The sequence below is a fragment of the Sinohyriopsis cumingii genome, chromosome 5 (assembly GCF_028554795.1).
Source record: "Sinohyriopsis cumingii isolate HCF-2022 chromosome 5, ASM2855479v2, whole genome shotgun sequence".
NCBI classification, from domain to species: Eukaryota; Metazoa; Mollusca; class Bivalvia; order Unionida; family Unionidae; genus Sinohyriopsis; species Sinohyriopsis cumingii.
In genome coordinates, this window is record NC_142965.1 from 56,572,114 (window position 1) to 56,860,471 (window position 288,358).

The following is a 288,358-nucleotide window of genomic DNA, read 5'->3' on the forward strand; positions in this document are numbered from 1 at the left end:
TTAATTTCACAGCTGTGATGGTGATAAAATGACATCGAAATGATGACAATGAAAATACGGATAAAATGTATCATCTTGTCAATATAATTCAGGCAGAATCAATAATTATTCCAATACATCATTTTTTTTAGCTCAGCACATAAGTTGTGTATTAGTAGAACCGTTACGAGAATGCTCCTTTGCAGCATTGAAATTTTAATGTCAAGAAGTATATTGCATATATTTTAAGTTAAGCTTGTATGTTGTCAAATATAGAGTATTATATTGTCAGAACCAAAACCTAAATATATATTAGGTATGTTGTTTACGAGAACCTTTGAAATGTCGCAGTGATTTCCATTGTTCTTTGAAAAATATTGTAACTTATACAGTATAGCCAAGACATTGTTTATAAAACGTTGCCGAGAATGAGTAACCTGTTAAGCTCTTGCGCAATACAACACCACTCAAAATGTAATTGAGCGCAGTGACTCGTGAGTGGATAAATCCACGCGTCGTCGCTTAATCTTTTACTTCCATTTTTAGTTTTTGTTTGTCAGGAGATATTGTTTCCAGAAAAACGGAGCACATTTGGAGGCCAGTGAAATTACCAGTCTGAGTTACTAGGACAAAGCTGACCAGATTTTTTAAACGTTCCCAGTGGACTTCTTATCACTGACCATAATTTGCAAACGAATTTCAACAGGAAAACATAACACCATGACAAAATCACACATATTTGCAAGGTAAGTGCAAGTATGTGACCTATCCTTGTTGAAAAATTTCACTTTCATGACGATGTTGTGATATGTTAGGCATGAATAATATTTTCCAAGTACAATTTCAGAATCGCGTACCAGAACCGGATCGGGAGGGGGCGTGGTCCGGGGTTACTAGACCTACCCCAGCTAAAAAAATGTTGTTGTTGTTGTGGTTGTTGTTGTTGTTGTTGTAGGGTTTAACGCCATTTTTCAGCACACGATAGGCTATACATGGCGGCCAGTATTAATGGTGCAGGAAGAACCCAGGAAATCCCCAGAAAGAACCACCGACCCTCGAGAAGCTACTGTCAAGCTTTCTCACATACCCACATTCGCCGCATCCGAGACTCGAACCCACGCAGACAGAGGTGAAATGGCAGTGATCCGTAACGGAGAGCGCTTTAGACCACTCGGCCACTCGCCCCCTCCCCCCCGTCCTGCAAACCCCCCCCCCCATAAATACAAGCAAACGTACAGTCACTTGCAGCTCGACATTTGAACATGCTATAATACTTGCGCAAGTTTAGTATGAAGTATGTTCACTACGGTTAAATAGTCACATCGACGTTTACTTTTCTTCCATTTATACGAAAGTCAGGGTCCTTTTGAAATTTTGGAACCCCAACACACACAAAACTTTACCTGATTCGACCCTGCCGTGCCAACATACTGTTTTATTACCGTACAAAGCCTACTTTTCCCGTGACAGGTCTTTTTTAACATTCTCGTCATGTTTTCCTTTTACCAAGACCCTTATCGTATCTAGATAACAAAAATGGCCCTTATCGTATCTAGATAACAAAAAATGGCCCTTATCGTATCTAGATAACAAAAATGGCCCTATCGTATCTAGATAACAAAAATGGCCCTTATCGTATCTAGATAACAAGAATGACCCTTATATGTTTAATTTAATTTCTGTGATTGTAAGCTGCACTATATCTGTACCCAAAGCTCTCGTGATCGCTGATTACCACCAAGCGGCAGTACATAACTAGTGATAAAAGGGGTCTTTGTTTATTTGAATTGACAGCAGTGTGTCCCCTCACAGTGCCACTTTTCTTTTCCTGTTAACTTAAAAGTCGATTATGTGACAAATTTGATTTCATTTTGTGATAATAAGTTACGCTATATCTGTACCCAAAGCTAAAAGTACAAATTGTGTAGCGGGTCATTGCATCATTACTACGCAGTAATGCAGAAAGACAGTTGTTGTTTATTGCAAATGAATTACTTTCGGCGGTGTGCACACTCAGTGATAAGGTTTCTCACATGCAGTTGAGTAGATATGATTAAAGATAATTTTTTTTTAACATGAATTATTTATACTTCCAGTGCTTTGGTATAGTCGGTTTTGTTTATTGTATATGGCAAGCTGTCTATTTTTTTCACTTTAATATCCAAGAAGTTACGGATGTGAGATAGCACCGCTTTGAATCTGATCCTATTGGGGCCCAGGATGGCCGAGTAGTCTATTAATTACTGCCATTTCACCTCTGTCCAGGTGGGTTCGAGTCTCGTTGACGCACAATATGGGTTTGTGAGAAAGCTGACAGTATCTTTATGTGGGTCGGTGGTTTTAACTTGCCGCCATGTATACTGGTTGCAATGATATTGGTCTTAATGTTTGCGATTAAATAACAAATTAAATAATAATTAATAATAATTGACTAACAATACTGAATTCAAATTAGTATAATGCCTAATTGTTGTTTTTAGCTCTATATTAAAAAGTATTTAATTTCCAGTTGAAATTAGATGACTGCAGGAAACAATCGTTAAAGAGACGCTATATAGATTCCAGGTCATGCAAGGATAGTTACTCTGATACTTTGGTAATATACGATGGCATATACTTTTCCAAATTTTAGGAATCTGTATGTATATGTTACACAAAGTGTAACTCAAGTCGAAAGACGGATGATACCTCTATTGCCTTTTTCTCTGCCACATATGTTCTCCAACAAAAGAATCTTATCAGAGAATTAAAAGATTGCATCTGTAACTACCAGTGACGGGTGGGTTGCGCCGGTATTGTCCCTGCGAATGAGGATGAACATGAGCATGAAAGTGCATGTTGACCAAAGGCTGTTTAAACAACCCCCGGCGTTCCGATAAAAAGTAATAAATCGTGCGCTAGAACGTTTTAAAGTCAACAATTATCAGTTTCGAAAGCCACCAGAAAAATAGCCACCGTCCATAATCACATCTTGACTCTTATTTGCTACCAAAGATGCGATCTCTTGGTTCTGGACATATGCTGTAATCACGTGATCCGTTTCTTGCGTAACATCTAAGGACATTATCAGAATACACTAGACTGCTCTGGTGGCGTAGTGGTTAGAGTGTCCGTCTCGCATGCGGGAGGTCCAGAGTTCGAACCCCGGCTGAGTATTACCAAAGACTTTTCAAATTTTTACTAACAAATACATCGCTTGGCGCTCAGCATTAAGAAATTAGCGTTAGGACTAGTCGGCCTGGTGTCAGGATAATCTGACTGGGTGGGACAGCATGCTACATGTCTGCGGCATGATGCCCCAGTACTAGACATCACTATAAACTGTCACACTGCAGACATCGTAGCGATATGTTAAAGATACGTTAAAAATCTAAATTACATAGATATCAGACTACAGACCGGTTATCCTATTTACAACAGTGGCATACATTTTAAGAAGATATTGATTACATTTGAGAACATGGCGTACGGCCATGTTTGGAAACAATGATATTCATTTTTAAAATAATTTACTAGCCAGCATTATTGACATTTTCCCGAAATCAACTAGGAAGTTATTGTCAAGTAGTGTATGCAAGTAAACGATAGGTGGCGCTATGCAGAAATAGGCCAAAAATCCGAATACCACGAGACAGTAGAACCCACGATATTATAGGAAACTATTATATAGCCCCTCTTGCAATTAGAAAAGGCGTTAAGTCGAGGAAACAACTGAGCCTATAAGAATGAATGTGTTTTTTAAAACAGTTTCATCAGCAGGGACGGTGGACCCATGAAAAGTTAGGAATGTCCGTTCGCGAAAATAAAGGTTCCTCTTAAAACAAGAATACAAGGTCAACACCGTTACACCGAGGCCTCTAACCGACCGAGACTATTCTAATTGGGTTAGGTCATTTTGTTACATTTTTACGCTTGTGTTTCCGTGTTTTATGCATGTTTTTTTACCCACTCGCCAACTCACTGTTGGTCGTCACCCTCTCTGCTGCTATGTGTGTGGCTTCATTAAATCATTATATCAATAATGTAATATCACACAGCTAAACTAGCACGGCATCGACTAGAGGCAATTATGAAATATCTTCCAGTCCGTGAATCTGTCAAACAAAAATTAAAAGAGCGCCATGAGTCTCAGGTGGAATTTATAGAAGGTAAAGTACAATTATTTAAAACGGTTACGAAGGCTACCTTGGGTCTTCTTCCCACGTTGGAACAAACCGCTAACGCAACTTAGCAATCGGCTAAAGCAACTGGAAAAATAGCAGAAATAACTATATATAAAAAATATGATTCAAAGAAAACTTCCAGGTGAAATAAATGGTGCTATTTATGGACTAGAAATACAAGAAATACGTGAGGGTATTGACCATCTTCGTTCTGAGGCAGCCGATATAAAGGAAGTTATACAAGAACCAGAATCTGAACCAGAACCAGAACACGCAAGAGAGAGAACTGAAGTGAATAATAAATTTACCAAAGAGAGTATTGCCCTCATAAAAAGACCCGACAGCGTGGAAAATTTACCTGCATTTGCTATGTATAATTTTGATAACAGAGGAATAGTTTTAAATCCCGAGTACGCTGATTTAGCTGTATGTCGTTAAGCTTGATACAAATGGATATTTCGCATACATTACGGAGTTGGCCAGGCCCAAAATAATGATACAAGGTATAATCTATTTATCAACGGAATAGATACTTAATTTGCACAGTTACAACAACATCCACAGCTAGTAATACAACAACCAGCCAAATATCCGGAAAAGGTCTTGCCCTTGGCACTGTATAGGCAAGAAAACAAACTCTTCCTTTGCTCGATATAATTTCTCCCACTAACGTCGTTGCCAATGTTGAACGCCTAGAAATTCTGATTGGCGGAAAACGAGCCGGTAATACAGTGCTGTCCAACCCGCGGCCCGCTAGCTGATTTTAAATGGCCTGCCAGAGCTCGAGCAGCTATATAGCCGTTGCTTTTCAGTTTTCTGCTGCAGCCATCGGCTTCAAGAAAAGAAACATTTTTCAGTGGCCCATGGTGTCAAACAGGTTGGACAGCACTGCGGTAATAATTCCCCAGAAATCACTAATGAAACAGCTGATATTTGTCGGAGATTTGTTAAAGGCGGTATCATGGGTATTACTGTTTATTGGTCTCTCATCGATGAAATCGCCGAAAATTAAGGTAGTGACTGAAAGTATACAATTATATTCAATGACTAAACTAAGATGATCATACATAATGCTCGACATGGACCGATTATGGTCAGGGTGATAAATGTGTGATTACCAACATACAAAGCAATCTACGGTGATGAACTCGGTGATATTGTTCAGGGTTTATTTAGAAGAATAGCCCCAAAAGCAATACCGATTGCAAATCAGCTGGGAATGAAATTTACTGACGTTAAAGGTATTGGTGCTGTTGGTGATGTTGCCAGCAAAGCAATCTCATCAATCAAGGATAGACTAACACGATTAATACGACGGCAACCGGAATCAACAAAATTGCCCAACACTGAAGTGATGCCTACAGATGGTAGTAAAATAATAAATCAAGCTATAAATAAAAACAATAGCAGAGTTGGATGGTGTACCACTATTAGAAAAAGAGAAAATATAACAGTTACTGATAGTCTGATAGCAGGAAGTGGTCTTCCTTTTAGACGATAACAAATATAGTAAAATGTTCAATCGTATATCTGATCCAGCATTTGACATGGATGCACCGCTTCTCAAGGATTAGTATGTGCGTGATGATCAATAGTATTCTTATGACGCACGTGGAAGAATCGGATTACAGATTCAGAATACAAGTAAATATTTATTGCCCCCTGAGGCATTTATTGAGTTCGAAGGTGGACGTCTGAAAGCAGATAATACAGTATACATAATTCTTTATAGATCTAGTTTTGTTAACAATGGCATTATGGCGTTATTTAACAGTGTCGCATGCATGATTGACGGAAACAATATTGATTCGTGTCTCGAACACGTTGATGTGTCTACGATGTTACTTGGTCTGGCAAGATAGTCCGATGATTACTCGAGGTCAGCTGGTCAGTTAGTGATGTTTGCTAAAGAGATCACTGATCATCCCGAGAGCAATAACGTGAGACTGAATGCAGATCGGGAAGTAGTTGCATCAATGAATGACGATTTCAACTTAGAATTTTCCGCACGTAGATCAATGTTAAATGGAGAAGAAAATTTTTCATATGTAATTCCACTATCACATATATTTGAATTCTGTAGAAATGATAGAAAAGATAAATTTGACGCTAAACATACCGTAGTACTTGTCAGAAAAGCCACCGACAATGGTGCAATCTGGCGACTCAACTCAGTTGATGAAGGTTAAGTAATACTAACAATACTTTCGCTGTGGATGTCAGTAATAACTCCATCGCTCGCGGAAGAACAACGGTTGCTTTATATCATGGATCGAGGTGGTAAATCAACCTTATAATGGTTTACAATGACTACAGATTGTATGCGAAGTAATGATGCTTGTTATTCAAGTGGCAGATAGCATCACAACAATGGGTGTCAGCACCAGGACATATAATCATTGCACTTCAGGAAAATGACAGAGTAAATTCGCAGGAACGAAATCTAATGGTGTTTGATATGCGCTTGGGACTAGTGAGGTTTCCTTGAGGATAAATGAACATAAAGAACCTTCTGAAGAAATGTTGCTAAAATTTGATAATAATCATGTTGTTCGTGCTTATCATCGGTAGATGACATTCATGGGGCGTGATCAGAATTTTGAGTCTGGTTTGCAGATATCTCAGTGGCATTTAACAACGCTGGATCCGATCTATTACTTTTCACCGGATCATTTGGATTTCTTCAGGCAATCAGTCGTTGATTTACATTTTCGACCTCTTGTAGATCGAATGTCCGCTGGTGGTTAAAGAGCAATTGCCGTTATACTCTCAGACCAAACAATATTGCTTGAAGGTTTTTGTGGAAGACTGAGAGTCATTAATGCCCCAGTGGAACACGTGTAATTAAATTGCTCATGATAATATAACGTCATATCATCACGTTAATGTTACTCTGACTCCTGGTCAGATTAAAAAGCTACAGTCAGTATCCAAAGGGAACTGTGAAATAAAAATGTCACTGAAAAACAAAACAGATCGCAGGTGGTCCAAATAAACTATCACTGACAGAACGCCAACTCAGGCACTTCAGTGACTCCAATGAAAAAAGACACACGAGATGACCAGAGCTGAGGTAAACAGACTCTTACCAGATTTTGGCTTAACTTGATTTGCATGCATTGAGTCATTAGAGTTTCACCGAAACACCCTCATCCGCTTGTCACTGTTTGGTTTGAAAAACATTTTAGCGAACGGGGCTGGACTCCAATGGCTTTATTACGATATTTGCTTGGTGTAAAAACATTGATATCTTTGGTTGTAAGGGAAGCAATTATATGATATCGTCCGCAGAAACAAGTTTGGTTACCACAACATAAGAAACATTCTGATGACGAAAATCCTGATAAAACCGATTTTGAGAACAAAATCGCAAAAGATCTTGGCAGAAAAATAATTGGTAAATTTAGGCGAGGAGGATCATATGATCATAAACGACGATGTACAAGATTAATTATAGACGATGCTGAATTAGATTTTATAATTGCTGATACAACGGAGGGAAACACATTTATAAGTCATGGTAATGTTAACTTATCGGACGGAACTAATTTAGGTGCAATTGTGAGTTATACTGGTGGTAACTCGCCACAGTTTACTCATTGAAGATCTTTAATGCTCGCGTACCTTTCTATAAACCTAGTATCAATGATAAACAGATTTCCTGATACCGCAGTTACAGTCGCCACATATCCATTATATCAATCAAAAATACATGATTGCTAAAACAATTACATATCGACGGAGATACATAATGAGTTGAAAGGAGAATAAAAATAATCAAATATCATAATTCTCATCTGCACCTTCGGTATAATATCCTGTGACCAGACTGTTTATCTCAACGGACCGGAAAGTTCTGGTAAACAAAGCACGTGCGATTGAATTATTCATGAACAACTGTTCAGGGAATTTTTATATGGTTGTTTTGACACCCACACATAGACTCGCCAGACAAATGAACGAACGAGGAGTTAAATCTCATACGTATTACAACTTCTTGCGATGGAAGGGAGATGCACGTACTCCTGAACTAATGGGTGAAAAATATATTCCAAAAATTATTATCTGGGATGAAATATGTACAATGTCGCTGGAGACATTAAAATTATTTCTTGACTGGTTGTTGACTACAAATACTGATGTTATCATGTGTGGTGATCATAGTCAACAAGCACTTTTTTCTTCGATCATCTCCACATGAATGCCTAAAAAAGTTCCGTATATTATTATGAGGAGATAGCTGCTGATCATAGAACACTTGATCTAGAATTAAGACAGCTTAAGGAATTAATCAGACTACAGCCATATAAAGTTCAGTGTCAAATAATCCGTGAAGTAATTCCAGAAATTCCTATGTATGATTTTAGGAATATCAGGAGACCAGATGATTTGATATTTGCAAGTAGAAAATAGCTCGTCATACACTTCAACAACGATTAGTTCTATGAAATAAAGTAAAGTTTTCAAATCTACTTGTACCATTGTGTTATCACACAGCAGATACTCGACGGCAAAATATCGACGTTGAAATTCCAGGTTGTAATAGTAAACGAAAGTTTGTGTTAATTGATATTGTTTTAATTCACGTGAGTGTTGTTGAGAGCGTGTTAACGATGCTTAAAACTCCATGGACGCTAGGATATGTTACAACTATTTATTCATGGCGAGGATTAACTATTTCCGAAGCAAACATTTGGATTGTTGTTGATCGTATTGAACGGTTAAATTTAGTTTATGTCACAGTGTTTCGAGCCAGAAGAATATCTGAACTGCCGAGGGTTATCATAGACTTCAAAGAAAACATAATCAAACTGCTAGGATGGCAATGATGTAGTTAGATAAAAAATTAGCTGGTTATAAACAATGTGACAAAAATAAACGCGAATTTGATCTAGACGCTGAAATTATCATGACATTGAAACAACGACAGAATAATTATTGTGCGAATTGTATAACAGTAATGTTGTGGCAATATTAAAAGAAAATAACCCAACACAGTTTACCGCAGATAGAATAAATAGTAGTCTTGTTCTTACACTAGAAAATTGATGCTGATATGTATTTAATGTAATTGACGTCGAGGCGCTAGTTCACGGAAGTGAAAGCGGTGATAACTGTGTGTCTTCAGGAATTACTGGTTTACGTACCAATCCACGCTGAGGAGCAGTTGAATCTAGTCTGACGATTGCAGGTCTACCCGTGGATCTTACCACGCTGGAAATTGTATGTGTGGTTGCACTCCAAATAGGATCAGTTGCAGTTTTTCACCACCTTCAAGCTCACCAGGTTCATGTAAATATCTTACATTACGTAATACTGGTTGTTTTGAGAAGGAGTCATGTCGTTGTATTGGTAAGTTTTCTTGTGATTGCATTGGTAGGTTTCATGGAAATTCTGAGAGTAATTTCATTATTTAACGCAGCTATGACACTTGGTAGTCTTGCAACCCATTCACGAGATCTCATCTTGTTTAACTTTGTTCAGGGATATTTCCTGCGCATACTGATATCCAAATAACCGCTCAGCAAGTGTTCGATTAAATCGTTCAACAATTGCCTGATCGCGAGGAATTGTGGTATTTTATCGTCTGATTTTGACGTTATGTTTTTCATCAGAGATGATGCTGCACCAAAAAATTCCTTGCCAGGATAAACATGTAGCAACTGTGGCCATCGTAGGCCACCACGTTGATAAATTCGTTCAAACGCAGATACAACTTCAGTTGTTGTTTTAGTTGGTAGTGGTTCTGCTTCTTTATACCTACACGCAAGAAATATAAAGCCTAGTGAAATTAAGAAATCTCTTATGTATCATCAATAGTCACTATAATTAATGATGATCATTATAATTAGCAAGACGTTAAACAAAGTGGAACTGTATTACTCATACACATACTATTTGCTAAGGAAATATTATAAAAAAGAAAATCAATAATTGAGACCGTTTAAGTGATATTCCTGCAGTCCTTCGGGTGGAATACATTTGAAAAATATGACTTTAAAAGTAAAATACTCTCATAATTTTTACTTCAGTAATAATAATAATAATAATAATAATAATATTATTATTATTATTATTGTTGTTGTTGTTGTTGTTGTTGTTGTTGTTTTTACAAGGCATTAAGGACATTTTGTATCGTTTTCAAAAGGGCACCTTTTTCATAGTGAATTGTTATTGTTCTTGTTCGACTACTGCTACAGTAGGACCATTACTACTACTAATTAATAACTTTGCGCACGGCCTTAAATGTACTTCGTATAAGAATTGTAAAAATAATTTCTTACGCACTGTGTGAACACACATAACTCTTAACACGACCCTCGAAAGACCACAGATGCTGACAATCTATCGTGTACTATCCACTGAATTCTACACAATTTGGCGCCTTGTAGGGAAAATTCTGCCGTTCGCTAGGTAGCAACGTCAAAGAATCTTTGCAAAGGCAGCATTGCTTTTCTAAAGATTGGAGCAAAACCAGACTTAAATTATTAATTGTGATTCAAAATGTCTAATACTTAGAGTAGTAGCTAAGTGTGCATACAACGAATATATGTCTAAATGTTCACAGTATAGTGGAGGTCACCTTTGAAAATATAAACATATTTACAAGACTTTAAGAATTCGGTGACATTCACAAAAGTTGCGAAGCATTAGCCACAACCGTACAAACATGAAAGAAAAATTCTGGGTTTAATTAAACAGGTTGCAGAGTGCATAATTCTTTATTTCCATGGTCACCTAACAATACAACTATTGATACTGCCGGTACTTTTATGACAGATACGATGATTTCTGTCAATGTCCTGAGCGTTGAACAGTCGTTGAGACTTAAACTATTTTATGAAGTATGGACATTGAAAATAAATATCCAATAAGTACGAAAAATGGATCTTAAAATATGATAGATGTTAAATGCGACACTCGACCGTGTTTTACCCATGAATGAAATACCTTAAGTATTATTTGTTATGCATGCAAAAGAAATGAAGCAATTATTCTGTTTCAAAAGCCTTGGAATATTATTGATGACGCGTTAATGAAGTTACAATGATATAGCAAGACCTGGCTGAATGCGATACAAAATGACCACTTCTTAGATCCAATATCTTTTTCTAGCAAAAGGCAGAGTACGTTCCAAGTGATGCTGAATTATATTGATATTTACAATTTTTTTATGAAATGATTGTATCAAAATGTTGCAAGACATTTGTATTCGATCGAACCATGCCAGATATCATTTTATTTAAAAGAAACATTAATTAGCAGTATTAAGATCAATGTAAGGAGCAGAAAGGTTCTGCTTTTGTTATTTGTACGTAATATAATAGTAATTTTTAAACTGGTGTAGAACCAACAAATGTAAATTTTCTCTTCCAAGGTGCCTATACACCTTAGGCAGTGCTTCCTGAATATCCAACTTCTGATATCAGTATTCAGTGTCTATCGAAATAGTGTGAGTATAGTAGCCATATATTCAAGAACAGGCATTAGCAGCCGCGGGGATGGGGGAAGGGGAGGTCGACCCGACCTAAAAAATATCTTTTCTACGGCTTATTAATCAATCACGGTCTCTCGTGGATCATCGTTAATGCCCCTACGACTTGCACATAACTATGTATAAAGCAACATGCCAGCTAGTGTAACGCGAGAGGAGGAAAATATGTAATAAGCTTAGGCAAAACGTGTTCAATAACCAACTGTACGGTAAGAAATAGTGAGCGGCAGAGCCTCACCTCTTTCCCCATCAATCACATAAAGATTTAATTTATTAGAAAAATATTTTTACATTAAATATACATGTATCAATAGTGATTGGAAAGTATCTGTGTAAATAATTACGCATTTGAAAGACAATTCGATGTGGTCAGCGATGTATCAAAGAATATGTTGGGTACATGCTGATTGTGTGAGGCGCGGCGGTGGTCCCATACAATGTGAAGTATGCCACGTTGGTGCGCGGAGGATAACGCAAATGTGTTTTCTGAAGAGTGCGTACGCTGTACGATCTGCGTGGTGATAGCAATGTAAGCTACATGATAATGTGATCTAATTGACCGGTGCAACAAATAGCGTCCGGCGACAATATTCTCCCGTCTGGAACCTCAAATAACTTAGCGCACCTTAAATACTGTAGAACGGTATTTAGTTACTCGGTTTGTATTGCACATTGTTTCATTAGAGTGCTTAGCTTTATTCCTACGCGTCTATGCTCTTAAAATAAGTAACAGAAAAGAGCGAAGACAACAAGCTTTGTAAATTTAAACAAATAATGTATTTCCCTACTGTTATGTTATTGTTGTTGTTGTAGGGTTTAACGCCAATTTTCAGCACACGATATGCTATACATGGCGGCCAGTATTAATGGTGCAGGAAGAACCCGGGAAAAAACCGGAAAGAACCACCGACCCAAGAGAAGCTACTGGCAAGATTTGTCACATACCCACATTAGCCGAATCCGAGACTCGTACCCACGCAGACAGAGGTGAGATGGCAGTGATCCGTAAAGGAGAGCGCTTTAGACCACTCGGCCACTCGGGGCCCCTTCCCTACTGTTATGTATATTTGATTTAATTTATATCTAATTTAATTGTTTGTAAGTTTTAAATCTTCATATTTTTTAATTTTACTATATGTCAAAATAATATAGTTCTGTTTACTGGGAACTCGTACTTTTTCCAGAAAATAGTTTGACTTTGACTGTTCATTTCTGTGAATACATAATGCTGACTTGGTTCACAAATTTAATTTAAAATTAGTAACAGCCACGTGAACAAGCTATTTTTAAAATTTTTTATTGTGGAAATGATAATGTTGAGATCGAGGCTATGATGGATACGTGACCTCAACTTGTAAATAGGTTTTAATGAAGTAAACAACTTTTATTCTCGGAGTAAAATGATTGGTTTTATTAAGGTCATAAGGTGACTTTATATATATATATATATATATATATATATATATATATATATATATATATATATATATATATATATATATATATATATATATATATATATATGTAAACATGATCACGTTGATCCTCTATTTCGCAATTCAGGCATTTCTGAAATTGTGCACTAGTTAGTTTTAATAAGTGATGCTTAGTGAAAATGTAGTCAGTCTGGGCTAAAACATGCTAGATGTCAAGTCGTTTCCTTCTGTTCTTGCCAGTGTTCGAGTTACATGTTAATTTTGCTTCATATTATTTGGATTTGAAAAGATTAATTCATTTGTCTGGAAATATTTTTGTGCTCATACATAATTCTTGAACAAAGACGTTTCTTAAAATATTTATTTGGATTTCCAAAACGGGAGGATTATTTATTGTGTTTCTACAAGGAACTGTAGCCACCAACATTGAACAGGATACAGGATATGTCACAACCTTCCATCATGGAGTCTTCGAACTTGAATTCATTAAAACAATTTATTATTAGGACTCTCTAAAATTTTATTCGTGGATTATTCTTGGAATTTTTTTGGATTTGATTCTTGAAACTGTATGTTCTTGTGTTTTCCATTTTTACAATATTTTTCCAGGGAAATAAATATATGTCATATTATTTCGCTTGATGTTTTCACTCTTTCTTGTGTTACTGTTTAATCCAGCCTAAACACGTAATAATACAATACAAAGGGAAAAATGATTTAAAAAATAGAACTTACGGTATTGCGAATTTAATCCAAAAATAATCCAAGAATTAAAGACACAAGTCCTAGTAATAAAAAGTCCTGAATAGAACTCAGTTCAAGTCCAGAAGAGATCAAAAACTGAAGGTAACGACGTGTCTGTTATGGTATGCGAAGTGCTGATGTGTCAACAGTCAAATGTTGAACCACATAAATAATATTCCAGGTTTGAATTTAGTATAAATTTCAGTGAATGGCTTTATCCAAGAATTTTGTCAGAGAGCCTTTGTATTTATAGAGAAAATAATCACTGGAATTTAATAATTGGAAGAAAATAAAATTCCCCCCAAACTAGTCACAACACAATACAACTTAAAGTGCTAGATGTTAAAGCACTACTGTTAAAATCCCCAGTCAAAAGATAATATAGTTCTCTGACGTCAGGTTACAGTTAACATTTCTAAAAACAACAATTGCCTAATGGAAAATAACCTTCTAGAATGATTTAATGAGCTTTGTTCATTTACAACACAATAACGTACAAAATTCACTTAGGAATCTCCAAAACTCTGACTCTGGTCAACATATTTACTCCTCCTTTGTTTATCTGAATAATAATCCTGATAACAGGCTCATTATACTTAAGAATAATGAAGCTATTATTAGTTGTTTACACAAATGAAATGAAATAAAATAAAAAGTCAAGCAGGTCAAGCAGAAAGATATTCAATTTTTGACAAGGTCAAATCCAGCGAACAATGTTACATTACAATAACATGTAATGAAATTTAAAAAATTAAAACTAGCAAATAAACAGTTAAATTAAATATACATAACATTATATGTTACGAAGGTTATTTACCTTGTGTGACAATCCTTGACATAAATGGTTAGGTTGTTCTATTTGCAATATAACATGTTAGGTTCTGGTTACACTTGCCAAAAATATGTTTTTCATTTGAAATTAAAACAGAATACCAGCGCTAAATACATGATTAAACGCATCAACCTCCTTACGGTTAATGCTAATTATTTCAAAAAAATAGAAAGAAGAGCGAAAAGACCATGATGGTTCTTAATGAAAAAGAGAACTAGAAGATGATTGTCGGTAGGATATTCACCCAAGGTTGTCCTATATTTGTCTAAGTAATGCCTCAAGTCAGACAGAACAAATGTGAGAAAAGGGTCGTTGCACTCTGTCGCCTGAATATGGAATGTTTGTCAAAAAAAATGGAAAAAATAGGTCTATGTGATTAAGTGGCGCTTGAGTTCCCAGTTGAAGATAGTCGAAAAGAACTAAAAGCTAATTAAGACAAACGACTTAACACCAAACGACAAGCCAGATTACTACGAAAAAGAATTAGATCCTGAACGCTCATACAATGCGAAAAGTTTCCCTAACCAAACCAAACTTGAATATTTGAGCACTTTTTTAAATTATTTTGTTTTTTTACTTGATTAATACTTCGTTGTTTGCAGTGTAATTAATGTTGTTTTCGATGTGTTTTTGATCACGTTTACCTAGATGGAACATCACAACGTTGTATTCGTCTGCGGTAATTGTGGCATTATCAATGGCATCGGAATAAAATTTAGTTACTTTGCACAGGCTAATCTGTGTTCCTGTCATAATTTTGATGTCACGATTTATTCGCGTGTAAAGTATTTACGGCAACAATTTACATCCCGTTGTAACCATCATTCATCATCATCATTGGCGACTCGGTCTCGAAAGACCATGCGAATAGCGCCCTTGGGGTGTTGTCTGTCTCTGTTAGCATCGTCTGCTGTGGCTGTGCAGGCCTATACGTGAGTGACAGTCCCTACTGCAGTTGGTGCAGACATACTGGGAAGTCTGCGTTACTGTGGTTGCTGCTGCGTTCTTCTTTCTCGTACGTTTCTCTACCGCCAACTGGTCTCTCCTCGCATCAGCGACTGATATGCCATTGTTTACCATCAGTCTCCAGGTGCCTCGGTCCTCGGCCAGCTCTTCCCAGCCATCGGGTGAAATGTTGCATGCCTTCATGTCCCTCTTGCACACATCTTTGAAACGGAGTGAGGGGCGTCCGACTCTTCTCATGCCAGTGGCCAGCTGTCCATATAAGATGTCCTTTGGCAGCCTTCCATCCTCCATGCGTCGGACGTGACCCAGCCATCGAAGGCGGCGTTTAATTAGCAGGAAGTACATGCTGGGGGTACTTGCACGCTGCAGGATCTCGCTGTGTGGAACACGGTCTTGCCAGCTGATTTTCAGGATGCGTTTTAGGCACCGTATATGGAAGGAGTTGAGCCGGCGTTCTTGCCTCATGTAGGTACTCCAGGTCTCACTTCCATATAGAAGGGTGCTGAGAACGCAGGCCTGGTAGACTCGGACCTTGGTGTGCTCTGTCAGCGCGTTGTTTTCCCACACCCTCTTCGTTAATCGAGCCATGATGGTATTTGCCTTTCCAAGCCTTCTGTCCAGCTCCAATATCAATCGAGAGAGTGTTGCTGATGGTTGACCCTAGGTAGGTATAGTTGTTGACTGCTTCCAGGGTGACACCATTGATTTTGATTGAAGGGGCAATGGTGGTATCTTGCACGCTGACATTTGTTTTTTCCAAGCTGATGGTGAGACCAAACTGCGTGCAGGCAACAGCAAAACGGTCTCCCAGTCTCTGGAGGGCTTCCTCGGTGTGGGCCACAAGAGCTGCGTCATCTGCAAAAAGCATCTCCCTGATGAGCACAGCTCTCACTTTTGTCTTTGAGCGCAGCCGTGCCAGGTTGAACAGCCTCCCGTCGGACCTGGTGTGTAGATATATGCCATTCGTGGACGTGTCGAAGGCGTAGGACAGGAGCAGGGAGAAGAAGATCCCAAAAAGTGTTGGTGCCACCACGCAGCCCTGCTTCACACCACTGTTAATTGGGAAGGAGGTTGAGGAGGATCCATCATACAGGACTGTTCCCTTCATATCTGCATGGAAAGAGATTATCATGCTGAGTAGTTTTGGGGGGCAACCGATCTTACTCAGAAGTTCAAAAAGGCCCTTCCTGCTGACCAAGTCAAAGGCCTTGGTGAGGTCGCTGAACATCATGTAGAGTGGTTGACCTTGCTCTCTGCTCTTCTCTTGGAGTTGTCGTAGGGAGAAGATCATGTCTGTCGTCGACCTGCCTGCTCTGAAGCCGCACTGTGATTCCGGGTACACACGGTCTGCCAGCAACTGCAGCCTGTTGAGTATGATGCGGGCGTACACTTTACCAACAATACTCAAGAGCGAGATCCTTCTGTAATTATTACAGTCACTGCGGTCGCCCTTGTTTTTGTAAAGGGTCACAATTGTGGCATCACGCATGTCTTGGGGGACTACCCCTTCCTCCCAGCAGCGGCAAAGTAGCTCGTGCAGCGGTTTAATCAATGCTGGTTTTCCACATTTGATAGGCCATCTGTTGCCCACGGTCTGTGATCTTCTCTCCCGTCAGGGATTTCAGGGGAGCGACCCCTTTCACTGTAGGGCCTAGTGCCTTCTTGATGCCACTGTACATACCTTGGATGTGTCCGGACGCGGCACTGCGCTGGATCCCTTCACACAGTTGTTGCCAGTACTCGTTCGCACACTGTCTAGCAATGCGTTGGGTGTTACTTCGGGCACTTCTGAGAGCAGCAAGCGTCCGTTCATTAGGGCTCCTTGTTGTTTCCTCACTCAGTAGCGAGACTGGAGTGTCCTCTCCAGGGCGCAAGCCTGGGCGTGGAGTATGGAGATCCTGGGCTGCCCAGACGTCAGGATCCCCCTCTCGTCCTTGCTGGTGGGGTCCAAAGGAATGCTGAGCATGACATTTGGCACCAGTTTGGATGCAGGAGCTGCCGGAAGGAGGCCGTAGTCGACCCCCAGCCGCCTTAGGGGCTCCACTCCTGATTTTCTGTCTGGGTTTACTCCCGTAGCCTTTCCTTCTCCCGAAGATATCCACAAGGCAGTGGAGCCATAATCCAATGGATGGGACTTGGTTGGTTATGAATCAGAGTTTCCTTCTCCTAGATGAACTGCCTGACAAGTCTAACGAGCTTCATCTGCCCGGGTTTGGGGTCAGAGTTTCCCGTCTCTTAGACTGGTTGCCTGCCAAGGCTAATGAGCCCAGTCTGCCCACCCAGTTATACCGCCGGGTACTCGGTCGCGCCACACAGCAGGCTCTGTTAAAACAGGGGGCACCGCGTGAAGGTGCTGCTGTGGACACAATAGTGTAGGAGAGGCCATATGCAAGTAACATCCTGCCCCGCAGAGCGAGACAGTGGTCCTGCGGCGATCACTACACCTGGGAAGGAGAGGCTATGAGAGACGCTTCACTTTCCTTTGGCAAGCGGGACGTCAGACCCAGGCCACGCACCCCCCTCCCGTTGTAACCGCATCAGTATAAATCACAATACATACTGTGGCTCCCGCGACGGTTACCGAGGTACCTATTCCAGTCACACCAAAACCCCACGGTGGCCGCACTGGCTATCCTTTATCAATCTAGGCACGCAAATGTGCTTCTGCATCGTCGATTTCTCCACGTCGATATGCTGTGGGTCTGTACTCATGGTGTCATAATAAAACAATAATTAGGCCTCATGGTCATTGCTGACAATACGCAACGATATAAAAGTTAACATATTTATATAATTCATCAAAAAATAATTGACACGTCAAGAGTTGTTTTATTTTCTCATCAGACTTGGTTCAATCGTTATCTGAAGTATTTCCGATGAATACCGTGCCGATATCAAATAATAATTACCCGCGCTTAATTTTGCGTGCCTTTGCGGTGATAATGGTGCAATTATTTATGTTGAGAAAAGCATGAAAGTGGAATGCCTACACCTTCGAAAACATGTTTTGTGTTAGGAGTGCCCTGTTCCTATCCGAACATTAATTATCAAACGTTTAGTCTGCACTATTATATTAAACATTATTATTTGTACGACCTTGTTGTCACTATTTGTCGTCACCATAAAACTCAAGGCAGTAAATGATTTGCGATCACGTGGATATAGATCCAAAATATTAATGACAGTTTGCCTGCAATGCATTTGTTTCTAATGGTTTCATGTAAAATTTACAGCTATAACTTTGCTGAAGTATATAGGACACACGGTATTTATAGTATGGAAAAACATGATTCAGTCTGGACATACATGAAGTTAAAATAGAGTACATACAGGTTTGGATGGCCAGGATTGGTTGATAATTAAAATTAGATTTTACCATAAAGAACCGTTTGAGAGCTTAACCTAACTGGAACTGAGACAACTAGAGACATTGTTTTATTGATGGAATTTCAGTCCTTTAAGAGTTTTGAGTTTGGAACACTCATTAGCGAAATTAGCATCTTACTATCTGGTGCGGAATTGAAAGCACGTGTTTCAAACACCCTAAGTCCAGAAAATGCTCTAATTGCTTTCAAATGTAAGCCACCAGTTTAAATATCAGTAATTAAACAAATTGTTTTCAGGGTTAATTATAATCCAGTTTAAAAAATTTGGAAGGATGACACGAGAAGGAAGGACTGAGACAAAATGACACGAGAAAGAAGGACTGAGAGAAAGAAACAATGTAATTAACATTAAGATCAAATTGATGGCTTGTTTTCGGCTTTTGACCTTTTTTATTGGTAGTCTTGTACGTGTATCACGTGATATCAAATTTTTTCGCCTCTGTAATGAATAGTTTGCACGCTCGGTAATGTATATTCGTAAATCACCCCATATAACTACAACAAGCGCTCAACACATGACACAGCACGATAAAAATGATTTGGACACAAAAGCAAGACAGACTGGAGTTTTACTCCGCAATCGACTTGGCGTACTGTACTGCTAACGGTCTGTCTGTACCCAACCGAACAATATTTTTTGACACATCACTGACCGCATCGAGTTGTCTTTCCCTGGAGTAACCATTGCCATTGATGCTATCCAGTCTTTATTAGTATATGTTAATTTAATATGAAAATATTCGTTTTTATAAATTCAGATTATTTTGTAACTATTTTTCACAGTTTGGTTATCGAACACGATCTGCCTGAGATCATTACACAAACACACACACACATACACACACACACACTATATTGTAGTAACTGGTGTGTTATTTTATGTATGCGAACTTTCTTGATGATCATAGGAACTTAACTGTCAGGTCTACCATACTGAAATACAATTAACATGTCAAGATGTATTTCCTTCTCTATTTCAGTTATATTTAAAAGACTGGTGCTGTTATTTCCATACGAATATGTCTCACTTTCAATATTTCAAATAAATTTATATAACTAACACAATTGGTTCAGTTTATTTCTTAATCAGATGCCTGCATCAATCATTAGTGTATTTTAATTGTGTATCGAGATTAGAATTTTGGTCTGTTAGCATAGTTTCCAAAGTATAAAAAAAATACTTCAGGACAATGCTTTTTACGCTCAAACATCATTTTTTGTTCTGAACCAACTGAGGCAATTATATTAACAAATTCCTCTAAACGGTTGTGTTTCCTTTTGCGTGGCTCGTTTTTTATGTTTTATTTTAATGTTTAATTGAGTTTTCATAAAGCTAAATTGCCGACATTTCTCAAAATATGATCTTCTTGAAATATGGTCAAACTTCATCAAAAGATTCATACAATACAAGATTATTTCCGAGGTAAAATATATAATCATCAACATGTATCTTACTTTAATTTATAAGTACTTTAGAGGTAATTCGGTTGTAATTTTGGTAATTCATATTCATCTAGAAATTAGTTGTATGCCTGTGTGTTTGATTAGGATTTTTAACGTAGCTTTAACAATATTTCAGCTATATCGCTACAATGTCTGCAGTATGGTAATTAATAGTGATGTCTATTCACATTAGTCTGACACCAGTCCTAACACTAACCATTTAAACCTAAGCACCAAAAAAGGCAGCTGCAAATACCATTTTTATAAGTCTTTGGTATGACTTGGCCGGAGTTTGAACCCACAACCTTCCGCATCCGACGCTCTAGCCACAAAGGTGACCGGAGCGGGCAAAATTTGTTGTAAGTGGTGTTAAAGGCCGTTGCGATCTGTTCTCCCTTGTTTCAGAATTGTTTTAGAGATTGCAGACATATTTTATTCTTATTTTTTAAAACTAAGACAGAATTCAATAGATATTTACTTTATTGATATATTTATCTATATGTATTTCACTACATATTCACTATTTGTATAGGTATCTTGCAGCAAGATTTAAATCAGTTGCCACAAGATCTTTCTTATTTTTTATTCTGAACAATATATTCACAAAATTGTTAAAGGAAACATAAACACGTAATACTAAATATGGTGTCTGTAACTATAATATAATCCAAAGCAATTTTACAGTATTGCTAATAGTTCAGACCATAATCAGTAGTAAAATGTTTTTCAGTGGAACAAAGTCTTTTACAGCCAGATTAAAATATCTTTCCCAAATGTCATGCAGGATGGTACAACGATGAGACGAAACCTAATCCATGGATACGACGGTTTATTGACATATACTTCGGTCTATGAAGGCTGGACGTGCGTCTGATTTAGTGATTTTCAGTTTGATTTTTAATGTTCATGTATCCATATGTTCGATTTAGATTGATATAGATCTATCAATATACCTATACCTGGATGTCATGTTTGACGATGCTGTGTGTATGTTACAACTTACGTTTTGGTTTTCCAAATCCAAGACAGGTTACATATCTCTAGCATCTCTGGAAATCCTAAATTAGATTACGACTACACGTTTCTGCCTATCATACATACTGGGACAGTTTGCCTTCTGTTATTGGATCTTGATTTATTTCTTGTTACGCACACGTCAGCTTTGTGTGCCTGATCTTGCACTGTTCGGCAAAATGGAACTAATTCTTTTCCATGAACGTTTAGGTTGTTGACAACTATGGTGATCACGCTACTGTTTCAGCCCACGTCTTCGGGTGAGTAAAAAAAACTGTTTTTGCTGTCGTAATCCCTCCCTATCTTCTACACATTCTTAAACTAGTTGTATTAAGCAGCATTCTCTTTTTCAGACTCTTGATATGTCTCCAAGTTCTTGACATTTCATCATGATCATATTTAGCAACAATGTTGAACTCATTTTTCAATTTTGTAACTGTGCATTACAACGTTCTCTTTTCTCTTGTTCTGTCTTTTTATCTTTTGTTTTTTTCTTGTTATTTCCATCTCACGCCGTTCACACATAACCTAAACTTGTTACTTTAACTTTCAAATGTGAACTTTTATATGCAGAATAACGATAGGTAAGTTGTAAAAAAAGGAGTGATGATTTCAATCCTTGTATCAAGCTTGAATAGCATATGAACACCAAGCTTAATAAACACGAGCTCACCCCCCAGAACAATACAATTACACGCAGAGACTGAGGCACACTAAAAAAGACTAACATTTAGTCACAGAAGAGAGAGAGAGAGAGAGAGAGAGAGATTGTACAGGAAAAGAAAAATGTATGTTTTGAAACTTTTGTTTCCTTCCAAAAGTGGTCGTCGTATCTCTGCTTCTGTGTTTGCAGACAAAATTCCACTGAACGATCCTAATGCCGTATATTTCTTTTCATTTTAACAATACATATTTAAATTTTTAAAAATTTCGTTGAATACGTTTGTCTTGAAGTCGGATATTGCACTCGGTGATTTATGCAAATCAGTTTATTGACATATTCAAGTTTCTTCAAAAAGATTTTGCAGTGCCTGGAACTACGTTGTTGCCCGTTTTGAAAACAGCAGAAAATTAATCTTTTGAAGAGGAAGAGAACGGTATAAATATGTCCTCTCTCGCTATGCACATGTGAAAGTACATGAATATGTAATTGCAATATTTCGAGTGCTAAAATTTTCCCTTAATGATGTTTAAAACTAGATAAGTATGCATAAATTGTCAACAGATTATAATAAAACGAACTCCATAGTTTTCCCATTGGGCTGAATAATTAAGAACGAGTTTGAGATATTGTTTCAGTCGTTTTGAACCTTGTACCGGTTCTTTTCCTTTTCATCTCATGCAACGTAGAAGAACTTAGCAAGCACGTGCCATACATCATGGACACGTTAATCGTCAAGAGAGATACATGGTGCAAAATATGTAAAACTTTATACCTAGTAATTACGAAGTATCATGAAATGCGTAATGTATCATCGTCTTTATAAATATATCACGGGTATGTTCATCATCTTTATAAATGTACCATTGGTTAGCTAATCATCTATTTAAGTATAGCATGGGTATGTTCACCATCTTTATAAGTATATCATGGGTATGTTCATCACCATTATTAGTATGCCTTGGGTACGTTCATCATCTGTACATTATATTATCGGTATGTTCATCTTCCTTATCAGTATATCATAAGTATATTCACCATCTTTATAAGTATATCATGGGTATGTTCACCATCTTTATAAGTGTGTCATGGGTATGTTCACCATCTTTATAAGTATATTATGGATACGTTCACCATCTTTATAAGTATATTGTGGATTACGTTCATCATCTTTATAAGTATACAATGGGTATGTTCATCCTGTTTCTAAGTATATCATGGGTATGTTCACCATCTTTATAGGCGAATGATGGGTATTTTCACCATCTGTATACTATATTATGGGTACGTTCATCATCATTATGAACATATCATGGGTACGTTCATTATCTTTATATTTACATGGTGGGAAAATGGGTATGTTTATCATCATTATAAACATATCATGGATACGTTCATTATCTTTATATTTACATGGTGGGAAAATGGGTATGTTTATCATCATTATAAACATATTATGGGCATGGTCATTATGAGAAGCAATATATTCAGCGTCATATGTACATCCCTATACTTAGTATTTACAAAGGGTGAAAGCTAGGTGTAAGTACATGCATATTAACTCAAAGCAAGGTGTAAGTACATGCATATTAACTCAAAGCAAGGTGTAAGCTCATGTATATTAACTCAAAGCTAGGTGTAAGTACATGCATATTAACTCAAAGCAAGGTGTAAGTACATGCATATTAACTCAAAGCAAAGTGTAAGCTCATGTATATTAACTCAAAGCAAGGTGTAAGTACATGCATATTAACTCAAAGCTTGGTGTAAGTACGTGTATATTAACTCAAAGCTAGGTGTAAGTACATGCATATTAACTCAAAGCAAGGTGAAAGCTCATGTATATTAACTCAAAACTAGGTGTAAGTACGTGTATATTAAGTCAAAACTAGGTGTAACTACATGCATATTAACTTAAAACTAGGTGTAAGTACATGTATATGAATTCAAAACTACGTGTAAGTTCATGTACATTAACTCAAAACTTGGTGTAAGTACATGTATATTAACTCAAAACTAGGTGTAAGTACGTGCATATTAGCTCAAAACTAGGTGTAAGTAGACGTGCATAACTCAAAAATAAATGTAAATACATGCATATTAACTTAAACCTAAATCTAATCACATGAAAATAAACTCAAACGTATGTGTAAATACAGGTATATAAACTCAAGACTATGCGTAAGTACATGTATATTAACTCAAAACTATATGTAAGCATATGTATATTAATTCAAGACGAGAAACAAATACATACATATTAACCCAAAATTACACGTGTAATTAAGATTTCTCTACTGTGTATTTTAGATGCTAGTGGACAGCTGGACAAGATTGCCAGTGATTACTACGAATGGCGATTAGCAATGGAGCCAGAATGGGCAACACGAGTGGGTGTATACAAATATAATGATCAACTAGAGTCCTGGAACTACACGGATTTTGAGAGTCGTAAGGTAGAATTTATGATTTGCTGCTTGCCGAAAGGCCGCTTTGCCATCTTCTTGATTTAGTTGTAACGTTCCAATTTTCATGAAAGTAATATAGTGGAAAACTGTACCGTGTACTTTACTTGACGCATGAATTGTAATGTAAATTCGACTTTCAATTGTTAAATATAAGCGAAAGTTGTAGGTCGAAAGAGTGCAGTGGTCTTTACTTTCTTTCGTAGTTATCCATGACTTATAGCAGCCTTGGGCAACACTAGTAATTTAAGTCTGTGTTCCCAAATATGAAATATTATTATATGCACCAGAGATTAATAATAAAAGGAAATAAACATTAATCTCTGATTCATTACATGTTACCACATCAACATGTCGAGATTATGAGATTAAAAGAAACACCTCAAATGTCACCTTGTGGGTGTTCCTGACCTTAAAGCGATTGTGCATGTTTACATAAAGCACTTTTCCTGACCTCTTTTATATTTCGCAATGTATTACTTGCAAAATAACATCACAAAAACAACTATGGAGCGTAGAATTTCATTTAAATAACAACTTGAACGAATATTTACAAAGCATTTATCATTTTGACGCCAATAGTATTTTACATTGTTCATGCCAATTACGCAGAAAAGCTTTCATTGATTTTTTATCAACTGCTGTTTAAAACACATTATATTGCAATTTCTTGTGAATTACGCAGGACAGGGCTCAGGTGTTTTTGGATCAGGTGATGTCAATCAAGAGATCCGATCTAGACAAGACACATATGGTCACCTACAACATTCTGAAGGACGTTCTTACAACATATATAGATGGATATCGATGGTGGAAGTAAGTTATTTCATATCTATTTCTTCTTATTATATTTTTCCCAAGAATTTCCAATCCGTTTCAAAACATATTCAATGCAAAATACGGCACAATTAAAGAACAGTTTAACAATGTTTCTATTTTTAATATCTTCCGCGGGGTGAGGAAACAGTTTATACCAACAAAAGAAACATACATTAAACACAAATGCCAAAAGTAAATCTCAACTATTACATGTTTGAAAAACAGGTGAAATTTCAAAGATATAGTAGAAACAAGGAAGAACAAATACAAATAATTCACATTATATATGCATATTTCCTATTTTATAAAGGTTCCAGCCATTAAATCCATTAACCTTCCTTGAAGGATTTCTAGCCAACCCACCAGATCTTATAGGTGCGACACCTTTGGACACCTTTGATGATTATCTGAATTTCATTGTTCGGGCTGAGAAGATGCCGCAGCAGGTACGATTCAGCTAGGTTAACCGCTTTGTTAAAACATACTTTATTTCCTAAATCTGCAGTTGGAAATTACAAGATTTACAATATAGTGTTTTATATGTTTTCACTGTGTATATTCACCTTTGGACATGTTTTCATGTCAAAATATATTTACGCCAATTTGAAATATGGTCATGCATGCACAAAGTATAAAGTATTATATAGTCCATATGACTAAATAAGCAAACACTCGTAATAATAGAAGCAGATTCAGCATATTAAGTCGAGTGACTCTCCGAGCCACATGAAATATGAGAAACCTGATATTTACACCTGTCTCAGATTAAGTGTATTCAATGTAACAACAGAGAGAGAGAGAGAGAGAGAGAGAGAGAGAGAGAAACTTGTTTTGTTTTGTTTTTTTTATTTCGTAGATATATTCTCGATCGGCGACAAATTATAACTCTGTCATCTTCGATGTAGATAATACAGATGTTCTATGCAACTGAACTTGCCACGTTTCGCCTGTTAAGTCCAGATATATATCCTCTGTTTTGGTATATAATTTTGTAACTTACAGCAATTGATCGTGTATAACTAAACCTTCCCAAAAGTAATCATGAAAAATCTGCCTTTAGATCCACTCACCAAAGATTCAGTGTATCTTTACTTTCACGTTGGCACCAGTAACTGAAGAAATGAAACGGATACAAACTGGAATGGAGGGAGGGAGGATGTCAATGGTTGTAACAAATATCTGGCGTATGCATTATCACTGTATTATATAAGAACGTGGCCAAATAGTATGTTAATTTCTTTGTGATAATTTTCGAAGAAACAGACACGAAGGATGGACATAGAGGAAAAATATAGGGTAGACGGTTGGAAGAATGCAAGATTTGAAGATAACAATGTAGCCTAGCGACGAAAAAACAATTATAATAAGCAACACTATTATTCCTTACTTACAGATAATAATTTGTTTCAGATCCTACGAAAAACTACATGTTATCTTAAAACCATTGAGGAAGAGTGTTTTTTGTCTGCATTAGGATATTAGTATGTGCATGAAAAGTATATGCATAAATGCTAAAGACTTCAGTACAGGTCTTAAAAGTTTAAATACAAATCTACTATTGAAACCGGGCCTAATATTATTAAAACCATATCAGTTTCAATTAGCTGGTGTTAATCATCCAAATCGTATTTGTCTTAAAATGGTCTGATTCAAAACTAAACAAGAAACTACGCATTTCGCAACAAAATGACGGCCAGACTTTCGCTAACCAAGCGTCATTGACTTTGTATCATCTCCACCACTGGTACTTGTAGCTATTCACAACAGTGTTTTGAACAAGTGCCCTATTTCAAACGAAATGTTACCGTCTATTAAAAGCAAAAACAAATGACTAATCAGAGAACTTGTAATATTGTCTATTAGATGTTTAATAGTTTGACTTTCGTGGTGTTCACATGCTTTGCCTTGAAAGAAAAACGTGAATGAGAAGTTGAAATTGACGAACTTTACACGAGACATGGGTTGTTGTCTTTTGAGACTGCTATGATCATTCCCATCTAGTCTTCCTGGGTAAAGATTAATCTGATTGGATCCATTTCTCATAGCTGCATCCAATCAGACAGCGGCGCAGCAGATATTGTTTTTGTTAGTTGCGCGTGCCCAGGATGGAAGTGGATCGTCGACCACTGCCGAACAAAGATCCGCGTTACGAAAACATCCAAAACACACCTTCCTTTTCCGGTTGTGACTCTGCATAGCTTTATCGTTTCTCCCGCTTAGGGTTTCAGTTTGAAAGCTGAAATTAACTTTTCCTCCGTAGTGACCAATCACCCTTAGGGTGAACTTGTCGACTTATGATAGTTCATAGCAGAGTAGGATTTTAGTGATGCAGCTGAACTTAACGGTTGGCCAATAGTGGCCAATTACCGTATAGTGTGACTCAAAACATGAATTTTAAAAAATGTAACCAATAGATTACCAACAACATGATAATAACACAATGAATAATCACTGTGTGATTTGTACTTTTCATCAGTATTAAATGAACTGAATACATATTGCTTCAACTAAGTTAACAAATATAAAATTACAAGAGATGTCTTTCAAATTAAACATTGCGATGAAAACGCTGCTGTTGTTAAACTTGAAATTGTCACTCATGTACCATATATATTTTTCGTACTTTTGGGGCACCATAATAGCAATAGTAATTTTTTTAATGTCCTCGTTTAATAACGTAACAGTTTACATAACACCGTTTAACACAGCGCTTTAAAACGCAGATGTTGTGTCTTGCCGTTAACTTAGCCGTCTCTACCAATGTTTCTTAAACTCTAAATTATATTTAAACATTATTTAAAGTCAAACCAAAAGCCCAGCTCTTGCACCCTATCTAACGGATATGACATTTTCAGTGGGTGTTATGCTATTGGAAAGTGTTATCATTATTCACCACATGCCCTCGAGACTTCAAACCTCAGTTCTCGTTGAGGAAGTTGAGAAAAATAATCCTTCATTATGCATGGGTGTTAGATAGGAAATTCCACCTTATTTATTTCAAGTACTACATGTCTATTCATACTTATTTTTAGTATGACGAAATGATGGAAGCTGCAAGACTGGCTATGCAGTATAACCATACTCTAAATAACGTCTCTGTGGTATGTATTAATATGAGCCTTACTCTGATTACATTTTAATCACACGTGTGTGGAGTATTGTCTGCTAGGGCTTTTAGTAGCAAAATAATCATTTCAAAGAGAGGTTCTTATCGCCTGAAGATTTCTTCATGATTAACCATCAAATAGAGCACTACTTTTATTTGCACGATTTAGATCTACTGCGGGGTACGCATATTTTACACACACACACACACACACATTTATATATATATATATATATATATATATATATATATATATATATATATATATATATATATATATATATATATATATATATATATATATATATATATATATGTATATATATATATATATATATATAATATATATATATATATATATATATATATATATATATATATTCTTAATACCAACAGAATCGCCAGTCCTCTGATTTTCCTACATTCCTGATATATGTCACCTGCTTCAATTGTTTAAACCGATTCATGTTTCAGTGATAAAAGTGGGAATAAATAATCCATTATGTCAACTCTGGAATAATACTAATAGGAAGTCGTTATTTTCTTTGTTAGGACACGTCAAAAAATCCCTAATATAAGGGGTAGATATGATTATGTCTCTCATGGCACTGTTTATCGGTAAGATATTGCTGTTTTATTTTTTTTAAAAATAGTACATTATAATGATGTATATCTGTGCTATGTTTGTGTCGTATTATATTTTGATGATTTCATATTTGAAAAGAAAACTGTGAAGATAGCAATATTCATTTCATTCAGAATCGGATTCCAGGCATGATAGATGACCTCACGGCAAATGAATCTTCATTTCCCTTAATCGAACCGTTCTTGACGAGCAAAGCAGCCAACATACTGAACACATCTCTGTAAGAAAGGTTTATTATGTCATTTTGTTTCATCTAAAAACATAGTGAGTTACAATATGGTCTCTTGTCATATTAGTGTATATTGCTTTAGGGATTGGACCACGAAACAGATAATAATGTAGAAGCAAATATTTTTGTATCTATAGTACATACTTTGAAATTTGTGATATTATTAAAGCACCAAAATTAAGTCCATGTTCTAGCCACTGGACGCAAATCCAAATAATAAGTAATCGAATTTGTATTCCTCCACCATCCGACTGGTTCTCTGACTATTAAATGGCGGTCCGACACCGTTATGACATATATTTATATGTATTGCCTTTATATGTATCCACTATCTGCGTTCATTGAAGAGATAACATATTTTCGGATCTTTAGTATTTTTTTATATCTTCTCTCATTCAGTTCTTTTGATTTGAATAGAAATAACCACATATTTGTGACCAAATGTTTTTAATTTTTAACTTTATATTGCAATGGAATGAACCATAACATTCGTTACAGGAAAAATATGACAGACCGTATGAAGACAGCGAATAAGAACTTAATTACGAAATTGAAAGAAGTCAAGTCATTCATACAAAACGTGAGTATCGAGATGGTTGTAATATGACTGGTTTTTAAAACAACAACAAATCAACATCTAGCCAAGTAGTTTCTACCTAACATCCAAGCTGGCATTCCATATTCTATCCATGGTTTAAAGTTCGTACATTTTTGCATTGAAGATATCTATATACGCTGTTTATAAACTTGAATTTCCCCTAGTATCCAAAGCTGTAGTGGATTTTCCACAGATATGAAGATGCCCCCTGCATGAATAACTCACAGTATAAATTCACGTCAATACTTTGCGCAAATGTTATTGTTTGAGACTGAATACCAAGAAGAGTTACAATCATAATACGAATTAAGGACAATTTTGACTTATGACTTGACACAGTTGCTCACATTTCCATTCATATTTGTTACCTATGGGAAGTAAGTTTCCTCTTTCCGGACAGTATCTCTAGGATAGCATGTTGCTTTTTTAATTATTGAGTGATCGCTTGCAACATACTTTCAAACTATATTGCAAAGAACAAATACCACAAAGGTTCCGTCTAAGATATTTATATATTCTCTTCAGCAATTTCCTTCCAAATACCATGATTTCGGTCTCCAATTAAACACTATCCGATCATTGTAACGATAGTATGGACACCTTCTCTAATTTACTGACCATGTAACAGGTCAGCACTACATACTGTAGTCTTCATCTTTCAACGTCCACTTTAGGAATATATGCCAAGTGCAAGGAAGAGTTGGGGAATCCAAGGATGGGAAAACGGGATTCAAAATTACATAGACACGCTAAGGTGGCATACCTCCCTTAACATCTCACCAGCAGAAATCCATCAAAAAGGTTTGGAAGAAGTAGACCGCATCCAACAAGAAATGTTAAAGGTAGATAGCAATATTGTACGCTTATTTATCTGGATACACATAAACCATTTTCCTATGTGTTTTAACTGGACGATATTTTACCTGCGCAATGTGGAACAAAAAACAAAACATTCTTCTACTTTTTGAACTAGTATATAGGCTCCTGTACTAAAATTCGCAATTTTTCTGGAATTATGAATTGCTTTAATGAGTAATATTCTTTTAATATTACATTGACAGGAATGAGTTTCAAAAGTAAATTTTATGAATTAATTAATCTCATGATATAAACTCTTTATTAGACGAATATTTTAAAAATGCTGACAATTGTTATATTTCAATAGATTTAGTCGTTATGCATGGCCTAGATACTTGTTTCTCGATCAATCGATATTATAAGTTTAATCATTCTACTGTGGTATGATTTTCAGTACGAACTCATTTAATGACTGACTTTCCGATAATGTTCCTTATCAGTGCATCTCTCTCTCTCTCTCTCTCTCTCTCTCTCCTTTGGTCGATATAACTGAATATAACTGAATACCTTGATGTATTATTGAAGGTTATAAGTAGACTTCAATTCAATGGAAGCGTGCAAGAGTTCTACAGAGCATTAAACAAGAACTCTAGTTTTCTTATCATGGACCAGGTATGTAACATAGAATATTGTACAAATGTTTTTCCGTTCGCACAAAACTAAGTTCATAAACATACATATATATATATATATATATATATATATATATATATATATATATATATATATATATATATATGTATATATATATATATATATATATGTATATATATATATATATATATATATATATATATATATATATATATATATATATATATATATTGCGATATTGTGTTTGTGTCTGTGTGTGTGTGTACAGAGACATACATGGATATAAATGTGTCCGTAATCAATTTATAGCGCCTATGTAGTTGCGATACGTAGATAATTAGATTTGTATCGATGTACTTATGTATTCATATATGTACGTACGCAAATGCGTGTATGTATGTATGTATGTATATATATATATATATATATATATATATATATATATATATATATATATATATATATAATCTCACGAATTTGAGCAAACGAAACCGTTGCTGTAACTGTCATGTGATTATCTACTACGTACATACAGATATAACTATTATACCTATACACACTGGTATAATAGTAACACCTGTACACAGGTATAAACGAAACACCTATACACACAGGTGTATAATTGTTACACTTATACACATGGTTATAAATGTTACACTTATACACACAGGCATAAATGTTTCACCTATACACACATGTATAAATGTTACACTTATAAATAGAGGTATAAATGTTACTCCTATTCCCAAATGTAAATGTTACACCTATTTGCTTTCTGATGACCTTCATATATGATGTACTGATTAAAAGAAAAGAAAAATAATCTTTTTTTTCAGGAAGCTACTCTCAAAAGATTTCAGGACATCATAACGGTCCGCATCATGCCAAAGCTTGCAGACTACTTCGAAAAATTTCCAAACTTGCCAGTAGTGTACGTATTACTGCGCACAAAATATATGTGTTCAGTGACTAATGACAAATAAGTTATGTTACGATTTAATGTTAACTCGGCTAATTATCTCATTTCTTATTTTTATTTTTTGATTGCATTTGAAGTCAGGAATGTTTATAAAAGAATTGTTTCTGCTTGAATGCAAGCTATTATGTTACTTTTATGACCATGTGGTCACAAACTTAAGTAACAGAAAAGAAACAAAACCAGCAAGTTTTGTAAAACTTAACAAACAATTTCATTATTAAAGTGATAAATGAAAAATGTGAGATGAACTTACAGTATAATGAAGCTAATCAAAATTAGTCATTATAAAGGTTTATGAAAGTCCTAGTCGAATGAAAAGTATCTTATAGTTTCAGTACCGGAAATGAACTGGTTCTCCAAGAACCGTGACGTTGTCAAGATGGCGTTGTCCAGAATTCTTTCGAATTATTTATAACACTGCCAGAATAATATTAAAGTCCAAATAATGAGCACTTTTTATCACCACAGAACAGTTCAAAGAAATGTTTTACTTCTCCAAAAATATCTAAGTACAACATAAAACACGTCTGTAGACTTAGACAAGGAACACAAAAAATGTGAATCACTCCAGAAATCGGAATGAAACTAAATGCTTAAATTTTTCGTTATATACACCGTATAGTGTGACTGTAGTTCGTTATAGACTCCATGTGACAACATACCCTATTGATTTACGACAAATTACATATATTTACATGACCTCGCGCTGCCAATGGGAATCCACAGAATTCTTCTTGAAAGTTTCATATCCAATCAGTCACTGAGAAAATACGCCATTGGCGCCATTTTAAATTTTATTACTAACATTATTATTATTAATTGGCAACACATACGTAAACACCTATTTTTAGATCTTACGTAATTTGTGTTTTCAATAGAGCTACATTACGCACACAATTTATAACAAACATATTCTATATGATTTTCGACCATGAACAAATATTATGAAAAATAAGTAATATCATATACCAGAAGTTACAGAAAATATAGATATACATAACAGTTAAAAAGAACAGAATAATTAATCTGTTTTGTATTATATGATCTATAAATGACAAACTAGATGATGATTACTATTTTATGCCGCCCCAATGATGTCTCCGTTTTCGTGTGTGTGTGTGTGTGTGTGTGTGTGTGTGTGTGTGTGTGTGATTGCTGTTGGTAATCCATTCAGAAGCAAAACCAAGGAACCTACTACTTTTCTTTATTTTATTACCTGACTATTGCTATCAGTTACAATACTATCAAAGGCCAACTTATACCGTACTAATTTGGATCAGATGCACTATACTATTTTATAAATGTGCATTAAAACATTTAAAAAAAACATGATTACAGTGTCAAGAATACCGGGTCGGACGGTATTGGTGGTGAGTACATGGCCGGTTCAGCGGATGGCTCGAGACCCGGTACCTTCTACGTCAACATTAGAAGACCAGAAGATAAGTAAGATTTAATTTTTGTACCTAAGTAATAATCTCCATTCATGTAAATACAGATACTAATTAGATAACTCATTTGAGGCAGCGTACGCTAAATTGGTTGGTTTTTAGATGTCAACATTTGAGCAACAATAAAAATTTCATGAACTGTTTTCTATTTCAGAATCTAATATTCCCTAGAACAGTACACGGGCTGTTTAATTCTGAGTATGTCTTACATCCCATGAATGATACAAAAATTGGTTTACAATATACCATCTTGTCACCATCATTATCCCAGTGTGTTTGCAAATCATAGTTTTTTGCTCATATTGTCTCATATATATAATGCTCTGGTTGTAAAAGGGAAAACATATTAAAAAAATATTACTGTATCCTCTTCACATGACAATGGAGAATTATTGATACCTTCAAGGTTTTCATCTATATCTTTACAGAATGAATAAAATGCAGGAGAAGATTGTTCCGGTACTTTAATTGACAACACTTCTTTCAATAAAACGTGTGTTACTTTGTGTATATAAATGTCCTCCTTTAGCAGTTTAATGCAGAATTTATACAAAAGGATTTTTTAATTGTGATTTTATCTGAGATACATTTAACGTTAATACTGCTGATTCTGTTTGAACAAGTTTACGTTTCTTTAAAGCAAATATGTATCATGACAGGAAGTACACATTATACAAATCCCTACTCCATTACAATAAAGTCTAAAACTCATATTTCTCGAGAAAACGAATAAATCCAAGGAAATCGAAGTGATAAATGAACTGTATTCTCTGAACAAGTTTGAAGAGTAAGCTTCTATCGTTGCTGGTATATACAGTATACTAGAATATATGAAATATTGTTATAAGGAGAAATTCACTGCGATATTTCATTTTTCAATCATTTGCTTTATGAACAATTGAGGCAATTTGATTTTGGTACTTCTCTTATTATGGTTCCGTGGATTGTTTAGCTCTGTTAATTTCCATAACGTTTAATTTTAAGGGTTTAGGCTACACATCACAAGTCACAAAAATACAGCTAAGCAGAAATTTCACTATAAAACGGATAAATTTAAAAAGATGAGGATGATTAACTTAACTTGTGTTTTTTATTATTATTGAAGTCCAACTTACTCTATGCCCGCCCTGATGTTGCATGAAACTGTTCCAGGCCACCATTTGGCGGTATGTTATTTCATAATATTTTTACTGACTTTAACTTATCGAAATAAAGATCTAGAACTAAGATTGATTGCTTGTAATATGTGGGAGTATTTACGTGAAGAATTTTATATTTACCGAGTTAATTTTGTAAGCAATTGAAATCCACCTGCAAAGTTATGAACTGGTGTGCATATTTCTTACAACCATCTTTGTCGGCTCTTATATCCACAAATAAGGGCCATTGGATAGAAAAGTATGCTAGAAAGTATTGGCATCATTTAAGAATTTCATGTTTTTTACTCTGAGTTTATCGTGGTATAAATTGTCAGTTGCCGAATCAAACAGCTGAGTTAGTCGGCAATTGACAGTTTATACCACGATAAACTCAAGGAAAAAAATGAACTTTTATAATTGACATTCTTTATTATTTTTTAATTTATCATTGTATTTTGGTTTCATTAAATATATTTCTATCAGTTTTAAAGCCTTATTTCAGCACATGAATTATTGTTGAGGGCGTCTGCTACGTAGCTATTTATAGAACAGGGGATTCTCAATCCGCAACATAATATCCATGTTAACATCAAACAGAAAAATCTACCAATGGTAGGCGATCTAAGGTTTTGAACATTCCACATCATGGTCTTAATCTTTTATCTAAATTGGCATGTATGATCTGAGTAGAAGTTCAATATTCAAAGAAAAGGATGTGTTGTTTTGTTTGACATACGAATGACTCTTGCATTTAATGATCTCATGAGATCATTGTGACTTGTCTGAATCGTTATTGTCCAGACACGCGAGTATCTAACTTTTGCTTCTTTAAATATATTTTCGAGTTCATTAACAGTTTAGGATACCTACAGGGGTTACTTACAAATGAAATTAAGACTCTCCGTAAATTGTTATAGTGATGGGGGTCCAACAAACCAACAGCGCAACACATCGACCATGACAGTTACGATAAGGATTAGCTGGATTTTTACCCCACCCCACCCACAAACACATCATAACTATCAAGGTCGGCGTCTTTCATTGTACGACTGTGAATCCAATTGTTATAATGTTAGTCTTTGAACCCCCTCCACCCAATCCCTATATCGATTTACCTAATTTTGTATTCATTTGTAACAAGCCGCAGTGAAAATGCAATGCAACATAGCCCCAATATTCCTCTGGGCAGATTTAGAGTTTCCCAGCATTTCTGTCAAACCTCATCAAAGAACGACTTATTTACCTTCAGAAAAGCTATAAAGATTTATTCTCTGATTGTGTCAAATAAGTTTGTTACATTTTCTCAATAAAATATAAACCCATTGTTTTTTGTTTCGCTTTAATGGCATGGAGTGTGCATGTCTTCCGAATCAGTGTTTTATGTTAGTTACTTTGCACGTGACTCTATTTAGATGAATGTAAACGAATTCTCCGTAACGTTTGTACAGAAATAAACGCAGCTGGATCTGAGCACATGATTATGTTCTGACCAATGGAAATATTCGCTAAATGTATCATCTAATGCTATTGCAATTATTTACTTGTGAATCGATTTATCAAATTTGCTTATTTTAAAGATCGTACAATTATTGTTCATTGCTGAGTGAAACTTTCGTGTGACTAAATTTTTCCGATTATGTCAATTTTCTGTAAGTGAAGACTAAATAGTTAATTAATGGCACAAACTATCACAAACTATTTCCACTAAATACTGTTAAATATATCCAAACTTTGCATGGACGTTTCGTTGACTAGTAATTTATTTCACATGATTTGTATTAAGAATATTAGATTTTATAAGTGTTTTGTTTTATTAGTATATAAGAAATAGAAGTTGCAACCATTTCATTTTACGTCCAATCACTACCTTGGCTCATATTGCTGAGAAGTTACTAAGACAATGATATTATGATCTAATGATCCCGTGATTTCAAACCGCTCATTGCATACTAACTTAATGAGTCAAATTATTTTATTGTGAATAATTCATCGCTCTTTCCGACGACACGGACAACAAGTAGAAAGATAATCCCTCATCATAAAAGTTAGTGATATAGCTATGCTTATATGGATGTGAATAATTTCTGCCCAGTTAAAACATCAGCTTAATACACTTTTGGAAGTAGCAGTACTATTAATAATAGAAGAAGTGGCTTTAAAGCTGCTGTTATTCTTGTTGTTGTATTTGTTGCTGCTAATTATGTTATTCTAAAACATATAACAATAGATTATTGTTCTCTACATTTAACTCTACTACAACAATGATTGCTTTCAAACGGCATCACAAATGATATCAGGGGCTGCCTCTAAAATTGCATTGAAGCAATCAGCCTGGATAAAAACAATATAAAGTAAAGTTCATTTACATGGACGGCAAATACCGTTATTATCTCCGGTAAGGCAAAACTTTGCGCATGATTCAACCTTGAGAGGTTCACGGGACTTGTAGAGTAACTTTTAGGAGCCCGAACGGGGGGTGGGGTGGGGTGGGGGGGAGGGGTTACCAGACGTTGACACGACCTTGGAATTGTTGAACAATCATATGATAGTAAGTACTGTCGTTATGAAGGTTGTGAACCGCGCATATATATATATATATATATATATATATATATATATATATATATATATATATATATATATATATATATGTGTGTGTGTGTGTGTGTGTGTGTGTGTGTGTGTGTGCATGACTTCTGTTTATATTGGTTAAAAGCCGATTGTGTATGCACATACTGTAATCAGTGAAAGTGGTGTAATAAATTTAGAGTATTCGCATTTGGTTATAGCGCCCCGTTTTAAGAAATTCTTAGATTTGTCTGATTACTTGTGTGATTATTGGAATTCGGAGCAATGGAAATATTTCTAGCCCGAAATAATTAGCCAATTACTAGGAGCTAACGTCATGGAGTGAAGTGTTAGTGAGTTTCCTTGATACCATGGTTTACTGGTAGTGAATTCAGGCCAAAACCGAATGAATGTCCACGTCGTAAGATAGTCCATATTAAAGTCTAGTGGTGTACATTGGTGGTGTGACTGCAGTGGCAGTATTTACGGTAGGAAACCGGTAAATTGCACAAAGGAATAAGTATGAAGGGACTTAAAAGATACCGTTTATGACGCTATGGGGGCAAATTTGGTGCAGTTATATTGGCGAAATGTGCCTGGAAAGCATACATTGACTGGCCTAAGGTGGCGGAGTTAAAATAGTTCCCAGTGTTAGGAGATATTCGTATATTTTCTAAGGCGTGAACTGTTGGCGGTATGGAAATTTGATCAAGATAAACCATGCAGATGTGCGGTTGATAGATAATGGCAGGTTGTTTTATCTGAGGTCTTGCATTAATTAGAGTAAAATTTAAGCACAGAATGGACACGTCAGGCTTTCTAATTTACAACTGAAGTTGTATGGAAGTCTTTGAAAAGTTGGGGTAAACTTATGACTTCTAGCGAGAATCGCGCCAGGATTTGACAACCGCTCGGTCAAGTAAGGACCCTTGGCTTGTAACAGTGGTATACATGAGAACATACAAGAGGAGAATCATAGGGGATAGAAGGCCATGACCCAGATCAATATTCAGCAACCAAACAAAACCCCTACTGTAACGATCTTATAGTAGAGACTATATTTTATAATAATTCCAAGTTTTATAAATGAAATGGATTTTCTGCAGTACGAATGGCTGTGAACGGTCACGTGATACTGATCTGGAATTTTTTCACATCGATAATTTCTGGGACTACTTTCGGTTTTTGTACTGTTTGCAATATAAATAAACATTGCAGACACACCATTATGAAACAATTGTTTCATCTTTTAATTTTTTTATTCCGCAAATGATTATAAATTACACCTTTTTATACTTTTTCAATTATTCTTTTGATTGAAATACATAGTTTACAATTTGGCGTTCGTCTGCAACATAGTCGCGCAAAATGGCCGATTATGGTGATTTTTCACTTCAATTTTATGAGGTTTTCGAACTATATGACAAGGAGTTAAAATAAATAATGGCAGCGATTGAAACAGATGAAGATGGATTTGACTCCACTGTAAATATGTACTCTTGACAGATGTACGCCGGCTGAAGTTTCACTAATCGAGTTATATACGAATGTAGTTCACGGCATTGGGTGATAAACGTGAAAAATGATGACACTTAACGTTTTGCATGGGGTATTTTGTCGACGCTACATCCTACTAGTGATCACAAAGATTAACCAGGCAATCTTAAATGAACTCAACTTAGGTAATGTTGAATTTCTGATGCAGGTAAATGATATTAGCAAGTTTGAACGACTCTACCCTGATATCGCTGCAAATGTATTTGTGGGGAATATAGTCCATATGCATGCAGGCGGATTAATATTGCATGGATTTCACAGCGTGATTCGGAGTGAAGGTACCATTATGTGTGGATCAACAATTTCTCCCTAACGGTATACCGGCACAGCAAGCACGAGAGTAGGAAATTTCCTTGTAGACTTTGGATGCATTTATTTAGCACCAAAAAGTTGTTTGCTGACAATGACATTTACTGTGTTCGAATAAGCCAAAACCTACAGAATACGATTATACCAGAACTTGGTACAACATTTTGAAGTTCACAGCGGTGCAACGAAAACTGAAATTACCCAATACCAACTATGCGGACTTCAAATGAACATAACAAGCTCCATAGATAACTGACATGACCCTCTCTGGTACTACCATACATTATTGCCTAAAAAATAAACCATTCTTTGTTAACGAAAATAGGGCTATATATTCTCTCGCAGTGAAGAGGCTAATAAAAAAAACCCCACAACTTCGAGCTATCTAAAGGTCAACACTTTGTTAGTGCAACCCGCTGACATGATGACAGATGACAGAAAGAGAGTAAATTAGAATTATAATGTTTAAATGATCATGGTTGGGTATTTATCGATTCGTAAATTGTTACCTAATTACTCTCCATAGTAGCACAAAGTCTTTCAGACTTCCCAGTCATTATTCATATATCATTTCCATCTATAACTAAAGGGGATGTCTGTACTATTTTGCCATAGACAGATCAAATCATATATGATTAGCTTTGGTACTCGTAAGACACTTTATACATAAATCAGATGGTCGCTGCGAAATAACCCAGTAATGCTCAATTATGTTCAAATTATAGAGCAATATATATAGAACGTGTATAGGTCCAGATTCTTCGTCCTAGATTTTGGGTCTTATGTTTGTGTATGTACACTGTTTGTTCCCCTTACGAAATGTTTGTTTAGTCTAACGTTGTGACATTTTTTTTGCATTTGCGCCGCGAGGTGTGTGTGTGTGGGGGTGGGTGGGTGGGGTTTGGGGTTGACAATGCATAACAGCTTCCTTTCTATTTATGAACAGGAGAGCTACGGCCTGGTGTCTGATTTACCCGCCTTTAGGAAGCACATGAACTGGAGAGCTATCAGTGCACCATTCTTCTTTCCATTTTTCAATTCGTACGTGGAGGTAAAAGAACAACGTTTCTTGTTTGGATCCTACAGAAAAAGGGGAAAAAAAACAGTCAAATAAAAGATAATCTCAGAAGATTAAAACAATAACCCGTTTAAAAACCACGAAATGTACCATGTCATGATATTTCTGTGCACATTCGTTCAAAACAATTTCTTTCCAAAGGCGTGTCTTAAACTAATTGAAATGCATTTTAAAGACATTTAATTTTTTCAATTAGTGTTGCAAATATAGATGAGTCACAGCAAAGATGTGTCACGACTAGAGACATCGTTAGTTTCCTCTAATGTGTGATCATCATGTATGTATGTATGCATGCATGCATGCATGCATGCATGCATGTATGTATGTATGTATGTATGTATGTATGTATGTATGTATGTATGCATGTGTTACGTGTTTAGGCTCGAAGAAACAGTAACACAGAAAGAGTGAAAACAATAAGCTTTTTTAAAATTAAACAAGTAATTCATTTCCTTGAAAAAAATTCTGTAAATATAAAAAAGGAGAACTTCCTGTTTCAAGAATCAAAATCCAAAAATAAACCAAGAATAATCCACGAATCAAATTGCTAAAGTCCTAGTAATAAATGTTCTAATAATTTCAAGTTCGAATCCTGAAGGAAAATCCAAGCTGGATGACGATGACGTATGTTGTAGTCTGTTCTGTGTTGTCTTTTACAGTTTTTTGTAGAAATACAAATAATGACACTCCGATGTTGGAAATCAAAATTAAATTTTTAAGCAATGTCTTTCCAAAATTCCTGTGAGCACTCCACAAAATATTTCCAGAGAAAAAAGAACTAATCCTTTTGAAATCCAACGGATCTGAAGAAATTATAACTCAAAGTCTGGCTACAACAAAATAACCTGACATCAGTGTAAAAAGCCCAAAACTGAGAAATCTCTCTCTACGCATATCTATTAAAACTAACAAATGCGCAGTAATGGAAAAACCGGAATAGCGAAATTGGGGGGGGGGGGGGGCACGCGATCGTGTTTATATCACGTGCACCAAAAATGACCCTGACGTATGTATGTATGCATGTGTGTGTGTGTGTGTGTGTGTGTGTAGGTAGGTAGGTAAGTGTGTATGTATGTATGTATGTATGTATGTATGTATGTATGCATGTATGTATGTATGTTTGCATGTATGTATTCATCTGTCTCTGCTTCCTTTCTGATTATGTCACTTTCACTCCACCCTACGTAATACATGTATCCATTGAAAGTGATATATTTTATCCTGAAAAACTGAATGTTTTGAATATAAAGTCGATATTACATTTTTTTTCCATAGGGATGGGGCTTATATTCTGAATATCTAGGAGAAGAGATGGGCATATACAAGGATGACTTTGAATTGTAAGTTATCCAGTCGTACGAATATGTTTCCGATAATTCCTCAAGCATTATTGTTTTAATTTCAATCACAAGCTTCCGATTTATTTGCATATTGTGCATATAATGGTACCTATTCCGACTGATTTTATTATTGTGAATGCGATGCTACCTATTCTAGCCCCAGATGCGTATGCGTTATTGTGGATGTCATGCTGCATATTCCAGTTGATTGAATCATACTTAAAATCTAGATCATCGATATAACGGAGACCAGATGGGATACAATACAAGATCATGTTCAGTTGACCTTTATATTTGCTAATCAAACTAGAGCTTTCACATTTATGAAAGTCGAAACCTCTACATATTATAACTAATCTCTCATTTTAATCAGGTGCCTTTATTTATCACTGCCATCTCACCACTGTCTGTGTGTGTTCGAGTCTCCGTCTTGGCGAGTGAGGGTATGTGAGAAAGCTCCCGTGGGTCAGTGGTTCTTATAGAATGCGTTAGCACGGAAATATCGTCAAATCCCAAAAACAACAACAAATAGGGTCGATCATAGAGTGCGTGTCTTCAGCACCGTTAGATGACAACTGCAGCTTCCTCATCTTCGATAGCCAGGGTTCAGATATGATGACCCTATCTACACCTTGGCGTATCGAGCAAATATTTATGTGCTTCGTGTTTGTGAATTTCATTGGATGCGGCGGCAATCTAAATTAAGTTGTTCAAATTTGAACACTGATCTTACATGATCGAGACAACGGGAACACACAACTTGAATGAACTGATAAATAAGCAACTATCCACTGCCTGTCCGTGTTTACACTAATACATTTCAATCGAATAGACCTGTAAGGGCTTCCCTCTGGTACAAAGTCATACTTTCGATGTTAAACTTACAAAGTATCCTTTTTATGTCAAATGCCATCACCATTTTCGGCCAGTGTACAATGTACCACGCTATTGGTTAGTTGGCATTACATATATACTGATAAAGGCAACTCATGGAATCTAATAGATGTCGCCAGGACAAAGGACCAGTATATCCGTTTGATCCGCCAAGGTGTAGATGGGGAACCTTGGATAGTGAAGATGCGGCTTCCTCATAACCTATAGTCTGTTTCGAATCTAGCTACGATAAAGGTAAGCACTCTGCATTAAGTGTCGACTTCTGTTACCGACAAGTCCTGTATATAGTTCCTGCTCGTTTGAAACTAGTACAATCAAGAAGAGATCGTATATCTGCCTTGTGATCGCTGTTCCAACAACAGCCAATATACATACATTTCACTCAATGTATCATAGACTCTACCGATTTTTATGATTAGTGTTGTAAACTGAGTATCCCGTCTTTCTGATGTGCACGTTGTTAAAGATCGCGTCTCAGAATCGCTATGTGACGTTTGCACGTATTGGGGTGGGGTTCTTCCAATATAATTTAATTAAATTATGATGAAAGTTCCACCCTGGCTCATTAGGTTAGAAAGTTAAATTAGTGACGAGGTAGATTTACAGCTCTGAACCCCCAGTCAGCTATGCCGACGGCTAAATTATAAGAACACGAAGATGAAATTCAATCAATAACAATTTAATAAATTCGATAATTTAAAAACGATAACTTCCAATCACTCGTCTTTCCCTCGACCACGTGACAGCCTAATTCATCCCGTGATTTACAGTGTGAGTTCGATTTTCCCCCTGTCCTTGCATCTACTCATCTATTTCTTTCCCGCTGATTCCTTCCTTCTTTCCGTTCCTCTAACTCCTACTTTGTCTCCGTTCCCTCTCTACTATCTCCTCCTCCAATTTCGCTCCCAGACTTCAACTTCTCCTTTTTTTTCTCCTTTCCCTCTCTATTATCTCCTCCTCCAATTTCGCTCCCAGACTTCAACTTCACCTTCTTCTCCTTTCTTCTCCTTTCCTCCGTCTCTCTATCTGAGACTACGGAACCAAACTGAAACTGGTCTGTCCCTCAAAGCTTATTTGAAGCTCTCTGTACTTAGAATTTCCCGCTCTAAGATTTTCCCGCCAATAACGAATGGCTATTCGGAGTTACGCTAACCTCCACTCTGGGTAATTTCTCTCAGCGAACTAACTCTTGCCGGAAGACGCGGGGATATCATTCTACCCAAATCAAGGTCTCTCCCCTATCTCGATTCTGACTGGGTGGCTCTGTGCCCCTGTCCAATCGTCTTAGCGGCCAGTTCAACCTGTCTGTCTGTTTGCAGGGAAAGAAGTTAAGACACTCCCACTTCTTCAGGCAACTTCTTTTGATCTTGGAAACATTTCGACACCTAGGTGATAATTGGCTATCGGGCGGCCTCGCAACTCCTATGTCCGGCTCTTCAATTCTAGCCACAACAATCTTACGTAACGGATTAGTGCTAGCCTTCGGCAATGTTTGTCATCAAACAATGGCCTGTCAGAATTACCTTGATTATACATGTTTCAAACTGGGCTACTCTGGGTCGGGGTAAACATGACACTCTAGTAAAATTTAAGTCAAATTTACGTGTGTTTGCGATGTTTACTTGCTCTATTGTCGTAATATAACACTTCACGCTAAAAAGACTGAATTTGATAATCTCTATTCTCAAAGTACAGGCTCAGTGGTGAAAGTGATATTCATTTAGATCAATGTGTGCCTCTGTTTTATGAGTTTACGTTAGTATGAGCGCTTTTGTAGAGAAAATGGGATCGTTCGCCACCTTAGGCTCTTCATCTGTAGTGTGTGGTTTTCTTCATCAATGTCTTCGACCATTGGTCTGTTCATGTGTTGTTGTTGTTTTTTTTTTTTTTGTTTTTTTTTTTACTGCTTCCATAATATCCAAGGATGCATCAACAAAATTCGAAACAAAAATGTTATTAAGTATTGGCCTGTTAAAAGTAGGTGTAAATTGACATTGTGCAAATTAACTTAACTAACATGACCGGTCTTCATTCGATATTCATTTTCACCCATAGTTCATACACCCACATGAATCGTGCAAATTGTCATCCAATTAACCGCATGACACGTGTTAATTCGATATTCTTTGTCACCAATACGTCATACACTCGAGGACAAACGATAAAAGTTTTAGGGTAACTCTCTCTGATAATAATAATAATATTAATAATAATAATAATCACTAGTTACCTCGCGATTTTATGTCTTATCACTCTCATCAAGTATATTTGACCGCTCCGGTGGCCAAAGTGGTTACAGCATTAACCTCCGATGTGGGGGCATCCGCCTCGGATGAAGGAAGTCACGTGTTCGAACCCGGCTGAGTCATACCAAAGGCATAACAATGGTACTAACAGATGCCTCTTGTTTGGTGCTCAGCGTTAGGTCATTGTTAGCACTGGTCGGCCTGGTGTCAGGATAACGTGACAGAGTTGGACTTCATGCGACATGACGACATGTCGGCGGCATGATGCCCCATTGCTACACATAATTAAAAACTGTCACACAGCAGACATCGTAGCGAAATGACTGAAAAACTGTTAAAGCTATGCTAAAAATCCAAATCGCTCACACACACACGCATGCAGGCACGCACACACAAAAGTATGTTTGAAAACAAATGAGAATATATGGATGAATTCAGGTCTATTGGAGACTGATATTAAGTGACTATCGAAATATTCCTATATAGGAGTCGTGTCTATTACCAAATTGGACTCTAAGGTCGTCATTACCACAACATGTACGAATGCAGAAATAATAAAATGAAAAGGCCAACTTAAAAAAGGTACTAACAACCATTAAAATATATAGCTTCAACGTGCTACACTCTGAAGGCTGTCGAATCTGTTTTCTCTCACATCCCCATCATAACAAAATTCACTGGATCCACCGGCGCAAGAAATAGATTGCTGAAAACAAAAATCGTTGAATTTTAAATGTGAAAACCGTTATTAAAATGTACAAATTCACGATGTAGATATTTCGATATGTTACAGAATTTTTTTAATTGAATGTCCCAGCATTGTTTAAAATTTTGAAACTTCATTATATAGCTGTATCAAAACTATTCATGCACAGAGTGTTAAACACAATGATACAGAAGGAAAAAATTGTCATGTTGCATATTGACGTTTTACACCCTCTAATATTTAACTCTAAGGTTACCATTGCTCTTGGTTACAAAATAACAACGATGCACTATATTGTCGTATCCATTTTTCTGTATGCTTGCGAAACACAGATGATCACATCAGATATACAAAGCAGGGATTCAAGCATTCGATATGAGATGATGCCGCATGGTCTCTCGCATCGCATACATAGAACCTGTAACCATCAGAGGGGTCCACAACAGGATCCAACGAGACATCGAACCTTATGAAGACCTACTGACCACTGTAAAGATAAAAACAAAGCAAACTGAAGTAGTGCCGTCATGTCTCAAGATCATATGGTCTGGAAAATCAAAGTTGCAAGGCAAAGTGTGAGGATGCAGAAGATGAGGCAGACAGAAAAAAGAAGTGGGAAGACAACATTAAGGAGTGGACGTGCATGGGGTTTTGTAAATTCCTAAAGGGCAGTAGAGAACAGGGAAAGATGGAGGAGATAATTTGTTGCGAAGTCATCAATGTTACCCCAACGACCACTTGGGTTATGGGATTGATGATGATGATGATGACTATGATGATGATGATGAAAATTCAAGAAAAAATATGAATTCTAGAGTAGATAAGGAAATATGTCCGTATATCTACTACAATATCGAAATGACATGTATCTGTTACATCAAGGGAAGTTCGAATCACGTTTAAATTAGCCTTATTTACTAGAATATTTTCTTCTTTCAATGAATGCGTCCACAGACCAGAAGGGTATTGAAACTAATACTACGTCCTGGATAAATTTGTTGGGAAATGCATCCTCTGATTATAAATATACTTATGTACAGATATAAACAAACATGATATCGTATTTATCGGATGCTGAACTATGATGCAAGATTAGATTTTGAATGTTAAATCTGTTATAATAAATGTGAGCCAGTTTACGACTTTGTCATTGCTTGAGGAACATATTATCAAGATCACCGTCTTCTGGCTCGCAGATATTAGTGTGTATTTAAATCTTAAAATTAAATAAATGTCGTTAAATATATACATCCAGAATGGCTCATGCTGAGGATAGAACATGTCTTAGTGCAAAAGATTACTATTTGTATTTTATTGCTCCTCGTTTATATTTACAATCGTGTTCTATATGTATAAAATTCATTCCTTTTAGAATGGGACGATACAGTGAGGAAATGTTTCGGGCATGCAGACTTGTTATTGATACCGGACTACACTACTTCGGGTATGGCGCAAGTGCTGTGAATAATTTGTATTTCTTTAGCCCATGAACTCATATGCGTTTACCGCTAAGAAATCGAGATTAATTCTGTAAAAAATTGACGAGTGACAGCTTTTATTAAAAATTTGTATCTCATATTAAAACAATGAGAAAAGCATTAACTCGTCGGAGCTAAAACAATACAATTACAATCAATATTAGCATTCGTTTATCATACAAATTATTTTTTTAATTTCGATACTAGATGTAACATTAACCAGTCTAAGTATCCATGACAAAATTCATGCAGATATTCACGTGAATATTTGTTAATACATTGACACAAAATAAAATATATAAAGATAAAAAGTTCAAGAAAGCAATATATATATTTATATAAAATGGATAAACATAGAACAGATTTAGATATATTACAAAATAACTAATGTTACTTGAACAGAGGTACATGAACATGAAAACATGCTAAACAAAACATTTAAAACTTAAGACAAAATTTTACTCAGTGTGAAACTGAACTTCTATGCAGTGCAAGCCAATGTTAATATAAATCTTACAATGACAAGAAAAACGCATACTGTTTACGGATTTATAGAAAGTAAAAGTCAAACCTAAGTATAGTTACAAAACTAAATCACTAAGCATGGACAGAACCATCGTAAAAAAGTAAGCTAAAACAATATTTTCAAGCATATTTGTAGGCTGAAAGCTTAAGACGTATATTTAGCAGCCGGATGATCTTCATATATATTGACAAATTAAACATGTACATGAATCGCCCACACATTGAAATTACACGTCTACCCATGCATAATGTGTTATATATTTTATGCTGGGCGATGAAAGTAAAGGGAGGTGGTGGAATCGATAAATATACATACATCTCAGATTTATGACATATAGATGAATACCTACCTACCTGCATTACATGCCTTTCTGCCTTTCCCATCTACATACCAATCTATTATTGTTTTCCTTGGCACTGTAGGCTGTTATTAATGAAGATATATATATATATATATATATATATATATATATATATATATATATATATATATATATATATATATATATATGTGTGTGTGTGTGTGTGTGTGTGTGTGTGTGTGTGCTTGAGAAATAACCTTACCATGTTTTCAACTCGAAATTTATGGTTTGTTCAAGCTGGAACCGAGACAAGGCAATTGAGTATTTTCGCAACTACACTAGTTACACAGAGGACGTTATCGAGACTGAAATCGACCGCTATATCACCTGGCCGGGACAGGCTTGCGGATATAAGTTGGGAGAAATAAAGATGAAAGAACTGAGACAGAAGGCAACAAAAGAACTGGGTATGGTTATGTATTTGTTTTTCTTGCTTTAGTACTGACTAAGGTTATCTACTACTTTATATAATCCACCACGGCAAATATGACTGACTACCTCATCGAAATTTAAACTTGCTGCGAAACTAATCTGAGAAAACCTCTTTCTGTTATATGTTATGCTGTATCCACCGTTGCAAATCTTTGATGAGTGTGTCCAAATACTCACGACGAGAAAAAATTTATATAGATTTACGATTATAGATACAACGCCCATGTAGAAAGAACGTTTTATATCTTGGTCAAAATCATAACAGACGTTTACATCTAGTTTTCTACAGACAATGATAATTCAAACATTGTATTTTAGAAGTTTTAGTCATAGGGATCTAGGGAATTATTTTTATGAAACAGTTCTTCGCAATTTTGACAACAATGAGTATTAAGGCGTATAACAAATTAAGCATAAAGTATAAAATTAGATAAAGAGTTGGCGTATAAAAATTAGAATTTGTTAAATCAATTACTGCATCATTTGAGAAGCCATGCACAGCTCAAAAGATAATAAAATAGTTTTAATACAATTTTTTTTAATATCCGGGCTATTAATGTTTAGAAGGAAAATAACCTATTTAAACAGCTTTCTAATGGTTATTTCTATTTCACCAGCGGTAGAGATGTGGAGATAAGAATGTCTCCCATCCTTAATCCAGTGTGTGTGTGTGTGTGATTCTTTAAAAAACGATTTATAATTTTATAATTTGATTCCTTCTGTGCTTTCTGCACGCGTATATTGAATTATCGAGTGTTTCACATACCCATATATTTAGATAGGCATACTAAAAATCTTATATGTCCATGATTTCCCAAATAAAAACATCTGAAATTCCAAAGGCCAGTATATAACAGGAACATACAGAATTTCTAAATTCCATAACTGATGAAGGTGAGCAGATCATTTTGCGTTGGACACACTGGACATTTCAATGGGTCGTATTTCGAGTGTTGAATGATCAAGAAGCTCTAGGATTAAATTAAGCTGATTCTGTTTCTCTTGATCTTTCTAATGAGTCATTCATTAGCCTTATAATAAAGTGTTTATCAGTTCAAGTCATTGTTCTCATACTACAAGGAAACAACTCGTCAATTGTAGTTTGTTTTTTTGCAATTGTTAACAAAGTGTAGGGGTTTTTTTTAAATAAAAAGAAAATTGTATTCCAGGACCACTTTTCGATTTGCCCGGATTCCATTACGTCATTCTCAGCAATGGTCCCATGTCCTTGAGCTTGCTGGAAGATGTGATCGACGACTGGATTAAAGATGTCAAATCCAAGAACGATAACCCAACCAGCAACTTGAGTAGGATCAGGATTCCGGCTAATGTAATCTACTGTGTAGCCTTTCTTCATTTCCTTTTTTGATGAAAGTTTGAGTCGCCTCAAACTGGACAAAATAGCAGGCAATATGCGCAGTGCTAAGTAACAGAAATATATTTTAATATCATTTACTTTCTATATATACATGTTTAATTTTTTGAATTTCATAAATATAACAAAATAAAACCACTGTATTCATCTATGTACAATATATTTAATATCAGTACCACATATTACTTATTTTATTCGCTACTTTTATACAATTTTCATATTCAGCACCTTGATTTTACTGTAATGATTCTTTGTGACTTATACATTAAAAGTACTTATTCTACTACAGAGAAAAACATATTTTGACGTACACAGGCAAATATATATTCCATCTTTGATTTTGAAATTCCTGTTGTTTTCTTCAAAATGTTATTTTTTTATATGTTATTGTTACTATTTTGAAATAATTGAAAGTAGTTACGAAAAGGTGAATATTTTAAAAATCGCCGCATATCAGCTTACACCATCATTTATATTATTTTTCACGTCATTTAAACGTTAGATAATTGATTTCAAACAATAGTTGGTCTAGAAAGACTTTTTCTTTACAAATAAAAGTGGGAAATCAAAATGATTGCAATATTATATTTTTTGAAAATATTAATTCATAAAACTGTTTATTCGTTCAGGATTTCACTTCAGCTTTTGTATCGTTTTCTATTTTATTTGTCTAATGACTGAAGAGTTTCTTTGGAAAATTCTTCTTTTCTTATTTGCAAAACCAAGACGTAGAAGTTTCACAAAATTCATGCCATATACATCTAGACCAAGTTATTCAGTCAACCCTATGTCTCCTACACAATTCTGTTTCATCTTGGAATAGTTTCTGTTACTTGTTATCTGTTGATCACCAGTATTACTATCTCATTTTGCTAGTACCATTTGAACGTTTTTACTCATTTGGTTGTTTCGACTCTAGGTCTTAAAAATACAATAGAAAGACGTAATTAGAATCCAACAAAGAATTTATTTCTCTAATATAAAAAGTGAAATTTCACAGTATTGTAAATTAAGTCCCAAATAATCATAAATGTCCGATCACAATGTCCATAATAATTAACTTTCCGAATGAATTAAAATAGTCTTTACATGTACCGATATACCAGTAGTCTTGAATCTCTAAATATGTCAGTAGTCTTAAATATTCTGATATGCCTGAAGTCTTGAATGTCTTGATGTATCAATGATGTAATCCAAAATGTCTTAGACTGAATTAAAAAAATCCAAAGTAATGAGTGAATTCGAAAGCGAATTGCTACGAGTCTATACTCTTAATAAAAAGTAGCAGAAAAGAGTGAAAATCAACAAGCTTTGTAAAAATTCAACAAATAATTTATTTCCCTAGAGTACAAAGTGAAAATGAAAAACGAAGAACTAACGGTATAGCGAATTATCTCCCAAAATAATCCTAGAATTACAGACTCATGTCCTAATGATTTAAAGTCCTGAATAATTAGTAGAAGTCAAAATTAAATAAAAAACTGAAGCTATTGATGTGCTTGTGGTAGCTCCTAGAGTGTTGATGTGCCAAGTATTTTGTTTAATCATAGCAATAATGATTCCAGGTTTGAATTCACTATGAATGCCAATGAATGTCTTTGTCCAAGAATTTTATTAAAGCACATTTGTATTTCCAGAGAAAATAATAACTTAAAGTCAATCATTTGGAGAAAGAAAAAAAAAACATATTCCAGCCTAACTGGACACAACATATGATACAACTTGGAAGTGTTAAGTTTTAAAGCAGGCATCATACAAATCCTTCCAGTAACAAGATTAGACAATTTCTTCTACTTTACCTCAGGTCACAATTAGCATTATCTAAACAAAACTATTTCCTAATGGAGAACAACCTTCTAGAGTGATCATAATGTTTACAAAATAAAAACATTGGTTATTATCAGAAAACAGAACCTGAACAATGTCAAATACACTAAGGAAATTCCAAAACCTAACCCTAGACCCAAATAAACATATTTAAACCCATACATATAGAGAATATTTTAGCTATGTATTATCTGTTGACATAAAAAGGTCAATTCAGATCAAGTATAAATGAACTAAATTGTTGACAAGGTCAATTCCAATAAACAATGTTACCTTACAATAGCATGAAATGAAATTTAAAAACTTAATACGAAAGCTAATTAAGAAACAATGCAAATTAAATATACATAACACAATAAACATTGCATTAATTCCATTTAATAATTTGAATAAATAATTCCTTTCAACGCAAATGTAAGCTTAACTGATTCACAGAGAATGACCATAAGACAGAAATGCAAATACTTTTTTCAAAACTCACTATTGATATACAAATACCAATAAATTGCCCTGGTACACAGGACATTATCTCCAAATTATAAACTAGTTTTTTTCCAGAACCATCTAAGCTCATAAACAAGGTTAGGCCTTGTACTAAAATGTTAGTAAACAATATGACCAAATATCAGGTAGGCAAATACTAGACCCCATGCTATAAACAAAAGTCAAGAACTCATTATTAATTAAATATACATAACAGTTCCTCTTCGCGCAATTGTCTCTTTGTTTTCAATATTACTGATCTTAGTATCTACTTTCTTAAGTAAACTAGTAAGGTTTCCAACAATAACTCCGGATTTATAGAAAGTGTCAAATCTTGTAAACCAAGTCTATTTAACTACGCTGTTGAATAAAGTGGCACGGCATATAGTTCTTGGACACAATATACCTTATCATTGATACATTCGGCATATGGTTATTGGATACAATACACCTCATCATTTATACATTCGGCATATAGTTCTTGGATACAATACATCTTATCATTTATACATTCGGCACATTATTTCCCTAAGAAGATAATTATTAAATTTGCAATATTATATACCCCTGCCATGTGAAGACATTATTATATACTCCTGCCATGTGAAGATAGTATTATATACCCCTGCCATGTGAAGACAGCATTATATACCCCTGCCATGTGAAGACAATATTATATATCCCTGTCATTTGGAGACAGTATTATATACCCATGCCATGTGAAAACATTTTAAGTATACTGAAATTTTACTACGATCTGTTGTGTGTCCGATCAATATGCCGGTCTGCTTTCTGTCTTGTTCATCCATGGCTTTTCTCTCACATTTACTGATGGAGATCAGGTATTTCACTAAAAATACTTTCGGGTTTTACTTCAGTTAGATTTGAAGAATGCACCATAACTCGGTCCAACAAGGAAAATTATCAGATTATGTTGTTGAATTTGTCTCTTAGGGCATTGGAACAAATTGACAGTCAGTAAACCACCTGAAAGACCATGATATCAGCTCTTACATAATTAACATTTAGCTTTGACTTTTAAAGAAATGTTTTGCCGTTCAAGGAGGCGGGACGTGGCAGCTGTAGGTGACCCTAGATTCGGCACCATATAGGAGGGTGGTCAGTACGACAGCTCTGTAGACGCTTATCTTTGTATCTCTTTTGAGACTGGCGTTGTACCAAACTCGTTTATAAAGTCTGCCGAAGGCGCTGTTTGCCTTTGCCAGTCTGCTGTCTATTTCTTTGTCGATCTTGGCATCAGAGGAAATAGCACAGCCAAGGTAGGTGTACTGGTGGACTACATTCAGCTTTGTCTGGTCAGTGAAGATGCTTGGGGTCAGTACTCTTCCTTGGGAGCAGGCTGGTGAAGTATCTCAGTTTTCTTTAGGCTGACCTCAAGACCAAGGAGCTGGCAAGCTTCTGCACAGCAGGATGTTACACGCTGTAAGGCGGCTTCCGTGTCGGAAACAATGGCGGTGTCGTCTGCAAAGAGAAGTTCTCTAATCAGTTTTTCCAAGGTCTTGGCTTGGGCCTGAAGTCGCCTTAAGTTGACGAGTTTACCATCAGTACGAAATCAGATATAAATGTCATCTTCGTTTTCTGTTGCTTTTTGGAGCATCATGCTGAAGAAGATTGAGAACAATGTGGGGGCTAAAAAGCAGCCCTGGTAAAATAGCCTACCTAGTAAAATAAAGGCTTTAGTGTTAATACCTGATGTTTTTATCAACAAGCCCTCGAAGATCAATATGTTTGAGCAGGTATCAGCTGTAGTCTAAACATCATCTTTAAGTCACAGTTATAAAAAACATATAATCTTTTAACTGAAGATAATTAAATTTCCTTTCAAATAATGTAATGAATTTAACATGGCGTTATTTTTCTATAAATCAGAGCAATTTATTTTTCACCATTTTGAGAGCCAGGCATTTAAAAATTTTCAGGCTCTTGCCGCAGAAAATTAAATTGTTGGTCCCTAATGTAAATGCGGTATATCGTGGTACTTATGTCATACTTTTAGAAATACCGAGTCATACCGATGTAGAAACTTTTCCTGGTACCCAGCTCTAGTAAATGGTTTTTGTTGCTTGTTCCAAGGGAAAAATGATATGTGCTCTAATAGTACTACATCCTAACTCTGTTACCTGATTTAGTTGAGGGATTTCGCAACAAAAGGAGGAAAAAGTGCCAGGGTCGGCAGTGAGATACAGGGATGCTCGGCCGACTGGAAACACATATTCTGTTTGGCCTAAAACATGATTTTAAGTTTTTAAATGTAATTATATCTAAGTATTTTAAACTAATCTAACGTGATTGTAGCTGTCAGACTAAACTATCGGTTTAATACAAAAATCTCTCTTTAAATCATAAAAATTATATAAGCTGCAAGTCAGTTTACAAAACTGATTCTTAATTTAACTAAAAGGACTAGTTGGGTTTGTTGTTTGGTTTTCCATTTCTTTCAGTAGTTTCATTCACGTTATACATAAACGACATAGCTCTCTGTTTCTTATATCGATTACGGTGAGGTTTTTTTATATTTGTTTTTCGTGTTTAAAAATCGCATGTCTACAAATTACTTGAAAGGTTTGAAAATGAGAAATATATAACGCTTAAAACAAAAATCTCTCATTCTGTACAAAATCCCATTAAATCCATTGTCAAATCAAACTGAGAGGGTCATGTCATAATGATGTCCACAGTTAGAAAATAAGGTCGGTGTCCCCCCTCCTTATATTTGAACGTCCTTGGTGCGGATTAATCTTCAATTCAATATGATAAAATCTCTATACATAAATATTTTGAGTCGTCTGCTACTTTAAATAATGGTCACCATTTCATGTTATGTCTTAATATGTCACCAGCTTATGATTTAATGGAGAGAAACAGAAAATAAATCAATTAGAGGGGTAATAATGTCAGATAGAAATCTAGATACTCTAAAATTCCAAAACTAGATGACTACTACAAGAAGCCTACATGGAAATTAAGCATCCTGATTCTCGTGGTGTTGTGCTCTTGAAATTTAGCCAGCGTCACTAATAAACAGTCTGAAATATTGTTAGAAGTTTCTGAGAAAAGAGTTGTCTAAGTTGTTATGCATTTTCCGTAAAAGTGGCAAAAGTAGATGAAAAATATATATCATTTCAATACATCTTTAAAGGCCTTTATTTTGAAATTCTCTTAAATTTTACCACTATCTCTTGTGCAGTGTTTTGAAGAAACCATTTAAAAGATGGGTTTTTCATCAAAAGCGGCGATATTGGATGACGGACCAGTATATTTTTTTTATACAAAACTTTTACGTATTATGATTGCTGTCAAATATGGCTAATTTCTCATCAGCATTTTTATTTTTAAAAAATATGCTTTTGATAAATGTATTTCATTAATCGTGTGTGTGTGTGTGTGTGTGGTTTCTGTGGTTGTGGTTTCTGTGGTTTGTTTTTAGTCACGGCGACATATGCGTGGAAAATGAGTTTCGGTCAACGAAAACGTCACGGAAACCACCTCAAAAATATTTTTATGGTTTAAACGAAAATCCACTATTACCCAGAAGCCGTCAAGAATCCATAAAACAAATCTGCTGCAATAAGTTTTTTTTTGTGCAATTAATTAACATAACATGGAAACATCAGATAGCACCCAAAAATATCGTTCAAATTCCCAATACCTAATGGCAGTTTCCGTTAGACAGGAACAGTATATATGACAAGAATCGGTTTCACTTTTCAATTCTTTCTGACAAATTTCGTATAACAATACTCCATTCCGGTTTCGAATCATTCTTGGCAGTTTATGTTCAACTGACACACCAAAAACCACAACAATTTATTCAATTTTAAGTGCCATAGAGTCGTTTCCCAAAAACATTGAACACAGCAAACCACAAAAATATAATTCAGATTCCAGTGATTTATGACAATTTCCATAACAACGAAATTTCAGAAACGACAAATAGTTTCATTTTCACTAACACACAAGAAACCACTACAATGTGCTTCAGTTTACACCTCTTCGTGGAAGTCAACATTCTTACAGGAATATTTGAACTACAGAATATAGTTCCAGTGTCTCCTTAAGATGCTTACCTAGGTCAACAAGTTCCGAACAAAAAGCATCTAAGCTGCATAGAGTGGGTATGCATTTAAGCTACATAGAGTGTGTATGCATTTAAGCTGCATAGAGTGGATATGCATTTAAGCTGCATAGAGTGGCTGAGCATTTAAGCTGCATGGAGTGGGATAAGGAAATTATTGTAGTTAGCACGTGCTCTTCATTCTTAAGAAATGCAGTAAAGTTATGACAAGTCTCCTTAAACAAATTATTTGCATCAACGTATTTCTTGTAATTCCACTAAATTGGGTATCAGAAGCAGAGAACATTTTACACATTTTTTGTGTCCATATAATTTGAAAACATCGTGAAAACAATCTCTGGTCAACATCGTGAAAACAATCTCTGGTCAACATCGTGAAAACAATCTCTGGTCAGATTAACTGGACCATCTGTAAATTATAGGTTTAATATATGCATCTGTTTTTTCTTATTCCAATATTATAGTCGTCTTTTAATTGTAAGCTGGTGTTCATTTTCTTCTAATGAGACCGCCTTCATCAGTTCCCGAAATTAGTTAGCGGTAATTTGTTTCAATTAGAACTCTTGACAAAGTATCATTATAACCTCCCCATACTCCTCTTCAGTGTCTTGAATTGCAGAAAAGTGAAAATTCATTATCATCTAAACTAAAATATTGCTAAATTAATAGTAGCAACAAATAAACAAAATGATCAACTGTAGAAAGCAACAGAACGCGACATCCATTTTTTAAATGTTTAAACAAATTTTAAAAAATTAAATTTTGTTCTCGTCATTACAATTTCCAGCAACTTCACATAGCGGATGGCAAATGACTGGTAAATCCCTTTCGAATTGTTTGGTTTCAAACCTGTATGTACAGAAACAAAATAGTCTCTCCAACTCTCATTACTTTTTCCCGTATTCGAATGAAACTTTAATCTGTTTAAAGTATTTGCGAACTGCGTTAATGTAATGTTGGTTTATCATCAGCAACGAGGACAATGAGTGCATGTACATAAAATAATATTATACATCAACAAACCCAACAGAAATGAGACTTTGTAAAACTCTGAAAATACATTGATGAAAATTGAGTGGATCAAGTTTGCACACACACAGAGAGAGAGAGAGAGAGAGAGATTCCAAACGTTCGTTGAAGTTATACTCTGATATGACTGTGATAAGTAAAATTTCCGAAAAGGACTCAATAGCTCAATGAACTATTTAGTACAATGGGCTATCAGCTATCTAGTACAATGGATTCTGTAGTACAAGTGACTGTGTAGAACAATGGAATATTTAGTACAATGGACTGTAGTACAATTAACTATCTAATACAATGGACTATGTTATACAATGAACCTTTAGTTACAATGGACTATGTAGTAACAAACTATGTTGTACAATGAACTATTTAGTACAGTGGACTCTGTAGCACAATGGACTGTGTATTACAATGGACTACGAAGTACAATGGACTATGAAGTACAATTGACTATGTAGTACAATGAACTATTTAGTACAATGGTCTATGGAGTACAATTGATTGTGTAGTACAATGGACTATGAAGTACAATATACTATGAAGTACAACAGACTATGTATTACGATGGACTATGTAGTACAATGACAATGTTGTACAATGGACTATTTAGTACAATAGACTATGTGGCACAATGGACTGTATAGTACAATGGACTGTTTACTACAATGGACTGTGTAGTACAATGGACTATGAAGTACAGTGGAATATTAGTAAAATGAACTACTTAGTAAAATGGACTATGTAGTACAACGGTCTATGTCGTACATTATAGGCTGCTCATATATTTATTTAATGAGCAAGGGTCAGATTGTGCTGTTTTATCAGGGAATTGATTGCTGTCTTCTGGTTGGCTGTATGTAAATTACGTATACGATTGCTTATTTGCATAAGGTCATGCATTGCTTGTTAACCTTGGAATGATCTGTTTAAATCATTTCAAAAGAAATTTAATCATTTTGCCTTCAATATATGTAAAACAAATTGAATGTTGGCGTTGCTGATATTTATTGTCTGAGGTAAAGGATGTGAATGAGAAAGTCTTTGTGTTGTGATCAGAATGGCCTCAGTTTTATCATCATTCATCTGCAGCTTGTTACATGTCATCCATGATTTCTCATCAGAAATGCACCTCTCTACACCTTGGATGGTAGCATCAGCTTCAGTTGGGTGGCTAGATCTGCATAGTTGGGTATCAGCGTACAATTGGTGAGACACTGGATGATGATCTATGACACTTGAGAGCAACTGAGTGTATAGAATGAAGAGAACATGTCCAAGAACAGACCCCTGTGGAACACCACAACATAGGGCAACTTGGCTGGAGTGTATTTCATTTGCAGATACAATTTGTGTCCTGTTGACCAAGTAGGACTTGAACCACATTAAGGCTGTATTATGAATGCCAAATACATGCTGGAGACGGTGAAGTAATATATCATGATCTATTGTGTCAAATGCTGCAGACAAATCAAGGAGAGTGATGACTGTAATCTTTCCGCTATCCAACGCAGAAAGAATGTTATTAACTACTTTTAGAACAATTGTTTCAGTACTGTGGCAAGGGCGATATGCAGATTGTACATTGCTAAAAAGACGGTTTGAATTTAGATGAGATACAAGCTGGGATAGAACAACCTTATCTAAGATTTTTGATATGAACGGGAGATTAGAAACTGGGCGGTAGTTCTTTAAATCGTTATGGTCTAGTGTTGGTTTCTTCAGCAGAGGCTTTACAGTGGCAGTTTTGAAAAATGATGGGAATTCCCCGGATGAGAGAGAGGTATTAATAACATCAGTTAGTGAAGGCAATACTGGATCTATATACTCAAGCAGCAGTGATGTTGGAATTGGATCAAGTTCACATGACTTTGGTGCACTCTTCATCACGATTGTTCGTACGAAATCCATAGAGACAGGTTCAAATGCTGCTAATGGTTGCCGCTCAAATTCTGTATCCCAACTGTATGGTGACAACGAGTCAGTTAAAATTGTGGTGTCAAGCTTATCTCTAATGGTTTGTACTTTGTCACGGAAGAAATTTGCAAACATGTCCGGAAGGTCGACTGGAGAGAAGGTAGTTGGAAGTGGTGTAGATTTGTTCCTTGACATTAGCTTGTTAGTAATCTCGGGAGCTCTTTGCACCTGGAACTTCCATGATCTTACTAGTGTAGTGGGCTGATTTCGCTGCATGGACTATATTTGTGACATTCTTCTTAGCGACTTCATAGATTTGCTTATGAATAGTGAGTCTGGTGGAAAGCCAGAGCCTCTCAGCTTTACGGCGGTCTCCTTTAGCAGTGCGAAGCTGGTCCCTAACACTGCTATACCATGGAGAACACTTTTGAATTGATACTCTGCACTTGGTAGCTGGGGCATGTTTGTCAAGCAATGAACGCCTACAGTTATCGAGGTGTTCTGCGGTAGGAGGTAAGCAATTTGTTAGGTAAGCTTGGATGTCGTGCAATAGTTTGGTTCTATTTATCATACGGAGGTTTCTCTTAATAACAGACAAAGGTGGAGGGTTCGGGACTGATACGTCAAGATGGCATATAATGCAGAGGTGATCTGATGCAAGGTCATGGGATACCAGGGAGGACAGTAGATTGTTATCATCAGGTCTATGAAGAATCCAGTCTAAAATGTGACCATGTTTATGGGTGGGATGGTTAACTGACTGTTTGAGGTTGAAAACATTAATGGAATCTATGAGTTTTGATGTATTTGAGTTTCCGGGACAGTCAAAGTGAAAGTTGAAATCTCCAAGAAAAATCAGGTTGCCACCTTTCGAATTTCCAAAGTCCAGGAGATTCGGAAACTGCTCCAAAACGAGAGAGTCAGCCAGCTTGTTTTTTCTACTAGGAAGAGGGCGGTATAGGCAGAAAAAATGGACTGACCTTTGCTTGAATGTTGTGGAGTAGTTAAGACGTTTTATCATGGAGTTCTTTGTGATGACAGCAGTTCCACCTCCGCTAGAATTACGGGGGAACGACTTGATGGAGTAACCAGCGGGTGTTAGATCTGCACACATGGACTCAACGCCTGATGTTTTTAGTCATGTTTCTGTCAGGAAAAATATGTCAACATTCTGATCGTTGATAAAATTAACTATTTCTGTGCGCTTTTCCGGTGGTCCTAGGAGATGAAGAAACACATACGAATTTAACAGCCAATACATAATGAACACAATAACGAAGATGAAAACAGGCAACAAGCGCAAATATCATGAAAACGGCAATAAAAAACGGAACAGCTGCTTCAAGCCGGTTAAGCGATAGCGGACATCTTGTCTTTTTTTTTTCTTCATATAAGTTCAAGCACCTTCGCGCGGATGTCAAAGAATACGCTTAATTAGAGTGAATCAGGGTTTGTGCTAAGGAAAATCCGATTCAACAGCTGTATCGAATATTAAATGGGTATCAAATAAAATAAAAATACATTTTTAATATTTGCAACCACAGAAATCTAAGCAATCATTTTACATACGCCAAAAAAAAAACCTGATTTCACAGCCTTACTAAACTTCCTTGTAAGTTATATGAAACTTCCTTGTAAGTTATATGAAACTTCCTTGTAAGTTATATGGCCTGTGAATCCAGTCAGGTCTTCTAAATATGCATAAAATTACGAGATAAGCATAAAGATTTGCCTTGTTAAGTGGTTTATATATTGGCGGATCGTGGATGATGGGAAGGAATTTCTCTTAAGAGTTTTTATTAAAAATGGAAGTACAGATGGCGTGAAGGGATGAAGTGGTACTTATTTGCATGCGATCTGACGGAAGAACATTACTATACCGAGATGTTGTTATTCGTGATCCCTTTTACTGTCGGACACGTCCTGCTATAAATAATAGTTGTACGATTTATTTGTTTATAATTCACCTTAAACTTATATGATCGTTTGAAACATTATTTGAAAACTTATTTCTACTATTGTTTCAAGTATTGCCCGGTGTGGAACAATATATGAGGTAAAGAACTACTATCATACCTTGACTCCCTTAAATGTAAATGAAAGATCAGTTGGTACATGATTTGTTACTAGTTTAAAATGTCTTTGTCCTTGTAAGGTTGTGATGTTAGTTAACTTGAATAGATAGTATTATTATTTTTTTAAAAAAGATAAGCACACTGACAAAGCAAACATTTCAAATTCTTATGTATTTATTTTTCTAGTATAAAATTTTGTATCGTTGTCCGTCATTGCCCTGTCTTACTCCTTATCTCAATCTGTTGTTTCACGTGACGTCACAAAACGTGTACACTTCCATATCTGTCATTTTGATTCCCTAGTCAATGAATGACACCTAACAGCATTGTTCTTCCCAAATAATTTTAAAGGCGTGTCTCATTTTGTTCGTAAGGTTTCTTAATGCATCACATTATGTTGTGCATGTCAACCGCACGAGACCGAATGCATGACGTTTCCCCTTTTTTCTTTAAATAAAACATTGAAATTTCAAGCATCTTTGTTATTCTTTCATAAATAAAGATATCCATCAATAAACAGACGCATAAACAAATGGATACACAATTATAAACATACAATGATTTTAAATTTTCTTGGGCGGAAATCAACCATTTGGTTGTCGTTTAAGGTATTAAAAATAAAAAACAATCGTTCATAAATAATTTCGTATTTCTAAATGCATTTAAAGAAAGCTCGGTTTTTAACAATCGACACAAGGTCATGTTCCGTTCGGCCCATGTTTCATTTTACTACACTGAAGATGAATCGTCTTTGAGCAGGTCTTACTTTCATTCAACATCATCCTCCGTCCATCTCCACCACAAATACAACATTTGACCGTAGTAGTTAAAATTGGCTTGTCATCTCTGTTTGGCACAAATACTTATTTTCGCGAGAAGTATTTGTATATAAAACTTCTGGCATAATACACATGCTATACAATTTTTGTTTGGTAACTGATATTGTATCCTGAAGATCATTGTCTGGAAATACTATTTCAAGATGACAAACTTGGGGACATCATACAAAATGATTTTTTAAAATCGCAATATTGTCTGTTTGCAAAAAAATGACTGAATTTTTTTCAATAGCAGCGATTTATTTTCCGATGTAACCCAGGGAATATCCAGCTTTATTTTGTCTTTTTATCGTGTTATAGGGCACTTAATTTTAAGTATAATCTATGTATCATTTCGATGAAGTAAATATCCTAATGGACCATTCAATCATATTTTGTATCTTGAATATACTTGACGACTGATGCTGACAAAGGTTTGTTACACGTTATTTTTGCATGGATCAAGTCCCTCCCTACCTGAAAAATTCCATACAGAGGATACAATGAACAGTGCACTCAGTGAAGTGAAGAATCTACTTAACATACATATAACATTCTTCTTGAATTCCTCTGCACTTGCTGCAGACAAAGGAGATAGCAGTGCCTTGTTTCAATATTTGACTGTACTCGGTTTGAGAAATCCATACAAGATAATGAAAATAAATTTTATAAACCCTAGGATCCCTTACCGCAGTAGACAGAAAAAAAAAGCAAAGGATGCAGAGCATTATGATCAAAATAATTAGAAGACGTTTGTAAAATTCTTCCTCTTAACATGATACAACTGAATGAATGGCCAGGATAATTTTTTGCTAAGACGTTATATTTTTAACATTATGAAGATAAAGTTGAATTTATTACTGCATTGACTTGTAACACGGAGAATCGCATTTATTACTGTATTGATTTGTTTCATTTTATTAAACTTTCACCCGGTGATAATCCTATCAAAACCGATAAAAAGTTTAAAAAATTTAAATATTGAATATAATCAACAAACCTTTTTAATGAATGGATTATACAAGGTATACAGATTTATAGTGTTTAGACGTACACGTTTCCTAGTAGCGGGGGGGGGGGGAATCCTACAAAATTTAGAAGGTTCCAAATGTCGAAATAAACACTAAAAAAAAAAAGGGTTTCAACCGGAAATAAACCGTTGACTAGGTTTCAAGAGGAACCTTTGGAGGGAGAAACCTCACCAGGAGGTCCTCCCGAGTTAGTCTAAATATGGTTTCTGGTTGAAAAACCTATTAATGGCGCTTCGATTAAAAAAAATGAACCAAATTCGTTGTCGTCGCCCTCCCCTGCTGCTATGAATTAAAATTTTTATCTAACCCGATTCGATACCGTGTTCTAGGATCATGTAAGTTTATTGTTATAAACCCGTGCGGGGTTATTTTAGCACGACTAAAGAAATTTCTAAACTTATTTATGTCCATAACATTACTACACCAGGTTTGATGTATATTAAGTAACGTGTGAGTATCAACTCCGTTAAAGACAGTAAGAATATTACAGTTGTCCCTGATCACTTTAGGAATCTGTGTATACCGCTGGGTTACATAAATTACATCTGTGTTTTTGTGTCTACCTCTGGAAAATATCCTGGCAGGATTTGATTGTCTATCCAGCATAATATCATCGTAAACAACTAAATTATTAATTGACCCATCAATATCATCGATACTTGGCGCTTCATTAATGTCAGTTATAAATTCAACAACATCATCTCCGCTTAATGATTTGGCGCTTTCATTATAATCTTTTATTACATCATAACAACGTTGATCGTCTACAGATGGAGCTACCAGATATAGCTTATCCCACCTCATCCACTTCATTATTAAATTAAGTAACAACTGCGTCTTGCCACTTCCAGATGGACCTATAATAATCATATGAACAGAATTTGGTAGCGCTGTATGATGCTTAACTGGTTCTCGTCGTTTTGTAGCAGAAAAGTCAGTGATTTCCATTAGAAAATATATGAAAAGAATATGGATTTATATTGTGTAAAATGTAGGGCGCGCACACCGACAAGTGATCTAACAACCATTACAACAAAAAATAATAGATCTGCGGTTACGGGCAAGTGTGAGCGATGCGGTACAAAGAAATTTAAATTTATTTCCACTGGCAAGTCAGGTGATAAACCAAAACCAAAACCAAAACCAAAGTCAAAACCAAAACCAAAACCAAGGTCAAAATCGAGTAAAAAAAAAAAACAACACGGGGGTGACATCGCAGCAAAATTAACAAAACTACCCGGTACTCCGTGGGCTAAATATCCAGGAGAAAAACATCTTCCAGGATATAGTTATTGCGGACCAGGAACCCGACTTGATATCAGACTTGATGACCAGGATCAACCAAAACCAGGTGAGTATCCGATAAACGCTATTGATAAGGCGTGTCATGCTCATGATGTAGCTTATAAAAGTAAAAATCTACAAGATAGGCATCTCGCGGATGTGAAATTAATTCACGCGTTAAATTCCATCACTGATAAATCTCTCAAGGAAACATTAGCTAGTTGGTTAATAAAATCCGCGATGAAAGTTAAATTAGCGCTAGGTGCTGGTAATTAATTATAATGGAGTCGATTTATTATTCCCCAAAAGGATATTGGAGGGGCAGCGCAGCAATTAGTAAACTCGCTGAAGCAGCAAAAGTTACACGTGTTACTGTTAAAAATTGGTTATCCAAACAGGCAATATGGCAAATTTACCAACCACCGCCTAAACAAATTCACTTTGTCCATTTCAATGTTAGTATGCCAAATAAGTTCACCAAGCTGATATACTATATCTGCCAAACGATACCATTAAAATCCGAAGACGTCAAATAACATATAAATACGCGTTAATTGTAGTTGATGTTGCAAGTAGATACAAAGATGCGGAACCGTTAGCGACTAAAACAGCATCTGAGGTTGCTTCTGCGTTTGAACGAATTTATCAACGAGGTGGTCTACAATGGCCACATCTATTACAAGTTGACCCTGGCAGAGAATTTCAAGGTGCAGTATCATCGCTGATGAAACAACATAACGTTACCATCAGACGAGGACATACTGAAATTCACCGTGATCAGGCAATTGTTGAGCGATTTAATCGAACACTTGCTGAGCGGTTATTTGGATATCAATACGCGAAGGAATTCGTTCAGGACAAGAGATCACGCGAATGGGTCGCAAGATTACCAAGCGTGATAGCTGCATTAAATAATGAAATAACTCGAACAACCAATATGAAACCTATTAACGCAATATCCCAAAAACATATACCGTACGGCGTGATTTTTCAGCACAGCCGATACCAGGTGATGTCACTGTGAGATATTTATATGAACCAGGTGAACTTGAAAAGGGTAAAAAAAGAGCGACTGATCCTATCTGGAGCATCACTACACACAAGATATCTAACATAACTAGATCTACTGGTAGACCAGCAATCTACAGGTTGGATTCAACTGCTCCTCAACGTGGGTTTACACGTGAACAATTACAAGTAATTTCCGAGGATACACAATTACCGCCCAAATCACTTAACTAGCACCATGACTTCGATTACACTCAGGACAGGTCAGCATCACATTTTCGCGTGTATGACCAAGACGATTATCTTTTCTATCTACGGTGAATTGTCTTGAATGTTTATCCGAATACTGCCACAACATTACACAATTACAGCTTGCACAGTGATTATTTTGCTGTTGTTTCAGTGTCATGATAAATTCAACGTCAAGGTCAAATTCTCGATTATTTTTTTGGTCACTTTGTTTGTAACCGGCTAATTTTTTTCTGATTATATCACTGTTGTTTTCATTATTAATTTCATCAGCCATTGACTCATCCAAGACAATCCTTCGCAGTTGAGATATTCTTCCGACTCTGGACACAGCCAAGTAAACTAAGTTTGACCACTTGATTCGATCAGCAATGATCCAAACAACTGTATCAGAGATAGTTAGTCCTTGAGATGAATGAATCGTCATTGCGTATCCTAGCGTCCACGGGGATTTATCGGCGCGCATTGCATCTTCAACAACATTGACATCAACTGTGACAACATCATTTAATACTAAATTCTGTTTCTCGGTCTGTCCTGTCAACGTCAATATTCTGTAACCGCGTATCAGCTGGTCTATAACACAATGGCACTGGTAACGTTGGAAATTATTTTTATTTTGTGTAATTGAAATAACTGCCGTTGAAGTGTGTCTCTGACTATCTTTCTACTTGCCACTATCAAATCGTTTGGTTTCCACGTTTTCCAAAAGTCGTTCAAGGAAGTTTCTGAAATCACCTCGCGCATTATTTCACACTGAATTTTATTCGGTTGCAGTCTGATTAATTTCTTAAATTCCTTTAATTCTGCATTGAGAGATCTATAATCATCAGTCACTACTTCATAATAATCAACAAAATCTTTTAACCACAAATGTGGAGATGGTCCAACAAACGGACGCGGCTGACCGTGATCGCCGCACATTATCGCAGCTGTATTTTTTGTTAATAACCAATCGAGAAATGTTTTTAATATTTCTAACGGTACCGTACATATTTCATCCCAAATAATAGTTTTTGGAATATATTTCGTTCCCATTCGATCTGGAGTCCACACACCACCGCTGTATTTGAAAAAAGCTGTGATAAGTACTAGAATTGACTTCTCGTTGTTTCATCTCCCTGGCAAGTCTGTGTGTTGGTGTTAGCACAATCATATCCGATTTTCCACGAAATAATTCGATTACTCGAGTTGTCTTACCAGAGCCTCCCGCCCCGTTCAAATAAACAGTTTTGTGTCTGGACACTGGATCATACACAGATGGTGCATTTGACATTTCTGATAATTCTGATTTACAGTAGCTATCTTTAACCGCAATATCAGCGGATTCACAATAGCAGTGTAACATTTCTTTTTTTATTCTCCATAAACCCCATGATTCATCATTGCTTGTGAAACGAGCCAGTAATTCTGAATATTTTTTATCGATATAAAATGAATCCGTAGCAACTCTAACTGCAGTGTCATGAAATCTATTTATCATCGATAGTAAATTTATAGAAACATAAGCGAACATCGAAGATCTTAAATGGGTGTACTGAGGTGATTCTCCATTGATGTAACTAACAATTGTGCCCAACTTTGTTCCGTCAGACAAGTAAGCATCTTCCCGATTACAAAATATATCTCTCGCAGTGGCATCATTAATTATAAAATCTAATTCAGCATCATCCATAATTAATCGTGAGTGATGTCGCTTATGATCATATGAGCCACCTTGAGTAAATTTACCGATTATTCTTCTACCGAGATCTTTTGCTGCTTTTTCACTGTTGCTAAGTTTAATCTTAAGAATATTAACAATGACATCCACGGATAGGTCCGGGTATTCCTGTTTGCATTCTTGGAGATTGATACGCTCCGGTGTTGGTAACCAAACCGAAGTCTGTTTTCGGTACGATATGATCGCTTCACTGACAACCAACGATATCAGTATTTTACTATCAAGCATATATTGTAATAACACTATTGGCGCCCAACGTTTCTCCGAGAAATGTCTGCCAAACTAAATATAACAAATCGGATGAAGATTCATAGTGATATCAAACGACGTTACACGAGCAAATCCTGTCAGGGAAAAATCGGGTAATGGACCATTAATCGATACTCTTACCATCTCATGACAAGGATGACCAAATCTTTTAAAATATCCGGCGCACTCGCCCATCCCAAGAAAACTTCCAGGATAACACGCGGTCATGTCAACGGAAATCATCTCACCGATATTATACTTGGTGTTCCACAAACCGCCGTGTCCGTATTCGATACAACTATCCTGGACATCTTCAAGGAACTGAGCGTGCGTTGGTCTCCATGAATTTTTTTCTCTCGTGGCATGGACAGCAATTGACGGGACTGTAAAACAATTAGTTAATAATTGCTCAGTATTTTCTGAATATTTCTGTGCGAGTTTTCTCATTTCTTCGTGGAGAGATTCTTTACGATATAATTCGCCGTTAGGTCTTACAAATTGATCATACTCGCCTTCTTCGGAACTTTTAAACAACCACACTGACACAGGGTCGTTTTTGCTTATTCGGCTGATAGCATCAAATATTCCACTCGATGAGTAATAGCTCGCAACACGATTTCGTGGAAATATTGTGACTGCACTGGTCCAAGCATGAGCGTTGTGATCAATGATATTTATTGGAGCTCCGTTCCGATTATATTTTGATTTGTATAATAATTCCCCTGTTATCGTTGCTACGGTTATGGGGAATCTTAATGCCTTTTCTAACTCGGCAACATCGTTTATTGACGCTCCTGTATCCTTAACCGATTCAGCCCATCTGTTTATTTTTTCACGTCGCAAATCAGTTAAACCGTTTCCACGCTTCGTATTTGTAAAATATTCTGTTAATCGCTCGGCTACACAATTCAGCTTTGAAAATCTCATCGGGGTGAGATCATTAATGTTGGTTTTTTTAATCGGATAAATTCCATAAATGACCGCTGTTACAGGATACGCTCGAGCGTAATATGGTTTGTCAATCCCAGTCAGCATTCCTGGTTTGGAATCTTTACTTAACAGAGCGGTTTTTCCACCAGCAAGGAGAGGGTCACGTTTGTCACGGATAATCCAAGTATCATCATCCGAGTGCACAATAAACTTTACTCTGAAAAAATATTTTTGATTGAGGTAATCGATGATTGTTTTCGCTCGTGTGTCGTTCATTGTAGCGTCCTTGACTTCGTCGACATTGACTTCGTCAAAAGTTGCGTATAATTTTGAATGTGGACCACACATGAGATGCCCCATAATTACGAAATTCGTCTTTGGCATCTCTGATAATATCAAACAGATCAGTCAATCTTCGTCTTCGCAAATCAGGGGTTAGTCTATCAAGATCAAATCTAGAAGCTTTCCGGGGCTTGATTGCAGATAATCTCTCAAACTCCTCCATATTATATTTAAGGCAAACATTTAAATAAGAAATATATATATACACAATGAATTAATGCAAGTGGCTCAAAGTAGGATCTGTAACTGTTTGTAACAAATCCTGCAGAAATGAATTCTGCGGGGAACATTCCCAAAGCATCCGGAGGGGGGGGGGGGGTTCCGGACCAATATTGTGTCTGCAATGTGGTATTGGGGTCAGGGGTAAAACACAGTTATGCGCGGGGTGTGGGGGAAAAAGATACCGCGAACTTAAAAGATATTATTAAAAAAAAAATGATGCGTTGAAATGTGAGCGCGATTATATAACTAAGTTCTCAGACAAATATAAATTAGACAAATGACATTGTTATATAAAGTGAACCAGGAATTTGTCCGACAACCCATCATCAAGAATTACGAAGCGAATCGTGACGGCACAATTAGGCATTGCAGGTCGAAAAAACAGTTGGTACTGTTAATAATAATGGTTATCTAAGGTTCAGAGCTGGGGGTAAGAATCATTATCTCTGTCATCGTTTTGTGTTTGAGGTTTATCACGGAGAGATCGAAGACGGTCTTGTGATCGATCACGTTGACGGACAAAAACTTAACAATCATTTATCTAACCTACAAGCCATCACACAGAGCGAAAATTCTGCACGAGGGGGTACTGGTAAATTTAAGAGCGTTACAAGGAAAGTTGTCAGATCTTTCAACATAAGCACCGGTGAGAAAAAAATATTTAAGTCAATGTACGCGGCTGGCAGGTATTTTGATATTCACCCGATGTCAGTCCAACGTGTTGCAGAAAATGTACTCAAATCAACGTTTTCATATAAATTTAATAACTGGATTTTATTTCGTTATGCAGATGCAGATAACTGAGATAACTCTGTAGCGGCTGTGTAAAAGTCAAAGATGCAGTTTCCCCTTGACGAGTCAAGGTCATTACCTGTAAATCAGCGAGCAGAACTATATTCATTTTTTTTACACAGCCAATTGTACACATACTAGCAGCAGTCTATTTTCACCTTGCGTTTGATTGTCAGTCCAGGTAAATGTTTCATCAAGGAGATTGCACAACAAATATCATTACCTGTAAAGGTGCATTATCCAGCGGCGGGCAGAACTGTATACAGTTTTTCACAGCCAATTGTAACCGTCTTATTGTATACACACTAGCAGCAGTCTATTTTCGGATTAAGACTTCCGTGTTTGATAAAATCAACAATTGTCAGTACAGGTAAATGTCATTTTCACAAAATCTAATTCAGAACTTAAAATCTAGTTCAGAACTTAAAATCTAGTTCAGAACAGAATTCAGCTGCAGCTCTGTCAATAGTTACCTATATGATGTTTTTTAAATCTTATATTCTCAGGTGTAGTGGTTAGCTCAGCCGACTCTCGTCCCTGACTTATCGCTGCCTTCAGATCGAATCTCGTAACGGACATACGTCGACGGTGCCGATAATTATGGCTATTTATAAGTGGACCCCAGCAAAGGCCCGTCATGTACATATCCTCCTCCACGTTAAATCGTGGGGGTGACGTTTTATCACCCCTGGTATTTAATTAAGGGGGGTATGTACATGAAAACACAGACAGCCTTCTGAATACTCTAACATTTCGTCTCGCTTTGGCTTAGAGAATTCGCTGGAGGTATGTTTGTGAATATGCCCCCCAAAAATAAACAGTTGCCTTGGATGCAGAAAGCTCTACGTCACATGGGTCCCACAAAAACAAAACATTCAGAAAGAATGCGGCCAAAAAGAAACGGTCACGAAGGATGACGAGAATCGACAAGAAACGATCTGTAAGACAAAAGTCTCCGAAGATAAAATCTTGGGACAAAAAGTCTCAATGGACCTTCGTGGAGACACACAGGCCAGTGCAAGACCCATGATTGATAACCGCTCATCAAGACAACTGTTTATTTTTTCTTTTAAATATATAATTATATAGATATGAACTACGAAAATATCAATCAAGTAATTGTTGCTATTAAAAAATTAGAAGAAAACAAAATTAATATATCTGATGAATTAAATCCTGAAAAAATCATGTCTGATTTTGAAGCACTATATGAGGCTAAATTGGAAGGTCGGTATATTTTACCCGCTCAGTATAAATTTATAAAGAGAATGCAGGCAGAGTTGTATAAATCACTAGCTACAACACAAGAACAGCAACTAGATGAATTTGTCTCCCTCTCCCTTGCAATCGAAAAAATTAGATCAGCTTTATCCGAAGAATACGAAGCCAGGAAGGTAATTAATACGCGTGCAAGACAGTTGAGAAAAATTATATCAGATCGTGAGTTAAACCCCCTTGATAGAATCAAGGATGAAATTACTGGGAAATGAAGTCAGGTACGTGGAAATGAAATCGAAAGTAGAATGTCGGTCTCGCACTGACAGAAAAAAAATATTTTTTACCCACATTTTTTTTTATTCATATCAATCTGACCTGCATCAATCAATCTGATAAGTTATTTTCACTTGTATCATCTGCATCTGGATCTGGATCTGCAGGGCTAAATAATATTTTCTTAAGTTGACTAAATGTAATGCAGGAATGCGCATAATTTAAAATCGGATCTCTGTCACATGTGATCACACAGATACGTTTTTGCCGCAGTTCATCTAACTGTTCCTGCGTTAATAAAAAGTCTTCATTACCGAACATATCAATAACTAAATCAACTGTGCTGACGGGGGACTGCGTAAACACCTCTTTGATGTAGTTTTCAAGTCCTTGCTTGTCGTGTATAAAAACTTTCACGTGCTGGTACATATATAATACTCGTTTGATTTAATTAGAAATCAGCGTCTGTCAGGAATAAAATTCTTCACAGGTATATTTTTTTTTACTGAATTTGTGCAGAATTAGCAAATCGGACGATTTTTATGATTCTGTCAGGCATATTACCCTTCAGAATTAACAAATCGGACGATTTTTATGATTCTGTCAGGCACATTACCCTTCAGAATTAACAAATCGGTCGATTTTCATGATTTTGAAAGCATATTAACCCTTCAGAATTAGCAAATCGGACGATTTTTCAGTAAAATATCCCTGTCAGATAATCAACATAATCAAAGTTTTTTTTATTATAAGAAATTTTATTTTTCGCGGAAAATACTGATTTTTCATGATTCTGACAGGGTAATTGCCCTGCGGAATTAGCAAATCGGACGATTTTCATGATTTTGACAGGCATATTACCCTGCAGAATTAGCAAATCGGACGATTTTCATGATTCTGTCAGGCATAATACCCTTCGGAATTGAGAAATTTGACAGTTTTTCAGTAAACAATAAATTTCTTATAATTCTGAGCGATAGTAAAACACCCTGACTGTCAGGATTTTTTTTTTAGTGAGATCTTGAAGAGTGAAAATCTTTACGACGGAAATCTTTAGGATAAAAGTCTTCAGACAAAATCCTTAGGATTTCACAAGTAGATTAATATGTAGAGTTTTATTTCTTAAATCCAGAAGGTGGCCAGATTGGTCTGTTAGTTTGAAATTTATTCTTGATAACAGTGGATTATAACACTGCAAATAAACCTGATTTATCGGCTCTTGCGCAATCAGATATCCAGGTGGGTCTTTCGGGGTGAATGAATAAAGAACAAATCCTTGCTGAGCTTGATTTGATACTGTTGTGTCCGTGCTGTAGCTGCCATCAATGACATCACACACAAGATTGGCGACCACGTTGGTTATATTTACGATGCCCGGGGATACATGTCGGCCTGTCCCTTCGGGGTCATTGTTGTGCCTGAGAATAGTTGCCGGTGGTAGTGTTTTTCTCCACGCAGCGAGTATGTCAGGAAAATATTCATCAATGACATCACTTACTGATTTTTTTTTGTTCATCTGCGTTATACCCGGGAAATTTAAAATTCGGCAGATCTGCTTCTGTTGTTCCATATATAGTTAAAAATTGTCGTTTGGAATTATTTTTATCGCTGTCAACATGATCGATTATCGTCTGAATTAATCGCTGGTTAAAATATTCAACATCGAATATAATCTGATTTAATATCTCAATTTGTTTAATGATTTCGCTGCGTGAACTTGTTATATCGAAAAGATACTCCTGAAAACTTTGCCGTAGTCGCCGCCGTTGTGTTTGATGATCCTGATCAGCAACCATAAAGTATCGATCGATCACATTCAGGTTAATATTGGTATATTGTTTTCTTCCCTGTCGATCGTGTTCATAAGCAAAGAACCATTGGAAACCAGAACCGCGAAGTTCAAATATACTACCTAACGTTCCCAGTTGTAAAGAATGTAAAAAACCTTCGTATAATGGTTGAAATCCGTGGTATGACTTATTGTCCGTGACATAATCAGACTTTTTCGGTTCTGGTGGTATCGGTGGTGCCGCTGGTGGGATTTCAGGCCATCCTAACACTGTTCTGATCGAACTCTGATATATATCCACACCACAGCGTAGTCTGGGTTGCTTATTTCAATTGCAGAAGACATGGTTGGTTCATGAACAGTTATTGCTATCTTGAATTCTTTTCCTGTGATATTTTTTATTCGCCGTTGTAATTCCTCATTGATTTCTTCGATTTGATAAGACCCGGTTGGTATCCCAATGACGTTCCAGACGGGAGTGCCACCGGGTTTATTTTTATGTGCAAACACGAACGAATTATTCGCTGGTAATCCGAACGATTTTGATCTGATATTGGGCCAACTGTGATATACTCGTAATTGTGCTAGTGCGATTTCTTTCACGGGAATCACAGTTGGAAAATTAATACTAAATTCAGGGTTAGTCGAACTTACCGTTATCATTGAAATTCTCTTGGGGCTTGTATTTTCGACTATGTCGAGCAGAGCTCGATGAAGTAATTCTGTCATTATCTATCTTGGTTGTTTTTAAATAGCGGGTGCAGTCTTCGTATATCTTAACCATTAACGCGAATTCGGAATCTGATATAGTTGTATCATCGATGCTTGATGATATCAACGACGATAATTTTGAGTATGCGGCTGTGGCTGTGTTTAGTTGTATGACGTAATCGTGCAATTTTGTGCTCGTGCACGAGGATATTTTTTTCGCGATTATATTAAAAAAACCTGCGATGGCAGTTGATGAAGAGACGATTGTTACTACGATTGTTACTGGTGTTAGCGCTGATAATACTACTCCGGTGGATGCAACTAACGCGGATACCGAGTGTACTAACGCATCCAGGATGACTGCTCGTCGTTTATATTTTTTTACCTTTAGGTTGTATTTGTCGATGAGGGTTTTTAACTCTGATTGCCATTCGCGCACTTGATCGTATCTATATTGTTGCGCATCCAATGTTGTTGTTGATGCTGTTAAGGATGTCATTTATTATCTTACGCAGTAACCAATTCAGGTATTTCAGTTACGAATTCCAAACATCACCAGTAAAGTGCTGAGTTTAATGTCTCATCGTCTGCTACCAACATAAAATCCTCTTCGGTTCCCTTGTTTAATATGATAGTAACAACCCCGGAAAACCTGTCGATGGAATGTTGTCGCCAGGGATATCTTGTTGTGAAAATCTCAAATTTTGCAGCACTGAACACAGAAAACCTATACACACCAGTATCTGTTGCGGTGTATTTGATAGTATTATTTTGTTTAGACCATGTTGCGAAATCAGATGATACCGTGTATACTATGTTTTTAAAATGCCCGGGGGTAACTCCAGGTGGGATTTTAATCAAATTGGTTTTGTTAACAATCTCAGGAATCCCACTTACGATATCCTGCTGTGTTTATTTGACCGTGTCAATGCTGGTTTTGATATCAGAAAGATTTATGTCAACGGTGAGCGGGGTGCTGAAGAATCCTTCTGTGATTTCATTAATTTTTTGAAAGTTTCTACGAAGTCTTGAAAACGCGCTTACGTGAACGTCGTGTTCAGCCCGCAGTGTGGATAATTTACTATCTACGGTGCCATAGTTAACGTCAACATACTTTTTCGTTGCAGCATCTTCGTCGGATGTTGGATCTCTTAAAACAACTATTTTGTTTCCTCTCATGCTGAGTTCACCTGTCATTGTGTCACCGGTATTTTTTAAGCGATTCGCTACAACTTTTTTTTTATCTCGTCTCTGATGGTTGTGAGCGATACACTTGAATCCCTGATTTTTCCGCTGTCATTAAACACAGGAATGTTATCCGGGACAGCTCCAAGAACCCTGATAATTATGTCATTCAATTTGATATTACTGGTTTTTAGCTTGCCATATCGGTCCTGAAAAATAACAACTTCATCTGGGTCTATCCCGGATAACGATAAAAGATTATAGATTTCATCTTTGGTTGCATATTTTGATAAATCTACATCACAGCGTTTTTTTTATCTTTGCTTCGATGAGAGATCTTCCGTCAATATCTACCATTATTCTCTTAAGGATTGTTTAAATCGACCCGCCGTATATTCGTGCACGACTTTATGAGGCGGTTTGGTTGATTTTGATATCGCGTCAAGCACATTTAAAACTTCACGACCACATATCGGTGGATCGGTTAGTGTTTGTGTTGGTAGCGTTGAATACCAGATTGGAGTACAAAGTACTCCACGTGCGTATTTGAAGAATTCAACTGGCGGTGCTAACCCATACGAATCGAAATAGATAATTCCACGTGGATCGATCGCGTAAGTAACCCAGTGAGTTCCAGGGCGTTCGCTGTTATCGAGATTAATAATTCCAGTTTCTGGATTATTCGGTTGTTGTGGTAATTGATCTCGCATAAAAACACCTCTAAATTTTTTTATATCTAATTGTTTAGCAGCATCGAGCAAATCAAAATTTGACATCGGTGAAAACACTTTGTGTTTTATCAGAACCGTTTTGGGTACCATGAAGGCGGAGTTCCTGGAAGTCTTAGACCCCGTCCTCTTTTTGTATCCTTTTCCAGTTGCCTTCTTTAATGCCATTCCGGCAGCTGTTCCAACAGCTCCTAACGCGGCTGCTTTAGCGACAGCGGGGGCAGCATCAGCTATTAACGCTGGTATTACTGCGAGAAGTGGAAATATACCACCGGTTTTAACCATATCCTTGATAGCTTTTGGAGCGAAATCAAATTGTTATTAATACTTTACCAACATCACCAGCACCACCAGTTTCTCGCCATAAGGCATCGTTGTCATCATTTTTTCAAAAAAGCACAACCGTGTGTTTTGCTCCATAAATTACCTTTTTGATATCTCTACAAAATCCAAATATATGCGACAGCGGAATGGCACAAGAACATTTTCTCTCAGTTCCACTTAACATTTGTCCACGCTTATGAAATCCTAGATTAAAATTATCATTAGCATTAATATTCATATTTTCCACATCAGCGTTGGCGTTGCCGGCAAAGTTTTGTGGTCGTCTAATATTGTACTGATTATTGTCAGGATGATTAGAATTGTCCTTGGCAAACATCATTGATGGACCAGCTGATCTTGTATAATCATCAGAATATCTTGCTAAACCTATTATTGTTGTAGCCACATCAACGTTGTTCTCAATTGACTCAATCTTTTTTCCGTCAATGAGATACGCAGCGCTTTCAAATAAGGCCATAATTCCGTTATTGACAAAACCAACTTTAAATCCCGCGTCATGTTTTGTATTATTTGTTCTTGAAATTTCACACTCTATTTCGATAAACACTTCAGCGGGCAAGAAATATCTACTTGTGTCTTGAACCTGCAATTCAATTCGTCCTCGCTGATTTGGATGTTCTATGCCATAAGAATAATACTGAAAATCACGCACTGATTCGTCCTTGAGTACTGGTGCATCCATGTCGAACGCTGGGTCAGATTGACGTTTAAACATTTTATTATAATTTGTTATCTTCTAAAATGAAGACCACTTCCCGACACCAGACTTGTATTTATTTGTTCAGCCCCTTGATTTATCAACTCTGCTAGTTTTTGATTTGCAGCTTGATTTATTACTTTGCTAACATCGGCAGGCATCACTTCGGTGCTTGGTCATTTCACCGGTTGTTTTGGTCTGCGTATTAATCGTGCTAGTCTGTCTTTGATTGCCATGATCGCTTTATTGGCAACGTTACCAACAGCACCAGTAGCTTTATCCCGAATAACGTCAATAGCTTTCATTGATAATTGTTTTGCGATCGGTATTGCTTTAGGAGCCATTCCCGCAAATAAGCCTTGAACAACATCACCAAATCCATCTCCGTAAGTTATTTTGTATACTGGCAATCGTGAATTTACCACCCTGACCCTAACTGGCCTACGATGAGATTCGTGTGTGATCATTTTATTTAATTATTCATTTATCTAACAACTAGTCACTATGATAGTCATCAACGAGCTCATTAATAAGTTCTCAGTAGATATCGATATCCATGATACCACCTTGAAATAATCGTCGACAGATATCAGCTGCTTCATTAATTATTTCTGGTGAGTTATTTCCAGTTCGTTTATCTCCTATGAGAACTTCCAGCTGTTGCGCATCATTGATGATATTGTTAGGACAGTCAATAAAACCACGTCCTAGACCACTGCCACCAGTGCCAGGAGGATCATCATCATCTTTTCCTGTTAACATTTGTTCCATTTCTATTGGACTCCCCGATATATCATGTTGTCGGGTATATAATCGCTGCAGGGATTTTTGCCGTGGTGAAGAAGACTGTTGTTCTATTTCTTTAACAACCTCTTTACGAAGTTTCCTTACGTTGTGATCATTAAGCACCGCTGGCTCTTGGTTTGTTTTCACGTATACAATATATCCATTTAATAAGATTATCATCAGTTGTTGTTTCAAAACCGGGTTTCAAGATACTAGGTTTATTAAATATACCAGGTAATATTTTTCCAGGTAATTCTTCTATTTTTTTAATATCTTTAATATCTTCAAGGAAATCCTCCCTAAATTTTGCAATTATTCCAATATTTTCCTTTATTGGTTTAGGCGCAAGTTCTTTTTTCACGTCGGCAATTTCAGTACGAATTTGTTCAATACCTTCAAGTATTTCTTCGTCGACGGGTGGAGGTTGAGCTTCAGCTATATCGGTTGGAAGATCTTGTAAAATCTTTTTTGTTTTTTTAGTTCTCCTCGCAATTTTTTCAGCTTGCTCAGCGGTCTGTTTTAATATTGGAAGAATACCCTTTTTTCTCTCCTTCTCATCCTTAATATCCCCCAATAAAACTCTTTCAGTGACCGCAGCAGCTTTTTCAGTAGCTGTTGTAACGGGTTTAAACAATTGTTCCATGCCTGTAGCGTATTCAACTTGTGCTTGTTGCCGCGCTTGTAATTTTTGTCTTACAGAATCTCTCACAAGAAGAAATTTTTTGATTGCTTCTAGTCGCTCTCGAGCTAGTCTAGCGGAATGTGCTTCACCGATGTTGGCCATTATTTGTTACGGAAATTTTTAATTGAGCAGCAGGGGAGGGAGACGACAACGAATTTGGTTCATTTTTTTTAATCGAAGCGCCATTGATAGGTTTTTCAACCAGAAACCATATTTAGACTAACTCGGGAGGACCTCCTGGGGAGGTTTCTCCCTCCAAAGGTTCCTCTTGAAACGTAGTCGACGGTTTATTTCCGGTTGAAACCCTTTTTTTTGGAGGGTTTATTTCGCCATTTGGAACCTTCTAAATTTTGTAGGATTGGCCCCCCCCCCCCCCCCCCCGCTGCTTTCCTTGACCAATTGATACTAGTCATCATTCAATTGATAACAAAGTCAAAATGTTTCAATTCCATTTGACCAAATGCTGAATTTGAAGTAAGCTTTAACATAGTTTTCTGTACATTTTTAGTTACGATTATTTAAAAAATTCACTGAATAAAATATATTGTAACCGTCATTTGAACGAAATATGGGTACCAAAAGTGATTGTCTCATACCTGTATTACAAACTCTGTGTTGATCATTTACAAAAGAATATGATTTGTCTATATTTATTATTTACTGGCAACCAGTGTTTCGAAGCCATACAAGATCACAAACAATACATAACTGGATCCGAAACTGACATTATTTTGCGAAGCCATACAAAATCACAAAGAAAACAAAATTTGGTCCGAAAACGACATTGTTTTACAAAGCCTTACAAGATCAGTGGTAAAGCCGTCTTTGTTATGGGCCGACTCCGTAATGGGCCGAGTATGTTCTGGGGAAATTTCTTAATTAAATTTATATGGGCCGAATCTGTAATGGGCCGACTTCGTTATGGACCGACTCCGTTATGGGCCAAGATCTTGTTACCGAGGTCGGAACACGTGTTAACTTTAGTCACGCATTTCAGAAGGTTACCGAAATAAACCGCATGAAAAAGGAAGTAAACGTGTGGTTCAAGCGATTGAACAAATGAATAAAATAACCTAAGTTGAACACAACGACACAAGAAACTGAACACAAGGTGATATGCACACATTGATTAGATAAACAAATCGATGCGGTCACGGAAAATATGTACTGTCACGTATCGCAACTGTCGGCCTGACTAAATACTATTTACGTCCATATTATCGGAACTTGGAAGTATTTCGGGCATATACGCCCATAGTCCAGTCCTACATGCAAGACATAGCACATGTTGATTTTGTTTAGGTGATATACAAAAACATAACTATCAGCGTCAGGTCTTACATGTAGGACTAGCCCATAGTCAAACGCTGTATTATCGCGGGCTACTTGTGATACAGGAACAGTGGCAGTTCGTGTAGAAGCTACTGGACGTTCCGCTTATAATCGGAAGTTAATGTAATGCTTATCAACATTTATCAGGGGACGACTCGTGTGATACGTCTGACGTCGTAGAACTAGGGACGACTAATCACGCAAAGACTAACAAAAAAAAAAAAAAGAACCAAATAAAAATACCCCACCCTCGAACAAAAAAAACAACCACAAGGATACTCAAATTCAGTGTTGCAGTTGAAATCTGTTCACACAATGAGTATAAATAATTGTATTAATCTGAAATACCCAAAAATAGAATATTTGAACTCCAAGAAATGTTTTTAAGCTGATTACGTAGTCTCGCACAGAGACGAAGGAGTTATCGTTCCTGCATCTGTACTCTAAGAGCATTCAGTTGCATATGGATATTTTGTTTATCGTTTCATATAATTGTACAAATGTATCATAGGATAGCTGAAGATGTTTTGTGACAGTCTTGGGGTGTCTTGAGGTCTTTAGACAGATTGCATTTATCAATATTGATCACATGATTTTCACCCCATTGGCTCGCAGGGGAGTATCTGTCCTGGAAGCAAGGGATGGGGGTTCTAACCTGTAACAATATAGCACTATGCTATATTGTTACAGGTTAGAACCCCCATCCCTTGATTCAAAGACAGATACTCAAAATTTTCTTTGTAACGAACCCCTGTGATTGGATTGACACTGCCCTTGAGCAAGATTGAATGATTGTGGGTGATTGTAATGTCGTAGCAAAGACTTAGAAAAATGGTGCTCAGCATTAAGAGGTTAGTGGTCAGCCTGCTGTTAGTGTGATGTGCCAAGGTGTGATATGTCTACAGCATGATGCCCTAGTACTAGACACTATAAACTGCCACAAGGGAGATATTGTAGTGATATGACTGAAAAATTGTTAAAGCTACATTAAAATTCCAAATCACACTCACACCAAGCTCCATATTGATTTAGACTGCCTAAAACTATGTCAACAAAATGTTTCATGATACTTTATTGAAGGAAAAAGAACACAACTATTACCAAAATTTAAGACATGTCTACATACATGTACCATCCCCACCCATCTGTACTGAATTGGGGGCCCCGAGTGGCCGAGTGGTCTAAAGCGCTCTTCGTTACGGATCACTGCCATCTCACCTCTGTCTGCGGCGGTTCGAGTCTAAGATTCAGCCAATGTGGGTATGTGAGAAAACTTGCCAGTAGCTTCTCGAGGGTCGGTGGTTCTTTCCGGGGTTTTCCCGGGTTCTTCCTCCACCATTAATACTGGCCGCCATGTATAGCCTATCGTGTGCTGAAAAATGGCGTTAAACCCCACAATAACAATAACATAACTGTACTGAATTGTGCTTTACCAATAGCCTTTATTAGTGAATTTTAATGACTGCATTACAATATTGTGAAAAACTATTAAGATCACTTTACAAAATGTTAAACTATTTGATTAATTCATCGGGGCCCCAAGTGGTCTTAAGTGCTCTCTGTTACGGATCACTGCCATCTCACTGCTTTCTGCGTCGGTTCAAGTCTCAAATTCAGCCAATGTGGTTATGTGAGAAAGCTTGCCAGTAGCTTCTTGTGGGTTGGTGGTTCTTTCCGGGGGTTTTCCTGGGTTCTTCCTCCATCATTAATACTGGCCGCCATGTATAGCCTATCGTGTGCAGAAAAATGGCGTTAAACCCAACAACAACAACAACAACAACATTAATTCATCACCTGTTCATTGAAAAATGTTTTAAAACTCTAAAACATTTGTGATTTTTCTAAACATGTCAAAAAGTTTTTTCTTTTCTAGAAGTTCATCCATGGTTCATGCACTGAAATAAAGGCCAGATAATGTAAGGTTTGGATGTGACAATTGGGCCAAGGTGTAGAAAAGTACGAAAATTAGCACAAGGTATAAAATCAGTCACCAGTCATATCTTTTTATTATTGCAATTGCTTGCATCTCTAATATATTTTATTGCTTTCAGACACATATTCAATGCAATAAAAAATCTTAAAATAATGATGAGAAAGTATCAAAATTGAAACAAAATTGCATTTGTAAAAATAATTATAAAGCAATTTTGTTAAAAATTGAATCAAATGTAAAGAGATGGTGCATTTTTAAAAAGGTTTTCAGGCTATTTTACAAAAATGATTTTTTCACCCTTATGTTATTCTTTGAAGAATTTCTTACTTTAAATTTTTTCTTGGACTTAATTTTTCTAAAATGATTTAAGTATATATTTTTAGATGGCCTTTACATCTCAGAAATCTTGAATGTTGGCTTCTTACTAATAAATGTCTGAGGAAAATTTTGGAGTCATGCTGGGTAGTCAAAAAGGTTTGCCATTTGGTATTTTGAAAGTCATCCTGGATAGTCCAAGAAATTTCCCCAAGGGAATTTTGGGAATCTCCTGAGTAGTCAAAGACCTTTTTATTTTCTTATTCGTCTATAAGACATTATGCATCCATCAATCAGAACCATTCTGGGTGTGGTTGTGACAGCCCCTAATGCAGTTGCTTTTGCAAATGTGGAGGCAGCAGCTGCCAACAATGCTAGAATGACCACAAGGAATGGAAATATTCCAATGTCGTGTTTCATCATAGTGACATAAAAGTTATACTGCGGTGATGATGTTTGGCTACTTCAAACTCTTGCACCTCAATGGGGTGGTCCTAGATAACTTGACCAGTGAAAGTTTGACATGAACTCTGGTATATTTTCTCACTGAGACTGAGATCTTTTTGAGCTGACCTGGGCAAAACGTTAGAAGGTTACACAGATGTGAGATTTTATTTTAAATATTACAGGTTCAATTACAACTGCGAATTTTCCCTTGGCACATCAATGACTCTCATTCAGACACTCTATCACAGTAACAATGTAGTCTCTTCAGAGAGAATCATGGCAATACGTCCTAATGTACACATGCATTCAAGTATATGTCTGCCACAGACTGCTTAACTAAGTCTGCATGCTCGAGAAAAAAGTAAAAAATCGGGTACACCATAGTAAAGTCTTTTTGGGTAATCTGCAAGCTTGTGTCATCATTTTGGTCTCAGCCCATGTACTTCAACAGCTGATGATACACACGTGCAACTTAATTACTTTGATGGTCAGCAAAAGGACTTTGGTGTATTTTTGGTGACTGTTTAAGCTCAACAAGATTTCAGTCGCTGCCTATTTGTGTCCAACAATATAAAATGCCTTGGAGTATTTGCATATCTCAGCTTTGAATTTTGCTCAGACTTATAAATGACATAAGAAAATGTCAGATATTCAGGCTGCAGATGTAATAATGGACACAAAGCTAGATATTATGTATATTATTTTCTAGATATTATGTATATTATTTTCCATCTTTAATAAACAAACATTCCGTATAGGAATTGTTGTTTAGACAAATATAACTGTGATGAGAAAGTAGGCATAGTCCCTTTTGTCTTTGAATCTACCAAACCATGCGCTTTATTTGACATCGTGCCATCATAAATGGATAGCATTTAGTTGTTGTACAATAAACACTGCTAAATGTAGAAAATGTCAGCTATTTTTCCAGTTCCTGCCAGTATTTCATAACTTATAACAAAAATGTTGCATCCAAGGACAGGTGAATAATAATTTGATGATTTATTTCATTCTGAGGATCTCAGCATGATTTTGAATGTGTATAATTTTGCTTTATTGGTTGCTTTGTAACATTCATGACCATTCTCTTAATGAGAAACTGAGTATTATGATGGTGGTCAATCATGAGACTAGTTGTCATTGAAAATCAAGTCATGCATTATTTATTTGCATTGAGTAATAATTAGCAATATAAATAATACCAAGATAAATACAAAATCCCAAATATTCTGCATTAGTTTCTTTTTGTGCAATATTTTAGTGTTTTCCAAACCTTAGTTGCATAAAATATCATAACCCATTAAGGCAAACTGTGATATCATTCTCATCTGAGGGACATCTGCATGCAATATTAATTGTAAATACACAAATTTACCCTGATAGGGTATCTCCAGATTTTTTCTCTCAAGAATTATTTGAACTGAATATTTTTTCACTCATGACCTTTACTATTCCACTCATGACCTTCATCTCATGACCTTTACTACTCAGATACTGTAATAATTCAATTACACAATCAATTTTTTAACAGCTTAATTTTTCTCCAGAGGACAAGCTTGATTTGTTGATTTGGGGGATTTCCACCTATTTCGTCTCACCAATTGGAGCCCTGTCTGTCGTTGACCGTGATGGAAACAGCCGTTACAGATGATGGTATCTCAGTGCTCAAAATAGGTACACACATGTTCTCTCTTGTCATGCTCATACAGACGTATTGGATGTATAATTGTAGAATTTCAAGTGCTAAGAATTTCACTTAATGGAGGATTCTGTCAGTTTGTTAAAACATTGCAATGCAATGATTCCAATATTTTTTTCTATAATTCTATTATTTGTTAATTGAAGAGATGTTTAGCTTTACTATTCAAACATCAGATGAACTTATGGGATTAGCTTTTGTCCATTCTCTCCATCCTTTAGCACAAGTTTGTTATCACTACTTTTCCTTGACTTCTTGGAGGATTGCCATGAACTTTATACACACATGCATCCCATGGTCTAAATATTCATAAATAAAACGGTGCCACTCGGACATCTAATACGGCCTTTGTCTTTAAATTTTGTTATTGCTTGTCCCGAATATATGGTCATATCAACATGGGATTTACACTAAAAGACTTATGATGTCTAAATAAAAATGGGGTCAATCTGATGCCACTGCAACACACATCTTGAAAATCTTGATATAGCTATTCCTTCTGAACAAATAGTCATATAACCATGGGTTTTTCACAAGATGAAACTCGTTTGTCCTAAATGAAAATGATGCCACTTACATATCAAACATCATTTGCCACTTTTACCATCTTGAAAACCTTGTTATTGCTATACCTTCTCAATAAATGGTTGAATCAGCATGGGCTTTTACTCAAACACTTCTTATGATGTCTAGTTGGTCCTGAGCATTATTATGATGTCTAGTTGGTCCTAAGTACTTCTTATGATGTCTAGTTGGTCCTGAGCATTATTATGATGTCTAGTTGGTCCTAAGTACTTCATATTATGTCTATCTAGTTGGTCCTAAGCAATTCTTATGATGTCTAGTTGGTCCTAAGCACTTCTTATGATGTCTATTTAGTTGGTCCTAAGCATTATTATGATGTCTAGTTGGTCCTAAGCACTTCTTATGAAGTCTAGTTGGTCCTAAGCACTTCTTTTGATGTCTAGTTGCTCCTAAGTACTTTATATGATGTCTATCTAGTTGGTCCTAAGCAATTCTTATGATATCTAGTTGGTCCTAAGTAGTTCTTATGATGTCTAGTTGGTCCTAAGCATTATTATGATGTCTGGTTGCTCCTAAGAACTTCATATGATGTCTATCTAGTTGGTCCTAAGCAATTTTTATGATGTCCAGTTGGTACTAAGCACTTCTTATGATGTCTAGTTGGTCCTAAGCAATTTGTATCATGTTTAGTTGGTCCTAAGCACTTCGTATGATGTCTAGTTGGTCCTAAGCATTCTTATGATGTCTACTTGGTCCTAAGCACTTCTTATGATGTCTAGTTGGTTCTAAGTACTTCTTATGGTGTCTAGTTGGTCCTAAGCATTCTTATGATGTCTAGTTGGTCCTAAGCAATTCTTATGATGTCTGGTTGCTCCTAAGTGCTTCATATGATGTCTATCTAGTTGGTCGTAAGTAATTCTTATGATGTCCAGTTGGTACTAAGCACTTCTTATGATGTCTAGTTGGTCCTAAGCAATTTTTATGATGTCTAGTTGGTCCTAAGCACTTCATATGATGTCTTGTTGGTCCTAAGCATTCTTATGATGTCTACTTGGTCCTAAGCACTTCTTATGATAGCTAGTTGGTCCTATGTACTTCTTATGATGTCTAGTTGGTCCTAAGCATTCTTTTGATGTCTAGTTGTTCCTAAGCATTCTTATGATGTCTAGTTGATCCTAAGCACTTCTTATAATGTCTAGTTGGTCTGAAGTGCTTCTTATGATGTCTAGTTGGTCCTAATTAATTCTTATGATGTGTAGTATTTCCTAAGCACTTCTTATGATATCTAGTTGGTCCTAAGCACTTCTTATGATGTCTAGTTGTTCCTAAGCATTCTTATGATGTCTAGTTGATCCTAAGCACTTCTTATAATGTCTAGTTGGTCTGAAGTGCTTCTTATGATGTCTAGTTGGTCCTAATCAATTCTTATGATGTGTAGTATTTCCTAAGCACTTCTTATGATATCTAGTTGGTACTAAGCACTTCTTATGATGTCTAGTTGGTCCTAAGCACTTCTTATGATGTCTAGTTGGTCCTAAGCAATTCTTATGATGTCTAGTTGGTCCTAAGCAATTCTTATGATGTCTAGTTGGTCCTAAGCACTTCTTATGATGTTAGTTGGTCCTAAGCACTTCATATGACGTCTAGTTGGTCCTAAGCAATTCTTATGATGTCTAGTTGTCCTAAGCAATTCTTATGATGTCTAGTTGGTCCTAAGCAATTATTATGATATCTAGTTTGTCCTAAGCAATTATTATGATATCTAGTTGGTCCTAAACGCTTCTTATGATGTCTAGTTGGTCCTAAGCAAATCTTATGATGTCTAGCTGGTGCTGAGCAAACTCAGTGCTGCTCAGATATCTGGTAAGGCCACTGAAGCAGCCATATTGAAAATCTTATTGTTGCCTCTTCTCCAGAATAAAGGATCATATCTGCTTGGGGTTTCCATGGAAAGATTTCTTATTTTGTTGGTTGTAAATGAACATGGTACTAATCTGAACTCCAGTGTGGCTGCCCTGGGCCATATCAAAGATCTGCTCTTAAATGGATAGTTGTATCTATATTATGCTTTTACCAGAAGATTTTGTATTTTGTCTTGATGTTCATTAGTGGAAATGGTGTGAATGTGATATCCAATACATGATTCTATAAAAGCTTGTAATTGTTACTCTTCCATAATAGAAAGACATCAGCATGGGGCTTTTTACCAGAAGACTTCTTATAATGTTTTGTTGGTCCTAATATAAAAGGGTTCTGATCTGACATACACCATGGCCACCATAGCAGCAATCTTCAAAACCCTGTTATCACTAGTCCTGAGTTCTTATGGTGTCTAGTTGGTTTTAAGTGAAAACCATGCCATTTAACCTTCAGTTTAACCAGATTCATGGTGTCTAACCCTCACTATAGCCATATTCATGGTGTCTAGTTAGTTATAAGTGAAAATCATGCCATTTAACCCTCAGTATAACCAGAATCTTGGTGTCCAGTTGGTTTTAAGTGACAATCATACAGATTAAGTCTCAATATAACCAGAGTCATGGTGTCTAGATGGTTTTAAGTGAAAATCATACAGATTAAGTCTCCGTATAACCAGATTCATGGTGTCTAGTTGGTTTTAAGTGCAAATCATACAGATTAACCCTCCATATAACCAGATTAATGGTGTCTAGCCCTCAGTATAGTCATATTCATGGTGTTAAGTGAAAATCATGCAGATTAACCCTCATATAACCAGATTCATGGTGTTTAGTTGGTTATAAGTGAAAATCATACAGATTAACCCTCAGTATAACCAGATTCGTGGTGTCTAGTTGGTTATAAGTGAAAATCATGCAGATTAACCCTCCATATAACCAGATTCATGGTGTCTAACCCTCCATATAACCAGATTCATGGTGTCTAGTTGGTTTTAAGTGAAAGTCATGCAGATTAAGTCTCAGTATAACCAGATTTGTGGTGTCTAACCCTCAGTATAGCCATATTCATGGTGTCTAGTTGGTTTTAAGCAAAAATCATACAGATTAATCCTCAGTACAGTAAGATTCATGGTCTTTAGTTGGTTTTAAGTGAAAATCATACAGATTAACTCTCATTATAGCCAGATTCATGGTGTCTAGTTGGTTTTAAGTGAAAATCATACAGATTAAGTCTCAGTATAACCAGATTTGTGGTGTCTAACCCTCAGTATAGCCATATTCATGGTGTCTAGTTGGTTTTAAGTGAAAATCATACAGGTTAACCCTCAGTACAGGAAGATTCATGGTGTTTAGTTGGTTTTAAGTGAAAATCATACAGATTGACTCTCATTATAGCCAGATTCATGGTGTCCAGTTGGTTTTAAATGAAAATCATACAGATTAACTCTCATTATAGCCTGATTCATGGTGTCCAGTTGGTTTTAAGTGAAAATCATACAGATTAACCTCATTATAGCCAGATTCATGGTGTCTAGTTGGTTTTAAGTGAAAATCATACAGATTAAGTCTCAGTATTGCCAGATTCATGGTGTCTAGTTGGTTTTAAATGAATATCATACAGATTAACCCTCCATATAACCAGATTCATGGTGTCTAGTTGGTTTTAAGTGGAAATCATACAGATTAACCCTCAGTACAGGAAGATTCATGGTGTTTAGTTGGTTTTAAGTGAAAATCATACAGATTAACTCTCATTATAGCCAGATTCATGGTGTCCAGTTGGTTTTAAGTGAAAATCATACAGATTAACCTCATTATAGCCAGATTCATGGTGTCTAGTTGGTTTTAAGTGAAAATCATACAGATTAAGTCTCAGTATAGCCAGATTCATGGTGTCTAGTTGGTTTTAAATGAATATCATACAGATTAACCCTCCATATAACCAGATTCATGGTGTCTAGTTGGTTTTAAGTGAAAATCATACAGATTAACCCTCAGTACAGGAAGATTCATGGTGTTTAGTTGGTTTTAAGTGAAAATCATACAGATTAACTCTCATTATAGCCAGATTCATGGTGTCCAGTTGGTTTTAAGTGAAAATCATACAGATTAACTCTCATTATAGCCAGATTCATGGTGTCTAGTTGGTTTTAAGTGAAACTCCATACAGATTAACCTCATTATTGCCAGATTCATGGTGTCCAGTTGGTTTTAAATGAAAATCATACAGATTAAGTCTCAGTATAACCAGATTTGTGGTGTCTAACCCTCAGTATAGCCATATTCATGGTGTCTAGTTGGTTTTAAGTGAAAATCATACAGATTAACCCTCAGTACAGGAAGATTCATGGTGTTTAGTTGGTTTTAAGTGAAAATCATACAGATTAACTCTCATTATAGCCAGATTCATGGTGTCCAGTTGGTTTTAAGTGAACATCATATAGATTAAGTCTCAGTATAGCCAGATTCATGGTGTCTAGTTGGTTTTAAGTGAAAATCATACAGATTAAGTCTCAGTATAGCCAGATTCATGGTGTCCAGTTGGTTATAAGTGAATATCATACAGATTAACCCTCCATATAACCAGATTCATGGTGTCTAGTTGGTTTTAAGTGCAAATCATGCAGATTAAGTCTCAGTATAACCAGATTCATGGTGTCTAGTTGGTTTTAAGTGAAAATCGTACAGATTAACTCTCATTATAGCCAGATTCATGGTGTCTAGTTGGTTTTAAGTGAAAATCATACAGATTAAGTCTCAGTATAGCCAGATTCATGGTGTCTAGTTGGTTTTAAGTGAAAATCGTACAGATTAACTCTCATTATAGCCAGATTCATGGTGTCTAGTTGGTTTTAAGTGAAAATCATACAGATTAAGTCTCAGTATAGCCAGATTCATGGTGTCTAGTTGGTTTTAAGTGAAAGTCGTACAGATTAACTCTCATTATAGCCAGATTCATGGTGTCTAGTTGGTTTTAAGTGAAAATCATACAGATTAACTCTCATTATAGCCAGATTCATGGTGTCTAGTTGGTTTTAAGTGAAAATCATACAGATTAAGTCTCAGTATAGCCAGATTCATGGTGTCTAGTTGGTTTTAAGTGAAAATCGTACAGATTAACTCTCATTATAGCCAGATTCATGGTGTCTAGTTGGTTTTAAGTGAAAATCATACAGATTAACTCTCATTATAGCCTGATTCATGGTGTCTAGTTGGTTTTAAGTGAAAATCATACAGATTAAGTCTCAGTATAGCCAGATTCATGGTGTCCAGTTGGTTATAAGTGAATATCATACAGATTAACCCTCCATATAACCAGATTCATGGTGTCTAGTTGGTTTTAAGTGAAAATCATGCAGATTAAGTCTCAGTATAACCAGATTCATGGTGTCTAGTTGGTTTTAAGTGAAAATCATACAGATTAACCCTCCTTATAACCAGATTCATGGTGTTTAGTTGGTTTTAAGTGAAAATCATACAGATTAAGTCTCAGTATAACCAGATTCATGGTGTCTAGTTGGTTTTAGGTGAAAATCATACAGATTAACCCTCCATATAACCAGATTCATGGTGTCTAGTTGGTTTTAAGTGAAAATCATACAGATTAACCCACCTTATAACCAGATTCATGGTGTCTAGTTGGTTTTAAGTGAAAATCATGCAGATTAAGTCTCAGTATAACCAGATTCATGGTGTCTAGTTGGTTTTAAGTGAAAATCATACAGATTAACCCTCCTTATAACCAGATTCATGGTGTCTAGTTGGTTTTAAGTGAAAATCATACAGATTAAGTCTCAGTATAACCAGATTCATGGTGTCTAGTTGGTTTTAAGTGAAAATCATACAGATTAACCCTCCATATAACCAGATTCATGGTGTTTAGTTGGTTTTAAGTGAAAATCATACAGATTAACCTCATTATAACCAGATTCATGGTCATCTTGAAAATATCATTATCTCCACTCCTCACTAAATGGATGTCTCCACTCCTCACTAAATTGATGTCCATATCAAAGTAAGATTTTCACTAATAGATTTCATATGATTCATAGTTGGTCTTCGATGAAAATGATGCCTCATTTACAACCAGTATTGCTGCCATGACAGTTATGATGAAAATCTTACTGTTGCTGTTACTGTTCATCAATGGCCATATTGACATGTGTTTTCTCAGAAAGATTTCTAATGTCTACTTTACCCTCAATGAATATGGTGCCAACCTGACATTCACTATGTCCACAACAACATTTATTTTAAACATCACTGAAAAATATGAGAGATGTTGTAGCTCCACTAGTCAAATACCATTTGAGTCTATGGGACGGTGTGTTATCCATTATCTGCAGAGTATCAGTCCCTTGTAGGGACTTTTGTTTTAGCTCCACTAGTCAATGATCATTTGAGTCTATTGGACGGTCTGTTGTCCAGTATCTATAGAGCATCAGTCCCTTGTAGGGACTTTTGTTTTAGCTCCACTAGTCAATGACCATTTGAGTATATTGGACGGTCTGTTGTCCAGTATCAGCAGAGTATCAGTCCCTTGTAGGGACTTTTGTTTTAGCTCCACTAGTCAATGACCATTTGAGTCTATTGGATGATCTGTTGTCCAGTATCTATAGAGCATCAGTCCCTTGGAGGGACTTTTGTTTTAGCTCCACTAGTCAATGACCATTTGAGTCTATTGGACGGTCTGTTGTCCAGTATCAGCAGAGTATCAGTCCCTTGTAGGGACTTTTGTTTTAGCTCCACTAGTCAATGACCATTTGAGTCTATTGGATGGTCTGTTGTCCAGTATCTATAGAGCATCAGTCCCTTGGAGGGACTTTTGTTTTAGCTCCACTAGTCAATGACCATTTGAGTCTATGGGATGATCTGTTGTCCAGCATCTGCAGAGTATGAGTCCCTTGTAGGGACTTTCGTTTAGCTCCACTAGTCAATGACCATCTGAGGCTGTGGGATGATCTGTTGTCCAGTATCTGCTGAGTATCAGTCCCTTGTAGGGACGTTTGTTTTAGCTCCACTAGTCAGTGACCATTTGAGTCTATGGGATGATCTGTTGTCCAGTATCTGCAGAGCATCAGTCCCTTGCAGGGACTTTTGTTTTAGTTCCACTAGTCATTGATCATCTGAGTCTAATTGATGGTCTGTTGTCCAGTATCTGCAGAGCATCAGTCCCTTGTTGGGACTTTTGTTTTAGTTCCACTAGTCAATGACCATTTGAGTCTATGGGACGGTGTGTTATCCATTATCTGCAGAGCATCAGTCCCTTGTTGGGACTTTTGTTTTAGCTCCACTAGTCAAATACCATTTGAGTCTACTGGATGGTCTGTTGTCCATCCATTAGTATGAGTTCTTGATTGCTACTCCTCCCAAAATACATTGAGGATTGTCATTAAGCTTTATATGTACATACATCTTATGGTCTTGTTATTCCTAAATGGTACTGCTAGTACATCCACCATTATGCTGTCAGAATAAAAAAGGAATTTCTTGCTTGTCCTTTTTAAAGGAAGTTTAAACTTTGTACACACAATATCAAGTTTAATAAGAAGAAGCACAAGAAGTTGTAAAGTGAATCATGTTGTACTAGTAAATGTACTAGTAACAATACTACATAGTTGATTCCCAAATATATGCATTAACAATACCCTATTTTCCCACCACTGATTTTGTGATCTCTAAAACCTGATGTAGCAATAATACTACATAGCTCTCCACCAAACCCATGTAGTAACAATACCCTATTTCTAGGCACTGATTTGTTTTCTTCAAAATCTGATGTAGTAACAATGCTACATAGCCTTCCACCAAACCCATGTAGTAACAATACCCTATTTCTAGGCATTGATTTGTTTTCTTCAAATTAGGATGTAGTAACAATACTACATGGCTCTACACCAAACCCATGTAGTAACAATACCCTATTTCTAGGCACTGATTTTGTGATCTCCAAAGCCTGATGTAGTAACAATACTACATGGCTCTCCACCAAACCCATGTAGTAATATTACCCTATTTCTAGGCACTGATTTTGTGATCTCCAAAGTCTGATGTAGTAACAATACTACATGGCTATCCCCCAAACACATGTAGTAACAATACCCTATTTCCAGTCACTGATTTTGTGATCTCCAAAGCCTGATGTAGTAACAATACTACATGGCTATCCCCCAAACACATGTAGTAACAATACCCTATTTCCAGTCACTGATTTTGTGATCTCCAAAGCCTGATGTAGTAACAATACTACATAGCTCTCTGCCATACCCATGTAGTAACAATACACTATTTCTAGGGCACTGGTTTTGTGATTTCCAAGCCTGATGTAGTAACAATACTACATAGCCTTCCACCAACTCCATGTAGTAACAATACCCTATTTCTAGGCACTGATTTTGTGATCTCAAAGCCTGATGTAGTAACAATACTACATAGCTCTCCACCAAACCCATGTAGTAATATTACCCTGTTTCCATGTGACATTGTAAAGCAGAGTCTGTGATCTCCAAAATATGATGTAGTAACATGCTACATTGTCAGTCACCAAATTTGTGTAGTAAGATTACTTTATTTCTAGGTAACATTGTAAAACTGATTGTGTTTATCTCCAAAACTTGATGTAGAGATAATACTACATTGTTCATTCATTTGTATTACCCTATTTCCATTTAACAGTGTAACACTAACTTATTTGATTTGCAAAACCTGGTGTAGTAAAAATACTACATCGTTAATTCCAAAGCACAAGTAGCAACATTACCCTATTTCCATGGTAACAGTATAACATTCATTTGGTTATTTAAAATATCTGATGTAAGATTACTAGATCTGTGCCTCACACTGCCTTCAGAATATAAAAAAATGATGTGTTGTTATTTCTATATGACTTGAACTTTGTGTTTAATATTAGTTGTAAATGCTTTTTATATTCTTATATTACTCTACTGATTATCAAATGTACTACCCTCCCAAGTGGAGACTGCCCATGGTAACCGCTCCGGTGGCCTAGTGGTTAGAGCATCCGCCTTCGGATGCTGGAAGTCATGGGTTCGATCCCCAGCCGAGTCAAACCAGAGACTTAAAAAATGGTACTAACAGCTGCCTCGCTTGGCATTCAGCATTAAAAGGTTAGTGTTAGGACTGGTCGTCCTGGTGTCAGGATAATGTGACTGGGTGGGACATCATGCAACATGTCTGCGGCATGATGCCCCAGTGCTAGACATCACCATAAACTACCACATTGCAGACATCGTAGCGATATGACTGAAAAATTGTTAAAGCTACATTAAAAATCAAAAATCACATCACATCACATCACATCACATCACATCACTGCCCATAGTAGTAATAATAGAATCCATCATATGCCTCTGTGTAGACTATGAACATTCCATCCTTGGCTCAGAATTTAAAGTGGTACACAAAGCTGTGCTGAGTGTTTGATGCAGATCTGTAATCCCAAGGGGAAAATTTCTATCCCAGATCAAAGCACAACGATTATTATTTTCTGACACATTTTAATCAAAATGGGAGTCCATGTCAAAAAGGCATACTGTTAATATTGCAGCAACTTTGAAACTTTCCTTACCTAATGATAGAGCTTAAAAAGTTAGATTTACACTGAACTATTCAGTGGAAACTTTCAGTGATGTTCATTTTAGCTTTCAAAGAACACAAAACAATAATTAAAATTTGTTATAGCAATGCCAATACACAGTGTCTGAATTGTGTATGACATAGCAATGATACACATATGAAGAGGTCACAAAAATAAGTCCACTTTTATTGATAAGATTAATCCAGATGGACAAAAATAATGACATAGTTCTCATTCAACTTTGAGGTACAATTGATTTACCCTTCAGAAAAGATACAATAAGAATGTATATTTTATAAACAAAACAACAATTACAACAGCAGCTTTTTCAGCTTAAAATGCTTGTTTTGACTATTGGGAAAATATGTTCAGGTGATGATGCAAATCAAGACATATTTGATATTTTGTGTGCTCCCTGTAAATGTGTCTATGAAGGTGATAATATCACTATATTGCCAAACATACTTTACTTAAGTAAATATGTCTTTACTTGCATAAAGTTTCTTATATACCTGTCTTTGTGGACTTTATTTGTCTCTTGTAAATTAAAAATGAGAAATATATTGTCCTCGTCAATTACTAATTTTCATTCTAGTTCCTCTAAACAGGGGAATGTACTCACAAAACATTTCATCCATTTGCTTTAAGATTAGAGTTAAGGATGATTTTTGGTGACAATTTTTGGGACCTGCACAATGATGGCCTAATCGTGCCATTACTACATCAGCACTATAATCTCACTCATTACATCAGTGAAGTGTAGCATTAGAAATTATTGAGGATTGAAACATTACTATGGTGCAATTATATCAGCGCTGTGACCACACTCATTACATCAGAGAAGTGTAACATTAGAACTATCAAGGAATTTAAACATTACTACAGTCTAATTATATCAGCACTGTGACCTCACTCATTACATCAGTGAAGTGTAGCATTAGAAATTATTGAGGATTGAAACATTACTATGGTGCAATTATATCAGCGCTGTGACCTCACTCATTACATCAGAGAAGTGTAACATTAGAACTATCAAGGAATTTAAACATTACTACAGTCTAATTATATCAGCACTGTGACCTCACTCATTACATCAGTGAAGTGTAGCATTAGAAATTATTGAGGATTGAAACATTACTATGGTGCAATTATATCAGCGCTGTGACCTCACTCATTACATCAGAGAAGTGTAACATTAGAACTATCAAGGAATTTAAACATTACTACAGTCTAATTATATCAGCACTGTGACCTCAATCATTACATCAGTGAAGTGTAGCATTAGAAATTATTGAGGATTGCAACATTACTACGGTGCAATTATATCAGCGCTGTGACCTCACTCATTACATCAGAGAAGTGTAACATTAGAACTATCAAGGAATTTAAACATTACTACAGTCTAATTATATCAGCACTGTGACCTCACTCATTACATCAGTGAAGTATAACATTAGAAATTATTGAGGATTGAAACATTACTATGGTGCAATTATATCAGCGCTGTGACCTCACTCATTACATCAGAGAAGTGTAACATTAGAACTATCAAGGAATTTAAACATTACTACAGTCTAATTATATCAGCACTGTGACCTCAATCATTACATCAGTGAAGTGTAGCATTAGAAACTATTGAGGATTGCAACATTACTACGGTGCAATTATATCAGCGCTGTGACCTCACTCATTACATCAGAGAAGTGTAACATTAGAACTATCAAGGAATTTAAACATTACTACAGTCTAATTATATCAGCACTGTGACCTCACTCATTACATCAGTGAAGTGTAACATTAGAAATTATTGAGGAATTTAAACATTACTATGGTGCAATTATATCAGCGCTGTGACCTCATTACATCAATGAAGTGTAACATTAGAAACATTGAGAATTGGCACATAACTACATGCAATTATATCAGTACTGTGACGTCACTCATTACATCAGTGAAGTGTAGCATTAGAAATTATTGGGTAATTTAAACATTATTATGGTGTAATTAGAAATACGTTTGCCTTATAGATAATTAAAATGAAATACCAAAATGCCAATACTCCAGAGAAATGCATTGTTTGTAAAATAACCTGTTTTTTAATTATCTGACATTTATGACCTGCCAAAAATGAGCTCCACCATCTTCCTAGTTTAGTTATAAAGTTTCAGTTTTAATGGAAATGACATAGTGAGCAAATGTACACATCATGCATGTGTATTTTATTTCATGTATGAAATGGTAAGATTTGCTAGAAAAAGTTTGCAAATTTTGAATACATTTTAATGTATCAAAATGATTTAGAACAAAATTGTTTACTTTACTGTACTTTGCTCCCTAATTAGCTCACCTTACAAAGTACAGGCAATTTATTGTACTGTCTTCAGCGTCAGCATTGGTATTTGAACATTCATACATTATACACTGTCACTGAATAACGTCTTCTAGACTTTCTAGGTTCCAAGCAACAGTTAAGATTGGGTTTCATAGCACCTACCTGCCCTCCCCCCAGGGGGAGGCTAGATTTGTATGTTTTTGCTCATTGGTTCTACATTCTTGGTTAAGATATTTTGTTTTTTCTTCAGTCTTTTTGCACTCTATAGAAATACTCTTTTATATAGAATTATAAAACTTAGTGTAGGGATGTATCGTGATAAGTATGAAACACTTATTAAATACATAGTCACTATGACCTATATTTTAGACTTCACTTAGGTTAAATTTTTTTATTTAAATTTATTTCTCAAGAACTAAGTTAGAAATGTCTGGACTCCTATTTAAATAAAAATGTTGATCGTTCTCTATCTTTTTCCTAGCAAGCTCATGATCAGATTTGATAATTTTTATTATCTGATACTGAACTCAATTTGTGTTTTGGTCAGATTGGTTCAAGAACTTAGACACCGAGGTATCCTTTATATTATGCATTTCCCTGATGCATTCTTTTATTCTCACTTGGAATTCCCTTTTAGTTCCACCTACATATTTGCCGTAGAGAGGTGTCTTCTGTACAGCAACATTTTAACATCTCCATTTCCTGCAACAACACAATAATATTACAATTTAGGTTTACGATTCTTATGCTAATGATGAGATAAAATGATCAGAAGGAAGGAAGATGTCAAGAAACATGACACAAGAAACACTAAGTTCAATGGATGCCTCATCAGTTGGACCTATAAGTGGAGTTATGATGGATACTGATACAGTTGTGACCCAATCTGTCTCTGATATTATCAGAACTATACAGAAGTCTTCTCTTGTGACCGATACTACCGGTGCTTTGAGGACTTAACTGGAACCTAAGCTAGTTAAGACAGTTTTACTCGATTCAGTCTGTGCCTCCCCAAAACAGCTTTGGGAAACAAATATGTCATTCAAGGATGTACTTTGACCTATATTTATTGTCATACTCATTTAGGTTAAGTTGTTGCATTTAGCCGATAAAGGTTTTTCACTTGCTCTATGCATACTATCCTATATAAAATCATGAAACTTGGAGATGCTTCTTTATGAGCACTACTTCCTCGTTTCAGTAATGGGTCAACCATACATTAATCTTCACTGACTTGGATTCAATTTTGAATTTGATGTTCATTTCTCAGGTATTGTTCGTGTTAGAGTCATAAAATTAATAATGATATGCATCTCTAATACTTTTACAACAAAAGAGTGTATGTGATTAGAATTTTTAACATAACTTTATCAATTTTTAAGTGATATCGCTATGATATCTAGAGGGCAGTTTATTTGTGATGTCTAGCTCTGGGGCATCATGCCACAAACATGTAGAATGATGTCCCACCCAGTCACATTAGCCAGACACCAGGCCGACCAGTCTTAAATTACTAACCTCTTACAGCAGAGCACCTAGTGAGGAAAGTGTTAGTACCATTTTTATAAGTCTTTGGTATGACTCGGCCAGGGTTCGAACATGCAGCATCCCACATCCAAGGTGGATGCTGTAACCACTAGGTCACTGTATAAATCTATGATAAGAGAATCTTATCCAAGATCTCTGTTTCATCCTTTTCTGGCTCTACTGAACCTTTCACATTTAACATAGGAACACAAATAATTTTTGGCATGTTATATCCATAATATCTTACCTAGAATTATGAATCTTTGTGGATGGGTGCATCTTGATAGTGCTACATCTTTTTTGCCAAAAGAGGTTACATTGACCTATATTTCATGTCCTGTGACATTCTGTAAATTTTTTGTTAAAAGTTTGAAACTTGATAATTGGATGCATCTCAGTTACTACTACACCATTAACACCACAGATGGTCACTGTGACCTACATTTTACATTCATTTTTTCCATGCTAGACCTATATACATCCAAGCCTACTTAGGAAGGCCTTTTCTGACTAATGCATTTTCAAGTAGCAATAAAATTGTTTATTCAGTGGTCTGCTTTCCATTTTTATGGCTAAACATTGTATGTGTATTGTTCATGTGAATGTGTGTTGGAATTATGTATATGGACTGCATGTGGCATTCTTTGGTGATAGGCCTCGCCTGTAATGGTTAATCAATGTAATTATTGATGCATGAACTATGTACTACTGTACTGGCTGTCACTATTAGGTTACTCAAAGCCTGTGACTTTCATCCAGTAAAAATTGGCTTCTAGAGGTAAACAATAAGAAATAGATTGTTAAAAACAATAATTAAAAAATATGAATACTAAAGCATTAATCCATTTGTTATACTTATTAACACTACCCTGATGTGATAGCAAAGAATGTCCTTTTTTATTCTTTTATATCCTGTCACAGTAGGGATAAGTAGGTGGGTGGGTGGTCAGCCTAATACTGACTATATATTTCCAGTTATTAGGTCATATTTCAAATTTTAAATTGAATAAATATTATTAAATGTTTAACTGTAAAGATAAATTATTGACAAAAATATTTCGTTTTAAAAGGGTTAGAATCACTTTATTCTGAATTTATTTTCTGCATAATAATGTTTACAGTGAACAGCAGTAAAAGTAGAAGTGAGCCATAGGTATGTTATCTTTGGTTACACTGATTAATGCAGTAAATTACCACCAACCTATGATTTTCTAAGTGTTTAAGATTGTTTTGTTGTTAATGTGGTGGTGTTAAATCATCCCTAAATGGAAAAAAAGAAACACCATCTTGTTCATTTGTTGTTAGGTCAGCATGCAGCTGCATCTAGAGATTGTTAGTTTGAGTGTTCTGACATTAAACAATTGTGCCGTTTACACAGAAGTCTTTTTCTTCAGTCCAGTTTCTTCTTACCAATGCATTAATTGTAAAATTTAAATTTAAATTTAAGTTATGAAGATGTAAACTTTGGTTTCATGAATGATCAGACCAAAGTTTTACAAAAACAAAGAAAACATCTTCCATTATCATACATTTTCTTTGATTTTTTTCTAAACTGAATAAATAGGTATAAAAATAGATAATTAATTCATTTTGAGTTGGCACTTATCATCTCGAAACCCACACTGTTTTAAACTTGTATGTCAATTATACAGAACAGGGCTCAAGAGTTTTTGGATCAATTGATGTCAGTCAAGACGTCTGATCTAGATAAGACACGAATAGTCAGCTACGCCATTCTGAAGGATGTTCTTACAACATATATAGATGGATATCGATGGTGGAAGTAAGTTTTTTGCATAATGCAAACTATTTATTTTTAGAAATGTGAGGTATATACATAAATTACATTTATAAATTGACTGAGAGTAAAGTGCTTGTCCCTTGATCCCACATTTTATGGGGTTTTATTAATTTTTCATTCACTGAAGTTCCAGACATCCTTCTTTTGAAATTTGAAAGTTTATATCAAGTGACTAGTGTATGTACCCATTACAGTCTCACTTCGGATGACTAGCACATGTACCCATTACAGTCTCACTTCGAGTGACTAGCACATGTGCCTATCACTGTCTCACTTCAAGTGACTAGCATATGTACCCATTACAGTCTCACTTTTAGTGACTAGTATATGTACCCATTATAGTCTCACTTCAAGTGACTAACACATGTACCCATTTCAGTCTCACTTTGAGTGACTAACACATGTACCCATTACAGTCTCACTTCGGGTGACTAGCACATGTACCCATTACAGTATTACTTCATGTGACTAGCGCATGTACCCATTACAGTCTCACTTCGAGTGACTAGCACATGTACCCATTACAGTCTCACTTTGAGTGACTAGCACATGTACCCATTACAGTCTTACTTCATGTGACTAGCGCATGTACCCATTAGAGTCTCACTTTGAGTGACTAACACATGTACCCTTTACAGTCTCACTTTGAATGAATATTGCATGTACCCATTACAGTCTCACTTTGAGTGACTAATACATGTACCCATTACAGTCTCACTTCTAATCAGACATGTACCGATGTCACTTTTTGCCGATTATGTTGATACTGTGTATAGCCGATTATTAAAAAGGCAGATACTGATTATGAGACCGATTATTTCATTATTATTTATTCTATACCAATGACTGGTTCAGAAACACAAACCTATTAGTGTAATGCAAGCAGATATTTTGCGGTGTGAGTTATAACAAGGTTGTTTATGCGGCAAGTGAATTTGAACTTCTGTGCCAAAACAAACAGGAACGAGATAAGAAGTACATTGCTATTTATAGAAAACAACGATCGCACAAATATAAAACTTGAAAAAATGTATAACTAACACTGATACAAGATATAAATGAATGAAAATGTATTAAACTAGTATTTTAACTTAAATTCAGTGGTGCAGGTCGCCATTATTAGATTTCAATAAATGACTAAAAAATGATATTAACGATAGCCCAATAATAATTAAAATTAATAATATGCATGCTTTAAGACTAAAGTTAGGCATTACTGTCCGCTGGCTGCAGCTAATACTGAAAGCCTAGTTGAGGTTGGTTGTATTTAAGCAACAGTAACATTTCTCCCTTCTCGTAATGATCCACGACGATCCAAAAAAATCTGGCTGCTAGCTCGGAATGCTTGAAGCTGGTGCAGACAAATAGTGTCTAGCTAATTTGGCCAAGTAGGGGAACAGAAATCTGTGAGCGTTCCACCAGCCGTATATGTTTTCTTCTTGTGGCAACAGAGGGCTAGCCAGATACAATTCAATCATCACGTCAGCGGTATCGTCCATGTGGGTTGTTTTGTTGATGGTATGGACAGATTCACCATAGACCACAGAAAACAAATCCCAGAGATGTAACGTAGATGGTCCAGTGGCATTTCAGTTTCAGTTTTTCCTTTTTTGGTCAAGGGGTCCTCCTGCTTGTCAGCTGATGCAACTATGATGCATTCTGCTCTAAGCCATTCTTTGTATCCATTACAGTCTCACTTCAAGTGACTAGCGGATGTATCCATTATGGTCAAACTTCAAGTGACTATTTTATGCACCTATCACTTTCCACCACCCTGTAAATTTGTGAAATATACATCATTAGCTGACAGCACTTTGTGTTATCCACATTGTTTTAAATTCTGAGGCTAAGTACATGTACTTTTTAGCAAGGGATGACAGTGATCCTTGTCAGTGCATTTAGATAGTACATGTACTTTTTAGCAAGGGATGACAGTGATCCTTGTCAATGCATTTAGATAGTACATGTACTTTTTAGCAAGGGATGACAGTGATCCTTGTCAATGCATTTAGATAGTACATATACTTTATAGCAAGGGATGACAGTGATCCTTGTCAATGCATTTAGATAGTACATGTACTTTTTAACAAGGGATGACAGTGATCCTTGTCATTGCATTTAGATAGTACATGTACTTTTTAGCAAGGGATGACAGTGATCCTTGTCAATGCATTTAGATAGTACATGTACTTTATAGCAAGGGATGACAGTGATCCTTGTCAATGCATTTAGATAGTACATGTACTTTTTAGCAAGGGATGACAGTGATCCTTGTCAATGCATTTAGATAGTACATGTACTTTATAGCAAGGGATGACAGTGATCCTTGTCAATGCATTTAGATACTAGACTGACTGGGATCAAACTAATTTTTGCAGATAAATTTATTTGATAGGTCAAAATTAATGACCAACATCTTAGATTCAGTTATTCCCTTTACCATTGTCAACACATGGCTGATATGGTACTCGATACAAATCAGTAGTGAATCAGTATTGAAATTCAGTTGAAAGGCACAATTAACTGGCTCTAATGGAAGAGATAAATTGCATTTTTAAAGTTTAGATGACAAGTTTTATTATGTAGGAGAAAAAGCTGGGCATATGGTGTGCCAGCTCATCTATTAACAGAAACGCATCACATTGATTATAAGAAAAAAATGTATGCAGACTGATTCCAGTATAATCAGAAATGTATGCAGACTGATTCCAGTATAATCAGAAATGTATGCAGACTGATTCCAATATAATCAGAAATGTATGCAGACTGATTCCAATATAATCAGAACAGTTAGAGAGTCATATTTTGTTCAGAACATTACTTGAACCCATACTTCAAGTAATGGCACCTATTGCCAAGCTCTAATGGACTAGTTCCCTAACTTATGATGATATATATATATATATATATATATATATATATATATATATATATATATATATATATAAGAGAGAGAAGTTGTCATTGTTGTTATAGGGTTTAATGCCATGTTTCAACACAAGATAGGCTATACATGGCGGCCAGTATCACTGGTGGAGGAAGAACCCTGGAAAACCCAGGGAAGAACCACCGACCCACGAGAAGCTACTGGCAGGCTTTCCCACATACCCATGCTAGCCGAGCCTTGGACTCGAACCCACGCAGACAGAGGTGAGATGGCAGTGATCAGGAACGTTGAGCACTTTAGATCACTCAGCTACTCGGGGCCCCAGAGAGAGAAGGGATAGAATTAGAGACGGATACAAGTATCAAATGAAAATCCTTCATATGTACTGCATGCATTTCCTACGTATGATTTAAAAAAAATATCAGAATAAAATGCAATTTAATAATTGCAAAAAGTATCATTGGAATTTTGATGAGTATGTTTTGTGGTTATTGGCTATTTTCCATAATTTTATCTACAATACTTTATGGGAAAATTGGCAGGTTTTATGCAAGATAATGTAATTCTGAACTTTGATGTAGAGATTTTCATATTTCTATGTTGAATGCATTCCCTGATCACATTATTTAACCAGCCAATAATAGGACCGTTTCATTATCATGTGCACAAAAATGTGTTGTTTGTAACAAATGCATTGAAATTTGTAAATTATGTTTTATATTTTGTCCAGGTTCCAGCCATTGAATCCATTCACCTTCCTTGAGGGATTTTTAACCTATCCCAAAAGATTAATTGCTGTGACACCTTTTGACACCCAGGGTGACTTTCTGAATTTCATTATTCGGATTGAGAAGATGCCACAGCAGGTATACCATAGGTTATACTTTGATTTGTAAAATTAAACAAATTTATTTAGTCATTTATTTTTCTATTGATCTAGTTGATTCAGCACTGCTAGTTGAAATTGGGTTAACAGATTATGTTTGTACACGCCCTTTCCCTGCACATGATGATACGATTTTGTGAATTATATATATGAGTTCATTACAGAGATAGGGAATATAAGAAGAAATAATATTTGATTTTATGAATTCAGCAAGCATATTTAAATTTGTTTTTACCTGTATTGCTCATGGACAAGGTAAGATTATGGGACGGTGTATAGACCAGTCATTCATTCACACAAGTTTGTTGCCACTTCTTTTAAACTACTTGGAGAATTGCAAAGAAACTTTATACACACAGTCATCTCATGGTCTAGTTGGTCCGGAATTAAAATTGTGCTGTTTGGACTTGCAGTATGGCAGTCATAGCAGCCATCTTGAAAAATCATATTGCTACACCTCCAGAACAGAATGTCATATCATCGTGGGGTTTCATTAAAAGACATCGTATGATGTCTGGTTTGTTCGAAAAGAAATTGGTGCCAAAATTCCTGCTAATTATTTATAACAGAAAAACATGCTAGATGAGTTCTGCAGTTGATGTGCTTTCCTCACATTATGAATGCACAAACTTGGGACCATTTCCAGAAGGTGGAATTATAGTCAGACATGAGTAAGCAGAATATTAACTGATTCATTTCACCTTAAGTTAGTGCAAGTGAATGGCATTGTGAAGAAAATGAAGAAAGAAGTAAAGTTTCCCACTAAATTGATGCCAAAAATTATGAAGTGATGTTTTATGCCTAACTACATAAACCACCAAAGAAAAGAAAATTTGGTGCAAAGTTTCAGAAATTTTGGCTGTTATAATACTAAAGGTTAGAACTCGACACTGAGACGAGAGGACTGTTGAAGAAAGTGTGTGAAAAAAAAATCTTTTTCATTGGAAATCAGCATTTTAATTTTAGCACACTGGCTTTTATCCAGCATGCCAAGTCACCAAATCACATGCATTTTGGAGCAGAGATATCAATGAGACAATACCCATGAACTGTGGACAATTCTGCACAACAATCATAAAGAAGTTTCCCAACTTGTTGAAACTGGCTAAGCTAGTTATGGTTGTCCCTCTCAACATTGTGCTTTGACCAATAAACTTCTTATGATATCAAGTTGGTCCTTTATGGAAAAGGTGCCATTCTGATATCCAGTACGGCCACCTTGCAGCCACCTTGAAAATCTTATCATTTTTCCAGCAAATGGGAAAGTCATAGCTGCATGGGGTTTTTACCAGAAGACTTTATTAGATGTTTTGTTGATCCCAAATTAAAATAGTGCTGATCTAATGTCCAGTATGACCATCATGGTGGCCATCATAAAATTCTTGTTTGTTGTATCACGCCTCAAATGGAAAACTGTTTTGGCATTTTCATCAGAAGAGTTCTCATGTTGTCGAGATTGGTCCTCAATGAAAATGCTACAAACTGACTCTCAGTATGTTCATGATGATGGGTCATCTTAAACATATCTGCTCTTCCAAAATGCAGTGTAATATGAACATGGAGTTTTCACTGATATTCTTTTTGCGATACCTATTTTTTCCTAAATGAAAATGATTACATCAGCATGGCTGCCATGACGGCCATCTGTAAACTGAATGATCTCAGCTTGGTCCTAAATAAAAATGGTGTCATCTAATATGGCTGACATGTCAGGCATCTTTAACATCTTGTCACTATTATCACGGGGCCCCGAGTGGCCGAGTGGTCTAAAGCGCTGTTCGTTACGGATCACTGCCATCTCACCTCTGTCTGCGGTGGTTTGAGTCCAAGATTCAGCCAATGTGGGTATGTGAGAAAGCTTGCCAGTAGCTTCTCGTGGGTCGGTGGTTCTTTCCGGGGTTTTCTCTGGTTCTTCCTCCACCATTAATACTGGCCGCCATGTATAGCCTGTCATGTGCTGCAAAATGGCGTTAAACCCCACAACAACAACAACAACAACACTATTATCACTGAATGATGTTAGTTTGGTCCTAAATGAAAATGGTGCCAATATGACATCCAATATGACCACAACAGCAGTCAATTTGAATTTTTTTAATGTGCTGTAAAAATATCATAGATGGTTTCAACACTCATGAGTTAAAAGGAAGAAATGGTCTTATGTTGAACTCCTGGAAATTATTTTTGAATAGCAATGTGTCAGTCCCATTTTATCTTGCATTTCAGTTGTTATAATAGTAATAATCTTCTAACTTTCCTTGAATGCAACATTTAGTTGTATTTTGCATCTAAGCTACAATATACTACTGTCAGGTATTGATTTCATGTTAAAACTGGTTAAACGGGTAGATTGTTGTTGTTGTAGGGTTTGACGCCATTTTTCAGCACTAGATAGGCTATACATGGCGGCCAGTATAACTGGTGGAGGAAGAACCCTGGAAAACCCAGGGAAGAACCACCGACCCATGAAAAGCTACTGGCAGGCTTTCCCACATACCCACGCTAGCCAAGCCTTGGACTCGAACCCATGCAGACAGAGGTGAGATGGCAGTGATCCGGAACGGTGAGCGCTTTAGACCACTCGGCCACTCGGGACCCCCTAAACGGGTAGAGATGTTTCACTATCTATATTTTGGTAATAAACATAGTACATGTAATAATAATAATAATAATAATAATAATAACAGTAATGCTATAAAAGGTGGCATTATTAGTATTTAATAATTTCTTAAATATCTTGCCACACATGTACACACACATACACACATACACACACACACACACACACATTCATAAATATGAGACCATACTATTCAATATTTCATTTCAGTATGACGAAATGATGGAAGCAGCAAGTCTGGCCATAAAGTATAACCACACTCTTAGTAATGTATCAGTGGTATGTACATTTACTATTTTGTTATTGTATATTTCTAACACAAATGTGATACACTGCAGGCAACAAATCCTGCTTTTAGGATTAATGAAAAACTTGCTTTCAAGGAGGTTTTCTTGTCAGCTGGTGATCTTCATGGCTAAACATCATTTTGACTTGTTAGTTTTACCCAGACAATCTTTCTTCCCATCAATTACTGTAAATCACATACATTCTTAAGAGAGAGAGAGAGAGTGTGTGTGTCTCTGTGTGTGTGTGTGTTGCATATTTGTCCTGTGTCCCCCAAATCTAGACCCTCTGCCAGTGACACAGGTGATGCAAGCAATGGCCAGAGACACAAAAGGCAAAAAAGCTGAAAGGTGGCAGTGAGTATCATTATTAAAACAGTGTATCTGGCAAAACAAACATTGGAAGTTTGTGGTAATTGGCTGAGTGCAATGTAAAGAGTTTGATAGTCTTTAGTGTAGTATTTTTTTTTCTTCAAAGTTGAAGTCAACCCTGTGGTGAGGAAGGAAGATTCAGCTTTGAGGTTAAATTAGTGATATAAAACAGATGTTAGTGTAACATATTGTTTAAGTTAAATTCAGCCATGTGCCAAAACTTATTGTTACTAGGATTTTGATTTAATGACAAAAGAGATAAATTTATGCAAATACACACTTTGTCATTTAACTAATGGTATGTTAATTTGGAAAGTAATTTAATTAAGAATACATAAGTATTTTTATTATAATAAATGCTGGTAGGTAATGAGTGTACACTAAACTTAGATGACAGCAAGATCCATAACAGAATATTCCTCGGTTGAGCAAACATGTTAAGGTTTTCATGAGTTACTTCAGCATTGAATAAAACTTTTATTGCACTATTGTAAGTGTTAAAGGAAAATATACAGTGCAGACCACATAGTTAAGCCAAAACTGCAAACCAAAAAATGATTTTTATGGCACTATTGATACATTATGTACTGTTGATATATTATGTGCTGTTGATATAGTATGTACTGTTGATATAGTATGTACTGTTGATACATTATGTACTATTGATACATTATGTAATGTTGATGCATTATGTACTGTTGATACATTATGTACTATTGATACATTATGTACTGTTGATACATTATGTAATATTGATACATTATGTACTGTTGATATAGTATGTACTGTTGATACATTATGTACTATTGATACATTATGTACTATTGATATGTTATGTACTGTTGTACTGTTGATATATTATGTATTGTTGATACATTATGTACTATTGATACATTATGTACTGTTGATACATTATGTACTGTTGATATATTATGTACTGTTGATACATTATGTACTTTGATACATTATGTACTGTTGATACATTATGTATTATTGATATATTATGTACTGTTCTACTGTTGATATATTATGTATTGTTGATACATTATGTATTATTGATACATTATGTACTGTTGATACATAATGTACTGTTGATACATTATGTACTGTTGATATAGTATGTACTGTTGATACATTATGTACTATTGATATATTATGTACTGTTCTACTGTTGATATATTATGTATTGTTGATACATTATGTACTATTGATACATTATGTACTATTGATACATTATGTACTATTGATACATTATGTACTGTTGATACATTATGTACTGTTGATATAGTATGTGCTGTTGATACATTATGTACAAATGATATATTATGTACTGTTGTACTGTTGATATAGTATGTACTATTGATACATTATGTACTGTTGATACATTATGTAATATTGATACATTATGTACTGTTGATATAGTATGTACTGTTGATACATTATGTACTATTGATACATTATGTACTGTTGATACATCATGTACTACTAATTCATTATGTAATATTATTTTTGTTTGTCCCTCTAAAATATTGCATGTTGTACAAGGTGTCCCCAGCCTATTAGATTCTATGTGCAACAATGTGCCTGATAATTATTCATCTATATGTAATAATATTATAATGTCATTAATCTTATTCCTTGTCACATTCACACCTCTTTGAAGTTGAACCTTTAATTTTCAGACACTGCCATCACAAGAAAATATTTTAATCATAAACAGAAAGACAAACACTTTAATACTTTGCTTTACATTTTTCTTGTTGATTCACTCATCATGTGTCTTGCTTGGACACTCAGCAAGAACCATCATGTGTCATGCTTGGACACTCAATAACACTCATCATGTGTCATGCTTGGATACTCTACAGCTGTCATCATGTGTCTTGTACACTACAGCACCCATCATGTGTCTTGCTTGGACACTCTACAGCACCCATCATGTGTCTTGCTTGGACATTCAACAACACACATCATGTGTCTTGCTTGGACACTCAACAACACACATCATGTGTTTTGTTTGGACACTCTATGGCACCCATCATGTGTCTTGCTTGGACACTCTATGGCACCCATCATGTGTTTTGTTTGGACACTCTACAGCATCCCATAATTTTATATATGCATGAAAACACAGTGATAAATCATCATTTGATTTTTCTTCATTTTCAATACCTGATCATAATGCCTTATGAGAGCTACTACTACCTAGCAAATCCAGCCTTCCCAGATTAAAATGTTTTTGCTAAAAGGCTAAAAGTTATCTGCCCATCTAGGTGTCATTTATAAAGAGTGATCTCCCCATGATACCAGGATTAGCACCAATCCTGTGAAATCATAAGTTATGACTTCTACTCAATCTGAGTAGAATATTCTCTGCAGACAGTGATGCCTTGCAAAATTCATAAAAGCAGCTTGGAAACTTTCTGCCTTAAAACAAGAAGTTTCATCTTCAATGGTAAGTATGCTTCAACAAAGTTTATAACTTTCTGATGTTATTACTTTGCCATTTTCACACACTTAGGCACCTTTGGTACATAGCTGCATAGGTCATGAAGGCATCCCCACACATTGCTATAATCATATTAATAAAGTAAGTTTTCTGTATTATCTTGGGATAGCTTCCACTTCATGCATGATACTGTACTCATTTTACATGTACAGAATGTCATTTGGCCTTTTCTACATTTATTAATTTCAGAATCGGATTCCAGGCATGATAGATGAACTAACTGCAAATGAATCTTCATTTCCCTTACTGGAACCATTTCTGGAGGACAAAGCATCTATTGTCCTGGGTGACAGTCTGTAAGAAAGGTTTATTATAAATCCTAAACCATGATACTTTTCAGTGTTATTATCTTTCATCATTTCAGTTAATGTTTGTGACACATTTTTACTGACAAATTTATTTAACAGTGAAAATATTATTGAATGATTTTCAGTACTTTAATATTTCTTTATAATATCATTATTTTTGTATGAAATTTTTAAAAAAATTAAGGAAAATAATCACATACTGCTGACAAAATATCTGACAGTCAGCTTGAATGAACCATAACCTTCATTACAGGCAAATTATGACAGAGCGTACAAAGGCAGCGATTAAGAAGTTGATTCTAAAATTGAAAGAGGCCAAGTCATTCATAGAAAATGTGAGTAAAATGAACGTGGTAATGTACTGAGTTTAAAATGTAATTTCCCCAATTGAATAAAATGAAGCTTAAAAGGGTTCTGTAATAAGTAGTTTCTGAGAACCATTAATTCTGATGTCTGAATTCTATTTAAGTTTTCCAGCATGGTCCATTTGCACATTTAAGATATCTCCATCTAAACTGTAGGTTCATCTAGCAGCCAAAGTGCTTGCGGAGTTGTTTACAAATATGAAGGACTTATCTGTGTTTGCTCAGTGTGGCTGTCTCTCAGAATACCACCATGGTAATAATTTCTACAAATGTTAGGCTTTATAACAGAGAAAACAAAATCTTAACATAAAATTGTTAATATCAGAAAAGTTGTCTTCATCTAAACTTTCATCTGAATCACATATTGGCAACATGTAATTTTCTTGATTAGTATGACATTAAAGACTGAATTTCGGACTTTTTCAAAAAGAAATCACTGTAAAATTCTGATGAAATAGTCAGATACTATTATCATGTATATTTGATTTAATTTTTATTTGATTTAATTAAATTGTTTGTTTGTTAGTTTTATTTTTTAAATTCCATTACATGTTATTGTAATATAATTTTATTTACTGGATTTGACATTTTCCAGAAATTCAGTTCAGTCTTTTGTAAACTCTGATAATAGAAACTTTGTATCTAATGCTGACTTTGATTCAGAAACTAGTATAGGGTTCTTGAAAACAACTTTTTTTATTTTTTTGTTCTCTCCCAGAGTAAAAATCATTGGTTTTAGTCAAGGACATACTTGGAATATGTGACAGATAACATGTATCAAATTAGGGTTTCCCAGTGGACTAACCAACATCTGGGCAGCTGTTTTGCGCCGTAGCTAAATTTATTATTGATGTATTGAGAAATAATTATTATTCTTACTTTAACACTTGAGAAGTCAAAGTGTTTTATGTTGTGACCAGTTTGAGTTGAATTTTTTATTTTTCTTCAAATTATTTGGATTCTACAAGATTATTTTTCCCTGAAAGTACTTGTGCTCTAAATAATTCTTGGACAAGGACAGTTATCAAAATTACACAGAATACAAAGACTGGAATATTATTTTCTGTAATTTAGCAAAGAAATGTTGACACATCAGGACGATGCTGACCACAGCATATGTCATCACTTCCATTTTAGATTTCACTGGGGTTCAAACTCATTTTTATTACTCTGACTTCTATTTTTTAAATCTTGGATTGTTTTTGGATTTGATTCATAAAACCAGTTCTTTTTCTCATTTTTATCATGTTTTTCTAGGGAAATAAATTATTTGTTAAATTTTACACAGCTTGTTGTCTTCACTTTTTTCTTGTTACTGTTTAAAAAAGCCTAAACATGTTACACTGTATTAACCTTTTCATTTAAAAATAGAATGATCCCACCAGCTTAATTATATACACTCAAAGAATTGTAACAACAGTATGGTCAGCTTTGCACTTCATGAACCCATTAGTAGATATACTGATGCTTTGCACTTGACAAGCCTATTACTAGATTGACTATTGCTTTGCACTTGACAAACCCAATACTAGATCGACTACTGCTTTGTACTTGTCAAACCCATTACATGATTGACTACTGATTTGTACTTCATGAACCCAATACTACATTGACTACTGCTGTGCACTGTTTGAACCCATTGCTTGATTGACTACTGCTTTGTACTTCATAAATTCATTACTAGACTTTCTCCTGCAGCTCTGCGCTTTATGGACACAATACTAGATTGACTACTACTTTGCACTTTATGAACACATATACCACATTGACAACTGCTTTGCACTTTATGAACCCAATAATAATTGACTACAGCTTTACACTTTTCAAACCCATACTAGACTGACTACTGCTTTGTTTAGATTCTGTCATTTGGTTGAAAAATAGGATACTTAAGAGATGCGATTCACAGTTAATAAAATTCAACCTCAGATGCATTATGATTAAAATGTCTTCTCCGTCCTTTACAAATTGTGATGACTTGATCATATGTTGCTTTCAGATCTAGTTATTGAGAAGAATTACTGGTCATTTGACTGGAACTAATTGTAAATTCCTTAATGAGTAATTTCTTTAATGACAAGTTGTAGGAGTTATAGCTGAAGGAATTTCAGGAACATCCAGTGAAGTCAGTCATTTACTAATTTTAGCTATATATGCCCTATACAAGGAAGATCTGTGGAATACATGGATGGGAGAATGGGGTACAGAATTACAGAGATACGCTACGGTGGCATACCTCCCTTAATGTCACCCCAGAAGAGGTCCACCAAAAAGGTTTGGATGAAGTCGACCGCATCCATCAAGAAATGTTAAAGGTCGGTAATGATATTGGGGGCATGTTTACTCATAATCACTGAATATTTCTGTGCTATGTTTTCAGTGGATGATATTTTTCCTTTCATGATGCTAATAAAAAAAAACCAAGAAAGCAGTTTTGTCATATTTTCAGCTTTGAAGACACATCGGCAAGAAAGATGTATAATGCTGGAAGTTTTGAATTTTTTTAAAGATTGTATATTCTTGTGTATTTATGTTGACTAGCATGCCTGTGAAGACTTGTTTATTTATGTTGACTAGTATGACCATGAAAACTTGTTTATTTATGTTGACTAGACTAGTATGACTGTGAAGACTTGTTTATTTACATTGACTAGTATGACTGTGAAGACTTGTTTTATGTTGACTGGTATGACTGAAGACTTGTGCTTTATGCTGACTAGTATGATTGAAGACTTGTTTATTTGTTGACTAGTATGACTGAAAACTTATTTATTTATGTTGATTAGTATGAAGTGAAAACTTGTATATTTACATTAACTAGTATAATTGAAAACTTATTTATGTTAATTAGTATGAAGTGAAAACTTGTATATTTACATTAACTAGTATAACTGTGAAAACTTATTTATGTTAATTAGTATGAAGTGAAAACTTGTATATTTACATTAACTAGCATAACTGTGAAACTTATTTATGTTAATTAGTATGAAGTGAAAACTTGTATATTTACAATAACTAGTATAACTGCGAAAACTTGTTTATGTTAATTAGTATGAAGTGAAAACTTGTATATTTACATTAACTAGTATAACTGTGAAAACTTATTTATGTTAATTAGTATGAAGTGAAAACTTGTATATTTACATTAACTAGTATGACTGTGAAAACTTGTATTTTATTTAATTACTTTGGTATGTGCTGTTTATTAGATGAAAATAATGTAAATGTTGACAAATTTATCTTACACAAACTTGCATGTTTTGTTCCTAGCTGGTTGAAAGAATGAGTTTGATGTAGCATATTAATATATTGAATCCATGATGCCAAAATGTATTCACATGCTGTATTAAACAAGTGCATTTCTTGACTTGAAACCTCTCACAAATGTATTTTTTTTATTTATTACGTAGTCCGTCTTGTATGATTTCCAGATATTGACTTCTTTAGAGCATGATAGCAATAAAAAACCAATTGAGAGTCATACAAAGTTTGTATTGAAAACCAGATCAAATATGTAAGGGTATGCAATAATATAGACACAGCTGGTTGTTTTGCAAGGTCTAGATTCCTCTATCATTAGATATCACCTTTATGTTTGTTTATCCAGTATACTGTCATTCACTGACAAACCTTTTGATTACATGTCTTTACATAACTGCAGACATTTTGTCTTATTCAAGGTAATGAGTAAACTTGGATTCAGTGGAAATGTGCAGGATTGCTTCACTACACTGAAGAGGAACCCAGATTTTCTGATGACAGATCCAGTATGTAACATTTTCAAAATAGTAATTGATAATGACTTTTATATTCACACAAAAATAACTCCAGTAAGTTATATATATATAACATACTGCCTCTGTACTAAATATGTAATGTAAATAATGTATGTATGTAAATAGATGTGTGTTTTGGATTTTTAATGTAGCTTTAAAAATTTGAGTCTTATTTCTATGATGTCTGCAGTACGGCACTTTATAGTGATGTCTAGTTCTGGGGCATCATGCCGCAGACATGTAGCATGATGTCCCACCCAGTCACATTATCCAGACACCAGGCTCACCAGTCCTAACACTAACCTCTTAATGCTGAGCACCAAGCGAAGCAACTGTTTGTACCATTTTTATAGGTGTTTGATATGATTCGGCCATGGTTTGAACCAACAACCAACTGCATGAGGAGCAAATGCTCTAACCACTTAGACCAGAGGAGTGGTCCATAGATTGATAGGTAGATAGATATTGTATGTTAATATATATATATATATATATATATATATATATATATATATATATATATATATATATATATATATATATTGGTAGATAGATCATGTATGTATGAAGATATATAGGTAGATATATAATGTAGGTATGTAGATAAGTAAATGAATAATGTATGTATGCATGTTAATAGGTTGGTACATCGATAATGTACGTGTGTAGATTTGTTGTTGTTGTGGGGTTTAATGCCATATTTCAGTTTACGATAGGCTATACATGGTGGCCAGTATTAATGGTGGAGGTAGAACCAGGGAAAACCCCGCAAAGAACCACTGACTTACAAGAAGCTACTGGCAAGCTTTCTTACATACCCACATTGACTGAATCCGAGACTCGAACTGACGCAGACAGAGGTGAGATGGTAGTGATCCATAACGGAGAACGCTTTAGACCACTCGGCCACTCAGGGCCCCAGATAATGTATGTAGAAAGATAGATACATACATAATGTATGTAGAATGTAGAAAGGTAGATACATGGATAATGTATGATAATGTATGTAGAAAGGTAGATACATAGATAATGTTTGTAGAAAGGTAGAAACATAGATAATGTATGTAGAAAGGTAGATACATAGATACTGTATGTTTGTAGATAGGTAGATAGATGATTTATTTAGAAAGGTAGATACATAGATAATGTGTATCTGTAGATAGGTAGATAGATGATGTATGTAGAAAGGTAGATACATTGATAATATACATGTGTAGATAGGTAGATAGATAATGTATGTAGAAAGGTAGATACAATGATAATGTATGTATGTAGATAGGTAGATAAATGATGTATGTAGAAAGGTAGATACATGGATAATGTATGTGTGTAGATAGGTAGATAGATGATGTATGTAAGTAGATAGATAGGTTGATATAGACTATGTATTGTGTAGACAGGTAGACAGATTAAGTATATAGTTAGATGGATAGGTAGATAGATAATGTATATATGTGTAGGTGTACAGCTGCCTATATGCAGATATACAGCTGTAGACAAAAATTTTGACCAAAAGAAAATAAGGCTTTCAAACCAATTATTGTAATGATTTATTAGTATTGCAGTCAACTTTGGTATGAGAAAACTCACTGCATAATTTCATGACCAAGGTTTACATTGAATATATACAACCACTTTTTTTGTTGTTTGCTCTTCTTGTGTATGACCAAAAATGGTCAGCTACACACACACCTGTTATAGATAGGTAGATGTTTTATGTATGTAGATAGGTAGATAACTAAAATACTTATATAGATAGATAAAGTATGTATATAGATAGATAGGTAGATAATGCATTTAGATAGAAAGGTAGATAGATGTTCTCCAACTTACAATAATTAGCTTGTATATAATGGTTTTTCCAGTCATCTATTCATGAACTGATAATCTAACTAATGGCCACCAGTTATACTAATTGGGTAAGTGATCAAACTACCTTTATTGTCATAATGCACATCTATACAATTTTACTTTTGTTATCCTTCAGACATGATACATTTTTAAAGAAAGAAAATCATTTCAGGAAGCTGCTCTCCAGAGATATAGGGACATCATATTTCAGCGCATCATGCCAGAACTTCCAAAATACTTCAAAAATCTTCCAAACTTACCGATAGTGTAAGTATTACTACAAAATGATGCCAATATTCAGTGATTGAAAAACAAAAATCTTGTTTTATAATCTCTCATTTATTTGTTTAGCTATTTATGTTCTCTGGGATGCTCAAGTAATATATCATTTCTTAATTTAATTTAAGATTGTATTTGCAGTGATTAACAGTTTTTATTTCAGACCATCCTTACAGACAAAGAATATTATACATGGTTTATTTTATCTTGAAATATCTATTGAAATCAATGGCATGATTAATTGTTAATTTATTGCTACATCAAGTTTTAATTGGCACCTTTATAATCAGCTGCAAACTATCAGAGTTTTAATTAATTTTGTTCGCAACGGGGATATGTTGGGATAATCCAGTTCAGCCAATATGTTTTTGATGTAACAGTCTGTTACTCACAGAAAACCTAGCCTTTTCTTAGCTGTTACATGATACATGATGGATGCCAATGGCAAGTGAACAACTGTGATCAATAATACAATCATGATAATTAGATGACTGATACCATCTAATGCAACCACTTATATGAATGCTTAGTTATTATGTGTCAAGTTTTACTTGTGAAATGAATGAACATTTAAGTAATGAGATCAGAAGCAATATCAAGGAATATTGTGGTTATTTCTGCTTTGTTTGCTTTATTTCAACTGATATGTGCTGAGATAACATACTTGCAAAATTTTGAAAAAGTCATACATATTTGTATATTGTTGTCCTATATTCTTTTATATATGTGCATTTTGATTTGAAAATACCTGATTGCAGTGTTAAGTATTCCTCACAGGATGGTGTAAGAGGTGAGTATGAACCAGGATCTAAGGATGGGATGAGACCGGGTACTTTTTATGCCAATGTTAGAAGACCTGAAGATAAGTAAGTTTTATTTCTTTGTTTTTATAAATAACATCTTAAACAGAGAATGACTATTTACCCAAGTTTTGCACTCGTGAATTTCACAGTTTTCAGATGTAATAAATTTGCAGTAATAATATTTTGAGAAGGGTCTCCATTCCTTTATCAAATATTCACACATCTTGAAAACTTTATTATCATTTCTCCTCCAGAACAGATTGCACTGAAATTCTTCAAATGATGTCTAGTTAGTCCTAAATTGGAATTGTGCCTATCTGACATCCAAGGTGGCCTCCATGGCAGCCACCTTGAGAATCTTGTTATGGATATTCCTCCTGAACAGAAAGTCATATCACATGACTGAAAGAAAGAGTTTCACTATTCCTCCTGTCAGGATCAAAAGTTATGTTAGCATGATTGAAAGAATAAAAAATGGTTTCAGCACATTAAACTTTATAGATACCTTGTAGTTGGAGTTATGAAAAACAGTTTGGGTTATGAAGGTCAGAGGTCACCCTCTCTGAAAGAAAAGTCAAATTCAGTTTTCAAACTTGTACCTTCACCAAAGTTTGGGGATGACTTGCAAACTGGTTTAAAGAAAAGCCTTTTGGAAGGAGGGTGTGAGAAATGTAAAAGGTCAAGGTCACTGACTGAAAGAAGAATTTTTTCTTTCTTCCAAATAGCTTTAGAATACTTGCACATAAAGTATGAAGGGGTCAGTATGGCTAAAGGGTCAAGGTCATTATGACAAAGAAAAGTAAGATTTCATTGATAAGTTTTGTTCTAAAGTAAGTACCCTGACCAAACATTTTGTATGGCATGTTGTCATGATAATAAAGAAGATAGGATCGAAAAGTCAGAGATGATGGTTAGTAGTGTTTAAGGCTACATTACCTTGACCAGAGGTTAAGTTTATTGAGACTCATTGGTCAGTAATTCCCAGAGTCAACCATACATTACTAGTGGCTACATAGATGATGATAAAATACAGAGTGAATGTGCCATTCACAGTACTCTTGTTGTCTTACTGATGAATGTATGTGTTGATAAAATGGGAAATTTCTGCTGTGCAAAATTTGTGTGTATTTACAATTATGACATGTTTTTCATAATGTTGCTAATTTGAAAAGGAACTGTTTTAGCTCTCTTAATTTCCACAGGGTTTAACTGTCATAATATTAGACTCAACTCCAAAAGTTGCAAAAATAAAAGACTGCAATTTACATTTATTTGATCTCTATTGAACTTAATTTGTGCTTTTTCAATTGAAGTCCAACATTTACAATGGTTTCCATGACGTTACATGAGACTGTTCCTGGCCATCATTTGGCAGTAAGTGCTAATGTTTATTGATTTAATGTGCCATTCATGTAGTTAAATGTAATGGTAGTGACATGAACAAAGCGGTAAAACATTTCATCATTACAGTAATGTAAAGATATGAAACATGGTCTTCCTTTTATAGGGTACAATATTTATGTTTGATAAGGATTGTATCATGTCACACAATAAACAGTGATAGTTGTAACAGTCAAGCCACAACATTTGATGATAATTGTAACGTTAGTTTGAATAACAGTGGGTATTTTGCAGTGCATCTCATTGCTTGAAATGCAGTGTAATGGTTGTAACAGAAACACAATCCAAAGCATTAATAATACAATACAACCTAAATTCACTATGTAATGCTGGTAATTTATCAGACTAGGGACTGTGGGATGCTGGTAATTTATCAGACTAGGGATTGTAGGATGCTGATGACTAGCATTAAAGTCTAGAGTTTCTCTTAGTGTTATACTTTATAAAATGTGAGACTGGTTAATAATCTTATTTTGATACAATAGCAAGTTTACTATGTAATTTCATTTTTCAATGTAACATTTATTTTCAGGAAGAATGTTGCATTATAATTACTTTCCTTTTTATCAGCTTATCAAGAGAGAGTATTTTAAATACATTTAATTGGTTTCACACAATTTTTGGTCCAAGGTCATAGACAGTTGAGCATGTACAAGTTAAAGATAAGGGAACTGTAACACACTTTGCACAGTTATCAGATAGTCACTCAGAAATAACCAAATAATGCATCAGCAAGTTATAATTATAATGATAAGTCTAAAAAAATAAATTTTAAATATATTTATATGGGTGATTGTATTGGACTATGTATAACAGTTTTATCTTTATTTCTGAACAGGAGAGCTACAGCCTAGTGTCTGATTTGCCTCCCTTTAGGAAGCACTTGAACTGGAGAGCCATCAGTGCACCTTTCTACTTTCCATTTTTCAATTCATATTCAGAGGTAAATAAAAGTACAATGCATTATAATCAAACTGAAATATAAAAAAATGATAATTCAAACTAGAGTTGACACTGGATATCATGATGTAGAAGGGATCATTCTTATTGTTTTCCTCAAATACAGTTTTAATAGATGTCATGCATTTTATAGGATGAGATTGTGCTGTGTGTATTATAATATCATCATGTGCTTTTAGAAATTACTGTATATTGCAAATGTAAAACTGGCCTAAAGATCAAAGATCTATATTTTATTTTTGGATCCTGGAGAAAAAGCCAGTGGAAAGCTTTTGAGTTAACTAGCAGAATGAGACAACACAAGTTATTGTTTTAGAAAATTGAAATCTACTATTAAGCCAGAAGACTTCTTTAAACATTTTTTCCTAAAAACATCTTTGAATTTACTGAGATGATTTCATAATAAACTTTTTTTAATCTTATTTTAAAAACTATTGCCAGGTACTAATACTAGCTATGGCTGTATTGAAAGTCAGTTTTAATATCCATTGATTTGTGACCATGACTTGCAGATATGTGTGTTGTGTGTGTGTGTGTGTGTGTGTGTGTGTATCTATGTACGTATGTATCAATGTACCTTTCTTTCTTGCCCTATTTGATTGTTTATCTCATTCTTACCACACTGCAAGTTACAGCAATAATCAGTCAAAATATAATGATATTTGATACCAAATTGAATATATTAAGTGTAAAAAGCACATAATGTCCTTTCTTTCTCCCATTGAAAGTGATATATTTTATCTTGCCTTACCTTGTTACCTCTTGTTTTTCCTAGGGATGGGCCTTATATTCTGAATATCTGGGAGAAGAAATGGGCATATACAGAGATGACTTTGAATTGTAAGCTATCCAGTTTTAAAGAAAAGTTTTGTTTTGTTTCTTAAACAATTTGTTGGCTTTCCATAACAAGCTTTCAGTTAATACTTATCATTATATGTGGGTTACCACTGACTCAAGTTTAACTTACTCATTTGTTCTCTTCCATTGTACAGTTCCTGCTAATTTCTCAGCAGACTCAATGTTCTGGCCAACATATCTGTGCAGTCAGAGTCAAGTTTTTCATATGGAATGATCCCTTCATCAACTGGTTTTTCATAAGATTTGTGAGATTTGGGGATGTCTGATGATTGACCTGTCTATGACAAGGTGGCACCACAAGCTGCATACCTTTGTTCCACCAGTCTGAGACCCATTCACTTTAGTCATGGATACATAGTCAGTTGGGAGTTGCTATGGACCATTGCTTAACCATCTCAATTTAGTAGCAAAATTAATACAGAAAATAAGGGATCAAAATTGCATGATAATTCTGATAGCCACTCTCAGATGGGAAAAGTTCATAGCAACAATCTACTTGAGCTAGTGGTATACCTACCCTGAAAGATTGTGACTAAATTCATCTTCTCAAACTACCTAAGTTGCAGTTGTTCCATCCCTGCCCAGACCATCTTGTCCTTCACACTTAGGATGGCACTGTGATCAAAAGAATTCAGACCTTCAGTTATGTGGTGGAACCCTCCACTTGGAGGGCTTATGAGAAAAAGTGATGTTTTCAGGGAATAATGAACAGTAGTTAATACTATTGTCCCTTTTCAATGCCTTAATTCCACAACTGGCCACAAAAAGTTTCTCCATGCTCTACGAGGATCGTACCAGTTTCCATCGAAGGTTAAACCTCCATCTGACACATTGATATAGGAGATATCAGTCATGATAAGGATTTATCAGACCTAGTAGCTGACTTTGACCTGAATAGACCAATATCTCTCACCCTGTTTCCAAAAATGTAATCTGTCCTGATCCCTAGCATGGGTTGATCCAGAGGGGAGGTAATGAAAAAGTTACTGCCCTGTGGGTATATATTGTAGACAGCAAAGATTTATTTTTGTCCTAGGGCAGGATTAGGGAGGTAGCATACTTACAGTCCTAATGTTAATTTGATCAGGTCAGTATTCCTGGAGAAATATAATTTACTAAAAAGTTTCCTTTTCTCTGCTTTAGGAGTTTGCATCACATCATTCCTTTTTGCTGACATTTTGAAATCAGTTTTGCCCTTTGTCTGTCTGTCTGTGGTCTGTGTTTTCTCAATCCATGTATTGATCTATGTGTGGACTTTCCCTGTTGGATATATACCAAGGATAAATCTCTTTCTTTACTTTTCTGTCTAAGCATATATATCCTGCAAGATTTTCTTTCAACATTGTTGTGGCAAATATTCATGTCTTTTGTAATTGCAAACAAAAGCTTTTGAAACATACTAATGGACTGACACCATCTGTATTTCAACTGTAAGGGGCAGCACATTTTCTAAGATTTTGTATTTGGATTTCACATTTGCCACTGATTGTCACCTGAGACACTTACAGGCATTGTGACATTGTTAATTGTGACTGCAGCAATTGTCAGAATTTTTAGTAATGATGTTTTCAAGTGTAGTGTTATAAGCAGTAACTTGATGATTATTGGTAACACTGCATGTGTAATTGGTGATATTTACTGGTATTTGTAGGCTTCACAGCACTTTACTAAACAAATGCACAGCAAGGGTCACCTGGGATTGCTAGTTTCACATATGACAAATGACAGCCACTGCTACAGTTGATTCAAATTGATGGTAAACAGAATTTCAGTTATAATATTTACTAGAATATTCTGATTCCCAGTCAGTGCATCCACAGATTATCTGAGTACTGTAACTGTTATCATGTCCTGGCTGATTAGGATTGGAATAAAAAGCATTGTAAAATGTACCCATTGTAAAATATACCCATTGTAACATTTACCCATTGTAGAATGTACCCATTATAAAATGTACCCATTGTAAAATGTACCCAATGTAACATGTACCCATTGTAAAATGTACCCATTGTAAAATTTACCCATTGTAAATAGTAGCCATTATAAAATGTACCCATTGTGAAAAGCATCCATTGTAAAATGTACCCAGTGTAATGTGTACCCATTGTAAAATATACCCATTGTACCCAGTGTAAAGTGTACCCATTGTAAAATGTACCCATTGTAAAATATGCCCATTGTAAAATGTATCCATTGTATAAAAAAATCCATTGTAAAATGTACCCAGTGTAAAATGTACCCATTGTAACATGTACCCATTGTAAAATATACCCATTGTAATATGTACCCAATGTATAATGTGCCCATTGTAAAATGTGCCCATTGTAAAAATGTACCCATTGCAAAATATACCAAAGTCCAGATAAGGTCATTGTGTGTATGAAATTCTAAATTATGATGCAATATTAGACTTCACTCTTCCAGTTGATTACAACAAATCTAAATGGATTTAAGATTCTGCCATTGTAGGATGAAATTATTTTAGATATTACGAGTGATGGCTCTGGTTGCAGAATTTAATTCTGAGAATTAATGTATGTATTCTACAGCTACTATCTACATAAAATATATACATCCTGCGTTACTTTTATTGAGTTTGAGAACATCTCAGAATGGTAATAATTTCCCAGTTATATTTCATTATCCAAAATTGAACACTCTCGTATATTTGTATTTTTTAGAATGGGACGATATAGTGATGAAATAATTCGGGCTTGCAGACTTGTTGTTGACACGGGATTACACTACTTCGGGTATGTTGCTTATGCTCTAATATTTCTCTTACTATTTACCTTAACTGTTATTAGTTACAAAATTAAAATCTCTTACCATGGTAAAATGTGCTAAATATATGATAGATAGTTGAAATCGATGGTGAATGGGTGTGTTGAAAGTGAAAGAAGGATTCCAAAAAAAAAATGCATACTTTCCTTACTTACCAACCTAACTACTTACTTTTGTTCATACCTACTCAAATGCATAGTATATATATATGTGTGTGTGTGTGTGTGTGTGTGTGTGTGTGTGTGTGTGTGTGAGCATGTGTGTGTCTGCCTGTGTGTATGTATATGTGAACATGGGAATTACATATACAAATGTTGTCATCTCAAAGTATGTATTTTATTGAAGCTGGGACCGAGACCGTGCAATAGAGTATGTTCTAAACTACACTGGTATCACAAGGGAAGCTGCTGTGATAGATATTGACCGATATACCACCTGGCCAGGGCAAGCATGTGGATATAAGATGGGGGAACTTAAGATAAAAGAATTGAGACAGAAGGCAACAAATGAATTGGGTATGGTTATCAGATTGATATATTTGCTTTAGTAGTGATTAAGTGCATCTAGAATATACCTGCCAACATTCCAGATGATTTTGGGACTCAATAAGCATATTTTGGGTTGCAGAGGTGGGGGGAAAAGTTCTTATGACCCAAATAAGTGATGCTGTACAATTAAATATGTTTCTTATGACCCAAATAAGTGATGCTGTACAATTAAATATGTTTCTTATGACCCAAATAAGTGATGCTGTACAATTAAATATGTTTCTTATGACCCAAATAAGTGATGCTGTACAATTAAATATGTTTCTTATGACCCAAATAAGTGATGCTGTACAATTAAATATGTTTCTTGTGACCCAAATAAGTGATGCTGTACAATTAAATATGTTTCTTATGACCCAAATAAGTGATGCTGTACAATTAAATATGTTTCTTGTGACCCAAATAAGTGATGCTGTACAATTAAATATGTTTCTTATGACCCAAATAAGTGATGCTGTACAATTAAATATGTTTCTTATGACCCAAATAAGTGATGCTGTACAATTAAATATGTTTCTTATGACCCAAATAAGTGATGCTGTACAATTAAATATGTTTCTTGTGACCCAAATAAGTGATGCTGTACAATTAAATATGTTTCTTGTGACCCAAATAAGTGATGCTGTACAATTAAATATGTTTCTTGTGACCCAAATAAGTGATGCTGTACAATTAAATATGTTTCTTGTGACCCAAATAAGTGATGCTGTACAATTAAATATGTTTCTTATGACCCAAATAAGTGATGCTGTACAATTAAATATGTTTCTTGTGACCCAAATAAGTGATGCTGTACAATTAAATATGTTTCTTATGACCCAAATAAGTGATGCTGTACAATTAAATATGTTTCTTGTGACCCAAATAAGTGAAGCTGTACAATTAAATATGTTTTATCTACTCATTCATGCCAACAGTGACAACTGAAAATGCAGATAATGGAACAAAAGAAGATTCCTTAATACACTTCCAAATAATTAAAAAAGCAGCTGGTAGACTCAGCATTGTCATGTATCAACATGTAATCACATGTACACACACATATTCACAACCATATAGACATTAAATATACAAATACAAAAAGGTGCTTGTTTTTAATTCATTGGACTGTGGGATAGAGCATTAATTTGTATTTTCTAACTTTGCTATTCTTAATAGTTCATTTGAAAGGTGATGCAGCATCATTACTTTTCATCACTACATTGAGTAGGAACTGAATGGTACTCTTAAACTTCTTGTTGAATTTTTCTTAGTATTGAAAGGGTTCTTTGTGCATTTGCATTGATGCAGAATGGTATTGCTGTGTCAATGGTTATCATATACATTATTCCACAAGTCCAACCATCAACCAGGATTTCGGAAATTTAATTGTGCTAGTCTTTGCTTGCTTTACAGAAGGTTTGTCTTCCCCTGCATCACAGCATTATTTCAATATTTTCCTTAAGAGACAAATCTCTTCCACACTATTGGCTTTCCATTTCCAACCACCAAAGTAATCATGGTTTGCATTTTATGTATAGAATAAAATCCTTCTTCAAAGAAACAATGCTGCTGAGTGCAAAGTAGCCAATAATTGTTTGTAAAGATGTCTAAAACATTTATGTGTTTCTTCAGTATGCATATTGGATTTTACTGAGCTCCAAATTATTTGGGTTGGTCCACTTCATCCACTTTACCTATGCAAATTAGCCTAATATGCTCTCTCACAGCAATGCTCATAGGAATTGCACACAAACTCACCATACCTAATGTGATCACTCACAGCAGTATTCATAGGAATAACACAAGCTTTAATCTTGAAGCCATGTAAACCTAGACTGTTTACAGTAGATACAGGCTTTGGTTATTGGGCATATTTTGTAGTATAAAGAAGTGCCTCTCATTTTTTTAATATAACCTTGTCAGGGATTTGGAACACATATATTGCATTTTCCTTTTACATGTGATCTTGTGTTATTCTAGCCCCATTACAGTAGTCATGATGGTAATTAGGAATATGACTTCCTCATTAAAATTTTTAAAACTTCTCAGTTCAAAGCAGTATTACCTATAAGTATTATAGGGGAACATCGAGTGTTTCAAACACTCCATACTCAAAGTGGAGGTTTGTATGTGCCCATAAGTTATGAAGAGATACATAACACATTTTAAATTTCTACTGCCAATAAATTAATGATGATTGTGCAATATTTCTTAAGTCCATGATGGGGATGGAGGCAGAACATTTTATAATGGGCACATTTGACATTTCATTTGTTTACAAGGAAGCATTTTTCAAGTTATCCAGTAAGTTAAAAAAATATGGGTCCAATCCAGTGCAAGTTGTTTGTTATTTTCTTTTTTCTAATATGACATTCATTATGTTATCTCTGTTTAAATCATTGGCCACAAATTGCTTAATATCTACTTGTCATTCTTTTAATTCATTTTGGGGATTTCTTCCTCAGATGTGTTTCCCAATCATATTACCATAGGAGAACTACTGTTACCTCACAAATCCAGCCATCTGAGTTTAAAACATTTTAGCTAAAAAGCTAAAGGTTATCTGTTCACCTAGGTGGTAGTTAGTTAGAGTGATCTTCCCTTGATACTAGGTACCAAATCCCATGAAATTGCCAGCTACTAGTTACGCTTGTGCCAAGTAATACACTCTCTAAAGACAGAGGGGCCTTGCAAAATCCATACAGTCAAGCAGATTGGAAGTTTTCTACCTCAAAACAATATAGAGAATCTTCAAAGGGATGTATTCCCTATAAATTTCAAACTTTTCTGTTCCTCCTATTGCCGACAACAAATTTCCTAACTTTCTTTGTTATCACATTCTTCACACATTTAGGCTCCTTTACATACCTGCATAAGTCATGGTGAAGTCCCCTTACTATTACTGCATCAATAAGTGTGTGTCTGGTGTGTGATACAGAAAACTTATTTAATATTGCTGTGTACTTTCTGCTGAGCCAGGAATCACTGAGTTCAGTTTCTATCTTATCTTTTCTTATTGTCTAATTCATAGTTGTTTATTTGACCGTGGTGAACGATTGCATGATTTGCACAAAATTTGTATATTCATGCACTTGAAAAGTGGTGCTGTGTGAGAACTCCTGCAAATTAGTTTCAGGTTGTGCATATGGAAATATACTCTGTGCAGTATACAGTTTTATTCAGCCATTCGTCCTTTAAGTGCTTGTCATGACATAAGCCTGTAGAAATATTGTAGCTCTTGTCTTGTAAGCTTTCATTAACTGTTTACACATCTGGTTTTCTTGCTTTACATGAATGGTTATTAAACGAAATTTGATTGGCACATTGGGCCCTGTAATAAAATTGTGTCATAATTCAAATCTTTCATCAAGGATACCACTGAAAAGGTTGCTTTCTTGCTCAGAACAGTTCATGATCATGAATAATTTCCCATACTCAGAGTGTAACTATCTTATGAGTTTGAAATTTTTGGGAATATTACACTGCCTTCATCAGCAGCTAATGTTGATCACATGACCATTGTCCCCAATCAAACCAAGGTGATCGCATCAGAGGACAACATATGTAAAAAGAAGGTGAAGGAGGTGATCAAAATACGACAGTGGAGGCCAACATTGAACAAGAATGAGGGGCTTGAATTACCACCCATCTACACCAGTCTCCTCACATCCATTGACCATTATAAATTCATGTAATCAACATTAATTGGTGATAAAGACAGTCACAGTTTACAGATTTTGCCTGATATAGAATGTCATGGTAACTTTTTCTCCTAATGGATATTGTTGTGTCTACTCCATGAGTATCAATAATGATGCTTCAGTGCCTTTTTTATGTGCAGGTTTTTGTGTGTAATACAAAAGACTCATTTATGTTACTGTATAGCTTCCCTGTGGTAAGATAATTACTGATAAGTTTTACTCAGTAGCATCCATAATGTTACAATAAGCGACATATCAGTGATTTTACCTGTATAGGCAGTCAAAAACTGGACTTCCTGCAGCTTACCTGTTTTTAGAACTGATTATTTTCCTTCCTCTTTGTACATGTAGTTACTACAGTAAAACCTGTTATAAGAGACTGTCCCTGCTGCCAAGAAAATAATGGTTTCCCATGACAGGTGGTCTCATAATAGGTTTGTACAAAAAGACCAGTTTCATAGGTCCAATTTCAGAACAGTTTAAAGAAAAATATCCACAATCACTGTACATATATTCTATTGTACATATACTTTAGTCTAAGTTCTTGCTAAAATATTGATCTGAAAACAAAATTATATAGCAATAAAGATATTCTTCTATAATTAAACATGAAGATCATATGTACATGCATTAGTTTATGAAATTGTTTCTGATTTACTCCTTTTTCCTTATAACACCCAAAATTCGTTTTACTGACACTATTTTGCAAGTGGTCTGCTATTTTTCACTTCTTTCAGTTACAATAATTATTTTCTCCAGTGTTAAAATTTGTTGCTTTTTAGTTGGAGGTTCTTCCATTATTATTAAGGTACCAGGTTCTAACATTATTAGTGCTCAGTTGTAATATCTACTGTAAATACAGTTTTGACTGGGCTTTGGGAAAATGTGAACAGTCTATACATGTGCATTGCATATATAACAATTAATTAAACAAAAAAACCAATTATCTCATCCAGAAACATAGTCATTCACTCAGAGGCAAAAGTAAGCAGCTTAATTCAAAGAAGACATAGTTACAGGGATTAACTCGATAAACAAAGTGTGGAATCCGGTTTCACCAACTTGAATGGACAACGGCTTGATGATTGAGATGTAGTCGCTGTAACATCAGGTGAAAAAAAAACAAACATCACAAGTCTTTAACACTATCAATCAAATCCTGTACACATTTCTCTCATGCTGGTTTAATAGGCAAATACCTTATTCACCCCCAGGCAACATGGTTTAACTCTAAAAGTAAAAATATATGTGACCAATACATTAATTTTGGAACTTAAGCAACAAAATATTTGTGACATGTACATTAACCTGGTTTATGGACTGTAATATCTATCGCCAGTAGCTAGAATCCTTCTTTTTTTCTTTTTATGTTTGTTTTTGATCAGAACAATCATTTCTAATCAAGCAGTCTTTGTTACTAATGATTACATATAGGTCAGAGATGTCTATGTTCCTGTGATTCAGTCGTTTATACTGGGTTTACTCATGCATATAAGCTGCAGTACGGCCAGAAACCAGGCTAAGTGCGGGAATAATCTACATTTACTTTAGTCTGGTTTACAAGAGAAACTATAAACCACTATATTTTCAGATATCAGTCGCCAGCTTTTTTTTAAAAATCGGTATAAGTGGTCATTGTTACAGGAATTAAATACAGGTCACTGGAGTTTATCCCTATTTGTGCAATGCAGTCATTCATAACATTGTCAAGGTGCATGTTTTGTCAAGACATTGCAGTAGTTGGTCGCGTTCAGCAAGTAGTCACTCATGACAGAGCATTTATATAATAAAATCAATCTTTGCTTTACGGTTTTGGTTGAAAATGACATGTGGCCATTCATAGCAGAGGTCATACATAACAGGTTTTACTGTACAAGCAACACTTCTGTGGTTTTATAGGCTGTCAAAATTCACCTTCCTATATGTTACTTTCTACTACAATTAATTAATTAGTGTTCACTTCATAAATATTGACAGTGATGCTCTAATTCTACATCTGTGCAGGCCACCCTTTTACAGATATTTATCATAGTGGGTTACTCTGCATCTGTGCAGGCCACCCTTTTACAGATATTTATCATAGTAGGTTACTTTGCATCTGTGCAGGCCACCCTTTTACAGATATTAATCATAGTGGGTTACTCTGCATCTGTGCAGGCCACCCTTTTACAGATATTTATCATAGTGGGTTACTCTGCATCTGTGCAGGCCATCCTTTTACAGATATTAATCATAGTGGGTTACTCTGCATCTGTGCAGGCCATCCTTTTACAGATATTTATCATAGGGGGTTACTCTGCATCTGTGCAGGCCATCCTTTTACAGATATTTATCATAGTAGGTTACTTTGCATCTGTGCAGGCCACCCTTTTACAGATATTAATCATAGGGGGTTACTCTGCATCTGTGCAGGCCACCCTTTTGCAGATATTTATCATAGTGGGTTACTCTGCATCTGTGCAGGCCACCCTTTTGCAGATATTAATCATAGTGGGTTACTCTGCATCTGTGCAGGCCATCCTTTTACAGATATTTATCATAGTGGATTACTCTGCATCTGTGCAGGCCACCCTTTTACAGATATTAATCATAGTGGGTTACTCTGCATCTGTGCAGGCCACCCTTTTACAGATATTTATCATAGTGGGTTATTCTGCATCTGTGCAGGCCATCCTTTTACAGATATTTATCATAGTGGGTTACTCTGCATCTGTGCAGGCCACCCTTTTACAGATATTTATCATAGTGGGTTACTCTGCATCTGTGCAGGCCACCCTTTTACAGATATTAATCATAGTGGGTTACTCGGCATCTGTGCAGGCCACCCTTTTACAGATATTTATCATAGTGGGTTATTCTACATCTGTGCAGGCCATCCTTTTACAGATATTTATCATAGTGGGTTACTCTGCATCTGTGCAGGCCACCCTTTTACAGATATTAATCATAGTGGGTTACTCTGCATATGTGCAGGCCACCCTTTTACAGATATTTATCATAGTGGGTTACTCTGCATCTGTGCAGGCCACCCTTTTACAGATATTTATCATAGTGGGTTATTCTGAATCTGTGCAGGCCACCCTTTTACAGATATTTATCATAGTGGGTTACTCTGCATCTGTGCAGGCCATCCTTTTACAGATATTTATCATAGTGGGTTACTCTGCATCTGTGCAGGCCATCCTTTTACAGATATTTATCATAGCGGGTTACTCTGCATGGACACTCATAAGTTCTTAAAGCAGGACACAGGTGAGTGAGATTGAGGGCAACAACAGCCTCAGCTACAATCTTGCATATCAGAATTATGGACCAATTTTGCAGAACAAAATCCTGTATCCTGTCTCAACCTCAAGAACTGGATAACATCATTCCAGTTAAGATGGCCATGTTCCTTCATGACCGGATTCGGCCATAGAATTCTGATCACAATGGGCTATAAGCACAATTAATCATACATTATCAGCCACTAGAAAATGAACCTCAACAGTTCCATGACTTACATAGTACTGCTAAGCACTTCCTATATATGATGCCCAGCTTACGGCCACAAGACCAAAGAACCCACTTCATGCCAGTTATACAGTAGACTAACCAGCGTAGTGCTGCCAAGCACATCCTATGAAAGATACTAAGTCTATACATGCATTCAAGAATCAGTCAAACCCACATAGTGCTGCCAGGCACTTCCTGTGGAAAATATCCATTTTGTATAGGCAACCTCATGGATCAAATCTTACCCACATAGTACCTCAAGACTGCTTCTGGTATGCAGTGTCAGTTTCCAAGAGATCTCTTCATTTAGCCTCAAGCCTCTGCCACCAAAAGGGAGGCTCTGCTTACCTACACCTTGGGAGTAATGGAATCCGACTCATAAGTGCCACAAGTGAGCCCCCATCCTCAACATTTTTAGCCAACTACATTGCAGGTAGCGCAAGATATATTGGCCTTACTTCCTTAATCCAAAAATGACGAAACATGGCCCTCAGGTTCATGCATTATTATTAGATCTTAACGTGATGAGTGAAACTCTGCCTTGCAAGTTTGGACTGAAGACATTTTCTGCCTACTCCCATTGGAGTTTTGTCATCATTTCCCTACGTCACCTGCTGGGTCATCAGGTGATCATTGTCTACAGAAGAATCTACCTTCTATTGCTTCCACAATCTGACAAGATACTAACATTTTGGGACTGTTAAAGTCCATCATAGGCCAAGCTATACTCTCAACCTTCATCATCTAGTCTCCTCTTTAATGATCAGTGAGATTGAATTTAGAACAAGCCACAAGAGTACATTCCTTCCATCCCTCGGTCTCAACAACAGTAGAGAAATTTGCGAGGCAACCAATATAAGGTTGCTGGGATGTCCTGTAAGCACATGCCTCTGGGATGTAGTCCAATCAAATTGACAACTTCAAAAACCACAGTTCTCTTGAACTAAATGGAGCAGGTGAAGGGAGGTCATTCATTTTTGCCAATGTTTCCAGGACCATATGTAACTCAAATGACATATATCAATGCCCCCATTATCACAGATCCCATTAGGGAGAATCCTCCAATCTTTTGCTACTGAATGGGGAAGATTTACCATGATGTTGATCTGACAGTGGTATCCAGCAGGACTTGGTGTTATGTTCAATGCACCTCTTAAACCTTTCCCCAGAGTTCTTTCAGCTACATCATATGAAGCCCCTTGCTTTTCATTGTGAAAAACAGGCTACCATTCATGGGAAATCAGATATTGGTAATAATTCCCATATATTCTGTACACTTCCTCTCAAGACCATCTACAGGACACAGTGCAAGCTCATAAGTGGCATTCAGGAGGACCGAACTATTGCATCAAGGAAGATCACATCTGATTTTGCACTCAAAAGCGGAAGAGGACAATTTATCAACATGGACAGTTTCATCCTGAATAAATCCCCACACCAATGAATTTGCTTCACATATCAGCTCAAGAAACAGGTCACCACAAAAATTGCTTTTAGGACAGAGATCCAAGTACACCACAAACATTGCATGTAAGATAGAGATCCAAGTACACTTTGCCAGTTTTATAAGAGAAACTAGTCACCACAAACATTGCATGTAGGATAGAGATCCAAGTGCACTTTGCCAGTTTTATAAGAGAAACTAGTCACCACAAACATTGCTTATAGGATAGAGATCCAAGTACACTTTGCCAGTTTTATAAGAGAAACTAGTCACCACAAACATTGCTTATAGGATAGAGATCCAAGTACACTTTGCCAGTTTTATAAGAGATTTTTTATCCTAAAAGGCAGTTTGATTTGGAGGAACTGTTACCCATATTGAAAAAGAAAAGTCTGGGTTATTTGACAGATTTATAAAGATGCTGCTTGATGGCTTCTGCTGGATTTATGTGAGGGAAAATATTTCCCTTTCAAAGCCTCTCCCTGACATAGGAGCCTAATTTACAGTCAGGTTATCTAGAAGCTGTCTCACATACCTTAGAGGACTAGAGATGTTCTCTCTTGGGTAAGGGGATTATTTCCTTCCACCTCTTACATATTCTCCTTAGGTACTAATGATTTGATAATGTATTTAAAGAAGAAACCAAATTTTTGTGTTAAATGTTTCTTGAATAATACTTACCCAATCATGATATGCATACACCTTTCCAGCCTCAATACTGTAACATCTATATAGAGAGCATGTCTTCTTCAGTAGTAATGGACAATTCATAGAAATTGGCCCCAATCCCAGTGTCAAGAGGAGATCACTCTAACTACCACCTAGGTGGGCAGATAACCTTTAGTTTTCTTTAGATGAAATATGTTAACCTGGGAGGGCTGGATTTGCAAGGTTTTGATTAAGTATTATCAAAGATATATATTTTACTTTAAAAAAAGTTGGTTTCTTATAAAATTTTAAAACCTTGTATTTCAGGTCCACTGTTTGATTTGCCTGAATTCCATGACATCATTCTTAGCAATGGACCCATGCCATTGGGCATACTGGAAAATTTAATAGACAACTGGATCAGAGATGTCAAATCAGCAGCAACTATTCAATGAAACCTGGTAACACCTCCAGGAGCACAATCATATCCAGGAAAACAGTTGTGTGATCGAATGTTTGGTCTTTCCACTTTTATATTTTATGACAGCATATTTTGGCCGCTATTTGGATAAAAATAGCAGCCATGTTCAAAGAAAATTTGGCCCGATATCACTGCCTGGCATATGTAAATATTTCATTAAGTATTCAGTGCTGCACAACTGAAGCAAAAACAAAAAACAGAAAAACAGTATCATTATGTATGTACCATAATTTGAAAATTAAAACATATATTTCTAATCAACATCTTTACATTCTGTGATTTGTTTTGAAATGAAAAGTTAGAGGTACTTATTTTATTGTGGGAATTAGCAGCTTAATTGGAGAAGCATCAGACTTCTGGGGTTTGCAGCTATGATACACTGGCCAGCTTGGGTCAGCTGTTATACTGTAGCCATTGAGAAGGCACTTGACTCCCCTCATTTTGGTGCGATATAGCTAATGAAGTTCATAAAGTACTATTAAAGTTGAGAAAAACATTCTTATCATAGACTAGAAACATATTTTATTGCATAAAGTTTTCAACTTTGCATATATATATTAATTTATAAGCACTTTTGCAGTTCTTGTTGTTTAAAAAATGTTTCTTGCACTGTTATGATGTAACTTGTGAATGTTTTATGTTTTTATATGTGAATTATTTAAGGCTTCACTTTGTTTTTTCTTTGTAGCACAAGTTTGTGCTGTGCTTTAGTAACTTCTGTATTATGTGAATGCAGTCTTTTGAGTGACCCACTTTATAATGAACCTTTTGTAATTTGTCTGACAATGAGGCTCTTTACAGCTAGGTGATTTATGCAAGTATGAAAATTAAACTTTTGTTTGTTGAGCAAGACATTGTTTAGATAAAAGCATATTATGTGAATTTAGGTATAAACATTTCAAATCTCATTTGTAGTTATTGTCATACTGGTAGTCTAACTCTAAGATGTCAAAATGTTGGGTTTGAAAGCATGGCAGTTTTTATCCTTACAGGAAAGGGTAGAAGCATTTCATTTGCTGGATACTGGGAATCATAGTTGTGTTATCAGAGCAGAAATGGAAGTTTCTTTTTGTGCCAGTGTGGTGGCATTGTTCAATATCTTTACTCATATGCCTGTGAATTAAAGCTATCTGTAATGAGAAAAACTGTATCATTGAGAAGATATATGAGTTACATCCCTTTTTATTAGGGTCAGGAGTCATTCAGTTTGTTTGTCACAGCAATAGCCACATACTGATTCTTGTGATTTGCTATTTATCACAGGCTATTCCCATAACCCAACTGTCTTTTGATTTTGACAAGTTGAGCAACTGACAAATCCAGATACTGTTTTTGAAGTATTACCAGCTGTTTCCAAGCATAATTTGTACAAGCTGTCCTACCAAAGAGTCGTATGTAGGCTGTCAATCAGTAAAGAAATGAGTTTTTGTCATGGTATACAAAACAAACTAAAATCAATGATTAATTTAAAAATGTCTATATTGTGATTTTGTTGAATTGTGCACATAAGACAAACTTGATACTACTAATAATAATAATAATAATAATAATAATAATAACAGTAGTAATAGAAATATAATAATGATTGTTGGTATTTGTTTGTAAACCAATTTTATTAGGTATACAGATGTACAGAGATTACCTGTGTATAAAGGCCATGTTTGCCTTTTCATATGGTTGACAGGTTTGACTCAGTGTGCATGTGTGTTTACTTAGTGTAAATAGAGGACATACATGAGATTAAACACTAGCGTACTGTGAAAGCACCTCAAACTGGGGATGATATCAGTTGGAAAACACTTAATACCTTGTTGCTATGAACAGATATAGCCCAGAACATTGTAAAAACATTGAACACCTGGTACTTGCTTCATGATTTGGGAAAAACTGGTGATGCACATGGCTGAAACCATGTCATTAGTTGCTTAGTGGAAAACTTAGAAAAAGATCTGTGCAATAAAATTGCAGGTTTCCAAAAATTATTTTCTTCCTTCAGATCCAAACATCAAATGCCAACAGTTCTGTTAAGCTACAAGAGGAAACGTTGGTGCTTATAATGATCCCTGCTTATATGTTAATACTCATACATGTGAGTCAAAAATGATGGGAAACTCAAGTTACAATCATGATGTACATCTTTAATACAGGTAGATAAATCCAAGACACATCATACAAAAGAAGTATATGAAATATGCCATAAAAATGCATATTATCTGCATAATTATCCTACCTGAATGTAAGCTCAGTGTACCATATTTGGTGTGATGGTTCACACATGTAAAGATATCAAAACAGTTTTGAACTGCAACATTGTATTTCTTCAATGGACTATATCTGCTGCATCACATAATTAGCCTACATGCTGTTCTAAAGAGGGAGACAACTCCTGTGCATCTCATAACAGCTCCTGTTAATGACATCAAATTTGTGAAGGAAATCTCACTAAAGCAATGCGCAAAATATAAAATAAACACCAATCTGTACAAAAGTGCAGTGGTTCAATAAGAAATTTTGACATGTTTATTTTTTTCTTTCCCAAATTTGAATAGGTTTTGAATGATAGCAAGAATAGACTGTATGTTTTACAGGACCAGCCTATATACTGTAACTTAAGACTACAAATTCATTAGGAACTATGTAAAACATTAATATTCCTACTCATATAGTCTTTTTAAAAAATCTTTTTACACATAAGTGGCCTACCATTCATAAAACTGTTGAACAGTTTATTTGCATTTCCAATCCAGTAGCAATCAGCAATTCATTACACCATTACAAGGAAATTTGAATTGCCAAATGTGTAATCCATTGACTTGGAAAGTGAATCATGACAATATTGTAACATTAAAGTATCTCTTTCTCAAAGGACAAAATATTGGTAAGTTTTGTAAATATGTATTTTTATTGTATACCTGACTTTTGCCATGCTGAGGGCTGTACCTAACTGATTTAAAAGAAAAATATTGATACTAATTTGAGGTAAAGGCCTAACCCTGTTTACAAGTTTAGAATGCTCTGGAAGTAAACTTGTTGACAATTTTATAGAATTGTTCATTAGAAATAATCCATGTCAAGTGAATCCCAGGCCATTCTGATGCATCTATGATCAGGTACGGGTTTGTATATAAATATAAGTTTTGTAAACAAAGTCTTCATTTCTGTTGTAAGATCAGTTTCCGAATCATCTTCAATTGGGTTTGGATATAATTTCAGTGGAATCATTTATTACAGTTTTTAATAGATGTACTAAATGCTCATTGACATTTTCAACTAAAACTTTGTGATTATCGAGGGCTCATTCAGAGACATGTTAGATGGTATCTGTGGTACATTAACAAATTCAAGACTATTGGTACATCTACATATTCAAGACTATTGGTATATCAGTACAATCAAGACTATTGACATTCATGAAGAGCATTTTATTCATTTGGACATTTGAAAGAGCATTTAGGATTATTTGGGATTTAATTCACAATGCTGTAAGTAACTTGTCACATTATGCTAGGTAAATAAATTGTATGTTAATTTTTGTTCAGATTGTTGGTTCCATTTCCTGTCCATCACATTCTGTAAGACCAAAGAGTCATAACACAAACTGGGGGCTTGTCCAGGATCTGAATTTCATGAAAATACTTTTTTACATTTTGTTCTAAAATTGTCAAAAAATTACATTGACTTTTTTCAGAATTTTCATTGTCACTGATAGAGATTTTGTATCACACATTTGGGATGTCTTTAGTGAAATTAGCAGGTATTCTAAATGTCATCTAAAATGGAGAGCTTTGTTTTGAATCCTACCCAGGAATAGTTGAAGTCTTTGTAAAATGACTAGTTGCTTGAGCTTACCAGACAATATGATCTTTCTGAAGTGAAAGCGTTGCTAACAACACAAGAGATGAAGAATGTCAGATTGAGTGTTTGGTAGGAAAATTAAATTTTAGATGATAATGAATTGAGTTTGATTAGTAAGTCTATCTTTGGTTTACATAAGCAACTGTTGGAATTAAAGTTTAAAAAAAAAACTGATGGAATTTAAATTAACAAAGCTTCAACTTCAGAAAGAAATTATGGAAATGCAAATTCAGAAAGAGAAATAGGAGTTTCAAAATGCAGAGAGAGAGAGAGAGAAAGAGAGATATAAAAATTCAGAAAGAGGAAAAGGAGAGGCAAATGCAAATGTAGAGAGAGGAAAGGGAGAGGCAGTGACAAAACAAGGAGAGAAATAAACTTGCAGAGAGAGAAAAGGGAGAGATAGAGAGGAAAAGGAGAGGAATACAAATGCAATTGAGGAGATAAGCAAATTCAGAGAAGGAAAAGAGAAATGCAAAGAGAGAATACAGTAAAGAATTAAAGAATTGGACCTGGCAGTTGGAGCACAATCATCCACCACCCCCTTTACACACAAAGTTCAGGTTTTGATGTTAGCAGAAATAGTCAGTTACTATAATAGTTCCCTGTTTTTATGAAAAAAAGTAGGTAAATAATTTCCTCACTTTAAAAAAATTGCTGAAAACTTTAAATGGCCCAGAAAGCATCGGACTTCCGAAGTGTACATGTTCAAATCTCAAGTCAACACTTCACAGTTGGCACAATAAAGTACTGATTATTAAGTGGTTTAGGAATGTATCTTGGTACCAGAGGCATATCAACAAAGATAACAGAATTGTAGAAAGGTCAAACCCATTTGAAGTTTGCATGGGAAAAACAACTACAATATTTGATAGGTGGTTGATCAAGATTATGATAACCTAAGACAGCTCATGTTAATTGAAGATTTTAACAATTGCATCCTTATTGGTGTGAAAACCTATCATGATGAATAAAAGGTGGAAGCTTTGGAAAAGGTTGCTTGCACAGCTGATAATTATTCCTTGATTCACAAAGTTTCATTTGCCATTAAGTCTTCCTCTCATTAGTTTTTAAGTTAGAAAAAAAAACACTCAGTCACACATGAATACTTCAAAATCTAGATCTGTCACAATTTAAACAAATCAAACCCCTCTTCCTATATATACTTATTGTAAAATGAATGGGTACCTACTTTCTGATTGAGATAGGTTGCAAAATATAGAAGAGAATAAAGACAGAAATATTCCAAAGCTCTTATTTCTAAGAGGTCAAGGTCATGGTCTTCTAGTGAAAGCAATACATTGGTTGGGTCAAACAAACCCCATTCTGATTCTGTTATGGGGAATAATGGACCATTCATGTTGAAAGGCTCTGTATCACATATTGGTGAATCTACCAAGCCTATCCCTATTAAAATTGTATGGGACACGGGAGTTTCTCAGACGTTTTTTATCAGGTATGTTGCCTCTGTCAAAGAAGTCGTTTGATGTTGAAAGTATTATTGATGGAATATATTATAGCTGTGATAATGTTCCTTTCTATTTTTTTATTTATTTTTTGGGGGCACCAGACAGATGCCCCCCCCCCATCCTAATTACCTTGTTTATTTATGTGTTTTTGTATTCCCCCGGATTTGTTGTAATGTATTGTTTCCTCGTTTTTATAACGTGAATTAGGAGTTCGGGTATTTTTCCAGTCCCTAGTGTATCTATAGGGGAGTATCTCCGAGATTGATTTCACTTTTCCTCTTGGTTAAACTTCCCCTAGTTTATTTTTCCTGTGACCTTGCTAGGGTCTCCTACATCCCATGTTTGTTATATGTTTGTGCTATGGGTTATGTATGCTATATTGTGTTTCTGTTGGGATAGCTTGTTGGATCAAATTCTTGTGGTGTATAAGTTTTTCTAATATATTCCGTGTTCATATACAGCGGAAGAACGTTATTAAACTTTTGTGGATTTGGAAGAAAGGTGATGTCCCCTTAATTTTGAATCTTATTGATTCTTATGAATGTGTTAATCACCTTTCTTAATAAGATAAGACTGAGCTCCAGGAAGGGTTCACATTTTTTTTTAATTAATATGCTTCTCCCCCATGGAGCAGGTCTATCTTTTAATTATAAATATCCCTAAATTGGTCCATTAGTATTAAAAAAAATAATAATAATAAAAAAAAAAAAAAATGTGAAATGAAATTGAAATTGAAATTTGAATTTATTTTAAATTTTAAAATGTATGCAATCAGAAGTCGGATTGCAACTCAAAATAAGTTAAATTTAAATTTATTTTTTTTTAAAAAATATTTTCGGTTTAAAATTATTTTCAAGAGGGTTCCTTTCTAGACTCTTCCATGGGCCTGTTCACTTCGCGTAGCGCCATGTGACATAGCCCCATGGCATCATTATTTGTACTTTCCCTCTTGAGATATTTCATAAGTTAAAATTTTATTGGGCCACAATTTTTAATCGTCTTGACTATAAAACTTGTTATTTTATATAATGTTTTCTTATTAAAATCTCCGTCAAGATATAGTATACTTTGTGGTTTGAAATTGCTATTTATGTTAATTTCATCCACTATAATTTTCCTGTCATTTTGTGTATTTATACAAGTTAACATAACATGTCTCTTACTAAATATATTTAATTTGCACAGCGGACATTTTGGCGGTACTCTGACCATATGCCGTCTCACTGCAACCTCTCCTGTCAACCACGCATCATGCATGTATTTGAAGGTGAGGCTTTGTATTTTCAGGGACCCTAGTTGTGACCAGTGCCCCCATGCATTTTTCCAATTTACATATAATTTCTCCTTTTCTACTTTACTTAGTATATTTTTGGTTATGTCATTTCTAATCCAATTATATGAGAGTTTTTCGTCTAAGTCCTAAAATTCTTTTTTATCTCTATATTTCATTAATAAGTCTTTTATACCTTTAAACTTCCTAGGTGTTTCCAATAATTTCATAACATTATTATTTTTATATATCCCCTCCCTGTTCCGTAGAACGAAACCAAACCAATATATATAAATCCCTTCCCATGGTAATTTAGGATCGTCACTCAGTCGTTTAAATCTGTTTAAAATATTAGTAGTTTTTAAAATTATGGGACTTGGTATCCCTATCCCCCCCAATTCTCTTGCTTTGTACAAAATTTCTTTTATTACATAATGCAGTTTGAAATCCCATATGTAATTAATTATAAGTTTATCAATATTATTTATTATTACATTACTTATATTGTTGGACTTCATTATATAATTAAGATTAACATACATGTATGTTTTGGCCACTTGGGCTCGTTCCATTAGACATAGTGGCGTAAGTGCCTAGATATCAACGTTCTGTTTAATCTCACTTTCCATTTTTTTACAGGTATCTTTCTCTTCGTTTTTGCCAAAGCACACTCCAAGTGCTTTAACGGTATCCTTGAATACATGGGCTGGTATGGTTGAGTTCCTACCACGCCAGTTGCCTATCTCTAATATTTCCATTTTGTCCTGATTTATTTTGGATCCCGATGCTCTTCCGAATTTTTCATATTCCTTTATGAGGTTCTCAAAGGATTTCGGATTCTCTAAAACGTTAGTGCAATCGTCTGCATGTTGTAGCATTTTCACTTCCTCTTTAATATTTGGAACTTTTATACCTTTAATTTCTTTGTTTAGTTTCACACTGATACTTAGCATTTCAATTGCTATTACGTATAATAGCATTGATAGTGGGCACCCTTGTCGCACTGATCTTTTTATGTCAAATTGTTCTGTCATTGCTCCGTTATTTTGAACTCTTGAAGTTATGTTACTATATAATATTTTTGTCCATTTTCGGAAAGATTCTCCGAAACCAAGTTTTTCCAAGACTTTCTGTATATAGTTGTGCTCAATTCTATCAAAGGCTTTTTCCTGATCAAAAAGTACCATAGCAACTTTCTGTCCCTTATTTTGTATATATCTATAATTGCGGTTATACTTAAAATATTGCTTTGTATGTCCCTATTTTTTGGCCCACAAGTTTGATTTATATTGATTATTTCTCCTATCCCCTTTTTAAGTCTATTGCTCAAAATCCTACTCAATATTTTATAATCTGTGTTAAGGAGGGAGATGGGCCTCCAGTTTTTAAGTTCTTCCCTATCCCCTTTCCCTTTGTATACTAAAATAATTATCCCTTCCTTCATTGTTTCCGACATTTCCTTATTTTTTAAAAATATATTATTATATAACCATTCGAGAATGGGCAACAACTCTCTACAAAATGTCATGTAGAATTCTGCAGAGAGTCCATCTCCTCCTGGCGATTTTCCTTTATTCATTGTATTTATACTTTCAAATATCTCTTCTTGTGTAATAAAGTCATCGCAAATATTTTTAAAATCCTGTTTAATTTTCCCACATGGAATGTTTTTTAAGTAATCGTCAATTTCACTATCTGTTATATTTTGTGTTTCGTAAAGTGTAGCATAATAGTTTTTTATATGTTCCATAATTTCCTCTTTTTTTTGTTATTGTTGTTGTTGTTGTTGTTGTTGTGTTTATTTTAATTTTATCTAGTGTTTTAACTCCCCCATTCTTTTTTCTTCCCTTTTATACAATCCCTCTGCTTTCCTGTATATCCCCGTATATTTCCCTGCCCTGATTTCTCTACCCCTACTTTCTATTTTATTTATTTCTTCCAATCTGTTTTTTAAATGGTTTTCCATATCACTATTGTTCTGTTTTTGCAGTAGGTTTCTAATCGCTTCTCTTTCCATTTTTAGTTTCCTACTTTTTAACTTACAGTGTCCTATCGTTATTTCTTTAACTTTACTTTTTAAGTTTTCCCATTCTAATACTATATTTAAATTTTCCCTACTTTTAACGTTATCTATCTCCTTTTTAATATCCTGTATAAAATCCGTATCTTTTAAAATCGAGTTATTCAGCATCCACCTTCCTTGCCCCCATTTTATTCTATTTTTAATTGTAACAGTCATATTTATGAGTTTATGATCAGATACTTTAAAATCAGTAATATTAGTTTCTCTATGTATATTTTCATTGTAATCATTGCAATAAAACTTATCTAAACGGCTTCCTTTATTTATTTTATAATCAAAAGTAAATTGTTTCCTTAGTAAATTTTGTACTCTATAAACATCTGTAAAGTTATATTTCTTAATAAAGTTTTCCATATCTGGTTTAATCCTAATGTCATTTGATGTTAGTTTCCCCTCTCTATCTATGTTATCTCCCACCCAGTTAATGTCGCCCCCTAAAATAATACTTTCTGTTGCATATTTCCCAATATATTTTTCTAAATGTTCTAAAAAAAATTTCTTCTGTTCTGTTTTCGCTGGCATATATATATATTAATTATGTTCATTTCCTCAATTTTGATGTGTATCATTCTGCCTTTAAAAATATCACCTACTTCTATTCTATCCCATGACAGTCCCTTTTTGTTTTTAATTAGAGTTGCTAGCCCCCCCCCCCCCCTTTGATATCTGTATGTTGATAATCATTAATTAATAAGATACCATCTAAGTGACTTTCCATTGTTATTTTTATATTATCCTTAAATCCATTATGTGTTTCCTGTATAAACAGTACGTCATACTTTAGGTCTTTTGAAAATTTAAATATTTTATCCTTATTAATTCCATTTACATTAACAGACAGGAATTGCAAGTTCTTTCCTTCCATTCCTGTCTCTTAACAGGGTGTTGTCTTTTTGTTCCATTACTTCTATTTTTAATATAAATTATATATATTTTATGTATTTGAATTATGTGTTTAATTTGAAATGTCGGGGGGGGGGGGCACTGGTTTCCCCACCCCCCTCTGTTGACCTAATAGTACTTCCATTCTCTATATTATTTGTAACTATCGTTTCCTGTTCAGCATTGATCGTTCCCGTTCTGTTGGATTGGTCTGTTTCTGTTTCCGTTGTTTCCTTTCCAGCTTCCGTTGTATCTTTTTCTGTTTCCATGTCTGTACCAGTTTCATACTCTGATTCGGTGTATTCTTCTTTTTCTTCCTCCTTTTCACTCTCTTGGTCTGATTCTTCCGGTATTTCCTGTCTTATATCAGTCTTTTTCCTTCTTGTCGTCATGCTTAGATCTTGGGGAGATATTGAACTTTCCTTCCTCCTTTTTCTGTTTCTTCTGGGAAGTGGCGTTGAGGGGAGGGGTAAGTTGGCTTCCTTATTCTGGCTATCTTCCAAGCTTCCGAATCTGTTCTCCGTTATTATTCCTCCTTCAGTTTGTAAATTGTGTATTCTGCTTGTTTTGTCGGGACTCAAGAAGCCTTCCCACTCAAGTGTTTTATGCCCCTCAATTTGCGTAATGTCTAATTCTGGCAAGTTTTGGAAACTTTCTTTATCTTTTTCCTCTCTGACCTGCTTGATGAGTTCTAGAATTGCCTTCGCTTGTGCTTCCTCTTGTTGCTTTGGTTGTTGTTGTTGTTGTTGTTGTTGCCCTTGTGATTGCATACTTGGCTGAGCTGCTACTCTGCTTGCGTATGTTCCTGTTGTTTCTGGTGGAAATGTACCTCCCTTACAATCCCTTGGTCCATGTCCTTTCTGGTGACACATTGGACAAAATCTGTCGTTCTCACTCCCTCTATACCATGACTTTAGCTTAAAACCAAGTACATAAAAGAATATGGGGATTTTTTTGGCATCCTCCCTGCTGACATAAATCAGTCTGTTCCCTGGTTTTATAGGAGCAAAGCCCCATATTGTTCCTTTCTATTGTGTCAGTTGGTATCAGACTTAGCTTCATGACCTATGACTATTGGAATAGTGCCTTCTTTACCTATGGAGGGTATTCATTTATTACATGGCAGTAACCTATTGGAGATAAGGCTTGGGTTACCCCAATTGAAACTGACAGGTCTTGTTTGGTTCAAAAGGTCGATCATGCTGAGAAGGAAGTCTCTGATTTGTATACTGCTTTTGCAGTTACAAGAGTTATGGAAAGAGAACTCTTACGAATAATGTCCAACAGGAAATCATTCCTTTAGCTGACATTTTGTTAGTCAGTCTTTTAATGAGGTCACTTTTGCTCCTAGCATTGATCAATCAATATATATCCATCACATTGATCATTTGACTACTCATGTTTTTTTCTTCTCAATCAGGTGACAAAAAAATAAAAGCGCTCATTGTCGAACAGGAACAATATCCTGATGATCTCCCTGTTTGTTTGAGAGTGCTATTAACGAAACGGAAGACATACAATTACCAGTTTGTTGTTTGGTGAAAAATGGGTCTGTTTGAGAACATAGAGACAATCTGAGTTACCATTTGGTGACGACTGATCATTGAGTTATAAAATTATTGTTCCGAAGTATATTGACAGGAAATTCTTAGTCACATCCATGAACTTCCATGGCTGATCATTTTTTGGGTCAACTTATCACAAAATCTTGTATCATTTTATTGGCCAGAAATGAAAAGTGATGTTTCTAAATGCTGTAGATTTTGTGATTCTTGTAAAATGGCAGGAAAACCCCGATCAGAAGATACTGGAGGCTTATTTGCTACCAATTCATTAATGTTAGCAAACCATTTAGCAGAATACCGGTAGACTGTGTTAGTCTCTTACCTAACACCAAGTCAGGCAACTTATACTTGCTGACCATAATGTGTGTGTCCTAAAGGTTTCCAGTGGTAATTCATTTGAGAAATGTAAAAACTAAAACCATGATAAAAACTTTAATAAAGGTTTTTTTTTCACTTGTTGATCTTCATATGGTCCTTATACACTTGGAAAGAAAGTGATATAATTAACATTCCTGAAAGGCGGAAACATAAACAGGTTTGCTATATAAAGATGCTAATCAATATTTTGGTTGAGATTACCTTGTTAATTAGTCAATGAATTAAGTTGTATCTGTCACTTGTAGTAAGGATGCACACGATATATTGCAATCTGACTGTAATGACTTTGGTTTAACCAATCTTTGGAAGTAAGAACTATTTAACATTTTGGGCCAGAAACTTTCAAACCTACAACCAAATGAAAAGATTGAACTGAAAACGCTGTTATATGAATATGATGCTCCAACACAAAAACAAATATTCAGCGGTTAAAGAACATGATAATATTAGGTCTAGACAATTGTGATTCGAAAATTGAGGACATCTTCTACATTTCCTGGAGAGACCACTTGAAATCCATTCAGTGTTTTTCGATCGACGCAGTAATGAAGTTCTCATTGTTTATTTATGTACAAGTGAGTTTAACCTAGCTTACGTCACATGTTGGGTATATCGTGGGACAAGGTAACGTTAAACCAGATTAAGTTAAGATCATGTCCATCTCTGAATTTCCAGCGCCTGTTAGTATAATCCAGCCGGTGTGTTGAATGAGTATTTTTTGTCTTCGAAATATGGTAAGCGTTGCTATTACTAGTGCAGGGAGATGCTGATGTAATTTCAGATTGCAAGTTCATGTTTGATTCAACAGGGCACAACGGGGGTGTTTGACAAAGAAGACAGTAGGTGTGGCATAAAATAGTTCTGGTTGTTTATAGGTTGGCGATTTTCATTCAGAAAGTAAGGATTTTTGTAGCCATGGATGTGTCCGGAACATTGTTTTCTACCAGTCTGTGGCATAAATATTTTCTCACGCTCGTGTTTGTAATGTGTTTCACAGCCATTTTTCTTTTAAATTAGACTACAGGTTGTTCCTGCCCCAAGTGGTGCCCGTTAAAAACAAATAAAGAAATAAATCGCTCGTTGGCCCAGGTGCATCCAAGTTAAAGAGGCACAGTAGAATGGAAAGCCAGGTTCACTTGGACGCATGTTCGAACAAAATTTCAGATAGGCGCAGGACACCTGTCTTCAAAGAGAGGGTTAGCGTACATCTTTGGTTTTTCATTTCTTGCGTGCATTAAGGTGTCATGTGTCAGCACTTGTTTGCTTACCAACCGACTAGAAATGTATTAGCCTCCTCTGCATTAATTCTTTGTAAATACTCGAATGGGCGCACGTGAAATTATATAAAGAACGAGCGAGCGACTCTTGTTATTATTCAGTCGTGTAGAATACGAGTTAGTAACCAAAATAACCATGAAGAGAAACCACGCAGTGAAACAAGGCGAGGTGACTTGAAGCTACCAACGAATATTGTGATACCATTTTACCAACACCAGCACTATGGACTACCATGTTTATCAGAGAAAGCACTAGCGACAAACTGGAGCTAGAGAACTGGTGTAGAGAGAACAGCTCTACGTTTGGTGTGGGACGATACGAATGAGGAGATCGACGAAAAGGATAATTCAGGAACATGGGAGACGGTAAGGACGAGAAAAAATAAGATACGAAAAGAGACGGGAAAAGAGGTACGTCAACGGGCTATTGACTACACTGTACCCCGTTCTAAATAATCGAGTCATGGAGCCGAGATGTGCATCTCAAATCCAGTACGTCGAATTGATGAGAATCTCGATCTTCACCTCTACATCAAACCTCTTGGATGTGGGTTTACAGCAGGCGCTTGATGATTCAAAGATGCCCAGCTAATTCATCAGAGCAGTTAAATATCTGGTACGGATATCACTTATGACTATTGCCTTTCTTTTTAGTGATCTTTGGCTTTGATTTAGACATTCTTTGTACTGGTTAAACGAAATTGTTTACTCCTTTTAATATGAGGATTATAATGTAATTCTCTGTGCCTATTTCGGTTACAGTGCACAGTGAGTAATTACTTCCAGTGCATAGTGAGTAATTAGGCACTGGTACTGTACCTGAGGTGAGAGCTGTGATCCATGGTACGTTGGATTCTTTATAGTTCAGCTTATCCAACGAATGATGTATAATCTATGGACATTAAATTCAGATGTTTGGGGTGGATGGGTTACTTTTGACACAATGAAACGTTCAGTAATGAAAAGTAACTGTACAGAATACAATGAGCGAAGTTGGGGGGGGGGGGGGGGGGCAATATGTATTGAATCCAACAAACCGTTAAACTACCCTGAAAATGTTAATAAAAAAGACATATCTTCCCTTATTTTAGTGACACCAAATCCGAGGACGGCGTGACGAGATGGTTTTGTTTTCAACCATGACGACGCTAGCAGTTCGGTGCTGATGAAAATTTCATATGAGTGCAATCATTTAAATGTACATTAGTAGTAATATGTGTCAAAAAGGGGTCTATTGGAATAAACATTACGCAGTAGGCTCATATTGAAATGAATGATATTGGAAGCAAACGATTTGAGAAAGCTTATACTTATTGTTTTAATTGCTAGTGCGCAAATAACTTGGCCCACTTGGCCGATTTTTAAGGCTTTGGCGAACAAAACTGTTACACTAAACCACGTGTAACTGCCTATTAGAAGATATTTACATTGATGAACGACAACGACACTTGCATACAGCACGTTCGATTGGGTTGAACTCGAATGAACTGTTTAAATAGTCTTGCCCATCGGAGTGACAAAGTACGATCTCTGATTCCACTACATAAAATGTCTTCTGCTTTGAGGTTACCTCATTGTACAGAACTGACTCTACTTGACACTTTAATGTACACAGTGGACATCGAAACAAATACAGCATTTTAGTTTTTAAAATTATTATATATGTTTATTTTCGTGTAATTATCGTTCTTTAATTTTATAAAAGCTGAATATGAACAACAACAAACAAAATTGTTTCTCCAAAACCGATATTCATTGCGAAAGATGACAAAGTAAAAGCTAATAATTTAATAACGACGGGATTTTATGTACAGGTTTTACTGATTTCAATAGATTTTTTTTTCTTTTTTTTTTTTTGTTCTTAATTTTTTTATTTCTATTTCATTTTATTTTCCTAATTTTACTTAGATCTCTAGGGAAAGAGAGTGGTTACTATCTACCAATAACCGTTAACATCCATCAACTTTCTATACCTGGTCTGAGCGATTATGAAGACGTATAAACACGTAGAATCGCCAAGAATGTTACAATACACAAGTTTTGCGTAATGTGGAACACCACAAAGATATTTCCGATGCGGATGATCGCCACATCAGATGCTGGTCTTGCAAAGCCTTTCACATTTCCAAACGTATGTATGAAGCAAGAATATTCATTAAAAACTATGAAATGATCATTAATGTTGACACGTTAATAATAGCGATGTTTTTGCGATACCGTTCAAAAAATATATCAGCAAATCGTACGTTTGTGACAGCACAGTTTGGTCCTATAAAAGGACACACGGCACTGATTGTATGGAAAAATGGGAACCAGTCTAGAAATGGATAGAAGATGTATGGGTTTGGCTAGCCAGTATTAGTTAATAATGCAAGTTATTTTTTATGAAAAAGAATCTATTGAGAGCTTATCCTAGTTGTAACTGAAAAAAAAACAGACATTGTTTAATTGATGGAATTTCAGTCCTTTAACAGTCTTGAGTTTGTAACACTCATTACTGAATTTAGCACTCGACTCCTTGGTGCGGAATTGAAAGCACACGTTTCAAACACATGTAGGTCCAGAAAATGCAGCGACTCATATCATTTTCTCTACATATAATCTAACATCTAAGTTAATCTAGACTGATAAATATAGATTTGATCACGACTACTCAGAAATTTAAAGTTATTGCATTTTTAATATTATGGTGTTTGCATAGGTTTACTATGGGAACATATATTACCGTGAGTCCTAAAATGACGACTCTGGCAGAATAAAACCACGAGGAAATGATTTTTGTTAAAAAGTGTAATAAAAAAATAAATAAAAGACAACAACAAAACCAAAACAGAACCAGAAGAAATAAAAGATTGGATGACAAAGAATAAAAGAACGCTACACATAAAGACCTAATGAGAACATTTGTGGCGCCATTTAAAAGTCAAGACTAAAGCAAAGCTAGCCAAGAATGGGAGATAGGGGCTTTGGGGTTTGGGGCAGGATTAAACCGAGTTTCATCTGTCCCTCACAACCCCACTTTTAATATTTTAAGATTTATGTTGGGGTGTACAGACACACATAAATGTCTAAATATAAAAATGGGTGTACACATCAACATAAATGTCAAAATATCAAACATGGGGTGGCTATTGTCAGAGAAAACTCCAACACAACTGAGCACTTGTTTGGTTTGGTAGGGTTTCTACTGGCACTTGTGTGCAAATTACTGTCTATATCATGTCGAAGAAATGGAAGCGGAGTGCCTTTAAACGGAGGTAACTAACATGGTTTGCCTGGATGGATATCCAACCCGCCATCCTTGGATTACGAGTAGAAGACTCTATCAACTGAGCTTACACGGTTTCCGAATTCAGGCGTACAGGTGACTGTTGTTTTATGGGCTCTAACCATCTACCATCTGAGACTAATGGTATTGTCAGTGCATCTTTTCCAAACATGTATATTAACATTATCGGTTTTTGTCCCATTTTGAACGGTAATGTACCCAACCCCCGTTTAAGCCTCTTCATTTCGTTTACGCAATTTCGGTCGAGATTCGTTTCAAGCAGAAACTTTGCATTGTAAACATTTACGGCGATAATTGTTAAAGTCAGAATATGTCCAATCATAAATTTAAGGATAATTGTTACCAGGAGTGGTAAGACTATGAAGAGGGAATGGTAAATACAACAATTTACTAACGGCCACACCGGGGTCTTCCTAAGGCGACAGAAAGTGGCCATTGACTTAATTAGCATCAGTAATATGCGCGTACTTGCCGGTGCTTTATTAGCGAGACTAGGAGGCTTCGTGGAGGGGAAATCACTTAATGACAACTTCCGTCTTGTGTCGCATTTCTCTTATTAAATGCCTGACTCGATTGTAAATTTATAACATTCTAACCTAGTGTACAAAATGTCATAAGGATGGCAGCTAATTGGAAGTGTATCGTTGAAGTATATTTAACTTTTTTGATTGTGACATCCATTCAAGCCAGTAAGTATTTTATGTTATAATATCCCTTTGTGAATGACAACGTTTTCATATATCACAGTTTTATGAAAGAAATAGATTTTAAGTTTAGAAAATATAATGAAAAATATCTACCAATATCTTTAGAAAAAAGACTTCTTATTTTTTATTTTTAAATTTTTTTTTATAGAAATGATTTAGAAATTTGCAAAAGATAGCTATGAAACCTTATATGCATTATTCTTGACACAGAAATTTATTAATTGGACATTATCGAAAGGGACTGAAATATGCAATGCAGAATGCTGGTTTAAACAGTACTTATTTGATTTGCCACATTCATAGAATAAGTCAATATAAATAGAGACTAAACGTCGAGGATTGCGGAATGAGCAAACTTGCTTCTGTAAATAACCCCCCCCCCCCTCAACCCGTGGTAAGAAGAAAAAAGTGCATATTTTTACCCATCTAACTAACTGATTTTAAGGAATAAGCACAAAAAGCTTAAAAATACTGAACATATTCAACTGGAAGATTCAGATTACAGCAGTAGTAGAAACTCTTTTACTACTACTACTACTACTACTACTACTACTACTAATAATAATAATAATAATTAAGGGAAGGTGCGGAACTGTACGCTTTCTTTACAGTTAACTTAAAATGCAGGGTCTTCCGGGAAGGGTGGGGAGATGGGGCTTTGCACTCTTTGCTCCCACTGTGGTTCCGTCCCAGAGTCTCCTCGCCTGCTTGTTTACCCTGCGCCTAAACGATAGTAAAGGATATTTTGTGAATTTGCCCTGATAATAATAAATACAATCTGTAAGGAAAGAAATACTTCCTTGGCAAAATGTAAATGATATCAACACTTATTAGATGTTGACTGCACCCTTTTCACCATTTGAGACTAAAACCCCTACATTTCTGATGTGCTTGATAAAATATCAAACTAAAATTACGTGCCACATTACCCAAATGGTTAAATTGTATATCTGCATGCGTCCAAAAGAAATATCGCAGATTTGCATGAGCAATAAATTTTATTCAAATTGGTTTTGTGTTTGTATGGATTCAGCACGTTGAATGTCTATATTCCTTTAGTACGGCATGGACAGAACTTGATATGGACACAGACGCCCCTGTTCAAGCTGGGTGTCTCCAGGATAGTCGGGATCGAAGGAGACCCTTCCCAGTGGGTGCCAAGTGGCGACGTGCAGGTACGCCACATCAGTGCGCCTCATATCGGATGGCAGTTCTGTGGACTGAGCTATCATTATGGATACAATACCTTATACTGGAGCGAGAAAAGCAGCAAGAAAATACAGGGACTTCTTTTAAATGGGACCACAGAAACACTGACTCTTTATTCAGGGACTTCCAAGTTATCAGAAGGAATTGCTGTTGACTGGATTTCCAACAACCTTTACTGGACGGACTCTCTTTACGACTGGATTGTTATGACCCCACTTTCTTCCGCCGAGGGCAGTGAGAATGTTTACAAACTGGTTGTGCGAACCACATTGACGAATCCACACAGTGTGGCTGTGTATCCCCAGAAAGGGTACAAAGAGTCTCTCTCTCTCTCTCTCTCTCTCTCTCTCTCTCTCATTAAGGCTTTGTTTCGTGAGTCACGTGCATCCTAGAGAGCCCTTCTTAATTATAATACAAATGTTTCACATAACCTGGATATACCTATGTGAAACTTCACGTGACCTGGCTATATAATAAAGCAGCTATAGGAACTAGTTTTCTCGAAGTGCGTTTTGGATCATTTGTCCTTTCATGAAATATCCCAGTTTGGATGTTATCGAACTTTAAATTTAAAACAGATAGACCGCTTAAAGTATTAAACGCCTAACTAAGCATTGCATCATTTACGTCTTTTTGATACAAGTTTATAAGTGAATGATACATTAGTGGTACGTTGTCTTTAATTTGTTTCCACTAAAATAATTCGTCTATAAACAAACAACATGGCGCTATTGCTTGTTCACGATAAAATAACAGTATCATGGTCACACTTATGTAAAAATAATAATGTTTTTCTTGTCGTCATAGACGAGTACAATTATCTGTTTATTTCTCTATCTACATGTATCATTTTTCTGAGCATTTTAAATGGGTTACAAAATCAGCAATTTAAATTACAAAATGGTTTAAATTAAAATTAGACATTTAAAATAGTGTCACTTTTTCAAAGCATGGGCTACCAAGTTGAATATCACGGAAAACGCATTCAATTTCAAACCTTAATAAGAAATATGGAGTGTAATACAATCACCCCATCCTTTCTACCCCACCATGATCAGGGCCGTAGGGATCGATCACCAGCCCTGGGATAAGAAACACCCGGACCTCTCCTAGTTCTTGTTCAAATAAAACATATCTTTTATTAAATTTAAAATTGTTGTTTGGCCCGGGCCTCATTAAATCCCTGGTTTGTGTGGGATAAATCCCCGGTTGCCCCCTCCCCCCCCCCTTGTCGGCCCTGACCTTGTTTCCAAGTTTCTCTCTTATACTTCCATTTTCGTCATTTTCATTCACAATGTAGACATAACAGCTGAAGGAGTGTCCGCTTTAACATTATGAAATTACTTAGCGGAAATAACTTCGCATTAAATATACTTTCGTTCTTATATAGCTATAATTTAATATTGTGTCTTATCATTATACAATTGATGCAATACAATTGACATGAGCTAGTGCAACAATTTTTTAAAAATATTTTTAAAAATTGTGTTGTTGTTATTGCTGTCTATTTCACTTTTTAAAAGTTCGAATTTGTTTCGGAATTAGTATTTTTGATAAAGCGGAGTTGTTAGCTACCATCAACCACTAGTATCAGAAGCAATTGCAACACAGCCAGAAACATGTCAGTGTAATGGCTTTTATACTGTGAGAGTTGCAGCTGCAATTGTAACCCACAGATTAATTGGATCATTATGAATGGTAGCAGTTTATTATGTTTTTGTGGAGTTTAACGCCATTTGTTCACATGATGGTGGCGATTATGTTTGGTCGAGAAGGAACCCGGAACAATACCAGGAAGAACAATCGACCCACGGGAATCAACTGGCAAGTTTTCTCACATACCCACACTGGTCAAGTTTTCTCACGTACCCACACTGGTCGAGTTTTCTCACATACCCACACTGGTCGAGTTTTCTCACATACCCATACTGGTTGAGCTGAGACTCGACAGAGGTGAGACGTGTGAGTGATGTGGAAAGGCAAGTGCCTAAGTGACCACTCTGTCACCCAATGTCATGAAAGGTACCAGAGATTAAATAATAGTATCGAAATGACAACTCGGTCAGTACTGAAATGACAACTCGGTCACCCAATGCCTTGAAAGGTATCAGAGATTACAGAATAGTACTGAAACATGTCTTAATCCTGCTACTCTAGTTCCAAGCTAGAAATAGAACTCGCTACCAGCTTGAAATGTCGTCAAAAGTGCAGTATTTTATTTATGGGGCTCTTTTCTTCGTAGATTTGCCGGATATGTTTCCGCCAGATCTGACCAATATTGGAAGCGTTACTAATATTTCTCACGAGTCTCTTGCAGAGAGTTGCAGTTATTCGACTCGCATCGGAAAGCGATCAGGATGCTGAGAATGTCATTACTCTTTGCAGCAAAGGCACCATTATTTCCGTTCATTTTATTTTGCACTACTTGTTGTCATTTTCTTCAAATTACAGTATATAAACCTGCACATTTTATATCTTAATACCGTTATTATGTACGCCAGACTCGTCTCATTCTCGTTACGTTCGTTTTTTTTGGGGGTGGGTTGGTGGGTTTGCCCATTTTCACGACTTGTTGTTTAGTTCGTAACAATTTGTTTTGAATATGTAGAAATTGATAAAATGTCGCACACAAGTCAAAGAAAAAAATGGCACTCAGGCGCATGGGTTTCGATGATGTCAACAGCGCTTTTATGACAACTACCCGTAGAAGAAGTAGTAGTGTTAGTGCATGTTTTTATTCATTTTCTGGGGAAAGCACATTATTAGCCCTTGTTGTTGTTGTTGTTATTATTATCATTATTATTATTATTATTATCGTTTTTGTATCAGCATCAACAGCAAGGGTAGTAGCACAGCTGATCCTGAAACGGGTGTTTACGGCATATGTATATATATGTATTCTTCTCGAAAATTAAAGTTAAAATTGCACAGCTAATTTATGTTTCTTCTCATGCGTCTGAGTTACGGATTACAAATTTAATTTTATAATATAATGATCGGAGATAGCAGCATCATTACCTCCGATATAACGAAGACTACGACTTAAGCTTGGTTCAAAGTGAAGCTATTACAGATTGTCAGCTCCATATCTTGATGATTTGATAGGCCAGAGTTTTGTACGAAATCTACAAAGGATCATGTAACACTCCATTTGGAATATGGACGGCCATTTCTGTAAACTCGAGAAAGAAACCTCGTGTGCAATTCGCCACCATTGAGAACTATACTCGAAATTACTTTTGGTCTCCTCACACATTATGGCGGCGGAAGAAGATAAATGTATACGCAGAATTTTTTTTTTTTTTTTTTTTTTTTGGTTGCGAAACATTACCAAGATTAATTGGGGCCCGGGTTGACGATAATAGCCCTATCACTGATTTTCCTGAAATTTATTTTTAATAAGCTGTTTTGGCGTCCCAATATCTTTGGAGCGCGGGGCAACTCTCCCTCCCCCTTTCCCCGTTAGCACACTACTGTATGTGGTGCACTCCACCGAAGTGTAATCACCAAACGAATCAAATTTACGTGTATTTCCACAAAGTGACCGATGCTATTTATCAGCTTGACGGAAATGGCCTAGCGATGTTCCAGTTGTTAACACTCGAGAGTTTTGAGTAACAATGAACCCGATTTAAGCAATCCCTGTCCACGAGTGTCACTTGCAGTTATTGTGTAAATCAAGACTGACACACCCAATCTTGAGACTATTATGTGCTCAGATATAATACCTCTGATCGATGGAGTCATATAAATGAAGAGCGTTGTAATGTTATAACCCTGATCATTGGAGCCATTTAAATCAAGAGCGTTGTAATGTTATAACCCTGATCATTGTAGCCATTTAAATGAAGAGCGTTGCAAATGTTATAACCCTGTTCATTAAAACCATATAATTAGTAATGATTGTTGTAAACGAGGGTGATTCATTTCTTGTTATGTCTAACAAGGCTGTGCATACAGATACAAATAAATGTGGTGTTTAATAATGTCTATTATCTTGAGTACTTTTATGTTATACTTTACCAAAAATTATATCTTTTGCTCAAACTGGTAAATCTTTAGCTCGAACTGGTAAATACATATCACAACCTTAATTACAATATTCCTGAATAAGGTCGAATTGATCATTCTTGATGTGCCGAAATTATTTATGTAAATGAGGTGGAGTTTAGTGAGAAAAGAAACAGAAAAAGACAATAAAGCTCGAATCGAAATATCGTGTTCCATTATTTTAAACATCAAAGTACAGGCAATTAGATGTGTTTTCGGTCTGAGAGCAACATCAGAGATGTTTGTTTTCGAGTTCGAAGATGATCATAACGTGACTAACTGGTTTGGTTTATGTGAGTATGCGATTAGTTTATCAGGCCAACCTATGCCCAGAACTGCCTATGACACACATGGCAATATATGACACCTGGATTTGCTTGATGAATAGTAGTGCTGCCACTGTAATTCTCATCCGTTCAGGTGCGCCGTTCAGGTGGAACAATCCTGTGCGTCATCTTCCCATGACTCATCCGCAAGGTTTTAGTATTTTGAGGATGGCTAAAGGGGATATTTAAAATGTTTCTCATGACCACTCTAAATTCGCTTGCCCACTTCAGCTCATCGTAGTTTTTCCTCGGTAGTAGCTTTTCTAACATTCTGGTGACCTGTCCTTCCCATCTTGTCTTAAAGGCCTATCCATGTGTGAACTTCAATGTCTAGAACCTTGTTCTGCCATTTTATCCTCGTCAATTACCTCAGGCAGCCCATGTAAAAATGGTTCAGCTTCTAGGCATGGCGCCTGTACACTCTCAAGGATTCGTAAGAATATAGAAAGGTCAACAACACAAAGGCTTTGTAATCTTTTGACTTTGTTTGTAAACTGATACCTCTGCTGTTCCACACGCTTAATCGTAATCTGCCATAGGTCACCCTTGCTTTTCCAATTCTGGCACTGGTTTCATAATCAATGTTGATAGGACGTGACCGTGTTTTGCCGCGATTGGCCCACTGCCAGGACGGTTTGACCATTTATTGTTATGGTATGCTCTACATCAGGCTATCCTGGTGCAGGTTGGTACATGGTTTCTGTCTTGAAGATACTGAGACCACGAGCAGTCGCTTCCTGAAACTTCGTCCTCGCCTGTAGCCTTCTCAGATTGAAAATCTTACCGTCAGTCTGCTATCCCAGTGTTATAGTAACGGAAGACATCAGTAAGCGTAGCAGAGAATATCATAATGAAGATGATTTGGGTCCAACACAAAGCCTTGCTTGGGTTTCTTTGTGTGTGGGAATGGTTCATATGACTCGACGTCCACCACTACGCAAGTGAGCATGATATCATGCAATTGCTGAACCACCACGATGATTTTTCTCGGCAGTCAAATTTTGCCATAACTTCTTAAAACCTTCAATGGCTGACTGTGTCAAAGGCTTTTATGAGGTAGACGAATGTTGTGTACAGGTTGGAGTTCTGTTCCTGGCATTTCTCATTGAGTTGACGAGCTTGAAACCCCCATAGCTGTGGTGTGATCTCTTGTCTTTTTCTAACTTCACGCTGACGCTTCGGCTATAGCCCTCGACCGATGAGATACACAAGGCGATTAAGCAGAATTCAGGCGAGAATGTTCCGGCTATTGCAAGCGAGAAGATGACCGATGGTTGTCGCAGGATTGTCTGTGTCTCAGGATTGTCTGTTTCTTTTCTGTCTGTATAAGTGGATCATGGATGCATCATTATTCTTCTGGCGTATAGTTCTCTGAGTTCACATGACTGGAAGAGTTCGGCCTGTTTCTATGCCATATACTAGCCTCCATCTTTGTAGACGTCGGCTGGTATAACATCTTCTCCAGGTGCCTTGGCATTTGACAGAAGGTCAAATGTTTTGCCAGTTTTCGCCAGCGTTGGAGAATCAGCAAGATATATGTTGATTTCCACTTGGGACAGTCGATCATTTGTTTCCTCACTAATAGACGCCTGTTGATTGTGGATGGTGTCAAACCGCTCTGTCCATCTTTGAAGCATCGTTTCTTTGTCGGTGATCAGTGTGGCGTTGTGGGTGCTCAGTATTGGCGATGTTCTTGATGAGTGTGGCTCGTATATGGTCTTCAGACCATCATATAAGTTCTTCATGTAATTCCCGTCTGCGTATGACTGAATCTTAATAATCTTATTGCTCAGCCATGTGTCCTGCAGCCATCTGAGTTTGTACTGGGGAGTCCTCTTGATGGCTTTGAAGGCTGGTCTTTAAATGATGAAGTGCTGTCGTCTAAACAGGCCTTTTGCAACCGATTTTTTTCATTCATTGTATCTAGTTGGCTGCACAATTCTTCGACAAATGTCTGTTTCACATTCTCCCGTTTCAATTTGGTGACATTACTCTTTTGGCGCACTTTTTGGCCTGGTCTTTGTCTGCTAGGCTGGATCTGGATTTTGAGCTTAAAGACTATGAGCTGCCGTCATTCCTATTTTCTGTACTTCTCCTGGCCGTTGTCACTCGGACTAGCCTGTCTCTTCTCCCGACAATGACATGGCAAGCAAGATGAAGGTGCTTAGAACGTGGGTGCATCAAGGACGTCTGGATACGTTTTGGCAGTCGGAAGACTGTGTTAGTGATTAGGCGCATTTCTTCAGGAGGAGGAGTCCGTTGTTTTTCATTTGCCAGAGATATTTTTGCCAGCGACACCTGGCCGTGTCTGGTGATTTGTGCAAGCTCACGCACTGAAGTCATCAAGGATGATGAGCTTGTCTGCCATTGGTACTTCTACAATAGGAGTCTCCTAGAGCTCATGTTGTTTTGACATACTTGGTACATAGCTGCTAATGATAGCTGGATGTCTTTTTCCAGACAGTGGGATTCTCATGCGCATTAGTCAGCCATTCAAACCCTCTGTGAGAATTGTAAGCTTGCTAACCAGCACACGAGGGATATGTTTGAGGCCACGGTTCTAAATTATCCCTTTACACAGCAAATGACTTGCTTTATCTATTGCCCTAATTCTGTAGATCGAAAGTCTTTTACTCTTTGGAAAATACTATACAGTGCTTTACAATTACTTCCTGCTCGTGATTACTATATAAATTAATGTGAAAGCATCTCCAGGTCTACATGATAGTCGCATTTTAGACTAATATACACAGTCCCCCCCCCAAAAAAAAAAAATAAAAAAAAAAAAAAAAAAATACCCGCATCGCCCATCTAATAAAAGGGACACTCCAGCGTCGGATCATATCCTTTTCAACGACAACTCTACCTAAGACGAAATGCATTTGATAGTCTAACAATAATTGGACCGGGAAGTCCATCATCATCAAAACACGAACCATTATCTTGCCCGTCCTATGTACTTACTGTAAGTAGATGTAGATTTTATTCAGATTGCGATTTCCGTTCTTTAATAAGTCAAACACTTCTTGAGAACGTGAAGTGTGGCTGTGAATACTGGTCAAAAACCTCTCTTAATGTCTTCTCCCTCGCTATACTTTTCCCTGGCACAAGTATTGCGTTCTTTCTTTACCATAAAGTTACATACGCATACAATATAGCTTCACATGGGTTGAGGTTCTTACCGTGTTTTCCTAGGTTCTCATTTCACCAGATAAAGTGGCCGCCATGTATGGCCTATCATGTGCTTCAAAAATGGCGTCAAATCCGCAACGGCAATCTATCTGTCTACAGTATGGAACAATATTGCCGAATTTAGGTATTTCTGTTTAAATGCTTTCGCTCATAAACGGTTTTCATATGTTAAAAACACAGATGTTTTTCTGAAAGAAACCCTCCTACAGACTGTATTCTGGTTACAGAAACGATTGATAGCAAAATTGTTCCCTACAGCTGTACCGTTTCGATATTTTTTTTTTCATTCAAAATAAAATCGTTCTTTTAAAGACAAACTTTCAGTATATTTAAAATTTCAATATCTGACAGAATTGGATCCGGATTATCAAACATCACCATCCTACAAGTACTCAAACCGTGATAGTAACGGATAAACAACTGTCATTCATCAATTAAAAGTAAAACTAAAATTTAGTAAAAGGTACATACTTTTTAGCTGTAATATTGTAAAAGGGAGAAAACTTTACAGAGGGGGGTAATCTAGATACTAAAGTGTCTTCTCGAGAAAATGAGTCATCAATGCTAATAAAGATAGTTTTTTCATTGACGGCATTTGTTTATAAGCATTGTTAAATCCAACTAATGAGCCTTTACCGGATTTGCAAGACAATGAACAAGACTTTCATGAAGCATGATCACTGCTTTTGGCAGGACTATGGAAAAGAGGTTACAAAATCATAAACTTTTGAAAATGAAGTCTGGGATATTTGGAAGAATACCAATTTGCAACAAAGCACATGAAATTATTCCGTTTTTTATTGCTAATTTTATTAGACGTTGAGCCTCTGCATGAAAGTATGATAGATAAATTTATAGTTATTCGCAAGAACATGTCCTGAGCAATATTGTACCATGTACCTTGGTTTCAGGTTGGAAAATCAAGAAGATTAAGACCTTTCTAAACTTGCTTGTTTTAAGAGTGACTTAAATGGTCGTTATTTCCTAATTATTTTCGACATAGTAAACAATCTTAAAAAGAGGTTGAAATTTCCAAATTGAACAACATATTTTATATGATATGCAAAATATGTCATGTGTTGTCTATTGTTTTAACTGTAAAAAAATAAAAAACAGTAGGTTGTGGAAACCGAAAGAAACTTACACGTTTGTATGGACGGGTAGTTTTTAGACATACTACTACAAAGACAAATTAAATCTCTATTTAAACATTTTAGTACAAATTTTTGTAATGATCGTTTGAGAGTGTCTGATATTGAGTACAACATCTGCTGGTCAAAAGAGGATAGACGAAAAATAAAAATAATGCAGCAATAATAGTTTTGGACCTGAAATTATTTTGAAATTCTACCGACGCTGTAACCTCAATACTAGTTTTGTGACATTATTATTATTATTATTTCTCACACGTACATGTTCGTAATATTTTTAAAAAAGTTAACATTGTACAGAATCACTGAAATAGATTCAATTGCATCTATCTATCTATTCATCCATTCAATTTTAATTTTATTTGTCCCACAACCCTCCTCCCCATTCCTTGAAACTAAGTACTCTTCTCAGTGGTGATCTTTTACAAACTTAATGTGAATGCCAGTGCCAGAACGGTGTGTTTAAAGACATATTTTTAATATGCAATGTCATTTTGATAAATTAAACAAGGTAATACCTTTGTAAATTAATCAGAGAATGTTGTGAAAATTACGCCTAGAATAGTTCTCGTCAATATAAAGGTTTCCATCAAAGTCTGTTTCAACCTCTGAAGTACTTCAACGGTTGATGGACGGAAGTTTGAATTTTGATCAAAGACACGAATCCAAATCAAACAAGGGCAGTAATCCAGTTTATTTTGTTATAAATAGATCAAATTCAAACCTGATCTTTGTTTTCTTGATATAAAGCATTAAATTAAAGTTGATTGAAATCCATAAAAGTTCATCAAAAGCGGAATCGGCATTCATGATGTAAAATCAAACTTCAGTTTTCTCAGAAAGGTCGGTTTTTTTAGGAGTGCCGGGAAAAGTGAGGAAGAAGGGGTGAATTTTTGGTTTTAATATCATATTTACCATTTTATTGGATGCGTCATAATATCTAAATGGGATCTAAGTGCACGGGTGGGTATTGTACCCACGACCTTGTATTATGAGTCCGATACTCTACTAACTCGAGCTACAGCAGCTCTAAAAGGTCATAACTCGGTCAAATCTTTATCGAAGTGAAAGCACGTCGAACTATTTTTAAATGTTTTGAATGTAAAGCATTATGATTTTAATTCCCGCAGTCCTTAAACATGTCGTTGACCGGAAACAAATGCAGTAAAGTTTGACTGAAGGGACGGACGGACGGCTACGGGTAACACTACAGGTACTCTCCATGGGATATGAAGGGGATATTAAAGAGAAGAGACATAAAATAAGGACGAAGCAGCAAATTTGAAGCAAATTGGTGTTTAACAATAGCAAAAAATAAACAAAATAAACATATGGCATTTCGCTCTTTATACATTTTGCTGATTCATAGTGTTATACCAAACTCTGCTGCATGTTGGTATTTAAACCACTTACATGTTGGTTCTAGTTCATTGACATATTCTTGGTTTCATTTCAGAAGTGATCTCTTTGGCGTCTTTGTGAGTGCATGTTCACGTCAGTGAGTCGGTTAGTCAGTCCACACACTTGATTAGGGTCATTGTTAATTTATTTTTAGATTAAGTTCAATGCTAAAGGATTTGGACTTTCTCGCTAAATACAATGCGTTGTCAACAAAATGGGATTCTCATAAACCCTATGGGATGGTGCGTTATCTGTCGTACGTCATCGGTCGGTCCGTTACCGCGTGCTTGCTATTGTTGCTCCTCTTAAACTACTTGTTGGATTTCCAAGAAACTTTACACGCACACACACACACACACACACACATTCATCCTATGGTCTAGTTTGTCCTACGCGTAAACATTACAGCTCTAACAGCCATCATTGTGAAAATCTCATTATCGCTACACCTTCTGATTGGATGATCATATCAACATCGTGCCTGCACTAATAAACGTTTTATAATGTCTTGCTCGTCTGAAACGAAAATTGTGCCGATCTGATATCCAATATGACCAACAGTGTGGTTATCTTAAAATTCCTGTTTTCGCTACTTCTCCTGAACGGATGGTTATATGAAATGAGGATTTCACTAAAAGACTTCTTATGATGTCTATTTGGTTTTAATTGGAAATGATTCCTATCTAATGGCTGTCATAGCAGCCATCTTGAAAATCCAGTTATACTACTCCCCCTTTAACAAAATATAATACTGACATGGGGTTTTCACCCAAAAACTTTTATGACGTCTAGCTGGTCCTAAATGGAAATAATGCAGCTTGCATTTGGAACATGGGCACCGCAGCCATCCTGAAAATCTTATTATCACTACTTTGTCCGACTGAATGAGCATTTTTTTTCTAAAAGACGTTTTATGATATCTAGTTTTTTTGTAAAGAGCAATGATGCCGATCTGACTTGCAATATGGCCACCACGATAGCCATCATAAAAAAATATTTTTTTCACATTTCGCCTAGATGTCTTATCATATCACCATTGATGTCTCGCTGGTCAAAAATGGAGAAGATACCAGTCAGATGTCCAACATGGCCACTATGGATGCCATCTTTAGAATTTTATAATTGTTCCTCTTCCATATCAAATAGTCATATTATCATGTGGTTCCTTCAGACTACTTCTAATGATGCCTTGTTGATTTTGCATTAGAATGGTGCATCTGACATATAAAATATCCACCGCATCAACTTATTTGATAATTGATTTATCGCTGAAGAATAGCAAATGTGTTTTCAACAGCCCTCAAGTAAAAGGAAGAAATGGTCTTTTCTTGAATTACTGGAATTTATCATCGGCTAGTAAGGTATCATTCCCACCCTTTCTAATCATTTTTATTCCTGACGTTCGTATATAAATAACATCATGGGTTTCCCTCATATTTTGATCGAATCATGTATGTAAATTTAGTTTGCTCGCAAATAACAAATGTATATAAGATATAATAGATAAAATAAGTACCATTTACCTATATATCAATACTAAAACTGCGTATTTCATTGTCATATAATTGTATTGTTACTTTTAGATACCAATGGGTAATTTCGTTTTTACATGTTATATTCATAACTACATTTGAATACTTTCATATACTGTCTGTTTCATGCATTAACGAATGATCCAATATGTAGGTATTTGTTCTGGACTGACTGGGGTACGATTTCAAAGATCGAGGTGTCGGACCTATTGGGCAAAAACCGAAGAGTAGTTGTGGACGAAGATCTAGGTCATCCGAGGGGCCTTGCCATCGACTTCGTGGAAAACACTCTCTACTGGGTTGATAGTCTCAAGGACACCATTGAGTCCGTTGAGATCAACGGAAATGGCCGACGAGTGGTAGCACACCAAGAAGGAACGACTTTCTTCGGATTAGCCTTGTATGAGGTAGGTTTTCATCATTTGCACGTGACATGACCACACTATACATTTCCATCTATTCATACTAAACTTTCTTCATTCGAAATTGACTGTGAATTATAAAACTTTCTCTTTAGGTAGCGGTTGAATCAGAGAAGCCTGATGAGAGGAAATACCCTAAACATGCAAATACTTGCTTCTAAAGTTTCGTCCTCAATAGCCCTACCTCCTAACCGCTGTAGTGCAGTAGGAGATTGTATTAATGCCCTACATCCGAGGATTTATTTATTAATAGCTCGCTAGATAATATATTATGAAAGAAATGTAATGATATCATTACAGGAAATAGTATCATTGAACGATTTCGGTTTCGTAATATTCGAAAGTTTTTAGAAACAAAAGGCATGAAAACAATTTCAATGGTGGATGCTGCTGCTGGATGGCGCTGGCCAATGTTACAAGAACTATGGTTAAAACCGAACTGTGATTGAAACAATTTACGTTATACCAGGGGAAGCTTGATACCTGCAAGAACAGTAGAATCATTAGCTAAGAGGTTTGCCTAAGGTTTCGTCTTAATCTGGTCTTACCATTGTTGGGGCTAGTAGGCTAAAGAAGGGGACATAAGATAAGACGGCTGGAAATTGCGACAGGCTGGTCGTGACGGGCTCGGGTTGTTCTCTGTTCCGCTCGCCAGTCCAACCGCTGTCTGTCATCCGTCATAATATCCAAACAGAAACCGTCCCCGCTCCCTAACCAAAACATTTATACATTACTTTCTTCTCCTTCCTTAACAATTTTTTGCGACCATTTTAAGACGGGGCTTATTATATTATGAAGTTATCCATCTGTCCATCTGTTCATCCGTCTATCTATCTGTATATTTTGGCTTCCACACAAGAACGTTTAAAATTCATGGCTGGCTTGTTTTATCAGTTTGGGAGTCACAAGTTCAAAGGTCAATGTCAAACTGACTAGAAACAGATACATGTTTTACGCACAAAAAACTCTAGTTCCAGATCAAAGTCTAAAGAAAGATTATTATTGGTTTTAACGACACTTAAAATACGCTGACTATATCATGCCGTGTGTCGGTTCGAGTCTCAGGTTTGGGTAATGTGGTATGTAAGAAAGCTGCCAGTAGCTTCCCGTAAATCGATGGTTCTTACCGGTATTTTCCCTGTGTTCTTTCTCCACCAATTATACTGGCCGCCATGAATAACCTTTATTGCACCGAAAAATGGCTTTAAACCAAAACAACAACAAAATCATGTCGAAAAAATGGGAGGTAATTGCCTTTCCCAAGGATACAATAAGGCATCCTACACAGCGTGAGGGTGGGGGGAGGATAAGAAAGAAACCTATCGCTTTTAAAATCTATGCCTAACCATTCCATGCATAGAGGACTATTAAACACGGTGCAAGGTTATAATGTACTGTTTATGGTACTGTCACTTATGAGTTACGTGTTATACGCCATTTTCATTTATGTCATTTGCAGATGATTTTAATCCTCAGTGTTCGTAAATTTACCTGTGAGGGGTCAGTTTGTCGTATACAAGTAAATTTACCTGTGAGGGGTCAAATAGGCAGCTTGTCTTACACTAGTAAATTTACCTGTGAGGGTCAAATATGAAGCTTGTCGTATACAAGTAAATTTACCTGTGAGGGTCAAATAGGCAGCTTGTCTTACACAAATAAATTTACCTGTGAGGGTCAAATAGGCAGTTTGTCTTACACAAGTAAATTTACCTGTGAGGGTCAAATAGGCAGCTTGTGAGAGGTCAAATAGGCAGCTTGTCTTACACAAGTAAATTTACCTGTGAGGGTCAAATAGGCAGCTTGTGAGGGGTCAAATAGGCAGCTTGTCTTATACAAGTAAATTAAAATATGACATTATCATCAAGTCATACTGATACGATAACAGTACGCCAGTTACTAATAAATGGGACGGTGCCGAGTGGTCGCCTTTGCCGATCACGGCCATCTCACCTCTGTCCGCGTGGGTTCGAGTATCGAGCTCTGCTAATGTGGATATGTGAGAAAGCCTGCCATTAGCTTCCCGTGGGTCTGTCGTTTTTACCGGGGTTTCCCCGGCTCCTTCCTCCACCAGTTATATACTGACGACAATGTTTAACCTACATTTGCAATGAGAAACGGCATTAAACCCCAAACAACAAAACAAAACTAATATATTGACTGATACAAGGTCTGTCTTCTGATGATTGCTTAATAACATTTTATTAGAGATTTAACGTATTTACTTAAAATATTATCCAGCTAAAACTGTGTACAGAAAAACAATATATCACTGGCTGATGAGGACATCACCTGAAAATGACCTATTGTGGAGTAAACCACAAACCACATATTTAAAGACTTAAGCTAAACAGTAACTCCCTCTCTAAACAAGCAATTCGACTGTAATCTGAACCTAGCTCAATGCCGATCGTCTAATATCTTCTGTTAATGAGACCCTCTAATTGTCACACGCAATCAACTGAAATAATGAAATAACATTTTGCCTTGATGAGGATTTCGTTTGTGGAAATAAACATGATTGCTTCCATTTCTCCTGATTCGTAATCTGCTGTTCCTTGTCATGATAATCTATTTCGTATCTTATATAGCAATTATTGCTGTTCGTTCGCGATGTTACTCACACAAACTAGTCTAGCATTTGCAGTAGATTTGCATATTTACTAACACACTCCAGAATGTTAGTGGGAATACGGTGCTAATCTTTTCAAAAGATGTAATTAGGGGTTTTTACTTTTAACGTGGATTTAACAATTTTTCAATCATATCGCTACGATGTATGCAGTGTGGCAGTTTATAGTAATGTCTAGCACTTGGGCATCATGCAGCAGACATGTAACATGATGTCCCACCCAGTCACATTATCTTGACACCACGCCTATCAGTCCTAACACTAACCTCTTAATGCTGAGCACCTAGCGAGGCAGCTGTTAGTACCATTTTTGTAAGTCTTTGGTATGGTTCGGCCGGAGTTCGAACCAACGACCTCCCGCTTCCGAGGCAGACGCTCTAACCGCTAGGTCACCGGAGCGATCAACAGTTTGTAATCATATAAACAGAACATGGTTAGATAACGTTTGTAGGAATGTTAACTGGGAATGGTAAAAAGTCTTTATTGACTTGATTTCAATCCAATGAATAAAATCAGGATAAATACCAATATACCAAGTTAAAGCTCAACGTCTAATCAGAGAGAGAGAGAGAGAGAGAGAGAGAGAGAGAGCAAGATAAAGATGCAAATAGATCCAGTTCCGTTCTCTTTTTTCTTTTAAATTAGTGTGGAACATGGTACATCCTATCATTGGCAAAATTAACGACAGCTGTACAAAACGTCTACAGATAAATAATAATTGATAACTACTGTCAAAAATATCTTAAACATCGGCAGAAATAGTATCTACTCCATTCCTACCAGAGAACTATACTAAACATATCCAATGTGCCGAAAGTCATTAGGAAACGGTGCCTTTCTATTTTGATTTTGCTAATGCTGGAGATTACAATAAACTTTTTACACTCGGAGAATAGAAAAGCAGGTACCATTTATTTTTAAGCAAAATGAGAACTAGATTTGTGCTTTCAAAACAGACATGTCCGCACCGTATACAAAAGTGAACAAGTCCAATTAGGATCAAACTTATAAAAGCAAATACAATAATGGCATGAATGTAGCATATGGGCATCAATATATGTACGCGAGCATTCCAAATTTAGTCTACCTTGAACAAGTTTTGGCATAATCGTGCCAACAAGGTTTTCGTCAAACGAGTCTAAGTTCAAAAGATAACAAAAAAATGTGTTAACAGATTTTAAATTGGTGTAATGAGCTAAAAATCTAAGAAAGTTATCAATACACAAATACAGGAATGCCTACCAAAGTCATCAATACACAAATACAGGAATGCCTACCAAAGTCATCAATACACAAATACAGGAATGTCTACCAAAGTCATCAATACACAAATACAGGAATGCCTACCAAAGTCATCAATACACAAATACATGAATGCCTACCAAAGTCATCAATACACAAATACAGGAATGCCTACCAAAGTCATCAATACACAAATACAGGAATGCCTACCAAAGTCATCAATACACAAATACAGGAATGCCTACCAAAGTCATCAATACACAAATACAGGAATGCCTACCAAAGTCATCAATATACAAATACAGGAATGCCTGCCAAAGTTCATTTGCCAACGCTGAGTGGCTCTGTTCAATTATATCAAGAAGGCTTGTGTGTAAGCAAATGTCTAATTTCAAAGGTTTCCAATACATGAAGAAGAATAAACTGTAAACAAAATGCTGCAATAGTCTGAAAATCTAATCAAACATCTACATATGAGTACAAATAGGACAGAAACATTTCATCGGGCTGTGCTGCGTGGATTTGGTGCAATCTTGCCACAAGGTTGATGACATTTTGTCTTCGTTCAACCTGCAATTTTTGAAAGGTCAAAATTTAATCAAAGAAAACAGGAAGAGGGAGAAACATGGACAGTTTTGTTACAGCTATGTGTTAGCAGATAATTGTAATTTCGGACCACTACATGATGAAATGATCAGAGATAGACCTGTAGTTGGACTGCGAGATTCAAAACTGTCGGGAAAATTGCAGTTAGATGCGAATCGAACTCTAGAGTCTGCCGTTAGTCAAGCTCACAATATGAGGCTGTGAAAAAACAACAAACAACGATACGAACAAGTGGAGAACGAATGACAGAAATGGATGCAGTAAAATCGTCTTCGCTGAAATATGGGAAACAGAAACATAACATCCCAAATGTTCAACAAAATAATGTCAGCAGAAAAGGATGCATGAGATGTGGAAATAAAGTTAATCATTCTCGAGACCAATGTACAGCAAAAGAAGCAGAATGCTGCAAGTGTAAGAAAAGAGACTATGCAAAATGCCGTCTGTCAAAATCATCAGTTCGCACATTAGAATCGAGAGCGGAACCTTGATTTCTAGGGACTATTAGCATAAAGAAAGGTCAGCCGTGGATAACGCGTATGAGATTGAACAACGCTTCACTTTTATTCAAGATTGATACTGGAGTTGGTGTCAATGTATTTCCTAAGAGGGATTTACGAAAAATCGGAGACCAAAAACTATCAAAGTCTGATCGAAAACTGTTTGGACCTGGAAACTCTGAACTTAAAGTGCTGGGAAAATTTACATGTGGACTGGAATCAAACAATGCGTTCAGTGTACAGGACATATTTGCTGTAAAGGCACTCTTGGGTAGGTCCGCGATTCAGGCTCTCAATATTATTGAACAGGTAAATATATCCTCAGTAAATGCCTCAGATAAAAACACAAAATGCAAGCAAATTTCATGATAAATCCATAAATTTCGATAGGGATTATCGCGAGAAAAATCCAAATTTGTTTGAAGGTCAAGGGAAAACAAAATGGTTCTATAACATAAATCTGGACCAAAATGCCAAACCTTATGCCTTATCTACGCCAAGAAAGGTTCCTATCCCTTTACTGAATAAAGTTCAAGAGGAATTGGATAGAATGGAAACAATGGGTGTTATTTCAAAAGTAGATGAGCCCACTGAGTTGTGCGCGGCAATGGTTGTTGTTCCGAAACCAAACGGTACGGTAAGAATTTGCGTCGATCTAACTAAACTGAATGAATCGGTTAAAAGAGTGAATCACCCACTACCATCAATTGAAGAATCCTTTGCCAAAATAGCAGGTGCAAAGTTTTTCACCAAACTTGATGCAAACTCAGGCTTTTGGCAGAGAAACCTGTCAGAAGATTCACGCCGCCTTACAAGTTTCATTACTTCTTTTGGTAGGTTTTATTTTAATCGCCTTCCATTCGGAATCAGTTCCGCGCCTGAATTTTTTCAGAAAAGGATGTCAGAAAATCTGGAGCGACATGACGGAACACTCTGTGACATGGACGATGTTCTTGGTTTTGTGAAAACGCAGAAACAGCATGACGAAAGGCTAGAAATGGTCATGAAATCAATTCAAAAGGTCGGCGTCACTTTGAACGCTGAAAAGTGTGAATTTTCTAGACGATCCATTATGTTTCTTGGGCATGTTGTTGACGAAAATAGTTGCTGACCTGATCCGGAAAAGGTCAAAGCTATAACTGAGATGGAAACACCGAAATGCGTAACAGAGATACGACGATTTCTCGGTATGGCAAATCAGCTTGACAAATTTGGATTAAATTTGGCAGAAAAATCAAAACCATGACGTGAGCTTTTTAAAGGTCAAAACTCGTGGACTTGGGGTCGAGATCAAGAACAAGCTTTTAGAGATATCAAGCAAGAAATGATATCTTCACCAACTTTAGCACATTATGATCCAAATAAAGAAATAGTTGTATCTGCAGATGCATCTTCATTTGGATAAGCACGGAAGAACTCTGAGATGGTGGTGTTTGCATCGCAAGGTGTGTCAGAAACTGAGCAACGCTATGCTCAGGTAGAAAAAGAGGCCATTGCAATCACTTGGGCTTGTGAATGCTTCAGTAGCTATTTAATTGGGTCACAATACAAACTTGAAACTGACCATCAACCGTTAATACCACTAATGAGCACAAAAATCTTGGGAGACTTACTGTAAAAAGTCTATAAACTGCTGATTCACTATCCAGAGCACCTTTAACTTACCATTCTGAGAGTGAAAGAGAATTTCAGGCTGAAACTAACGCTTCTGTTGATTTCTTAGTTAGTAATTTGCCTGCATCAAATACTCGACTTGAACAAATAAAGTCTGAATATCGAAATGATTCGATTTGCAAACAGCTGGTACAATTCTGTGAAAAGGGGTGGCCAGAAATCCGCTATTGACGGAAAACTTAAATCGTACTGGGCAGAGAGAGGTGAATTTACAATTAAAAATGGTCTTTAATGAAAGGTACACGCCTGGTTGTACCAGAATCACTTCAAAGAGAAATCCTAGAGAGAATTCACGATGGTCATCAAGGCATAGTTAAATGCAGAGAACGCGCCAAAACGTCAGTTTGGTGTAAAGGACTAAGTACTCAGCTAAAACATTTGGTCAAGTCTTGCCAAAACTGCATCGAAAATTCGACTGATCAAGCTGAACCAATGATACTAAACGAATTTCCGAGTCGACCTTGGCAAAGAGTCGCTTCAGACTTGTTTAAACTGAATGGTCAACATATCTCTTGGTGATTTTGGTGATCAGTCATTTCTCGCGATACATCGAAATAGCAAAATTACATGGAACAGGTTCAAAAGCAATTGTCATTCATATCAAATCAATATTTGCGCGACATGGTATACCAGAAGTATTAGTTTCAGATAATGGTCCTCATTACCCATCCGCAATACTCAAAGAATTTGCGACAAATTATGGGTTCAGGCTTTTACAAGTAATCCAAAATATCCACAGAGCAATGGTTTCGCCGAATAATCTGTTCAAACATTTAAAAGAATGCTTAAAAAAGCAAACGATCCTTACATAGCTCTTTTGACATATCGCACAACACTATAACCAAATGGATTCAGCCCTGCCGAATTATCGATGGGAAGAAAATTACAAACTACTTTGCCAATGGCACCAAACAATGCAGAGCCGAAATGGCCAGATTTAAAGAAACTGAAGAAATCGGAAAACTATCAAAAGCAAACTCAAAAGAGAAATTATGATTGTCGACATCGCGCCCGAAATATGAAAAATAAAACTTCAGGTAGGGAATAAAGTATGGATTAAAGATCATTTTACTTCAGGAATTATTAAATCTGAGGCATCTACACCTCGTTCATACATGGTAGTAACGGACGAGGGAGATATACGGCGTAATAGGAGAAATTTAATTCCCATGCCTACTACATTATCGGAGCCTCTAAGAGTGACTGTTTCAAACCCTGATACTTTGACTAACTCAGATGAAAGCAAAGCAGTGCCAAGCAGTCAAAACGGATATTTCACTCGTTCGGGAAGATTGTTAAAACCACCTGAGAGATTAAACTTGTACAAATGAAGCTGATGTAGCTTGTTTAGAAATGTGGTCATCAGATCACGTTTCGCTTTAGTGTAAACTTTTCAGGAAGGGAGATGTAATGTAAGCTTTAATCTAATTAGCTTTGAAATATCACTTGACAGTAAAAGTAATCAGATATACCACACTGGACTAGAACGGATACACACCAGCAGCTGGTTTATGTTATACATGCACTAGGGTTTAAGTTCCATTGGAAATATACTCTCAGGGCAGTCTTTATTCCCCTTCCAAGCTGTATTGATGTCTTGTATTTAATAAATAGTATAGAACGCCTTCTGCATGTATTCTTCAATAACAAATAACATTATACATATAGCGATGCTTCAGCTACAGGAAATGGGTACATGCACATTTGTACGGTTTCTTTTAGAAGTGATCGTATTATTAATTACTTACTTAAAAAAAACAACCCAAAACAACGGATTTTCTCCATTTAATCTATGTTGTATTAACACGGCTCACATTTTTCTCGTATTTGATGTAATTGCAGAAATATATCTTTGTGACGGAACAAATGAAAGGACATCTGAGAGTGTACGAGAGAGCGACAGGAAATAATGTGATTAATTATCAGCTAGGATACATCCCCGACGGCATTGTGATGTACGATGAGCAGATGCAACCAGGAAATTCTTGTAAGTGTTTAAGAAAGTACAAAGTCTACGAAGCTGTAATTAGTTTTATCAACAAGGATAAAGAGAAACTTCATGAAAAAATGACAGATAAATAAAATAAATCTGTTATTTCGCTGCTTTTTTCCTAACTCAGTGACTTACTAAAACTCATGAACTTGGTTACTCAGTAAATCAGTCAATATGAGTATACATGCGCGTTTGCTAGTTACCACATCCGTATCAAGGCATAATACTTATGTGTTCCATTATACATAAATAAGGTATTTATATATAAAGACCACTAACAGGATGACCCTCTGAGTGGTTTGACACGAGTAGCAGCAGAGAGGGCGATCAGACCACTTAAGGGAGTGGTCACCCTTGTGTTTGGACCAAAAAAAAAAATAGTGACCCTTCATAGAGGTCAATACCACGTCTACGATTATTGTTTGTTCCAAACAGAATTGTAGACGCCCCCTCTCTGCTGCTATTCATGTTGTAAAAGAAATTTTTACCACCATATCAAGTTTGATGAATATTTTTCTTTTCATCTGAATCATGGGAATCTTCATCTGAATCATGGGAATCTTCGGAATCTTCATCTGAATCATGGGAATTTGTTCTATGTTTCAAGTAATATTCAAGTTCTGATGGTGGTTTTTCTATTTTTGGATTTATGTTCTTTCTGTGTTTATAATATATCATCAAACTTCTGTATCGATCTCCACCGCAATTTTTGCAAACCTGATATAATCCTCTAACGCCGTTGTTACATCCAACACAACTTCGTGGACCAGCATGAGGATTTTTCTTTATAAGATAATTATGTTTCTTGCAATATTCTCCACGGCATTTTTTATCACATTTGTTAGTGGTTCCTTGACGCAGCCACGCACAGTTGTTCATTATATGAATGATATCTTTTTAATTAAATTTACCCAAATATTTTATCAAGACCCACACGATATCTTGTTCTTGGATCATGTAAATTTATTGTTATAAATCCATGTGGAGTAGCTTGCGCTCGTGAGAAGAAATTTTTGAATTTAATTATATCCATGTCACCACCACACCAAGTTTGATGAATATTTCTAAGTGTGTGTGTGTCTACGCCATTAAACACAACTAAAATATTGCAATTGTCTCTGATCACTTTCGGAATTTGTGTGTATCGTTGAGTAACATAGATCACGTCTGTATTTTTATGTCTACCTCGGGAAAATATTCTGGCTGGATTTGATTGTTTATCTAGCATCACATCGTCGTATACAACTAAATTATTAATAAATCCGTCTATGGAATCTACGGATGGTGCTTCATCAATATCGGTTATAAACTCTATAACATCATTACCCTCATCCAGTAATCGCGCGTTTTCATTGAAATCTTTAAGTACATCATAACATCGTTGATCATCAGCGGATGGTGCTACTAAATACAATTTATCCCATTTCAACCATCTCAGTATCAGATTAAGTAATAACTGCGTCTTACCCGAGCCAGATGGTCCTATGATAATCATTCTGATGGAATTTGGTAACGCAGGGTGGTGTTTAACTGGCTCTCGTTTTCTTGTTGCTGAGAAATCAATTATATCCATATATATATATTATGTCATGAATTTATATTGATTACGTTGTAGAGTTAAAACTCCAACTACTGATTTAGCTACGGTTACAACAAAAAATAAAAAAATAGCGTATGGTGGAAAATGTTCTGTATGCGGTAGAAAGAAAGTTTCGTTTTTACCTAATAAGCGGGGTGATGATATTGCTAATTTGATGTCAAAGTTTCCAGGTGCTCCATGGGCTAAATACAGTGGAGAAAAACATCTACCGGGATATAATTATTGCGGTCCTGGTACCAGACTTGATATCAGGCTCGATAATCAAGATCAACCAAAACCAGGCGAGGAACCAATAAACGCTATTGATCGAGCTTGTCATGCTCATGATGTAGCTTATAAAAGTCAAAATCTACAAGATAGACATATTGCAGATGTGAAATTAATTCATGCATTAAATTCTATAAAAAATAAAAATATTAGAGAATCATTAGCTAATTGGTTAGTAAGATCCGCGATGAAAGGTAAATTAGCGCTTGGGGCTGGTAATTAATAATGGAATCGATTTATTATTCACCAAGAGGATACTGGAGAGGTTAAGTAGCAATTGGTAAACTTGCTGATGCAGCAGCGGTTAAATATTCTACTGCTAAAACGTGGTTATCCAAACAAGCAATATGGCAAATTTATCTACCACCACCGAAACGAATTCAGTATGCGTATTTCGATGTCAGTGTTCCTAATGAAGTTCATCAAGCTGATATTCTGTTTTTACCGCATGATACTGTGCGTAGAAAAACATACAAATGCGCGTTAACCGTAGTTGATGTTGCAAGTAGATATAAAGAAGCAGAGCCGCTATCAGCGAAAACATCATCTGAAGTAGCCGACGCGTTTGAACGAATTTATCAACGAGGTGGTCTGCGATGGCCACAGCTACTACAGGTTGATCCTGGTAAGGAATTTCTTGGTCCAGTATCATCGTTGATGAAACAACATAATACCAAAATTCGACGAGGTCATACTGCAATTCACCGTGATCAAGCAATTGTTGAGCGATTTAATCGAACACTCGCTGAGCGGTTATTTGGATATCAATACGCGAGGAAATTTATTCAGGATAAAAGATCTCGCGAGTGGGTTGCAAGATTACCAAGCGTGATAGCTGCATTAAATAATGAGATCACACGAACAACCAACATGAAACCTATTAATGCAATTACGAAAATAAATATACCAACACAACGAAAAGATGTTGAAAAACAAAAAAATATTGGGTGATGTTACAGTTAGATATTTATATGAGCCTGGTGAACTTGAAGGTGGTAAAGCGAGAGCGACTGATCCTATTTGGAGTGTTACCACACACAAAATATCCACCGTGACAAGATCCTCAGGTAGACCTGCAATCTACAGATTAGATTCGGCTGCTCCTCAACGTGGATTTGTACGTTAACAACTACAAATAATTCCCGAGGATACACAACTACCGCCAAAATCACTTCAGTGATTTCGATCACTTAACTAGCACCCAAGGCGCTGGCGCCTCTACGTCGATTACACTCAAGACAGGTCAACATGGTATTTTCTCGTGTATGACCGCGACTATTATCTTTTCTGTCTACGGTAAATTGTCTTGAATCATTACTCGAATACCTCCACAGCATTATACAATTACAACTGGCACAATGATTATTCTGCTGCTGTTTTAACTCAATAATAAATTCAACATCAAGATCAAAGTCACGTTTATTTTTTTTATCAGATTGTTTGTATCCGATTAATTTTTTTCTTATTATATCATCATCGATGATGTTAAATTTATCAACGGTTTCAGGAATTATAATTCTACGTAATTGAGATATTTTTCTGACCCTCGATACCGCTAAATAAACTAAATTTGACCACTCGATGCGATCGTCTACAATCCAGACTCGTGTATCAGAAATAGTTAATCCCTGAGACGAGTGGATCGTCATAGCGTATCCCAACACCCATGGAGATTTGTCAGCGTGTATTGCATCTTCGACCACACTGATATCAACAGCGACAATATCATTTAATACGAGATTCTGTTTTTCAGTCTGTCCTGGAATATCAACATTAATATTCTGTTTTCGTGTATCTGATGGTCTATAACACAACGGTACGGGTAATTCTGAGTATTTTTCTTTATGTAGTTGAAATAACTGTTGTTGTAAAGCGTCTCTGATTATTTTTCTACTTGCTACGATCAAATCGGTGGGTCTCCATAAATTTAAAAAATCACCCATTGAGGTCTCTGAGATCACTCCACGTATTATTTCACACTGAATTTTGTTTGATTGTAATCTGATTAATTTTTTAAACTCCTTTAAATTTGCATCAAGAGCTCTATGATCATCATCTATTTCTTCATAATAATCAACGAAATTTTTTAACCAATCATGTGGAGATGGTCCAACAAAAGGCGGCGGTTGACCATGATCGCCACACATTATTATAGCGGTATTTTTCGTCAACAACCAATCAAGAAACATTTTTAATGTATCCAATGACACCGTGCATATCTCATCCCAAATAATTATTTTAGGTATATATTTTTCTCCCATTCGTTCAGGAGTCCATGTATCTCCGCGCCACCGAAAGAAACTATGATACGTACACGATTGTACTTGCCGCTGTTTCATCTCACGTGCGAGTCTATGTGTGGGTTTCAGCACGATTATATCTGAATTTCTAAAAACATTAATCGCTCGAGTCGTTTTGCCGCATCCACCAGGTCCATTGAGATATACTGTCTTATATCTAGTTACTGGATCACTCAATGATGGCGCTTTTGACATTTCTGATATTTTATTACCCTTACGATAAAAATCTCTCATTGGAACATCTGCTGATTCTGTATAATTGTGTAATAGTTCCTTTTTTATTCTCCACGAACCCCATCGTTCATCATTACTTGTAAATTTCATAACAGATTCTAAATATTTACCTGAAATATAAAACGAATCTGTTGCGACTCTGACTGCGGTCTCAGGAAATCTATTAATCATCGATAATAAATTTATGGAAACATAAGCCAACATGGAAGATCTTAGATGAGTATACTGTGGGGAGACGTCATTTATGTAACTAACGATCGTACCCAATTTTGTTCCGTCGGATAAATAAACACTTTCTCGATTTACAAATATATTTCTCGCTGTTGTATCAGCAATTATAAAATCGTACTCGGCATCAGCTAGAATTAATCGTGCGTGATGTCTTTTATAATCATATGCACCACCTTGAGTAAATTTACCTATAATTTTTCTACCGAGATCTTTTGCGGTTTTGAGTTTATTAGGAATATCATCCTTAAACTCGCTAATAACTTCAGAATCTGACATGGGCAACCAAACTTTCGTCTGTGCATGATATGATATAATTGCCTCACTGACCACCAACGATGTCAGTATCTCACAATCTAGCATATATCGTAATAAAACTATAGGTGCCCAACGTTTTTCACACAAATGTCTACCAAACCAAACATAACAAATCTTGTGAATATTTTCGTTAAACTCGAATGATTCAATACAGGCGAATCCAGTCAGATCAAAATCAGGTAATGGTCCATTAATTGCCACTCGCGTCATCTCGTTTGTAGGGTGACCAAATCTTTTAAAGTATACAGAACAATCTCCGTATCCTAGAAAACTTCCTGGATAACATGCAACCATATCAACCGAAATAACATCATTGTAATTATATTTGGTATTCCATAATCAACCGTGTCCGTATTCGACACAACTTGCGCGTACATCTTCAAGTAAATCAAATCGTGTTGGTTTCCATGAATTTTTTTCTCTAGCAAAATGAGCCGCAGCAGATGGAACGGTAAAACAATTAGTTAGTAATTTGTCAGTATTTCCCGCGTGCTTGCACTCTAAAAACATCTCCGCGAGATTTTTCATTTCGTCATGGAGAGATTCTGTTCGATATATTTCACCATTTGGTCTGACAAACTGATCAAATTCACCTTCCTCATTACTTTTAAATAACCATACCGATACAGGATCGTTTTTACTTATTTCGTTAATAAAATCAAACATACCTCCCCCAGAATTATCTGGGGGGTAAAATCTAACAGTTCGATCACGTGGAAATATTGTTACTGCGTTAGTCCATGCATGCGCGTTAGGATCGATAATATTTATTGGAGCTCCTTTCGATTTATATTTCGATTCGTACAGTACCTCTCCCGTTATTGTCGCTACGGTTATTGGAAATTTTAATAGTTTTCCTAGTTCAGCAACATTTTTTATTGTAGCACCGGTATCCTTAACTGAATCAGTCCACGAGTTTATTTTTTCACGCCTTAAATCAGTTAATCCATTTCCACGCATCGCGTTTGTAAAGTGTTCTATTACTCGTTCGGCTACACAATTTAACCTTGAAAATTTCATCGGCGCTAGTTTATCAACGTTGGTTTTTTTATTTATCTCATAGATTCCATAAATAACCGCTGTTACAGGATACGCTCGCTCATAATACGGTTTGTCAATACCCGTCAGTAGACCCGGTCTGGAATTCTTACTTAATATGACAGTTTTATTATTGCCAAGGACAGGATCATATTTGTCACGGATAATCCAACGACCTGTTTCTGTTAATACAATAAATTTTACTGTGAAGAAATATTTCTGATTACCTTCGTACTCAGCGATGTAGTTAATGATAGTTGCCGCTCGCTTGTCATTCATTGTGGCGTCCGTGACAGCTTCCTTGACTCCGTCAAGGCGTATAATCTTGAACGTTGACCATGTATGAGATGCACCATCCGTGTAAAATTCCTTCTTGGCGTCGTGAATTTTCGAGATCAAACTTTTATTTTTCGGATCAACCAAATCTCGCACTGGCAAGTCTGGAGATAATCTGTCGAGGTTGAATTTATATTTAACAGGCCTAGTTTGGGATAATCTCTCAAACTCGTTCATATAATTAAAACAAATATTTAAAATAAAAAATATTATATATACAATGTCTCAATGCAGATGGTTGATGATCGGCTCAGTAAATCGATGCATCAAATCCTGCAGAAAGGAATTTTGTTGGATGCACTCACAAAACATACGACGAAGAAGTCTAGGACCAATACCATGTCTGCGGTGTGGTATTGGAGTGCGAGGAAAAACAGGATTATGTGGAAGGTGCGGTGGAAAACGGTTCAGAGAACTTAAAAGATATTATGACAAAAAAAATAATAACGGTGAAAACGCTATTAAATCCGTGGAGGATTATATATCAAGATTTCAGACAAACAATGATTTAAACAAATAATACTATTATAATGGAGCAAAACAAATTTGTTCCACATCCTGTCATTAAGAATTACGAATCAGATATTAATGGTGTCATCAGACACTGTAGGTTAAAAAAACCAGTTGGTTGTATTAATAATCATGGTTATCTAAGGTTCACATACGAGGGGGGGAAAGAAACATTATTTCTGTCATCGTTTTATCTACGAATGTTTCTTTGGAGTGATCAATGACGGTCTAGTGGTCGATCATATTGACGGGGATCCTCAGAACAACGCCCTGCACAACCTTCGAGTTGTCACACGAAGCGTGAACTCTGCATGTGGTAATACAGGAAGATGTAAAACAATCGGAAAGAGGGCGGTAATTTCCACAAACACAGAAACTGGTGAAGAAATAATATTTCGTTCGATGTATTCAGCTGCGAAATAGTTTGATATTAATCCGTCTTCAGTGCAAAAAGTGGCAAAAAATATATATAAAACCGCTTTCTCGAAAAAATACAAACAGAAAATCACCTTTCAGTATCAATAATTATCATCACCACATTGAATTATATCATTATTTGAGGGGACCCAGTACTGTCTGATCGTATACTACTGAATTTTTGATCATGTAAGGGGGGATTATTTTTTTAATATATAGTTTTCTTCGTAGATTTTTGATTTTTTATGATCGTAATTAGTCAGTTTAACTAATTACATCGTAATTAATTACTCGTAGAAGTATATTTATGGTTTTTAAATATTTCCCATCATACAACATTACGAGAAATCATGACAATGTTATTGATCCGCAAGGAAGCTGTAATATAGGTACAGAACAGAAACCGTTGTTATGGTATAAATCGATCTGCAGGTGTATTCATGCCGCTTAGGACCGCTGTCATTATTGATTCGCAGTCTGCTTAGGAAAAACGCTGTTTTATATTCAGAAACTGTTGTTATAATACAGAAACTGTTGTTATAATACAGAAACCGTTATTATTCAGAAACCGCTGTTTTAGTGTAAATATTGGTTCCTTAGCTATATATTAACTTCCGAAACATATGTTCGTAACAAGGTTCGATAGCTCAATCAGTATGGTATTGGACTGTGACGCTCGCGGTCCAGGATCGAATCCCCATGGCTGACAATTTGTCGGTGGTGCTCATAATTGCGAGTTTTTTTATAATAATGGGGGAACCGCAAACCCACTCACCCCGCTCAGCAAAATTCAACCATCATATTGACTGGTGGTTGATACATATTTTCGTATCACCCACTGGATTAATTATTGTGGGTGGGATTTTGCTGAGCGTATATGTTTGTGCCGTCCTTCATTCATTGTATATATCCATTTCATTGTATATATTCATTTCCTTAATTAAGTTATATGTTTGTGCCGTCCAATGCATAATCTGAGCTCGCTAATACACTCGATAGGGGCTCTTCATTCATAATCTGAGCTCGCTAATACACTCGATAGGGGCTCTTCATTCATTGTATATGTTGTGCTGTCCTTGAAACATCCCGACGAACTCGCTAAAGACTCGATAGGGGTTCTAGGGATAATTTTTTTTATTTTAAAGATTTATATATTACATAATGAACCATGAAAATATCAATGATGTAATTGTTGCTATTAAAAAATTGAAAAAAGATGGAGTTAATATATCCGATGAACTAAATCCTGAAAAAATAGTTTCTGATTTTGAGATTTTACAAGAACGTAAAAGCCAGGGAACACACACACTATCATCTGAATACAAGCTCATGAAATGGATTCAGGCGGCAATGTTTCAGTCGCTAGCTACCGTAGAAGATAATCAGGTGAAGGAATTCTTTCCTCTCTCTGCCGCCGTAGAAAGAATTAAATCGCTATTATCCCACGAGTACGAGGCAAAGAAAACGATTAGTACTCGTATAAGACAATTAAGAAAAATTATGTCAGCGAGTAACTTCGTTACTGATGAAACGATCCAAAGTAATAATGAAAATTAAAGTTTTGGTAACTGGGGTCCCTGTCAACGCTGACCACGTGTGGACTAGAATTAAATTTTCAGAAAACAAAATATTTTTTTTTGCAAGGCTGATTAATTTGTACCAAACACACAATCTGATTAATTTGTACCAGTAATAATAAAATATTTTTATTTATTTATTTTTAAGTTGATCGAATTTGAGTCTGAAATCCTCGTGTATAAAAACACTCCATTACATAATATTTAAGATTTCACATACAGATTTATCACAAGTTCTTCTCCACGTATGTCAATTAAGCGATTAAGGTGGTCTGTGAGTTTAAAATTTATTCGTGTTAACATATTATTGTGACACCGTAGATACACAGGATTAGTTGGTTCTTGCACGATTAAACTTCCAGGGGAAACTTGTGGCGTGAACGTGTACAGGATGTATCCTTGTTGAGCCTGATTTGATCTTCCGAGATCTATTTGATAGCTGCCATCGATTACGTCACAAACTAGATTGACCGCGACCGTCGGCGTTATATTAACGATTCCCGGAGATACGTGTCTTCCGCCGCCATGTGGATCATTATCATATCTAAGAACAGTTGGAGGTGGTGCTATTTTTCTCCATGCATCATGTATTTTAGGAAAGTTCTCATCAATGACATCACTGACAGATTTTTTTTAGTTTGTCTACGTTATATCCTGGAAATTTAAAATTTGGTACATCGGCTTCTGTTAATTTATATCTTTCTAACCATTCATCTGCACCAAATAGTTTAAATGATTCTAAACTAACCATCGCTTGAACTATTCGGTTATTAAAATATTCCATATCTGATATAAGCTGATTTAATATTTCCACACGGGTCGCGTGATGATTTTTTCACGTGATGACGGTGATGTGTCAAAAATATGTTCGTTAAAATATTGATTTAGTTGATCTAGTTGTTTTTTACATTCTTGATTGATTTCCTGAAAATATTGGACAATCTCACTTCGAAAAACACCTGAAGTATTTATTTCCTGGGGATTATTTCTAAAAGTCCATGCCTCATCATGACGGTAAATTAAAAATTTGCTGAACATTGATTTATTTTTTATAATACGTAGTTTTTCCCGGTATGATGGATTAATTTCATGATATGATTGCCTATCCGTGACATAATCAGACTTTTTCGGTTCTGGTGGTATCGGTGTTATCGGTGGTGATATTTCAGGCCAGCCTAGCACGGATCTTATCGTGGACTGATAAATATCAACGACGTAATCAGGCGAGTTTATTTCAATCGTCGAGGACAGGGTCGGTTCATGAACATTAATTGATATTTTTGCTTCTTTTCCCGTTATTGATTTTATTCTACGTTGAAATTCTTCATTGATCTCTTCAATCTCGTAACTGCCAGTTGGTATTCCAACAACAACCCAGTCAGGTGTTCCATCGGGTTTATTTTTACTAGCAAATACAAGCGAATTATTTGCTGGCGTACCATTAAATGATTTTGATCTGATATTTGGCCAGCTGTAATATACCCGTAATTGCGCTAGTGCTATTTCTTTTACTGGAATTGCAGTAGGAAAATTAACACTAAATTCAGGATTAGACGAACTTACCGAGATCATCGTTATCTTTGGCGGAGTTGTGTTGGTCACGATCTGCTGGAGCAATTCTGTGATTATTAATACTTGTATCTTTAATACCGATACCTTCGTCGTATATTTTGGTCATCATTGAAAACTCGAAATCAGATATAATTCCATCACTGAGACTCGCTGATAACAACGAGGATAATTTCGAGTATGCTACCGTCGCTGTATGTAATTTTATTTTGTAATCGGATAATTTTTCGTTCGTGCAAGTACATATTTTTTTTGCGATGATATTAAGCACACCTGCAATAGTTGTTGCTGCTGAAATACAAATAGTTACAGCTGCTGGTGCCATCATTGTCACCGCTGATAATATGACACCGGTTCCAGCAACAACAGCGGATACTGAATAAACAATTACATCAACGATAACTAATCGTTGTCGATATTTTTTTACTTTTACTGTATATTGATCAACTTGATCTTTTAGCGCCGCCTGCCATTCACGTGCTTGATTGTACCTGTATTGTGCACCGTCCATATATATTTTTATGCAGTAACCAATTGAGGTGTTTCAGCTACAAATTCCAAACACCACCAGTAAGATGTTGCGGTTAATTTCTTATCAGCTGCTTCCAGAATAAAAATTTCTTCGGTTCCGCTATTTAATATAACAGATACCACCCCGGAAAACCTGTCGGTGGAATGACGCCATGGAAACGTTGTAAATATTTCAAATTTTGCAGCACTAAACACAGACAGCCTGTACACGCCAGTGACTGTTGCGGTATATTTGATAGTATTATTTTGTTGTGACCATGTTGAAAAACCCGATGATACCGTGTATACGATGTTTGTGATATGCCCGGGAGTTATTCCAGCTGAAATTTTAATCAGACTGGTTTTATTGACAATCTCAGGAATTCCGGCTACGATGTTTTGCTGTGTTTGTTTGATCGTGTCTAGGTTAGTTTTGATTTCAACGAGTTTTATATCAATGGTGTGCTGAGTGCCAAAGAATTTATTTATGGATTCGTCGGTTTTTTGAAAATTTCTTCGAAGTCTTGTAAAAGCGCCCACGTGAACATCATACTCGGCCCGCAGCGTGGATAGTTTTCCATCCACGTTGTCGACGTATTTTTTTGTTGCTGCTTCTTCGTCAGATGTTGGATCTCTTAAAACTTCTATTTTATTTCCGTTCATGCTGAGTTCACCTGTCACTGTGTCGCCGGTGCTTCTCACGCGATTATCAACACTTTTTGCAATTTCATCTCTAATTGTTGCAAACGATATACTTGAATCTCTGATTATACCACCGTCAGTAAACACGGGAATATTATCCGTAACTGCACCAAGTACTCGTCGAACTATATCATTCCATTTGATATTGCTCGTTTTTAGTTTACCATATCGATCTTGAAAAATAACAACCTCATCTGGGTCAACTCCAGCCAGGTTCATGATATCAGCGAGTTCATCTTTAGTCGCATACTTCGACAGATCAACGTCGGATTTTATTTTCTTACTAGTAGAAGATCTTCCGTCAATATCAATCATTATAATAAGACCTGTTGTTTAAAACGCTTTACGCGCAACGAATTGGTTACTTGTGTAATCATGCACAACTTTATGTGGTGGTTTGGATGATTTTAATATAGCTTCGAGTACATTAATTACTTCACGGCCGCATAATGGCGGATCTGTCATTGTTTGTGTGGGTAGCGTTGAATACCAAACTTTACAACCAGAGGTTGTTGCGTGAAGTGGTGCGACATACTTGATAAATTCAACCGGTGGAGCTAACCCGTACGAATCAAAATAAACGATTCCACGTGGATCAACCGCGTATGATACCCAATGAGTACCGGGTCCTGAATTCGAGTCTAGATTAATAATACCTGTTTCGAGTTTGTTTGGTTGTTTCGGTAATTGATCTCGCATAAAAACACCTCTAAAGGCTTTTATTTTTAATTTTTTAGCAGCATCAAGTAAATCAAAATTTGATGCTGGAACGTCTAACGAAGTGATCCTGGAAGCCTTAGACCTCTCCCCCAACGAGATCCTGGCAATCTTAGGCCGCGTCCCTTTTTTTTGTATCCATTTCCTGTTGCTTTTTTTAGAGCCATTCCAGCAGCTGTTCCAACAGCACCTAACGCGGCTGCTTTTGCTACAGCTGGAGCATCAGCAGCTATTAACGCTGGAATAGCCGCAAGAAGTGGAAATATACCACCCGTTTTAACCATGTCTTTGATGGCGCTCGGAGAGAGATGGAATTGAACTCCGGTTTTTGATTCTAGGGCTTTATTGAAATGTTTAATCTGATTATTTGTCAGCGATAATTTGTTTGGACCACCATTAATCTGATCTCGTTTTAGTGATATTTTAGTTCCGCATTTGCTGGCGGTTTTTGATTGAAGCTTTTTTACCTGACCGGGAGTAACATTAACATGACTATACGACATTTTTTATATAAATAATATTTTTCTGAATAATTAAAGATTTTCCACTGGTGCATCAACGACTCTCATTCGACCACTACCACCTTCAAGTAACATGGCTTTATCGCTAAGTATGACCGCGATTGCTGTGTAGAAGGCACCACCACCTGGCGGGTTAGTAACATGAGCTCGAAAGTGTATATCAACGACAGATTGCTTGGATAAATCAAGATGCTCCAGCGAAAAATAATAAATCGGATATAGACCTGTAAAATCTAGTTGTGATATTTGCAAACCGGTATCCACATTTTGATCACGTCCCATGAATGACATCAAACGATGATATGCACGCGCTACATGATTTTGATCAAAATTTAACAATATATCCTCAGACGGTTCTTGATGTCCATTTATCCTCAAGGAAACTTCATTAACTCCAAGGTTATCAAATACCATATGCGAACGTTCTTGATTATCTATCCGGTTATTATTTTGCAGCGCAATAAAAATATGCCGTGGTGCAGAAACACCCTGTTGTGATGCTATATGCCATGTAAATAAGCCATTAACATTGCTTTGAATAGCATCTGTGGTTACTGTTAACCATGATAGCAATGATTTACCGCCTTGATCCATAAAAGAGAGTAATTTTTGTTCCTCAGTAATTGATGGTGTCATTACTGGCATCCACAATGAAAGTTTTGTTATATTTACTTTACCAGCATCAGCAACACCAGCACCTCGCCAGATTGCATCATTATCATCACCTTTTCTTACGAGCACAATTGTGTGTTTAGCTCCAAAGATTACCTTTCTAACATTTCTGCAAAATCCAAAGATGTGAGATAATGGAATTGCACATGAAAAATTTCTATTAACTCCCGACAACGCTGCTCGGCGTGTTGCAAACCCTAAGTTGTAAGTCGGGGCAATATCTTTTATGATTTCAAATTCACCTGCTGGTCTAGTTTCACGATCGGGGTTGGCAGCTTCTGCCTGATTAGCAACAGAAGTATCCCGCGGTGTGAGTAACTTGATATACTGATTATGGTTGGCGTTGTCGGTGATATCCTTAGCAAACATCATTGTTGGACCGGCCGATCTTGTAAAGTCGTCAGAATATCTCGCTAGACCAATTATTGTTGTAGCAACATCAACATCCTTCTGAATTGATTCAATATTTTTTCCATCAATCATGTATGTGGCGCTATCAAACAACGCCATAATCCCGTTGTTGACAAAACCAGCACGCAAATTGGCACCATATGCCGTATCATCCCCCTTTACAAGTTCACCTTCTACTTCAATAAACGCTTCAGCGGCAAGAAATATCTACTTGTATCATGAACCTGTAATTCGATTCTCCCCCGCTGATATGGTTGTTTTGCGTCATAAGAATAAAACTGATAATCACGTACAGATTCATACTTAAGGACAGGTGCCTCCATATCAAATGCTGGGTCTGATTCGCGCTTGAACATTTTTATTATAATTACCATTTTTCCAAATGGTAATCATCGTCGACGAAGACCGCTTCCTGCTATTAAATTTGCTGTTATATTTTTTCCGCTTCTTCAGATAATTCCGCTAGTTTTTGATTTGCAGCCTGATTTATTATTCTGCTGACATCTGCTGGCATAATTTCAGTACTTGGTAATTTTACTGGTGGTTGTTGTTTTCGTCGAAATAATCGTGCTAGTCTTTCTTTGATTGCCGAGAAAGCCTTACCAGCAACATTGACAATTGCACCAGGAGCTTTATCACGAACAATATCAATGGCCTTCATCTATAATTGTTTTGCAACGGGTGCTACTTTGGGAGCTATCCTTGTAAATAATCCCTGAATAACATCACCAAGTCGATCCCCGTAAGTAGCTCTATAGATTGGTAATCGTGAGTTTACCGCTCTGACCTGTACAGGTTTGCGATGATTATTATGTATTATCATCTTATTTTTATTTACCATTTATCTAACAACTAGTCATCAACAAGTTCATCGATAAGTTCTCGGTAAACGCCGATATCCATGATGCCGCCGCGAAATAATCGCTGGCAAATATCAGCTGCTTCATTAATTATTTCTGGTGAATTATTTCCGGCACGTTTTCCTGCTATGAGAACTTCTAACCGTGACACGTCATTGATGATATTATCAGGACAAACAAAATCATCCCCCAGACCACTGCCAGTAGCACCCGGTACATCGTAAATTTCTTCTTCTGGAGATTGCGGTCGAGGAGGTTGTTGCTGCGGTGGTGGAAGTTGTTGCTGCGGTGGTGGAAGTTGTTTTTTCTGCTGCCGCGATGATGGAAGTTGTTTTTTCTGTTGCTGCGATGATGGAAGTTGTTGCTGCGGTGATGGAAGTTGTTGATGCGGTGATGGAAGTTGTTTTTTCTGTTGCTGCGGTGGTGGAAGTTGTTGCTGCGGTGATGGAAGTTGTTTTTTCTGTTGCTGTTTTTGTAGTTGATCAAAATATAAATCTATTGCATTAATAAATCTAATATATTTAATATCACTATTTCTGGCCTGGTCAACATTATAATATATACGAAATATCCACCTGTACCAATTTTCACGACTTATAATATCATCGGCATACTCGGTTTTTAAAATTTCTTCTCGACGATCATAACTCCGTGCGGCATAATCAGCTAATTTATCTATATTTTTAATTTCCTTTATGTAATTAAGATGTATTTCATTAAATTTATCTTTTATATGAACCTTTCCCCTGATTTGTTTTTTTTTCTGTTTCTGGTACGCGATCTTTCATCTTACCTATTTCACCAACATGTAGAGGTTGAGCCTCAGCTATATCAGTTGGAGGATCTCGTAAAATCTTCTTTGTCTGTTTAGTTCTTCTTGCTATTTTTTCAGTTTGTTCTGCTGTTTGTTTTGATACCGGAAGAAGATCTTCTTTGATGACTGCAGTGACGGGTTTAAATAGTTTTTTAGTTTCTTCTTCATACTCAACTTGTGCTTCTTGCTGCGCTTGTAGATTTTTTCTGAATGAGTCTCTGACAGGAAGAAATTTTTTAATTGCTTCTAATCGTTCTCGAGTTATTCTTGCAGTATGAGATTCCGAATGCACCATTATTTTAAATATAACAATCTTTTAATTAATATCAGCAGAAGAGGTATAAATTTAATTAAAAAGATATCATTCATATAATGAACAACTGTGCGTGGCTGCGTCAAGGAACCACTAAAAAATGTGATAAAAAATGCCGTGGAGAATATTGCAAGAAACATAATTATCTTATAAAGAAAAATCCTCATGCTGGTCCACGAAGTTGTGTTGGATGTAACAACGGCGTTAGAGGATTATATCAGATTTGCAAAAATTGCGGTGGAGATCGATACAGAAGTTTGATGATATATTATAAACACAGAAAGAACATAAATCCAAAAATAGAAAAACCACCATCAGAACTTGAATATTACTTGAAACATAGAACAAATTCCCATGATTCAGATGAAGATTCCGAAGATTCCCATGATTCAGATGAAGATTCCCATGATTCAGATGAAAAGAAAAATATTCATCAAACTTGATATGGTGGTAAAAATTTCTTTTACAACATGAATAGCAGCAGAGAGGGGGCGTCTGCAATTCTGTTTGGAACAAACAATAATCGTAGACGTGGTATTGACCTCTATGAAGGGTCACTATTTTTTTTTGGTCCAAACACAAGGGTGACCACTCCCTTAAGTGGTCTGATCGCCCTCTCTGCTGCTCGAGTAGTATTATATAAGAGAATATAATTCTAAAACGTTATCTCGCCTAACCAGATTATACTCAAGGTAGGAAGTGTCGTCTGTGATTACATCATCTGGTTTATAATCAAGGCGAGATTATTTTGTATTGTAAGTATTCTTCCTAAAATCACTACCTTATTATTATAAATTACATAAAAATGATTTCTCGAAATTTTTCATCACTATCCCAGAAACGATTGTTATATAAACAACGGCTTGAGTAGAATACCACTGGAAATTGTTATGAAGTATTATAGTATAATGATGACGGATTATTTGAAAATCTTATTGTCTGGTTATAACTCATTACAGTCCAACTAACACAGAAAGGCTTTCTTGGTTAGATTAACCAGTCAAATACCCGGTGTTAATGATAAGAAAATCGCTAAAATCTGCGACGAGAGATAGATTGCGTTATACACGGGTTGGACTTTCGTTTATGATGCTCCAGCTCCAGAACGATTGAGTGTTGTAAAAGATTATTCGACCACTGCTCGACGGAATCATCTTTAGTATAATCCTAAAATTCAGTGAATAAATCATCAACAAGTTACATTTTCCCCAGCGATATCAACATGTCCATGTGCTAGTGGTGTAATCTCATCATATAGCTTGTATCGTTTATCGTCAAAGCAACTGAATCCAATTTTGTATAGCGAACAAAGTGTACATCGTATGATTTATTGATATATTATTGTTCGTTGTGGTTCTACGTAAACCATCAGACAACGCCGTTAAGTGATCATCATGCGTTACTCATTTGTTTGCAAGAATATTTGTATTCCTTTGGGTCTCTTTATAATCCACCGCTCCGGTGCCCTAGTGCTTAAAGCGTCCGTCTCGGATGCGGGAGGTCGTGGGTTCGAACCCCGGCCATGTCGTACCAAAGACGTATACAAATGGTACTCACAGCTGCCTCGCTAGGCACTCAGCATTAAGAGGTTAGTGTTAGGACTGGTCGGCCTGGTGTCAGGATAATGTGACTGGGTGGGACGTCATGCTACATGTCTGCGGCATGGTGTCCCAATGCTAGACATCACTATAATCTACCACACTGCAGACATCGTAGCCATATGACTGAAAATGTTTTAAAGCTACGTTAAATATCCAACCCCCCCCCTCCCCCCACACACCATAATACCACGGGAGATTTTTATCTAGTACATCTTGGTTCGTAATCCGAGGAATTCAGCGATCGGGACCTAGGATGTCTCTTCATTAAACTTTCCAAAAGCCTTCTTATTAATTGGAAAACAAATTCACTATTCTGAAGAAAGCTGAATAATTCTCATTAGTCATATATATCTCTACACGCATTTCCTTTCTAATTTCTTAAAGAGACTATCAGTATTATTAAACAATACTTTTACTTGGTTATCGCACTTCTTTTTTTATAAACTCGTAATGAAATTCGTTAAAAAGAACTACGTGCTTGAGCTAATTCTATTCCGGACATTGGGTTTTTCATATATGGTCGTTTGGTCGTTACTGACTAAACGATCTGCATCATTTCTTGTTCGCGTTGGGATAATGCGTGATTCACTGTTTTTTGTCATTAGTCGTTTTGTTGCTTCTGTTGGAGATGAATCTACAATCGCGTTTGTGATCTTGGCGTGGCTCGGTATACTAGCCTGGATTAGGCATTTAATCTCGTCTGCGACCTTATCACCAATTATTTTCAGCCAAAGAAGCCGCCGCGTTTGGTGCCGATTTAGAAGCTTCGGATGAAATCGGAGCCACTTTCCTTCCTACCCCTGGTAATACATATTTAATTTTGTACAACAACGTGGTTAAAAAAACCCATCTTTTTTGGAGCTGAACTTTATGAGGCTTCGTCTCCATTTTGTTCACTATAATGTTAATATTTATATTTATCTTGTGTCCCTTTTTCTCAGGTGAAGTTAAAATGTAAATCGCTTGTTCTTATAGTAGATGGCGAGCAAAGATGATCGATATGGTAACGCGTGGGACACTATGCGAGTTATTCACGGGATAGTAAATCAACGAATATGGTTTAACAGTCATTAGCGCGCTCGCGGGTTTATTCGGAGAAAAAGTGTATATGGTTTGACCAGAACCATCTCGGATATCATAAGACTCTTAGTCTATCGAGCAGTTGATGAATCAACTATTAACGTCGTTGATATTCAACGGGGAAGTCCCCTTAGTGACACCGTTGAGTTAAACCAGGTGATTTCCTTAGCGCTGCTATGCCCCCACCCCCCTGGGGGTATCACGTTTTGCATAGTCAGATGGGTTTTTCGTAAAAAGCGCATTGCGAATATGGGTAAAATTTTCACAATTTTCTCCGACTTACGATAACTCTTCATTGTCATAAGAAGATTATTTATTTTTTGGCTTTTAAATCTGGAATTTCGGGAAGAAACAATAAACACACCTCGTGTTTTCTTGGGGATTTTTTTTTGTAACGCAATTGCGCCAGTAGCAAAATGAGAGGTTATTTTTGCATCATCTTCAGGTACCACTGTAGCCTCTGCAACGACTGTGCTAATCGCGTTGAGCATTTCCTCAGTCTTCTTGTTCAGACATCATGATTCGTTTATACCTCGCTACTATCCTCATCTTGTTTTTTATAGTGTGTCATTGCTTTTTTATAGTGTGTCATTGTTTTGTTATAGTATGTCAATGTTTGTTATAGCGTGTCATTGTTTTTTTATAGTGTGCCATTGGTTTTTTTTATAGCGTGTCATTGTTTTTTTATAGCTTGTCATTGTTTTTTTATAGTGTGTCATTGTTTTTTATGGCGTGTCATTGTTTTTTGTAGCGTGTCATTGTTTTTTTATAGAGTGTCATTGTTTTTTATAGTGTGTCATTGCCGAGTCCTAAACAGCGGCTCTCAATGGACAAATAGTGGCACAGCAACATCGCGTCGAAATTCTTGTTCGCCAATTTGTGTTTCCAAGACACGTTGATCGAACTATCGACGTTATTTGATAAACGTTTTCATCAACTCGGTTTTATCCTGTGGTAAAGTTACTTTGATAAACGACTTGATATAATAGGTAGTGAAGTAAAGACAGTCAGCTCTCGAAATAGCGATTAATCGTAATGGTAAACCATTACGCGATGATTAACCTCGGCCCAGGACGTGAACTCCATCAAAGCCACATCAGTACCTTTCCGGAATTTCTTCTGCGTCTCTATGAAACACCAAACAGGTTGTGTTTGGCAATGATGTCGTGCTATCGAGTCTATATCATGATTATCAAGTCCTGAGACTACACGAAATAACATGTGTTGCGTCGGATGTACTTTGGGACGTCATAATAAGACTGTATCCGATAAATGGCGTTGCATTATTTGTTCCTGGAAACCGAATAATACTCGCTGATCTTGTTAAAGTTTTTCGATCTTTTGTAATGTCATCAAACACCACCAAGCGATTGCGACCATCATCGAATTGATCCACCAGAATGACCTTGTCAGGTTCTGTTATCGTAAATACGTTTTGGTCAGGATTATCAGAAACCGATTCTAAAGTATAGTTTAAATCCGATAATATTTTGTATTTATCCTGACCCGGGTAAGGAGTGTAAATATTTTTTATTTTGTATTTCAACCCGTTGTTCAACAACATATGTGAGCAAATTGGTCTTACCTCGACCTGTCGGACACATGATCATATAAAGATAATCCGGTAAAACAAAACGTGTCACGGTTTACTAACATGTTGCTAGTCGTGTTGTGTTCATGTTACTCAAATACTGATGAAGAAAATGTTAATACGTAAATGTTAAGGCAATGTTTTTTTTGAAAAAATAAACTTTGACATATTTTAGTTACTTAGAATAGGGCACTTTATCGGTGATGAGAGCTTTTCACAATCAAGCGCCTATGTGAGTAACAAAGTGAATAAAAACCGTGACACGATGAACATGGACTTAAACATGAGCGGGCGGCGAATTATTAACTTGTCAACGTCTGACTCTTCCAATGATACCACCGTGGCAACGATGAGTAAATAAATAAAAAATATCGTTTGACTGGTGGGATGATGACCGGTGACATCATTATGTCCGGAAAGAATATCTTAAATCCGGGTAATATCGACTTGGATCCGATCGACAACATAGACCCAATGTGGTCCAAGGTAAAATCGTACGCCCATATCAAGTTAAGTAAATCTGGAGGAACAATATTTGAAAGCTTGATCATAGGGCAGTTTTTATTATACGGGCTACAAACAAATCCGTTGGATGAAGGACCTGCTGCTTCACAAGCTGAGAACGTAACTCACCTGGACAACATGTTCAGTTCTACACTCGATCCGACCGGTGTATCGATAACAGGCGATTTTAACGCGAATGAAAATCTGTCCAGGGGGGATATCATAGTACGATCAGCGACATACAAAACTAGCCCGACACTTTCTGTCAGAAAAATAGGTGCTATATTACATCTCAATACCGTGTATATGCTTTTGGACGATCACGTTCCGAGTTCTAAAAACGTTAAAGGCTACGTGTTGGCACAGTAAGGTGGATCGATGACAGGCGACTTCAACATGGAATGCAAAATATTATTGTGATGTCATCACCGGTTAATGGTTTTGACGTCACTAATAAGTCGAACGTGGCTGCGTGTCGGGTTAAAATAACGCTGGTATCATACTAACGTTGACATCATACAGCGTAAACCGGTCTGGTTTTATCGCTTCTATGTCATCCAAATACTTCGCAGCGTATGTTGCAATTTACGCAATTACCGCCCTGTCAACGACTAACGAATTTGTAACCGCAGTTCCGTATTTAAATTTTTGGATAATGATTGAATGTACGTCAGTTTCATTTTCGTGGATCCTCAGGTAATACAGAAGGGATTACCAACTGGATGTTAGACGCCAGAGGGTTTTCAGAATCCACGTGGACAAAGTTACACACAAGCACAAACCCTATCGGATCAAGGTTGCGAAAGTTTGCGCTGCATTTAGCAACCGCAAATTGGAATGATATGTATCTACTGTACGTATTAACCACTGAACCAACATATCCAAGACTCAGTTGTTTTCAACTATTCTCGGTCGATGATATCGTATAGTTTTTATTCATTTGGTTGCTATAGCGATGACACGAATAGTTGGTGTTGTTCTTGATTTCGATGTTATTATTTTCTTCAGAACACTTCGTTGTACTGGAATCTGATGATAGAGATTGACAATCTTAAGTTTAAAAAGGGACCTTAAAAGAAGCGCGTGCTCTGATAACATCTCATTCTGTTAATTTTTACTACGATCAAGGGGAGGTTTTTTATTAATGTTTCAGTAGCTGGAATGAGATATAAACAATTACAAGATGGCATCGATAAATGGCCTGCGGTGTGCATTTTGTAACGATAGAGATCAGTTACACTGGCAAAAGATATCGAAAATATCATTAACTCTATCCTGTCAGAGCTCGATCATGAAATAGTTAAAGCCAACGTAGAATCAAAAGGGAAGACTACATGGAATGAAAACCACTGAGGAAGAACGACGTAAAAAAAGATCATGATTGCATGAAAAAGATTATTGCCCGAAAGAAATTTAAAACTCGCCGGGAATTACGTAATCAGCAAAACGCGCATTCTTTGAGGATACTGTGATTGATTAGGAGGACATCGACTCTATCATGGAAGTAATCTCGTTGCCGGATGAGAAAATAAATCCTGATAATACTCTCGAGGAAGACCAGCCTGATAATTATTTTGATAAAAACAAGTCAGTGGAAGCGTATTTTATCATAATGGCATTTTACAGAAAAAGAAAAATATATTCCGTCGTTGTCCAGTTGCGTTTAATCAGTTTGGGAGTTTAATTCTGAAACCGAGAGTATTTAAGCTCCTGAAGATTGATAAGATTCAAGAGATTAATAATCATAACTGGCCGATTCCCGTAGTAAAGGTCTTTGATCCTATAGGGCCGAACCGGATTTATAAGAAAAAATTAATAGTTGTTGTCTTGACTTCTCGAAGGATACCAAACTTTGGAAACAGACTATCCATATATGTCGTATGATATCAGCATTTTATGAAGGGAGAATAAAAAAAAACGCGTTTACTTGTAAAAAAAAATATTGCAAGCCCTTTTGAAGCTAGTCTGTAGAAATATCTTCACAAAAAAAATTAGTTTCCATCCTAATTAGCTGACGCATACACGTGTCTCGAAAACTTGGCTTAAAAGTAAATCCTGATCCTCTTGAGGACATAGTAAAAATTAATTAGATTACCGAAATACATGCCGACGTCGATTTTCCTGTAACATCTAAACGTTATATTCTGGTGAAAGTCATTGATCGTAAACTCAACGTCGGTAAGTGATCTCGAAATGACAATGAAAAAATTATTCGACACAGATTATAATGAAGCTTATCATCGATTTAATTTATATCAGCTAAACCTGTATGATGACAAACGGCAGGAATTACTAGCGCATTACTATCATTATCATTCACTCGTTGTTTATTAAGAACACCTTTATCGGAATTGCCGCAGAATACTGAGAGCGATGACCGATAAAGATGACAACAGCGGGAACAACAGACTGGAGCAACAGCGAATTCTTTTTTGTTGATTTTATCGGGAGTAGGTGTAATTCTCCATGCTGAAATATATAATAAATGGAATAGCATTGCAAAATAGAAAAGTACCGCTCGTTACGTGTTTAGGGTTTGTAATTTGTTGAAAAACATAAAATTAAATCTTTGTGAGTGGTGTTTCTTTTTCAATGACAAGTGTTGATGACATCGTGACAAACATATCATCATTGAAAATAACACGCTATCAAAATAAAATATGAAAAGAAGCATACTACTATTAAATCTCATCACAATCAAATTTCAATGTACATTTGACTCCGTACATTTTTGATAACGAAGGACGACAAATGTTTAGACAACAAAATCTGATACTAGTATGTTTAACTGCTAGAGATTTAGAGTGGCATTGATTGATTGAAAACCACCCATTCCTGATCAGTATTTGGTGTTTGTTTGATTGATTAAAAACCACCCATTCCTGATCATTGGTTGGTGTTTGTTTGTTTGATTGAAAACCACCCGTTCCTATCATTAGTGTTTGCTGCTATCACTGGTCTTGGAGTACTTGTTTACGCCCCAGTACAACCAGTTTTGGAATGTTCACTGTTTTATAACACGAAGATTTTTCGAGACGTTTATCAGTATGTTTCGATTAATATGTTCAACAACATGTCCTGCTGGAATTAAACCATGATGAGATTCAACAATGAAACAAGCAAATTAGCGTGTGCATTGTAATGCAAGAAGCAATTACTTTTGCGTATCCAATGGTATTGATAAGATGGTTCTTTTTAGTTTTTAATAACGTATATGACTAAGTTTGTGTGTTTCATATTTATCGAAAATCGAGTGCGATGTGCAGCAGTCAATGGTTATACTAATCTAATTTTCTCTAATTCTTTAACTGTTTCGCAGGTTTTGACCACAGCTCGATCTTAACATCACGGTAAGGAATTTTATCCTCAATGTGAAAAACAGCTGCAAATAAGTAAAAAGGCGTAAAACAGCTGAAATAATTTAAAAGGCAACATATCAAATTTTATATCAGTATGTTTATCTTTGTTGTGTCTAGTTATATCGCAACCACAGTACGGTGACTCATCTCGGTGTAGAAACAATAATATTCGGTTTTTGGCAGACTCGATTATAATTATAATAACTCCAGCCCATTTGATAAAATTGATAAACATAAGTCTGTTATAATATTTTCATCATATTCGAAAAACAAATTTGCAAACTATGATATGAATATTTAATTTTCATTGTGTGTTGTCTTTTCTCCATGAATATATGTTTTATATAATTTGTATTGTATGATTGACTTTTATCCATAACGGAGGGTAGGAGTTGGGTCTACATGATTACTGTCATTTAGGTTAAACATGTTTACTAAGTTTGAATTCTGGATACATCCTTGACTTTGACCTTCGAATTCTCTCGAAATAAATTTTGTTTACATTAAGATAATTGAGTAGTGAAGATATGTATAAAATGTGTTTAACTTCGGATATTCTGGAAATGAACTTTTGAACTTCATCCTGATTCTGAAATATGTCTTTGCTTTTTATATTAAGGTTGATTATATTGGAATTATATTGGAATTACTCTTTAGCACCAGTCTATAGAGGAATCAAGTTTAGTTGTGTTTCATTTGGGAGACTTAGCTTATTTATTCAAATTACTCATTGGAATAGGACGTGCTTTTTGAATTTTCGGACTAAAATACTATCTTTGGAATTATTGTGAATTCATTCAAAGACATTTTGGGCTATATCATTGTGATACATCACGACTGTTAGTCCATTGCCGCAATCTAGGTTATTGTTACATCAGTACTCTATATCGAAATTCATAGGAACACCACTGGAATTTATTCTGAACTCAATACTTCCGAACGTGTGATAGAACTTCTAAATGTTTTACTTCGTATTCTAGGGAAATAAAAAAAAATTATATAAAAAAACACAACTTGTGAGTCAAGATGATCCTATTTTTATAATGGGCTCACTTTCATTAACGAGTTTAGCCTGTATTTCACAATCCTCGTTGTTTGTAACAATCACGCCAAAATACCTCATTATATCGATACAACAAACAATAAAGCACTTGAGAAATCGGAAAGCAACTAAATTACCAAGTAATTGCCAAGTAAACAAAACCAAACTTAAATTTGTTTTTACCCACGACAGATCTGTGGATAACTTGTTTTGCCTCTTCTTATTTTACTGAATTGATCACGCCTAATTTTGCGTAACTGTAGAACAGATGATGCCAACTTTCACAATTTAGGGAACTGACTATCTAAACGAAATTAGACAGCAGACAATAACTACATTCATGATTAGACACAATTTGAAGACTCTGATTTTACGTGAAAATAAAGCTCAGTTTTCGACTATTTTCCTCATAACGTACTAGACAATTGCGGGTCTATGTCATGTAATTAGTTTGTCTTTCGTATGTCGTTTTATCATGCCATTAGAACATTTTATTTTCTTTTAGGCTTCTAACATCAGTATTTATGTCTGTATAATTGTTTTTGTTTCTCCTAGTTTGATGCGTACGATATTGATTTAAAACAACAACTTTATTCAAGCATTTAATTTGCACATGTCGACTGAGTACGTTTTTTTCTTTCTTGGGATATAAGTTCCTGCTTACTGTAACTTACCTAGGGCATGTGCTTTTTGTCTTGATTCCCTCGTTTGTAAGAATTTAGAGATTATTCCTTTGATTTGTAACTATACAGTAGTAGATACATTGTTATTAAAATATAATCTAAAAAAATGTGTGATTAAACATTCAGTTTACCATTTAGAAAACAACTGCATATTTAAGTTACATATTCGCAATAAAGTAACAAGCTTAGAAACATTGAAGAAAGAACAATTATATCGGCACAAATTAGAAAAGTATAAAAACTACGAAATCTGTGATTGGGAGAAATAAGGTATTTGATGTGAAGTTTTTGGGTGTATAATTGGTATATTTTTTCGTTATGAATCATATCTAAACTTTAATGTGTCAAATAGTTACAGTCGAAATTTTTAAGGGACTAATGAACTTCACAAGAAGAATGGAAGAACTATTTTGACATATTTCCTCATTCTTGCCTATATCGGGATTCTCATAAATATGTATATATTACGATGTTTGTATTTTTTATTTGATTTGTTTCTAAAAGACTGAAATTAATGTTAGTAATCTAAAGATTCATGTCATATATATATATATATATATATATATATATATATATATATATATATACTATTGCAACTTTGAGAGGCATTCTGGATGACACAATGATTTAATTAATTTGCGTTTCAGATGTTATTCTAATATGACTTTGAGCAGTCTACTTTCTTCCAGCTACTTGTGTCTTTGCTATCAAACCTTACATATTTGCATGATTGACTCTTTTCGTTGGTTTGATGCGTGCGATAATGAGACGACAGTTTTACTCAAGCATTGAAATTGTACTTAGCGATGGAATAATTTTTTTTTATTTTTTATTTTATATTATAATAAACCTACGGAATATGATATTTGTATTTATGTCCCCGTTTATAATAGCTTCGTGATTATTTGTTTGATTATGGGGAATTGGTTTTGGGAAGATATTTCTCAGCCCGAGTTATTAGCCAATTATTACGTACAGGCGCCATTTATAATAAACTGCAATCATGAGATTTGATCGTAGCCCAGATTAGTTTCGTATAATGGTTCCTGATTTATATGATAACGAATTTTTGGCGATATTTCCACAGATATTTGTTTGGAAATCTGAGATAGTAATACTTTTGAGTATTAGATGGTTTTGTCCTGTTTTGTAGTATGTGGTATTAAATGTTGATTTATGGCTTAAAATTGCGACTGATAATTGTATACGAATGTGATATAAGAAAACACGCAAGTTTAAAATTAAAATCACTTCAGTCGACAATGGATGATATAGCTGCATGTCAGTGGAAATTTGTGTCTCGTATATCACGGGGCAAACTAAAACATGGTGCGAGCTGCTTTTTAAACCCATGGCGTTTTGCGATATCCTTTTTTTTGCAAGTGATTCACAACCGTTTTATAAATTTTATAATCTATCCTGTGATAATAACAACGATACAAGTTTTCATTACATTCTAGAGTTTGCTATTAGTTAAAATGATCCCTTTGAGACGTATTGTAGTTGTGTCTTGGATTAATATATATTGCGGTGTGGTCGGATTTTGGAGAAAAGAATGATTTAACATCAGTAAAGAGTTTCTATCGAAACTCAGTTGTGTTGTTTAGGCACGTTGATAATATATGCCCTATTATTCGGTTCCATAAGTAATTTAAAAATTGCCCGCCTAAATTGCCGAGGTCTTTATTCCGACACGATAAAACGAAGAGATAATTGTGCTGTGTAGAGATAAATATGACATTCCCTTTCTTGTCGGTAGTCATTGTACATGAACTGTTGAACCATACTGGAGAATAAATGGGGTTATGACGCATAGATTTGTTCTATTTCCAGTTACAGAAGGAGAGTTGCATCCTGTTTAGAAATACATTTAAATATGAAGTAATCAGAGAAAAGAACTGCAGATCACAATGGGAATTTTCTTCATGTTAGATATTGAATAAATAATACCCATATAATTTTCTGTGTAGTGTATTGCCCAAATGGAGATAATCCAGTGATTGTTTTTAATACATTCTTTGAACGAACATACTGTAGTGATGACTGGAATATCCATTTAATTATGTAATTGACATGGTTAATGATAGACAAGAAATTAATGGACATTCAAGTGACCAAAAACATTCTTTAATTAAAATATGTGACCTCATCGATAAATGGAGAGGATAAAAACACCAACATCAACATAACGAAAATAAACTTAGAGAGGTCCTTCCGTCAAATATTGTATTTTGGATTATATTTTTAGTATTTTCTGATCTACAGGCATTGTCTAAAAAACTTCAATACTGAATATCGTTACAAGCCAGACCACATACTAATGTCATGTGATCTGCATTTTGTGAACATACTAGATGTAGTGGGGCATAGAAATTCAGCAATAGTCTTTTTAATGTACCTAGTTATGTAAATTCTGTAAATCGTTCCAAATCGGTTAGCTATAGAATTATACAAATCAGGTAAACAGGATAATTGGGCCGGATTCGTTCAGCCGTCAATGATAATTCAAGAAAAAAGCAGCGGAATAAACAAGAAAGAGGATCAGCATCGATACCTTGTTACAATGATTATCTTCCCAATACATATAATGAGATAGATAACTTAGAAACTAGACGGGAGATCATTAGGAATTCTACTTAGGGGAAAAATAACGGTGAAAATTTGAATGCGAAAAAATGTTCTATATTTTTCTGTAATTAAAATAAAGAGACATTTTGGAGAGAAAATGATACCAATTGTTTTTTATATAGCAAATGTATCAGCTATTTCTTTTTAAGAACATTCTTCCAAAAATAGAAGTCTTTTTACGAGAATGTTTTCTCACCTACATATCTGACAGTTGTAACTAATGTAAGAAGTACATTGTTCGAATCATCCGACTCATTGTTTGACTGATCCAGCCCATTGTCTGACTGGTCGAACTCATTGTTGGACTCATCTAATCCATTGTTTGACACATCCGACCCATGCTTGATTCATCCAAATAGTGTTCGCCTTCATGACATTGATTATCAAGATGGTAGATTAAAAATACCACACATTCTGTCTTTAAGTAGAGCACTTCAATTTCTGTGGTTGAACATACGTTTTGGTCCGTTTGATCATTCTTCTTGCAAGCCTAAAGCATTTGATTTAGTAGAAGAATTTGGACTTGATAAAATCCTGTTTCTAACGGTTACGACCTTCAGAAAATATCATTCAAATTTTTTAGGTTGGGATACAAAATTTTTATTATATGGTCAGAACTGGATGAATACTCCAAAACAACTCCTGGGATATTTTATCTATGCCACTGTGGCATAACACATTCGTAAAAATATACGGTAGATCTATATTTTACATTTTAAAAAATGATGTTCCAATCTATTTTCTACATCAATGTTTTAGTCAATACGAAAATATGTATAATACCGATGTAATCGTCCTTGGATGGTTTTTAAATCTCAATTTTATAGCAAGGAACTGGAGAAAATCTATAGAAAAATCAGCAGACTCTAGACACGCCAATAAATACATATTTCGCGGTGTGGATAAAGCATGATAAAGTGTCGAAGCCAGTTTTATAAAATATTCTTGGAAATATACAGAGACTTACCTGTGAAACTTCAGAATGAATAGAATGATATATTGAATCAGGACTGTCAACATATTGGCTGTGACTATGCAAATATGATACCTTTCAAGAGTTCTTAGTGTGTGTGTGTGTGTGTGTGTGAAGCGTGTGTATGCATTTACTTATTTGAGCTAGAATGTCATATAGCATTTGAGCGATAAAAAAGACACGTGTTCTTTGGTACTTTCTTTACAAATGCAGTTTTTATGTGTGCTCTACGAAAGATGCTAGTAGTACAACTGTGAAAAAAGGTGGCTTTAACAAACGATGACATTTGTATGAATTGAATTCTCTTAAAAACACAACACTAAGTAATATATTATCTTCCGTATATTTCCACTATTACAACAGTAAGCTGTACTTGTGCAGTGTGATAAATTTCCTGGTGCAAAAGTATTGAGAAATCAAAAGTTAATTAAAACGGTGTCATTGGCAAAAGAAGATCTCTTTCCTGTACAACATCAAGTGTAAAGGCGTTGAGAAAAAGGAATTAAGACTCAATGGAAATTGCCATCAATACAAATAATGTTCATTAAGTTAGTCAAATGTATTTATGTATGATTGAAGTACATTCTAAATTGAATTTGCTTTATCTGTTCTTGCTTTTGTTTCTTCTGAAAACAACACCTGTCACAAGCTCATGTATTTACTTGCAGCGTTTTGCGACATGAAGAAATGTGATCAGTTTTGTGTAAATGACCCGATAGCGGGAGCAGAGTGCTACTGTGGAGAAGGGTATGAAATGAATCAGAACAAGACATGTGTATGTAAGTAATACCATTGTATATTTTCTGTGATTAGAATCAAGGAACAGTTTGATTGGTCTTGACATATTAAGAAAATATTATAAATATGAATAATGTATTGTCATGTTACAATAATTGCTGAAACTCATAATGTGTTTTTTTCGTACTTTTTTAACCTAATTCTTACCCTGTCATATGGATGAAGCAGTTGACGAGTGATGCATTTGCTGCACTATGTTTCCTTGCAGTCATTGTCTTGCAAATCTCATTTTGAAAATCGTTGTTTTTGCCGACAAATTATCGAACGTTTTTATTTTATACTGGAATTTTTGTTATCGTCAAACGGTTGGTCTGTGCACTTTAAAGTATGCGTATGCATGACACTTTAAAGCATGCGTATGCATGAAACTTGAAAGCATGTGTATGTATGACATTTTAAAACATGCGTATGTATGACACTTTAAATCATGCGTATGTATGGCACTTTAAAGCATGCGTATGTATGACACGTTAAAGCATGCGTATGTATGACACTTTAAATCACGCGTATGTATGACACTTTAAATCATGCGTATGTATGATACTTTAAATCATGCGTATGTATGACACTTTAAAGCATGTGCATGTATGACACTTTGAAGCATGCGTATGTATAGCACTTTAAAGCATGCGTATGTATGATACTTTAAATCATGCGTATGTATGGCACTTTAAATCATGCGTATGTATGACACTTTAAAGTATGTTTATGTAAGACACTATTCAGCATGCGTATGTATGACATTTTGCAGCATGCGTAGGTATGACATTTTAAAGTATGCGTTATGTATGACACTTTAAATCATCCGTATGTATGGCACTTTAAATCATGCGTTATTATGACACTTTAAATCATGCGTATGTGTGGCACTTTAAAGCATGCGTTATTATGACACTTCAAAGCATGCGCTTGCATTACACTTTGTTTAATTATTGTGTCTGTGTGCAATGTCTTAACTTTGAGGTCTTCGTATGTATAACACGTTGTTTGATTAATACGTCTGTGTGCAATGTTTCTACTTTGTGACCTTCGATCACTGAGATCATGAATCAAATGACAAATAAGTAAAAGATTCTCTATCCGGAACCATTGTTTTATCTAGCCACATGTAAACGCTTCAAACGCACTTATTTTTCAGTGTGTGCGAACAGATTTCGTATCCCCCGAATTAATATGTCTGCCATGTGTTGTATGGAGACAACAACATCACAAGTTCTGTTTAAAAAAACAAAAAAACAAACAAACCACAAACATCCTTTCCAACCCCCAAACCCTATATTCATTAAACTAGTATTACATGAAATGGAAATTTCTCTGCTTAATGTTAATACTAATTTAGTTCACGGTTCACGATTTGTCGAAGTAGGAACTGGCGATCCAGACTTTGACTCGAGTTTGTATAGGAAACTAAAATTTTCGTTGTAATTGTTCAGTTTTACGAAAGAATTCTTGTTTTTAGATTATTTGCATTCGCAAGGAAGTTTAGTTATGACCACGTTTTACTGCAGACGATACAAGATACAAAGGGTACATTTTAATTCCATAAGTAGAAATTAGAATATCGTGTGTTTGTCAATCTGATTAGTAGTAATATTTACAGGTGTTCATAAATCCAACGTAATATTTATATCTAAATATACAGCATGTGCATTAAATTATTCGTATAAATGTATACTTCCCTTGACATATAGTTATGCATATTCAGTAACACTTTCATTTCATCATATTAAAGGAATTTCTTTTCATTTAGAACTTTTGTGTTCATCGGCACCATATATCCTGTATTGTTCTAACCTTTTGTTCTAAACGCTGTACATACTTTACTATATTTCCATAACAGTCACTTGCTTTCTTTTTTATTTAGTAGGTTCTGAAAGAAATTTCGAAAAGAACAATAAAGTATCTAAATATTAGCAGACGCATTAAACTTTCAGACAGTTCTAAAAATAATACATTGTAATGTGCCATGAATGCCAACATGAATTGCAGACGAATTACTCAAGAAAAATGGCAATTGAGTTTATGAGACATTACTATTAATGATTGATTTTTTAAATGTATTTCCGAAACAAATATACAATTTGAAACTTTATTGTACTTTAAACCACTAGCTTCAAACTATTACATATATATATATATATATATATATATATATATATATATATATATATATATATATATATATATATATATATATATATATATTCTTTTGACTGGTCAATTTGTCCATTATTACCTTCAAATAATTACAGTGAGTAAGAAAATACGACAACCCAGTCATATTTATGCTATTGGTGCAGCAATTTGCCACTACCCAGTGAATTTACCAGATATGTCTCTGAAGAACGTCACATTAGAATCGCAGTGCTTCATGGAATCTGCGAAAGGATACATGGCCCTAACTTATGATGCGTATGAACACATGCTGTACTTTACGGAAAACGTCACTAAAACAATCGGCAGAGTCAGCCTAGAATTCGGCGAGTCTACCCAATCAATCGTAAGAGGGGTCGGAGTTGTCGAAGGTATTGCTTTTTTCATAGGCTGTATGCTATACAGTTTCAGCTTATCGCAATAAAACTGGGGTATATGCTATTTGTATTTACGTAACCCTTTACAGTTTTTTTTATTTTATCTTTTATTTGATAAATATAGGGGGTAGATGTTGGAATATATTTCTCAACCCGAGTAATTAGCTATTTAGTTATAGGAGTAGAGTCACAATATACACTATTCTCGAGATTTTTGGAGCAGAAGGATTAGATTCGTAAAATGGACCCTCACTAATTTCTTAATATAGGGAATTCTCTGGATATATTTAGGCGTACATGTTAAATAATTTAAAATAGGAATAATTCTTTATATTGTTTGTTTGGGTTGCGTTTCCATTTTAAATTTTATTTTGTTTTGTTGTTTGCATTGCACAGCATTAAATTCTCATATTTGGCTTAGTAAAGGCTTTATTGATGAATAATACAAATGCGAAACAAGAAAAGCAAAGCAGTTTGTAATCATTAGAATTTTGTTATGTGTGGTCGTTGGGTGATTAAAAAAATATTTATGGTATTAGCGCGTTTAAGAACCGTTCGATTGATGACAACTATTGTCTTGAGTTTCTTAGAAATATGGGAACAAAAACGGCCTCCAACCAGACAAACAGAGTAGCTGGATTTGCTCGGTAAAGAGATCCCTTGCGTGTAATAGTGTCTAGTAAGCATTATAAGCTAAAATCGTTGAACAACAGAGACCCATATCTTGCCGTCACATATAGGGTATACGCTGTGTACTTAAACTAAAAATTAGTACGAATAGAGCAAAGTGCTTCCGAGTTGGTGCTCTTGTTTCTTCCGGGGCACACTTTCTTTTTTCATGAGATTGCAAAATGTAACGGAAGATACATTTAATAAAAATTGTCAGTCTCGATTAAGCAATATGAGAATTGTTTTGGTAACTGTTAATGTTTCCTTAACATCAAAATTCAACGCGGGAAAACTCACTAATACGACAGATCAGACGTAGCTCACCCCACGATGACAAGGTTTTAGCAAGCAGCGGGAATGTTTGTTTATAATACTATCAATTGCTCTATTTTTATCAGATAGAACATTTTAATACATTTTTTTAAATAATACAAAAATGTAGATGACGCTGTTTCTTTATTGATTATATCGTACAATTGTTTCCTGTACAAAATAGTAGATGTGACTATCGGCGCCCCGAATGGCTGAGTGGTCTAAAGCGCTCTCCGTTACGGATCACTGCCATCTGACCTCTGTCTGCGTGGGTTCGAGTCTCGGATTCGGCTAATGTGGGTATGTGAGAAAGCTTGCCAGTAGCTTCTCGTGGGTCGGTGGTTCTTTCCGTGGTTTTCCCGGGTTCTTCCTCCACCATTAATACAGGCCGCCATGTATAGCCTTTCGTGTGCTGAAAAATGGAGTTAAACCCTACAACAACAACAACAACATGTGACTATCAATATCCAACAGATACTCTGTACAGTAATATAGTTACTGATACTAATGCAAATATCAGCTACGAGTCACGTTGCTATGTAATGTTGATTATAGTAGACTGGATGTCTATTATAGCTGGGAGTTGATTTGCCATGTCAGAATAGTTATTAAGGATTTGTTTAAGGCAATACTGATTGGAGAAAAGAGAATTAGTGAAATGGAGTTTTAATCATGATACGTAATTTGGTTTCATTTCATAAACTGAAAATGATAGGGTTTTCCATAAAACATTATGTATGTGTTTTCAGGCCGTTGCGTCTTTGAGAGACAAGTTCTCTCGATAACTGGAAATGTATGACACTGCATCTAAATAGGGTGTAGGACGAGTGTGTGTGTATATGTCCGTGTGTGTAAGATTTATTTGCTAATTTTGCCTTTTATGTTACCAACTGCCAAGTTGTCCACCATTCAGGTATCAAGTAAGCAGACAGTTGTGTACATGGTGACGATGATGTTTTGGGATCTGTACAGAATAGTGACTAAAATCAATTGGCCTGTATTTAATTGTTTTTGATTTGCATATATTTCAAAACACAACGGCAGCAACGAAAAGAGCAGATCTGTGTACCTAACGCATGCAACACAATTAAAGACTTCGTGACCATATAAAGAAATCATGCATGGAAACTTTCAAAAGCTATCCTAGTGACTCTTTATCATCATGTTTTATTTTTATCAGGAAATAACATTTAATATTTTAAAATAGCAGAATGGTATCTTTCGCATGACTAAAATCTTTGTTTTTCAAAAGGAAAAAAAATATCGTATTTAAAATATCGTTTACATCTGATTTTATTATTTACCCCCGACACTGTTTACATTCCAATATATAATGATCTCATTTTACACCGTAAGAGTGCATTTTATATATCGCTTTATATCTGACTGTATTATTCTCCCCCCTCCCGATGGTGTTTATACTCCAATATATAATGTTTTTGTTTTTCACCGTAGGAATGGCTTTAGACTGGGTGACTGGTAACTTGCTATGGACGGACAGCCAGTACAAGCATATTGCGATAGCAACAAAAGGTGGCTTGTACCAGACTGTTGTGGTAGAAGAGGATCTAGATATACCAAGGGGGATTGCAGTATACCCAAGCAGAGGGTATATCTCTTCCTATAAGAAATAATAATAATGTCCTAAATAGCGATGCATCATATACATACATTTTATGCACAATGCAAAAGGTTTTCAAAATTCTAGATGTTGAGATGGCTAGAGACCATTTCAGTTCGTATCAAACTTGTATGACACAGAATTATCACTCGTCAGAGAATGATTATAATGTTCAAAAAAGACGAGATACAGTCCAAGTACGGATGTTGTATGCAACCAAATAAAACTAAAGAGAAGCAATCACGAAACCTAAGGGACAATACTCGGGAAACGCGGCACGTGTATGTAAATTATATCGAAGTTCCTTGTTAACATTTAACCTTTCTCTCAAATCCTTAACAATGGATGGATGTTCATATTATGTCGTAGGATTTTTATTACACCGTCTTAAGAAGACAGTGTCCCGTAATCTTTAGGCTTATCTCCCCTTTAACACAGGGATGAATATAACCGATTTATTGACAATTTAATGATTCCGAAAAGGCAACGTGCCCTGAAGGACGTATCGTTTCAAAGTGTGTAACAAATAATCATGCCAACGTCAATAGCATTTCTTTAATAAATAACCATGACAACTTCAATATACTTTCTTACGTTATATATTTTGATATCTGCAAATATATATTCCTTTCAAAAATATAATTGTAACTAGTTAACGAATAGATGGAGAGGTAAAGTTGACATTATCTTAGGGAAGTACCATGGTACCGGCCATACATCAACTGGTAACACGCGCCCCACCGCGAAGTTTCTAAAAGTTTTATTATAAACTATTTTATGTTCTGTATTGAATGAGAAAATATTCATTTAAAAACTAATAACATAATGATGCACAAAAGTTTACTATACTAATTAATCTTGCGTGTATTCGCGGTTAAAATGAAATTATAATAGTCAGATTGTAACATATCTAGGAATAAGGACACTGTGAATGTGTATTTTCTATACTAATGCAGCAGAATGTACTGGGCAGTGAATGTGTTGTTTCTATACTATTGCAATACAATGTACTAATCAGTGAATGTGTATTTTCTATACTATTGCAGTAAAATGTACTGGGCATTGTATGTGGATTTTCTATACTATTGCACTAGATTGTACTAATCAGTGAATGTGGATTTTCTATACTATTGCACTAGAATTTGCTGAGTAGTGAATATGTATTTTCTATACTATTGCAGTAAAATGTATTGGACAGATGCCGGTGAGAATCCAAAGATAGAAGAAGCAGGTATGGATGGTTCCAATAGACGCGTTATTGCCAACAACAGTTTAGTGGGGTCGCCTAACCATCTGTACATAGACTTTAAAACTAACACGTAAGTTATTCAGTTCTTTCGCCGAATATGCGCGCGCGCGCACGAGAGAGAGAGAGAGAGAGAGAGAGAGAGAGAGCACATACCACAGTAATTATTGCCGGTGACTACCCGTCACAATAAATTAGTGATAATTGAACTATTGGAATATAAATGTAGCTGATCCTCATAACGTTATTAGAATTTCGATTCACTTGTTGACCAAGGGACAGGGATAATTTGTGTCGACATGTAAGAACATTAAAGAATTAGAAGAGAACCCGAACAACAGGAACAACAGATACCTAAAAACTGATTCCAAAAGTACCTAACAACATATACCTAAAAACTGATTCCAAACGTACCTAACAACAGATACCTAAAAACTGATTCCAAAAGTATCTAACAACAGATACCTAAAACTGATTCCAAAAGTACCTAACAACAGATACCTAAAAACTGATTCCAAAAGTACCTAACAACAGATACCTAAAAACTGATTCCAAAAGTACCTAACAACAGATGCCTAAAGCTGATTACAAAATTACCTGACAACAGATACCTAAAAACTGATCGTTGGTCTTAAGATCCATTTAATAGTTTTAAAATGAAATGACTCAGCGTGAATGTTTATTCTTCGCTTCGTAAACTTATGCTGGTGTCAGTTTCATATTGGAGATTTCTTGATTTCAGTGTTATGAGAAGCCTTTTCGTGCATAACATTGAAATACTAATATACGTGTGTAAATCTGTGCAATTGTTACCTTTTTTGTCCAATCTTTAGTGCAATGATATATAAATAGATGCGTTACTTTTTCATTTCCTATTATCTATGTTAATCAATAAGCATGCACTTTATTTTTAGATTATTTTGGTCGGATTCTGGCTTGTTCCATATAACATCATATAACATACAATCTGGCGACATGAAAATTATCTTCAGTCAGCCTGATACAAAATTCTACGGAGTAACAATGTACCAGGTATACAATTTAAAACGTTTCGTCTATGCATGTACGTATATATGTATGTATGTATGCATGTGTGTATGTATGTATGTATGTATGTATGTATGTATGTATGTATGTATGTCTGACTATCTGTCTGTCTGTATGTATGTATGTATGTATGTATGTATACATGTATGTATGTATGTATGTATGTATGTATGTATGTATGTGTGTGTGTGTGTGTGTGTGTGCATGTATGTATGTATGTATATGTATGTATGCATGTATGTATGTGTCTTAAATATATAGGGAAAACTAACTCTTGGTGAAGATAATCTTCACAGAATTACAGCGCCAATGAAATACGTTTTGTTATTCTTATTCACATCCACATTTGTCGTTTCTTCCTTCTGTTATTTCAAGTCATCTTCTTCTTCTCCCTCTGCATCCATCGTTCGCTCCTGATTTCTATTTATGCGCAATATCTGACAAAGAGTAATTGACGAAAGCATTTGAAAAAGCATGTCCTTCTGGGCACTTCTGTTTTATCCATGTTGGTGGCAGTTACTATACACAATATAGACTGAGATGATTGTTTTTATTCGTATTTCTTGTGTCTAGACATCACTTACATGATTTAAATTCGAGCACATTTCAGACGTAAGATTTAGCCACTAAACGATTTTCTGATAAAAAGCGAAATGTATCATTATACATTTTTTCTTGATAGTTTCCTCTAACTGATTCACAGTAGCCTTGTTTAAGCTAATGTTTCATTCTACTCAGCCTCTGTATATTTTAAATATTAAATTATAACACAAATAGTGGATGGTGTTCTTTTTTCTTTTTTGTGGCACTATCTATAATACATGCTGTCTAAACGATCTATTGCCGTATCACTTTCATTCTGGTAGATTTTTTCTGAGAGCAATATTTGTCCACGGTTTCACTAACCAGCAAGAGCCCTGTTTCATGTAAGTGAAAAAAGATCGGTTTATTCCAGAATTATGATCCAACCTGCATTAAAAATCAGAATTATTTTAATTGTATGATGTCTCAAAAGTTCTATTTAATTAAGGACGAATGAATGTTAACTGGCTTTATGAGATACACGTTTGGTCAGAAACCGGAGTGGCCACTCTAAATTAAGCTGGTCTTTCATCACAGTGAATGGAGCTAAAGGGATACTTAAATCGAATAACTATTTTCTTAAAATTGATAAAAAGTTGTATTTTTCACTGGTTGAATACAAGCGATGACGCAATTATCAACTGGATTCATTTCACGTCACAGGTTACTTCATAACAAATCCTGTTCCACACTGAGCACAGCTTATAACTTTCCGTTTCAAAAGCAAATATTTTTACATGGACATTTCCCTTCTTCCTGTTATTATAACAAACTAGGCAAATAAAAAATAATGGAATCATTTATATCTGCAAGGAAATATGGATATGTTACCTAAAAATATTCTCCTCCGAATGTGTGCACATCATTAGCCCAATTCTTTCTCTTAAGTTCATGTGACATGATTTTTCATATTGTAATTTGAAACCCATAACTTATAAATAACATAACGTTGGCAGTATACATATATGCATGTACCATTGTCTATCATTACGCACAGTGTGGTATTACATATATGTACAAGTAATAACACATGTCTAGCTGTGCAAGAAATGTTCTTATAAAATATACACAATTATGTGTACTATGGTGTTGCTGTACTGGCAATGTGATATATATATATATATATATATATATATATATATATATATATATATATATATATATATATATATATATATATTATATATATATATATATATATATATATATATATATATATATATATATATATATATATATATATATATATATATATATGTGTGTGTGTGTGTGTGTGTGTGTAATAAGATGTGTCTAGCTGTGCTAGAAATTTGAAATAAAATATACACAGTTGAGTTTACTATCGTGTTGCTGTACTGGTAATGTGATATTAAATGTAAATGTACAAGCTTAATCCACGTTTACTACTAACACGCCTTAGATACACTAGAGATTTGATATTCAATCATACATGTATCACGTGATGTTCCTTGCAATGATGTATGAAATAGTAGTCACAAAGATTCATGTGAAGACCAAAACTTGACCTGTAAAAAATCAAACTGCCTTCTGGAGAATTTAAAAAGGAAAAACGTACCAGAATAAATAAAGATTTAAGAGGTTATTTTCAACGACAAAAATTTAAATAAGTGCATCTGGAACAATGACAATGTTTCTTTTCGAGGACTACGTCTTCTGGACAGACAGTGGGGACATGAACGGAATCCATGCAGCACGCGTTGATTCAGAAGAGAAGGTCAGAGGAATACTTCATCCTCACGTTGGATTGGCTCAGGATGTCATTACCTTTGACGTTCAAAATCAACCACCAGATGCAAGTATGTACTGCATTATGAAGTGTGTTAATAATAGTAGCTTTCCGTAGCCTAAAAGGACCGATGACTTACTGAACATTTTTATCTGGCATGGACCCCTTATGTTCTATTAGTACCACGTAGGTAACTTTCCAACGTTCAGTCCTGAGGCGGCGTGACTTGTCACGGCAGGAGCAAGAACTATGATATTCCAGTATAATGAACGTATTCCTAGACTAAACAATCCAAGACCTACAAGTCTTTCTGAAAGTTTCTTAGCTAGTCTGTCAATAAATGGTTTATAGAAAATACATATAGTGTTATGAACAAAATATAAATTCTTAATATAACGTCAAATTAGTGCAGTAGCAAAGATTTATTATATTTACTGTTCTTTGTGACGATATAAGCGAGATTTTTCTTCGAAAATTGTAGACAATATAAACGGAATAAATTCGTCAAACTACATACACAAGAAGCCATTAAAATGTCATTTTGTATGTCAAATATTAAGGTATGTCTTACATGGATACTGTTCTGCTTTTCACCTTTCAAACAGCAGTGGTCTACTATCACTTATTGTAGCGGTAAAATGTTAACGTAAGAATTTTTTTAAAACTTTTAAATGAAAAGAAAGTAAATTGTTGTTGCAGTTTTTCGATTGCTGTTTTAACATGCATGTATCTTTACCGTTTGTATATTTTAAGCTTCATGTGGGATGGAAAATGGAGGCTGCGAACAACTGTGTGTTCCCACTTCCAATGAAACCTACATCTGCATATGTGGTGTTGGTTACAATTTGGACGAAAACCTACGAACATGTTCTTCTCGTATGTATGACAGTAGTATATAATGTGAGATTCCCAGAACACCCCAGAATATAAGTTTCTTTTTTGTTCTTTTAAATTGTCAAAACTAAACATATCAGGGATTCAACTTTCTTTTTTTTAGAACAAAACACATTCTCCAGCATAGTACAGGCGGTGAAGCTTTCTTGAACACAAAACTACCGTAGTCTATGGTACAAAGAATCTACCGTACCTACGTTTCACAGCTTAATGATTATCCCATAGAAATCTTATAAAAATTGCAAAGAGAAAAGACAGAATGATGAACAGATCCACATGTTTTTATCTAATGATATTGACGTTTATACATTGTTTCAAGTATCCAATCAATTTTTTAAAAAAATTCCATTTCTTATTTCCTTTTGGTTTTGTTATTGTGTTAAATAATTCATTTGTTGCATCAATGTTCCTGGGGTCGATTTATTTGATAATTTAAGATTTTTCAGTGGTTAACTCGAATTCATGTTATAGATTTTAGTCTTCATTTACTGTTCTTAGCAGTGCTTCACCCAAGCCGACATTACATCCGCGTTTTGTTGAAAAAATTTGGTAAGATATAACAAGGCGCATTTTCAGTTGTTAACCATTTTCACATTTTATGTGTTCAGAATTTATGTTTTCTCTTTTCTAAAATGTGTAATAAATCAAAAGGAGATAAATATTTACCAACCTCGTTCATTTAGCTGTACATGTGTGAGTAATAGTTAAGGTTTACTGTACAGATCCGGCGCGAAACAACACAGCGCCCTGTGCGAAACAGACATTTTCCCCCTCACCATCTGTATTTAGACTTCGGATACACGCAAATAACAGACAATTTCCTTTATTCTATCAGAAATATTCTGAAAGGTTTTGTTTCATTTTAGCTCCTTTTTCTGATTATTGAGCCCCTTTTCTTTTCCGAATTGGCGTCCCTCTGAAAACGGCGCCCTGTGCAAGCTTACTGCCCGTTTCCACCAGCTCTTGGTACATTAACCACACTCAGAAGAGTTAAGGCTATAAGGCTGTTTGTTACTTTTGACATAAACATTTAATAAACGTGATATAAGATAATTATCAGATAATTTATCACGGTCTCGTTAAAATGTGTTTCAAGACTGGCTTTTTAAACAAGTCCATGGTTAACGTGTTTTCAATGTTTGTTAAATTTATGTCATTACATCTATTGCTGTACTGGTTGATTCCTGTTTTCTTCCCTTTCTCGTAGTTCTTTCACTGTCTGACAGTTGTCTTTCCTGATCAACGGATTCGATGCTTTCCTGTACAACACAAATTTTATTTTAAAATTTCCTTAAGTTCGTTAAATGGGTAGAATATACAAAATTCTCTCATGATTTTGTTAAAAGTTCTTCTGGATTAACTATCACTTTTAGATGCTCTTCATATATTTACATCACATAATAGTTCTGCTAAGACGTTTGGAGTGACTGACAGTTTGTATTTTGTATTACGTTTTATTTTTTTTATATCATTGACGAGTGTCTGAAAATTAGTTATTCTAGCATAAACACCAGTCTTAGGGGAGTGACTTAGTTGTTGTGTTCATTATAGAGGATTTAATTTATTTATTTCATTATTTCATTGGAACAACAAAGATTTTGGAATTTAGGATTTAGTAGCTGTTTTGAAATTACTTTGAATTCTTTTAAAAACAGTTTGGATTATATCAGTGCGATGCAAGAAGACTATTGATGCATAAGCACAATATATTGAATTTTATTTGGAATACCACTGGATTATTCGGTACTGTTGAACTTGTGAGAGAGTATTTCGGACTATACAGGATTTAATTTATCCATACCGTCTTTTTTTAACGTTTCACTTTATATTTTAGGGGAATAAATTATGTTTTGAATTTTACAAATCTTGTTGAATTTTGCTGTTTTCTATTATTTTGGTTAAGACCAACGAGTCGTAACATATATAAGTTTTACTTTACTCGTCGTGTTCTGTATCAAGTGAATTAAGTTAAGAAATAAATCCACATTTGTATCTATACGTCAGTAACGTATTTTTTTTGCAAAGTCGAATAATGTTTATTCCTTGTTGAACGTTTTCCTTTGCGTAATCGCCGGCACCATACAACTGTATACCAGCATTCATTTTCGCTACTGAGGTTGTCAGTTTGAACATGAATGTTTAAAAACATGAGTCAGTCAAAATGTTCATTTTATTGTCGCATCAACTTTTCAGCTTGTTTCGTTTTCATTTCTTAGATCAGCAACTTTAGCAACCACCGTAAATAGGTTTGACTATTTTATTTTCTTGCTTTGCGTACTGCCAAAATAAAATTCATGTCAATTATTATTAGTCTGGCAAATGAAAGATCTGTGTGCAACTTAGAAAATGTAATTTTCGTCTTTTATGCTTCTCTTCTCCTAGGCTTTTCTTTTTGCTTGCCAAACATACTATTGTTCATAAACTTCAAGCAAAGAATCCTTGTTCAAAACTGTTTGTCGATATTTGCCTCAAATCTAATATATATAGCAACTCGATGCAGTCATAATAGGATTTGCACTGTTGTTGATCGAAAGAGATTACTGTGTATACGTTTCGCAGTTTAGTCCTAATTATAGGTACAGTTTTAGTTGTATGTAGGGAAACATAAAAATTTATTCTCTCATACAACGTGCATATAAACATTCCACAGTCTGACTTGTCCATTTCTCTCTTTGGCTAGTTTCTTTGAAGTTCTGACAATTTTCTACAGATTCTTCCAACTTATCTGGTGCAAGAGGATATCCTATGTAATAACTGTTTAAGTACTTGGTGTACAAGAGCTACCTTTTGAAATTAATGTGTAACCCAGTTGGTTGCAAGAGGATAGCCTTTAAAATAATTGAGTAATTGTTTCGGCATCTCCTAATCAACTCCTAAATTGAATACATTTTCATTTTTATCCATAGTTGTGATACTATCTGTTTAATTTACTTGTTGTATGTCCTTAAAAGGTCTTAACTGGAACGCACTAAGTCATGGATTACTATAAAGTTTGTTAGCATTTCAATACGTGAAAAAAATTGACGTCGGTATGCCTTTATCATGCTCATAGTCATTTATTATTTTCCCATCATTTATTGTTAGCTTTGGCGTACCATAGCGATATTATACAAAATCCTCCTATTTTTCCACTTTCTATTATCAGGAACATCTAGTAGTATGTTAACAGTTCAAAGAGCTTCAAACTTGCATCATGCGCTAATATTGGTGCATTGAAATCGTAGAAGGATCGAATTTGAAGTATTTTCCTGCAAACGTTAATGAACTATTCTAAAATCTGACGTAACATCGAACTATCGTTCCTTAAGTTAAAGTCGTGAAGATCAACCAAGTGTGTGTTATGACATCCCTTGCATATTAGTTACAGTAGTTTGATATGTGCGAGTCGAATAGTGACGAACATACTTTTCTCCCGTTTTTATAGCCGTTTTCGTCCATCTTTAACAACCATCCACATGTTCGTATGGTTAAATGTTGTTCATCAAAACTTTAGGTTACAGACATTAAAGCTAATTGCGTGTGTGAACCTTAGATGTGTCATTAGGTAATGATAATGTGATAAAGAATGTGATGATTATTTAGATCTGTCATACACTATATAAAGATGTTAATATTGTTTAGATTTGTAATTATTTACCTACACTGTATAAATACTATAATTATTATCTAGATCTGTCATACACTATATCAAGAGGTTAATATTGTTTAGATTTGTAATTATTTACCTACACTGTATAAATACTATAATTATTATTTAGATCTGTCATTAGGTAATGATAATGTGATAAAGAATGTAATGATTATTTAGATCTGTCATACACTATATAAAGTGGTTAATATTGTTTAGATTTGTAATTATTTACCTACACTGTATAAATACTATAATCATTATTTAGATCTGTCATTAGGTAATGATAATGTGATAAAGAATGTAATGATTATTTAGATCTGTCATACACTATATAAAGTGGTTAATATTGTTTAGATTTGTAATTATTTACTTACACTGTATAAATACTATAATTATTATTTAGATCTGCCATTAGGTACTGTACTTTGCTTAATCTATGTGAGAGGTTCAGACACACTAGAGGTATTGATTTGTAAAACATTGTTATTTCGAGATGTAGAATGAAACCTGACATCAGTAATTTTGAAAATTTTAAAGAAATATTTTGTTTAAAAAATACATTTGTTTTCCAGAACTCACACAGATTGTACTTCTTACAAAGAAGTATAATGTGTATGAGATTTATGCGATTATCGTGATACGATTATCTTTATATCGTTGTACTGAAAGCCGTTCATATATCAAGCTTATATATGTTAGGTCAGCATGTATATCAGAATTTATGAAAACTAAATATCAAAGAAACATAAAAATAAGGGTGTCTATTAGCAAATGGTACACGGTGTCTTTGGATACATTTATTATTATTTTTTGTGATACCTTAAGAACTCTAGGTTACTGTTTTTACATGCATTCCAGTTTATGTTATAAAACTTCTGAGCTTATATTCTTCATCAATAGCTAGACTTGTACATGTCTGCTTTAGAGATATCTCGCAGACATCCATACATAGCAGAACGTTTCATCTCGTGTTCACGAGTAGTCCGCTTTAATTATAATATTTATCAAAAACAATTACTCGGACAGTATTTTTCTTCTAAAAAAGAAACAGTGCTTCTATTATGTTGTCTCTAATAATCGAGGATAAACGCAATGCGAAAATAAAACGGATCTCAGGTGACTCAAAAGTTCAGAAATGAAAATCCAGGATGCGTCATAAATTCACAAGAACGAATATAACGCATAAAGTATTTAAACATTTGAAGGCCACTTTTAATCTGGTCCAGATATTTGAGCCAGGGTAACCAGTAAGATGTGATACTTATTTTAACTCTTTAAAACTGTATATTTTAAAAAGATGTGACGAGAATCTTTGCTGTGCAGCTGCTGACTTGTATAGCTTGTACCGTTCTAGGAACGTACTCTGGCCAGACTGCAAAGTCATTCCGACTCCTGCTATAGTTCTGTCTATTCGTCCGTCCGTCAAGCATTAGCATTGCTATCTGACTTTGCCTTTATGTCGTTTTCTCCAGTACTATTGATTTTAATGTCACACGAATTGATATGCAAATGTTTCTTTCGCAAGCACTATTGCTTTTAATGTCACACGACTTGATATGCAAATGTTCCTTGAGGAGATTTACAGCCACGAGTGAAAATTAAGTCTTTGTCACCTGTGCTTCACATTCTGAATCCAGACATACCATTATTAGCGGTTTTCGTGATTCAATTTTCTATTTTCTTGATCCTTTTTTTTACCTTCAATGAGCTTACTAGGTAAAATTGAACAATGTAAGAGTTTCAGTTTGCTTTCAGATTCCAACAGAATGTAAATTATTGTAATGTTTTAAGAGTTCGCTCCATATTTCGCCACAAAATGAAAACAACTCACTAAAGTTAACTTTTCTTTTTTTTTTTGAAGAGATTAATCAAGACAATTTCATTTTGGTGTCGGACTCCTACAGAAGACAACTTTATCAAATTGATGTTATTGATAATACCGTGCACGCAATACCTCTGCAGAAGAACTACCGGGCGATAGCCCTTGACTTTGACCCTTCCCATGGAAAGATTCTCTGGACTGACAATATGGAAAACGTCATAATGACGGCATGGATTGATGGCACAGGGGAGGAAATTTTCAGAAAATTACCACCAGGTATTTTGTAACTTTGGATGATCTATGCTGCTGTACAGGTTGAACATCATACTGTTGTTTTTTTCTTAATAAATCCAACAAAAGCAAGCATTAATAAGTCAGTAGTATTTCGTTTGAAATTGTACATTTAACACTGACATGGATAGTTCCTTAAGTGTGATGAAATATGTTCGTTTGTGTGCACGTAGAAATAATCAGCAGTAAATTATTGCAGGCGCTTAAAAATGATCTGTTATTAAAAACTGCAGAATGAATAAATTGATGATTCTGCCAGTTGCTTGACTGAAATAACCCTGTTTTACAATTGCTTTTAGACTCCATCGTGGATGGAATTGCAGTGGATTACATTAGTCGATTGCTTTACTACACATGTACCGGGTATAACATCATAGTTGTGGCGTCTTTGGATGTACCACAGATGTATCGGACGATAATTGACAGTGACTTGGATGAGCCAAGGGATATAATCGCTGATCCTTTCAACGGGTAAAAGAAGAATGATACATTTTTATTTTATTTTTTTAAAAATATATTTTTTATAACACATATCAAGAACTAAAAAGAATGAGCATGAATGGGCAATTTTGTTTGAGACGAGTTTTGACAGATACTACTAGGCTGCAATTTAAGGATTTACATTTTTAGTATTTATTTCAAATTCACCGCAGTTGTCTTCTTTACACTAATGTATTTAGAAATTTAATTCAGATTGGTGTTCTCATGGCAACTATGGCATTTAAAGAGTTAGGAATAAATAATGAAAGTTACAACTGAAGATACCAAAATAAAAACTACAGCGAAATCTGCAGAGTTTGCGTATTGTTTAAAATGATTCACCAAATTTACATTTTTCGTGTATGTTTAATATATTATTTCTTCCAGTACTTGATTTTAGAATATTACGTTGCCTTTCTTTTCCATACATGTATGGCGATAAGTCTAGGTTTACCACAACTAAACTGTAATAATCTAACATATGACGGTGACGTTTCCTTATTATATTCAGTAACGAATCCGTTATTAGCATAATGAAAAGCAGTTACATAATGAACACCTTTATATATTCGTCTCTCTATTACTTTCGTGGATAAAATTATATTGTTTTGTAATGTAACAGGTACGTTTGTCTGTATGATCGTTAATATAACTAAATGGACATTGCTCCACTGCATTGTTTTGAATCTTTTTTCATGTAGGTTTTGGTACTAAAGAATATTTGGGCAAGAAAGAAGACAAACTGAACGTTATACTTGTTACAAACGTGGTTGTTTGATCTATTACACACTTATTTGTTTGACCTGTTACACACATTTTATTTTACCTGTTACACACTTGGTTGTTTGACTAGTTGCGTTCTTGGTTGTTGGGTGTTTGTTTTCATTGGTAGGTTTAGCAACATTCCACAGAAACTAATATCTTGGGAAATTTCTTTGTAGATTCGAAAACGTCATTGTCGTTAAAGAGAACTCCTACCAAAGACGTTTCCGATTTTCATGTTACAGTCTTACGTTATAATACTTAATGTGAATTCCTTTACAGAGTGATATATTGGACAGACTGGGGAGATCAGCCAAAGATAGAATCAGCAAGTATGGATGGCTCAAATAGGACTGTCTTGGTATATCTCCCAAATAAAACATGGCCGAACGCTTTAGCTCTGGATTTTAAATGTAATCTTAATTATTTTTGTATTAAATATTTTTAATATTATATTTATGTATTTGTGATAATTTAAAAAACAATTGGCGCAAAGCCAAATAGAATGTTTTGTACATACAAAAATATCGTCCACAACAGATCTACATACATTAAACGCGAACTACTGCACAATCATCATATATAAAAAGGAGATAGAGCTAACGTGTAATCACTCGCTGATATAGAACTATGCGCCATTGTTATGTTTGATGTTTCATAATGTATGTCTAAACCTTCTTCAAGAGGATATGAGCCACAGCAGCTCTGCTGGTAGAACGTCAAACGTAATGCAACGGTCGCGAATTCAGTCTTTGAAGAGGTCAATCCTGGTCGAATACCTGAGCATGTCCTTAAAAAGACACTTAGCTCACATTTCCTGTCATTATATAGCTATAGTGTGTAAAAGGAAAACAACAAACACTAAAACAAAAATAAGACTTATTCTCCAAGAGGATAACAGTTTCACTGCTTTCCTTTTCTCTGCTAACACGTCATTGGCTAAATCATAAAGTACCGTCCATCTGATGAGATCTTACCTCTGGCTAAATGGTAAACGTTATATCATTTACATAAAATGTTTTGGATAACTCGGATGATATTGTTCATGAATCATAAGTAAAGTGTATACAAGCTACCAGTATATCGCACCTTTATCAGCTTTGATTAGCTCTTTGCATAAATGATGCCACGCTACCGCTGCGTTCTACAGCTAAGGGGTGAATGCATTTCAGGAAAACATACGGTACATATATAGACCTCAGCAATCATACACCATGCAGGCAGTAATGAAGGGGCAGTATCATACAATGAACATCTCTTCCTTGAAAAGCGCGGGATGTTGATAAATTCAGATCCATCTAGATCCTAAGACCGCACTTGAAATGTATTCAGCAACGTTTAATATCTTAGTGTAATTGTATTAGAAAGTTGAACCGTTTATTTAGATAATATGTTGATACAGTCAAAACCAATACTAAGCAATACACACAAATGAAAATAGTATTCATGAACGAAACAGAAGCTAATATTTAACATCATCTCTAAATTTTTTTGCAGCCCAAAATTTGTTCTGGGTTGATGCCAAGAATAACACAATAGAAGTATTGAATTTGGCAACTGGCGTAAGGAAGGTCATTCTCCAGGAAGAAAACGCTCATTACTTTGGACTTCACTTGATGTCTGAATACCTATACATAACAGACTGGACTAGAAAGTAACAGTCTATGTACATTGTTTGTCTTATGTTAAAATTATGTGCATATTTTATCTAATGAAGCTGGAGCAGAACTGGCGAAAACCATCAGCCGGCAGTGCAGAACAAGTCACATTTATGTCTGGCATAAAAGCAATGAAACAATTCAGCATGGGTTTAACTTTTTGATAGCTCAGTTCTTGATACCTTGAGACATTTTATTTTTTTCTTTTGAAACAAATGATTTGAGCAATACAAAAATTATCTTAAAGGAGAATATTATTTTCAAGAGTGAAATTTCTTATTTTTATACATGCATGGCAGCGATAATATCAGATTTGTTTTTAAAGAGATAAAACGACCAAGCAAGATTTGTAATTTTCAGTACTTTTCGTTTCTTAAGTTTACTTTTTTGTTTTGTTTTGTTTTATTTTTTCACGTTCATGAAATAATTTAGCTGTTTAGTCAATTCTCAAAGAGAATATCACGTTCTTGCTCTTAGATGGAGAACACATTCTGCCCAAAAGCGTGTCTTGAAAAGGAAACAACTTTGTCGAACTACTAAATAGGTGATATTAGTACACATAGATAGGATAGATCAAATAATGGCTTTCTTTTAGTATTATTTAGATAATTGTGTTTGTCATTTCTACCGGTCCGGTAATTACTTTTTAACCTGTAATGTGCCTGATAAAATGCATCGTAATTTTATGTTTTCTAAAATGGGTGTTTTGGAACAGCAACAGAAAAGGATATGATATAGACTGTTTTTTATAACACCGTGTAATTAATTTATTCGCAATGATATTCTACAAATTGCTTTTGATCCATTTTTAACGAAATGTAATGCATTTATTCGCAATGATACAATGTGAATTGCTTTTCGATCCATTTTAACTACGTGCAATAACTTACTTTGCAACGAAAACATATTGTTGAATGTGTAAAGTAAATTAAAAGCAGACTTTACACGAACTTAAATGACGTCTATATACATCATTCATTTCTCGATCATTAATACGTATTTACAACCACTGCAAAGCAGCCGTATAAAATAACTCGATGAACGGACAATAAGGGATATTTACTTAAGACCACTGGAGAGCAGCCCGATAAATGCACGGGAATGTACTCTATGAAAGGACTATACGGGATATTTACTTACGACCACTATAAAGCAGCTCAATGAAAGCAAGGAAATTTAATATACGAAGGATAATAATGGCATCCTGCTGGTGCTTTTTGCACATCAAAGGCAGAGGATAATATTTAGATTGTCTTTATATTAATTGAAATCCTACCAAGTCGTAAAATGTACCAAATCCAGACATATTTTCTGATTCTTTGCCTTAGTCCTGTTTTTGGTTAAGCCAACGAAGCTGTAAAACTTGGCAATTGTCCACATTGTAAATTGATGCTCATTGACCTTTTAGTATGTGCAGTTGAGATTGTATAGGATGGGACCAAATAAGGAGTTTCAAAATGTTGCAGTATCATGTGGCATTGCATATTAGATATATTGGTATTGTCCCTAAAACGGAAACTGAAATGTTGTCTAACAACCAGTTTTGCCGAATTGGGGGGGGGGGGGGTAGTGCTTTTCATAAATTATAAACTAGTATTTTTGTTGTTTATTGGGTGGATTACCCGACATAACTTAAGAAGCTTTCGACCAAGCATTATAAGACAACGTGTAATGAATGCTGCACAAATTTAAACAAAGATAACGATACAGCACGGAGTTATTTGAAAATTCTTATGTCACCTTTTTATCCTCGAATAAACAGTAGCACAAGAAAGAGTGAAAACAAAAAGCTTTGAAAAATACAATAATTTATTTTCATGGAAAAATTCTGTAAAAATGAGAAAAATATGAATTTACGGTTTTATAGAATCAAATCCAAAAATAATCGAAAAATAATCCGAGAATAAACTTTTAGTAGTCCCAATAACAAAATTTTCTACTGATTTCACGTTCGAATCCCGAAGAAGAATCCAAGATGGAAGACGATCACGTATGCTGCAATCTGTTGTTGTTGTTGTTGTTGTGTGGTTTAACGCCATTTTTCTGCACACGATAGGCTATGCATGGCTGCCGTTATTAATGATGGAGGTAAAACCAAGAAAATCCTGGGAAGAACCACCGACCCACGAGAAGCTACTGGCAAGCTTTCTCACATACCCACATTAGCTGCAATCTGTAGTGTTGAAGTCTACAGTTCCTTGTAGAAATAATAATTATCACTCCGGTTTCTAATAGCTGAATGAATTTTTATTAGAAAAAACTGTCCTTGTTCGCCAATATTACATAAGCACACATACTTTCCAGAAAAATAAAGGAAATAATCCTTTTGAATCGAAATAATTTGAAATAACTCCAAAAACGTAATTTGAAATAACTCCAAACACCACAACATAAACTAACAGTTTAACAGCCCAGCTTCTACTAATATTAATTCTCCAAAACATGGGTTATATGTTTTTTTTTAAACATAAACAAGGGTCACGTGAAGTTTATAGAAGCATGCACTTTTTACAGATCACGTGTACCCAGTGTGATTCCGACGAAACCAATCATTTTTACTATAAGAAATAAAATAAAAAATTGTTTATATCTTAAAGACAAAGTCCCATCATGACCTTGGAGACAACCAATCATTTTAAAATAAAAGACAACTTGTTTACGAAGGTTGTTACAAATTCTGAAACAAGGTCAGGATTTAGATCAACACCCGGTGTTTGTAAACTAACAGTCAAGGTCAAACAAATTTCTAAGAAACGTATCACCTCTAGTGAATAAATTCACATTACAATATCATATTATGAAAAAAAATTAAAATTGACAAACAGTTAAATTGAAAACATATATATTAAATCAGATATAATTAAATCAAAGATACATAAGAAAATGACAATATCGATACCAATTATCCGATGTCAATTCTTACATAGGAACATTTAATGCTGTCCACTCTTGAAATATAAGTAAGAAGCATCACTCGTTTATGTTTTAATTACTTATGTTCTTTATAAATAAATAATGCGTCTGTCAATAATGTCCATCTGTCAATTATGTCAACCTGTCAGCTATGTAAATCTGTCAAATATGTTCATTGGAAAGTTGCTTTAAAATTGACTCTAAAAATCAATGGATGCAATTTCAATTTTTGTTTCTTCTAATACGATTATTTTGCATATTTGAAACAGATTTGTATTGAAGATGCCAATGTATGGCGGAGAAGTGACCCAAGTTGGACCAGCTCAGTTCTCCCGCTTAAATGGGGTATATGCTTATAATGCCAGTGAACTACCAGATGGTAAATCTAAAAGCAAACATTCACTTTCCATACCCAATTTATTGCTTATGGCTTCAAATGGCTTCATTTTTCTCCATCAAATGACTTTTCCGTTATTTGTACGGCTAGTTTATTCATTAAGCAACACAACGGTGCTAAATGTGTATAGTCAAGAGCATTATTATGTAAAGTTATACAGTATAATTTTGGTATTTGTTTTTTGACTAAAAACTAAAGCCATACATTATTATTATTATTATTATTATTATTATGTCAAGTCGGCTATAAGTATTATCTGAGTCTCTCTCTCTCTCTCTCTCTCTCTCTCTCTCTATATATATATATATATATATATATATATGTATATGTAGAGAGAGAGAGAGAGAGAGAGAGAGAGATGGAGATGGCTCTCTTTCTAAAAAATTTAGAAGTGAATTAGAGTTAATGTAAAAAGAATGACAATCATCAGTAAAATAAATCAACTGCTTGCACTTTTATTAATATTTGAATAATGCATATTTGTTGGTTAATACGAACATGTTTGCTACATTATGTTCTATGTATCGTTTGAAATCAATGTCATTTTTGGCATTTCTTTATTCAGATATGTTTGATCTAATGGTCTCTTTTCAGGAACGAACCTATGCGACTCTCACACTTGTAGTCACATGTGTGTCCCCGTTTCAAAAATTTCATACCGCTGTCTGTGTCCAGATATAAATTCTACGTTGGAAATTGGGAGTCAGTGCGCAAAAGATAGTGACATTATATTTACTGGTAAGCGGTATTTATTGGGTTTTCTTCGATTCGATATATTGTTATGTATATGTAACTTGTACTGAGATTGAATGTTTCCATAATTGAAAGTAGGAGTTTAGGGTTACCTGATTAATGTCTTTTTTGTAAACAACATATTACATAGCTAATTTATGTCTATGGTTTCAGATTTATTTCAAGATCACTATTACTTGAAGCTACACAAGTTTACTTGGATTTGAGTTCAGAAGATAGCTATTCGCTTGGGAAAACACGGCGTACCTGATGATTGCCACGTTATTTACTAAATTTTCAGCAACAGGGCTGATGTTGTTGACGACGTAGAAATTTCAAGAAATGAACTTTTGATCCTCATTCTGGTTGTTTTATTGTGTCAGTTATTTTTAATTATAAAGGTTTTTATAAACACAATTACTCTTTCCATATCTTAACATCAGTCTTAGTGGAACCGTTATTTCTTTTAGATGATTTAATAATTTTAATTATTCCTTGGAATTACAACAAATTCAATAATAGTTTCTAACTAAATCTCTGTTGTGGGATTACTATGAATTCATTCTAGGATATTCTGGATTATATCATTATGATACATCAAGATTGTTATTGCATTGTCACTATTCCAAGTTATTGGTAAATAAGGACATTCAAGATTGGAATGCATTTGGAACAACACTGGAATTCATTTGGAAAACTCTGTACCTTTGGAATTTCGATAGAACATTTAGAACTATTTGGGATTTAATTCACAATATTGTTAGTTCCATTGAAATTTTCTCTTAATATTCTATGGAAATACATTATTTGTTGTATTTTAATAAATATGTTGGTTCTCGCTCTTCTGTGGTACTTAATTTAAGACTACAGATTCGTAACGATACATATAGCTTATAGGCTGTTACAGTACACATGAAACGAGGGATGTGATCACGGCATACAATGCATACCTACATACTGAACTTACTTAGGCTATGTATTAAGTGGAGGTAGTCGTCAAATATCGCATAAAAACAAATTAACGGGAATATCCATTAGATGTTAAAAATGAGACTGTAACATAATGCAATCTATACTTCTTTTTATTTTGTAACAATTTAGATTTATAGCTGGACTGGTGATAAAATAGAAGAGCTTATGTGGTGGATTTGTGTGTGTCGTTAGTCGTTTGACATGTGACTTCCGTGTTTTCGTTAGAGCAAGTTTGTTACAATATCTCCTCGTAAACTATTTCTGAGATTGCCATGAAACTGTATACACACACCGCAGTCATCGCAAAGTCTAGATTGACCCCGTGTAAAAAGCCTTGTTCAAACATTCATTATGCTCCCCGCGGCTTGAAAAGCTTGTTATCGCTACTCCTCATGTATTGAGGGTCACATACATATCGGGCTTTAACAGAAAGACATCTGATGATGTCAGGTTGGTCCTACAGATCTGGTCAAGCTATTAAATGTACAGTAAACGGTACTCTATGCGACTGAGGACCCAAAGTCGACAGCTACACCTGGCTTTGTATGGAAACTCCAATACAAGAAATCAGCAGGAGTGAGCAAGGGCTGTGTGATCAGCGCAGGGAATCACCATTTCGGGCGCAGTGTGACCTGATGGCCATCCGTTGCATGCTGACCAATCTCCAGACGTTTTAATATTGCCATGCCACATTATTTAGACAGGCCTGTTCGAGAGATTGAAGGTCACTCTGCACAACCTTCTCTTACTTAAATACAACTCACGCGTACGTCATGAAAAGACTCACTCGCCAACACTACCAACAACAAAGCACAGCAGATGCGGATAGCATAACGGAAGCTGAAGACCTGCACGAAGGTGGCTCAGTCACTTTACACCGAGCTGAAGCAGTAGTGGAACTCGGAATCTCCCCGGGCAACGGAGCTGTCCTATTTAGGATCACATTGTAATCTCTGTAACATTAGGAAGGCACTAGAAAAGGTGATTTAGAAAGTCTCCGCTTCGCATTATGTCAGCATACCACGGCGGATTGGGATCCAACCTTGGTGGTCGAAAACCGTACAAGAATACAAGGTGACGCAACTCACAAACGGTGCCTGGAATATTAATAGACATTATAATAGTAGATATACCGATGAATAAAACACGACCTAATTGGTTAAAGATCTGATTATTCATTGTGTGACCTTGAGTGAAATTTGCTTAGCTGGGAAAGAACAAAACTGAAGTAGTAGCCGGCTTTACCCTCTTATAGAGTGGGTAAGTAAAGAAGAGCGACTGGTTTTGGATTTATCATCAAATTACAGCTAGTGAGCAATATCACGATTCTTTCGAAGGGCATGAGTAACAGGTGTATGCAAATGAGACACCGACTGTCTGCAAAACGACATGCAACTGTCATCGGGATATATGTACCCCGATTGGATCAAGGACAAATTGATCGCTAGAGGTGGCACATATTACCAGACATGGCAAGGTGTCTTTGGCGAAAGTGGCTGTGACAACTTTATCGTCAACAAACTCAAACAGAGGATATACGCTGATCACGACCTCCCAATCACAAAATCATTTTCTGCTACCAAACTTATATAAGGCGGATGTAACCGCGCACCAAGCACCCACATCTCACTGATTTTCTCACGGTTAGAAAAGAGAAAAGCATGCTGTCAGAATGCTGGACTGACCACAGGTTCACGCTCTCCAAGCTCGATATCCGGATCCATGTTAGCAAACGACCATAAGGGAAAAAGGGCCCAAAACCCTCGTGGGTCCAAATTTAAACAGGATAATATGAATAGGGCCGTTTTGCTCATGAATTATGCAGCCAACTAGTAATAATTCATAAGAATTCAGAGAATGTCGAGAAATCATAGGCATCTTTCAGAGACTCTGTTTATTCGGCTGCAACCAGTACCGTCGGCCCCATCACACATCATCATCACGACTGGATTGATGATGACGATCCAGACATGCGGCAGCTATTGAAAGGAAAACATTGGCCTCTTTTGAAGAGAACACACCATTGCTTAAGAAGGCGCCCTTCAGCAACATCAATGCAAACTCAGAAAGTGGCAAGATTCTCAATATGTTATGTTACGATGGACATAACACTCGAATGCTATACAGTATCATCAATCATTGAGAAATCAAATAATCGACTGTACTAAGTGGAAATCAAAGTATTAGTTGCTTGCTGATACCTCAACACATACTGAAACTCATAAAACAATTGACCTACTGTCAAATGGTAAAGTAACTAGAACAGACGCGATACCAGCATAAGTCCATTTAGATGGCCATAGACACAAACATTTTTGACGGTCTATGGAAGAGAGTGGCAAAATTTGGTTCCGAGCGAAATGCATCACAATGTTTCGGTAAGTCCAATATTATCTGCTTGCCCCCTTCGTGGATGACGATGAGATATCTAAACCGCTCCTAGTCACTTATGGTGTCAAACAAAATCGCGTGCTGACCTCAGTCCTCTTCAGTATGATGTTTTCTGTAATGCTTACAGATGCATTTTGTGACTGTGACATGGTGATTGACATAAGAAATCAGACCGAGGACAAGCTCCTCAATCTGATCAATCTCACGAGACTACGAGCAAAGACGCAGTTACATGAAGGGACTTTTCGTGATCTCCTATTTGCTGAGGACTGTTGCCTGAATGCTAAATATGTCTGGAATGCAATCGTGTATGGTTTTTTTTTTTTCTCACCTTGTGAGTTTTGGTCTCATAATAAGTATCAAGAATTCGGAAGAGGTGCATCAATATGTTCTAGGATAGCCTTTTGTGACCTAACATAACAGTTAATGGCCAAACCCCTGGTACTAAGAAAAAAGTTCACCTACCTTTTTAATACCAACCGTCACTTCCAGTCAACATAATTTACAAAACCAGCGCCAGAATTTTTGGACAAGTGTGACTTTCGACAGACTACTGGTATGCACAGATAAATTGGTGCGCTCAAGCGTCAGCCTGCCAAAAAACATGAAGGTTAACACAACCATTGTGAAGTTGACCCTGCTGTATGCACGTAAAGCCCGACGGTGTGAACAAGAAAGTGAACACTTTTACATGGACTCTCTGAGGAAAATGATGAGGATAAGGTGGAAAGGCAAGGTCCCAGACACTGAGGTTGTCACATGGCAAGGTATTCAAATATAATCCACATACAGTTGATTACATCACAAATAGGTATGTACATAACCAGTATGTCAGACAAGAGACTACTAAAAGTCTTTTGTTTCGATCTGAAGAAGAGAAAGCGATCTCAGCGAGGTCGGACTACGCTCTACAAAGACTCACTCAAGTCAACCTTGAAACACGTTTACATTGACCCTGACAGAAGAGAAGATCTCTCACATAATAGTTCGTCCTGTCGTATTCTGTTATTCTCATTCGTACTGAATCTACAGCCTATAAGACAATTAGAATTGCAGAGGCAGTACAGAATCGCGAGAAGTAATGATCTCGAAACTACATTACTTCCCTTGTCTATCACAAGCGGCATCTCCAGCGTGCCACAGACAGTTCAGAGCAAACACTGACTTCACCAGCCACTCAGTTGCTCACAGAACCCAAAACAGTTAGTTATATTATAGTCAGTTTCCAACTCACAGGGCAAAGACAAGTTGGCCCTACATGAAAATGGTGCCTATCTGATGGTTATATAGCCAACCGCTGCATGCGGACACGTCAATATAACCGCAACGGCAGTTATCATAAATAAATCTGTTTTTGATCTTTCCCAACAATTGGTAGCCATAGCGACGTAGTTTGTTTTTAATATCAAACGAAAATAGTGTTTCGCAGAAATCTAGTATGGCTGCCACGATGAAGCTATTGAAAATCTTGTCACGACTTCTTCTGTCATATTTTCATCTACTTTTCACCAATCTTGTCTTGCGTATGCGACGAAAGAATGGTGCTGACTTTACATTCAATGTGGTTGCTACAGTGGCTACTTTACAGTCAATGTGGTTGCTACAGTGGCTATTTTACATCCAATATGGTTGTTACAGTGGCTACTTTACATCCAGTATGGTTGCTACAGTGGCTACTTTACATCCAGTATGGTTGCTACAGTGGCTACTTTACATTCAGTATGGTTGCTACAGTGGCTACTTTACATCCAGTATGGTTGCTACAGTGGCTACTTTACATTCAGTATGGTTGCTACAGTGGCTACTTTACATTCAGTATGGTTGCTACAGTGGCTACTTTACAGTCAATGTGGTTGCTACAGTGGCTATTTTACATCCAATACGGTTGTTACAGTGGCTACTTTACATCCAGTATGGTTGCTACAGTGGCTACTTTACATTCAGTATGGTTGCTACAGTGGCTACTTTACATCCAGTATGGTTGCTACAGTGGCTACTTTACATTCAGTATGGTTGCTACAGTGGCTACTTTACATTCACTATGGTTGCTACAGTGGCTACTTTACAGTCAATGTGGTTGCTACAGTGGCTATTTTACATCCAATATGGTTGTTACAGTGGCTACTTTACATCCAGTATAGTTGCTACAGTGGCTACTTTACATTCAGTATGGTTGCTATAGTGGCTACTTTACATCCAGTATGGTTGCTACAGTGGCTACTTTATATTCAGTATGGTTTCTACAGTGGCTACTTTACATTCAGTATGGTTGCTACAGTGGCTATTTTACATCCAGTATGGTTGCTACAGTGGCTACTTTACATCCAATATGGTTGCTACAGTGGCTACTTTACATTCAGTATGGTTGCTACAGTGGCTACTTTATATTCAGTATGGTTGCTACAGTGGCTAAGATGATATTGTATCGCTCAGGGTATCAACACTCAGCATTCAAAAAGCTGAAATGGTTTAATCATATGTTGCCGAAATTTGTTGCTGGCATAGAGCGTCAGACTGTAGTAGTTTTGTTACTTGCATAAAATGTTCTATGATATTTTTGTTCGCTCATGTTATACATGTAATCAAAATTGTCTTGAGAACAACAAAAGTCAATGCTAGTCTTCATGTTAAATTTGTAAACATCATACTCCGCGCCATATATAAGAATATATACATTTGTAAGTTCTATTTAGCAGAAATTATCTTAATGTTTTTTTTTTATGGTTCTAGGAAGCTAAATAGTGTTGTGTCTTCTGTTATTCATTTAAATAAATAGTGCTTGAAGCTTATATCTTGTACGTCTATCGGAGACAAATAAAATAAAAAAGTTCTTAAAAGCTGAGTGAAAAATTCAAAAATTATCCTTTCAAGAAATTGTTTCACTTTTGAAATTTTATATTACAACTTGTAAATGATGTTTCTGACATTCATTCATTACACACGTGTCATCTTCGTTACTGTTAGGCACCTATCAAGAAACTTAGTCCAGCGACACCCACCCACTTTTTACTGACGAATGAATAGCTTACACTATGTATATGTTATGGATGTTTTGTATTCATTGTCATATTATATCGATGCTTTATATTAATCATTATATTAACGAGTTCATGATTTACTGTCATTAAAAAGTGATGTATCTTTAAGAAAATATCGTTTGTTTCAGAGAGTAGAGAACAGCTTGCCTACAAGATTATAAAAAATCAGACAGGTATATTACACAATTGTTAGGCATGCGATAAATATTACACATTTGTCAGGCATGCGATAAATAGTACACATTTGTCTGGCATGCGATACATATTAACATTTTGACAAGCATGCGATAAATATTAAACATTTGTCTGGCATGTGATAAATATTACACATTTGTCTGGCATGCGATACATATTAACATTTGTCAGGCATGCGATAAATTTTATACATTTGTCTGGCATGCGATAAATATTACACATTGTCAGGCATGCGATAAATATTAAACATTTGTCTGGCATGCGATAAATATTAGACATTTGTCTGGCATGCGATCAATATTACACATTTGTTATGCGTGCGATCAATATTACACATTTGTTAGGCATGCGATACATATTAGCATTTGTCAGGCATGCGATAAATATTAGACATTTGTCTGGCATGCGATCAATATTACACATTGTCAGACATGCGATAAATATTAGACATTTGTCTGGCATGCGATCAATATTACACATTGTCAGGCATGCGATAAATATTAGACATTTGTCTGGCATGCGATCAATATTACACAATGTCAGGCATGCGATAAATATTAGACATTTGTCTGGCATGCGATCAATATTACACATTTGTCAGGCATGCGATACATATTACACATCTGTTTAAGTTAGTTCTTATATTAAAATACAAAGTGTTAATTTTAAACTTCTTACTATTCCTTTCTCAAATGTATTTAGTACTTTAAAATATTATACTTGGTTGGCATTATTCTAATATTCATCTTCGAAAATAAAAGATAAGAGCTTTTGCTGTTATTCGTAATATGTATTGTTTCTCTCGGAAAATGCGAAGATGGTCAGAAGATTGCCTCCTCATCTTCTAATCCATGTGCCCTTCCCCGTCCCTCCCCGACTATCCTGTATCACTACTACTTGCTGTATTATTCTTTTTCTCATTCACATCTGTAAAAGGCAGGGATAGATAAATAGATAGATAGATAGATAGATAGATAGATAGAAGATAGATAGACAGACAGATAGATAGATAGATAGACAGAAGATAGATAGATAGATAGATAGATAGAAGATAGATAAATAGATAGATAGATAGATACATACATACATACATACATACATACATACATACATGTAAGACAGACAGACAGACCAGACAAGACAAGACATACATACATACATACATACATACATACATACATACATACATACATACATACATAGATCGTTACAAAAGTAAAGGCACCTCTGTCGCTTTTACAAAACAAAAAACACGTTTCGCTATGTTACAAAGCTAACTGCACATGTGTCGCTATTACGAAACTAAAGGTACATGCAATGTTGTGTTAGATAGCTAAATGCAAATGTGTTGATGTATTACAGAACTAAACTCATACGTATCGCTACTACAAAACTAAAGGCACATGTGTCACTGTGTTACAAAACTAAAGGCACATGTGTCACTGTGTTACAAAACTAAAGGCACATATGTCACTGTGTTACAAAACTAAAGGCACGTACGTCGCTGCAAACGTTGCAGTGCTGCATGACTTTTCATAACTAAACCTACCAATACTTTTACAACGATTTCTTCTTGAATATCTTGCCGTTTAAAATTACGAATGTACAAAAGTAACTCGCTCAAAATTTTGCAATTCATTCATTTACGGTTCCATTTTGTTTTCAGATTCTAAAACCGGTTTTATCGTCGGAATAGTTGTACTTGCTCTGACAACCGTAGCCGTTTTAGCCGTGGGAATAATTTACGTATACAGACGGTAATAACTATATGTATTATTTTATATCCCTACTTCCTTTCCTCCAACGAACATCTGAGATGTCAGCGTTATTTTTTTCACATGCGACATTTTCAAAGGGACACACGGAGATTGCCTTAATTTTGAATGATATTTAATACAGTTCTTACAAATCGCTAGGAATTTAATTAATCGGATTTTCTCTTTTCGTATTGATTATGTGTTTTTCCATAACTTAAGATAATTTGTACCCTTTACCGTATTATAGAAAGATTAGGCGAATTATGTCGAACACATTGTTTTTATACTTGTGCATACAATAAATAAACTTTGTTTCAAGAATATATTTCTCACGCCATGTTCAAACTGTTTGATCATCTCTTCAAAAGGAGCCAAACGTTAACCACTAACAGGCATCCATCAGATAAAAAAAAAATAACCATTTATTAAATTAAATTAAATCTGTCATTTTCCATTTTCACGAAGGTCTTTAACAAGGCGACGTACACTTTAATTTTATATGATGGATATGGCATTTGTATTTAGATACGTTTTCACAGAGCTTGTAACTTGCTCCTGCCCTGTGAGTTATAAGTATGGCTTCAGAACTTCATTGTGTTACCTAATAGTTAGCCATCAGTTGGAACGGATTTATAAATGCATTTACTTTCGATGTAATCATTGATTGTTTCTTATCTTTTTTTTTTTGAAAATGGTAAATCTCCTTTGCCGGAATAAAGTGAGAAAGTAGGGACCGATTTAATGTCAGTCTGAGGACTTAAAACTGTCAGATTGTATAGACGTAATAAACAACGTGACCTGAATCGACTGAGTATGTATGATATCTTGCCCACATTTTCCGTTTCTATAACACCCTTAAAAGCAAGAAACATTACAAATTGAGCTATAAAAGTACTTTGTGCATTAATACATTTCTATTTCAACAGATATCATTCAACAACCATCCGTCATGGCAAGTTAGTTCAAGAGTCTAGAGTGGATTCCTTTTACCGGCTTACATTTCCAGACACAACCAAGGATGATACTAATTTTGACTCCGGCATAGAGAATCCGTCATTCGACTTCGCCATTGATTCCGGAACTAACTATGGACCAATATCTGGTCTTCCATCTCACCATTGATAGCATCGAAGGAAATAAGAAGGATGCATTACGACCGCAAATGAAGACTAATCAATATTGCTGGAAAGAGAACTAAATTGCACTTACCACAGAATTTATTCTGTCATTTGAGGATCAAAGTAAAACGTGTATTTCACTCTTTGATAGCAGTGCAATTATAGGAAATAGACTTGGCCTCAAAGTGGTAGAAAATACGGACGCAGATGTTGTTATGCCGCATAATATATGCTAGATTATGATGTCTGGTGTATCATATATGAATATTGGTGTGGTATGTTGTGTCGTACAAAGATTCAATTTTACATTACTTAAGAACAATTTTAAGCCAGTCAGAGATAAGAGTATTAAGCAGAGATGGCAAATATTCGACTGAACATTTAACACTGTTCATGTGTGTGTGTGTGGTTTTTTTTCTTCTTTCGAACAGCGGTAACTAAGAAATAAAACATCTGTATTAGGTTTATGTTAGAGATTTCATGAACATAGGATGAAAGATATATAGATCAATAAATTCTGCCTTAACATACTAGTCACTGATGATATATGTATTGGCTTATAGCTACTGTCAGACAACCTCTACAGTTCCTTCCCTTCCTGTTGCTATTTATAAACAAAATACCCAAATCTAAATGTTGATTTGGATTTAAACCTTTCCACGAATGACATTAAGAGGTATGCTTATTCGTCAATCCCAGCGTTATTGTCATTGTCATTATTTCATGTTTCACTTTTCCAACATACGCAGTCAATGAAAAGTATCAAATTTTATATTTAATATTTTTGTTATCTCTGAGATCAAAATGAATAGGGTATGTCCTGTAAAGGCACAGTTTAGAAATTAATATCATTTTGTCATGTATTTTTTTCTCCTAGAACTAATTATATGTTACACGCAAACTTTAGTGGCAGATCTTGCAGTAAATATATGCTTACATTATCATTATTATTGGGAAACTATTTGGATGTAATATAATAAGAGACAAAGATACAGTCGCCACTGTATCCAAATAGACATTTGTCTGTTTATTTTGTATAAATTATTGATGTATTGCATGCTTTTCAAGGCTGAAAACGTCTGAAATGTTTCAACTGACTTATTGGTCTAACAGTACTTTTTGAAAATGGTTCATGTGCAAGCGTATTTTCGTCTTTGATAACATTGTTTAATTACACTTTGATATCTCAAATGACAGGATGCGGGATGTTACTTACAGAGATTCGTGACAACAAGTCACGAAGATATTAAAAATTCTTAACACGGGCATACGTGTATTCGTTTGCTGAATGTTGCCTTTACATTTTGAGTTGATTTTGGCCCGTAAATAGTTGCCTTTTTGAAACAAATATAAACATTGTTTTTCTTCAAAAAAGAGCGCGTTTTGGATAAGTTAATTCCTTCTTATCAATTTCACACCACATCTGCCAATAATACAGTTTGTACTAGGTTGGGATTTCTCGAACAGAATTTTAGGCAATCAAATTGGTTAAAGGTGTACTCTGACTTAAAATTACCAATAAGTTGCCTAAAGTACGATTTAACTTTGAAACATGCATTGTTGAACTTGGGCGAAGTATTTGTTCTTGAAAAACGTTTAGTGTAATAATTATTGGAACATTAATCTATTTCATGGAAGTGGATGTACAGAATTCAAGAGAACCTTTATCAAGATGAGTAGTCCTGCAGAAAGTTTATGCAAAACTGAGATTAGAGTTTCTCGATGTGTTAAACATCACTTAGATATAGTTTTTAACATGTACAACGCACAACAGCATTTGTACGAGCACTTCTATAGCACATCCAATACCAATGATGAAGAAACGTGCTTTTATGTTTTACATCAAAGTCTATTAAAGTCTCTTATATAGGTGCGAAATAGACTTTATTGCTTAATTTATTGTCGTGACAGATGTATACATTGCTCTGACATACATTTCGCTGTTATCGGGTCTAAATTGGCAAGTTAATACCATAGGCTGGTATCAAGTCTAAACTGGGAAGCCAATGCCATACCATGGTATCCGGTTTAAATTGGCAAACCGATACCAATAGCTGTAACCCGATCTAATATAGCAAGCTAATACCATAGGCTGATAGCTGGTCTGAAATGGCAAGGCAATACCATAGACTGATAACTGGTTTAAAATAGCAAGCCAATTATCATAGGCTGAGTCAAGGTCTAAAATAGCAAGTTAATACCGTAGGCTGATACCCGGTCTGAAATGGCAAGCCAGTACCATAGGCTGGTAATAAATGCAATCCGTACATCATGCAATCATGCTATCAATTCAGTTCTGAATGCTGCTGATATTTTAAAATAACATATTATGTACGCTGTAAGCAAAAGCGTTGGTGTATATAGTTTTAAATTTTATCTTTACCAAACCTTACCAAAACTACATGTACGTTATGTTTTTAGGAAACAATAAACAATCTATTATACCTTTTGTTATCGGTTTGGCGATATAAAGTTTTGTATACGGTTATCAGACATAGAAAAAAAACTCCACAGATTGCCTATAATTAATGAAAACATTGAGAACATAAAATCGTTCTGAAGTTAGTCTTTATTATGTAACATTAAAATGAAAATGAAAGCATGACTTACTTTGAATTACACTGCCATAATTGTGAACAAATTTCTTACATCGCCTATTTTAATTAATAGCGCAAGAACAGAGATTACCACTTCTCCGTTTTTATTTACAAAATTGAAAATTTTCCTTGCCACACTTACCCTGTACGAAAAAGTAATGTTAGGGTAAATTGAATGTGTCTGTATTATCATTGTCCATCGTTACAACTGCGGTGTAAGACAATACGTGAATAGGTCTATCGACGATTTAGAAAAGCTCAAGACCCCAGAGTCATTACATACTTCACATAATGCGCGTCTTGGGACTGGTCATCACTCTCTTTGAAGTAAGATCTGACCTGTGTTGGAGGAGCTTGGCGATTCGTCTGCTAAATATAGTCACTCTAATTTAATTTTATATGAAGCAAATCATCCATTTATTTCAAGGAAAATATCCACGGTGATAAATATCACCAGAAACTGTCACACCACTCCTCCATTGTACTTAATATCTACAAACCTGTCACACCACTCATCCATTGTACCTAATATCTACAAAACTGTCACACCACTCCTCCATTGTACCTAACATATACAAGTCTGTCACACCACCCCTCCATTGTACCTAATATCTACAAAACTGTCACAACACTCCTCATTGTACCTAATATCTACAAGCCTGTCACACCACTCCTCCATTGTACCTAATATCTACAAGTCTGTCACACCACTCCTCCATTGTACCTAACCTATACAAGTCTGTCACACCACCCCTCCATTGTACCTAATATCTACAAAACTGTCACAACACTCCTCATTGTACCTAATATCTAGAAGTCTGTCACACCACTCCTCCACTGTACCTAATATCTACAAGTCTGTCACACCACTCCTACATTGTACCTAATATATACAAGTCTGTCACACCACTCCTCCATTGTACCTAATATCTACATTTCTGTTTCTAAACAGTTAGTTATATGTTTGGAATATTTACATGCTAAATAGTTTACTAGTGAAGTTGGAATTTATTGATCGTTCAGTAGGCAAAAATATCTTTTATTCAATAAATTTCTAATAATTTTAATGTCTCTTGTTTTTTGCTGTGTTTTTGTTTCTCTGCTGTTTTTGCTTCTTTTTTATTTCGTTTTCCACTGAGCGTATTTGTTTTATCGGATTAGAGACTATTTTTAAATATCCCAGTTTAGACTGTGAAAGTATTATATTATAATTCTGCTTAACATTTAGCATGACCCAAAAGGTAAAATGCAAGTGGGCAAGTCTAAGATGGTTAATAACATCTATTTATTGGCAGTGCAAGAATAAACAGCCAAGTTTGAAACACAGATTATTAAGAATAACATAAGGTTATATAGCATTCTGGCCATGGCAGTCAACTGAAGAGGTTATCAACGGTTCGCTAATAAAACGTCGTTCACAGACACTAATCATAATATAGTTTAAAAAAACAGAGTGACCGGAATAATGGTTTTGACATACATTCAGTGAATATAAATGTTTCTTATTGAACTGGTTTTACGTATTTTCGTAACAATCTATCGGTAAAAACGTACGCTTTTCTCGAGTTAAATGTAAACTTATTCATGTATTATGCAGGTTTGAAAAATCCCCACCCCCCAATCTGTGTTGATATTGATGTTTGATATGTTTGTTTGATGTCACCTTTTTCTTAAAATATGCAATTTTGCTGCATGCAAATTTTTATAGAACAAACCTGCATACAATTTAGACAGATGCCGGTAATTGTTAACAGTCATATCTAGCGTCAAATTCAAAATATCCACAGGAGAAATGCTTGTGCTATTCCACGTGGGTTTACAAGTCATCGAACATGATTTGGTCCGAAAAAATAACTCTTTGGCCGACTTTAGCTTCACAGCCGCAAAAAATATCGATAAGGGAATAAAATGTAGACCGATGTGTGCAACAAAACTGTCTGCAGATTTTTGCGTGAGTAGTGAATGGGGCCAGCCTAGGGACAATGGGACTTAGCATTAAAAACACCCCTGGGCCACTCTAGGGACAATGGAAATTTAACATGGAGAAAAACGCTGGGCCACTCTAGGGACAATGGGAATTTAACATAGAGTTTGGGCTTGTCTAGGGACAAGGGGAATTGAACATGGGAATAGAGTTTGGGTTTGTCTAGGGACAAGGGGAATTGAATATGGGATTTTTTTTTTTTTAAAGTTTTTTTAAATTTAAATTTAAATTTAAATTTAAAAAAGGGTAGGCAATGGAAAGGGTATCTCTTTTCGAGAAATATGGCTGGCCCTGAAAAGGACCTTTGGGTTTATGTTAATGTATCCATTAACATAAAGGGCACCGCATTGGTCTTCTTCTTGTCCTTAGACTGCGTTTCACTGTAGGACCGTAAATCAGGACTCTTTTGAGGCATCCTTGTCTTTCTACGTAGATCCTAGGTATCCACAGACTGGTGTTTGTCCTGTGGACAACGGTCCACTTGGATCGGACATACATGGGTATGTCCGTCCGGAACATCATGGAAGACACAAGCGTAGAAGATTGCACATCGGTCCACATCTTGAAGCGACGAGAACAAGTGAATCAATGCACTGAACTGCGTTTATTTATAGGTAGAGGTAGGATTGAAACGGATTGAGTTCATTCACCAATCCAAACACGCGTTACAAAATTCAGTCAGCCCGCATCCAATCCGAAGAGATTAGTCTGTGACGTCAGTTGGTCTATATAGATTCGTTAGCGCTTGTGTGCAGTCAATCTATGCGACAGTGATTCAACATGACGGAAATTCAGAAAACGATCCATTGGGGTGCACCAACAGGGGAGACCGCCCAAGGGAACCCGGACTTACTTTCAGAAGAGGTACATTGGGATTTTGTGGATTTTCTTACCTCGCAAGAATTTGTTCCGGAACCTTCGTCATTACCGCAAGTGGAGAATTTTAGACAGAGACAGAAAGAAGAATTGGAGAAATTTATGCAACGACAAAAGGAAGCGGAACAAGCTTTTCTCCTACAGCAACAGCAACAGCAACAAGAAGAGGTAAGAAAAAAACAACAGCAACAACAGCAAGAAGAAGTAGCAGCAAAGAAACAAGAGGGTGAAAATCAAACGGCTACGGTACTGTTGGACATTTTAGCGGAGTTAAGAAGTCTGAAACAAATGTATCAGACTTCTTTATCACGACCGAAGAGAATACGACCTTCCCGAGCAAAACACGCCAACCCCGTGACTAAGCCTGTCGTACCACCCTTAGTGATTTCAACCCAATCATCAGAAGTAGGCCTTGGCCGTGGCAAAGGCTTAAGGCAGTTAAAGTTGATTGGTTAAACTCACTCCTACACCATAAAGAAAAAAGACCCTTTTCAGGGCCACCCACATTTCTCGAAAAGAAATACAATTTCAATTTGCCAATAACTCAAAAAAAAAAAAAAAAAAAAACCCACCCATTTTACCCTTATAGTACGTGTCTGTGTATGAGTGCGTGAGTGTAGCTTCTTATTTTAAAATCAAAACTCAGAGACACTTACCTTATATCATTCATGTATTCTTTTATCCATTTTTTACAATCCAATTCACAATTCACCACAGAACACTTTAAAAAGTTTGTACACTTCTTCTTTCTCATTATTTAGTCTCTCTGTTTTTTGAATTTCTTCACCGTTTTTTCCTCATTTTCTTCCCTTCTTCTTTTCTTCTCCTGTTTCTTTGCCTCTTTTAAATAGAATTGTCTTCTTTCTTCCTCTTCTTCCTCTGACGAATCCCTCTCTTCTTTCGAAGAATCCCTCTCTTCTTCCGAAGAATCCCTCTCTTCTTCTGAAGAATCCTTCTTTTCTTCTGACTCCTCTTGTTTCTTTTTTGGGCAATCTGGAGACCAATGTCCTTTTTCTTTACAATAATAACAGGTATCTTGACTTTTGTCTTTTTTAGCCCCTGTTTTTTTGTTTTTTTTTGACGGTCTGGAAACTCTGAAGACCAATGCCCTTTCTTCTGACAGATATAGCAAGTATCCTGACTTTTATCTCGAAAGGAAGGAGAGTAGTCCGTAGGCTGGTCTGAAGAGAATTTTCTAATGACCCCTCGCAAAGCTCTGACGAAACGTTCGATTTGGTTAGTCTCTTCCATCGTTGTGCTCGGCTTGAGAGTGAAATGAATAGTGAAAGGACAAGATACACACCCTTTTTATATACGTTGGTTTGCCATGACTATAAATTAGTCTATGGTGTTTAAACTTGAGTCATTTGACATTTTGCACTCAAGATGAAACGATCCTATTCATTCGAGAAGAAAGAAGAAGAAGAAGAAAGTAAGAGGCAGAAACGTGATCTATCGCCTCGTACCAGGGCTGAAATCTTGGCACAAATTCATGCCAGTGATTTTGAAGAGGACATGAGTGAACCAGAATCCGAACCCTCTAAACCAAGTTCACCACCTTTAGTCAACCCTGAAAAGTACTATTCCATTCGAGAGACGGAAAAGCGCTCCTCTAGAAAATTTAGAACCACGGCTTACAAATACACGGTGAAGTTTAAAGATTTCAAGGCCGACGTACCCTTGGAGAAAGCAGAAGGGTTTATCACCGAGATGTGGGATTCTTTGCTCACCTCACTCAAGCGACAATGTCAACCCAAAGAAGACGATCGCTTGACACTATCCATAGATCACGACGGTTTGAAATCCCCTGTTTGGATCGAGTTTAGCAGACCCGCAGAACTAACCCCTTCCAAAGTCATGGACAAGATTCAACACGTACAACAATCTAATGACCAGTTTGACATCACCGATGGTAAAGCCACACTGAAAATGGCTCACGTCTCTCTTCCTCAAGGGACTGGACGCAAAAAGATGTTATTGGTGGACGACCTTCGCAACACCAAAACAAGTCTCGTCCGAATTAACAACCCTCAAGACCAGATGTGCTTAGCCCGTGCCATCGTGGTGGGACGAACCTATGCCAACAAGAACGACACGGTAGAATGGAAAAGAACCTGGAAGAACATTCGAAAATCGAACCGAACCAAACAACGAAACGAAGCAGAACTCCTGTTGCAACAAGCTGGCCTGTCCAAAGACACACCCTGTGGCATTCCTGAGATGCAAAAATTGCAAGATGCCCTAGCTCCACGCTACACCTTGAAAGTGCACCCTCAAGAAATGCGCGGACCTCTGTTGTTTCGAGGCCAAGAATTTAAGGACGGAAAATACATTCATGTTTATCATCACGATGACCATTTCGATACCATTACCACTATCACCGGATTCCTAGGATACAGATATTACTGTGAGAAATGTGACTATGGTTATAATAATCGAGAGCAGCACAAGCATTGTGGATGGAAATGCCCAGGATGTTTGGCCTCTCCACCCTGTCTGAGCGAAGAACCAGTGCCTTGTTCGACTTGTCTGCGCACGTTTGTCAGCCCTACCTGTTACCAACAACATTTGAAAACACAAGGTTCACAGAAGAAATGTGCTTGTCAACTCCTGAGATTGTGCCCTACGTGTAGACAAGGCATACGTACCAACAGTACCAAGGCACACGTATGTCGAGGAAAGAAAAAATGTCACATTTGTCACCACATCGTCGACTTGGAACACCAATGCTACGTGCAAAAATACCAACCCCCACCAGAGAAAGAGGACGGTCACAAGAAGAAAAGCAATTTCATCTTTTTCGATTTCGAATGCATGCAAGAGACCGGCATTCACATTCCTAATTTCTGCGTGGCTCATGGAGCGTGCGAGAAGTGCGTTCAAGAACCTATCTTCAGTCATTGCCCTCACTGCAGCAAGATTCCTGGAGGGCGTGAAAAAATCTTTCGAGGACCGAACACGTTAGCCGATTTTGCCCAATGGGTCTTAGATCCCATCGACAAGACGTGGAGCCAAGAGGACATCGAACGTTACGGAGATTGTCATCGTCATGCCACGTTGATGGCTCACAATTTCTCCGGATACGATGGACAGTTTCTTCTCAGATACTATACGGAACAAGGCACCGAGCGTCCTAAAGTCACTTTGAACGGAGCCAAAATCATTTTCATGCAAGTGGGACAAGTGCAGTTTAAAGATTCGATGAGTTACTTGGCCATGCCTTTGAGTCGAATGCCTAAAACGTTTGGAATGACAGAAATGGCTAAAGGGTACTTTCCTCACTTTTTCAATACAGAAGCCAATCAACATGGCGTTCTACCCCATTTACCTGAGGCTCACTATTACGACCCCGACAACATGCGTACCGAACAACGAGAAGCTTTCTACGCTTGGTACCAAGCTCACGCCTCGGACCCTTTCGACTTTCAGGAAGAAATGCTAAAGTATTGTCGTTCCGACGTGGACATTTTACGGCGTTGCTGTGGAAAATTTCGAGAACTGTTCATGGAACACGGAGGGGTCGATCCTTTGAAAGAAGCTTGTACCATTGCCAAAGCGTGTTCCTTAGTGTATCGACAACGATTCATGCCTGAAAACACTGTGGCTGTCATCAGTCCTCAAACGACCCACTTTGTCAAACGTCAATACTCGGTCAAAGCCCTACGTTGGTTACATTACTTGTGCGACAAGGAAGACAAGTGGATTCAGCATGCCCGCAACGGATGGGGCGAAAAGACCATCGGAACGTATTCGGTCGATGGCTGGGACTTAGAAAACCCCAAGATCGTGTACGAGTTTAACGGTTGCTTATTTCACGGATGTCCCGTCTGTTACCCTGACCATGGCACTAAAAATCAGTTTTTGCAACGAACCATGGAAGACTTGTACCAGGACACTTGTCAGCGGCGCCTAAAGTTAGAACAGGAAGGATACCAAGTGGTGGAAATGTGGGAACACGAGTACGATCACCGTATGAAAACCGATCCCGAGTTTAAACGCCTCGTGGAAAGTTACCAGTTCATGGACCCGCTGAACCCGAGGGATAGTTTGTACGGAGGAAGGACCAATGCCACCTGTTTGCTGTACCAAGCCGACGAAGAGAAAGGAGAAGAAATCAAATACTTGGACGTGTGTTCGCTGTATCCCTACGTGTGCAAATATTGTCGCTTTCCTGTAGGGCACCCGCAATTGTTAACGGAAGACATCGACCTGAAAAACATTCGACAATACGAAGGCTTGATCAAGTGTAAAGTTTTGCCTCCCACGAACCTATACCATCCCGTCTTACCTCACCATTGTCAAGGCAAACTGATGTTTCCATTGTGCCGTACTTGTGCCGAAACGTGCAACCAAGACCAACCTTGTCAGCACACCCAGGAAGAACGTGCCTTGACGGGAACCTGGGTCAGCGTAGAATTGTTCAAAGCTCTGGACATGGGATACCAACTGTTAGAAGTGTACGAAATTTGCCACTTTCCCAAGACACAACAATACCACAAGGGTGACCCTACTCAGAAAGGCATTTTCGCCGACTACGTGGATGCCTTTTTGAAACTGAAACAAGAAGACAGCGGCTATCCTTCCTGGTGTCACACTCCCGAAGACCAAATAAAATTCAAAGAGAAATACTACGAACAAGAAGGCATCTCTTTAGACCACATCGAAAAAAACGAAGGCAGGCGATCGTTTGCCAAAGTGATGTTAAATTGCTTGTGGGGTAAAATGGCACAACGACCGTGTTTACCCAAGACGGAATATTTGACAGAACCTTCCCGCTACTTCCAGATGATTCACGACAAAACCAAATACATGAAACACGTGGACGTCGTTCGAGAGGATTTGATCTTGGTCAATTACAAAGAAGATCTGGACTTTGTACAAGACGACCCTTTTGGAAATGTCATCATTGCGGCTTACGTGACAGCTCATGCTCGCTTAAAATTGTACGAAGCTTTAGAACTGTTAGAAGAACGCGTCCTGTACTTTGACACGGACAGTTGCATTTACATCCATCACCCGATTCAACAGCACCCTGACATCGAAGGAGACCGTTTAGGAGCCTGGGCAGACGAGCATCCCGACGACAAGATTCTAAGTTTCGTCAGTGGCGGTCCCAAAAATTACGGCTACGAATACCGGGACAAACAAGGAGAAGTGCACACGACGTGCAAAGTGAAAGGACTGACTCTGAATTATCGTACCAGTCGAGTGGTCAACTTTGGGGTATTGAAAGAAGCCTTGCAATCGCGAGAGGATGGAAACTTTAAAGTGACCACCTATCAACCGAACAAGATTGTACGTTTACCCACTCACCACATCGTCAGTCGACCCTTGGAAAAAAGTCTGTCAAATTGTATACCAGAAGCGAGTGCGACTTCCCAATCACTTTACGTTACCGTACGGTCACGTCGGTATTGGTCTGTATATAAAAAGGAACCATAGGCAAGATCGATAGTTCATTGTTCATTGAAGTAACTTACCATGTCGTTGACGAAGAAGAAACCAGATTGGTTAGGAGTCAAATGTTGGACATCACCGAGACCAGGGTTTTGAGGCTTGGACACAAGAGGTAGCCCAGTATGCACGAGAGTTATTCAAGGAAAAAAGTTACTTTTCAACCCGTGTCAGTGACGGTGCCAGAAGAACCCGTCACCCAGGACAGGACTGTCGTGGACAGGCCTGAAAGACCCTTTCGGGAGGACACTTGTGTGACTTTACCCTCTACTATAGAACTGGTTAGAACTTTACCCAAAACATGTGGTTGTTGTACAGACACTTGTTTTTATTCCACGTTCATGGTTATCATGTGCCTTTTATTCTTGTACTTAAGCCTTTGGCTTTTATGTATTTTTGTCTTTCGTATTCATGTTTGAAAAAAAACATTCAATAAACGTGTTCTGAAAAAGTATATAAACTCTTGTCTTGTTTGTTTTTCGTGTCACAAGTGACATTTCTCACACCATGGCTACCTCTGCTGTCTCTGCTTCCTCTTCCTCTACTGTCAAAGTCATCGACGAACACTTAGATCGTGCCAGTTGGGAGGCTTTGTATCTTCGCCATCCCTTTAACATGCTCATTGCTGGACCTAGCGGTTCAGGCAAAACCGAATTCGTCAAACGTTTGATCGAACATAAACATCATTTGATCGATCGGCCACCTCAACGGATCGTGTGGTGTTACAAAGAGTGGCAATCGGCGTACAACCTCTTGCGAGAAAGTCAAGGCGATTCCATCGTGTTTGTGGAAGGCATTCCTAAAGAAGACGACGGCATCGTCTCTGACTCCCGTCAAACCCATTTGGTCATTTTCGACGAAATGTTAAGAGAAGACGAAGAAGAAATTAAACTGTGGTTCACGCGCAAAGGGCATCACCGTAATGCCAGTGTCGTTTACATCACCCAAAATTTGTTTCAACAAAGTAAAACCCATCACACCATCAGTCTCAATGCGCATTACGTGGTCTTGTTTAAAAGCCCTCGAGATAAATCGCAAGTGCAAGTCTTAGCCAAACAGTTAGGAACGCCTTGGCTGACTCAGGCGTACGACGATGCCACTCAAACGACACACGCCTATTTACTCGTCGATTTGAAACCTACGACTCCCGAGGATTTGCGATTTCGTACCCACTTGTTTCACCACTGGTGCCAAGACGGAGGGCCTGTCCTGTACACGTCTCCGTCCTCGACTTCATTTCACTCCCCATAAAAAAATCTATAAAAACCTCAGACCCTTTTTCGTCTGTCTCACACAGTGTGAACATGACGTCCCTTCAGTCGCATCTTCCCGTCAAATTGATTCGTGCCTTGTATGGCATCAGTCGAGAAAAAGATCCACAAACACGAGCTCGTGTCTTAGAAGCTAGTCTCAAAGAAGTCTTACGATGGTTCACGGTGACGGCACGTCAATTACTCCAAGGAATCATTCAGATTCCTCATCAAACCAAACGCTTTTTCGATCGAAACAAAGTCGCTTTGGTCCAACTGGCCGATCCCCGCATCGACACTCAAACCAAAAAACAAATCATTTTGAAACCTGGAGGGAGCGGTACTCTAGGAGGGGTCATCATTCGCTCTCTCTTAAGATGGGATCCTAATGCCCCCAAAGTTATACCCAAGACAAAAGTCCAACGAGGCCCCAAGAAGAAAAAGACCAGGTCCCCAAGGAGAACTTCTCCAGTGGCAGGACCCTCCTCTGACCAGACACCACCACCCCGGAAAAAGAAAAGAAGCCCCCAGAAAAAGAAACAGAGAAAAAGTCCCCAGAAAAAGAAAAGTCCACAGAAAACTAGTCGCAAGAGAGGCACTTCGGCCAGGACGCAACCTTACACTCGCAAACCACGATCTGCCACGGCAGTGACTGCGTCTCCGGTATCCTCACGTTTATCCACTTCTCCGTTGATGACACCAGGAACTGAAGAGTACTTGGAGACGTTGATCACACCAAGAACTTCTCCGTTAATGACCCCCAAAAGAACTTCCCCAGTGGCAGGACCTTCCAATTTAGTGGCAGTGGCTGCTGCTCACAAAGTACCTTCTCCCAAAATCAAAGTCCATGAAAGATCGGGCATGATACAAAGTTTACTGGATTTGTCCAAGCAAGAACTGGCTCGATTTATTCCGTTGCGTACCCTTGCACGACGTGTCATGCCTGTCCTCAAACTGATACGACGTAAAGACAATCAGTGGCGACGCGTTCCAGTATAAAAAAAGGCCTGTGACCAAGTAGGGTATCAGTGTTTTTTTGGTGCTCCTGAAGACTCAAAGATGTCACCCTCCAGAAAACCCCAAGGAAAGAAAAGGAAAGGACTGCCACCACGTTTAGCCAAACATGGGGACATGTTATCTGTCCTGTCCAAAGCTTAACCACCCCTACGAAAAAAACTCATTCAAACAGCCTCCAAAGAGGTCATCGATACCGTGTGCGAATGTTGTTTGAACGTTTTGAAAGGCACGATCCCTTTATCCAAACACCAGAAAAAATGCTTAAGCAAGCATCGTCACGTTCTTCGCCAAATGGTTCGAAAGAAAATTCCCATTCGTCAAAAAAAGAAGATGTTGGTCCAACGTGGAGGCATTTTGCCTCTCTTGTTAGGTCCCATACTGAAAGGAGTCTTGGGAACCATGTTGGCAGGACTGGTGGGAGCAAGAAAAAAAGGCCCTCGGAAGTCCCAAGATCTCAGAATTGACCCCTGAGAACCCCATGGAAGGACGAAAACTAGCTTTAGTGCCTTACAAACGATGGATGGAATACCATCGGTGGCAAGAACAACGCACCCCGCATTTACCTCCCAATCCCAATTTGAGCGAGATGTCCCAGTTACAACACGAATTGCAGTCCTTGATGGATCGCCAAGATTTGTCCGAAACAGAAAAATCGCAAAAGTACGGTCAACTCTTGCAACGACTGCAACTCTTTCACCAGAAAGCTTTAGACGAAACAGCTCTACCCACTCTGAAAGATTTTAAGACCTTGATGAAAAGTCCAGTACCATCACCAGTACCAGTACCAGTACCAGTACCACCACTACCCGTGACCAAGACAGAAAAAGGAGAAGAAGAAGAGGAAGGGTTTCAAACTCCACCAGAAAAAGTACGCAAGTTAACAACACCACCTACCTCCAGAATTGGATGGCTTAAAAAGATGATGGCCACCCCTTCTTCGTCACAAGAGAAAAAGAAAGTGAAGACAGAAGTGAAGACAGAAGTGAAACAAGAACCGATATCCCCCGCTCAGACATCCTCCTCCTCTTCAACACCTATTGCCGGCCGCACACGCAAAGCATTGCAATCCAAGAAAGTACCCCAAGAGAAAAAGAGTAGCATCCTCCAAGAGTGGGTGTCTTATTAACACAAAAAATAAAAATGGAAAAAGTCTTAGCCAGCATTTACTACGATCCCTCCCATCCTGCAGGTTACGCAGGAGTTCAAAAATTGTATCGTGCTGCCAAGACGCGACTGAAAAGTCTCCGTTTACCTCAAGTGCAACGATGGTTACAAGAACAAGCTACCTACACTTTACACAAACCCATTCGACGCAAGTTTGCCAGAAGTCGCACCCGAGTGGAAGGCATCGATCATCAATGGCAAGCCGATTTAGCCGATGTCTCTCATTTGGCCAGCTATAATCGTGGCTACAAATATTTGTTTTGTGTCATCGACGTCTTTTCCAAATTTGCCTGGGTCGTACCCTTGACTTCCAAATCGAGCAGCGAGTTAGTGCGAGCCCTGCAACGAGTGTTGAAACAAAGCGGTCGTCACCCTCTTCGATGGCAAACGGACAAAGGTACCGAATTTCTGAACCAAGCTTTCCAAAAAGAATTAAAGAAACGTGACATTCATTTATTTACCACCGAGAATCCCGAAACCAAAGCCAGCATCGTGGAACGTTTTCAACGCACTTTGAAAGAACGCATGTGGAAATATTTTACGCATCACCACACTCTGAAGTACATCGACATCTTACCACACCTTTTGCAAGCGTACAACCAATCTTACCATCGAAGCATCGGACGTGCCCCGCAAGACGTGACTCCCGACAACGAAGTGTTGGTGTTTGAGCGTCTGTTTGGTACGTCCCCGAGGAGGGCTGTCCCCAAGAAAAGTGGAGAGTTGGCCGTAGGAGATTGGGTGCGCATTGGCAAAACCAAACGCACTTTCGACAAAGGTTACTTACCTAACCGGACGACCGAATTGTTTCGCGTCACTGGACGAGTGCATGGCCGTCATCCTGCCGTCTATAAATTGGAAGACATGAACGGAGAAGTGCTCAAAGGAACGTTTTATTTGCCCGAATTACAACGTGTCACCAAAAAAGAAGACGACGTGTACGACATCGAAAGCATTCTCGAACGCAGAACCCGTAAAGTGGGCAAACGACTTGTCAAAGAAGTCAAAGTACGTTGGAAAGGATATCCACCCAGTTTTGATTCTTGGATCGACGCTTCGCAAGTCATCGACTATAAAAAGAAGTGACCATCATGCCCTTTCACACAGCAGACGCAGCTACGTCGACCACTCCTCCTTCACCTAGTTCTTCTGTGCAAGATTTACAAAAACAACCCTTGTGGGTGTGGTGTGGAGAACGTGTGCCTAAAACGCAAATCGTCTTTTTCTGCCAAATCTTCGTGGTGTATTGTGTCATCGGGGCAGCCATCGCCAATTTGAGTTTGCAACAAGGAGACAAACAATTGTGGGCCATTTTATTGAGCAGTTGCATCGGTTACCTGCTTCCTAATCCCTCCCTGAAATTCACCTCGAACGGGAACCCCGGGAACCTTGTGTCCAGTGCCAGTGCCAGTCACCACTTCAATCACAACCAGAACCCCATTTTAGACGGAGACACGCCTCTGACGTCCACTAACCCCTTGGACAGCCACAGAACTCTGGAATTATGAGTCACCAAAACCAATTTTACTTAACTTTACCCAGTGACAGTTCCATGGAGGTGTTTCCCAAGAACACGTTGTGCTGTTACACGGCCAAATTACCTCAGGCCATTCAGTTAGATCACGAAGCCCATTGGGAAGTGGCTTTAGTAGAAATGATTCACCCGACCCAAGTCCTCAATGTCCTTCCCAATCAAAATTTTTTTGATGTGGAAGTTCATGACGAGCAAATGCAACAGTGGATGGATAGCAATGTCAAATATGACAAGAAAACCCGTACACAAAAGTACACCACCTATCACTTGTTCATTCCCCCAGGCTATTATTTTAGTGGTCAACATTTGGTCAGCACCATAACCTCCAGGTTTAATGTCGTGTTTCTGAAAGCTTTGGAGCATGTCAACAAAAATGTCACCATGGAGTACCACAAAGCAGCTCGTAGCTTCTTGATGAAATTTGAACGAAGTAAAATCCTGTCCATTTTATTTTGTCCTGAATTGTTTGACATGTTGGGCGGAGACATGAACATGAGAAAGACCATGATCAAGAAAAACGAATTACCCATCGTTTACGACAACGAGTCTTTTAGCAAGTTATTTCGTGCCCCGGTAGAACTGAACCAAGGACTGAATTTGATGTTCGTGTATTCCTATGTGGTGGAGTACAACGTGGTGGGACACACCTCCGTACCGTTACTGCGTGTCATTCCTTTCAAAGTAGATTCTGCCACGAACGCTGACGAGGAAGGTGGAAACACTTACCACGTCCACCGCGAATTTGTCCATCCTCACTATTTGCCGGTCAGCAAGTCGTATTTGGACACGGTCAACATTGCTATAAAAGGAGATTTGGGACAAAATATTCCATTCATCAAAGGAAAAGTCACGGTGAAACTCCATTTTCGAAAACGGTTCTCTCACGACTCTTAAGTCATGTATCCAGTGTACCGAGGGGTTGCTCGACAGCGAGGACACGGTTTAGGAGATATGTTAAAATCGGCCTTTCGTTCGGTGGCCCCGGTGTTGAAACCGATGGTGACACGCGGATTGCACGCCTTGAAAGATGCGGCACTGACGCAAGGCTAAGAATTTCTCCAAAATGTTATCATCGACAAACAAAACCCTAAAGAAGCCTCCATGAGGGCAGGCAAAAATGTCTTGCTGCAAACGGGCAAAGACATTTTAGGCCAACGAGAAACACCTATAAATGCCCTGCACGCTACCGAGTCAGGCATTCAGCAAGGACAAGGCAGACAGAGATGACGAAGAAAACACCCTTTCACCAGACTTCAAGCGAGAAAGGCCAAGAAAAGAAGAACCGTTCGAGACTTAGACGGTTTCGATTATTGAGAAAAGAGACAAAAAAATGATGCACCGAGAATCTTGCGCTTGTTCCAAGACGGAACTGGATCTGTTTGCCATGCCCCCCACGATGATGACGATGCAAGAATCCCAATGGGTGGAATTTCACCCCGTCTCCTCACTGACCGATTCCGCTCCCATCGAGTTTGAAATCAAAGGACAACCCGAAGATTACATCGATCTGAATAGCAGTTACTTGTACCTGAAAGTCAAAATTCTAGATAAGACTAGAGGTGCTATAGACGATGAAGCAGTAGCTCCCGTCAACAATTTCATGCATTCCTTGTTCAGTGGAGTGGACTTGTACTTGAATAACAAACTGGTCAGTAGCAGCATGGATACTTACCCTTATCGTGCCTACCTGGAAAATCTCTTGAAGTACGGAATAGATGCCAAGAACACTCATCTCAATGCCTGTGTGGTATGGGAAGCTGACGAACCTACCAAGTTTGAAATATTGGAAACTGATGAAAAGAAAGACAACAATGATGGATTTCTAGAACGAAGAAAGAGAATCACGGGAGCCGACACAAGTTTAGAACTGATGGATCGTTTGCATTTGGACATGTGGTTGCAAGAAAAGTATTTGCTGAACGGGGTGGATGTCCGCCTGAGACTGAATCGTAGCAGTGCCGCTTTCCATTTGATGGCTGATAGTGACGGTTACAAAACCAAAATCCTAGAAGCCAGACTCTACGTACGCCGTGTGGAAGTGTTACCTAAAGTGGGAAACGTCATCAGTCAGACGTTGAGCAGAACGACCGCCAAGTATCCCATACGACGCGTGGAAGTGAAAACCTTCACCATTCCCAAGGGACAGCGATCCATGATCGAAGATCATCTGTTCCAAGGACAGTTACCCAAACGTTTGATCGTTGGTATCGTCGAGAATACAGCCTTCAACGAAGCTGCCGAAAAAAATCCTTTCTACTTTCAACACTTTGGCGTGTCCAAAATCGAAGTCAGTCGCGATGGCAAGACCTTGTGTACCCGACCTTTCGAACCTGACTTTACCAAGAAGAATTACTTGAGATCGTACTTGTCCCTGTACGAAGCCACCGGACAGTTAGGAACCAATACCAGTCACGGTATTACGTACGAGGATTATGTAGGAGGCTACGCTTTGTGGGCTTTCGATTTCACTCCAGACCAAGGCAGCGACGAGGGACATTTCCACCCTATAAAATCCGGCCAGATTCGTGTGGAAATTCAGTTTAAAGACCGAGACCCTGATGAAACGGTGAACGTCATCCTGTATGCAGAATTCGATATTACCATAGAAATCAACAGTTTGAGAGAAGTCATCCTAGATTACTAGAAACCATGGAAGACTGTTATCCCTCTTTACCTAGTGGAGAAACTTTTAGTGTTGGATTATTGTTAAAAAATGTTAGAGTTGTTGTTGTTTAGTGTTAAGTGATTTTTGAATAAAAAATGTTGTGTTTTGAAAAAATTGTTTGATGTTATATTGTTGGATTATTGTTAAAAATGTTAGAGTTGTTGTTTAGTGTTAAGTGATTTTTGAATAAAAAATGTTGTGTTTTGAAAAAGATGCCTTTGTCTTTTGTTTAGCTATAAGAATGTTGGATTGATGCTCTTTCATTTCTTACTATCCCTCTCATGACACTCACTAAACGTTGCGACTCAAAAACCGTGTGGGGGATGTTTTCCTTCACGTCCGCGCTTTGACTTTAAAAACCGGGGTTGTTTCCAGTCTAACCATCCATTGTCGACTCATCCTCCTACGAAGATGTGCTCCAAACTAGCTAAGCTCAACGAAGCCTACGTGAATTTGCATAGGGTCAGACACAGTCTGATACCGAAGCCAGAAGAAATAGAGAATGTGAGAATGTTAAAAATCACTGAAGACCTGAAAGAAGAGCTCTTCAGAGAAGAAATGAACAGGGATAAAGAAGAATGGACAGAGAAGTACAGCAGCAACAACAACAACAACAGCAGCAGCAACCTGAAGCTGACAGAGGCTTTGTCGATTGTCGTATCGACACCAAAGAGTTCTTCTTCTCTTTTCGAAGAAGCAGACCTATCGCCAGAAAGTCTATCCTCAGAGGACATCGCATTCTTAGAAACTAAAAAAGAATGCCATAGCAAACAAAAAAAACAGCCCTTTTCAGGGCTACCCAATACTCTAGAAAAGAAATAACAATCCATTTGCCAATGTGTGTAGGTAGAGTAGTGTGAAAATAAACACTAACTCTTAATTTAAAAAATGTGAGGGTATGTGTTTGTAAGTGGTTAAGTAAGTTGGTATGGATAGTAGATTAAAATGATGTCTTTATTTGGTGTTTGAGGTGTAAATTTGGGGTTAGATTGGATTGCTTTGCGTATGTGGATAGTCTATTGAAGTGATTTATAAAAAATTTTAAAATAGTGATGGGTAGCATAAAAAGTGAGTGAGTGTTTCTTTTAGGTCCGCGCGTTGTTGTTTTTTGGTCATGATCTAGGTAAGATCAATTTTATGTTTTTAGGGGATGTTTTCCTTCACGTCCGCGCTTTCACTATAAATTGAAACTCGCTGGGCAGTCTAGCTACCCTTGTTGATTGATCAACACAAGAATGAATAGCAGAATAAGCAAACTTCTTGAACTCCAGATACATCTGGAATATGTCAGGCGCCTGTTAAATGAACTGGCCGCGGAGGCTATAGTAGAAGAGGAAAGAATGAAGAACGAAGAGGAGGAGAGAAGACAGAGGGAAGAGGAGGAAAAGAAACTAGAAGAGAGGATGTCGTACAATATTCCCGAGACAGAGGATTGGTGTGTTGAAGCGAATCATCCTCCCTCTGCGCTCCCCAGAAGAAAGGTGAAAGGAGACTGGGGAAGAAGATGCGTGTGTGGCGCCAGGCCAGGAAGGTGCAACCATTAGATAGGTGCATCTGGAGTTCAAAAAAAAAACAGCCCTTTTAAGGGCTACCCAATACTCTAGAAAAGAAATAACTATCGATTTGCCAATATGTGTGTGTGTGTGTGTGTGTGTGTGTGTGTGTGTGTGTGTGTGTGTGTAGGTAGAGTAGTGTGATTATAAACACTAACTCTTTTTTCATAGTGCGAGGGTATGTGTTTGTGTGTTTGTGTTTGTAACTGCTCACGTACGATTGTGTGGATAGTAGATTATGGATTTTGTTTATTGTTTCTTTGCGTATGTGGAGAGTATAGTTTGGGTTTTGTAACCGCTCACGTACGATTGTGTGCATAGTAGATTATGGATTTTGTTTATTGTTTCTTAGCGTATGTGGAGAGTATAGTTTGGGTTTTGTAACCGATCACGTACGATTGTGTGGATAGTAGATTATGGATTTTGTTTATTGTTTCTTAGCGTATGTGGAGAGTATTGTTTGGGTTTTATTATATGAAATGAGAAAAGTAGGGGGATGTTTTCCTTCTCGTCCGCGCGTTGCTGTTTCTTTGGTCATGATCTAGGTAAGATCAATTTTATGTTTCAAGGGGGATGTTTTCCATCACGTCCGCGCTTTCACTATAAGAACCCACAGTATTCGTCGTTCAAACCATTCTACAAAGAAGATGGCTTCGAACCAAATGGACAAGATGCAAACATTGCAAGACGTTTTAGACAATTTAGGAATGATGGAGCAGATGTTAATAAGACTCGTTGAAGACCACTATTCCTATAGTCCCCATCGTGTAAAGATGGAAATTAATAACTTGAGAAAGGTAAAGGACAAGATAAGTGGTGTAATGAAAGAGATAAAGGAGGAGAAGGAGGATGAAGAGGAAAGGATAAGGATGAGAGCATGGAATGAAAAAATTGAAAAAGAAGAAGAAAATGAAAAGAGGAAGAAAGAAGAGGAGGAAGAGAAGAAGAAAGAAGAGGAGGAGAAAAAAAAGAAAGAAAAGAAGAGAAAGAGTGTTGGAGATAAAATAAGAAGTTGGTGGAGAAAAAGAAGAAATTAGAAGCAGAAGAAGAGGAAAACCCAAAGGCCCTTTTCAGGGCCAGCCATATTTCTCGAAAAGAGATAGCCTTTCCATTGCCTACCCTTTTTTAAATTTAAATTTAAATTTAAATTTAAAAAAACTTTTTTTTAAAAAAAATAATCCCATATTCAATTCCCCTTGTCCCTAGACAAACCCAAACTCTATTCCCATGTTCAATTCCCCTTGTCCCTAGACAAGCCCAAACTCTATGTTAAATTCCCATTGTCCCTAGAGTGGCCCAGCGTTTTTCTCCATGTTAAATTTCCATTGTCCCTAGAGTGGCCCAGGGGTGTTTTTAATGCTAAGTCCCATTGTCCCTAGGGTGGCCCCATTCACTACTTGCGTGTTTTAATGAATAGGTGATATCAGCTCCTAAACTTCCTATCAATATCATCAAGAATGAGGGGCTGATTTTGTATTATGTGACCGACAATGTATGTATCTGTCTTACTTTAGGTCACACGTGTCTGATGACAATCGTTTGTTCCTGTACTAACGAACTTTTGTGGTAGACCTTATATGTCCAATTTAATTATGCGTTTGAAAACAACAGAATGCTACCTCATTGATATAATCCAGAACCTGGAAACTCGAACCTAAATCTCCAGCCACTTGGGCAATAACACGTACGTAGTTTGACATACTGACAAGCTGACGACACATCCTATAATGAGCGCATGTGTAGATTATAATCCTGTCAACGTGTATGCATGTTGTGATTTCCACATGATTTGCAAAGAACAAATAATCGTCTTTATATCTTTATGCATATATCTTTTCATACAAGCATCTGGTAAATTATTTAGCTAAAATTTATTATTTGGAATTGAATATGAAGAATGTATCAACATAAAATTGTAATGCATGAACGATGAATTTAAGGAAGGTTTTATTAAGATTAGAATACATTTATAAGATACAAAAGCTTGGTACGTTTGGTACGGACTGCTGTTTCATTGTCGAAAAACTTAGTATGTTTTTAACCAACAGCTGTTTTGGTTGCAAAAGTTTGGTATTTTTTTGCACGAATCCCTGTTTCTGCAGTGAAAAGCGTCAAAAGATGTGATTCTGCTGTTTTAATTTCTTAAATTTGGAAATAAAATCATAATAAATAGGATTCCCCTCTTCAAAGACCAACATTCGTCCGACAGTCTAAATCCTGTTAACTACATCCTCAGTATTCCTGTTGTCTTATGCCGATAATCTGTCAAGAAATTTATATTTATATTCCCAAAAGGAACGTAATATCCCTAAAAAAAATATGATTCGAAATAATCAACTAGTAACTTTGAGCTTTGTGTGACAAACAACGACTTATTATTAAATAACAACTAAAAAACTGGGTTTCCATTTGCAATTTTATGCACAATAATCCTGTCTGAGAATTAGAATACAACACGTATACAGACAGCAGAGTTCGATGTGAGTATCCCCCCACCAAATACCTATAAACAACGACTTTCTGACAGTGTGAGCAAAACTAACATGGTAGGGAATTCTTTTTTGCTACGACTCTATGGTCGCATTTCTTCTGAGGTCGGCATCAGTTTGCATTTTAGAGTATTCATCCAGTAGAATACGTACTACTAAGGTTTATACCGAGGTCCCTTGCCGTGGCTGTATTACTATACCCTGAAGATGAGGTCCCTGGCCATGGCTCTACAAAAATCCCTGAAGATCAGGTCCCTTGCCATGGGTTTATTACTAAGCCCTGAAGATGAGGTCCCTTGCCATGGCTCTACTACAAATCCCTGAAGATCAGGTCCCTTGCCATGGGTTTATTACTATGCCCTGAAGATGAGGTCCCTTGCCATGGCTCTACTACAAATCCCTGAAGATCAGGTCCCTTGCCATGGGTTTATTACTATACCCTGAAGATGAGGTCCCTTGCCATGGCTGTATTATTAAGCCCTGAAGATGATATCACTTGCCATGGCTGTACTGCTAAGCCTTGAAGATTAGATCCCTTGCCATGGCTCTGTTACTAAGCCCTGAGGATGAGGTCCCTTGCCATGTGTCTTATAATATACCCTGAAGATAAGGTCCCTTGCCATGATGCTAAACGAAAGAAGATGGCGAGCGAATTTAAAATGGATTATTAATTGTATCTTATCATCTGTAGCGAATCACTAATCAAAGTAATATCTCTGAGGAAAAAAGGAGGGTATGTAACACTGAGACTATTGCGATAAACTGATAAGTTTTTGAACTGTTCATGACATGACTTTTACAGACTATATAATAAGACATGTTAGGATAAGTCTGAAAACTTGAGTGTCTGGAATAATGGTCTGGCATGTAATCTTTGAGACTAGATTATTCCAATAGGGCAGCCCTTCTTTATTTTCAAAACAAAAAACATGGATAAAATAAAGGCAATGACCTTTAAAAATAGTGTTTACGTTTTGTGAGCTTTACATTTTGTTTTACCATCTGCGGCCACACCTGTGTGAGAACAAAGTTTATTCTTGTTGTGCGGTACATGTTATGATCATTCGAACTCGATTGTTTAAAAAGACATTGGAAAACAAAACATATTTTTGGATACTATCGTCTTGTAAATTATTCATTTTTAACTCTCTCATTTAAACGTGTACATTTGAAATTCATACCCGACTGAAGGAAACTTGTGATGCATTTGAAAATAACTACAATAAATCTTAATATGAACAGACTCAGTATCCCAAAGCTTTGGTTAGAATTTCCGTCATTAGCTGCGGATATATTTATAACTCAAATTATTTGCCTGCAAACAAATCATCATCATCATCATCATCATCAGTCTCATGACCTAGTGTGGTCGTTGAGGCACTGTGCTGCTGAACATCTGACCAGTTCCCTCCACTTGTCTCGATCATGTGCCAATGCCGGTGTCTCCGCAAAACTTTTCCTGGTCCATTCTGTGATGCTGTCAGTCCACTTTTTTCTCTGTCTACCTCTCCTTCTGCCACCCTGGACGCTGCCCTGCAGGACTGTTGTGGATAGACTGTTGGCTCTAGTGACATGGCCATACCATTTCAGCTTTCTCTTTTTGACGGTGGTGAGGAGGTCCTCATATTGGCCTACTTCGCGCCTGATGGTGTTACGCACTTCTTCATTTATGATGTGGTCCATGTAAGAGATGCCAAGGATGGTTCTGTAGCATCTCATTTCAAGTGACTGGATTCTTCGTTGTAATTCTGCTGTCAGGGTCCATGCCTCACATGAGTACAAAAAGAATGAGATGACTAGAGCTCGCAATAGTCTGATTTTAGTTTTCAGACAGATATTCTTGTCTCTCCAGATGGGTCTTAGCTTTGACATAGCTGCCATTTTTTGTGCTGCTCTTGACAAAATTTCTGCTCTTGATCCCTCTTCGGTGATTATGGAACCAAGATATTTGAACTGGCTCACTGTTTCCAGTTCATGTCCTCTGACTTTAATCTTGGCTGAGATTTGTTTGCTACTATTTGTCATCAGTTTTGTCTTCTCAGCGCTTATCTCCATGTCAAATCTGGAAGATGTTTCATCCAGGTTCTTCACTAAGGTGGCTAGCTCGTCTTCACTGCCTGCCAGCCCATCAATGTCGTCTGCAAAGCGGAGGTTGGTGATGCTACGCCCTCCAATGCTGACTGTCCCACAGTGGTTTTCCAGAGCTTCGCTCATGATGCGCTCTAAGTAGATGTTGAAAAGCGTGGGTGACAGGAGACAGCCTTGACGCACTCCCACTGTTGTCTGGAACCAGTCCCCCACAGCACCTTGGGTAATTACTGCACTGGTAGCCTTGGCGTACAGCTGCTTGATGGCATTGGTTAACTTTTGACCCATGTTATACTTCTTCATTGTGGCCCACAATGCCTCATGCCACACTCTGTCCATGGCCTTTTTGAAATCTATGAACACATGATAGATGTCTTGTTGGTTTTTGCGAGTACTTTTCGCACAGAACCCTGAGATTGAATATTTGTTCTGTTGTGCTTCTTCCACTCCGGAACCCGACCTGTTCTTCAGCGATTATTTTTTCTGCTTGTGGTTTCAAACAAATAGTATATTCAAAAATACGCTAATGACTATTTTCCACCAGTGACAAATATTTCAAAGAAAAATCCCTGCTTTGGTTTAGTCAGTGTCTAGCTTGTAGCTCAAATAATTTACAAAATCAATACACGGCATCGTGTGAAATTTAAATTCCTGTAGCGTATGTTCTTAATCGCATTCTTTGTCTCGTGTTTGACAAAATAATTATCTTTGCTAGGAAATTGCTGCTTTTTTTTTCTTCTTTTGTTTCCAAAATTATAATTGCCCTCAAGGCTCTTTGCTTTGAAGTAACCGACAACAAGCCCGATCATGATTTAATTAAGATTACGACCTCTTATGAATGCTTTCCAGGGTTTCCATTAGGGTTTTTTAAAGCTTAAAACCTCTTTGACAAGAGAAATCAAGTAAGTTTTACAATGTTACACTTTATTTATTTTTCGCCCAAAGCGTTAAGATAGTGTGGGTGATGCTAGTAAACATCGAGTAGAAAACTTACAAAATTCTTTTTTCTTATTGCGTTCGTCGTTAGCTAATAAACTTTTTGTTTCACGTGCAGTGTCTACGAATTTGTTACGTAGATAGAGGGTTTTTGATAAATATTATCTTGTAAACTATTTACAAGAAAAAGATTGTAACATTTGGGCAAGGGGAATGCTTTATTTACTTTATCACTTTTTCCTACATCTATTTTTACACTGGCATAGCATTGTGTTTGATTATTTCGATTGCAACAAAGAACATATTAGTAGTGACGGGGGGGGGGGGGCACTTTGCGGACAATGGGAAATACATTACATATCCCCCGGGAGGGGGGGGGGCACTATACGGACAAGATTCATACGGACAATGGGAATTATCATTACAAGTCTCCTTGGGTACATTTCCAGACAAGATTTATAAGGGTTAAGGAAAATTCCAGTCAAAAAGATCCTGGGTGCGATGAAGGACAATGGAAATTTATCATGGACAAACCTGGGGCTGTTTAGGGACAATGGACTTTAACATTCAATAACTGTATCAGAGTTTAACAGCACTGTTTGTGATGAGAAGTTGAGTGAATCTAAAGGATTTTCAATTGAAAGGTTAAAAAAGTGAAAGTTCATGGCTTATTCGAGTGGCTTAAAGGAGTACATGGAAAGGAAATATGTACCGACTTTACACGGATAAACGTGAGGAATATAATTTGTATAAGGACTCTGATGTATGGAGAAATCATGGTGTAAATGGGATTTGTAAGTTTATAAAACGAACCGTGTTGAGTAATGAGAAATGTGTCAAGTACTTTGCAGTGGGATATACAAATAAATATGTACATAACTTGCAAATATGTTTGTTACATGTCCAATTGTTATGTGTTAAATGGATAATGCTTAAACTAAAGCACAGCTCGTGTATGTAATTGAAAAAATGTTTTGTACCCTATACGATAATTTTCTTTTTGGAGTCACTACTCTTTCTGTGAGTCTTTCTTCATCAAGAGCGCTAGAGACGATGCTGTACCTTTAGGACACGTACCTACTCAGAACATCACGCTACTCGATTACGATGTCTCATTCTCTCTGTCACATTTACTTGTCGTTGACCACGATGTCTACCAACCCTGATTTAACACACGTTTTTCTTCATTTGATATTAAACAAATACTAAACCTATTTTAAAAAGAACTACCCTTTTACGACAGCAGCTTCTATGTATTCTCCTGCTAGTACCTCTGTTGCTGCACTTACAAAGGTGATCTTTCCTAATCCCAAAGTATGAGACAGAGCAAGTAAGTTGTGAAGTTTAGTGGATGTATCTAAATAACAGCTGTCAAGTTACCCTATGTTCCAATTCTGTTTCTGATAATAACGTATGATACTTCACATTTTACAAAGTGGAAGTTTACAAAGCGTACAAAAGTTATGACCAGCTTTTGACTCTTGAACAGACTCTTGGCTTCATAAGAGAAAATTATCTAACCAATGTTTTACCATTTTTCAAAACTCGCAACACTTGCAGCTTTAATAGAAATCTGCATTTCTTTTATTTGTGGATATCTCACAGACCTTTCCCAGCATTCAGAGCTGGTTAATAACGTTAGGAATATCCACTCAATTTTTCAGAAATATCAAAGCTTTTATGTGTATTTTTCCTGTTCCACCCCTGATTAGTGTTTAGGTATATTTCAATTAAAAAAAAAGAAAAAAGAAACAGAAACACTTTTGAAAAAAATGAACTTTTAATTGAGGTTACTCTCTGTTTATACATTTTGTTTTTCAAGTTGTTGGTGCATGACATGTTAGATCCGCATACCTTCTAAAAGTGAGAGGCATTTCTACGAGAGTCATTGCCTTCTTAAATTCGGTTTTATTGGTTAGTCATCGTTAATCTTTAATTTTAGTTTTTAATGCATTTCTTTTTGTTAGAAGATTTAACGCTTTCTATTGTTGTAAAGGTATTTATGATGTTTAGTCTGTTGCTGAAATTATCTGTAGCAAAGAGCTTAAGTTTGTTCAGTTTTTATTTCAAGCCCTACAAAAGGATACAAGTTTGTCAATGCAATCAATTAAAGAATTTAAGTCGCCTACGCAACTAGTGCTTTCGCGACTGGTTAAGTCTCGAATGTCGAGATTTTCAATTGATGGGGATTGTAGGAATGGAACCACTAAAGTCCCGCATTTATTTGCGAATGTCGCACTTTATAATTTGTGAACATGTCCAGCCGAGGTAAGGAGGCAAGAGACCCGCGGGACGCGAAACGCCACAGGAAAGCTGTACGCCCAGAAACGGCAAAGCGCGTAAAATCAAATCAAGTCCAGTTTTACTAGGGGACAGAAATATATTACAATGGTGTGAACGCCACTCGTGCAATTTTTCCTAATCCTTTGAGTTGTGTAATTTCATTACTATTTTTAATTCAAGTTGGAATTTGGTGTACATGGTGTACTTCTAATTTTCCGAAATGTTGTCAATTAGATGGGTGTCAGGCACGCTATACATGTTTGGGTCACGCTGTGTTTGTTTTCGGTTTTCACTTTCATGGTGGTATACAAAGGATCCAGTTAGGGTTGTGTCGATAAAGCTTTTATGGAAAGAGGTTTCTAATATCCAAAGGAAAATCCTCATGTAAATTGGCTATTTGAAAGTCGATGTCAGTTTTCTTCTTTAATACTTCTTCGTTCTGTGTTACCTTCTTTCTTTCTTTTTCGTGCTGTTGTAATTTTGTGCTGTTTTGCTAGAGTTTGCTGTTCTGCTTCGACTCAACATTCATTGTTTTAGATCATGATGTTTGCGACTGGTCTTTTATCGCCATGATATTTTGTTTAATAGCTATATTGACTTTGGAAGGTATATTGTGTCCATATTCTTTGTACAAATTAGTATGTTTGGTCTGAGTATCAGTGTTGGATTTACATGTCATGTTAATAATGGGGGATTGTGTTGTTGTTGCTTATTTAGTTCCGCCTTGCTTGGGGGGCCTGATGACTGGGCTTAGGTCACCTTATAGTCTTAAGATGGTTGGGGCCCTAGAATGTTGGTATTTATTTATAACTTACCACTCTTGTTGTCGCGTGTATCTGGGCCTAATGGCAGGGGTTTGCCACCTTTATAATATGTATACATAGTTATGGGAATATATATCTTGTTTGTCTCAGATCATGATGGTTAGTATTGTGTTAGCTGCATGCTTACATGCGAAAAAAATAAAACAAAACAAATGTATATAAAAAAGCACACACACACACACACACAACAACAACAAATATGGGCTTGCGGTTCAGCTAGCAGTGTTACCTTACTGCTTTAGCCCTTCTATTAATTGTTGTTATACTTACTTGTGGGTGTATTTATATGTTGCCATGTTTGTTAATGTGCTTGAGGTACCTTATTATGTTCATGTATGTGGTATCGATGTTTCTGCTGCGTACCTTGTCCAAAAATTCAGAGTAGGGGCATTTATTTTCTTTGGTAATCTTGGAAACCGACTCGTTGATTATGGTATCTGAGACAGGTGTTGAATACGTGACCAAGTGTTTATGCAGCAGGGCAACGTGAACAGTTAGTAGTTTGGTTCAATACCTTCCAGAGATGTTTCCCAAAGCCGATTCGGAGTAAAGTTTTTCCTGTTTTGATCTTATTGATAATTCGGATGTCCACGATTTCCAGGAATTTAGGTGTCTTTATTACCCTTGTGGCCTCTTTTTGCAGTTGGTATAAATGTCTGCCCTTGTTGGTGTTGTCCCAGAGCTGCTGCCATTTCTTGTTCATTTTGCTTCTTATATGGCAATATATCTCATACACACTGTAGTTAAGTGGTTCTGTTGCATTGTTCAGGAGATTGTATTTCGCCCTTTGGTCAGCTTTATCTTGCCAATCAGATTGATGTGACAAGGTACCCATAGGTACCATTGTTGTTTATCTTCCATCTCCGTGATGGATAACAGTGTCTTCTAGCATATTTGCTCTACTTTTTGATGTGTCAGTCTCTAAGGATTTGAGTACGCTTAGAGAGTTTGTTATAATGACGTACTGGCTGAGGTTTTGATCTTAATCCATTTGAGGGCTTCTATTATTTCCCAGAATTATGTTGTGTAGATGGAGCAGCCATCCGAGAGTCTTGCACCAAATTCAACTTGTTGTTGCGGCTCCACTATTGCAGCAGCAGTTCTGTTTAGTTCTTTCGATTTAGATCCGTCTGTGTAGAGTTTTAGAAATCCAGAGTAAGTTTCTTCGATGATCTTCTGGATTTCTGTTAGTATTTTTGGTGGATTTTGTAGTTTGGATCCTATGTTCTGGGCAGAAGGTTTTTTTGGGGGGCGCGCAGTTTTTCTAAGGAGTAGGATCTTTGATTTTGTATTGTTCTGCTTGAATTCCGGATAGTTGAATGTCATCAAAGAGTGTGTGTATTTTCTTACCTGCTGGGTGGTTTTGCCTGAACGGAATGTTGCACTTTTTAATCATCATTTTGGTTGGGTTGGTGTCTTGATGTATTGAGTTTCTGGTAGCATATCTCAGTATGTGCTCTTCTCGTCTGAGGTGCAGCGGTAGATATTGTATGCTGTCCAGTGATCCGTAACGGAGAGCGCTTTAGACCACTCGGCCACTCGGGGCCCCGATTAATGATTTGTAGAGCATGAGCATAGTTTGTTGGTCAGCTCCCCACGTTGTCCCCCTCGATATGTTTCAGGAGGTCGATGTCCTGTTGGCATTTTTTTTAATTAGGGTTGTTATGTGCGTTTTTCAATTAAGTGTTTCGTTAAGTAGCATTCACAAGAAGTACTTTTCTTTTACGAATGGGGTTGGTGTAGTTTGGTTGTAGAGTTCTGGGTATGTAGTAGGTTTCCTGTTTGTGGGGGAGAAAAGCATTCCTACGGTTTTAGTATCAGATATTTATAATACATAGTTGTCTGCCAATTTGCCGATAGTGCCTAGGCTTTGCTGTAGTTATTTGATGTTGTTTTGGCTGTCGGGGTTGCCTGCCTTCCATATTCCACTATCATCAGCAAATTCGGACATTTCGACTAGTTTGTTGTTAATATTGTTGTAGATGTTGTTGATCATGAGGTTGAACAGTGTTTGACTTATTACGCTTCCCTGGGGAGTTCCGTTGTCCCGAGTGTAAGTCTCGGGGAGTGCATCGCCTAATGTAGTTTTGATTTGCCTCCCCATTAGGAAGTTTTAGATTCAACGGTGCATTCTTCCGGTGATGCCGAATTGATTGAGTTTCGAGATGAAGCCTTTAGTCCAGACCATATCAAACGCTTTTTCGAGGTCTAGGAATACCGCAATTAAGTGCCTATCTTTTTCTGTTTGGCATTGAAGTCAAGTTTAATAATGGCTTCTAGTCGAATTAGCTGATTAATGATTGAGCGTTTGGTTCTAAATTGACTTTGATTTTCAGCAAGTAGTTGGTTTTGTTCCAGGTGGTGCCTTAGCCGGTTGCTGATCATTGTTTCCATGACTTTGCAGATGGTGTTAGTCAAGGAGATGGGTCTTTATGATGTTATGTTTTTGGGGTCTTTTCCTGGTTTAGGTTTGGCTATGACCACTGCTTGTTTCCGTAATATGGGTATGTTTCCAGTGTGTCATATTAGGTTTATCATGTCAAGTATGATTCTTTGCATATTTATTGGGCTATGTTTATAGATGTCCTAGACGAGGTTGTCTTCACCTAGGGATGTGTTTTTGTTTTTGTTACGTAGTGCTTTTCTCCATTCATCGAGGTTGAATGCGTCATTCAGTGGTGAGCCATTGTTGGTTTGGTCCGTGTATATGTGAGGGAATTTTTCTTCGAGTGCCCGTCTTTGCTCCAAACATTTTTGGGTATGATTGTTATTACTGCTGGTATTAGCAAAATGTCGTGCCAGCTGTTCTGCTTTGGTATGGTTAGTGTCGGTTCCTGATGTTTTTGGTGATGTTGCCGGGACCTTCCCTTTCATGGCTTTGACTTTTGCCTAGACTTCTTTAGGGTTGGCATGATGGTTGAGTGTGGAGCAGTATGCTCGCCATGAATTAGCTTTTGCTTCATTTATTACTGTTCTCATGTTGTTTTCTTTTTGCTTATATATTATAAAGTCCGAAGCTAGATTTGTGTATTTAAAACAGTTGAGATCTTTTTTTTTCCTTGATGGCTATTCTGCAATTTTCTGTCCACCAATGTATACTATATTAGTTGGATTTCCCGCTGTTTTAGGTATAATGTTTTGTGCCGCTTCATTTATAGCCTGGGTTATGTTGTGATAGCACTGATTTGCATCGTTACTTTGAAGTTCTTCGAGTTTTATCTTGATCAAGACTTGTTGGAAGAGGTCACAATTGTCTTGCTTTGTTTTCCATTTTTGTATGGTTGCTTGTTGCGTTTTTGGACTTTGTATGTATATTGTTATACATAGCGGGAAGTGGTCACTGCCAAGTGAGCTTTGTTGTAGCGCTTCCCAGTCCGTGATAAGTGCAAGGTTTGGTGTTGCGAGTGTTAAATCAATAGGTGTCAGTTTTCTGTGGATTGGGTCTATTTTTATAGGTGTGCCGGTCTTTAACATTACAAGTTGATTCTCTCTGGCGTATTTTTCGATGCTTTTCCCTCTTGTGTCTATATGGTCACCACCCCATTCAGTGTGGTGTGCATTAAAGTCCCCACATATTATGTTATTTATACCCTTACCTTGAATAGCACAGAGTAAGTTTGGGTGGGGTTTGTATTATTTCCTCTAGGGTCATATATGTTATAAATATGTAAGATTTGTTTGTTCTACTTTAATATTGATTGTTTGATATTCAATTAGGTTTCCATTTAAATTAGTGTTAGTGTCTATCTATACTGCATCTATAATATCGTTGTGAACATATATGGCACGTCCTCCTCCTTTTTCCATTACTTCTGTGCTTAAGAAACTTTGTGTCAAAACCATTTAATTTGGGGATAGTCTTACTTTTTTCATTTCAGGGTGTTTTGTGTAGGCATAGGTTTTCGGTTTGCTGGTGGCTATATTAATTGCTGATATTAGTTCTCTATGGTTTGGAATTATGACTCTGCAGTTCCATTGCCATATGATGAGTTTATCTGCATACTCTTTGTTGTTATGTGTATCCATTGTTCAATGTTGTTATTTATTTGTTTAGTATGACTTTTTGAGTTTTTATTTGTCCTTGGGCAAGATTTTTTTTCTAGTTTTTTTTAGGAGCAAGAGGATGAAGTCTTGCTTTTTAATTTGATTGTGATGCGTGTTCTGTTGTATACCCTCCCGCAGGTCAGTGAAATATTGGGTTATTAAGGCGGGATCGATATAGTCCTCTGTTGTGGTATTTAACTTTTTTCCTCTTCTCCAGCACTAGGGGTGGTATTTTCCTTGTTTATGCGTTGACTTCGTGCTGGTTTTTGTATGTTTGTTTGGGTGTAGTATCTGTCTTTTTATGTATTGTCTAATCTATGTGTGTCATTTCTCTTGGTTGTGGGTGATTGAGGTCGACTGTGCGTAGCGCGTGATCCATGAGAGGTAGTTGCTGTTGTTGGTGTACGGTTCCCCTCGTTTGTTTGTGTCGCTGCTTGTGTTGGGTTGTTCTTGCTCAGTTTTTTGGCTCGGCTATAGGAGATTTGACTGTCTTCCATGATTTGTATGATTTCTATCTCCTGTGTTGTGTAGGGGCACTCCCTAGAGTTGGGTGTGTGTTTTCCTCTGCAGCTGGCACATTTATACGAATTTGCCTCACATTTTTCTTTGTGCTTTCCTCTGCATTTATTGCATCTTGTGTGATATCGGCATTGGGAGGTGAAGTGCCCCCATCGTTGGCAACAATTGTCTTGAAAGAGGATTGAAGCTCTAAGTTACACAAATATGAAGGTAAACACTCATTCTGTTACCACAGTTATCTGTCGTTTTATTCATTCTAATCATGCTTGCCGTATATCTTTGTGTTTGAGAAGTCATTTCTTCTTAAGTGAATACACGCATCAATAGACAGACAGCTTGAATCATCATCCTTGAGGTTCACTGTACTTTCGCTTCTTTACTTCATACAAACCCCAGAGTCAATTTAAAAAAACAAAAAAACAAATACAAAATAAAAAAAAAATTAAAAAATGCCATCATCTTCAAGATTGCTAGCACAAACCTCTGCCAACACATTTTGAAAAGTGGTGTGTGACACGGATCGCCATCGTTGCTTGGTGTCTGATTTCTCCTTGGAAAATAGATCGCTTCGTCTTGATTATACAAATTTAATTTGACTAAGTTTTATACACTACTTGTACTCTTAACTTTTCACTTTGTAGGTGTAAGCCGTCGTTCTCAATTTTCTGGAAGTTTGTTTTTGCGTTTCTCAAATGTGGTAATATTTTTTATGGATGGAACGAATATTTTTGGCGTGAATAAAGACTCTTGGTTTTGTGGCACAAGTGGAGAGCGTTGATTCAAGCTCCCTTGTGTCGTCTTCAGTTGCAGTCACGGATCTGAGCTAACACTTCAGCTCGTGTGTGAGGCGATATGGCAAGTCGTCGCCTCTTACTTTTTCAATGAAATTGTTTCATCTTCTTGCAAAATATCATTTTACTAGGTTTCACATGCATTAGGTCTCTGCATATGGGTAGATCGTCTTCGAGTCAGAAGAGTATTCATTCCACTCTCAAACGATCAAGGAGATGGAAGATTCAGCACAGATCGACCTGATAGTCAAATATTTGTTAAGAGTCATACGAAAGCATAATTCGCAGGCGAAAGTGGCAACATAACTTACCCGTCTGGTCGTTGATTAGATCTGAGTCGTACGAAAGTATAAGTACTGATGAAGTTTGCTATATCTGCAAGGTAAATAGGTATTTGTCTCCAGAATACCTGCTTCGTCCACGAAAGAGAGACAAAAGTCAAGATACCTGTTATCGTTGTCAGGAGAAAGGACATTGGGCTTCAGAGTGCCCTAAGAGAAAAGCGAAGAAACAGAAACAAGAGGAGAAAGAGGATAGGGCTTCAGAAGAAGAAGCAATTGAAGACGAGGATAAGCTTGTGCCAGTGAAGAGATGGAAATGTACAAATTGACAATTTGAGCCGAAGCGTTGGCCCTGATGTGAAATTTCATACCAAAATCTAAAAGAGAATGGACCAGAAAGAAAACGTAAGTGTCTCTTGGTCTTGAGCTTTTATAATAAGGATGGTATGTTTTGGTTTTACTGACACTGTATGAACATGTGCTCATTCGCCTCTCTCTATCCCTCTGGGTCATTTTTTAGTTAGAATTGAAATGGAAGGGGTATTTTCCTTCACGTAAGCACTTTAGGCATGCAAATGGGTAAAATATAGTCAGTCTGTTCATCAATCATTTTGTGTCTTGATTGTTTCTAAAATCACACACTGACGCCATATAATGGGTTAAATGGGTTTTGGATTGTGTGTGTGTGTGTGTGAGTTCGCGTATGTTTGTGTGGATAGCAGAGTGTATGTTTGTTAAAATTTTTACGAGTTAGGGTACGTTTATGTGAATAGTATATTGTTGGGTTTTTGTCCCCATTCCCGTGAATGGATAGTCGATATTGGGGTTATTGATAGTAAATATTAGGTTTGGTTTTTGCTCCTTCTCGTGTTTGGATAGTATATTTGTTTTTTCTCCTTCCCGTGTGTATATAGTATATTTTTTGGGTTAGTATGAGTTCACGTACGTTTGTGTGGATAGCAGATATGTTGGTGTTTTTTTTCTTCCCGTGTGTGGATAGTAGATTTTGGGTGTTTGCATAGTTTATAATAGTTTTTTTCTTCTCCCAGGGCGTGGATAGTAGATATTGTGGTATTTTAACCCTTCCATTCTGTGTGGATAGTAGATATTGGGGTTTTTGATAGTATATATTGGGTTTGTTTTTTTTCTTCTTCCCGTGTGTGGTTAGTAGATTTTAGTTAGTTTGTCCTCCTTTCCGTGTGTTGATAATATATTTGGGGGTGTTTTTTCTCCTTCCCGTGTATGGATAGTATATTTGTGGTTTGTTTTTTCTCCTGCCCGTGTGTAGATAGTATATTTATGGTTTGTTTTTGCTCCTTACCTCTGTGGTGTAATGTCTATTGTCTTTTGGCTATGTTATCTCTGTTCCATTCCTCTTGTCCCTATACATGCCCAGTATTGTTTGTCCCTATACAAGCCCAATAGACCCATGTTAAAGTCCACTGTCCTTAAACAGCCCCAGGGTTTGTCCATGTTAAATTCCCATTGTCCTACATCGTATCCACGATCCTTTTGACTGGGGTTTTCCTTGTCCTTTTAAATCTTGTCGGTAAACGCACCCAGGTGGACTTGTAATGATAATTCCCATTGTTTATGCAAGGTTGGGCTTATGGTTTTCGTTCAAGCTTGTGCTAAGCTACTCAAAAGTACAGAACCAGACTAAATCTCTAAAATGCCCATTTGTGACAACATGAAATGGCCCAAAATTCCCGAAGTCACATTATTTGCGTTAGTCTGTGTACGAGACCAATAACAACGTGGCTTTAGGGCAGGTGATTGATGGAATTTATAAAACTGCCAAAGTAAACAACATGTAACCAAAGAAGATATAAATGCGATATTAAGTTCAATGACAAGGGTCAAGAGGTAATGCGTTTATGGATCAAACCTTCGTAAACGGCAATGAGGCGTTTGTTCATTAGTACCAAATATCGATTTGCCATGAGAAAATGATTTTCCGACGGATCGATTAGTGTATATGCTGTTGAAGGGATTGACCCTGACTGTATGCATGGCTCATCGAAAGATGTCAGAAATGTTTTCAACTTAAAAACGTATCCATATTATTGGAAATATTCGTTTGAAACATTGTTCTGTATACAAACCTGACTAGCAAAGCTATACATGACCAGAAATACATCATATACAGGACAAGACTTTGCATCTCATATTATAATAATATGCATCTAATTATATACTGATATGCACCTATCTTTATACTAATATCAACCTATACACCTGACTATACTATTATCCATCTAATTGTATACTAATATACACCTGACTATACTATTATCCATCTAATTGTATACTAATATACACCTGACTATACTATTATCCATCTAACTGGACACTAATTTTCACCAAATTGTATACAAAGATACACCTGATTGCATACTGATATACACCTAATTGTATACTGATATGAACTAACTGTATACTGATATGGACCTAACTGTATACTGATATGGAACTAACTGTATACTGATATGCACCTAATTGTATACTGATATGCACCTAATTGTATACTGATATGGAACTAACTGTATACTGATATTTTATACTGATATCCAGCTTATTGTATAATAATATAAACAGTCTCCAATGTTTTCTAAATGAGTAAGCATTCACAACTAGTAATCGTCATGCTGTAGTGTATTCTGCATTGTTAATTATATACAGTGTATGATACATTGTAATAAAGAGAGTATTCATATGTTTGTTTGATCTATGAATCGCTGAAACCAGTCATTATGAAGTTGAATAGTGCTAACTGTAAGAAAAAATCGGTTGACACAATTCAACATTGTTTCTTGACGTTCATATCACTCAAAAACACATTTACTTAAGATCTCTTCAAATATGTTTGATAATTTTATAATTCTGTCTGAATTGGTATTTTACACGCTGATGACTTCGAAATTACACGTCATGGCTCTGAAGGCTGCTTTCAAAAACTGATGATCACAAATGTATCCAGAATACTAGTATCTTGCAATTCAAAATATTGTTGTTTTACTATGATGTTAATGCCATTCAGCATATCTAGCAATCACTTAGAAATTGAAATAGTACACATATATGTGTATGAAGTAAGACAATTTAATTTCTATTTAAAAATAATATGCTAATATCATCATTTGGCAAGCAGACTGAATTATAAAGAACCAGTACATGGCACGCTCAAATATACTGATAACCATTACATGGCACGCTCAAATATACTGATAACCATTACATGGCACGCTCAAATATGCTGATAACCATCACATGGCAAATTCAAACATATTGATAACCATTACGTGGCAAGCTCTGACTTACTGATAACCATCACATGCACGCTCAAACATAATGATAACCATCGCATGGAAAACTCAACAATGCTGTAAACCATCACATGGCAAGCTCAAAGATACTCATAGCCATCACATGGCAAGCTCACTAATACTGATAACCATCGTATGGCACTCTCAAACATACTGATAACCATCACAGGACAAGATCAAACATACTGATAAATAGGACATGGCACGTTCAAACATATTAATGACCATCGCATGGCACGCTCAGATATACTGATAACCACTGCATGGCAACTTCAAAAGTACTGACAACCATCGCATGGCAAGCTCAGACGTGCTGACATCCATCACCTGGCAAGCCAGCTCAAACTTACTGATAACCATCGCATGGCAAGCAAGCCGAAGCGTTCTGATAACCATCACATGGCAAGCAAGCGGAAGGGTACTGATAACCATCGCATGGCGAGCAAGCGGAAGGGTACTGATAACCATCGCACGGCAAGCAAGCTGAAGCGTTCTGATAACCATCACATGGCAAGCAAGCTGAAGCGTTCTGATAACCATCACATGTCAAGCAAGCGGAAGGGTACTGAGAACCATCACATGGCAAGCAAGCGGAAGGGTACTGATAACCATCATCACATGGCCAGCAAGCGGAAGGGTATGGATAACTATCGAAAGGCAAGCAAGCTGAAGCGTACGTAAACTATAACTTTGTTTATGCTTTCTGGCACAACAAAGGATCAGTCAGTCATAATGATAGCAGTACAACAATTACATCAAGGTAATTTGACATCGATCCGAAAAACACCCAGGAATATATTGATTGTCATCTGTCTCATCCAGAATTCCTGAATAACCATGAACTTTACATCACAATAAGAAAACATGTCAGATTGATAATATTTAAGGGAACCTCACAGTCAGTGATGCATTGATAGCCGCAAATAAAAGATCAAGTTCAAGATATCACGTAGTATGTGACAGCAGCATCATTGCCATAATCAGTAGGCGTAGCAACCGAAACGAAAAGCGTAACAATGACGATCGATATAATCAGAAAAAGTGAAAAAGGAAATTTTTATCTTTTTGTCCAATTATATTGCCAATCGCAAAGTAAGAACGACACATCGAAATGATTTATTATGGCTATTATGAAGAAAGATGTAGCAGCATTTGCTTCACAACAGGAAATACATTACAAAACAAAAACTGAAATAACCAGTTACTTGCTTTTATGTAGTCATTGTTACACGCTCCAGCCGGATAGCACATGCAGCTCGAAATTGATTAATTGAATTTAGCATAAAGTCTATTTTTGACGCATATAACAGACATATTTTAATGTTGTTGTTGTTTTAAGGTTTAAAGCCAATTTTCAGTACACGATAGGCTATACATGGCGACCAGTATAAATGGGAGAGGAGGAACCCGGAAAAATCCCGAAAAGAATAACCGACCCACGAGAAGCTACTGGCAAGCTTTCTCACCCACCCCCATTGGCCGAACCCGAGACTAGAACCCACGCAGACAGAAGGGAGATGACAGTGATCCGTAACGGTGAGCGCTTTAGACCACTCGCCCACCCCCATTCCATCTTTTAATACAATATTATATATAAATAGAGATTTAAAATAAACTAGGTTTGGTACACATCTCAGTTCAATCAGCGCCACACTGTACATGCAAATAACCCTCATTTAGTTCCATATACCACGCACAGTAGCATTATCTGGTGCCGAATACCTTTGTTACATCCATTGAACCCTCATTTGGTTACACGTACTGAGGTTAAGTCTATAGAACACTAATTTGTATTCAAAGACAGGGGTTATACCCTCATAACCCTTATTTGATTCCGCAGGCCGTGGTTAAATCTAGACGCGTATTATGTTATACCCCCAAAGAAAGATTTTGGAATTGATCTCATATAATTTCACGACATAGTATTCCTTTCGTGGAGACAAGTATTGGTTTTTGTTAGGAAAGACATGAAATATAACTTCTAAATCAAATACAACTGCAATGAAATTACTATTTAAATAAAAATATTTAAATTATAAATTTTTGTATTAATCGCTAAGGAACGACGCAGCAAACAATAACAGTGATTTAGCTTTTTTCCTTTAATTCAGAAACATTTCAAAAGAATGCATGTTGCTTGTACTCACATATATAATCTTCTGTAAAGAAATATAGGCTGCGGTACAGGTATCGTTTGGTCAGACGTTGCAAGCGATTCCTTTCCTCAGTTAGATTGCTTTAGGTCGGAATAAACAAATAACAAAATATACCTAACTTAATAAAATAAATTAAATCAAAGTTCACTGAAGTTTATGATTTTCATCTATATCTATGTCTTATGTCACTTGTTTAGGCTCGAATAAACAGTAACACATTAAAGAGTGAAAACAACAAGCTTTGAAAAATACAATAATTTATTTCCCTGGAAAAAGTCTGTAAAAATGCAAAAAATATGAACACTACGGTTTTATAGAATCAAATCCAAAAATAATCTGAGAGTAAAATATTAGCAGTCCTAATAACAAAAGGTTCTACTGATTTTACGTTCGAATCCCGACGAAGAATCCAAAATGGAAGACGATGACGTATGCTGCAATCTGTAGTGTCCTTGTAGAAATAAAAAGTATCACTCCGGTTTCTGATAACTGAATAAATATTTATAAAAACAACTGTTCTTGTTCCACAATATGACATGAGTATGCGTATTTTCCAGAAAAATACCAGAATTAATCCTTTTTAATCCAAGTAATTTGAAATAACTCCAAACCAAGTAATTTGAAATGACTCCAAACACCACAACATACAACTAACAGTTAACAGCTTCTATTGAGATTAATTCTCCAAAACATGGGTCATATGGTCTTTCTAAAACTTAAACAAGGTTCACGTGATCATATTCTGGAAGTTTATAGAAGCAGGTACTTGTTACAGATCACGTTTACCCAGTGTGACCCTGACGAAAACCAATCATTTTTACTCTAAGAAATAAAAAATAAACAAAATTGTTTATATCTTAAAGACAAAGTCCCATTATGACCTTGGAAACAACCAATCACTTTAAAATAAAATAGAACTTGTTTACGAAGGTTGCTACAAATTCTGAAACAAGGACAGGATTTAGATCAACACCTGGTGCTTATAAACTAACAGTCAAGGTCAAAGTATTCTCTAAAAAAAGTATAATCTTTGGTGAATAAATTTACATTACAATATCATGTAATAAAAATATAAAAAAAATAAAACTGACAAGCAATTAAATTAAAATAAATATATATTAAACCAAATATACATAACAAATGACAAGGAAATGAAATTAATTTTTTACACACCATAGAATTATAGTAAATGAGCATGTTGTCAAATGAGAAAATGACATCGATCTGTACAATAGGTACAAATTAACAACATTAGTATTAGCAGTAATAGGATTTAACGCTGGCTCAGCACAATGCTGGTTATGTTGTACCGCTCAAAAGAAAGGTTATAAAATGATAAATATAAAGTATTACAAACAAACACAACACCAACCCAATAAATCTACGAAGATAAGCCATTCCATATCAACATTAACAGGAATTGCTAAAAAACGAACGGTAAACGATATGCAAAATTAAAAGATAAAGGTAAAGAGAAAACTGTCTAGTTCTTTCTCTGATTATGTTGTCAGTTGGAAATGTTGTGTTGCTGATGATAATGACTTGTATATTTCTATCAAATAAGATCTGTTTTGTTTGCATCTGAGCAGAGAATTCTGAACCTAATTTTTGGCGGGTACGGGAGCATTTTTAAATCTATGTAGACATCATCTCGTGTGGATATTTGAGATATCATATAAATGTTGCGATTAGATGTTTAGCTGTGTTTGTTTTCATCATCATCATTCTTAGTCCCGTAGTCTGGTAGACCGTTGGGTCACCGCACAAGACCGAACAACCAATTTCCTCCATTCCTCCCCATTCTCCGTCTTTCTCAACTGCATATTCCGCATGGTACGGACGAAACAATAAAGCGCAACTAAAATAAGACTGTTTTTTTAAATATCTATTGCTACCTTACTATTTTAAACTCCGTAATATAAAATAGCAAAAATCAACAAGTTTTAAAAAATCAAAAGCACTTTATTTCCCTAGAATAACAAAATAAAATTTTAAAAGAACTTACAGTATTGCAAATTAAATCCCAAGCAGTCCAAAAAGGTTCAATTACAAGTTTTAATGAATAAAGGTCTAATTCAATTCCAGTGGTGATCGAAGTAAAATCTAATGCTGAAGGTGTTGATGTGCTTGTAGTCTTAAATGAATTAATGTACCAGTGGCATAGGAGTGTGAAGATGTGCTAACAATCTTCCAATTAAGCACAATTATATGCTCCAAGATGTCCTTGGCTGATTTCACTTTAATTGTAAAATTGAAGTTTTTGTCCAACAATATCACATTTTAACACAGGATAATATAAATTTCAATAAATAATTCCATCCAAATTCCATCCATCCAAATGAATACAACAATACAAATGATTCTGCTTCGGATGTTATTACAATAATGAATAATTTTTCAAGTAAACAAGATTATATAACAACCAAGACACAAAAGCAGAGCTAAGATACAAGTCTTAAGTTCATTTCTGGAAAATCCCAATTTGTAAAGAGATAAAATCAGATACTAAAATTATAATAAAGAACACGGGCAACATCAGGTCAGTGTTCTTAATGATGAACGTTCAATATCATAGACCCAGATCCAAATAAACATGTTTAACGTTATTGATAAAGCCCTAAGATTTAACCCACACTCCTAAAGAAATATATTAACTATGCATTATTTGTTTACAAAAAATCACAACATCAATGTCCCTAGTCAGGTACACAGTGAACTTGATTTTGGACATGGTTAAGTCCAAATTACAATCAATCAAAGAAAAAAAACCTAATACATACAAATCAAATAAACATAACAACATAATAATTGCATCTTTTATAAAACATACGCTATTTACCTTGATCACCTTATAACGATTTACCTTGATCATTTTGTCATGATTTACCTTAATCATCTTGTCATGATTTACCATGATCATCATGATCATCTTGTCATGGTTTACTATGATCATCCTGTCATGAGTCACTTGATCATCTTGTCATGATTCACCTTAATCAACTTGTCGAGATCCACCTTGATCATCTTGTCATTATTCACCATAATCAACTTGTCGTGATTTACCTTATATTATCATGATTTATGTTGATCATCTTGTCATAATTTACCTTGATTATCTTGTCATGATTTACATTAATCACTTGTCTTAATATACCTTGATCATCTTTTCTTGATTTACCTCGATCACCTTCTCATGATATACCTTGTTTATCTTGTCATGATTTACTTAGACGATCTTGTCATGATTTACCTAGGTAATCTCATAACGATTTACCTTGTTCATGATTTACCTTGATCATCTTGCCCTGATTTACCTTGATTATTTTGTCACGATTTACCTTTATCACCTTGTCATGATTCAGCTTGATCAGCTGTTCATTATTTATCTTGATCATCTTTTCATGATTCACTTGACAATCTTGTCATTATTTACCTTGATCATCTTGGCATGATTTACCTTGATCATCATTCTCATGATTTACATTCATCATCTTATCATGGATCACCCTAATCATCTTGTCATGATTTACTTAGATCATCTTATGATTTACCTAGGTAATCTCATAACGATTTACCTTGTTCATGATTTACCTTGATCATCTTGTCATGATAAACCTTGATCATTTTGCCACGATTTCCCTCTATCACCTTGTCATAATTTACCTTGATCATCTGTTCAACAAATATCTTGATCATCTTGTCATAATTCACCTTGATCATCTTGTCATGATTCACCTTGATCATCTTGTCACGATTCACCTTGATCATCTTGTCATGATTTACCGTGATCATTTTGTTATGATTCACCTTGATCGTCTTCTCATGATTTACTTTGAACATACTGTCATGATTTACCTTGACCATCTTGTCATGGATCACCCTGATCATCTTGTCATGATTCACCTTGTTCATCTTCTCATGATTAACCATGACAATCTTGTCATGATTGTCCTTGATCAAATATTGCTGTAATTTACCTTGATCTTCTTGTATTGATTTACATTGATCATCTTGTCATGATTAACCTTGGTCACTTTGTCATGGATCATCCTGATCATCTTGTCATGATTCACCTTGATCATATTGTCACTATTTATCTTGATCATGATGTCATGTTACACATTAATCATCATGTCATGATTAACCATGCTAATCTTCTCATGACATACCTTGGTCATCTTGTCGCGATTTACCTTGATCATATTGTTGTGATTTACCTTGATCATCGTGTCATGATTTACCTTATTCATCTTGTAGTGATGTACCTTGATCTTCTTGTATTGATTTACCTTGATCATCTGTCATGATTTACCTTGATCATCTGTCATGATTTACTTTGATCATCTGTCATGATTTACGTTGAACATCTTCTCATGATATACCTTGGTCATCTTGTCGTGATTTACCTTGATCATATTGCTGTGATTCACCTTGATCATATTGTTGTGATTTACCTTGATCATCTTATATTGATTTACCTTGATCTTCTTGTATTAATTTACCTTGATCATCTGTCATGATTTACCTTGATCATCTGTCATGATATACCTTGAACATCTTGTCTTGATATACCTTGGTCATCTTGTCGTGATTTACCTTGTTCATCTTGTCATGATATACCGTGATCATATTGTTGTGATATACCTTGATCATATTGTTTTGATTCACCTTGATCATATTGCTGTGATTCACCTTGATCATATTGTTGTGATTTACCTTGATCATCTTGTCATGATTTACCTTGTTCATCTTGTCATGATATACCGTGATCATATTGTTGTGATATACCTTGATCATATTGTTTTGATTCACCTTGATTATATTGCTGTGATTCACCTTGATTATATTGTTGTGATTTACCATGATCATCTTGCCATGATTTACCTTTATCTTCTGTCATGATTTACCTTGTTCATCTGTCATGATTTACCTTGATAATCTTGTCATGATACACCCTGGTCATCTTGTCGTGATTTACCTTGATCATATTGCTGTGATTCACCTTGATCATATTGTTGTGATTTACCTTGATCATCTTGTATTGATTTACCTTGATCATCTTGTCATGATTTACCTTGTTCATCTTGTCATGATATACCGTGATCATATTGTTGTGATATACCTTGATCATATTGTTTTGATTCACCTTGATCATAATTGCTGTGATTCACCTTGATTTTATTGTCGTGATTTACATTGATCATATTGCTGTGATTCACCTTGATCATATTGCTGTGATTTACCTTGATCTTTTGTCATGATTTACCTTGTTCATCTGTCATGATTTACCTTGATAATCTTGTCATGATACACCCTGGTCATCTTGTCGTGATTTACCTTGATCATATTGCTGTGATTCACCTTGATCATATTGTTGTGATTTACCTTGATCATCTTGTATTGATTTACCTTGATCATCTTGTCATGATTTACCTTGTTCATCTTGTCATGATATACCGTTATCATATTGTTGTGATATACCTTGATCATATTGTTGTGATTCACCTTGATCATATTGCTGTGATTAACCTTGATTATATTGTTGTGATTTACCATGATCATCTTGTCATGATTTACCTTGATCTTCTGTCATGATTTACCTTGTTCATCTGTCATGATTTACCTTGATAATCTTGTCATGATATACCCTGGTCATCTTGTCGTGATTTACCTTGATCATATTGCTGTGATTCACCTTGATCATATTGTTGTGATTTACCTTGATCGTCTTGTCATGATTTACCTTGACCATCTTGTCATGATTTACTTTGATCATCTTGTCATGATTTACTTTGATCATCCTGTCATGATTTACCTTGGTCATCTTCTCATGATTTACCTTGAAGATCTTTTCATGATTTACCTTGATCACCTTATAACGGTTCAATTTTATCATCTTGAAACGATTACTGTCACATTTGTACGTACCTGTTTTTACATGGTAAGTAAATGAAATAAATTAGGCTCCAGATTTTGTTTGCACTTGCTTGTTTTCTTTTTAATATTGTGTGTGCGTTTGTCTGTGTGTGCGTTTTGTGTGTGTGTGTTTGTGTTTTTGTGTTTGTGTGTGTATGTGTGTGTTTGTGTGTATGTGTGTGTTTGTGTGCTTGTGTTTGTGTGTGTATATATGTGTGTGTGTGTGCGCGTGTGTGTGTGAGAACACGGAAGTGGTTGCCTATTTCATGAACTATATCTTGATGCCTTAGTACGCAAGAATGTAACTTTACAAATAGTTTCATTGAAGTATGTCTATTTTTTCCCGGCTTTCGTATCGGGACGTTTGATGACTATAGTTCATAACCGTACTATATTTGTATGGCGCCTTCTGATAACAATGTTTCATAAACCTACTGTACTTGTGTGGGGACTACCGATAATAATATTTCATATTCATACTTTACTTGTATGGGGACATTTGATAACAATATTTTATAACCCGACAATATTAGTATGGGTACTTATGATAATAATATGTCAGTCTAGAATTTTACTGAGTTTAAGAGTTACGTGTTTAGTAAAATCCCTTCTTGATCAAATAATAGGAGAAAGTTGGATTCCGTAATAATAGTTGTACATCTGACTTTAACATTGATTCCAGAACACATGCCGATTTACGAACTGCAGATCTATATACAATCTTATTGCATCTGTATTTCCGAAAACTTCATAAATAAATAAACACTGTCAAAGTGCACTAGTTAGTTTTCTTATTAATACTCATGGGAATTAACTTTCAGTTATCAAGATAAAATATTGGATACAAATCAGAGAAATCATTGTCGAGTATGATAACCACGCAAGTATATTGAATAGGTATGTTATACGTGTGTATGATATGTTAGCAATTACACTGAATATGTATGTTATACTTGTGTATTATATATACTCAGTTACATTGAATAGGTATGTTATACTTGCGCATGATATTTAGCAATTACATTGAATATGTATGCTATACCTGAGTATGATATCTACGCATTTACGTTAAATAGGCATGTTATACTTGTGTATGATATGTACGAATTTACATTAAATAATAGGAAATCACGTAGTCAGAAATGTGCAATCATTGAATTTTTTTGGAATATTTTGTGAAAGAAACGTGGAAAGAACTGAAAATATCAATTAACCATTACACCGCTCTGGTTGCCTAGTGGTTAGAGCGTCCGTCTCTGATGCGGGAGGTCGTGGGTTCGAACCCCGGCCAAGTCATACCAAAAACTTACAAAAATGGTACTAACAGCTGCTGCGCTTGGCGCTCAGCATTAAGAGGTTAGTATTAGGACTGGTCGGCCTGGTGTCACGATAATGTGACTGGGTGGGAGATCATGCTACGTGTCTGCAGCATATATATCACTAAAAACTGCCAAGCTGCAGACATCGTAGCGGTATTACTGGAAAAATTGTTAAAAGCTACGTTAAAAATCCTGAACACACACACACACACACACACACACACACACACACACACACACACACGCACACACACCTTTAACCATTACAATAATCAGCAGGTAGAAAGTCACACAATCATGGCAATGATCGGCGTGTAAAAGACGGCAATGATGATGACAATGATGATAACAGTGATCAACAGGTAACAAATGGCAATGAAGATGAAGATGACGATGATTAGCAGATACATAATGTAACGATGATCAGAATGGTCAAATATCAACAATACAAAAAGACAATAACTGTGACAGCTATCAGTGAGTGCACAATGACAAGAGGTTTAACATCAATCAGTGAGTACACTGATAACAATTAGTGAACACACAATGACAATCAGTATGACAGCTATCTGTGAATACACAATGACAAGAAGTATGACAGCTATCAGTGAATACACAATGACAATCAGTATGACAGCTATCTTTGAATACACAATGACAAGAAGTATGACAGCTATCAGTGAATACACAATGACAATCAGTATGACAGCTTTCTTTGAATACAAAATGACAAGAAGTATGGCAGCTATCAGTGAATACACAATGACAATCAGTATGACAGCTATCTTTGAATACAAAATGACAAGAAGTATGACAGCTATCAGCGAATACACAATGACAATCAGTATGACAGCTATGTGTGAATACACAATGACAATCAGTATGACAGCTATCTTTGAATACAAAATGACAAGAAGTATGACAGCTATCAGTGAATACACAATGACAATCAGTATGACAGCTATCTGTGAATACACAATGACAATCAGTATGACAGCTATCTTTGAATACAAAATGACAAGAAGTATGACAGCTATCAGTGAATACACAATGACAATCAGTATGACAGCTATCTTTGAATACAAAATGACAAGAAGTATGACAGATATCTGTGAATACACAATGACAATCAGTATGACAGCTATCTGTGAATACACAATGACAATCAGTATGACAGCTATCTTTGAATACAAAATGACAAGAAGTATGACAGCTATCAGTGAATACACAATGACAATCAGTATGACAGCTATCTGTGAATACACAATGACAATCAGTATGACAGCTATGTGTGAATACACAATGACAATCAGTATGACAGCTATCTTTGAATACAAAATGACAAGAAGTATGACAGCTATCAGCGAATACACAATGACAATCAGTATGACAGCTATGTGTGAATACACAATGACAATCAGTATGACAGCTATCTTTGAATACAAAATGACAAGAAGTATGACAGCTATCAGTGAATACACAATGACAATCAGTATGACAGCTATCTGTGAATACACAATGACAATCAGTATGACAGCTATCTTTGAATACAAAATGACAAGAAGTATGACAGCTATCAGTGAATACACAATGACAATCAGTATGACAGCTATCTTTGAATACAAAATGACAAGAAGTATGACAGCTATCAGTGAATACACAATGACAATCAGTATGACAGCTATCTGTGAATACACAATGACAATCAGTATGACAGCTATCTTTGAATACAAAATGACAAGAAGTATGACAGCTATCAGTGAATACACAATGACAATCAGTATGACAGCTATCTGTGAATACACAATGACAATCAGTATGACAGCTATCTTTGAATACAAAATGACAAGAAGTATGACAGCTATCAGTGAATACACAATGACAATCACTATGACAGCTATCTGTGAATACACAATGACAATCAGTATGACAGCTATCTGTGAATACAAAATGACAAAAAGTATGACAGCTATCTGTGAATACAAAATGACAATAAGTATGGCAGCTATCAGCCAGTACACAGCAGCAATAAGCATAATAATGATCAGCAGGTACACATTTGCAACGATCAGGACAAGAATCAGCAGGTGCACAATGACAATAAGCATGAAAGTAATCAGCAGATGCTCCCTCAGTGCAAACTATCTGGACAACGATCAGCAAGTTCATGATGATCATAAGCAAGACAGTGATCAGCGTGTAAGCGATGACGATAACTACCACAATGATCAGGAAGTACACGATAACAATAAACAATCAGTATGATACAATACAAATACACAACACGCATGGCAATAATTTGGTATGCCATAATAGCATTACATATCACTTATAACAACAAACAGTATGCCATAATCAGCATGACATAATCAGTAGATGGCCGCTATCGCTTAACCGGCTTAAAGCAGCTGCTTCGTTCTTTGTGCCGTTTTTCATGATATATGTGCTTTTTGCTAGTCTTCGTCTACGTTATTGCGCTTACCATGCATTAGCTGTTCAGTTCAGTTCGTATGTGTTTATTCATCTCCTTGTTTCTGAAACGAGAACAATTCGACTTTTTCTCAGCTGTCTTGCTCCACTGCTACAACTTCCTTTGTTGTTGAACAAACTGCCATCATGTGATACTCGCCAGACAACCCCTTTATAATATGATGGACCCTCATTAATTGCTTTAAATGACCACTCCTTGGCTCTCCACACTACATAGTTCTTAGACTAAAGGAACTGGGACTACATTCATCATTACTTAAATGTAAACAGAAACGAAAAAAGAAAAGTTGTTTCAAATCTGGCCGGCGTAGAATAGGACAAAGAATTCCAATTATCTGCCTTATGCCCTTTCCGGCTCAACAATTTGAAAATTCGACCGTTAATTTAGATCACCTAATTCAAATCCCTATTAAATCGTCAACCTTTGTGTCAACTATCCAAGCGATACCTCTACGTATTTCATTATTCAATGCCCAATCAGTAGGACCACCGGAAAAGAGCACAGAAATAGTTAAATTTATCAAGAATCAGAATATCAACGTCTTTTTCCTGAAAGAAAAACATGGCTAAAAAGATCAGGCGATGAGCCCAAGTGCGCGGATCTAGCACTAGTCCAAGCCGCACTTACACTGAAACAAAGGTCAGTCCATCTTTTCTGTCTATACCGCCCTCCTCCTAGTAGAAAAAAGCTGACTGAATCTCTTTTTGTGGAGCAGTTTCCGAATCTCCTGGAATATGGCAATTCGATAGGTGGCAACCAGATTATTCTTGGAGATTTCAATTTTCACTTTGACTGATCCCGAAACCAAAACACATCAAAACTCCTAGATTTCATTAATGTTTTCAAACTCAAACAGCCAGTTAACCAACCCACCCATAAACATGGTCACACTTTAGACTGGATTCTTCATAGACCTAACGATAATATTCTACGTTCCTGGCTGGTATCCCACTAACTTGCATCAGATAACCTCTGCATTATATGCCATCTTGACGTATCAGTCCCTAACCCTCCAGCTTTATTTGCTACTAAGAGAAACCTCCGTATGATAAATAGAACCAAACTAATGCATGACATCCAATCAAACCTAACAACTTGCCTACCTCCTACAGCAGAACACCTCGATAACTGCATGCGTTCATTGGTCGTCAAACATGCCACAGCCACCAAGTATAGAGTATCAATTCCAAAGTGTTCTCCATGGTATAGCAGTGTTAGGGACCAAATTCGCATTGCTAAAAGAGACCGCCGTAAAGCTGAGAGGTTTTGTCTTTCCACCACTCACTATTTATAAGTAAATTTATGAAACCTCTTGAAAGAACGTCACAAACATAGTCCATGCAGCGCAATCAGCCCACTACAGTACAAAGATCATGGAAAGTTTCAGCTGCAAAGAGCTCTTCGGGATTACTAAGAAACTAATGCAAAGGAACAAATGCACTCCACTTCCATCTACCTTCTCTCTAGTCGACCTTCCAGACCTGTTTGCAAATTTCCTCCGTGACAAAGTATAAACCATCAGAAATAAGCTTGGCAACACAATTTCAATTGACTCGTCGTCAATGTCCAGTTGGGATACAGAATTTCAGCGGCAACCATTAGCAGCATTTGAACATGTCTCTATGAATTTAGTACGTACAATCATGAAGAAGAGTGCACCAAAGTCATGTGAACTCGATCCAGTTCTAACATCACTGCTGCTTGAATGCTTAGATCCAGTATTTCCTTCACTAACTGATGTTATTAATACCTCTCTCTCATCAGGGGAATTAACATCATTTTTTCAAAACCGCTAATGTAAAGCTTCTGCTGAAGAAACCAACATTAGATCATAACAATTTAAAGAACTACCGCCCAGTTTCTAACCTCCCATTAATATCAAAAATCTTAGAAAAGGTTGTTGTATCCAAGCAAGATGAGGATCTGAATTCAAACAGTCTTTAGCCATGTACAATCTGCATATCGCCCTTGCCACAGTACTGAAACTACTCTTCTAAAAGTAGTTAATGACATTCTCTCTGCTTTGGATAGCGGAAAGATGACAGTCCTCACCCTCCTTGATTCGTCTGCAGCATTTGACACAATAGACCATGCTATATTACTTCACCGTCTCCAGCATGTATTTGACATTCATGATACAGCCTTACTGTGGTTCAAGTCCTACATGGGCAACATGACACAAATTGTGTCTGCAAATGGAATACACTCTAGCCCAGTTAATATATGTTGTGGTGTTCCACAGGGTTCTGTTCTTTCTTGGACCTGTTATCTTCATTCTATACACTCAGCCGCTCTCAAGTGTCATAGATCATCCTCCAGTGTCTCACTAAGTGTACGCTGACGACACCCAAATATACAACTCTAGCCACCCAACTGAAGTTGATGCTACCATCCAATGTGTAGAGAGGTGCATTTCTGATGTGAACTCATGGATGACATGTAACACCAACATTGCATTCACACAGTCAGTACGAAACCTAGGTGTTACTCTGGACAGTACTCGCACGTTGCATGAACGGGTCATGTATATATGCAAGGCTGCATATCTTGAGCTGAAACGCATCAGCTCCATTCGCAAATATCTTTCAGTTGATGCCACTAAAACACTTGTATGTTCATTAGTACTTTCAATACTGGACTGCTGTAACTCAATTATGTCTGGTTCATCTCAATATCTACTCCAAAAACTTCAAAACGTTCGGATCATACTTAGAGTACTAAGATCATAACACACCTCCCCCGCTGCTCCGTACCCTACACTGGCTATCCATTCGATCCAGAATCAAACACAAATTTGTTCTCTGTGATACGTTTCACTGACGGACTCCAGTCCAACATATCTATCCGACCTCACCCATGTGTTCACGCTAGCAAGATACTTACGCTCTTCTTCTGACAATCGTATACTTATTATTCCCACTACGAAAACGAAGTCATATGGACAACGTTCTTTTGCATACCAGGGCCCAGAAACGTGTAATGATTTGCCCACTGAACTTAGACACATAGCCACAGTGATCCCATTCAAGAGTGCTTTTAAAACTCACTTATTTCGACTGCAAGAGCAAACTAAACGGCCTAATAATGTTCCCTACCTTAAATATTTTCAGCATGTTTTTCATGTTTTTTAATTTCATGGTGTTTGTCTTTTTGTAATAATATCATTATATAATGTTTTTTTTATGCTATAGGTGCTGTCTAATGTTGTAAAGCGCTTTGAGCTTCTAAAGATTAGGCGCTATACAAAGTCCTCATTATTATTATTATTATTATAATCAAGACAACGATCAGCATGACACATTCAGCATCACATAGCAAGCATGGCAATAATGATAACGACGATCAAAAGCTACTCAATTTCATTTGAAATTGTAATAGCTCTAAGTTTCAGGCTGAAAAGAAAGTCAGGATGTTTTGCTGAATTATTATTCAAGACTGTGGTTTGATTTTGGATCAGATTGGCCGAAAGCGGGCATTCTTAATTTTCTGTGCGTGACAAAAAAACATAATTTCTCAAGGCAAGTTACCTCAGTCCGGATGATTAACTTTTTTAACAATTGGCATTGCTAATAAAGATAATAACTCTGCCAAAAGCATAGATTATCAGAAATGAATTAAAATCATCCAGCCCACGGATAATTAAGGAAAATGACACACATTGACTTTCTTTTAATTGTTTATTGATGATGGCAAAGAAAATCAATATTCCGTTCTGAAAATGTTAATACCCTGAAAGATCAGTGATCCGGTTGGTGAAAAGAAAATACAAATGAGGCGTAAACATTAGATATATCAAGCAATACCATAATATCCGACAAGGGATTAAGACGATACGTAACTGTAGTTCCACACAAACTGAGAACATTCATAAATTCAATGTCTCGCTTCGAAAGGCTAGGACACAAGCACGAAACGCACGCCTTCGTTTCAACAAGTATATTGCCAAATTAAAAGTGTGGCAATATCACTGGACAGTAACAATTTATCAAGAGTCCATTCCCTTGCAATAATTCATAAACATCTGTCAATACAAGGCAGACGTAACTATTTCTAGAGAATGCGTTATAAATAAACCAATGACATTAAACATTTGCTAAA

The 288,358-nt window shown here is 36.2% G+C and overlaps 2 protein-coding genes and 1 long non-coding RNA gene across 3 annotated transcripts; all 3 read left to right on the top strand.

The window, feature by feature from the left end:
• The first annotated feature begins 460 nt into the window (after nucleotides 1-460).
• Nucleotides 461-133,286, top strand: LOC149799223 (uncharacterized). The gene is made up of 35 exons (XM_089958168.1): nucleotides 461-725; nucleotides 21,669-21,718; nucleotides 24,430-24,575; nucleotides 25,270-25,400; nucleotides 25,714-25,849; nucleotides 28,436-28,504; nucleotides 29,269-29,375; nucleotides 29,883-29,964; nucleotides 30,657-30,824; nucleotides 31,366-31,452; nucleotides 32,271-32,365; nucleotides 33,752-33,859; nucleotides 34,970-35,030; nucleotides 40,384-40,488; nucleotides 41,791-41,855; nucleotides 47,074-47,145; nucleotides 48,304-48,473; nucleotides 49,668-49,864; nucleotides 99,620-99,765; nucleotides 103,401-103,536; nucleotides 106,387-106,455; nucleotides 109,531-109,637; nucleotides 109,903-109,984; nucleotides 112,162-112,329; nucleotides 113,695-113,781; nucleotides 115,814-115,908; nucleotides 116,679-116,786; nucleotides 118,037-118,097; nucleotides 118,963-119,067; nucleotides 119,860-119,924; nucleotides 122,624-122,695; nucleotides 123,072-123,246; nucleotides 128,962-130,189; nucleotides 130,706-130,885; nucleotides 132,872-133,286. The coding sequence occupies exons 1-35, from the start codon at nucleotides 700-702 to the stop codon at nucleotides 132,997-132,999; spliced, it is 4,887 nt and encodes a 1,628-aa protein (XP_089814294.1). The 5' UTR covers nucleotides 461-699; the 3' UTR covers nucleotides 133,000-133,286.
• On the top strand, nucleotides 79,360-84,060 carry LOC149799224 (uncharacterized). The gene is made up of 3 exons (XR_016421112.1): nucleotides 79,360-79,467; nucleotides 81,562-81,663; nucleotides 83,931-84,060. It is a non-coding gene; the product is annotated as an uncharacterized LOC149799224 (long non-coding RNA).
• A 16,352-nt stretch (nucleotides 133,287-149,638) lies between the features above and the next one.
• LOC149799225 (low-density lipoprotein receptor-related protein 6-like) lies at nucleotides 149,639-238,367 on the top strand. Its single transcript, XM_089958496.1, has 20 exons — nucleotides 149,639-149,779; nucleotides 150,857-151,316; nucleotides 162,813-163,065; nucleotides 171,574-171,718; nucleotides 201,768-201,878; nucleotides 204,150-204,422; nucleotides 206,865-207,018; nucleotides 208,212-208,349; nucleotides 209,191-209,308; nucleotides 211,569-211,722; nucleotides 212,406-212,528; nucleotides 218,039-218,275; nucleotides 218,590-218,761; nucleotides 219,815-219,945; nucleotides 221,030-221,186; nucleotides 224,373-224,482; nucleotides 225,095-225,238; nucleotides 231,762-231,806; nucleotides 233,495-233,585; nucleotides 234,512-238,367. The coding sequence occupies exons 1-20, from the start codon at nucleotides 149,710-149,712 to the stop codon at nucleotides 234,705-234,707; spliced, it is 3,282 nt and encodes a 1,093-aa protein (XP_089814622.1). The 5' UTR covers nucleotides 149,639-149,709; the 3' UTR covers nucleotides 234,708-238,367.
• Nucleotides 238,368-288,358: the final 49,991 nt, after the last annotated feature.

Bases quoted from the DNA above. Each gene is read 5' to 3' on its own strand.
- LOC149799223 (XM_089958168.1), top strand. From the start codon at position 700: ATGACAAAATCACACATATTTGCAAG. The intron at 24,576-25,269 runs GTAGAATTTATG...TGAATTACGCAG, and splicing joins CGGATTTTGAGAGTCGTAAG to GACAGGGCTCAGGTGTTTTT. The intron at 99,766-103,400 runs GTAAGTTTTTTG...TATTTTGTCCAG, and splicing joins GATGGATATCGATGGTGGAA to GTTCCAGCCATTGAATCCAT.
- LOC149799225 (XM_089958496.1), top strand. From the start codon at position 149,710: ATGGCAGCTAATTGGAAGTGTATCGTTGAAGTATATTTAACTTTTTTG. The intron at 149,780-150,856 runs GTAAGTATTTTA...ATATTCCTTTAG, and splicing joins TGTGACATCCATTCAAGCCA to TACGGCATGGACAGAACTTG. The intron at 207,019-208,211 runs GTATATCTCTTC...ATACTATTGCAG, and splicing joins GCAGTATACCCAAGCAGAGG to TAAAATGTATTGGACAGATG.